Raw genomic sequence first — 261,631 nt, forward strand, 5'->3', positions numbered from 1 at the left:
CAGGGTGGGATCCAGTTTAAAGGCCACAGCGACTAGGACAGCTTCCCCTCTCCACAGTCACAGGGACTTCTCCTCTCCCCCATGGCCCCTGCAGTGAGCTGGGTCCTCTACGCAGGGGCCTGCAGGCCTAGTAGCTGGATGCAGGCCCAGTAGAGCTGTACAGGGACGTCAATGAGCTGTAACCTGGTTGAAGCTCCCAGCTGCGGGGCCCTCACACCTAGAGTTGTGTCCTCCCCACCGCCTCCTTGCCAGAGTTCTAGTATAAATCTTCCTCCAGGGAAGGGGGTGCAAGTGAGAACTGAACAGACATGGGGGCACTAGCTGGGCTTGCTCTATCTCCACTGCCTGCTAGCTGGGGCTCATGGAACCCAGCAGCTGACTCCAGAATTCTTCCCCTCCCCTGGCTCAGGAGCTGCTCCATGGTGCAAGGAGGACTTCTTCCCAAAAAGAGAGCTGGCAGGCTCATCCCCTGCCTCAGGCAACAACTAGGGAGGAGGCAGCCCTGTGCAGTGTGGCAGATGCCACCCCCCACCTTCCCCTGCTGACACTGGGTCCCAAGAGCCCAGTACAGCTACAGGGGTACATGAAGGACACTAGCCCATGGTGCTTGTGCTTTGGGGCAGCCCAGAGCTGCCCTCTGCAGTTGAGGCTTGTTTCTAATTTCACCCCGCTCACACCCATGCTTAACTAGCTGAGTTCTTCTACCCCTCACCTGGCATTGCCCCCCTACCCCGTACCAGCCCCTAGGGGCCTGTACCTCCAGAGCACTGTAGGAAGTAGCTCTGCTGTAGCAGTTTTCTGCTCCCAGGGTCAGGATCATTATCCCCAGTTATAGGTGGGGAAACTGAGGCACAGGGGTGACTTACCCAAAGCTACCCCCCAGGCCAGTGGTAGAGCTGTGAGTGAACCCAGGTCTGAGTCCTAGTCTAGTGCTCTATCCCCCAGGCCACATTGCTTCATGTGCCAGTTCCCATCTCGAGCCCCAAGTAAGTAAACTGGCCATCTGCTCTCCCTGGATCAGGCTGGCTGTGGTTTTTTGAAGGCCTGAAAGTTTGTTTAGTTGCAAAAACAGCTTTTTCTGCAGCTCAGAGAGATGAAAGGCTTTTTGGGGTGGGTGGGTGCTGACTCCACACTCCTCAGAACTGCTGAGCCTGCCATTGCCAGTAGAGGCCACGCCAGGGGCAGGGGGAACATGCCTGCTCTAGGTTCTTCCCCCGCCGCCGTCTTCTCCACCACATTACAGATAAGAGTTGGGCATTTTTTAAAAACAAAAATAATTTTCTAACCTGTTGAAACCAAAAGGGTTGGTTCTGAAGAATTTTGTGACAAAGTTTTGAGATGGTCAAAAATCCCCTTTCTATTTTTATACTTTCAAAATTAAATCTTGGGTTTTTTTTTCCTGACTTGAGAACTTTTTGCTTCAAAATTAAAGCTAATTATGGTAATTCCCCCCTGCCCCTTTTTAAAAGTAATAGTTAAAATCAAAACCATTTAAACTTTTTTTGGATTTCAGCTCATGAAAATGTTCCTTGCAGTTCATCCCAATTTGGGATGGGAAAATGTGTCCCACGCTTGAATTTTTGCAGGCTGGGAAAGCAGTCTCCAGCAGTGCAGGTGATCAGTGATCATCCTGAGAGGAACTCAGGGCAGCCCCCAGTTGCTGGTGTGGGGATCAGTGAGGAGGGTGGTTGCTGGATGCTACATGAGCCAGGGGCCATGAAAGAGGCCCTGTCACTAAGTCCAGTCCACACAAGCAGCAAGTTACTGGCTGGACTCTGGCCCTCTCCTTTAGATATTAGAATGATTTTCAAATGCATTTCACAGGGAACCAATGTCCCAGTCCATCCCCGCAGTAGGACCCAGGCCTGAAGGGGTTTGGACTCCACCTGCTTCTGTCATGCTCAAAGTGAAACATAGCAAGAGGCTGGGCCTTGCTGTTCAGCTGCACCTGTTGTAGGGCTAAGTCAGTCCCAAAGAAGAGAGCTAGGAACCTTGGAAATACGAGAGAGCCGGGCAGCACCTTTCACAGGCACTTGGGCGGGCTCTTGAGAAGCAAGTTGTGGCTCTGTGCACCTGACTGATCGCTAGCCAGTGTGACAATGGTGTGGCCCACAGGGGTGGGGGAAGGCAACTGTATTTATTGATAATCCACCCCCTCTGCCCGGACAGCAAGAAGAGCTGATCCTCACCTCCATCTGTCCAGCGTTAGTGCTGCCTTACGCTGTGACTTCCAGAGCCACACACAAGACACAGGTGGGACTAGAACCCCCAACTGCCGCTGCCCAGGCCAGGGTCCTGTCTGCTGGACCCCCCTAACATTGTCTCCCTTACTGGGAAATATGGCACAGCCTCTCCTGGAAGTAGAAAAACAGGTTAATTTTGTTGCTACCCACAGGAGTTAACTATGTCCCACCCCTCCGGCTTGCCAAACATGCTAGCAAAGTTGCATACAAGTTAGGAAGAGAGATTAATAAGACTAGGACTTTTCAGGTTGGAAGAGAGACAAATAAAGGGGGCCATGATTGAAGTCTGAGGGGAAAGTACGTAAGGAAGTGTTATTTACCCCCTTCACAAAACAAGAACCAGGGGGCACCTGGTGACATTAGTCGGCAGCAGGTTTAACACACACGGAAGGCAGCGATGGGCACTTCTTCACAGAATGTAGAGTCAGCCTATGGGAATGCGGTGCCAGGGGACGTTATGAAGGCCAAAAGTATAACAGGGATCAAAAAAGAACTAGATAAGTTCATGGAGGACAGGAGTATCAATGACTATTAGCCCAGATGGTGAGGGATGCAGCTACATGCTTTGGGCATCCCTGGACTCTGACTGCCAGAAGTTGGGAGTGGACAACAGCGGAGGGATCACCTGATGATTACCTGTTCTGTTCATTCCCTCTGAAGCACCTGGCATTGGCTACTGGCAGAAGACAGGACCCTGGGCTAGATGGACCTTTGGTCTGATCCATTCTTATGCTGCTAGTGAGAAGAGCAGCAATTTAACCGGCCACATCCATGCTCCAGGTTTCTGCATTTAAGTTGCAAGACTTAGGATTCTCCATATTCAGCAGCAGACCCAGCTTCTTCCAGATCATACCCCTCTCCCCCCTCACCTGTGACTTCTCCCTTTAAAAGAAATCACCCCTCTCATGCCTGCCTGTTTGGCAGATGTGTGGTGGCCCCTAGTACTGCTTTTGGGTATAGGACACACATTAGCCTTAAAAGGTTAGTTCTAGCACGTGAACGGTGGTACCTAGAGGGGTTAAGTAGCCATGAGTGCACTGAAGAAAGGTTGGTGCTAGAATAGATCTAACTCAGTCTAGGCTGGAGAAACTTCTTTGACTATTAAAGATCTGGTTGAAGATTTGGGTCAGTTCATAGTGTATCCCCACTGCAGCCCTAGTGTTCAGGGGAAAGGACCAGAAAGGCAGAGCATCCTTACCCTTCCCTGTGCCCAGGCACTTCCTGACCAAGGGCACCCTGGTGACAGCCACCTTGAGCCCTAGGGTCCTGCAGTAAAGCAGTGAACATGACTCCCGGAGCGGGTACCCACTGCAGCAAGGCAAGGCCCCCAACCTGAGGAACTTGCAGTGCAAATGCTGAAGTCCAGAAGTGGGCATTAGGATTGGGCCAGCCAGAGGGTGAGCAAGGCTAGGAGCTCACTGAGCATTTACACTAGCCTTGCTACTAGCTGCCAGAACAGACCTATCCTGGAATCAGTGTATAATATGGACCAGTCACTAGCTCCTTTGCTCAAAGCTTGCACTTGGCTCTGTACTCTTCCCAGAAGCTGCAACTCTAGGTCCTCAGCCTTGCACGATGCAGCTCAGGCTGAGAAATCGCCCATGTTTGAAGCAAGCCTCTTCTCTCCCCTTCCCGGAAAACAGCTGCCATGGTGAAGCTAGTGCCCTTTATCCATACACATGTCCCCGCAGTGATTGGACAGCGCCACAGGAAAGACAGGCTGAGGGATCTGGGGTTATTTAGTCTGCAGAAGAGTGGGGGGTGGGGGTGGGGATTTGATAGCAGCCTTCAATTACTTGAAGGGGGGGGGGATGTTCCAAAGAGGATGGAGCTCAGCTGTTCTCACTGGTGGCAGATGTCAGAACAAGGAGCAATGTTCTCAAGTTGCCATGGGGGAGGTCTAGGTTGGATATTAGGAAACACTTTCACAAAAGCCACTGAAAAGAGTAAATTTCACCGAGATCAGAAGTATGATCCTGGCACTAGAGGGCCTGGAAGGCTCAAGGCTGCTTTGACAATCCAGCCTAAGTGAATTAGGTTGCCAGCTTTCACTGACTATCACATAACTGCTCTAACATCAGAAGGAGCTGGGACTTAGGCTTCTTGGTGCTGGGCTTCTGACATTTCTATTGCTAGTAAAATAACGGAACACATGCATACTTTGGAAAGGCAGAGGAATAAACAACAACCCCTAGCTCTTATCAGCAGAGCTCAAAGCACTTCAAGAATACCTCCTCCTTTATCCCCATTTCACAGATGGGGAAACCAAGGCACAGGTCAGGACAGTGACTTGCCCCAGGTCAGCAGCAGAGCTAGGAACTGAAGCCAAGTCTCCTGAATCTCAGTGCATGGCTCTGTTCACTAGGTCACAATTCACTGGACGTCTGGAGGGCGAGCAGCAGGCAGAATGGGTGGATAACGGCTACATCTCGCTTGCTTGGACACAATTAGAGTTAGTGGACAAGGGAGACACTGGGCAGGTAATACGTAGGTTTACTCAAACTCTGCCACAGGTTCTGACAATCTTAATCCAGTGGCTTGGTAGAAACAGTTAGATGGACCAAAAAACTGGCCGACACTGAAAATTAATGGCTTGTGGCAAGTGGAAGCGAGACAGTGGCTAATGCTGGGTACCACAGCTGGGTGATCAGACCCTTCTTTTAGATCTGCACTACTGATTTAGAAAAGGAACAACGCAGCCCATTAGACCCCAGAGTCAATACTACAGCGAGAAGAGGTGCAGCTGGTAGTGAGGACGGATTCATCAGGATTTCAAAGCAGGGGGCACAAAATAAAAATGGAATCCAGCGTGGAAGAAAATGCACAGCAGGGGAAATCAGCAGAACCCTGCCCAACAGGAGGGATAGAGCTAGACCCAATAGCAGGTGGACTGGAGTTTGCAAACAGCTCCAGGAGGAGCCAGTGCGGCGTGGAGGTAAAATCATTGTAGCACAGAGGTGACAGGGACTTGACCCTCTCTCTGCTGCTTTGCAGCAGCCCCTGGGGGGAATGTTGTATTCAGCTCTGGCCCTACATTAGCAGAAAGGCACTGACAAGCTGGACAGAGAACAGCATCAACGAGGCTCAGGGGACTGAGTTCTGAAGAAAGACGAAGAGCTAAGCCTGTAGAGAGTGGCAATCTGAGGGCAGTTTGCAACTACTTGAGAGGTGTGGACACCAAAAGGGGAAGAGGATTTCACTAATGGAACAAGTATGCATACTGGGATACATAGGAATGAAAATGTAGGCAGATTATCTTGGGGAAACTACAATGCCACCACACACCAGTCTGGGCAATAGTCTATTACAGGCATCAGGAGAAGCTCAATGGCTTGAGTGTTAAGATTAGACCAAGCACTCGAAGAACTAGCTTTCTTTGGCAGAAACTGACTGGATGGGCTCATGTTTCTTTCTCAGACTTCCGTGACTTAAGGGCTTCCGCAGCTCACCAGAGAGAGCAGCAGCAGCAGCCCTGGGGGAAAGGAGGAGAATGTTGCCAGACTCACAGAGGTTTCTGGAACCCACAGGGCAGGACAGGCAGCTATCACCCAGGAGCACCTGGAATCTGTATTTTATTCGTTCCATTCTATACAAGTTCTTATCTATTATATTAGATAAAGGCAGGCGGTAGGGAAGAGGCCACTAGGTCACTGATGCTGTGTGTGGTGATATCTGCATAGCATGAGGAGTTAGGTGCAGAGCGTTTAGCTTTGGGACTAGATTAGTAACAACGAGCTGCTGTTCTCTTCCCCACGAGGACCAGTCATTTGCGCTTGTCTACTGCAGCCATCCAGGTAAAACAGCTCATTCTCTCGGGGTCTTTTCCAAAGCTCACTTCTGTCAATAGGACAGCAGCTTTCTAGGAGCTCTGGATGGGACCAGGGCTGTGACTCTTTGGGCAGAAGTTGGACAAAGGTGCTTTCTACTAAACCCAGGAAGCCAAAGAGAAACAACATTTCGCCGAAGTGTATCATAGTCCAGGACAAACACTGAATTCAGACAGAGGACAGTGCACACTGCATGAAAGACCAGAATAAACATCAGGTGCAGAATTATATTTACCTGTAACAAATACTCCTTACATAAAGCATACATACAAAACCACCAGCATAAAAAGCAAGGCAAAGATCATCACAACGTAAAACAGACACTTCAAACATGCAAAGTCCCCGTTTTTCATTTATGAAACGACTGGATCTTTGGGAGCTTGGTTGGCTTCATAGTCCAGCCAAAAGCTTTGAATGAAAAGGGAGAGAGACATGTCTTTTCCTGGTAGACGGAGGGTCTGATGTGCTTAAGAATCACTCCGGGCCCGTCTGGGACGAAGCACCAAATAGCTCGCTCACTGGCTAAACTGAAAGCTACAATTAACACAGTTAATACCAGAATTAAGTCAAGCCTCCCAATGAATAAAGTATAAAAAAATACTGCAGCTGATCTGTCTTTTATAGATTTCATTATACAATTGTTTCAAAAATACGGTTTTATTTTCACAAATCTTCAATGACGGTTAAACTTCATTTCTTTCCAAACAGTGAATATATAAAAAGGCACTAAGAACTCAAACTACATAAAGACTCTGGATAAATGCTCTCATCCCCCCGTTTCTGAAGAACGGATGGATTTAGCATTGTACCGCTGTTTTGTGCTGTTAAAAAAAAATCTGGACTCCAATGCACAAATCCTGCAGGAATATTTAACAGGCATCCACAAGAGGCCTGCATCCAATGGAACGGTTAAAAGCATGTTGTTAGCATGGGTTTCCTGCCCCACGCCTATCCATTGAGGAAGACCAACTGTGTCCCCTTTAACAGCAGTGCTCTCCAACACAACACTAACTAAGAAGCTACAACCCCTCGCTCCCCCATGGCATAGGAAAGATTGGGTTACACATAGCTGAAACTCGCAATGATGCCAATTTAACCAGAAGAAAGGCAAAAGGTGAATTTGTTAACCTGAAAAGAAACCAGAACATTTAATTTCAACCTCCAAGTTCATGCACCTTCTGGCATCTTACTTCTTTAATTGCGAGGATATGAATTTTTGTTTTGCCCAGTTGATCATCTCAGACATTCGGAGAGTCATGCATAGAACTTGGTGGCTTTACATATGGGCTGCTGTATTGTTCCACCCGGTCATGGGCCTGCCGGCTAGTTACTAGCCAAACGGGGGAAACAAAGCTGCCTGATCAATTTAAGAACTCATTCAGAACATGCATATTTTTTTCAGTTAACACGTCTTTGGCGTCAGCAGGTCTGGAGGCTCTGCCGTTAAGGTGCCAACACAGGAAGCATCAACAGGTGAGCACTGGGGAAATCCCAACTTACGGCATCATGGTATTGAACTAAAATAAATGCACTGTAGGCGGATTAATGGAGAAATGCAGTCAGTCATTCAGCTCAGGCAAACGGTCTCCCACCTGCTCCCTCCCTGGGGCACGTCACACTCGCTGTGCCCCAAAATGAACCCCAGACAGACGTGCCCCATTTAGTGCAACTCTCCTCATGAGACCCCACATCACAGAAAGCCTCTACAGGAAGCCAGTCAATGATGCAAGGCTCCCCCACCCCCCTCCACAGGGTAGCATGTCAGTGCCACAGCAGAGAGGACTAAGCCACTCCAAAGAGACCTTCAGTGAGAACTTACGTGGCATTATAGACACACCGGGGAAGAGTTTAATCCCATGTAACTCCATCTGCTCCACAGGAGAGCTTCCACCAGGCCAGCGACAGCTGAAATTGGATAGAGCAGTGTCTCTCGATCAAGAACCAAAGTCAACAATGCCTGGAGGATGTCCTGCCTAGTCAGAAGATGGTGGCAAGCAAGACAGTATTGACGCAGGAGAATGTGCTAGGCACAGAGCAGCCTGCATGGGATATAAAAATCTCTCCCCCACACTTCATAGAGGTCACATTAGAAGCTTGTCATGGGGCCAGAGGCTCTTCAGGAAGTATCAGGGCCTAACTTAACCATGATGACCCTGTGGGAAACACCTGGGAGCCTGAGGTGATCCAGGTGGGCCCCTTTAGCTAATTAGAAATGGAGCAGCTGTCTTAGGAGGAGACTACTAGAACAGGAAGTCACCCAGGGAGGGGAAATGCTCTCTCTAGAGAAGACCTGCAGCTGATGCAGTCTGGATGAACCCACAAGAGGCAGACTAGGCCTCCCTGGGAATAAGCCCTGAACAAGCACTTAGAGTTGACAGTGAGAGTCCCAAGAGAACTGTCAGAGTCCCAGGAGAAGGGACACCATGGGGAGCTCCTGTCAGGAAGCTCCCAGAAGAGAGCTGGTGTTTGCCTCAAGAGCAGAGAGGCCTGCAGTTTGAGCCTGGCTCCTGGGAAGGGAGTAGTAAGGGGAAGAGCATGTTGACCAGGAGACATACACCCCACAGAGGGAGCAAGCAGAGACTGAAGCCCAGCATGGACAGGGTGAAGCAGCTGAGTCAGGGAAGGCCAGGGGGGCTGCTGGCAGTTTGCTGATGAGCAGAGGCAAAAAGACAATGGCAATTCTGGTAAGGAGGAAATGGAGACCTGGGACTATTTCTTGACATAAGTTATTGGTTATTAATGAATAAAGCTACCCCTGAATAAGGGGTTATTGACGGCAAAGTGAGTCAGGACTGATTGATATAGCCAAAAGGGGAAACTGAGGCCTGGCTCTTGAGCCTGTGACAAAGCTATACACATTTCTTGATATTTCAGTTAGCTTAGAATGTAAAAGCATCACATTTGAATGAAATATCCTAAATCTTGGAAACTAGTACAAAAATTGAGGGGAATTATGAATCCATGGAGTAACTCCACTGGACAATAAAGTTACACCAGGGATAAGATTGACCCAGTTAAAATGTTTCCCCAATAGAACAGTTTGGAAAATCCAACACCAAGACATAGGCTGCGCAGAGCAAGAGAAGCCTGCTTTCCGGTAGTTTGGGAGCATGCTGTGGGACTTGCCAGATGTCCAGGAATTCATCTAACAGGACACAGCAGCCTCCGGCTTCCATTCATTTGTCCTATGCATTTAAATTTGCAGGATGCTACTTTAACTGTCCCAAATTTGGGGCATCCCAACATGCTGTCCTGGCTTCACTTCAATACGCAAAGCTGCTGCGTCATGGCCTGATGATGGTCATGGACTGATGTAACTATGCATCAAGCCACAGATGTCATGCTGCAATTTTATCGTGCCGGATAGATATCACTGCAGTCTTGGTCACCTGACCGTTTTACCGTCTGCAGAGGAAGCATCTCTCTGCTGCAAGATCTCATGTCAATTCCCCTTTAGGGCAGTACCTTTCCGATGATTTTCAACATTTTCAAAAATCAGAAGTTTGACTCCTGAAGAAGTGGCAAGATTTTCAAGAGAGCTGTGCACTCCGCAGTCCAAGAGGAGGTCAATGGGAAATTTTGGTGCCCAGTATTCCTGAAAGTGCAGCCCCCTTGTTAGGTGCCTACCGAATATATGGATTTAACTTTAGGCTCCTGGGTTTGAAAGCCTGACTCTTAAGTTGGTGGCAACCGTAAGAATGATCCATGTAGAAAGTAATCACGTCACGGTCATCTTAGGGCTTCTGTACAGAAAACTAGAATAGAAAGAATAGAAAGGTTCTCTTCTTCTGTACAGAAAACTAGCCTGAGGTAAGCCAGCAATGGCTTCTACTTAGTCCCAATTGCATAAGAAGAGCCTTGGAAACGGAGAGAAGACAGAGGTGAGAGAGTGTTTTAGACTTAATACTGTTCTGTAAGATAAAACAAGCAGGGCTTTAAGGGTGTAGCAACAAGACAATTTCTTCCCCGCACCTAAACTCAAGGGTACAACCATACTAAGCAGCCTAGGTGTAGCATGTTTTCTTGACATCGTCTGCCTCTCAAAATTATACATGGCGTCAATACTGTATTTGAACTCAGTTCTTGGACAGACAATTCAGCCAGAAATTGCAATTTCCTATCCATTTCTTTCCCAGAAAAACACAATCGTAAAAGAGGGGGGCGGAAGCACCAGAATAAAGGCTTTCAGCATAAAAGAGAAGGAGCGCGGCCTGAGGGGAAAGCGCACCAACACCGGGAAGACAGTGTGGTGCTATGCGAACAGCTCTTTCCAACACGCCTTTCTCCTCGGCATCCGTGTGTGTACGTGCGTGTGTGCTGGGGAGAGCGGGGCTGACAGACAAGCGGTGGTCGTATTCCAAGGACAGCCAAGCTTTGAGAGGCTGGCGGGCAGCACTGCTCACGAACCAGGAGCCCAAGAGCTGCAGCTGCCGCACACAAGATTTCCATCATTTTTGTAGCCAAATAAAAATTGCACACAATGGATCTGACATGTTCTTCGGTGACTGTAATGTTCCTGTTGGTTAGACACTCCCCAGCAATACAAACCGGCTGTTGAGGAGTTCAGTCCTCCCCTTGTCGGTCACAGGGCTCCAGGGCACCCATGCTGTAATGTATTCCGAGTGCCAAGGGCAGCAGAAACCAAGTAATTGAAGGCAGCCAGCTTAGGGAGCGGCAATGTGCTTCCTGCTCCAACTCCCCTATTTAAAACAGGCTGTGCTTTGTGAGGGGATGTCTACACTGCGCTTAAAAACCCGCAGCTGGCCCGTGCCAGCTGACTCAGGCTGCAGGGCTCTTAACTGCAGCGTAGACATCTGGGCTTGGGCTGGAGCCTGGGCTCTAGGACCCTGTGAGGGGGAAGTGTCCCAGAACTCTCTGAGCCTGACCATCTGCACTGCAACTAAACAGCCCCGCAGCCCGAGACCCACGAGCCCAAGTCAGGCAACATGGGGCAGCCATGGGTGTCTAATTGCAGCATAGGCATAGTGGGAGTGTTTGCAGGAGACAGGTGATTGAATCTGCTCAAATGCAAAGCTAACATGTGGGGAGTGGGGGAAACCCCACTGGAGATGCACTAGAAAGCAGTAATGCCCAGAGACATGGGGCTGCTAGTGGACAGCAATTTAGATAGGCAATGTGCAGAATGCCCCTGAGCAGGGAGATCTTAGTGCCCCTGCCAGCAGGCTCTGGGAAGGCTGTCCGTAAGAGACTGCAGGGCCACACGGGGGGGGAGGGGGTGGTGGTGTGTAGATGGGGCAATTTGCCCCAGGCCCCAACGAGAGTTTTCGACCACACTTCGGGGGCGGGGGGTTCTTCATTGCTGCTGAACACACCCGGAGTGAAGGACCCGCCGCTGCTTCTTCCGCTCCGGGTCTTCGGTGGCAATTCTGCGGCAGGGGTCCTTGCGCTCCATGTCTTCGGCGAAGTGCCCCGAAGACCCAGAGCGGAAGAACCCCCGCCGCTGAAGACCCCAGGCCCCCTGAATCCTCCGGGCGGCCTTGAGAGACTGAATCCAGTTCTGGGGCACTGCAGAGCCAGAAACATGGTCAACAAGTAGGACATAAGTGAGAGAAGAGCAGAGAAATGATTCCAGTGCTGGAGTGACTGGTATACAGGGGGAAAAATAAGAGTAACTAGCTTGGCTAGATGAATAGCGCTTGGGGAAGGCAGGTGTGATAACTGTCTATGAGTAATGGAGAGACAGAAACATGGAGTTGGAGGAATAGTTTAAGGTGTTTTTGGAAGGAGTAATGGGAACCAAATGGGGGAAAGGGGGGAAATTAGCTGAATCAGGGAACACTTTCTAATGGTGGGGAGAAGTGTCTTGGGAGTGCTGGAACAATAACTGATATCACTGGGGAGATCACTGAAAACTGGACTAGACAAAATCATCAAAATGTACTTTAGGGAACAACACTACATTGGATGGGCATGCTGATTGAGAAAGGTTTCCATCTAGTTTCTAGGGTCATGACCTTTTAGAGCCAAAGGCTTGTTTTGCAGGAAGAGCTGCATGTATTTATCACAGGGGCAGAAAGCAAAATAACCTCGGTGGTGCTTGACTGTCTCTTTCCATGCTGAGGCCAGACATCTGGGGAACTTCAGTAGCAAAAAACTCCCACCAACGCATTCGTGGTTTATGCACTGCCGAAGGGGTTTTTTAAAAAAGAGTAAGCAAGCATAAGGTATGTAAGGAATCCCTACAAGATACCATCCTTGAGGATACTTTGGCGTGGTCTCCTAGGAGAGGAAGCTGCTCATATTCTCCAAGCACAATTCTGTTCTTACCAAAAGTTCCCTTCATTCAGCCACTGCTTTTTGTCGATTCCCTATTAGTCACTCCAGCTTCACTGGACAGTACTATTCTATCTCAGAAAAAATGAAATTTTGAACCATCCATATTTCAATGTGAACCATGGATGGCTTTTCCTTTGGGTTTTTGGTTTTAAAATGGTCATCCTAGGGTCCTATCTTTTGATTTCACCAACATTGAGGTAAAAGGAATGACTAAGAATATTATCTAAGAATAAAAATGAACTATCATCTATGGGCATTTTTCCTTATACCAGGCAGTGGCGGTTACTGAAAATGTAAAGAATTCCAGTGATGTTTCAGGCCTACAGCACTGTAGGTAAGGAGGACTGCACACTGCAACCAGGTGAAATTAACTGATGTCTTGAAGAGGAAAAGATCCCTCAGCCAGGTCAATTTATGACTGTGCCACAGGGTCCTGTATTGAACACAGAAAAATAGACTTTGGATCTCTCTTGTTTCAGGGGCAGAACACGTGGGAACAGAATGCCAGCTCTGATTGATGTCCTATTCTTGACAAACTAACATGCCCAGCCACCAGTACAGAATTTTAATTTACTTTAAATTATATCAAAAGAGTGAAGAAAGAAACCCCTGGAGTCCATGAACAAATAGGGTTTTGCTACTGAAAGGGCTGAAGTATCAACCAATATGTTCCTTTGAAGGTCAGTTATAGCGGCCAGTATAGATATTATGGCATGGAATACAGATACAAAAAATAAGTGTATTTATAATTGCCTGTATAATATATACAACCTGTACATTATATATCTATACATCCATCCCCTGCTAATTTCATAGAAAGTTTACTGTATCAGTTTAACTTGTTACCATCTCACCCTTCAAGGGTGACCAAAATCCACTCCCCACGCAAATAGCTACGGATGTTAAACTCAGCCTGGCTGAGAATTTCCTGGTTATTGTAACCTTAAAGGGGAAATTCTAAGCAATAGAATAAATTTACTGTCACTTCCTGTCTGAATTCACCGCCATCTTTTGGGGTCAATCCTGCTAGATGCTCAGAGCCCTGAACTCCCTAAAGTGTCCGTCCTGCAAGAGGTGCCCACGCACCTTGCAGGGTCAGATGCTACGGGTGCTGGGGAGGTATATATGCACCATGGCGCCCTCTGGGGAGGAGCAGGAAACTTGTCACGTCTACTTGTGCTGGACTGGAATTGAGATCGGGTTTTACTGAGTGAACAGTTGTGCTTGTGAAGATTAAGGAGCTAGCAGCACTGGAAACGTGAATCCACCTAGCCCCAGGCCAGAGAGCTCACAGAGCCACAACAGGAGCTCTCACCACACACACACACACACACACACACACACACGCACGCACAGTAGCCCAACCGATGACTTTGCTAGAGGTAAAAATGTGGTGCCATCTCCTATTTCCCTCAGGCCCTAGGCTTTTCCTGAGCAAAGACTGCCAGCCACGCTGAATGGCAGGGTTGGTTTTAGACCTAGACTGTCCACCAGGACAGCACTAAATGTGCCAACACTCATGCCCCACTCTGCACTATGGGCTGAATTTGAACCAGAGTGCTAGAGGCGAAAGGCCAAGGTTACCCACGCCAACCAACTCCCCTCCTGCAAGGGGACAGCCCAGAGGTCACATTGGCAGAGTTCCCTCTGTGACCAATGAAGAAGAGCCCACACTGGACTTCGCTACAAAACAATCATGTCAGTATCGCAGCAGACAGCCTTCAGGTTCGGATTAGAAATGTTTCGACAACACCAACAATAGGTTTAAATTATTCACATTGTGGTAAACTTCATTTTTTTTTTTTTTTTAAAAAGTCTGAGTTACAATAGGAATATCATGTGCAAAACTGTAAACCCGCCATCGGGTCCCAGTGAGCTGTTACTGCTCAATGCAAATTTCTTGCCCCAGCTTCGTTGCATCGCTCCAGAGCGACGACAGCAAAGAAAACACAAAACCAAAGAGTTCTATGAAGTCAGAGGAAGGGACTCTGGTTCCATCACCCAACCCGGGATCCTCTTTCACAGCACGCTCACCTGCACGAAGACACACACATGCCTTCACAGTAAGAGGGCACCAGCCGACATCACAAAATGGGCACCAGTGAAGCCATTGACATTGGGGGAAAAATAATCAAATCCCGATTCATCCTTGGAGCCTCTTTCAGACTGGAAGGTCAGGGAGACAGCAGCAAATGTTGCTGCACTCGCTACATGGGGGTGAAAGAGAGCAATAAAGCCCCTTTGAAAGGAGCTGTCTTCTCATCCTCCCTCCCGCAGCTGTGTCTCATGACGAATCCTGATCCATGCTGCATCCAAGAGCTTCAATGTCGTTGCTTATGTCAGAGATCATTCGGTCCCACTCATCTCCCTCGGAAGGGGCAGACTGGTCATCCGAACTCCCTGCAGCTCCATTCCCGTTGGTCGTTGAATTGGAGGTAGTGCTCAGAGTCCGTCTGTACCTCCCGAAACTGTCTGTGATAATTCCCCGGCCATCCTTCACCCCGATGGTTTCTAGGAAGTTCTCAAAGTGTTGGCTGTCCTTTTCAGGAATGAATGGTCTAAGGCCTTCCCCAGAAAATAAACAAGGAGGAAAAATTAGTCATTCAATACATTTAGAATGACAACGTTACACTGATCAAGACTATATTTGCGACGTTCTTATCAGTGAGCGCTTTGCCCACGTAAAGGCTTCAGGGTTTGGTTGTAGGACACCATGAAAGTCAAGATGCAGCAACTCAACTCATCCCGTCTCCTCTCCCCCAATAGCTGAGGCTCAAGTAGCAGAGTTTTGTGTTTTAACTAAAACTCAAGTCACCCAAACTGCTAGTGACTGTGTGTGACGGTGTCACATCACCTCCTGCGCTACAGCTTCCCCATCGCTGCCTTACTTCACAAAACAGGCGGCGACACTTAATTAGCTCATGTTCGTAAAGCACAAGGAGATCCTCAGACTCAAGGGACCAGAGGAATGTAGAGAACTACGGAGTGAAAAAAAAGTCAAGAGCAACTGCTCTATCTATGAGACAATGTGCCCCCAAGCTCACGCTCTTCCGTTCTCCAGGCACAGTCTGCAGGAGAAGGCTCCCCTTTCAGTGCTGCTATCTCCAGCAGGTTCAGAGAGAGGTACTCCAGCACCCATTACTTCCACCTTTGCCCCCAGGGAGCTGTTAACCATCTCTCCCAGCCTGACCTCCAGGATTTGGGGTATCCAGTCCAAAAGGGAGCAGCTCTGACCCCTTGCCAGCTGAAGAACGCTTAACAGCATACCCCTGTTTATTGTTGAGACTGTAGAGTGCCCTCCCCAAAGAGCTTACAATCTAGTTTGAAACCGGACACAAGCAAATAAATGCGAGACACAGGAGGGAGGAGGAGAACGCTAAGGAGAGTTGACAGACAAGGTGAGCGGGGTGGTATCTTTTACTGGACCGACTTCTGTTGGTGAAAGAGACAGAAGTTGGTCCGATAAAAAGATATTACCCCACCAACCAGGTCTGTCTAATATCCTGGGACCAACACTGTAAACTAATGAGATCATGAAGTTACATGCTGTAGGCTCATTCAGGGGCATCTTAATTGTTTTAAAGCAAAAATCAATGGTTTGTGACTGCCATGCAGCCTCTCCATCACAGTTGATTTTTTGGTGGGTCTTCCAACATGAGCTCATGGCAATATATTCCTTCTATATAAAAGAAGGTCCCACCCTTTGACAGGGTTCAGGATTGAGTCCAACCATGACTCCATCCTAAGAGCACTTCTACAACCACAGCTAGAGGTCCTGAGACAAACAGGAACCAAAAGGCTGTTTAAAAGAGGATACAGAAAGCCAAGATCCCCCAAATCACGAGTCCAACAGCCCAATTCATCACTGATTCAGAGGCAGTCCCAGTGGCTCCAGCGGAGCTGCAATGGGGTAGAAGTCAGCACTGAACCAGGTCCATGCATTTTAAGACTATTTCCAAAGCAGTTTCCCCAGCCAGGACCAGAGTTTGGGGTTGTTTATTTTATGGACAAGAGTTAACAGCATCACCAACAGCCTGATCAGTGTGGGGAATGCTCTGCTGTAGGCACTGGTGAAAGCAAATCTTGCAAGGAGGAACATATTGATGAACTCCTGGGTCCTGGCAGGAGAAACCCCATTTTGTTCACCTCAGGGTCACGATCCTGCAGCAAACCTCCCAAGGGGCACACTCAGGTCCTTAAGGCATCTCTGTAATTTGCAAGACTACTTGTGGATCCTGTGGAATGATTACAGGTCTCTCTGAGTTTGGTCTCTCACTGTTGGAGGGGAATCTGGCAGGTTACACAGAGAACAGTGGGAGGAGGGAGACAGACCTACTCATCACATGCAGCCTCCCTAACCCCTCCAAAAAACTGCAATTTACAGTTAAAAGCAAACAGCTCTGGCAGCCTCAGTGGCTGTTCGTGCTTCTGAAGACTATTCACAGGGAAGAGATTTCACATTTTAGATGATTATGGTTAGGAGCAGAGATGTTATTCTACCTCTGTATTTGGCACTGGCGCGACTGCGGCTGGAACACAGTGTCCAGATCTGGTGTCCACAATTCAAGAAGGATGTTGATAAATTGGCGAGGGGTCAGAGAAGAGACACGGGAATGATTAAAGGATTGGAAAACTTGCCTTATAGTGTTAGACTCAAAGAGCTCAAGCTATTTAGCTTCACAAGGAGAAGGTTGAGCGGTGACTTGATCACAGTCTGTAAGTATCTACATGGGGAACAAATATTTAATAATAGGCTCTTCAATCTAGCAGAGAAAGTTATAACAGTCCAATGGCTGGAAACTGAAGCTAGTCAAATTCACACCAGAAATAAAGCATAAGTTTTTCACGGCAAGAGTAATTAACCATTGGAACATTTTACCAAAGGTCATGGTAGATTCACCATCACTGATCAGACTGGATGTATTTCTAAAAGCTCTGCTCTAGGAATTATTGTGGGGAAGTTCTCTGGCCTGTGTTCTACAGAACGTCAGACTAGATGATGACAGTGATCCCTTCTGGCCTTGGAATCTATTAATGATCCTGCATTGATCCTTTTGGTAGAATCTGACTGTCAAGGCTAGGATCAAGAATCATACCCAAACTTCTCATGAAGAATTAAGAACATAAGAAGAGCCATACTGGGACACACCAATGGGCCACCTAGCCCGATATCCTGTCTTCTGACAGTGGCCAGTATCAGAAGCTTCAGAGGGGATGAACAGAACAGGCAATTATCGAGTGATCCATCCCCTGTCATCCAGTCCCAACCTCTGGCAGTCAGAGATTTAGGGACATTCAGAGCATGGGGTTACATCCCTGGCCATGCTAATAGCCACCGATGGACCCATCTGCCATGAACTTATCTAATTCTGTTTTCAACCCATTTGTACACAACATTCTCTGACAACGAGTTCCACAGGTTGACTGTGCATTGTGTGACGTACTTCCTTTTGTTTGTTTTCAACCTGCTGCCCATTAATTTCATTGGGTGACCTTTCGTTCTTGTATTACCTGAAGGGATAAATAACACTTCCCTATTCGCTTTTCCACGCTAGTTGTGATGTGATATATCCACCCCACCCCCCCCCGTCTCTTTTCTAAGCTGAACAGTCCCAGTCTTATTAATCTCTCCTCCGATGGAAGCTGTTCCATACCCCTAAAATCATTTTTGTTGCCCTTCTTTGCACTTTGTCCAATTCTAATATATCTCATTTCTCACCATAGCAGCAGGTATATGGCACGACACGGTAGGGCTTCACCTAAAATATCTCCTCCTTAACACTTTGTTAGGCTTAGGGTTTAACTACCTTACTTCCATCTATTAACATAATCAATTATTATTCAACTATCTTTAATAAATATCTAATTTATGGAGCTAATTATATCCAAACCGTAGGAAGCTTTTTGTTCTTCTTCACTTTGGCAGAGCAGCAACACGCAGTAGAGCGGTCTGATTTCCGGATGGTTTTTGCATCAGCCTTGGCATGCACTGCCACGGAATACTTGCCCGTCTCCCAAACTATTAATGTTTTCCTTGTAGTTCTCAGTGAGGCAGCATTGCACACAGGAGACAACATGGGCTCCCTTTGGTGGCCAGGAGAACACATGTGCATTCCCATGGATGTGGAAGGAACACAAAGAGTGGAGATAAAGCCCAAAAGCCCAAAGGATTGCTCAGCACTGAGACACATTGTGCAGCTTTACAGATCTTAATACGTTAACAGCATCAACATGCAGATTAAAGCACATCGAGGAAAAGGTTCAGAGCTGCTTCTAGGAACATATGTCACCATTCACTTCCCTATTCCATGAGTGGGGCTGTGGTCTTGCAGTGGGACTACAATAAAGCGACAGGCTTCCCACCAGGAGCCAAAGCATCTCTGCCTGCAAGACTGAGGCCACAGATGTCATTTTAAAGCAATAGAAATCAAGACTTTCAGAGGTGCTATGCTATATGTTAGGAATGTGGGTTGTTTCTCTTTTAATAGCTCGTTTAATCCAGGTAAAATTAAACTCGTTCTAAAAACAGAACTTTCCTTACAAGTCCCAGTGTTCAGTGGGAGCAGAGTCCAATGGTGCATTGTTCAAATGGCAGGGTGGCAGCTTCCTGTCTGATTGTTAATTATTCTTTAAAGCACTTCTTTGTAAGTATTAGTATATAGGCTTGTTTGCCTGCCTGAGATAGAATTTTGGGTTTGACGTTTTGATACTCTTGTATCTTATACTAATAAGTGTGAAGAACAATGAACAAAGACGGTGTGTTGCATTTCCCACAACCAGATGGGGCTTTGAGTACAATGAGAAAAGATAAGGGATACAGCTAGAGTGTTACTGGGCATGGTGGGAATGTAATATATGAGCACACACTTGAAGACTGCCTCAACTCCTTATCTTTCTGTCTGTGTGAGGAGAACCAGGGGAGAGGGTGAAGGGAAAGCCCTCTAACAGTAATTAGATGTAGGGATTAGAACCTTCTGCCGCTGAAGGGTTCATTTAAACTAAGTCTGTTTAACAGAGCAGATAAAGGTCCTGCCTCCTAGCTCTGAGCAAAAGAGCCCAGCCCTGATCCTTTTGAAGTCAATGGGTACAGCAGCAGGCCTGTTGAGTTCCAGTCCTACTGGTGTTGTACCTTGTTGCAAGGCTCTTCCCCCCCAACCCTGCTGTCATACCATAGGAAGGATGATCCAGTGGGCGGGGCAGTAGCCTAGGGCTTTGGTGATGTAGGTTCTATTCCCTGCTCTGACACAGACTTCTTCAATGACTGTGGGCAAGCCACTTAGGCCCAGATCCTCAAAGGTATTTAGGTGCCAAACTCCCATTGATTTAAACATGAGTCAGAGGCCTAAATACCAGTGAGGATCTGGCCTTTAGCATCTCTGTTCTCAGTTCCCCGCCTGAACAACAGGGGGTAGTAGCACTGCCCTGCCTCACAGAGGGATGTGAGGGTAAGTATGTTAAACATTACAAGGCCCAGACACGATGGTCATGCAGGCCATACAAGTACCTCAGGTAGATCGATCATTACATTTTCAACACAGGGCTCAGTCCTGCAGTCCATTCTCATTTTAGTCCCACTGATATTCATTAACCCATAAGGGGATATTATACCCTCTTCAGCAGCTGGGCTATTTTGAACCAACCCACAGACCACCTCTGGCAATATGCTCCTAGACTGTCTGGAACTCCTCAGGAATCTTTATGCAACATTCAAGGAACTGAGTGGAATATATAGTGGCCTGCCAGTCCCCACCCACTTCCATTTTCATTGGTGCTAGGTATTCATAACAGCTCTAGTCATTTGTAATCATGTGGATAGAGTAATTCTTGCCATTTTTTTGGTGCAAAGAAAAGACAGACTTTGAAAACAAAGACAGATCTCCAGTTGAATATCTGCCACGGGGGACTGGACTGGTAATGAGCTATAGAGCATTTCACCAATTTGACTATGACCTAGATCAGTGGCAGCTTAAGTCATTACCATCCAGGGCTGTTCAGTGGGCTGCGTGAGGGGTGTCAGTCCAGAAAATGGGCATCCATATCATAAACACCACCAGTGGCCTCCCTTCATCCTCTTGCAGGACAGGTTTCAGAGAAGCCAAAGGTTAAAATGGCTTTTGGAGACTGAACTGCCCCATCTCTAGAGATCAGAATGGAGGCACTTTGGTAGGCAGCATGAGGGAAGCTGCCACTTCCTGTGCTGTACCGGTTCTGTGGTTTGGTCTATCAGACACTTTTTATGACCTCTAATTTCACTCCTAAAACATACACAAAAACACAAAACTAAAGAGAGCTTAGCCACATAACGATGGGGTATCTAGTAAAGGCTATGGTGAAGGAACAGTCTTCAGTGATCTAAGTATGCAGCTGGTGGTAGCTGTGTGTCTTGTCAGCATATTTTTATGGCGCCAAACTGTTCTTTCCAACTCCTTGTTTGCACTAGAAAATGTTTTCTAACACTCACAGACCACAGGAGTACTCGGATAGTAACGGCAAGCAGGATCTGGCCTTCAATGATGCTGTCCAAACAATATCAAATCACTCCCAACGTTTTAAAGGACAAGGACTTTCTCCAGCCAATAGGTTTGCTAACATCCAACTTAAATGCAAATGAGTTGCAGACATTGATTAAACAGGCAAGAGGTGCTGGGGATTAGGAGTCAAACCATTAATTTTTCTAATTGACTTCACTTCCGGGCACAGTAAGAACAAAAGGTAACAGAAGCCACTTGAAATTGAGGTTGGAACCCAGCAAAAGAGAACAAATGTCACACCGCTCTTTCTTGAGTATACTAAGCATTGCATTCCTGTAAATTTATCCTCCACATCTGACCCATTTTAAATGTATTTGTTTTTATTTATAATGCCCATAGGCCCAGATCCTCAAAAGGTCCTTGGGCTCTAAAGTTCCCTGGAGCCTAGGATAAAGGTCATTGCATAGGGTTAAAAAACACAGTCACATAATACATTGAACCAACAGCTGCTCCTCATCTCAGACCCAGAACATAGCTACCCAGAGATGGACTAGAGACCCAAACACCAGTCCTTTTATGCCCTTCCAAACCCAAAAGCTGGGCAAAGAGATGGGCCTTGCAGAATCTACAAATTAAGGCTATGTCAGATGTTGGGGGAAGAGAAAGTTACTTACCTTATAGTAACTGGGGGCTCTTCAAAATGTGTGGTTCCAATCTGTATTCCATTGAGTACGCATGTGCCCAGACCTGGAGGATTTTGAAAGCAGCATCCATTGGTTCACATACGTGCCCTGGCTCACCTCAAGACTCTGACCAAGGAGATACAGGGCAGAGTGGACTGACTGCCTCCCCAGTTCCTTCTTTACCATGAATCAGAGAAGATCCAAAACAGAGGGGAAGCAGGGCGGGTAGTGGAATACACACAGGGACCACACATCTCAAGAACTTCCAGTTACCATAAGGTAAGCTAAGGTCAATTGCAGGTTTCAACTAGTTTAAATGGTGAATTCTCTGTCACTTGAAGTCTTTAAACCATGATCTGAGGACTTCAGTAACTCAGCCAGAGGTTAGGGGTCTATTACAGGTGTGGGTGAGGTTCTGTGCCTGCAATGTGCAAGAGGTCAAACTAGATGATCACGATGATCCCTTCTGGCCTTAAAGTCTGTGAGTAAGTAACTTTCTCTTTTTCAAGTGCTGGTCCTTATGTGTATTCCATTGTGAGTGATGAAAAAGCAGCACTCAATTGGCAGAAGGTGCGAAGTAGTAGATGGCAGACCTGAATGAAGGACTACCACTCCAAAAGATGCAGAGGAGTTGTGTGCCAAGGCATAGTGTCTCACCAATGTCTGGACTGAGCACCACACAGCTGCCTTGCAGATATCAAGTAAATGCAACTGTTGAAACGATGCCAAGATGTTGCTTGCGCTCTTGTGGAATGAACTCTTACCCCAAGAGGAGGGGGAAGATTAGACAACTGATAGAGTAAGATGCAGCTGGAGATCCACTTTAAGGTTCTTTGAGAGTCTATAGCCTGACCCCTGAACCTTTCCACCACAGCAACAAATTGTCTAGGAGACTTCCTGATTGGTTTTGTTCTCTACAAGTAAAAGTCTAAGACTCCCTGAACGTCAGGGGAACGGAGCCTCCTCTGTTCAGAAGACGCGTGTGATTTTGGGAAGAACACAGGTAAGTGGATAGACTGGTTCAGGCGAAACTCTTGAGACTATATGTACACCCTAAATTCACCCCCACAGTGATGAAACTTTGTCCTTATGGAATATAGTGTAAGGAGGATCTGCCATCAGTACTCCAAGCTCACCAACCCTCCTGGGTGAGGTGATGGCTACCAGCAATGCAACCTTCATGGATAGGGGAGACATGGATCAAGAAGCTAATGATTCAAATGGAGGCTTAGTGAGTACTGAGAGAACAAGGTTCAAGCCCCACTGAGGAATAGACTTTTTTGTCCAGGCGGAAAGGTTCTGACTAGGCCTTTCCCGAATCTGCAGGTGAGTGGGTTCGCGAAGCTCGAGTAGCCCTGCGAAGGTGGATGGTGTGCACTTACTGCTGCCAAGTGGACCTGTAAGGAGCTGAGAGACAAACCAGCTGTATTTAGGGAAAGAATATTGTCTAGAATGAGAGAAATATCTGCAGCTTCAGGGGGTATATATCTTTGATGTGCCCAGATAGGCCAGAGCCGCAGTAGAGACAGTATGTGTCACTGCTGTTGAAGACAAAGACAGAACCATGGCTAACCGAAGCTCTCGGTGATCGGTCTTCATTGGTGGATCCTGGGGTTTGAGGGAAGTGGTACCAGAAGCTTATGAGAATGCTCCCTGGTCTCCTGACAAGACCCTACCGAGGGATCTGTGGGGCAGACTCCCCAGGCGCGCTCCTTGCTGAGTTAGGCCAATGTATAGGGGGGTCCCCCAGTCTGAGTCAGATTGTGGCCTCATGGCCTTTTCCATTATGTGCTTCCTAAGGTAAACTTCCTGCCCTTCCCGTGTATGGCTGGGGAACGAATGGCAGACACCGCACCTCGCTGCGATGTGGCTTCCCCAAGGCAGTACAAGCAGCGGTGGTGGTCGTCATTGACCAGGCAGGAAGCACCAATTTTGAAGCCTGGGGTCCTGGGCATAGTTCAGTCCACACACAGGGTACCGGCTGGGGGAATTATCTATCTATAAACTCCTAACACTATCACATAAAAAACGTAAAGCTCTAGAATTATAAAAACTATTTACCAATATTAACTATATTCAGGTAAAGGAGAAAGCTGAAGCTTGGGACACTGGAGGTTACAACCTGGGCCAAGTAGCATTGAGAAGGAACTGGAGGAGAGGTGGTCAAGTCCACCTTGCCCTTTACCTCCTCACTCAGAGGCATGAGGTGAGCCAGGGTGTAATGTGCAGACCAAAGGACACTGCTTTCAAAATTCTCCAGCCTCAGGTGCATGGAGCAAATGTGTACTCACCATGGAATGTGTGTAGGGACCAGCACTTGAAAAAGAGAGCATTCAGCTACATAGAGTTTAAAGCCAGAAGGCACTGCTGGATCATCTAGCCTGACTTCCTGTATTGACTGCCCCTCACACAACTCTCTGCCAGCAGCTGTTGCTTGTATACTGAGGGGCTCCCACTCCTGCACCTCCACTGACTGGAACTGGGACAGTATCACACGGGGAGAGGCGATGTCTCAGACAAGCAGGACCCAACTTGCTCAAGGCTTTATGGGTCAAAAACTCTTTCCCCAGCAACCTCCACCTGGAACTTGGCAGGCAGCCAGTGTGGGTCCCAGAGCACTGGTGTCATAGGCTCTCCAAGACACATGGGCTCTCCAAGACACATGGCTGCTGCTGAGCTCTGCACCAGCTTCAGTTTCCAGATTGACTTAAAGGCGTAGACCAACACAGAGGGAGGGCAAAGTCCTTGGATCCTAAATATCTAGCTTTAAAAATATACCGACTTCACATTACCAAGACATTTTTAGATGCTATTTCTGTTGGACCAACGGAAGGGAAGTTATGCTCTTTTACTTCCTCTGTTTATTCATTAGCAGAACCAACGTTATTCCTAGAGCTACACAGACATTAATGAAAACGACGCACACTAAGGTGACAAGGGCATGACATGGCCCAGACGGTCTCCAATGGCTCCGTCAGGTTAAAACACACATTTTTTAAAAAACAAGAAGTCGGATCTCCAGCTGATGTCGCTGGAGCCTTACTCTACCGATTTTAATGATGCTAAGGCAGTCTACAGCAGCTGAGGCAGGACTAAATGTCTGATTAACACCACGCTTGGATTATTAAAATTCAAATAATTTTGACAATGCAGTTTGCTACTCATCATTTATGTCTGCATTTCTTTTAGCTTGAATAATGAAAATTAAGTAGTCCGTTCACTGTCCGGTGAACAATGGTGCAGTGTTTCGGTTGAAGACAATGCAAGGGGACATCTGAATGTAAACCAGCTTTCTGAAGGAATTTTAAAAATGTTTCACAGAAACATTGCTCTGGATCCATTCCCAAGGCATCATTTTAATAGGGACAGGCTGATCTGCATGTGGCCCCACTGCCCTCAACAGAATCACATCAGAACTGTTCAAATGTGTGTCATAGACCCTGTACTGCTACCAGCAAAACATCCCACCCATAGTTCACATGGTAGAAACCTGTACTTTGGAGCAGGAGGAACTAAGCTTGATCACCACTTTTTCACTGAACTGCTGGGGGCCAGCGTGTACAGCATAGGATCATCACCAGCTGGCTACAGACTTCTCCCATTGCACTTCTGATCAATGGGGAAAGCAAGAGAAAGACAAGTTCACATTGAACTTTGAAGACTACTGATGTCAGTGAACATTACTAAACCAAAGTGAGCAAGAACCACAAAGCATTTGCAGCTTTACTGTAGTAGTCTAGCATATCAAACCCAAGTCTTGGGAGGGGAAGGAAGGTTGTATCTTCCAGACTCCTCCGCCGCCCCCAGGATCCTGCATCAGATCATACTTCTGAAAAGGCCTGCGCATGATTCCCTTGGACTTGACAGCAACCCCAGAAGCAACTTGCCTCAAGGGGCTCAGGATGAGAGTCTGATCCCCACAGGCCATCTTTCTTCTCCCTCCCAGGTCTGTAATCTTTATGTTACTCCATCTCAGCTGAAACTTACCTAGTAACAGGAATTTCCTACTGTCCCCATAGAGTTGTCTCAGGTTGATGCAGAATTCGTGTATTGAAGCCCCATTGCGATATTCGTGCAGGAGCATTGCAAACTGCTGGATCTCTTGGGAAGAGAGTTTGGTTCTTAGCTAAGGAGAAGAAGCACAAGGCATGATTCAACCTTATTTCTAATAGTGGAGAAGCCATGGCTTGTGAGGAACAAAACATTCAATGGGCTCTGTTAAATACAGCAAGTAAGGGTCACTTAGTGGTGGACAAAGCAGGGACTGACACTCCCCAAACATAAACTGACTGTTTAATCACATTAATGACATAGCCCATGTCCTCGTTGGCAAAGGGAGACAATATTGTAAGAAATCCACCCCCTAGTGGCACGGGTTAACCTAGAAATGCTGTTTCCTCATATGGAGCTCCCTAAAATGGGAGATTAATGAGACTGGGACTTTTCAGCTTGGAAAAGAGGCGACTAAGGGGGGATATGATAGAAGTCTATAAAATCACGAGTGGTATAGAGAAAGTAAATAAGGAAGTCTTATTTACTCCTTTTGATAATACAAGAACAAGGGGCCACCAAATGAAATTAATAGGAAACAGGTTTAACACAAACACAGGAAAGTATTTTTTCATGCCATGCACTGTCAACCTCTCAAACTCCTTGCCAGAGGGTGTTGTGAAGGCCAATACTATAACGGGGTTCAAAAGGGAGCTAGATAGGTCCAACAATGGCTATTAGCCAGGATGGGCGGGAATGATGTCCCTAGCCTCTGTTTGCCAGAAGCTGGGATTGGGTGACAGGGCATGGATCACTTTATGATAACCTGTCTCTTCATTCCCTTTGGGGCACCTGCCATTGGCCACTCTCAGAGGACAGGTTACTGGGCTTGATAGACCTTTAGTTTGACCCAGTCTGGCCATTCTTATGAGCTCAAGCTAATGAGTGTTTAGGCTGACTATAAGTGGGTGTTTAAGAAACAGGAGCTGAGGCCCAAGTAGCAGGGTGGGGGTCTTGAGACTTTGCCCATCTGTCTTTGCAAAGCCACCAATATCCCTCTGACTTCACCAAAACCCAGCAGAAACAGCTCTCGTGCACCCACCTTCCCAAACAAACATCAGAGTCCTCTGGCTGGCAGCAGTGTTCTCCTACAGGTTCCACTCAGGACTGCTCAGTGTATCCCCCAGAAAGGAGGAGGCAGCGGCAGGCCATGGCGACAGCCAGATGCACTCCAGAGGACTCAGCCAGAGAGCAATACCACAGGCAACCGCAGCCAGGAGCTGCGCTCCGAGTGTCAGTCTCCTGCTGTGTACAGGTCCTAACAGCAACAGCGATTCATATTTTGCAAACTGTACCTAGTTTGTAGGGGAAAAACCCCACTGCTCACACAGGGACTCTCAGAAAGGAGGCAACCAATTAATACGCTTTGTTTAAATCCTTCTTAGGTTATTCCTAACCCTACTAATTCAGGGACCAACTTCAGTGATTGCTCTTACAATAGTGTTCCAAATGTCAATTTAATAGCATGCTCTAAGGTCCTACCCATTCTGGCAGCATCACCACTTAAGCATTGTGCGTCACAGGAATCAGAGAATTTTTATTTAAGACTGTTCCCATTCACGAGAGCCTTTGCTAGAAGGAGGGAGGGAGTAGCCCCGGGGAAACTGTGCTCAAACCATTTACCTCCAGAGCCCGCTTATGTTCAAACCCCATTTAGGCTCCAAGTGGAAATTAGCTTGATGGCATCTGACCCGAATCCCTACAGTTCCTAAGTGACCATGAAGCAGTGTTGTATGAGAGAAAACAAACCAAGGTCATTTATAGGACCGGTGCTGTGTTTCTGACCCGCGGTCAGAGCTTGCCATGGGGTTCTGACTTCACGCTAAGGGCATAGCTGCATTCCCAAGAATGCTGGCCTGGCTGACACTACCGTAAAGAGATCCCGTCACCTTGCACGCATGGCCACTCTTTGCTACGAACAAACAGCGCAGACATTCCTACCGTCATCATGTAGTCCTGCAGCAGCTCCGTTGCCGTGGTGCTCAGCTCGCTTTCACTGACCGTCTTAACATGTGGAGACTGAGGCGTGGAGAAGGAAGAAGGCGAGTTGCCACCTGTATCCAAGGATTCCGGAAAGGAGCTGAAATGCAAGTGGATCTGTGAGCCATCTTGAGAGCTCCATTAATGTCTAGCAAAGAGACACATTGGAAGGGTATCCTGGGGAAACTCATTTTATGCATCCAATGAAGTGAGATGTAGCTCACAAAAGCTTATGCTCAAATAAATTTGTTAATCTCTAAGGTGCCACAAGTACTCCTTTTCATTTTAGCTGAGGCTGTCTTCTTGTATTGGAAGGATCCTGGAAACTTGGATAAGGTGTTAGGACGCCACGAAATTTAGCCAGCTCAGAGGGAAGAGTTGCCTCGTAACTCTTGTACTCAACCGCTACATGGGAGGGAAGCATATTCTATGGACTTCTCTGGAATACTGTACTAATGTAGCTACAAAGCAAGGGAATTTGAGCAGGCAGGGACAGAGAGCTATATAGACAGCGATATCACTGTTCAGTATTCCAGCTGTAATTACCAAAAGACATTCAGTGTATGTATTGTAAAAGTTCCCCCTTTTAGACTGTGAACCCGATGTCATGGCTATCTAAATAAGGTATCATCCATCGAAGCCAAACCACCCCCTTCCACAGTGAGTACTATCAACTTACAAAGTGCTTGCTTCTGTTTCGTAAGATTCTTTAATGTCCACTTTTGCTGAAGAGTCATCTGCAAGGAAGATAATCCAGTCAAGAGATTTACAGTCACGAATGCTGCCTATTTCCTAACCTGTTGGTCGTGGACACGTATAGTTCCAATCTAAGCGTCCAGGGCTAGAGTATGAAAAATAAGACATACAGGACAGGGGTCGTGAGGGAAGTCTTCTGTCACTTAAGACAGTAGCAGGAGGTCAAGAGCTGTACAATGCAGAATTGCAAAGCACCACTTTAATAAACTGCCTCCACTGATTAAAAAGGAAACAAAATACAGAACATCTGTGGAAAGATGCAGGACAGCTACCGTGTTTCAATCTCCTAAAGCCTTCCTTGCCCCTTAGCTATGGGAAAGTGACAACTCCAAATTATGATGATGATCAGGGAGGAGACAGGTTTCAGAGTGGTAGCCGTGTTAGTCTGTATCAGCAAAAACAACAAGGAGTCCTTGTGGCACCTTAGAGACTAACACATTTATTTGGGCTTAAGCTTTTGTGGGCTAGAACCCACTTCATCAGATGCATGGAGTGGAAAATACAGGAGCAGGTATAAATACATGAAAAGATGGGAGTTGCCTTACCAAGTGTGAGGTCAGTCTAACGAGACAATTCAATTAACAGCAGGATACCAAGGGAGGAAAAATAACTTTTGTAATGTAGTTTTTTCTGTTGAAGAATTGCCACTTTTTGTGTTGCGTTGCAATAAAAACTCCAACCCAGGAACCAAACCCTGCAACGCTTGGCAAGGCAACTCCCATCTTTTCATGTATTTATACCTGCTCCTGTATTTTCCACTCCATGCATCTGATGAAGTGGGTTCTAGCCCACAAAAGCTTATGCCCAAATAAATGTTAGTCTCTAAGGTGCCACAAGGACTCCTTGTTTTTTGTTTGTTTGTTTTTTTAGGGAGGAGGGTTCTTTGGGCCATTCAACTCCACACAAAGGTTAGATCAGGGCCGCAGCTATCACAAAGCTGGTGGCATTTGAGATGCATCGCCCACTCGCAGTTCACAATACATTTTGTGGTAAGACAGGGCCTCAGGGAGGCCTATGATTATTAAGACCTGGGCCTCTGTTTGGATCCAGTTTCTCTGTCATAGAACCTGGAGCATGAACAGGGAAGGGAAGCAAAGGGTATTGCTACACCAAGTGCTGCGGTTAGGGTGAGAGCCTGAGGCAGAACAAGCCTGGGTTGTGAGAGAGAGAGAGCGCGTGTGTGGGGGGAGGGGGGGCGGAGATTCTTCCTAAGGGTGAAAGGAAATGGTGCTTGACATACCACTGTGTAGGGACATATGGCGCGTTGGTGTTGAGGCCCCATCAAATATTGCTCTATCTAAGAAGTCTATTGTGGACTCCGTGTAAACGATCTGGAAGACCTGGCTGAGAAGTGAGCAGAGTTCCTCTGCAGTTACCTGGGGAGGGAGAGAAAGAAGGGTCCGACAGGGAGGTTACGGTGCAAGATGCCTTCAAAAGAGACAGCACTTGCTCTTCTTCATCCCCCAAAGGAGCTGCACCACAGGGAGCACAGGTGTATTTATCTGCATCACCTGTATTTATAAGGGCACTACATCACAGAGAGAGAACCCCATGGTTCCAGAACTGGGGGTGCCTCCTACCGCAGCCACTGGACTGACTACTCAAGACACTGCAGACCCAAGGAGGCTGTTCAGGGGATTTCAGTACCTATGCTAGTAAAAAGGCTTGGTAAAGAAGAAACCCCCGAATGTGAGCACAGCCACGTGTGCCCAGTTCTCTTATTTTATACCCCATGGTTGTCTCCAATCCATAAAGACTGACAGATTTCCTGCAACCCAGATACACTCATCATCTTTGTTTCACAGATCTAACCTGAGGCCATTTGATGATAGGAATGTGGGGTATATTGAAAACAAAATCTGAATATTCAGGTACCCCTGACTAAGTACCTTATGGTCTTATTTCTATTACCTTGTCCTACTCTCCCCCTCAGCCCACTGGGTTTGCAGCTACCTTGCCACATCTGTCACATGTCACCTTAGACGGTAAATGTTTGAGGGCAGCAACCTGTGCCCCTCTGCAAGGCACTAGCATCCTTTTGGCAACAGTACAAATAACAGAGTTTAAGACAAAGGAGGCCCTTTAGGTAGTGGATTCATGTTGTGGCTGTTGCTCACCCTCTCTTTTTCCTGGGCAGGAGGAGACTATGAGAGAACAATCTGACTGCTTATCATTACACCCCCTTAGCAGCAAGCTCAGCAGCACTGTAAGGATGCAGGAGCCAAGCAGCTGCTTTCCCAGATTCCTGACTGCAGAAGTGTGAGCTGGGCAGCAGACAGCATACGCAAGAAAGAGCTCTTCTCTAGTGCATTCGAGTTAGATTGTGACGCTTGAGATGGGGACCATATCTCCTTATTTGTACAGTGCCTAACACACTGATGAAGCCTTAATAATTCATTGAATAACTACGTTGTATACTACTTTTCTTGCGTGCCAAACTTACCCATCTCAAGCTATTACAGGAGCACCTTACGGTTCACATCGGGATGGATTCTGATCTTATGTTATACTGCGCAGTCTGCAGCAACCCCTGTGACGTCTGTGGAGTAACTATAGCTTTATGTGTAAGTAACTGAGGGCGGGAGCAAGCTACTTATTTACACAGAATAATCCCATGCAGCCCATCAGCTTCCTGCTACTCAATTTCACAGGTAGCAGCATCAAAGCAAACCAAAGAGCTATTGTTCCATAGGATCTTGACTGAAGTTACAATATCAGGACACAAAATTAAGACTATCTGGATCTACAACAGGGATCTCAAACTCAAATCACCACAAGGGCCACATGAGGACTAGTACATTGGCCCGAGGGCCGCATCACTGAAACCTTTACAGACAACAATACAAAAGTATAGTCAAAAATGAAAATGAAGAGTAACACAGCCAGCTATTAAAAGTTAATGTATTAACTTTTTTAAAACTGTAAGGCGAAGAGGGGTTTTAATAAAATATTAACACTCAATAATGCACCTCACTCAAATGACAAAACACGCATTTACTTTTAGAATTACTTCAGTTAAAGCCCCCCCTCTACCCACAGACCCACCCCCACTCCACCCCTTCCATGAGGCCCCGCCCTGCCTCTTCCCACCCTCATTCCAAGCCCTTCCCCAAATTCCCGCCCCAGCCCTGCCTCTTCTCCACCTCCTCCCCTGAGCATACCACATCCCCACTCCTCCTGGAAAGTCCTAAGTGCTGCCAAACAGCTGTTTGGTGGCAGGAAGCGCTTGGAGGTAGGCAGAGGAGTGGAGACGCAGTGCACTCGGGGGAGGGAGGGTTGGGAGGGACGGGAGCTTGGCTGCCGGTGGAGTCGGCGCCTATGGTGGGCCTCAGGAAATAACTCCACGGGCCGCATGTTTGAAACCCCTGATCTACAAGGTAATTAAGTCTTACTTTGTTCTCTGTAGCCAGGACCACCAAACAACAAGCTTCGACAGGCACCACTCCACTCTCGGACAGCGATCCTGAAGTAAGTGCTTTGGAGCTTTCTGCACAAAGACTCTGGCTTGGGGAAATCCCAGGGTCCTGAGCTGAGAAGTAGAGAAGCGATTAATGAATAGTGAGAGGAAAGGAGAAGAGGGGATATGGAAGTAATTAGCTCACTGATGCAGACCTATGCATTGCATGTGGCCAGCTGCTATCCTAATTGGATTCCCATTGTTTAGGACAGAATGAGTTTACTTTTCAAATGCACTATCCCCTCATGCGTGCAGCCTTTGATTTGCCAGTATTTCCTCCATCTTTAGGAATAGGTCTGAGATGGCGACACAGATCAGTTCCCCATTCTCATTCTAGAGTCTGGCAACCAACTTGTCCGTTTGGCAATTCAGTCCATTCAGAGCAAATCAGATTTTGACTGTTGAAAAGTGTAAACCGTTCAAGTTTTGCCACTGTATTACCCATTCCTGTATTTCATAAGAAATTTCAATTCGGATCAGCCAAGTATGGTAGATGGGCTAAGCTGCTTCGACTATTTTTCATGTCAGCTGTAGCTGAGCTTAACTGGACCATTACACTGTGAGAACGGAGGAATAATTCCACAGCTTCCTAAGCCCCTTTATATCATGCGCTTACAGTAAAGTGTCTTGTAAGAGTGCAAGGAAGGTTGAGTGAATTAAACCTGGAGCCAACTCCGTCAGGCTATGGGGACTGCAAAGCGGCCAGAGAAGGAAGGCAACAGTCAATGGCAAGAAGAAGAAAGCTTCCTCTTGTGGAGCAGCAGTAGCCAGTGTTGAGCATGGATCCCAACCTCACATCCATGCACTATACAAAACAGAAAATGTTTGAATTATGAGGCTCTTATTCCAATGAAGGGTTCCGACAACTTCATGTATGTGAAGTTGTGGTTTAGGCAGCTACAAGAACCACCAGTAGAGTTACAGCCTCATCGTGGAGTTATTCATTTATTCTCTACATTATCTATCACTGTCAAACAACAAATCACTGCCATTAGATTCACCAGGAAGAAAAAGTAACAGCTCCCAGAAATAATTATACCAAAAGACAGGTTTAAATGTCTTAACCAGACCTGACGGAGAGATTCCTGAGCAGTTCCTGACTTTTACAGCAGTCTCGCATGCAGATCCAGAATGGACATGCATTGCGCGCATTTCTCCTTAATGCTAAATGAAACCTGGGATATGGGTAGGTCGATTCTAACTGAAGTGCACTAAATAGAGCACATTTTCCACATCCGCAAAGTGAGCACTTCTAGGGAGTGACACCTGCAGGACACATTGCTATAGTTGATACAAACGGAAACCTTTCAAAACAGCCTTCTAACAGGAGTAGTGGGAGGCAAACAGTTAACTAGTTTATGAATGGGATTATATGACAGGGTTGACTGTGACAGCAGGAAATCCCTTCCAGCCTTATGCTCCTACGTTAAAGAAAAAAACAAACAAAACACCAGTTCTATCCAAACTTACTGGTACTTCTAAACTGATGAAATATCTTGTTCACATGCACAGGGAAAATGAATGGCTGTTCCCACTTCACTAAGCCGATCTGAGACCTAAGAGCCTTAAATTGGGCGTAAGCATGACGTATGTTCACTTTAAGGTCCCTTTACGTTACCAGAGTGGTGTAAAAAGAACTTAGTGTAAATGAGACTCAGGCCCTTGGACTCCAAAATCGGAGAACAAATGAAACCTGCATTACAATCCCTGTTCTGGCCACAACCTACCTGTTTTCAGCACTACCAGGTGTGAGGAGTCATCACGGATGTATGACACCGATGCGATGTCATGGATGGGGACCCTGAGAATGATATCCTCTCCATCCCGCCACACCAGCTTGACGTTGTAGGCAGACAGACTAATCACAGCATCATGTTCCTGGGTCAGCTGCCCTGGGAGCTGATGTGCCCTCTGCAAACAAAAAAGCTTTCATAAAAAAAGGTAGAATAATTTCCTGTTTCATTATCCCCAGGTGATCACAATGGCAATACATCTCCCCGAGGAGGAGGGGAACACCCACAGACCACCCATCTCCAGTTCAGATTTTCTGGGCTCCTGATAATTGGTCACGTACAAATCACCTTCACTATTAAAACACAAGGACTAAGATCCTTTGAGAATAGGCACCAACATGATACATACTATGCATTTCAAACAATCCCACAATAACCCTCTTTGCTTAAGCTTCTCCCTCCACTCTTGTGACTTCAGTCATCTACATCTACCCCTGCATTCCATCGCATCCTAGTTCTTGGGCTGCAAGGCTTCTCAGAACAAGGATCAAGACTTTAACCTCTCTGCCCAGCACCATCCATATCGACGGTCCTACATGCAAATATTGAATAAGAACAGTAGCAACTGTATAGTTCATTCAGCAAGGGTTTGGGATACAGTACTGGAATGGACTGGTACCCACCTTTGCATTGTCTATTAAATGCAATATTTCAGTACGACTGGAGGGATTCAGGTACCCTGGGATGGATGTTAGTTGGCCTAAATACTGGGAAGGAAAAAAAAAAGGTCCATTACCATGTAATATATAAACCTACACATTGAAATCCTTCCATCTGTACTCACAGAAATTGGGGTAAATTGAAAGAAAAATACATAGTTGGAAATAACTTCTTAAGCCCGGTCTGGAGAGAAATACTGGCTGGCTGTTGCCTCAATGCCACCTTTAGTAGTCACCTGAAACCCACTCAAGACAGAAGACAATTGATGAAGCTACACAGGGTGGTTGCTATTTACATGGCTGGCTTCTAGGAGCTGAAATTCTGCCTCTTTCACCTGGTCAAAGGGTGAGCATTTAAGTCTAGTGGAGCATAATCTAGCACAGAGATTTTCAAACTTTTTAGGCTCCATAACCCTTCCCGAATAATGTAGTCTGCCACGTACCCCCACATGAGATAGGTATAGTATGACCCTATGATTAGATTGCCAAGTCTTACTAAATAAAATAGGTTGTCTGCCATTATAGGATTTTTCTAACATACCCCTCAATGAGAACTCATGTACCCCCATTTGAAAACCACTGATCTAGCAAAACATTACCGACAGCTGTCATTCTCCAGCGAAGCATCAACTTCCTTCCAACTAGATTTTTGTATGATCAGATTATACAATATTCTATTTAGCATCTTTCATACAGGCTGTATCCCAAAGGCTTTACATGAGTTAAATATAGTTACAGAATTAACTAGTGACCAAAAATAGATTGTTTTCAGCTGAAATGTCAGAGCAGACAGCTGATGAGGAGGAAATACACAAGAGGGCTGTTCCAGATGGCAGGAGCTGCAGAGAAAAGTCTTGTATTAAGAGTGCTGAGATCACGTAAAGGGACACGCACACGCAATCTATTAAGTCAGCCAGAGGAGTCTCCCTAGGGATTTGAAATATTGAACTTCACCCTAAAATGAAGGGGGAGCCACTGGAACGAGGCTGCTGTGCTCCTTTGCGTTTCCTGTGCCCACTGCACTCATCGCTGAGGAGCTACAATGCGCACTGAGAGAGACATCGAACACCACAATTTACGGACATGTGAGCATCTTTCCCCCTTGAAGAGAGGCGGAGAGAAAGCGCGGAGAGCTGCGCGAGTGAATTCAGGCAGGATGGCAAACGCAGTTTGACGCTGAGGATCCTATTCTGCAATGTGCATTGCAGCAACGTAATTGACCAAATCATTTACTGAACATGGCCACGAATTGGACAGGATGAGGAGACTAAAGGTGAATGAAAGTGACGGTTCCCCCTCCAGCCCCAAAAGAGTTACCTTGACTTCCTTTTCAATGTAGTCATTCAACAATATGTCCGGTTCAACTCGATCAGGCAAGGAGAGCAATACTGTATGAAGAGGTCGTCTTTCCGTAACCTTTTCCTGGGCCTTTTTATCCCGACCCTTTTCACCTTTTAGGAAGACACGTTTGAAAGGGGACACTATTCCAGGCTGCTGGCAAAAACAGAAAGAGTGGCAAGTTAGGGTTATGTTCGGCATGATGTAGCATCAATGCACACATGAAGGAGTCTTGTTAAAAGCAAGGCAGAGAGTTTGAGGTGAATCAACTACTGTGCAATTAAAGGAGTTAGAATTCAGGAGCAGTACAAGAGTGGAACATGTGCGCTCTGTTTCACTGTGTTGAGCAGTGATTATGTGCATTGCAGCTCTTAGTGCCACTGTCTCTCTCCTGAAAGGGCTCATTATTCACCTGATGGGCTGCATGGGATTAGTCTGTGTAAATAAATAGCTTGCTCCAGCCCTCAGTTACTTACGCATAAAGCTATAGTTACTCCACTGACTTCACAGTGTTGCATGAAATCCATGATAATTCCACCATCAAACCGTGAACACTTCTCAAGGGGCCTGGTTCATGTCAAGGCTATGTTCCACTTTTGCAAAAAGCTGCTCCCAAGTGTGCAGAGTATGTTTCCATCCAACAAGAGGCACCTCTTTCTCCCTCAGACAGACACACACCCCCACTCCCACCCCTTACTGACCACTACAGTTCTGTGCAGGGATACCTATCTACTCCACAACAGTCAAAAAAAGGGATCAGGATAAATGTTTACTGAACTGCCCACAGTCCTCTTACAAGATGAGGACGTAACCATTGGCAGAATGAATACAAGACAGACCATGAAGTGGGCTCTAGCCCTCGAAAGCTTATGCCCAAATAAATTTGTTAGTCTCTATTGCCACAAGAGCTCCTCGTTGCAAATTACGGTGTGGCTTTAAAGCTCTGGATCAAATCTAAGACTTTATTGCCAATCACAGAACCACAGGGTTAGAAGGGACTGCAAGGGTCACCTAGTCCAGGGGTTCTCAAACTTCATTGCACCGTGAACCCCCTCTGAATTTTAGCTCTATCCTCCAAAGTACTGGCAAACCCCTCACCACCACCCCAGCTTTGTGTCATCTGCAAACTTGATCAGTATGCTCTCTATACCTACATCCAGGTCATTAATAAAGATGTTAAACCACACCGAACCCAGAACAGATCCCTGTGGAACCCCATTTGAAACTTCCCTCCAATCTGACAACATTCCATTAATAATTACTCTTTGTTTGTGGTTGTTTAACCAATTATGTATTCATTTAATGGTAGTTCTGTCAAGGCTGCATTTCTCCAGATTATTTATCAGAATGTCATGTGGGACTATGTCAAAAGCCTTCCTGAAGTGCAGGTATATATGTCCACTGCATTCCCCTCATCCACCAAATCAGTTACCCTGTCAGAGTCAAATATGGGAGAAATTATCTTCCCAATAACAGGTGGCAACCTCACAGTCAATCATTCATACCAACATTCTGAATGGAGCTACATACAATATGACAAATATAAACCTTATATTTTATAAATGGTAACATATAATGGTATATAACATTTATGGAACAACCAAAGAGGGGTTGTGTTCTCAAACAGAACCAAAACCTCATTAGTGTCTGGCTTTCACAGCCAAACTGTTTCATTAATGCATTTTGAAGCAAGTCATAGACAGACTCAGAACATACTTTCCTCCTAACCCATTTCTTCCAGGAATCCTTCCTACTTTAAACTTCTCAATCTTCACACCTTATATTGTTGTCCCATGTCCTTCCCATCCTAGTTTTTTTTTTTTTTTTTGGTCTTGCCTTTCATTTGTAAAGTACAATATAAATTTACAGTGCTAGATATCAGTCAGCATTTTTTTTTATCATGATTGACCACTTATCTTCAAAGTGATAAATTACTAATGCATTTCCCCTTCAAAGTATCTAAATATATACACTAAAATTATTATAGAAGTAATTATCCAATTGAAAAAAATGTGTCCCTTCAAATTTGTATGAGGAAGTATGGAACTTTATGATTCACATTGACAGTAAGGAATTGGTCCTAATGAGATCAGAGAATTAACATTACGAGGTTCAATATTTATCTGCTCTCAGCGGTTTCCTTATGAAATCGGAGGTTTGAAAATATCAGAAGGTAGTTCTGCAAGTTCAATCTGGGGTCTGGAAAGAAAAAAACAACCTAGCTGAGTTCTTTCTGCTTTTTGAAGTCACTAACGATAACAGAGGCTCTGTGATCAGAGCTTACCTAAATTACACTGAAGATGTGCAAAGCAGAACAGAAACCAGCTTGTTCTTTCAAGGCTGTAACACACTGCAGGGCTAATGAGTTGTTTCTGTCAATAAAGTAAACAGCTCTGCCTCAGAGATGCAGTGAGAAGATATGCAAAGTAAGGAAGTGCTATTTTACAAAATAGCTTTGCAGACTCTGATGGCACTTTAACTTCCTACCATCTGTTAGCAACACGCTTTTATGATCAAATTTAGTTTTCTTCCTTCTTGTGTTCTCTGCCGAGTTGCCACTATTAAAATATGAATGTGCCAGCCAATAATTCAGATCAATAGTTTGAGAAGGAACCCAGTCGAAAAATAAACTGCACAAAAACTGTGAAAGTTACTGCTTTAGGAAAGAAAAAAAATCTAACACATCAGGACATGAATATAGTCAATATACTGCTAGGAACAGACAGTCTCACCCCCATGTTCCGTAATTTCACCCATATTGTAATCTTCTCAGCAGCAAAATACACACACATACATGTCAATTTTAGTAATCTCAGTTACTACCGACAAAGGCTTTAATCTAGCAAAAAAAGGAAGGGAAGCAGAAGCGTCTTCAAAGTAAATACAGCCCCAATTTAAGGAGTCAAATAGAACCTTTAATTCATGTTTGAAAATTGGACTTGGGTTCCTATGTCACTGAGGTGCTTTTGAAAGTCTCCCTGAACACACAGTCCAATGGCTGAGTTTTCAATACCGACACCGCAACAGGCCAGATAGCAAGGCACTGGGTGCACACAGATCCCATGAAGTGAGCTGTGGCTCACGAAAGCTTATGCTCAAATAAATTGGTTAGTCTCTAAGGTGCCACAAGTCCTCCTTTTCTTTATATACAAAACTTGTTAACTAAAATGTTTAGCAAACGGTCCTGGAGTTTATAAATGCAGCACTTAGCGTCTGCACCAGCACAAGTGTCCATTTCTGTAGTTTGTATTAGAAGGGAAGAACTTCTGATCTGCGACCTCTCTCAGGGTACGTCTACACTGGAAACGTTACAGCGGCACAGCTGCAGTTGCTCTGCTATGGCACTTTAGTGTAGACGCTACCTATGCCAATGGGAGAGGTTCTTCCACTGGTGTAGGCAATCCACTTCCTTGAGAGGCAGTAGCTAGGTCGAGGGAAGAATTCTTCTGTAGACCTAGCACTGTCTACACCAGGGGTTAAGTTGGCAAAGCTACGTTCTCAGAATGTGGATTTTCCAAATCCCTGAGGGATGTAGCTATGCTAAGGCAAGTTCCTAGTGTAGACCAAATAAGTTATTTGGTTAGGTCTGCAGTTCAGGGCATATCTACACTACAATCTTAAATCAACCTATGTTAGGTCAACTTACAGCCATCCCAGTAATTAGTGCGCTGGCTGATGTCCACACTACCCTCCTTCTGTCAGTGACGTGCGTGCGTATTCACCAAGAGCACTTCCACTGACTGAAGAGGGGCAACATGGGGGCTGACAGCCAGGGCTCTCAGCTCTGTGCAGCTCCCTGCCAGGAGTGGAGGGACTGCTGGCCAGAGCTTCTTGCCTCCAGCGGGGAGATCTGCACCTGGAGTCTGGCTGCCATGCTCCCAGCACAGAGCCAGAACCCCGGGGGGACTGCAGGGCTCCAAGTGGGGAGCCCAGGCGGCAGCCCAAGGCAGGAGCCTGGGTGGCAGCTTGGCTTGGAGGGGAGACTGGGCAGCTGGAAGCCAAGAGCCACAAGCTGGCTTTCTTATCTTGACAAGAGTGAGAGCCAACAGCCAAAGTAAGGAAGGCAGCGTCTACACCTAACTACACTGACAGAGGCCCTACGCCTCTCGTGGCGGTGGAGTTATGATGTCGGCGTGGTACAGCACTTGCATTACTGGGAGCAAGGCTGTAGTGTAGACACTGACGTAGTTAGCTCAACATAAGCCGTCTTGTGTCTGTAGTGTGGACCAAGCCTCAGAAACAGCACACGCTTTCCACTCTGGCTTCCCTCTGTCCTCTGCCTCAAAGTGCAGGTCAGATGAGTTCCAACTGGCTCAGCAAACTGAGGTTTCAGTTTTGTTGTATGGTAATCAGCAGTGAAGCTTTGTTTCCCAACAGTAGACCTCTGAGTGCTTGGCCTTCCTGGGATACCTAGGGCAAGTCACTTAATTTCTGATTCTCCACCTTTAAAATGGGAAGAACAAACAGGGGGAGGGCTTGGGTTTTCCCCTTATTTTTCTGCCAAGCACTACACACCCCTAGGTGGAAGTAGAAATTATTAGCTCAAATATCAATGCTTAGCTACATCACAGGAGTGCTCCAAAGCACTTCCAGCACCAGAGACAGAGCAAACTATTATACAGCACTTTACATCTTGCTACAGCAACATTAGCTCGTTCATTCCTCCACTTGTCTGACACAAGCAGTGTCCAGCTTCATAGCCTCTTTTCTCAGAAGCCATGGTCGTTAGGATTGTACGCTGCAGATTTTGTCTCTTATTTCTTTGACCCTTGCGCTAATTTGTCATGTTTACCGTATATAGTCAGTCTGTCATGTTTTTCTGACGTGCACAGTCTGTGGTTAAGATTACCAAACCGTGCTGGAAGTTAGCGTCTGTAGACTTCATTATATTCCTTTTTTTCATTTTAGACTGATAGACTAACTTGTTTTAGTACCTCTTTCCTAACACAATCACATAGAGATCCAAAATCATTTAAAAGAACATCCCCCAGATCAATTATAGAAAGTCCATGTTTTATATTATTTACCAGCCTCCAAATTGTGCTATCCAGACATAAGATATGATATAGTCCCTGACCTGAAGGGCTTGTATTCTCCATGGACATGCCATGGAAAGATAAATATAAAGGGAGGGGATAGGAGAAATAGGGACAAAGGTTACAAATACAAGACCGTGTCTGCTTCAATGGATTCACACAAACCTGTTCTTTCTTCCCAACAGTAGCAAACACGGGGGTGAATGTGTGTGACAGTTTGGACCTCTTAAGGTGCCACCTGATGTGTTGAGTATCACTGAGCCCACCTGTTCTGCCAGCCTGGGCACCCTTTTTACCTCTCTGGCTGAGCCAGGCTAATAAGCCTCCTCCAGCACACACAGAGTCAGGCCGCACTCAACTGCAGAACGACAAAGACACCGAGATCAGCTCTGAGGACTTGCTCCAGCACTCAGGTGTCCATCTCCTGTACAGACTTAGAAGGCATATTATGAAATCCACCTGCTCCCTCAATGTGGAGGAAGGTATGCACAGCCTCTTACACCCCCTCCCCCCAATTATGAATTGCACAAACTGGGTTATATTATAAACAAGAAATAAGTTTAACAACTATAAAAGGCAGATTTTAAGTGGTTAAAGGGGTAGCAAACCGAACAAAACAGATTAAATTTGATTCACTAAAGAAACAGGTTACAAAATGTAACTTCTCACCCTAACTATTGTCACAGGTAGATTACAGAAAGTCTTGAAAGGCAGCTGCCCTGGCCTGCAGCTTGAGACTTCAGGTAATTCCACTCACAGACTGGATGCCCTCCCAGTCTGGGTTCAACCCTCTCCCCTCAGTTCAGTTCTTACTTCCAGGTGTTTTTCAGTGTCTCTTTGGGTGGGGAGGCAGAGGAGAACCACGAGAATGTCACTCCCCTGCCTTATATCGCTCTTGTGTATGGTGAGAACCCTTCATCTCCCAGTGGAAGAACACTAGCATTCCAAGGGGTAGGTTCAGCACCAGGTGACTCAGATCCATGTCTCTGCAGGGCTGTGGCAGCCATTACTCCTAGGCTGTCTGGAGCATCCACGGGAAGTCTAAGCTCTTTCACAGTCCATTATCTTTGCTAATGGGCCATTAGCCCTGTCTGGTTTCTCCATTGTTGTATCTGAAGGACTAGTTGGGGGTGACACCCAAAGTAACATATTTGAAATACAGATAAATAGTCAATATTCCTAACTCCAGATACAGAAATGATACAGGCATACAAATTGGATAATCACATTCAGTAAATCATAACCTTTCCAATTATATCTTACATGAGCTATCTTGCATAAAGTACATCTTAGTTAGGTCATATCCATATCATAAGCATATTTCATAAAGAATATGGAGTTTAATGTCACAATGTGATCAAGCTAGTCATGACTTTAAAAAAAAAAAACTATTCCCCCCCCACCCTTTTCTATTGACTATACTCAGAGAGGGGAACAGCAACCCTCGCCAGCAAGAAGTAGAGCAGAGCCCATCAGAAGGAACCAGCTATGCTTTCTGAGTCTGAGAGGTTTAGAGCCCTGAAGTCAGCAGTTTTGCCTGAGTATGGACTGCAGGATTTAGCACTTTGATTCTATTAAATTACATAAGACACCAGAAATAGAGTAGCTGGTCTCCACAGCTGACTTTTGGTGCAATGAGAAAAAAATCCCCAAGATTACTCTATAGAGATCTAGCTACACCTGCATCTTTAGAAATAACAGTAGAAAGTAAACTTAAGGGAAGAGATACAAAAATCCGCAAGTCAGTTTCAATATGGCACCCAAAACGATCTCTCAGACGAACATGGATTTCCCTGCCTCCCCCTTGCCACATGCAGGGCTCTGGTGGCTTTGAAAATATGAGAGCTCCTACGTGACACGTATGGCCATTTGACCCAAACTACGTCAAACACCCCAGAAAAGATTTTTGGTTCTATCTTCACAACTTCATTCAGGCCTCAGAAAGCTATGAGGACATGCAGGAAACATGCTTGTTCCCAACGAACCTGCACATCCCAGTGCAGTGAACTGATCCCCCTCTCTTTTCAGTTCAGAGCTCTACAAAATTCATTACCAGCGGAGAGAGTCTGGAGTTTACTTTCTGAAAGCCTTAGAGAAACAGAAGTAAGACAGCGACCTACAATGCAGAACCGAGAACTACTGAACTCTGAAGGCCATTTATGTTAAGAGTCAATACAAAACCTACACCTACCTCGTTCTCCATTTCTGAACCCAGCCAGGAAGAGCAGAAGGGAAACGTGTTGTGGAGCTACTTTGGAAGCTCCAAAAAAGTCCCGTTTCACCTGCTGTGCAGCTGGTTATTGTACCCTTACAGGCTTTCAACGCGCTGTTGGAGCAAGTGGAGGAGCAAGGCATAACTGTTAAGTTTTCACTCTTCAACAATAATATGAGCAGGAAGTGGAGTAACCACCGTTTCCTGCTGCTAGGCTCACTTGTACTGAAAAACCGTGAAAAAAAATCTAGCTGATGTGAACAAAAAAGCTCCCAGTGGAAAAAAGTCAGATGAACATTTAACAGTAGCATCTTCAGTGCTGCCACTGATCAAAAGGAATTATTTCATTCAAAAGGAATTCTCTTGGGGAAATTCTATGGCCTATGTTCTAGAGGTCAGGCTGGATGATCACGATGGTCCCTTCTGGCCTTGGAATCTATGAATCTAGGAAATCTATGACTCAGCAAAGCAGTGCTTTCCACTTAGCAGGTACTCATAGTTTGAGGGACTCCCAAGTCTAGCATGGAGTAAGGAAATACTAGAAACAGCAAAGAAACCACACTGCACTATCTGTTCAGGATCCATTTCCAGCACTAACTCTCCTTGACCATCAGTCACCTGTGGCTTTCCTCGATCTGTGCCACCAAGACAATGGAAATCAGCTGAGGAACTCTTGCTAGTAGTCCCTACATTTGTAGATAGGTACTTATGCAAGGAGTTGTAAATGGAGATGCTCCCCAAAATGTGAGACGTTTAAACACCAGCTCCCCTCCCCACTTTCAGCTGTGCTACAGCCGCTTAATACTTTTAGATCCTACACCAAGCTTTTTAAAATCAAGACCGGGAAAGTTCTGACAGGGACTAATTCATAATTTGTGGCAAGAGGACTTTAAATAAGGCCTGGGTCTAAGTTACAAAAAATTGCCAGCCCTTGAAAACCAGGTCAGGAAGAGTGTGCCTGACAAGGCATTCCAGAAGACAGGCCGGCAAAGAAGACAATGAAAGGAGTGTTCAAATAAGCTTTGCAAGGCTTGGACATAAATTGCAGAATATGGTATCAGAAGAGTAATTAGAATTAGCTGCAAGCAATTTCACATGCAGCAATAAACAAATTAAAAAGCCCAACACGATTATTCCCTAATGTGATAGACTTGTTAAACAGGGACAACACAATTTATAATTTAAGGGAAAAGTATTTTACAATTTATTTAATCAGCCAAATTTGTTAGGCTTCAGAAAACTATACTCCCTTAAGTGTTTATGTGTAGTCATGTACCATTGACCATTCACACAAAACACCTTGTGCTGGCTTCCTAACTGGGTGTATCTTGGGGTGACGGATAACTGGCTGCCAGCAGCTGTGCTTCAATAGGTGTAGCCAGGTACACAGGGAAACTGATGAGGATTATGATCCCAGTGAGGTTACCTTTACATTTGGACTCAGCAGGTCAAGTTGCCTTTTGCAGCCAGTACAGGACATGAATGAAGCCAATTCTCCACTCCTGCAGGATACAATTTGCAATTTCTAAGTATTAGATGCAATACTTCTCCTCCTGTGTCAGACTAGATATAGCAGAAGCACACACACTTTGGGGGCAGTGGGACATAATTTTTCCTTGAGATTTGTAAAGCAGCCAATGTGGCCAGTCTTTATTACAAAATGAACACTCTTTCCACATCTTCTGCCATTAGAATCTCCTGAGGTGTCATTTCCTAGTCCTCCTCCCTTTGTTCCTTCCTGATCATTGCTGTGGCATAGCCTGAGATGAGTCAGGGTGTAGCAACAGAAAGGAATTCAATTGTCAGTTACAAAAGGCATTGGACTGGGACCAAGAGATCTGCTGAGAACACCCAATCATTGAGATGACAACAGTTTTGAAAGGCTGTGTTTACTCTTGGAAAAATTAAAACTGGCAACGGCACTAATAAGAATCAAAGAAAAACACACACACACACCCCCCAGGAGTCTAAGGTTCAGACAATTAGTAATACAAAATATGGAGCATTTTACTTCTAGGTAATTAGTTTTAATGTGGAACCAGGTTAGATGGCAACTTCCAAAGGCCAGCTGGTGGTTTGTGTGAAAGAGATGGTTGTCTTAGTGCAACTCCTAATAAGTCAGGTATTCCCACTGAAAACATCTCAGACCAGATCCTCAGAAGTATTTAAGCACCTAACTCCCAATATCTTTGAGAATCTGGGCCTTCACTTTACATCATTGTTGCCACTTTCAGTAGAGAAGCTTTGGGAGATTGAACAATATATGCTCTTGTCCTTGGACTGTCCTGCCAGCTCACACCTGGTGACCTGTGGCCCATTCGTGGGCTTGCATGTTTGGGGAAGTAGGCAGGAAGGAAGTTCTCCCTGCCAGCAGCCGATGCTTCATAGACTCTGGATAAAGTGAAAAGAAAAGGAGTACTTGTGGCACCTTAGAGACTAACCAATTTATTTGAGCATGAGCTTTCGTGAGCTTCAGCTCACTCTCCAGAGAGTTCAAGCCATTCCATGGCTCCCGTTTTAAAACACATTCACTTTTTAAACCAAGAGCATGACAGAAAGGGAAGCAGTCAGACAAGTGGCACTGTGCGTTTCAGACTCGGCATGCTGCAGAGATCTGTAGCTACTGGTAATGAAAGGACGGGATGGATTGTATTTAGAGCTGCCCCCTAGCAATCTGATGATTGTTTTCAGATAAATTCTTCACACTCAGCAACACTGACACCGTTAAAGGGGTGATGGAAGAGTTGCTAGTGGAAAAAGTAACTCACCCAACCACAATGAAATCAGTGATCATGGCAAAATTTTAAATAGATATTTGCATTCTACCCATCTAGAATTCCCCCTGCAGCTTGAAGTGGAAAAGCCTCTTTCACTTCCTGAACTGCTGTGTCTACCATTGTTGTGCTGTTAAACAGTGGCTGACGTCACCCCACATGGGGCTGCACTTTAGTGATGGTGAAGGGAGCCAAGGGCGGAAAGCTGGAGGGATTCTGGGATGAAAGGCACCACACAAACTTCTCCCTTTCCAAAGGTCTAGGCCGTTTAGCCAAGCCTCCTGGATTTGGCACACTTGGCCCCTTCTCCCTAGTTTTAGCATGTTCCAATTCAGTTTGTTATATCTGGTTGGTTTGCAACAGTAATTCCATCTACCAGATAGATCATTTAGACTCAAACCGCAATCTGCTTTTAATTGATAGAGAAGAGAACATTTTATTTATGGAGTTAGCACACTAAGCCAGATTCATTCAGAAACAATTCATGGGGCACGCAGCCAATCAGAAGAACGATTCTGCTTTTAAAGTAGTTGTGGGGTTTTTTGTTTTGTTTTTTAAATGTAAACAGTCAGCTCACTGGATAATATACATATGCAAACAAGTTTTGCCAAGGGAAACAGCGGAAGATTGGTGAGCAATCAGAGTATATCACAAATAGCTTGTATTAGTGAACATTGGGAATACATTAAAAACAGTCTACACTGATTTTGAGAGCACTGCTTGACATTACCTAACATCAGAAAGATATCCAGTCTGGCTGATTTAGCACAGACAGAACTCAAATTATCTAAGGAAAATTGCTCTTTTGTCAATGTCCTATACAGCTATAGATAAAACTCCTAACTGATGAACATTTCCATGAGCAGCCTCAAAGGCTGCTGGAGTAAAGCTTTCCTATTGTTTGTACTGCAGCTGTGCCAGGAAGCTCCCAGTAGAATTAAGACCCCCTTAGGCACTATAATATGAACACAAAAGAAGACAGACAGACAGTCTCCTGCGCTATGAGTTTACCATCCATTTTAAAAACACGAAGCACATTCTTCTGCCCTGTATATCCTCTCCCCTCCCTTAAGTGGAAGGCAGTCAGTTCAGAAACTAAGCAGACTACATACTTCTGTAGCATCTCTCATTTAAAGTCTCCAAGCACTTTACGAAAGGTAGTTATGTTTCATTCCCATTTTATGGTGGGGGCGGACTGAAGCACAGATATTAAGTTGCATTATGATGAACGCTCTCATTGAGGAATTCGTGACTTTGTACACAAGAAAAATAACACAGTTTGGGTTAGAGAAGGAAAATTATCCTTCAGCTGCCTACAGTAACATCACCGGTAATATACAGAAATACGTCTTGGATTTGCCCTCTAGAACCATTCAATATGAAATAACCCATAAAATGTACTGAACCCAACATGATTTCAATTCCTTGAGTGCTGGAGATTTGGTACAGACAATGCAACATTCATATACTTGCTTCAAGTACAGCCTCCTAACTGTGCAGGGCTTTACCAAGTGGCAGCAGCATGGACATAATGGCAGTCACTTTCACACAGCTGCCCACAAGGGTCCAATTAGCAGCAGTGAAGTGAACCAAGTCTTGTCAAAATCACTCTGTGGCTGGAGAAAAACAGGAAACACCAGCTGAGGCACTAGAGCCATCTGACTGCAGACTCAGGATGGCAGCAATGAAATGCTTCACATATAGTTGGTTCTCTTCACTCCCAATTAAATACAAGCTGACATTCTGCAAGAACTACGGGTAGGATCCCCTCTCATGAAGGAAAGCTTCCCATGTACCATCGGTCAGAGAATTTTTAAGCTGCGATATCTGTTATGAAAAGCACTCCTCGTACACTAATCAGCAATTTATCTTCAATTAAAGTCCCATGTAGACTACTAAGTAAACTAAGTGCAGCCATCAGTACAAGAGTTTACATTCACTAAATTAGATTCTCCAGTCGAGCACAGAAACTACCTACAAGCAAGTGTAACACTGCCATATTCATCTAAAAAACAGAAGACAGACACCGCACTTGGTGAGAGTTCAGTCTCCAGTCAAGCTGACCCCAAAGTACTTATCAAAAATATTAGCAGCATATAAACTCATCTATGAGCCTCTTATGAAAGGCTCATTAAAAATCATTACTGATTGATCAGAGGCCAAAACCATCAAGACAGACAAAAGTTAGACACTTCTAACAATAAACTCCTTAAGTGACTCAGTATAGAATCTAGATAACAAGGAAAGATGCTCCAGCCAAAATACTGGAATGGGTCTATTGGGGTGGGAGTGGGGGGCCCACAAACCCTAGGAACTCATTAAATGAACTATCCATGGCATATTTGCCCAGGAACTGGCAAACCATGAATGTGGGACTGAATGGAAACACTGGATCCTCATTTAGAAATGGTTGCCTGTGTAAGCAGAGTCAGGATGAGCTCTACCCTGACATCTGGTGGCGAGTTATGGTGGGTTGTGGAAAAGAACTTCAGGGGCTGGTCTCATTTGCATAGACACACCCACCCTGCCTAGATGGTCACTTTGGCTGCTGTAGGACCCAGTTTCTCTGTTATTGGGGAAGGAATAAACTATTATCCTGATTATGTGAATCAAGGACAGTGGAACTGTACTTGGCCTTTTGTTATGATGGAGGGACTCACCATCAACTAAGCAGCACTCGCTAGGCAAGGGTCATGGGTTCCAAAACCCAGTGAATGGAGAGAGGCTGGGGACAGTTATTGATACCTGGTGGTATGGGTCCCCTGATGAGGGCCTTACATGTTAATTGCACTTCCTCCTCTCTCCACTGTGGAATATCAAAGCTAATTTTGATTCCATTAGCATTAGAGGCTCCTGAGCTGAATTCACTTTGGGCCAATGGTGCACCAGCACTGAGGCTCCCCTACTACAAGCTGAAATCACAAAAGAGCTAAACTTACTAAGAGCTGAAATCACTGAGTGTTGTGTTAAGTAGTGGGGGAGCCTGAAGATATAGTGCAGAGCAGTTTGTGGGACGGCTGGCAGAGCAGAGTGGCTGGTGGAGTGGAGCAGTTTGTGGAATGCCTGGAGCAGCTCATGGGGGCGGCTGGCAGAGCGGAGCGATTTGTGGGACGGCTGGTGGAGCAGAGTGGAGCCCCATGGAGAGGTGGGACGATTGACTTTGGACCATGTAAGGTGCCCCTTAACCCCCACCCCATCTCCACCCAGGTTGGGAGGTAAAACTCTGCAGATAAACTGACCGGGGCAGAGACTTTTGGGTTGTTGGACTTCTAGGACTTTGGGTTCCTGGACTCAAGAACCAAAGGGAAAGAACACACCCCAGTTTGCTTGGGGGGTGGGTTTTTTTGCTCATGGGTTGTGTTATGAATCCTGTTGGTGGTGTTTCCCCAACATAATGCCACATTTTTTCTCTGTTATTAAAAGGCTTTTGCTACACTCAGACTCTGTGCTTGCGAGAGGGGAAGTATTGCCTCTTAGAGGCGCTCAGCGGGGGTGGTATATATTTGTCCCAGGTCACTGAGTGGGGGCTTGAGCTGGTTTTACATTGTGTTATTGGAATGGAACCCCTAGATACTGAACCCGGCCCTTGTTGTTGCCAACTCTGATGGGCAGAAGGGTTACACCTCTATAACCTCGACATGCCACAATCTACATAGGACAGAACTACAGTCACTGAAAACCAAAGTTGCATCCAACACTTCCAAAGTATTGCTCTCCCGGATTAGAGGAGGAATGCAACATAAAAACTACAAAAGAACGTTACTCTGTGACACCTCCCCAGAGCTGAAGGACAAGTATGCAACACCCAGCATCAAGACCACCACAGCAGTAATAGGGAGTGGCAGCTCCTCTACTCCATCCAACAAGCTCGACACAGATGTTAATTCTAATGCCTACTATGCACACAGATTTTTGTACCCATAAAACTAATCTGTCATGGGTGTGATTTTTTTGGCTTTTTGTTGTTTTTTTACTGACAGTCATACTGATATAAAGGTGTCTTATGGCAGCATAGTTATACCCTCTCCATACAGAAATAAGCAATACTGGTATAAGACACCTTTAAATATCAGTGTTCAGAGGAACAGCCGTGTTAGTCTGTATTTGCAAAAAGAAAAGGAGGACTTGTGGCACCTTAGAGACTAACCAATTTATTTGAGCATGAGCTTTCGTGAGCTACAGCTCACTTCATCAGATGTTTACCGTGGAAACTGCAGCAGACTTTATATACACACAGAAATCATGAAACAATACCTCCTCCCACCCCACTGTCCTGCTGGTAATAGCTTATCTAAAGTGATCAACAGGTGGGCCATTTCCAGCACAAATCCAGGTTTTCTCACCCTCCACCCCCCCACACAAATTCACTCTCCTGCTGGTGCTAGCCCATCCAAAGTGACAACTCTTTACATAATCAAGTCGGGCTATTTCCTGCATAGATCAAGGTTTTCTCACATCCCCCCCACCCCCATACACACACAAACTCACTCTCCTGCTGGTAATAGCTCATCTAAACTGACCATTCTCCAGGTTTAAATCCAAGTTAAACCAGAACATCTGGGGGGGGGTAGGAAAAAACAAGAGGAAACAGGCTACCTTGCATAATGACTTAGCCACTCCCAGTCTCTATTTAAGCCTAAATTAATAGTATCCAATTTGCAAATGAATTCCAATTCAGCAGTTTCTCGCTGGAGTCTGGATTTGAAGTTTTTTTGTTTTAAGATAGCGACCTTCATGTCTGTGATTGCGTGACCAGAGAGATTGAAGTGTTCTCCGACTGGTTTATGAATGTTATAATTCTTGACATCTGATTTGTGTCCATTTATTCTTTTACGTAGAGACTGTCCAGTTTGACCAATGTACATGGCAGAGGGGCATTGCTGGCACATGATGGCATAGATCACATTGGTGGATGTGCAGGTGAACGAGCCTCTGATAGTGTGGCTGATGTTATTAGGCCCTGTGATGGTGTCCCCTGAATAGATATGTGGGCACAATTGGCAACGGGCTTTGTTGCAAGGATAAGTTCCTGGGTTAGTGGTTCTGTTGTGTGGTATGTGGTTGTTGGTGAGTATTTGCTTCAGGTTGCGGGGCTGTCTGTAGGCAAGGACTGGCCTGTCTCCCAAGACTTGTGAGAGTGTTGGGTCATCCTTTAGGATAGGTTGTAGATCCTTAATAATGCGTTGGAGGGGTTTTAGTTGGGGGCTGAAGGTGACGGCTAGTGGTGTTCTGTTATTTTCTTTGTTAGGCCTGTCCTGTAGTAGGTAACTTCTGGCTCTATCAATCTGTTTCTTTACTTCTGCAGGTGGGTATTGTAGTTGTAAGAAAGCTTGACAGAGATCTTGTAGGTGTTTGTCTCTGTCTGAGGGGTTGGAGCAAATGCGGTTGTATCGCAGAGCTTGGCTGTAGACGATGGATCGTGTGGTGTGGTCAGGGTGAAAGCTGGAGGCATGCAGGTAGGAATAGCGGTCAGTAGGTTTACGGTATAGGGTGGTGTTTATGTGGCCATTGTTTATTAGCACTGTAGTGTCCAGGAAGTGGATCTCTTGTGTGGACTGGACCAGGCTGAGGTTGGTGGTGGGATGGAAATTGTTGAAATCATGGTGGAATTCCTCAAGGGCTTCTTTTCCATGGGTCCAGATGATGATGTCATCAATATAGCGCAAGTAGAGTAGGGGCTTTAGGGGACGAGAGCTGAGGAAGCGTTGTTCTAAATCAGCCATAAAAATGTTGGTGTAACTGCATCCAGACTAGGAGTGTTCTCTCACTTTAACTGTGCCACGTTCACTATACTGGTATAACTTTTGTGTTTAAACAAATCCTTAGTACAGTTTGGTTTTTTATGACAGCGACTGAGTTAAACCCTCCTCCCAGCTGTTTCCTTTTGATGAGAAATTGGGCGGTGACTTGTGTGATGACCTTCTACACTTTGCAGCGGAAATAAAATCTTACCAGAAAAACACTTTTCCCTTTAAGTGATTTAAGCAAACACTGCGCCCTCTGCTGGAAGAATCCGCTATGGACCATTAAAACAGCAAGAGCTGGGTAGAGAATCAGGACCTTGTTCTTGGATGTGTTACCTATAAGCTCCTTTGGCATACCTGATGCGTGAGGGTAAAGATACTAGCGCAGCACTGTAAAGCAGCTAGTGGTTTGCTTATACAGCCTCACTCCATCAGTGTGCATCACTTCTACAGGTCCCACTACAGGAAGATCAGAGATGTGCTAGCCCAACTTTACTACAGACCAGAGGTTCTCAAACTGGGGTGGGGTGGAATGTGTTTGGGGTGGGGGGAAGGGATAGGGGGACCTCTCTGCACACATTTTACCCACAGCAATGAACTAGCAAAGCTCATTCCTCCAGACACATCGAGCCCTCAGATGGTGCTGTGCCTTTGACTCTAGAAGGTGCTGAGCGTTTTGATGGATTTCTGCATAGTATTATACAAAGTCGCCACCATCTGTACGTTAATCCATTTGCTATAACAGGGTGCGCACATTTAATTGTGAGCATCAACCACAATTGCAGTTTTGCTCTTAGAAGCCGAAACAGATTCAAGTGAAGCACCGCTGCCACATACATATCAGGCTAAGCACTTGTGGGGAGGGAAGGAAAGGAGGCTATAGACTCTACAGTGCACATGGCTTACTCAGACTTGTCAGACCTCCAAAAAAGCCACGTTCACCCTAGTGAGGGAAACTGTGCTAGACACTTTTATGATGAACAACTCTTTGTACTGATTTCTTTCTATTAGTAATAGAACTGCATATCTGTCTGGCTCAGAGGAGAAATCTGATGCTCTTTCCATCTGAGAAACAGTGCAATAAAACAAACATCACTGATGTATATGAATATTCAGTTCAGACCTTTACTACACTGGGCTATTTACCCTGGTTGCAGCCATTTTTGTCCAGCCACTCGTGTAGCTGTACTGATGCAAACTCCAGGTGAAAACAAGGAAAACTGTACAAAATTATGGTTTGCATCAGTGCAGATAGGCTGGTTTCAAGCCAGGGTTAAGCTGCAATGGGGCCAAATTGTGGCTTTGTCTGTCTACACTAGGGGGCTTGCACCAGTGGCTGCCATCCTCACCCCACCCCACAGCAGCTGAAAATCCTCAGTATAGATAAGGCCCAAGAGGTGGAGAAGGAGATGGAGGGTGAGTTTAAGCAAATATGTGATCGTGCAGTAAACTGATCAAACTATTTTCCAAGTTAGAACAAAATTACATAGAATTCAACAGATAACCAAGCCAGAAAGTTCTGTGCTTTCTTCCCCTCCATGGGTTGCAGAGATACATGGTAACTGCAGGAGTTAAGCCAACATGGTTTGCAGCGTCATCAGAACTCAGAAGTATTTACAGCTTTTGCTGCTTTCCCAGCATTTCAGATCACAGATTTTTATTTCCAGTCCCATAGGAAGCGTCCCCCACCCTTCACCCTGTTTATTTTAGGGAGATTTGACTTAGAGTTACAGAAGAAAAAGCTTTACAGACCGGATTTGTGGGTTTTATGAAGAGCTTATTGTTTGGTGTTGTGATGAGCAGGCGACTGCCAATTACAGCCTGCACACCACAGACCTTAGGCCCAAGCTGGTAATCAGATCCGTGTGGTGGACTCTTGAAGCTGGGGCCAAAACCCAATGACTTTCGTGGCCTCCTCATGGGTGTAAGGGTCTGTCTGTGTGTTCTGGTTGCAAGATCAAGGCCCTAATAGCATAAGAAAAGTGATCCAGTTTCCTTACACAAAAGAAAAGGAGTACTTGTGGCACCTTAGAGACTAACCAATTTATTAGAGCATAAGCTTTCGTGAGCTACAGCTCACTTCCTCAGATGCTTATGCTCTAATAAATTGGTTAGTCTCTAAGGTGCCACAAGTACTCCTTTTCTTTTTGCGAATACAGACTAACACGGCTGTTACTCTGAAACCTTACACAAAAGAGTTACACTTATTTAGTTGTTAATTCCATACCAGGCAGACTCAGTTACTCTCAAGGTGTAATCAGAAGACATATGCCTTCCTTTTGTCATCAAAGTGACAGCAAACAAGAGACCCCCGACCCTGTTCTATAATCCTGCCTCTGGATCTGTACACTGTCCCACTCTGACCTCCCTTACACCTTCCCCTACTCCCAGCCTCCACCAGTCAAACTTCTGGCTAATGTCACCTATTAGCTTCATTGTTCCACTTCCCACCCCACCCTGTCTGTATGCCCTCTCTTTCACTGCCTTTTATCTGGAAATACTAGACAAAATAGCCATAGTAAGAGAGGGTATTAATCCTCCCTTTTCTAGTGATTTTGTAGTGTTCCAATGTAATAATTAGGCTGAATTTATAGAAGTCAATTTTTTAGGAAGCGATTTTATACAGTAGACCGTGTGTCCCCCCACACTAATACACTAAGCACATTAAGTCGGCGGAGTGCATCCCCAGTACCGAGGCTAGCGTCTATTTTCGGAGCGTTGCGCTGTGGGTAGCTATCCCACAGTTCCTGCAGTCTCCGCCGCCCATTGGAATTCTGGGTTAAGCTCCCAATGCCTGATGGTGGTTTTGGGTACATGTTGTCAGTTGCCCCTCCCTCCACGAAAGCAACAGCAGACAATCGTTTCACGCCTTTTTTCCATGCGGGTGCCATACTGCTTTCAGCAGACGGTGCAGTAGGACTGCTAACCGTCATCTACCGCTTCTGCTGCAACTCTGCTCTCCTGATGCTATGAATCCACCTTGCAGGACCTCTATAATATGATCGTTGTCATCCACTGCTTCTTCTGGCACTCTGCTCTCCTGCTGGTCTTGCAGGGCTGCTTCTGCTGCAATTCTGCTCGGCTGCTCTTGTCTCGCCATACCACGGCAAGCATGCAGCCCGCTCAGCTGTTGTGTCCTGGCAGCAGATGGTGCAGTAGGTCTGCAAAACTGATCATCCAACCACCGCTTCCCCTGCAACCCTGTCCCCCTGCCGATGCTATACCACGGCAAGCATGGAGCCCGCTCAGGTCACCGAGGCAGTTATAAGCATTGGAAACACCTCACGCAATATCATGCGGAATATGCAGAACCTGCAAAAGCAGTGAGGAGGCGATGGCAGCGCAGTGACGAGAGTGATGAGGACTTGGACACAGACTTCTCTCAAAGCACAGGCCCTGGCCATCCTGGTGGCAATGGGGCAGATTCATGCCATGGAACGCCGATTCTGGGCCCGGGAAACAAGCACAGACTGGTGGGACCGCACAGTATTGCGGGTCTGGGATGATTCCCAGTGGCTGCAAAACATTCACATGCGTAAGGGCACTTTCATGGATCTTGGGACTTGCTTTCCCCTGCCCTGATGCGCAAGAATACCAAGATGAGAGCAGCCCTCACGGTTCACAAGCAAGTGGCGATAGCTCTCTTGAAGCTTGCAACACCAGACAGCTACCAGTCAGTCGGGAATCAATTTGGAGTGCGCAAATCTACTGTGGGGGCTGCTGTGATCCAAGTAGCCAACGCAATCACTGAGCTGCTGCTATCAAGCGTAGTGACTCTGGGAAATGTGCAGGTCATAGTGGATGGCTTTGCTGTAATGGGATTCCCTAACTGTGGTGGGGCAATAGACGGAACGCATATCCCTGTCTTGGGACCGGAGCACCAAGGCAGCCAGTACGTAAACCGCAAGGAGTACTTTTCAATGGTGCTGCAAGCACTGGTGGATCACAAAGGACGTTTCACCAACATCAACGTGGGATGGCTGGGAACGGCACACGATGCTCACATCTTCAGGAACTCTGGTCTGTATGAACAGCTGTAGCAAGGGACTTACCTTCCAGACCAGAAAATAACTGTTGGGGATGTTTAAATGCTTATAGTTATCCTTGGGGACCCAGCCTCCCCCTTCATGCCATGGCTCATGAAGCCATACACAGGCAGCCTGGACAGTAGTCAGGAGCTGTTCAACTACAGGCTGAGCAAGTGCAGAATGTGCATTTGGACATTTAAAAGCGCGCTGGTGCAGTTCACTGACTCAGACCTCAGCAAAACCAATATTCCCACTGTTATTACTGCTTGCTGTGCGCTCCACAACATCTGAGAGCGTAAGGGGGAAGACGTTTATGGTGGGGTGGGAAGTTGAGGCAAATTGCCCAGCCACTGATTACACGCAGCAAGACACCAGGGCGGTTAGAAGAGCACAGCAGGACACGCTGCGCATCAGAGAAGCTTTGAAAACCAGTTTCATGGCTGACCAGGCTACGGTGTGACAGTTCTGTTTGTTTCTCCTTGATGAAAACCCGCCCTCTTGGTTCACTCTACTTCCCTGTAAGCCAACTGCCCTCCCCTCCCCACTTTGATCACCGCTTGCAGAGGCAATAAAGTCATTGTTGTTTCAAATTCATGCATTCTTTATTAATTCGTCACACAAATAGGGGGATAACTGCCAAGCGTCTATACACAAATGCAAGAAGCCTCGGAAACAAGCAGGGAGAACTGGAAGTCCTGGCACAGTCAAGGAATTATGATGTGATTGGAATAACAGACTTCGTGGAATAACTCATATGACTGGAGTACTGTCATGGATGGATATAAATTGTTCAGGAAGGACAGGCAGGGCAGAAAAGGTGGGGGAGTAGCACTGTATGTAAGGGAGCAGCATGACTGCTCAGAGCTCAAGTATGAAACTGCAGAAAAACCTGAGAGTCTCTGGATTAAGTTTAGAAGTGTGAGCAACAAGGGTGATGTCGTGGTGGGAGTCTGCTATAGACCACCGGACCAGGGGGATGGAGGTGGATGAGGCTTTCTTCTGGCAACTCATGGAAGTTACTAGATCGCAGGCCCTGGTTCTCATGGGAGACTTCAAAATCACCCTGATATCTGCTGGGAGAGCAATACAGTGGTGCACAGACAATCCAGAAAGTTTTTGGAAAGGGTAGGGGACAATTTCCTGGTGCAAGTGCTGGAGGAACCAACCAGGGACAGAGCTCTTCTTGACCTGCTGCTCACAAACCTGGAAAGAATTAGTAGGGGAAGCAAAAGTGGACGGGAACCTGGGAGGCAGTGACCATGAGATGGTCAAGTTCAGGATCCTGATACAGGGAAGAAAGGAGAACAGCAGAATACAGACCCTGGACTTCAGAAAAGCAGACTGACTCCCTCAGGGAACTGATGGGCAGGATCCCCTCAGAGAATAACATGAGGGGGAACGGAGTCCAGGAGAGTTGGCTGTATTTTAAAGAATCTTTATTGAGGTTACAGGGACAAACCATCCTGATATGTAGAAAGAATAGTAAATATGGCAGGCAACCAGCTTGGCTTCACAGTGAAATCCTTGCTGATCTTAAACACAAAAAAGAAGCTTACAAGAAGTGGAACATTGGACAAATGACCAGGGAAGACTATAAAAATATTGCTCGGGCATGCAGGAGTGAAATCAGGAATGCCAAATCACACCTGGAGTTGTAGCTAGCAAGAGATGTTAAGAGTAACAAGAAGGGTTTCTTCAGGTATGTTAGCAATAAGAAGAAAGTCAAGGAAAGTATGGGGAATAAGGGAGGCAACCTAGTGACAGAGGATGTGGAAAAAGCTAACGTACTCAATGCTTTTTTTGCCTCTGTCTTCACAAACAAGGTCAGCTCCCAGACTGCTGCACGGGGCAGCACAGCATGGGGCGGAGGCGACTAGCCCTCTGTGGAGAAAGAAGTGGTTTGGGACTATTCAGAAAAGCTGGACGAGCACAAGTCCGTGGGGCCAGATGCACTGCATCCGAGTGCTAAAGGAATTGGTGGATGCGATTGCAGCCATTGGCCATTATCTTTGAAAACTCATGGCAATCGGGGGAAGTCCTGGACGACTTGAAAAAGGCTAATGTAGTGCCCATCTTTAAAAAACAGAAGGAGGATCCTGGGAACTACAGGCCAGTCAGCCTCACTTCAGTCCCTGGAAAAATCATGGAGCAGGTCCTCAAGGAATCAATTCTGAAGCGCTAAAGGAGAGGAAAGTGATCAGGAACAGTCAGCATGGATTCACCAAGGGCAAGTCATGCCTCACTAATCTAACTGCCTTCTGTGATGAGATAACTGGCTTTGTGGATGAGGGGAAAGCAGTGGATGTATTGTTCCTTGACTTTAGCAAAGCTTTTGACACTGTCTCCCACAGTATTCTTGCCAGCAAGTTAAAGAAGTATGGGCTGGATGAATGGACTATAAGGTGGATAGAAAGCTGGCGAGATTGTCAGTCTCAACAGGTAGTGTTCAGTGGCTCCATGTCTAGTTGGCAGCCAGTATCAAGTGGAGTGCCCCAACGGTCGGTCCCGGGGCCGGTTTTGTTCAATATCTTCATAAATGATCTGGAGGATGGTGTGGATTGCACTCTCAGCAAGTTTGCAGATGACACTAAACTGGGAGGAGAGGTAGATACTCTGGAAGGTAGGGATAGGATACAGAGGGACCTAGACAAATTGGAGGACTGGGCCAAAAGAAATCTGATGAGGTTCAACAAGGACAAGTGCAGAGTCCTGCACTTAGGACGGAAGAATCCCATGCACCACTACAGACTAGGGACCGAATGGCTAGGCAGCAGTTCTGCAGAAAAGGACCTAGGGGTGACAGTGGACAAGAAGCTGGATAGGAGTCAGTGTGCCCTTGTTGCCAAGAAGGCCAATGGCATTTTGGGATGTATAAGTAGGGGCACTGCCAGCTGATCGAGGGACGTGATTGTTCCCCCTCTATTGGGCACTGGTGAGGCCTCATCTGGAGTACTGTGTCCAGTTTTGGGCCCCACACTACAAGAAGGATGTGGATAAATTGGAGAGAGTCCAGCGAAGGGCAACAAAAATGATTAGGGGACTGGAACACATGACTTATGAGGAGAGGCTGAGGGAACTGGGATTGTTTAGTCTGCAGAAGAACAGAATGAGGCGGGATTTGATAGCTGCTTTCAACTACCTGAAAGGGGGTTCCAAAGAGGATGGATCTAGATTGTTCTCAGTGGTAATAGATGAGAGAACGAGGAGTAATGGTCTCAAGTTGCAGTGGGGGAGGTTTAGGTTGGCTATTAGGAAAAACTTTTTCACTAGGAAGATGGTGAAACACTGGAATGCATTACCTAGGGAGATGGTGGAATCTCCTTCCTTGGAGATTTTTAAGGTCAGGCTTGACAAAGCCCTGGCTGGGATGATTTAGTTGGGGATTGGTCCTGCTTTGAGCAGGGGGTTGGACTAGATGACCTCCTGAGGTCTCTTCCAACCCTTTTGATATTCTATGATTCTATAAGGTAGCCTGGGAGGGGTGGGGGAGGAAGGAAGTACTGGGTGGGGTGGTGGATGAGGGGAGGAGGGAAGGACAAGGCCACACTGCACTTCAAAATGTATTGAATGCTAGCCTTCTGTTGCTTGGGCAGTCCTCTGGGGTGGAGTGGTTGGATGCCTGGAGGCCTCCTCCACCCCCACCAACGTTCTTGGGCATCTGGGTGAGGAGGCTATGGAACTTGGGGAGGAGGGCGGTTGGTTACAGAGGGGCTGCAGTGGCGGTCTGTGCCTTTCCTGCACCTCAACCATACGCCGGAGCATATCAGTTTGATCCTCCAGTAGCCTCAGCATCGCATCCTGCCTCCTTTCATCATGCTGCCACCACCTTTCCTCTTGATCCCACCACCTCTCCTGTTGCTCCAGCCATCTGTCCTCACTTTCATTTTGTGCTTTCCTGGACTCTGCCATTGTCTGCCTCCACGCATTCTGCTGGGTTCTTTCAGTTTGGGTGGACTGCATGAACTCAGAACATTTCATTGCAAGTGCATTTTTGTCGCTTTCTTATCTGCGCTAACCTCTGGGACGAAGATGCTAGTGGCAGCGTTGAAACATTTGCAGCTGCGAGAGGAAAAAAGGGAGATTAAAATTGAAAGACACATTGGCCATTTAAAAGGAGAAGCTGGTGTTTTTGGGTTAATGTGCAGCACAAACCCAACTAACCCCCCCCCACACACACACCACCCAATTATCTGAGATGATTGCTTCACCCCTCCCCGCACCGTGTGGCTAACAGCGGGGATGATTTCTTTTCAGCCACAGGCAAACAGCCCAGCAGGAATGGCCACCTCTGATGTCCCCTTAATAAAATTCCCCTATTTCAACCGGGTGACCATGAATGATATCACTCTCCTGAGGATAACACAGAGAGATAAAGAAGGGATGTTGCTTGAATGCCAGCAAACACCGGGACCACATGCTGCCATGCTTTCTTATGCAATGATTCCAGACTACGTGCTACTGGCCTGCTGTGCAAAGTGTCCTACCATGGAGGATGCAATAAGGCTGCCCTCCCCAGAAACCTTTTGCAAAGGCTTTGGGAGTACCTCCAGGACAGCTTCATTGAGATGTCCCTGGAGGATTTCCGCCCCATCCCCAGACATGTTAACAGACTTCTCCAGTAGCTGTACTGGCCACAAATGCATCCCAAGTCTTCAGGGCAAATCAATCATTCAACACACATGCTTTTAAACCATGTATTATATTTACAAAGGTTCACTCACCAGAGGTGCCTTCTCTCCCTTCAAGGTCTGAGAGCCCGGGTTGGGAAGGTATTGGCTCCAGGGTGATAAACAGTTCCTGGCTGTCGGGAAGAACGGTTTCTCTTCTTGCCTGGTGTGCGCGATCTTCCTCATCCCCAAAATCCTCATCCCTGTTGCGTGAGACTCCCTTGCGGGAGTCCACATACAGGTGTGGGGTAGTTGTAGGGGCACCCCCTAGAATTGCATGCAGCTCATCATAGAAGCGGCATGTCTGGGGCTCTGACCCTGAGTGGGCTTTTGCCTCTTGGGTTTTTTGGTAGGCTTGCCTGAGCTTCTTAAGTTTCACGTGGCACTGCTGCAGGTCCCTGCGATAGCCTCGGTCCTTCATGCCCTTGGAGATTTTTACAAATATTGTGTCTTTTGGAACAGAGTTCTGATAGCATAGATTTGTCTTCCCATACAGTGATCCGATCCAGTACCTCCCGTTCGGTCCATGCTGGGGCTCTTTTGCAATTCTGGGACTCCATGGTCATCTCTCTGATGAGTTGCGTGTGGTCACGCCACGGTGGCAGAACAGGAAATGAAATTCAAAAGTTTGCAGGGCTTTTCCTATGTACCTGGCCAGTGCATCAGAGTTGCGAGTGCTGTCCAGAGCAGTCACAATGGAGCACTGTGGGATTGCTCCCGGAGGCCAACACCATTGAATTGCGTCCACACAAACCCAAATTCGACCTGGCAATGTCAATTTCAGCACTAATCCCCACATCCGGGAGGAATACAGAAATTGATTTTCAGAGCCCATTAAGTCAACAAAAATGGCTCTGTTGTGTGGATGGATGCTGGGTTAAATCAATCTAATGCTGCTAAATTCGACCTAAACTCCTAGTGTAGACCAGGGCTAAGTTATTATTTATTCAAACAAGTGTAATGCCAAGCTTTAAAAAGCATCGGCCAGAGTGACAGTCCCTCGCCTTCAATGTTTGCAGCAGGTTTAACAAAGCAGAAGGGGTAGCTTCGATTTTCGGTCAGAAAGTGATTTGTAAAGCACTGACAGGGTATTCAGAAAGGAGAAGTCTGGACATAGACTTTTCAGTGCTTTGCCCCACCTTTGGTCTAGCACCAGTGCAAATGCGAGGGGCAGGTCCCCACACAGTTTTTGTGCCAGTATCACTATTTTGGTTATAAATGTCACACCTCTCACAAACTAGCCTGAGATTGCACCCCATCACACCCTGGACTGACAAAGTTATGCAGGCAGAAGCGTGTAGTGTAGACCTAGCTGGTGGTAGGGTTGAGGTACAACATGTTTAGATGAACCCTTGACAAGGTGCAGGTGTCATTACCACCATGTTGCTAATGCTGAGTGGGGTCAGGCACTGTGGTGAAGATGCCTGTGCCCTGTCTCCACTAGCACTTCCCCAGGTTACTGGTGCCAGTCCAACACCGGAAAGCATGCTAGCAAAGTGCCAGTGTAAACAAGATTTAAGATGCAGACACAGATAAGACAAGATCCTCCAGGAAAGCCAGAGGAATGAACAAGGTCAGAGGGGTTGTTTGTTTTTCTGATCTTGCGCCTCTATTCCAGGATAAGGTAGTGCGGGGGGACTGTGGCCTCGGTGTATCTGTGGCAGAACCAGGAATTAAACCCAGATCTCCCAAACCCCATACTTAATCATAAGACCCATCCTTTCCTACATTGGAAAGAGCTACACAAAAGTCTTGATCATTTATTATTTGTATTACTGTAGAGTCTAAGAGCCTCAGTCCTGGATCTTGACCAATGTGCTCAGTATGTGTATTTTGGGGAGAGGATGCTTTGCTAGCATCTTGGCCCAACTACCCATTGCACAGCTACACTACACGACACTTACTACATAGCCATGGTGGACGATGCAATTTCTATTATGGTATTTGTGGGCTATGAACATGGTAGTTATGGTTGCTCACTGCCCCGCCTATTGTAAGCCTGTTCTCACACACTCCTTTGTGATTCCTGTCAGTCCAAGAGCGAATGCTGTTTTGGACAGCCTGATTAAAGGCCATTCAGCCCTTTGAGTGAAGTGCGGCAAAAAATGCAGCCCAGTTTAAAAGCAATGCAGGTTGGATTTGTATATGAACAAGAAGTAGATTAACTTTAATGCAGACTAATGGGACTAATTCTCATTTACGGCATGATGAAGCATGGGCCAGGCAGTGTTCTGCATGTGAATTATCTAGGCTATACAATGCCATGGATACCCAGCGTCCTGCTTTTTCCCCCTCTTGTCACAGCATACGTCTCACGTACAAATATCCTGGTTCTTAGGGTAGGATGTGCCCGTACTACCAGTGTATAAGGGCCTGTCTGCACTGGCAATTTACAGCGCTGCAACTTTCTTAGAATCATAGAGTATCTGGGTTGGAAGGGACCTCAGGAGGTCTAGTCCAACCCCCTGCTCAAAAGCAGGACCAATCCCCAATCTGCCCAAAGCAGATCCCTAAATGGCCCCCTCAAGGATTGAACTCACAACCCTGGGTTTAGCAGGCCAATGCTCAAACCACTGAGCTACCCATCTTGCTCGAGGGTGTGAAAAAAATACACACCTGAGCGCAGGTTTCAGCGCCGAGGAGGTGGTTTTTGTAGAGCCACGTTAAAGCATTGCCAGCATAGACTAGCCCTAAAACTAGCATGCTTACATTAGCTATTTGGAGGTTGCCTCCACAGTTCTGGACTATACCGACAGGATTTTTGGGCAGATGCAGAGACTCATTCTTGACTACGTTGAAGTAACTTAATGGGTAATGCGTTAGCCCGGTGGATGCAAATATTTGCAGTAGCAAAGTTTTCGAATTAGTTACCAAGTACATGACAGCAGCAGTGCAACAGGTAAAAACTTGAGCAGCTAAAACAAATGCTAAAGTAGCTCCAAGCATCTTATGGTCAATGTGAGAACTGGGTAAATGAAGGTAAACGCTATCGAGAGAGGGCAGCCAGATTTATGCTGAAAAGTTAAGCCAACCCATCTACATTGCTCAGGGGATGAAAAATCCCTACTCCTGCATGATGTAGTTAATCTGGCCTAACATCCAGTGTACACAGTGCTAGATCGACGGAAGAATTCTTCTGTAGACCCTGCAGTGGTTCTCAAACTTTTGTACTGGTGACCCCTTTCACATAGCAAGCCCCCCATCTAACTTAAACACACTTTTTTATATATTTAACACCATTATAAATGCTGGAGGCAAAGCAGGGTTGGGGTGGAGGCGGACAGCTCATGACCCCCCCCCCATGTAATAACCTCACAACCCCCTGAGGGATCCTGACCCCCAGTTTGAGAACCCCTGTACTACAGTGATAAGAGAACCCTCCCATCGTTGTAGTGAATGGCTACACAGATTAGCACTACAGTTGTGCCACTGTAGCATTTCAAACAAACTAGTCCACTGTTACTCGGGGAGGTGGTGTCCCTCAGGTGATGGAAGAAACCTTCCGTCTATACTATGGGATAATACCAGTATAGACATACCCTATGACAACTAGTGCTAATTTAGAGCCCTTAGAAAAAGTGGCTGTTAAACAGTAAGCTAGTCTCACTCTAGACATGCATGGCCAGTACATATAGGGACAATTTTGTATCTCAAAGGAGCTTAGTGTGAATGTATATCACTGGACAGACGCAGGAATTGACTGTTCTCTTCTGCTTGCTCCACAGACTCAGGAACAAACACTAAACTCTTGGACCACAGAGCAGCAGTTTCATTGCTCAGTTGCAGAGAAACGCACGTAGAAAAGGAGGTCAAAAGGATGTACTTGCTTTACACCAATCCTTGCACTGGATTCTGTCAGATTTATGCACATATCAAATTGTAAATATAGGAGGTAAACAACATCAGAATGTATCGTGGTATCTATTTGATGCCAAATGTAGGTCCGTTTCAGTTACTGCCTATACATACTCTGCTGAAACAGTGAAATCAAAATGGTCTTGTTTTGCTGCCAGCAGTCACAACTTACACACCATCTAGTAAAGTATTTTGCTGTTAGAGAAGATCAGTTTCTCCGGTTGTCTCTTCAGCAGTTTTCACTAGTCTCAAAATATTAAAAAACTGAAAGGAGAACTGATGCTTTAAGACATGTCCTCATTCAGATGGTGGCTGTTTAAAAAACACCTCTGCATCATCAAAGAGCCAGATGTACCCCACAAAAGCCTAGCTCAGCACAGAACATGCCGCAGTGCAATCCCCTTTACAACTTGCAGCTGCTGTATTTTCTAGCTCTCCAGCCTTTAGTGGTTATATTTGTGAAGCAGCAGTAAAAGTTAACAGGCAATGGAATGAGACACTCAATCATTAGCTCCTACCGCATGTTTCACATTACTGTTAGAATGTGCTGTTATCACAAGCAGATGGGTGGAGATGCTGCTCTGAAGGTAGGAATGTTTCCTTCCCCAGAAGTGTTGAACACTGCACTGTGTGACAGAGACAGTCACTCTCCCAGTGGAGGCCCATGTCTAATTCTGTTGAGCTCTATACAGAGGATCTTCAATCAATTTTAATAATATGATTATGCAAATCAGAACTGTAAGGAGGTTATTTTTTGTGACTCAAGTGTACACTGGGTGACTAACAATAATCAAATGAAATCAATACTACCTGGCAGAAGACATGGTAAAAAGTAGCTTTGGCAGTATGAAAGGTAATGCATCTGTAGTGAGCCAAGGCCAGCACTGGAAGCTAAAGGCACTCCCAAATTCTAACACACTGACAGATTTAAAACCCCTTAAGAACTCCTTCACAGGGGGGATTGTCTGTAAAATGAGGCTACTTGTCTAACTCCCAGGGGTGAGAGTGATCAGTCAGTGTTTGAAGTAGCATTGTGAGCAGGATGGACTGATTTAAACAAAGTGGAAAGCCTTGATTTACATCAACTTTTCCATTTGCACTTCAATTATTTTCTAAAAAAGAGGTGTACTCTCACTGGTTGATATAACCTCTAAAATATTTTGATTTACAAACTAAATAAAACCTTTACAGTACGTTTGGTACATCTTTTTGCTACCTAGGAGGGTACACTATAATATACATTTATTTAAGCAATTATCCAGTTTCATATTTTTTGATTTTTATTAATTGTGCATATGTAGTATGTCAGAAAATGGTGACTGATGGGTGGAGTTATAACTATTCCTAAAATGAGAACTGAGCCAATCAGAGCTGAAGTAGGGAGAAGCGCTAAAATGGGAGTATGAGACCCTAACAGGAGACTCAGTGGATGACCCTGATGAGATGTGATGGTGTCTCCTGGAGCCAAAAGCCGGGCTCCAGCAAAATATAGGGCTAAATTAACAGGCATTTTCAGTCTCCGTAGTTTGAACGGTTTCAGAGTAACAGCCGCGTTAGTCTGTATTCGCAAAAAGGAGTACTTGTGGCACCTTAGAGACTAACCAATTTATTTGAGCATAAGCTTTCGTGAGCTACAGCTCACTTCATCGGATGCATGCTGTGAAAAGTGTAGAAGATCTTTTTATACACACAAAGCATGAAAAAAATACCTCCCCCCACCCCACTCTCCTTACAATGTGTATGATAATCAAGGTGGGCCATTTCCAGCACAAATCCAGGGTTTAACAAGAACATCGGGGGGGGGGGGGGGGGCCTGTCTGTAGGCAAGGACTGGCCTGTCTCCCAAGATTTGTGAGAGTGTTGGATCATCCTTCAGGATAGGTTGTAGATCCTTAATAATGCGTTGGAGGGGTTTTAGTTGGGGGCTGAAGGTGACGGCTAGTGGCGTTCTGTTGTTTTCTTTGTTAGGCCTGTCCTGTAGTAGGTGACTTCTGGGAACTCTTCTGGCTCTATCAATCTGTTTCTTCACTTCCGCAGGTGGGTACTGTAGTTGTAAGAATGCTTGATAGAGATCTTGTAGGTGTTTGTCTACAGCCAAGCTCTGCGATACAACCGCATTAGCTCCAACCCCTCAGACAGAGACAAAAACCTACAAGATCTCTAACAAGTATTCTTACAACTACCATACCCACCTGCGGAAGTGAAGAAACAGACTGACAGAGCCAGAAGAGTTCCCAGAAGTCACCTACTACAGGACAGGCCTAACAAAGAAAACAACAGAACGCCACTAGCCGTCACCTTCAGCCCCCAACTAAAACCCCTCCAACGCATTATTAAGGATCTACAACCTATCCTGAAGGATGACCCAACACTCATATAAATCTTGGGAGACAGGCCAGTCCTTGCCTACAGACAGACCTCCCAACCTGAAGCAAATACTCACCAGCAATCACATACCACACAAGAGAACCACTAACCTAGGAACCTATCCTTGCAACAAAGCCCATTGCCAACTGTGCCCACATATCTATTCAGGGGACACCATCACAGGGCCTAATAACATCAGCCACACTATCAGAGGCTCGTTCACCTGCACATCCACCAATGTGATATATGCCATCATGTGCCAGCAATGCCCTTCTGCCAAGTATATTGGTCAAACTGGACAGTCTCTACGTAAAAGAATAAATGGACACAAATCAGATGTCAAGAATTATAACCTTCATAAACCAGCCGGAGAACACTTCAATCTCTCTGGTCACGTGATTACAGACATGAAAGTTGCTATATTACAACAAAAAACTTCAAATCCAGACTCCAGCAAGAGACTGCTGAATTGGAATTCATTTGCAAATTGGATACAATTAACTTAGGCTTGAATAGAGACTGGGAGTGGCTAAGTCAATTATGCAAGGTAACCTATTTCCCCTTGTTTTTTCCTACCCCTCTCCCCCAGACGTTCTTGTTAAACCCTGGATTTATGCTGGAAATGGCCCACCTTGATTATCATACACATTGTAAGGAGAGTGATCACTTTAGAGAAGCTATTGCCAGCAGGAGAGTGGGGTGGGGGGGAGGTATTTTTTCCATGCTTTGTGTGTATAAAAATTTCTACACTTTCCACAGTATGCATCCGATGAAGTGAGCTGTAGCTCACAAAAGCTTATGCTCAAATAAAATTGGTTAGTCTCTAAGGTGCCACAAGTACTCCTTTTCTTTTTGCGTAGTTTGAACATATGTCCTTAAACAGACAAATACTGTAAACAGAGCATGGTACAGGCACCTGGGGTATACTGAGCTAAGGATGGCCAAAGTAGGGTGGCCTTACTATTTGCAGGATCCTAAGCTATCATGCCATTCACAATCCACTTCACCCACAGCTTCCTCCTTCAGGCCTACTGAGCAGCAGATCAAAGGTACAGTAAGGCCAGCCTGCAACCTGCAGAGCACATTCAGAACCTGAGCTCCGGCTTGTTTTGATTGTACCCTGACCACTAAAGCTGACTTCGCTCTGCTTATCACAACCACCGACTTGCACCAGCAAGACCAATCCTCCTCAAATCACAGCACTTTGCAACTTCCACTGATTTCACTTGTCTTTCCCTAGGAGAACGGAGGCCTTTTCCATACTGAACTTGGTGCACAGAAAGGTTGCTCTTTACAGAGATTCCATCAATTTGTTTTGGAAACAAAATTAAAATCAGGTTTTTTGAAAGAGTGGTATTTAAATAGCATTGTACATCCAGAAGTTTTTCAAAATCTTAGTATAAGGAGTTTTTCTTTTGGGCAATCAAGGCCCAACAGGAAACTCAGGTTCCCCCCTCCTACCTCTTTCATTCCTCCACGTATGTACCTCCCTGTTGCCTCTTCAATTTTGCTGCCGCAGTCACTAATAAACCCAGAGTACTCCATGAGTGCAGGAGACACTCGATGCAACTTACGAACAGTAAACTGACCCTACCCAAAATGCTGTTAGATGTACAAGAACAATTCCAACTTTAATGGTTACCTGTAACAGCAGGTTCAAAGTTTTCAGATGGAAGTGGGACTTCAAATTTACGGTTTATTTTGGTGAGCTGCAGATACAGAACCACCTTTGATTCTCCAGGTATTTAAACTCCCCAGGCTGGGTGAGAGGACCACAGATTAACAAAGTTTCAGATCAGAGGATTATGAGTATAATTTGGAGATGTAAGGTAAGGAACAGCCTTGTTTAGGTTAATTATAGGTGTTTCAGGTAGTGGACGCTTCACTGTAAAAGTGCGATTTGCTGCAGTACTGGGCACTGGAAGGCTTGTTAGTAGTGGGAGGAGAAGAGTAAAGCATATTCAGAAAGAACCTTTAAGAACAGAACTTTGCAGTCCTTCCCATACCCTACTTGTACTCGGGAACATCATATCTTTCACACATCACAGCTATCTGGAAACCCTGGTGGAGAACCAGGCAGTTTTATAAGATCTCTAAAAAGATATTTAAACCTTATAACCCACAGCACATACTTTTAACTGAAAACTACATCCACTACAAGAATGCCATGTACCTTCATCCCTATTGGCTGCCTTGATTTTCACACCAAAGTTTGCCGGTGGCAGAGACGTCACAGCAAAACCAGAACACAAAATTTTGCATGAACTGAACTTTAAGACAGTTTATTCGGAAAGCCCCTTCTATTCTGGCTAGCGGGCAGCAATCAGCGAACAACCTGGATTGAAAGGTGTCTATTTCTACCTTCAGTTTGCTTTTTTCACTTATACCAGTGCATACAGCCAGCTCTAGATAAGGGTGTGTCAGCATTTGCTTCAAACTATGTGTTTGAGAAACTTATAACTAAGTTAGCTCCGGCTGAAGGCTGAAATTTGGCACTTAACATCTCAGTCTGGGAGTTGTTTTTTTTGTGGTTAACTTGCTCTCCTTCCCCAAAATTTTCCCTTTAAAAAAAATTGTATGTCAGTAAAAGCATAAATCCTGTATTTCTTTCCCTTTTTAAGCCAGAGGAGTGAAAAATGCTCAACCATGTTTTATCAAGTTGATAAAAATGCTATAAAAGGTTTTAGGAGCATGGTTCCAAAGAATGATGTTGCCACGCAAAAGTTCTGAAGTAATTAAGAACAAAGCTCTAGGCACCGCACCAAAGATGTGCGACATTTAAGTTCAGTGCTTTGAAGCTCTTGATAAACGCCAGGAAGAGAATATCCAGTGTTTGGCCCTTCTGCTAATCCATTAAAAACAAGCAGTAGTTAACCCCTCCTGGGCATTTGGGTGATGTACAGAGGCTCTTTTGGGGGGGTGGGGGGGTGTAATTAACACAGTGATGCAAACACAGGACACAACTGTCAATATTTAAGGCTGTTTTAGTCCTGGATATTTTTAGTAAAAGTCATGGACAGGTCATGGGCAGTAAACAAAAATTCACGGCCGTGACCCGTCCATGACTTTTACTATATATCCCTAACTAAAACTTGGGCCAGAGTGCATGTGTGCACTCTGGGGTGTGCGCGTGTGTGCACGCACGCTCGCTCAGGTGGGGGCAGTCTGGGACCCCTGCTGGTGCTGGGGGGGCAGTCTGGGGCACCACAGGTGCTGGCTCTCTACCCAGCTGGGACTGGCATGTCCCTGCAGCTCCTAGGGGGAGGGGCGGTTAGATGGGCTCTGCATGCTGTTCCCACCACAAGCGCTGGCTCCACAGCTCCCATTTGCCAGGAACCGCAGCCAATGGGAGCTGCGGGCGTGGTGCCTGTGGGCAACCCACAAAGGCCCCTGGCCCCTCCACCTAGGAGCTGCAGGGACATACCGATGAGAACCGGGGAGCACCCCGAGGTAAGCGCCACCCTGCATCCCAACTGCCTGCTCCAGCCCTGAACTCCCTCCCACACACCCAAACTTCTGCTGCTGGCCAGGGGCTGCCCAGCTCAGGCAGCCTGAGCCAGCATCGGCTGCTGCAGAAGTCACAGAGGTCATGAAAAGTCACAGAATCTGCGACAGACACGCAGCCTTATCTATATGTGGTCTGTCTCTGGTGCCAAAGATGGTTCAGCTGAAATAGCTATTCTTTTGTAAGATTCCTTAGCGTAGAGGCTATCAAAGATGGCTCCAAACCAAGTGTGGTGAGTTTTTGTTTTGTTGGAAGGTGGGGGTGGGGAGAATGGGAACTAGAGGCTAAAAATTACCATTCTGAATTTAATCTACAGATGAATTTGAGTAATCTCAGACCTGAAGTGGGATAGTCCCTCCTGAGTTGTTGGTGATGGGGGGAGCATATAGCACTGATAAGAGCCTCCTTCCCAGATAAGCTTTAATACCTCTATCGCTGCCATAGTAGGGAGAAGACTTCATGCCACTGCATATTTGCAGAAGGTTCTCCACAAGAACTTTATGGAACAGTATTCCTGGCAAGTTTTCCAAACTGTGTGTGTCTGAAGCAATCTGACTTCATGTCAGCAGGGAAAAGGAATGGGGAAGGGAAAGTGGTGTCCATGAGAATCCTTGTGTATAATAATAAATGCTGTTTAGAACAGAGCTTCTCAAACGGTGGTCCACAGACCACCAGTGGTCCACGAGCTCCATTCAGGTGGTCCGCAGATAGTTTCCTCTAAGGTGTGTGCCTGGGTGGCCACCCACCTAATTAGTGGAGCCATGCAGGCAAATAAAGTGAGGTGGTGGCCTTGCGGGGAATAGGGGGTAGGTGGGAGGAATTTGGGATGTGCAAGGCTGCAGCAGCCAGAGAAAGAGGTGACTTTTCCCAGCTCCAGGGCTGTGGCTGTCATGGAGAGAATGCCCTCCTTCCCAGCCCAAGCTCTGAGGCGGAGGAGAGACCCCCCACACACACTCCTTCCCAGCTCAGAGGCTGCTGCGGCGGGGGAGAGAGGGCACATCCATCTCATTAGAAAGGTAAGACTACTGATATTAAAATATGAGTTGTGTGCTTTTATTTGTAGAAAAAAAACATTAAGGTTTTTTTGTATAGCACTTCTATCCAAAGCGCTTTACAATAGTTAGCTAACAGTACAAACATTTGGAAAGAACATTAAGTGGTCCGCGGAAAAAAAAAAAAGAGAGCCACTGGTTTAGAAGATGAAACAAAAGAGGTTGCAGTAGAAACAGAGGACAGACTTCTGCCTCTGGATCATTGCCTCCTTCCAAACGAGTGCCTTTGTTTGCATCAGAGGGCTGTTGATGCTGGGCCTGGCATTAGAAGCTGAGGGAGTCCTACTAGAAGAAGGCTGTTAAAGCTCCTGTGATTTTAGGATTATGCTGGAGCCTTTCAGCGTCTGTCCTTTCACCTGAAGGCAGAGCAGAGAGTGGCAGCTGCTGGCTGGGTGCCCAGCTCTGAAGGCAGCACAGAAGTAAAGGTGGCATGGGCTATATAGTGCTGTAGGTAAAATGTGCACACTACGTCTCTTCCCCCCCGCAAAAAGCTTCTCACACATACCCAAAATACATTCCGTGCCCCCCAGTTTGAGAAACTCTGTATATAAGCCACAAAGCCCACTAAAGGATTTGGTTGCAGGTGCTGGAAGAATTCAAATCAATCTAAGGGACCTTGTCATCCTGTCCACCTCTTTGTACGTAGGAACATCTCCTGCAAGTCTGCTGCTGGTTGCATAAGACTTTCCTTGATGGGTACTGCAACCTAAGTACTTGTAATTGAGTCAGCTACTCATTATGCCTAGGTAAAAAGAAAAGGAGGACTTGTGGCACCTTAGAGACTAACAAATTTATTAGAGCATAAGCTTTCGTGAGCTCCAGTTCACTTCATCGGATGCATGCAGTGGAAAATACAGTGGGGAGATTTTATATACACAGAGAACATGAAACAATGGGTGTTACCATACACACTAACAAGATTCAGAGTAACAGCCGTGTTAGTCTGTATTTGCAAAAAGAAAAGGAGTACTTGTGGCACCTTAGAGACTAACCAATTTATTAGAGCATAAGCTTTCGTGAGCTACAGCTCACTTCATCAGATGCATATCGTGGAAACTGCAGCAGACTTTATATATACACAGAGAATATGAACCAATACCTCCTCCCACCCCACTGTCCTGCTGGTAATAGCTTATCTAAAGTGATCATCAGGTGGGCCATTTCCAGCACAAATCCAGGTTTTCTCACCCTCCACCCCCCCACACAAATTCACTCTCCTGCTGGTAAGGTGAGCTATTACCAGCAGGAGAGAAGAAAAGAAAAAAACCCTTTTGTGGTGATAATCAAGGTGGGCCATTTCCAGCAGTTGACAAGAATGTGTGAGGAACAGTAGGGGGGGAAATAAACATGGGGAAATAGTTTATGCCTAGGTAGTGGCCCATTAATTGCATCCTTCTCACTTTAACATGCTTCCAACAGACTGTCTGTAGAATCTACATTCATGTTGTCTATGGTGTTTAATATAGATACCAACAGATTGAAAACCTGAGTTATTCACAGGTGACTGCCAGAAGCAGGCTACATTATATTTTAAAGCTATTTCTGTACACAATAGAGCTTCATTAATACGTAAATGATGCAGAAAGGCTTCATTTGCCAGCTCCGTAAAAGTGATCTTATGGTCAAATCACAGATCTCAAAAGAAACATTCCAAGATTAACAAAGCAAAAAAGCTACATGGAAGAGCCAAGCGCAGTGAAAGAAAGCCCAGCCCTCCTGTATTTCCATGTTGAAGTCTGCTTTGCCAGCTCTAGCTGGGCTCCAGCAAAGCCAACAGGATTTTCCTTTAAGGCAAAAGGAAAAGAAATTTCCCTGACTACTACTTTTAGAACAGTCTCTTCTCCCCCCCCCGCTCCATCCCCCCTGCCTTAAAGATTCATAACACCCTACTTAGCTCTCTCTACCCACAGCATTTTATTTTAGACTGTGGAATACTGAAGTGAGGCTGAACTCGTACATAGAGAAACTACGAAACAAAAGTATTTGTGATGTCAGGTTTGCCCATGAATGAGGTTTGCTGAAATGGCTTTAGACAGGAACTGCAAAACAAGTTAAAATTGTCCGGTGCTGCATAATGGGCGTGGCAGGGAGAGGGGAGGAATAAAGATATTCTAACCAATCTTTAAAAAAATGCCTTCCCTTCTAAAATCCACCCAGTGAATTTGGGTTCCCTCTACTGAACTCTGGAGTACTATCACATACTTGCAATTGCAACACAAGCAGTCCAGGTGTTAACCCATTATTTGGTCTCGCCTGAATAACTGGGACCAAACAACATTCTAACAGGACTACAGAACTGCACTACAGCCTCTGGTTGGGTCTGGAAACAGCTAAATACCATAGGAGTTACACATCCTAGGAGTAAGAACTGGCATGTATCCTGAACTTTGTCCTGGCCCTCTGAACATCCATGCCTAATTATGCATCGTGGTTTTGAAATGAGAATTTCTATGGGGGACTAAATCAGGCCAACAAAGCAATTAACCTAAGGCCATGTCTACACTACAGGGTGCATAGCGGAACAGCTGTGGCATCATAGCTATGCCAGCACAACCCCATAGCAAACAGAGATAGAAGGGGTTTTTTCCCCCGTCACTGTTGGACCACCACCTCCCCGAGCAACCGTTGCTAGAAGAATGCTTCTGTCCATCTGTTCATCTCGTCTACACTGGGGGTTACGTCAGCATAGTGTGTCGCACCAGAGTATGGATTTTTCACACCCCTGAGCAACGTTGACGTAATTTTTAAGTGAACACAGGAATAGCCACACTGGGTCAGACTAATGGTCCATGCCACCCATGATTTTATAAACCTGTAACATCCCCTGCTTTGTCGTCTCTTTTCCAAGCTGAAAAGTTCATCCTTTTAATCTCTCCTCATATGCAAATTGTCCCATACACCTAATCATTTCTCAGAGTAACAGCCGTGTTAGTCTGTATTCGCAAAAAGAAAAGGAGTACTTGTGGCACCTTAGAGACTAACCAATTTATTTGAGCATAAGCTTTCGTGAGCTACAGCTCACTTCCTCAGATGCATATCGTGGAAACTGCAGCAGGCTTTATATATACACAGAGAATATGAAACAATACCTACTCCCACCCCACTGTCCTGCTGGTAATAGCTGGTAATAGCTTAAAGAGTTGTCACTTTGGATGGGCTATCACCAGCAGGAGAGTGAATTTGTGTGGGGGGGTGGAGGGTGAGAAAACCTGGATTTGTGCTGGAAATGGCCCACCTGATGATCACTTTAGATAAGCTATTACCAGCAGGACAGTGGGGTGGGAGGAGGTATTGTTTCATATTCTCTGTGTATATATAAAGCCTGCTGCAGTTTCCACGATATGCATCTGAGGAAGTGAGCTGTAGCTCACGAAAGCTTATGCTCAAATAAATTGGTTAGTCTCTAAGGTGCCACAAGTACTCCTTTTCTTTTTGCTAATCATTTCTGTTACCCTTCTCTATACTTTTTCCAAGTCTAATATATCTGGGTGACCAGAACTGCATGCAGTACTGAAGGTGTAAGCCAGGCCTAAGAAATCAGGTTGGATTTCAACATGAATCAGTCACTGACAGAAGGAAGTCTGTTAGCCAACAAGCTATAAGCCACATTTTAGACTGAGAAACTGCATAGATGTGTTTACCAAATTTACCTCCAAAGTGTCCTGTATTGCACGTCGAATTTAAAAAAGTGCCATCTGACAATGGTTAAGCAACTGGTAAACAGACTTCTCTTATTAGGCAAAAAACATGCTAATTTTCCTCTTACCACTCCTCCCCTGCTGCCTGTTTCATCCATCTGTTATCCATCAACTCTAAATTGTAAGCTCTCTGGGGCCGGAACTGTCCTTCTACATGTATAGACAAGCACCAAGCATAAAGGGGCCTCAATCCCAGAAAGGGTTGTCTAGGTGTTACCGTAATATAACTAACAGCTGAAGGTCCTAATCTTTATCTTTTACAGCTATTCCCAAAAAGTTTCAGCGCTACTAAACTAGAGCCTTACTAACTCCAGAATGTGCTCAAATGCCAATTCCTGAAAGTCTAAGTGTACTGAGGTTTCTGCAGGAATGCCAGTGGGTGTTGCCAGCTATTAGAAATCAAGGGTCCCTGGTTAACAGTACGAGTCCTTGAAACCAAGTCTAGAAAGTGCTAAAATAGACTAGTCACACAAAATATTAAATTGCATCTTCTAGAACTGTGTTTTCCATTTCGGTTTGGGGGGGAAGGCAAGCAACACATTTCTTTCCTTGAACTTCACTCTGACTGCAGATTCCAAACTCTAGAGAACTCTGTAGGATACCATGAGAATGCAGTCCCTATGCCAAGCTGTTTTGAGTCCTTGCAATCTCCATCACAGTCCTTGTCACAAATAACTGACAAGTGCAAGTGGAAAACAGTTTCCTCTTCCACCAGCACCACCACACAGGTTTTATTAGAAACTGTAGTGTGAGATCTAACATCCTATCACTGGAATAGCTAAATTTGAATTTTAAGAAACTCTTCTCAAAATTAGCAATTCAAATGATACATATTAAGTCAGGGGTACTCAAACTGGGGGTCAGGAGCCCTCAGGGGATCACAAGGCTCTTACATGGGGGGGTCACGAGCTGTCAGCCTCCACCCAAAACCCCGCTTTGCCTCCAGGATTTATAATGGTGTTAAATATAAAAAAGTGGTTTTAATGGGGGGGGAGGGGTTTGCACTCAGAGGCTTGCTATGTGAAAGCAGTCACCAGTACAAAAGCTTGAGAACCACTGCATTAAGTCAGTCACCAAGGAGTTGATGCTTGTCATGGGGATTTATAAGGAGCACTTTATTGTCTTATTTATAAAGTGCGTACACAAATACATTCTTTCCAACCTCAAGTGTTCAAAAAAATCATTGTCAGGCCCCCCCCGAAATTCTGATTTTTAAGTTTGAGGGTTTGTCATTGAATTTGGAGGGGACACTTCACTTTTTTAAAGCTTGTCTCCACAAGCTAAGACTATCAGTATTCTTCAAAAATGAAAGCGGAGATGTTTGTGCAATCTCTTGATTTCAGCCGCTGGAGCTTTGAGAAAAAACACCAAATATTGCAAGACGCTCATATATGAGAGTTGGCAAGGAAGACTGCTCCACTTCTCCCTTAAATTTACTAGGTGGAAGAATTTTGCCGTGCCCCGAAGGTCAGACTCAAGCTATTCATCGGTTTTGAAATTCAACAAATTAAAAACCTGAACAGACTTCAATCTAAGGAAAGCAGCTCAAACTTGAGTCCCAAAAAATCTTGTGAGCTTTACACACTACAGCTACATTTAACCGAGTGCCAATTTCTTTGCTTCTGCACAAGAAAATGCAAGAACCGATAAAGCAATGTTACATCAAAAGTTTTCCAGCATAAAGCACGTTAAGCCACTCCACTGGCAGAATGCAGTGAAACAAACTTAAGTACAACTATACATACCATGGTAGAGATGACACACTCCTAAAGCATTCCCATGCCAAAGCAGCCTTCAGCCTTTGCAATGCTCCTAATCATCTGCAAATCAGTGAAACACCCAGGGCTTGGTTTGCTACAACCTATAGCAAGCATTTGAAATATCAGACCCTCCCAGTGCTTAACGGGAAAAGGCATTCCCAGGAACTGTCCATTCTATTCACAGTTTCAAATTCCCCATCTCAGACAGGATTTAGAGAAAGATTTTTTTTTAAAAAAAAGGACTGACTCCACCCTGACAGGGTGTGGTTTTCCTTTCTTACAGGCAGGAAGTCTTAGCAATAAAGCAGAAGGTGACAGAACAGAGTGAGGCCAGATGTCTCTCGCACACCAATATTTGAAGTGGCTGGTGTTAGACTTGCCACTTGCTTTAGGTAAATCCTGCTTCAGCAGTGGTAGGATCTGTACTGCTCATAGTAATAAATACTGATGTAACTAGCTATTTATGGCATCCACTCAAAATCCAGTTCACAAAGCTCTACGTTATGTCAACACTACAGAGCCCACGCCTCCACAGCCTCCTAGCGTAGCTGCAGCACACGATGACGGGATATGCGCACATCTGGAGAGGTCTGCCATAGAAACGCTGCAGCACTGTTCGGACACTTACTGCAGCTGCGGAAGGGTAGTAAATCCTCCTTTCCGAGAGGTGGTAGCTAGGTCGATAGAAGGATTTGTCCATCAACCGAGTGCCATCTACTCTGGGGCTTAGGTCAGCTTAACTTGGTCTCTCAGGCTGTGAGTTTTTCACGCTCCTGAGCATCGTAGTTAGACTGACCTAACTTTCTAGGGTCAGCCAGCCCGATGTTCTGCTGGTATAAGAACTCTGCATCCAGAACGTTAGCTACATCAGCAGAAGCCCTTTTCTGTCAGCATAGCTGTGTCTACACAGGGGGTTTTGTCGGCATAGCCATGTCACTAGAGGGCATGGTTTTTTTCACACCAACTGACAAAACTTAGATGGGCATAGCTATAAATATAGACCAGGTCTTAATGTTCAAATGGGGTTGAGTTTATAGTTAACGTTGATTGCATCCTCTTATCAAGCTATGTGACCGAAGACAGGGTTGTGCCTCCAACGAGGTCAGTCTTAGGGAGCGGAGAGAGGCCATGTTGGGACATCGCAGGAGTTGAGGTTCCTCCAAGGGAGTAGTTTAGGACAAACCCGGCAGCTAGCAGGCATCCTCCCACAGACAGACAAACTTCATTTTCGCCAGAGGTTCCCTGCATGCGGCTAGAAGGTAGGAGTGAAGCAGGTGAGGAAAACATGCTGCTGTGGGTAAGGAGGCAAGGCAATCAACTAGTTGACAACCAACCAATCTCAGCCTTGACACACACGGGGGTTAAAAGGCTCTTCCTGTCTCACCAAGCACATCTCCATAAGCAGTACATCCTAATGACCTGTGTCTTCCCACTGACCTGTGTCTTCCCACTCCCATCACACATGTCCCCAAAGCAACGGTCATCACCTCCCTTTCCCAAGCTCCTTTAAAGGCATCTGTAAAAGGAGAAGTGTCATTTACCTGACACAGTCTCAAACCAGTGTCCCAATGTGACCACTATCTTCAACTTTCTGGGTCTGAACTGCTTGTGATGGCAAAACACTGCCTTTATTTCCTTGCTCTTACAAGACTGGCAATATTTGGGGATTTTTTTTTTTAAATAAACAACCAACTTTCCTTATTCCAGCCTCCTGTTGTCATGAAGTTTTGCTTATGCAAAATGGCCACTATGTCCCATTGCTGTTACTGGTGCAAAAGCCAGCAAGATGGTCGTTTCATAGCCTAAGGCCAGAAGGGACTACCCAATCTAGTCCAGCGGTTCTCAAACTGTGGGTTGCAACCCCATTGTAATGGGCTTGCCAGGGCTGGTGTTAAACTTGCTGGGGCCCAGGCCAAAGCCTGAGCCCCACCACCCGGGGCCAAAGCCTGAGGGTTTCAGTTGTGGGTGATGGGCCCCAGGCTTTGGCCCCGCCCCCTCCCGGGGCAGTGAGGCTCAGGAGGGCTCAGGCTTCAGTCCCCTCTCCTGGGGCTGTGTAGTAATTTGTCGTCAGAAGGGGGTTGCGGTGCAATGAAGTTTGAGAACCCCTGATCTACTCTGTCCTCCTGCATATCACAGACCACTAATCATCATCATCCAGCCATCCCGACACCAAGACCAACTATCAGAATTAAACCAAAGTATCGCAGCCCTCCAGACTAAATTATTGTGTGCACCACAGGCAGAGAACAGGAGGTATCAAAGTGCACAAAGCCTGAGGCCCTTGCAATGACAGGAAATTTAATTAGTGAGATACAAGATGATCATAGCAAGTGACCCACATGGCCATGCCCCATGCTGCAGAGGAAGGTGGAAAATCTCCCTATGCCTACCACAGATCCCTGCCAATCCCACCTGGGGGAAAATTCTTGCAACACAGAATATGGTTAGATCAGGTAGACCCCGACCAAGACAACAGCCAAGCACTTGAGAATTCTCAGTACCACCTCAGAGCATCAACCAACCAACCCCATTCAGTGTCCCATCTCTACTTCCAAGGAAAGAGGGGGGAAAAACCCAGAATCTACAATCCTTAAATTCAGCTGACCCTAGTATTTTGACAGCACTTCTCCACTTGTTTTGTGGAGATCGCTTAGAGAATTAACCTCAATTAGTGACATTATGCAAACCATCTTAATTAGTGAACTTGTGTATTTATTGGATCTATTTTGTTAAGGGAAAATATGCTTGGTGGATTTTTAGTTAAGAACATCTGGAAGATTTTGCTGTTGTGCTAGTGGTTGGCTAAATAATGGTTAAGCTAAAAATACTCGGGCAGATAAAAAACAAAAAGGCTTTGACTGTATGTCTGCACATACTTCAGATTCTTTGCTTAGTCTGATATGTTTTCTTGTGCCAGTCTCTCTTTACTAGACAATCCCAGAGCCAACAAATAGGCTATGGGCAGAGCTACCAAAGGGATCTTTTAAACTAAAGGATCACCCAAGTTTGAGATCTGCACATTTCAGCTTTCCAAAAGACACTTCAAACCCACCTAACCTTTCCGAAGAAAGATAGCATATTGTTATGGCTGTCAAAGTTCTGACCTAGCCTTGGAGATCTCCAAGGAACACCTTGGTGATGCACAAACAATGTTAGTGATTCAGTAGATTGAACCCTTCTGTGTAAGTCAGCACTGGCCCATTCGAGCTGCTTTCAGATGAGTGGGAGGAAAGGGGTCCTGTTTGTGTGCTTATCACAAGAGGCTACATCTCAAGGGTATCATCACAATCATAGAAATTAGGTCTCCGTGTATAGTAGATCATTCAGTCCATTCTACAAATGCAGGGATGGGAGGGGGAGAGTGTTTTAATGTTTAATATTCCAAGGCACCTTCTGCCAAAGATGGGACATTAGGTCTGCTATGCTAGCCAAATTCCAACTCTGCTAGTTTTGTTCTGCATCCTAGAGTTAAACTTACCATTTCAAATGGATACAGCATTCTCCTCCTGTCCTTAACTGTGGTGCTAGTCTATACTAGAACATAAGATCAACCCAGCATGCCTCAGGGTGCGAAATAGCCACATCTCCGAGACACAGCTATGCTCCCTGCATAAACACTAGGTCAACAGAAGACTTCTTCCATCAACTTATCTACCAACTCTCACAGGATTACCTACAGTGATGGGAGAGCCCCTCCTGTTGCTGTAATGTCTATGCTGAAGTGCTACAGCGGCACAGGTGCGCCACTGTAGCAGTTTAAGAGTAGACACGGCCTGTTTAGTTCTACCCTGGAATCCCAGAGTTATCGGTTATTGCAGAGGTGGCTAATGTGATCTTTAAATGAAGTATTATACCTCAGATACTGTGAGGTTCAAGCCCCTTGACACTAATGATAAGAGGTACTATGCAGCACTTCTGGAATAGCTTCTTCTGTCAGGTCGAGGTCCTATGACAGCCACCACTTGGAGGCAACATCAAGGTCAATCTGAGTTATAAACCAACCACTGGAGCTTATTTTTGTACTGAAAGCCTCTCCCTGAGTTAGAGAAACCAGTTATTTTGGTTTGTTTGGAAATCTTTCTATCAGTGTTCCTGTGCCAGTTCATTCAGTTCTGAGGGGATTCAAAAAGACAATCCATCTCCCTTATTACACACTGTCTAAGGATGGGTCGATTACACTTTGACCTTTGTGCTTCACATGTTTTAACTGCTGGAATATACTTGGCACTCTTACTAGTTTTCATGAATCCTTTCACTTCCTTTCACTGTTTTACAGCCAAAGTACATTTATTTCAGAAGTTTTGCGGCTTTCTGCCTACAGTAAATACAGAGTCTGGCTCAGCAGAAATGCTGACTACCTCCAAAGGAGCAAATCCTGAGAGCTCACCAGTAATAGTCATGCAAATCTGTGGAATGCTCCAAGCGACAGCTGATCACCATCCTACCAGCCACGTCCAAACTCAGAGGTACCCAAGTACATAAAGTCCAACAATGTTTTCTGTGACTGTCCCATAGCTGTCAGGGTGATGCTTTTTACTGCATGAACTCTCTTCTTGGGTCCACACTATAAGAAAATTTCAGCCATGTTTGAGGGCTTGGCTACACGGAAACTAACTTACATCTTCCATTAGGATTGTAAATCTCTGCAAGGACACATTTTTGAATGATTGTCCTATTTACCAAAACAGAATGCTTGTATTTAGAAATAAGTGTCTTCACATAGACTGGCCCTGAAATAACTGAAGGTATGAATTACAACTGATGTAGTTATTTTAGTTCCAGCTGCAATGTGGCTAAGACCATACACGTAACATAGGAATTACCATTTCTTGGTCAGACCCAAGGTCTATCCAACTGGGCCAGAACCAGAAGCTTCAGAAAAAGGTGCAAGAACCCTGCAGTAGGCAGATGTGGGATTATCTGTACCCCCACCACACCTCTCATTCTAATTTAACAGGTTGGTTGAAGATTGGTTGGTTTGTGTTAAGCTGTGAAGAATGAGATTTAATATACCTTCCAAAAACATACATGAAAGCTTCAGTATAGAGCTGTGAATGTATCTCTCACATCCACAGGATCAGTGTCGTGTCCCAGCTTTTCAGCAGTCTCTTGGAGGAGCCCCCTCAGTGTGCTAGACCCACAAAAGGTCCCACTCTTCTACAAGGGGAGACCACCCAGCCGCAACGTCTAAGACTTAGCATCTAGGCTCCACGCCATGAACTCTGCCCAGCAAGGCCGACAGAGAAAGACTCCTGTTCAGAGAATTTTTGCCCTCTTCAGAGATCAAAGCACCTCAGCAAATAGATGCAGTGACACCAGGCAGCCTTTTCTAAACAGCATAGGATTTATTAGTCAACTGGAACGTAACACTGGGGATTCCTTAGGCTAGCACAAAGACATGGTCCATGCTGGCTAAAGCCCCCTTGAGCCACGTTTCTCTAGGAATCACTTGGTTTCCTCTCTCTCTGCCCCTCGGTCATCAGTCAGACCCAGGTCAGAGCTACTGTATCTCTCCCAAGCTCTGCTCTTACCCTAGCCTCCCGTAACCTCTCAGCCCATTGTCTTCCTCCTGCAAGCCCATGCTGAGTTCACTTGTTCCACCCGCCCACGTTTCCTGTTGAGAGGTGTCAGCTGTTCAGACCTTGGGGTTCCAATGGTCTTCCCAGAACCTCCATTGATACAGGTTGGTTTAAGCCAGTCCTAGAAAACCCATTTATGCCACCCCAGACAGTTCCATGACACAAACCCTTCATTATCTCCAGTTGTGCTCCAGGACAGCATTTTAACCCTTCTATATTCAATAGGTAGCAATCCCAAGTCAAGTAAGTCTGTGCCATGCTTGAGAAAAGGTGGGTGAGGTAGTATCTTTTATTGGACCAACTTCTGATCACAAGACAGACAAGCTTTCAAGCTTACACAGAGCTCTTCAGCCCTGCATTCTGCCATGCGTATCATTCATAAAAATATGACAGAAAAGTCCCACTTTCATCAGAGCAAATACCCTAGACACTTCTAGGCCCCACAACTAACATACTGTGATCTTTTGTTTGCAGTGTTGCTGTAGTCATGTTAGTCCTAGGATACTAGAGTCATGGTGGGGGAGGTAATATCTTTTATTGGACCAACTTCTGTTGGTGAAAGAGACACGCTTTTGAGCTACACAGAGCTCTTCAGCTTTTTGGGTGCCCAATTTGAGACACGCAAGACCTGATTTTTCAGAGTACTTAGCGTAATACAACACTTTGCAGGTTCAAAGCACAGCTCCCAGTGACTTCAGTTGCACCTGTGAGTGCTCACCACTTCTGCAAATCACACCCCCAGGTATCAACTCAGGCACCCAAAAAGTGAGAAATAATTAATTAGTGACCAGCTGTGAAAAGTTTGATTTCAGTGATATACCCAGCATCACATAGGAACTAAGTGGCAGAAGTAGGAATAGAATCGAGTTCCCCAGGGCAGCATTCAACAGCCTTAACCATGAGATCATCTTCTCTCTTCCTGCAGTCCCATCTCATTTGCTATACACCTTCTGACTGCTGCAACAAATGAGGCAGGAGTCCTACAGACAACACTCTCTCCATTACACAACCCTGATTCATCCCCAAAGCAGGTTCATCCTGTATCTCCCTGCAGTATTTTTCTTATAAGCCTATTAGTCTCACTTCCATCCCTGTTTTTTCATTATTCATTGACCCCATACATACTCTTGTTTTCTGGACTCAGTGGTTCCTCTCCTTGGTTAAGGAGGCAGGCCTTCGGGTTTGGGTGAGCCTAAATCCACATCGTCCCAGGATATAAATAGGCTTGTGCACCGAATGAACCCAGGATCCTGTGGGAAAAAGTCTGATCATGTAATTAAAGAGAGTATAATGCATTCACACAAAGGGGCCAAATTCAGGTTGTACAAGTAACCTTCTTGTAGATTTGTCTATGATTTCCTAGGTTTTTAAAAAAGCAAACTGGAAAAAACCCACATGCTTCACCATCAGCTGGGCTGAACATTTAGATTCACCCTTAAGTCCTCTGCCACTTGAACTAATGGAGTGACTGACGGCAGTAACAGATTGTCTTCCTGTATGTGGACAGGGGTTAGAGAAGGTTTCACAGCTATTTCCTGACAGCAGAGGAATGGTGAAACTCAGGACTCTTGGGTTCCAATCCAAGCTTTGGAGGGGAGTGTGCTTGCTTTAGTGGACACACATTCTTTTGCCCATTTCCCCACAAATCTGTACCACCTCTTCCCTACCCATGGCTCCTCATCTCAATCCCCTCACCTAGCCAGTCCCAGTCTCCACTCCTCAGGCTTCTTGCCCCACTCTGGGAGTCTAGGACTGGATGGACAAAGAGTCTCCCCATTCCTCAGGCAGTCTTCTCACTCCCTGCCCAACTCCATCAAATAGCCTCTGCATTTCCCCTTCCCCCAGCTTCTTGTCCCAATCTCTTTGCCCAGCCAGTCCCAGTTCTCTCCTGCACTCAGGCTCCCCATCGGATTTCGGTCTCTCCACACCCACCATTTCCCTCTCTGGCTCCTAATCCCAGATTCTTTGGGCAACTAATCCTCTTCTCCCTTCCCCTCCCAACTCTGCCTCAAATTACTCCTGCCCCAACTCCCCAGGTCCTGTCCCTTCTGCACATGATTCAGGCAGTTTCCTCCTCCATGCCAACTGGGCCCAGTGGGGGTGGGGAATGAGAGGACAGGAGAGACAGGCTCCCAGATAGTTCTGGTGCACAGACCCAGCACAGTCCAGAACAGCAAGGAATTGCAATTGCAGGGAAAGTCCTGTTCAGCCCTGGTCTGGAGCACAGAATCATAGAAATGTAGGATTGGAAGGGACGCCAACATGTCATCTAGTCCAGTCCCCTGCACTTAGACAAGGGGCTAAGTATTATCTCTAGACCAGCCCTGACAGGTGTGTGTAACCTGTTCTTAAAAGCCTCCAGTGATGGAGACTTCACAACCTCCCCAAGTAATTTTTTCTGGTGCTTAATTGCCCTTAGAGTTAGAAAAACTTCCTAACAAACCTCCCTTACTGCAATTTAAGCCGATTATTTCTTGTCCTGTCCTCAGTGAATACGGAGAACAATTCTCTAACAACCTTTTACATACTTGAAGACCGTTTTGTCCCCCCTCAGTCTTCTCCAGACTATATAAATCAGTTTTTTCCCAATCTTCCTCATAGGTCATGTTTTCTAGACCTTTACTCCAGAAGAGAGCAACAAATGATTTTCTCCAATTTGTCTATGTCTTTCCTAAGATGTGGTGCCCAGAACAGGACACCATACTCTAGTTGAGACCTTATCAGTGCTGAGCAGAGTGGAAGATTTCTTCTTCTTCTTCTGTCTCACAACGCTCCTGCTAATGCATCCCAGAATGATGATCACTTTTCTGCAACAGTATTACATTGCTGACTCATATTTAGTTTGTGATCCACTACAATCCACAGATCTTTTTCTGAAATATTCCTTCCTCGGCAACCATTTCCCATTTTGTATTTGTGCAATTTTACTATTCCTTCTTAAGTCATCAACACCCCCACAATACACCTTTCCAAGATCCTCTTACACATGTCTATCACAACATGTAGTGTACACCTCATCCAGTGCACTAAGTGTCCCAACAACTATGCAGGTGAAACCAGACAACCACTATGCTGTCAAATGAACTTGCATAGAAAAATTATAAAAAAGACAAGCCACCATATCACTAGTGGGTGAACACTTTTCTCAAAGCGATCACTCTATATCCGACCTCTCAGTCCTCATCCTCAAAGGAAACGTTCACAAACACCTTCTAAAGGTGAGCCTGGGAGATTAAACTCATAATTTTGCTAGATACTGAAAGTCATGGACTGAATGGAGACCCTGGATTTATGGTTTATTACAACAATCTATAACCCACTTAAACTCCCTCAGCTTTCCACCCATGACTGGAGAGGTAATAATGGGCTACTTCAACTTCATTGGTCCCTTGAAATGCACGTTAACTACTTACGCTAAACAATCTGTTCTACCTTGTGTGACACAGAGTCCATTTCCCAGACCTGAAAAAGAGCTCTGTGTAAGCTCAAAAGCTTGTCTCTCTCACCAAAAGAAGATATTACCTCACCCACTTTGTCTTCCTAATATCCTAGGACAACATAGCTACAACACTTCATACAGAGATTGCACACAAGTTTCAGCTGCCTTAGATCTGGTCGACGCTACAGACAAAATAATATAACTCCATTGCTCAGGGGTATGAAAAATCCACACCTCTGAGCAACTGAGGCATGGTCTACACTACTGAATTAGGTCAACAAAAGACAGCTTATGTTGACCTAACTCTGTAAGAGTACACTCAAATGTAACTCCCACCAATGTAACTCATCCACTACACTGACTTAACTCCAGCTCTGCAAGATGCATAGCAATTAGGTCAATGCAGTGTTAGTGTAGACACTGCATTGCTTACATCGACTGTTACCGCCTTTCAGAAGCCGTCCCACAAGGACAGTTAAATCAGTGCAAGCACTCCTGGTGAAGACGCACACCACTGGCACAGAGCGTGATGTGGACATGCAAAAGCAATTTAATTATTGCACAGACGTACAGACTGCAGCTTACATCAACTAAATTTTGTAGCGTAGATTTGCCTGCAGTTACATTGACCTAACTCCGTGTAGACAGTGCTATGCTGACAAGAGAGCTTCTCCTGTCAGGATAGCTGCCAACTCTCAGGGAGGTGGATTAATTATGCTGATGGGAGTGCTCTCCCCCATCGGTGTAAGAGCATCTTCACTTAAGCTTTACAGCTGCATCGGTGCAGCTGAGCCAATGCAACATTTTAAGTGTAGACCTGCCCTTAGTGTCCACTTTGTAGTTGAGTATTTTTTGTTCTCTAACCAAAGTGGCTCCTAAAAGCTTAATCTTTGCCAATCACAAAGAAATCTAATGTAGTCAAAATGGCAAATTTTAAAAAAAGTCCTTAAACTCTTAGCTTCAGTGTCTTGTGGTAATGAGTTCCACATGTGGTTATGCATTGCATTTCTTGGTTTTAAAATTAATGCCTCTCAATATCACATATTATGAAAATAAATACAAGTGCACAACATAACTTCCAAATACCATATATTATTCTGTACCACAATCATGTCATTTTCATCCTCTTTTCCTTCCCCGTTCAGAAGGTTGCAACCAAGTTCTCTAGTGAAGAAATTTGTGGCGTTTAGATGTTGCTTGTAATTATTAGAATTGGGAGCACTGGCTGTTGGGAGTTTGAAAGGACAGGAAACAGGAAGGGGGGGGAGGAGTTGAGAGGCTGGCAGAGAGCTACACAGTGTGCAGCAGCAGCTTGGTAAAGGAGGTTTCCACTTTGAAAATAAAGCCCTGTTGAAGCTTGTTAGTACCTTGCCTGGTTGATACAACATTTTGGTGACAAGGATGGATCTTCTGCCTCTGAACCCACCTGCACCCTTTCTGCAAAGCCCAGGTAAGCCTCCAATTGCTTTTACTACCTGGATCCATATGTTTGAGACTTATCTGCTTGCAATCACTGCTACAGAGATTTCTGAAGTAAGAAAGCGTACTCTGCTAATCCACTGCCTTGGAGCAGAAGGGCAGCATATATTTTACACTTTTCCCCTTGCAGATAATATAAGACTGCAATCACTGCATTAAAGAATGTGTGCGCCAAAAGTGAATGTAGTAGGTAATCGCTACAGATTTCGCCAGCGTGAGCAGAAACCAGGGGAAACTATAATGCAGTATATTGCTTCCCTGAGGAGTCTGATTGTAAGTTGTGGCTTTGGGAATATGGCAGATGAGATGATTAGAGACCAGCTCATTGAGAAAACAACCAGGCTTCATGTAAGAGAACACTTACTTCTAGAACCACAATTTACACTAGAAATAGCAATAACCATTGCTACTCAGATTGAGTCAGCTACAGCTGAAGCCAAAATAATGAGCATGGATACAGGAGGCACAGTCCGGACTGTGACTCCTTTGCAGAAAAGTTCACTACCACTGCAGACATACAACTGCAAGAGGAAAACTAATGAAAAACCACCAAATCAGCAAATTCAAAATACAGTAAAAGCATGCTTTTGCTGTGGATCCCCATAACACCTTGCAAGCTACACAGGATGTCCGTCAAAAGTAGCTCAGTGCAATCATTGCAAAAAGATTAGACATTTTGCTAAAGTATGTCACAATAGCCAGTTCAATCAACAGGTGCATGCAGTTACAATACCAGATGTTACTGTGCTGAGCATGGACAAAAAAAATCACTACTGCGCATATTCCAGAACAGATAAAGTGCACTGTAAATGTTTCCGCCATATCCTCAGGCAAACTACACTCTGTTCAGCTAATGTCAGACACTGGCTCAGCAGTAGCTATACTACCTGACTCCATCTATTTGGATTACTTTAAAGATGTGCCTCTTACTGAATCCAAACTTCACTTGGTGTGCTATTTGCAAAACCATATTCCAGTACATGGCCGCCTGCCAGTAATAGTTACTTTTGGTGATTGCTGTGTAATTGCAGAGTTCTACATTGTCCACAAAGGCACTCCTATACTTGGCAGAGATTTATTGGCTGCTTTAAATCTCAGGATAGTTAATGGACGAATTGCTCTTCCTCAGCAAAGCACTCTTGTGGTACACACACCACTTTCAGCTGGGACCCAACACCAGGTTGAGGAGAAACTCAGCTGTGCTTATGGTTTCTGCATAAAGTTAAAATGCGGAATAATGTGATGCCTGTACAGCAGAAGTTATGGTGCTTACCATTTTCAGTCAGGGAAGCTGTTTCAAAGGAACTTAGAAAACTTGTTAAAAAGGACATTATTGAAGAGATCGACTCCTCAGAATGGGTTTCACCTACATTAGTGACGCAGAAGAAGGGTGGAAGCATTCGCCTTTGTATGGACTTAAGGGAGCCAAATAAAGCTATTGTGATTGACAGCCATCCTCTTCCTCACATAGAAGTAGTATTTGCAGAATACCGTGGAGCAAAGATGTTTTCTACTCTTGATTTGCAGAGCGCATACTACCAGGTTATGTTGCATGAAGATAGCAGAGACCTCACAGCATTTACTACACGAGGGACTATTTCGTTTTAAACATGTTCCATACGGTCTCGCATCTGCCCCAAGTGCCTTTCAAAAAAGATGTAATTGATTCTGAAGAATCAATATGGAGTTCAGTGCTATCTGGATGATATTATCGTGTTTGGAAATACTTCTGAGGAGCATGACAATAACCTGCAGTCTGTACTAAACTGCATCAGCACAGCAGGCCTCCAGCTCAATAGGTGCAAATGCAATTTTAGACAAACTGACCTCTCCTTTCTGGGGAATACAATTTCACAGGCTGGACTAAAACCTGATCCAGATCATATTTTGGCAATTTCAAATGCTCCTCCAACAGATTTGCAAACCTTACGTTCTTTCTTGGGTCTTACCTCCTGGTATGCAAAGTTCATTCCCAGTTATGCTTCTGTCATTGAACCATTACGGGAATTACTACGGAGAAGTTCAACCTTAGTGTGGACAACGGATGCACAAGCTAGTTTCAAAACGGTGAAAGACTTGATTGTACATAGTCCAGTACTTACAATTGTGGGCAATGCAGGAGTGAATAGTGTAACTGCTTATGCTTCTGATTATGGACTTGGGGCTGTTCTCACAGAACTATATGAGGACAACACAGAGAGGACTGTTGCATTTGCTTCAAGGACACTAAATAATGCTGAGAGAAAATATTATACAGTCGAAAAAGAAGCACCTGCTTGTGTCTGGGCTACTGAAAAAAAAAAAAAAAAAAACTTACCTGTGGGGCCGCACGTTCAAGTTGTGCACAGACCACAGCCCTTTGACAATGTTGCTCACCCCGAAAGGACTGGGAACAGCAGGATACCATGTTGCTCAATGGTCTGCAAGACTACTCCCTTTCAGTTATGAATTGGAATATAAGCCTAGAAACCAGAACGTGGTCGCTGATTGCCTCTCGCCTGCCTTTGCCTTCACCAGATGGTCCACCAGAGGATGAGCATGTAGTGGTTGCGCTTATTACAAGCGCTCTCACTGCAGTTACAAGAAACCAGATTTCAAGCTGCTTGTTCAGTATGTCCAATTCAACAAAAACTACAGGAATTTATGAAAAAGAGATGGCCCAGTCACCCTAAAAACCTTGACCCAGTTTTGCCGCCTTAATTTAGAGTTTGGCATGAACTTTGTTTGTTGGCTGTGTGCTACAAGGTACACACCGGCTCCTTGTGCCAGAAGAATTACAGTCAAAACTCATACACCTGGCACATGATATTCAAGAAATTGTCCAAACCAAACGACTATGGGATCTGTATTGGTGACCAGGGATGGACTCTCAAACCAAAGCACTCAAAATCCTGCGTCACTTGCCAAATGCATGGTATTACAGCCTGTTCCTCTTCCTGAATCTGCATGGGAAAAAGTGGCGATTGACATTGTAGGACCCTTTGATACTGCTCCAATTGACTGCCATTATGCCATCACTTTAATAGACTATTTCAGTAAATAGCCTGAGGTGGAGTTTACATCGCAAATCTTTTCTGCTACAGTAATTAAGTTCCTCTCTTCAGTTTTTAGCAGGGAAGATAACCCCAAAGAACTGGTTTCAGATAGTGGTAGTCAATTTACTTCCCTGGAGTTTGAAACTTTTCTAGCACAGAGAAACATTTTACACAGAAGGTCATCCCTATAATACCATCAAGCCAATGGGGAAATCGAACGGTTTAATAGAAGTTTGCAAACAGCTAAACTGGAAGGGCGATTGTGGATAGCCTTCTGTACCGATTTCTTGCAAGCATACCGGGCTACACAACGTGCCACAACACAAAGATCACCCACAGAGTTACTTCATGGGAAACAGATGAATACTAAACTGAATATTGCTGATTGTCAAAGGCACGATCTGATGCCCCAAACAAGGATGGTGTGAGGAAAAAAAGTTGAACAGAACGAAGCAAAGTCTAAGGCTTTCACAGACAAGTGGTGGGTGCAAAGGAACCAAAGTTTGAGTGTGGTTCCTTTGTTAGGATACAAAAACCTGGAATTTTACACAAAGGGGACCATAAATTCACAGCTCCTCTTAAAATCATAGAGAAGAAGGGACCTTACACCTATCAACTTTCTGATAGGTGGGTATGGAATGCTTCTTATCTTGCACCTGCCTATGCACCAAGAGAAAATTATGCCAACACCCAGTCTGCACTGGATGACTTCACCATAGTACCAACACAACAAGACATTGCACTGGAACTGGGACTTGTGAGACAGCCTGTCAGACCCAGATGACCACCTGTCTGGAGACTGTTATGTAGTATCTACAGTGTTTTCAGTGTAATATTTCTGCCAACAGTATAGTGTCTTGTTTCATATTTGTTCCTGTGGTTAGAACAATAATGTTTATTTTAATTTTGGGAGAGTTTCTTAAGAGAGGAGGGAATGTGGTGTTTAGATGTTGCTTGTAATTATTAGAATTGGGAGCACAGGCTGTTGGGAGTCTGAAAGGACAGGAAACAGGAAGGAAGGGGGAGGGAGTTAAGAGGCTGGGAGAGAGCTACAGAGGGTGCAGCAGCAGCTTGGTAAAGAGGCTTCCACTTTGAAAATAAAGTCCTGGTGAAGCTTGTTAGTACCTTGCCTGGTTGATACAACAAAATTGCATATCAGCAAGGAGATTTTTCCATGTGACTAAGTTAGATTGCCTGCTAGAATTGTTTTTGCATCTCCTTCCTTGTCAATACATTTCATATTGCAGTCTAACTGATGCTTCTATATGTACTTAAGGGTGATCATGATGGTGGTTTGATTTCTTGAGCAAGGTTGCATTTTCAAGATGTGTTTTTTCTCCTAGCAAAAACAGAGTAACTTTCACCTTCATTGTAACTTTCATGTCACACAGACATTTATATAAAACAGTTCTACATAAAAATGATTAGCTTAGCTTATTTTTCAGTCCTTGGAGTGTAGAATCCATTAGTTTCTCCATCTAAAATGTAATATATGTGAAGGCTGCTGATCAATATCGGGAGTGAGTGATTAGACAGGATGAATGTCTGAATCAACACATCTCATGTTGTAGTCAGGGGAAAGCATTTCATTACTTCAGTTCATTTAAACTGTAAACATGGTCAAGACTTAGGTAGCAAGATAAAAAGGATTCCTGCTTCTCCAGCTCCAGAAAATGTGTGTAAATTCTACAGTGTCACGGTATGCTATTGAATGATACTGTCTATTGAAGTGGGAAATCAGAGCATGAATTTGATCCTGCAAGTGAGAGGTCTTTTCAATCACTGCAAGGGCAGTGTTGTTGCAAAAACAAACTCCTGTCCCAGGCCTTCCTGCAACTATACAGTAGTTTTAATCAAGAGCATTTTTGGGGAGTCAAAAAGATGTGCAAAGATCAATGACTGTGTCATAAGAACAACTGAAAGGCAAATAACTGAACTGAAAGTTTGGAATTTTTTAACCTAACCTCACCTTCAAATGGTGCACAAGATGGGTTATTTAATAAGGAAAGATTGAAGTACTTTCTCCGGAATATAATTTCTTCAGACACAACCTGCAGGTTTATTAAAACCAGATGCTGCAAGTGACTAAAGAGGAAATATTAAAAGTCAGAGCTAGAAGAATCAACACTGGCATTAATGCAAAATGGTTGGTCATAGATGAGAAACAGTTAATGTTACAAGCACATACATGGGGAGAGGAAACATTCCCATTTTGTACTATTGCTTCTCCAGCAGCAAACAAAACTACAAAGTGTCAGTTTCTGAAGATGTGAGCATATCACAAGGTCTTTAAATTTACTCAAACAAAACTTCTCAGGTGAAATCATCCTGAGCATGAGACAGGTTCTCAGCCATTTTTCCAAGAAGGGTTAAATAATACCACCGAACAGTTTTAATGCATGTTTTGGAAGTTCAGGAGCTTACCTGCTGTGGGACTGAAGAGAACTGATGCCTGAACTTCCCAAGGACTATAGAATTCTCAGAGTATCTACATTTCCATCCTCGAAGCTTCCATAAGTATCAATATTTGCACTGAGGACTGATCAAAATACAGCACACATTCAGCATGAGGGGCTCTGCAGAGAAGTTTGTAAAAGCAACTGAAGGGTTCAAACAGACTTAATGGAGTACAGGCTGGTAACACTTGCTGCGGTATTGGTAAAATCTAGATCGACCTAGTAAGAACTGGACCACCACAAGGACAGGAGAGGAGCAACAGAACCTTTCTTCCAGTTGCTCCTATGATCCTAAACACAAAGATAATCTGATGAGCCCAAAATAGAAAGAGGCCATTGAAACATAGCTGCTGGAATCCAAGCCTGAGGTCATCCCTTCTCCTAGCATTTAACTGGAGATCCAGATATCTACCCAAATCTGTTCGCCAAGGAGGTTGTCACATTTTGTTGCCATCCAAATGGTGGAAGATTGTGAAGTCACTCAAGACAAGATAGTTGCATTCAAGTGTCAGCTTTTTACAAGATTTGAACCCTTATGCAACCAACTCAACATCCATCATATTTGGATGGCTGTGGATGATATTCAGAATTAAATTAAGTGTTGAAAAAAGCAAATAAGCAACAAAAGCTGTAGGTCTAGCTAGTCAAACTGGGGAGTGTTAGCTTTTCTACAGCATTTCAAGCTTTCCATTTTGAAAATGTACCATTTGTTCCACGAATATGAGTATGATGTTTCAACTGCATGCTGTGTGCTTACAAGACAGCCTGTTTTCACTCAGATGGGATTCTCCCCAACAAGAAATTTTAATGACCAATCTGAATTTCTGGGTTTAAACCATTTAAAGTCCAACCAGACTTTAAATGGTTTAAACCCAGAAATTCAGATTGCCACATAATGTTTGAGCAAAGGTCATTAAAATTTCTTGTCGGGGAGAATCCCATCTAGATGTGTAGTAGGTCATAAGATGCCTGTCTATGCTGGTCAAGGAAGCCATTCTAGCAACCAAATATGCATCTAGTACCATTTCAACTTTACAGGGGCCCTAGTTTATGGCATTTTAAAGCTGCTTCATATGCTGTAATGAGATTTTATAGTGCATCCTCTCTTGTCCTTAAGATCCTACTCAGTTCCTCGCTACTGTATCTAGGCTTGAGTGGCTACCTTGCAATAGTAAAGCTGATAAAAGGCAATGGAACGCACACAGAATGTAGCTTCAGAAGGGTACAATATGGTCATAGGACAACACCCTACAGACCAGAACACTAGTTTTGTTAACCAACACTATGATCTCTAAAGAAATAACCTTACCTTGGGGGGTTAAAATACTGAATACAGCTCAAGAGCATTTCCAGACACTACAAGTACCCCCATTTAGAAAGACAGCATGTGACTTGTAACATTAAGAGTCTTGCGCTAGCACTGATCATTTCCTGGATTATTTCTGCGAAGGTTTTCCTCACTCTCCCTCTTCACCAGAAGAGTTTTAACAAGTGCAGAAGTGACCAGATTGAGGTGTTTTCTCTGTGCTTTAAACAGCTTTTTTTTTTTTTTTTGGGGGGGGGGGGGGGGAGAAAAGCTCAAAATAATTTATATTCAGCCTTTGAGTATTAATGTTACATATAGAATACTATAAAGGGAAAGCAATCAAGTGGCAGGAGCACAAAAATAGGAGACAGGGCTCAGATTCTGTTCCCAGCTCTGCCACTTACTTTCTGTAGGACCTTTGGCAAGTCACTTAACCTGTTTCTCAGTTTCCCCATCTGAAAGGAAGATCTCTCTATTTTACAGGGATGTCATGAGGTTTGTTTGTAAAATGCTTTTAGATTAGAATGAAATGACCTATTAGTGCAGAATGTAAAGTGAAATATTACTTGATTTGAGTTTGGAATGACTTTAGAATTCCAGATTGGCAGGAAACGTTAGTTTCTAGACACGTTAACACCCTGGTCACTAATGAGGAGCATCTGCATATTTCATTGGGAAACTCTGCTGCCACCTTCTGAAATAATGGTTACTGCAGGTATCTACACTCAATAACTTGTCATAACTGTGGAAAAACATCATAAGCCTGAGGCATAATTGTTTCCCTCTTCCTGGTCACTTAGATGCCATGGTCAACAGGGTCTTCACTATTGCTCTGAACAGCACATATGCTAGTATTAAAGAGACAAGATGGGTAAGGCAATACCTTTTATTGGACCAGTGTTCCAGCTTACACAGAGCTCTTCTTCAGGTCTGGGAAAGGTACTAAGAGTGTCATAGCTAAATACAAGTAAAGTTTGATCTCTTTCACCCTCCCACCCCAAAACACTGGGCTAATTTGACAGCATTAAAAGCCAAGACTTTCCATCCCAAGTCAGTGCTAAGTTAGGTTTGCTTAAGGTTTCACTTAAACAGCCACCCTATCTTTGTGGGAGTTACACCCTTAGTTTTTTTCCCCATTTTTTTTTTTAAAGGTATGGGGAGTTACAGTAACAGGTTACAACACAGATGAAGTACAGTGCTCTTGTAGGATAATACAGTTTTAAGACATCTTGGCATTAATTGACTGTCCTGTTGGCAGTTTCAGCAAAGAGGCACAAAGACTAAGCTATCCTCTGACCCTTAGAAGTGGTCTCTAGGTGTTTGGTGACATTGGTGAAGCAGTGTGGAGAGACTTGTACTGCTGCTGTACTTGGTCTAGAGGATTGCATTCTCCAGGGCTCTCAAGTTGGCACCTTTCACGAGCACTATAGCCACACAGAAAGAAAACATGTCTTTTCTGAAACTGAACTGCAAGTCTGAGTCTAGACTTTATCTAGAGAGACCATGAAAAATGGAAGTCATAGTACAAATCTAATGCTGTATTCTAAAGACCCTTCTAAAACTACTACATAGACAAGGCCCTCTATGAGCAGTCATGGTTTTATGAAAATGCTGAATTGGGTATTTACAATAATTAGGTCAATCTACCTCATTAACTCAAACATACAGACTTGCAAGAATAGTGGCATAGTTTCCAGCTCTTTCATTAAATCCAATTAGGAAAATTATTAATTGCAAGTGTTAGCTAGCACCATACTCTTGGGAAGTACCAGTCTCAAGAGCATAAGGCACTTCACAGGGAAAGAAAAAAACCACCACACACACACCCCCCATTAGAAAGGTGTAACATTCACATGGCATTTCAGCCACATATAAGGTATTGTAATCTAAACAGGTAAGGGTCCCATGCAGTCTCCTGTGCCATCACAGATTACTTCCATTGCAGGCATGTGACAGCTCTTAGCTGTGATTTTGCTATGTATCCACTTGTTGCTTTGTTCTGTCCAAGCATCTGTACAAGTCCCATTCACCTGGGAGACAGACTCCCACAAGCAAGGTTCATTTAAAGGAAGATTTTTAGCTCTTTCCATTTTGCAAGAACAGGTTTGGGGGGCTTTAGGTCACTCATCCCCACCAGTGGGTCATTCATAGGGCCCCAGCTGGGAGTGCAGCCATGGAGCAAGCCTGGCCAGGGCCAGATCGGGCTTGAGAGCAGCCTGGGGCATATGAGGGCAGTGAGAAATAGGCTTCATGCACTGGAGAAAGGGGGGGACAGCCTGGAGAGACTAAGGGGGAGAGAGAGAGAGAAAGGAAGTGCACCCTCCACGAGAGGCACTAATCCCTGCTGCCTCAGGGGCAGTGATGGGGAGGGGAAAGGTACAGGAGCAGGGCTGGGTGGGTAGGGGGGGCAGCCTCAGGCTAGGGAGAGGGAGGATACAGCAGCCTTGGGATAACGTTGGGCAGCGTCAGGGGAGGGTTAGCAGACCCGAGATACGGGAGGGCAGCGCCAGCCTGGGGAGAGGAGGGAATACAGCCGCCATGGGGCAGAGGGCGGCCGAGTCAGAGCCCCCGGGGGGGGGGGGCCGCCGTGGAGGAGATCACAGCTTAGGGGGAGGGGCAGCAGTGTCGGCCCCTCCACTCTGGGTTGCGCGGGGGCCGGCGACAGGGCCAGGGCGGGTCCAGCCACAGCCCAGGAGGAAGCGTCAGCGCAGCCTGGGGGCTCCGGACCTGGGCACAGCCCCCGGGGAGCAGGGGACGCGGCCCGGGACGGGTGGCTAGAGCGGCCTGGGGGAGGGTCCCGGCCCGGCTCTCACCTTCTTGCCCTTCTTGCCCTCATCCTCCATGTCTCAGGCGGGGGGCGGCCCCGGGCTCCTGCTGCCTCCTGCGGCCCCGGCCCCCCGGGGGCATCCCCGCCCCGTCGGCGGCCGGCCGAGCGCCCCCTCACCGGGCGGCCATGGACGGCCCGCGCCCCGCCAGCCGCGCTCCCTCCCGCCAGCCCCGGCCGCCACCGCCGCCGACTCAGCAGCCGCGGCAACAACTTTTCAATCCTGCCGCCATCTTGGGCGTCGACTTCCCGGCGTGCTCAGCGCGGGGCCGGCGCTCCCCTCCCTGCGGCCGGAGGGCTGACGTCAGTCCTCCCAGAAAGGAAGGGGGGGGGACAGCGCATGTGCGGAGCGTCGAGAGGGAGGGAGTCAACAGAGATGCGCATGCGCTATATCCTCAGTCCTCCCCGCCCCCGCAGGGGCGGCTGTTGTGGCTGACACCCCCCAACACACACACACCCACCCCTGCCCTGCCTCCTCCATGCCCAGCGTAGCCCTTCACCCATCCCCCCACCTGGGGGCTGGGCCCTTCTCCCCTGACTCCCATCCAGACCCCCCAAGCTGCTGCTTCAGTGCCCCCCCGCCCCCCCCGGCTGCAGCCCCTTAGCCTGGCCCCACAGAATCCAGGGGGCTGGGTAAAGCCGCAGGGGCGCGAGGAGCAGGCTCAGCTCTGCGGGCTGGTGCGGTGGCCTGGAGCCAGAGAGCAGGGCGTGGGTCCCCGGCCTAGCCCAGCGCAACGCCAACCCAGAGTCTGAGCCAGGCCCTTGGCTCAGCACATCAGCTTTATACCTGCCCCAGAAAACTAGGGCAGCCCATCAGTACCCCCCCTTGCATCCCTGCCCCAAGGATCTCTAAAAAAGAACAGGAAGATTTGTGGCACCTTAGAGACTAACCAATTTATTTGAGCATAGCTTTCGTGAGCTACAGCTCACTTCATCGGATGCATGCAGTGGGAAATACAGTGGGGAGATTTAAATACACAGAGAACATGAAACAATGGGTGTTACCATACACACTGTAACGAGAGGTTTCAGAGTAACAGCCGTGTTAGTCTGTATTCGCAAAAAGAAAAGGAGTACTTGTGGCACCTTAGAGACTAACCAATTTATTAGAGCATAAGCTTTTGTGAGCTACAGCTTATGCTCTAATAAATTGGTTAGTCTCTAAGGTGCCACAAGTACTCCTTTTCTTTTTACTGTAACGAGAGTGATCACTTAAGGTGAGCTATTACCAGCAGGAGGGGACGGACCTTTCCTAGTGATAATCAAGGTGGGCCATTTCCAGCACTTTACCAGAACAGTAGGAGGGGAAAGAAACAAGGAGAAATAGTTTTACTTTGTGTAATGACACATCCATTCCCAGTCTTTATTCAAGCCTAAGTTAATTGTATCCAGTTTGCAAATTAATTCCCTACAGGCAGCTACTTTACTGGCTGCTCACCTGAATCACCCTGCTCCAGCTGTCCACATCCTCCCTGTCCATGGTCTCCTGCAGGGGCCTTCCCCCTCCTTGCATCTCTTTCTCCAACTGAGCCACTTGCTGGCTTTTAGAATCACCTGCTCTCTCACTGATCTCAGTCTCAGCTGAGAGGCAGTTTGTCTCTCAAGGTGAGGCTGGGCCCAGCTCCTGTTACAGAGCCAGCCACCCTGTGACCCCGGGTAGTTAATTTACAGGCCCTTTGCCTTCAGTAAATGTGATGGGTTGCATGGCCCAGCAACTGTCCAAGCCAAAGCCACATAGGAACTGTTGCCAATTTGCACACTTTGATCACAAGTCTTACGATATTCGATGGCATGTGATTATGGGAGAATTTCAGCTTTTGTTTTTAAAAGTCTAGCAGATAAAAGCTTGCCACTATGAACCCTGAAAGCTCAAAAAACCAAAGACACCTCATTGTTAAAAAAATCATGATTTTAAGCCAATCTCACGATTTGCAAACCAGTGTCATGATTTTTGTTCACTTAAGTTTGGCAATATTGTATAAGGGGCAAAAAACAGAGCTTTGTAGCTGTTTGCTATCTTAGGTGGTTTGTAGACCTCTTGTAACCTGTACATTGAAATGCTGGATTAAGTTGATAAAGATAAGAGTGTAATAAAACCTAACAGTTTTCAGGTTTAAGCTTCTAGTTTGGTTACAGAACATTTATTTAATAGAGGACCACCAGGCGACACTATGAATGATACAATCAAAGTTTATAAAAAAGAAAAATAATTAATTAAGCAAGCACGCAATTACTACTTACACAGTACTATGATTATACTCACACTCAAAGATGAAATGGTGTATCAATGAGTGATCCGTCCACTGACAACAGAATGATGTACAGCCATATCCAGGAACTTAACAATACCCTTTGCATGTTCATTGAAGCTCTCCTGAAATTTAGCAAAACTACTCCTTTTATACTTTATTATAATATTAATTAACATTAAACTGCCCTTTACCATCATTATATTTCTGCCACCTTCTTATTGGCTCTTTACATTACACATGATTTAAATTAACCAATTTATTTGAGCATGAGCTTTCGTGAGCTACAGCTCACTTCATCTGATGAAGTGAGCTGTAGCTCACAAAAGCTCATGCTCAAATAAATTGGTTAGTCTCTAAGGTGCCACAAGTCCTCCTTTTCTTTTTGTGAATACAGACGAACACGGCTGTTACTCTGAAACCTGTCATTATTTAAATTAACATCTGCACCAATGTCCTTCCCATACTATCAATATAGATATTTGAATGAAACATTCACAATTCTCAAAAATACTGATTAAATACCTTGTTTAACTCAGTTATAACCAAAACAAAATGGTAACATAACCCTGGATCATGGCTTTGCTAACTCTTACTTTCCCATAACACTCTGTCCCCAATTTATCTTTAACTTTTCTCACACTAGCAACTTCAGTTTCGCATACCCCTGCACGCTTGGGCTAACTTAGACCTCAAAACCTAACTTCTAGTTCTTTCTTAACCCAAGCCACCCTATAGGATTCAGCCACAAACCTGCAAAAAGTTGCACAGGTCAGGTGCCTAACTTCACCACTGTGCGTGGCGGGCGGGGGGTGTCAGTGCTAACGAGGCCAATTCAGTTAGGGTGGATGTGGCCCATTCCCAGCAGTTGACAAGAAGGGGTGAGTATCAACAGAGGGAAAATTATTTTTTGTAGTGACCTAGCCAGTCCCAGTCTACTAGGTGCATCAATTATGTGCCTCGCTGCTCGCCCGAGCCCTACCTCCTCCCCGCCGCTAGGTGACAGCATCGCCCCGCAAAGGAAGTCGGGGGGGCGGAGTTGGGGGAGGGACGCGCTGATGAGCCGACACACGCGCCGGGGAGACTAGTGCGCAGACGCAGAAGACATGGCGGCCGAGGTCGGGCGTCGCGGCTGCGGCGGCGGCGCTGGTGAGTTTCTAATCCGCCTCCATCCGGGGCCTGCGCTGCCCTGGGAGCCCCGGGCGGGCGCAGGCTGTGGCCGCCCGCTGTGCTGCGTTGGTGGTGGGGAAGTCGGGGGCTGTGCCCTGGGTTCAGCCCCACGTGGAGGTGAGAGAAGATTCGGTGCCACCCCCCCCCACCCCCGGGGCTATATGGGGACTACAAGTCCCAGGAGACAGCGTTCCGTACTGAGCCCTGCTGTCGCTGCAGCTGGGGGCGCGGTGCATGTCGGGAGCTGTAGTCTTGGAGAGGCGGCTGCACGTGTGCTGCTGCCGGTGAGGGCACCCCTGGCAGGGCAGCGCGCCCGTCTCCGCGGGGTCTGACCCTTCCTTCCGGGTGGGCACGCCCCGGGCTGTGCAGCATGGGCCTTGCTGCGCCGGGGGCCCCGGGCACGGGGCTGGCGAGGGACCCGCGGGGGGATCTGGGGCAGCGGGTGGCTCGGATCGGTGCCCCAGCCGCCGTGAGCAGCGTGGCCCGTGAGCTGTATGGGCCTCACGCCCTATTTGCTGCTGTATAAGGGATAGTCTCACTCAAAGGCATTGCCCAGCCTGGGGGGGATCGTGGTCTAAGCATCAGGCTTCAGCGATCACGATGCAAATCCCAGCAGAGCGGTTCCGCTCCCTACTCTCCAGGCAGATCAGCTGATCTCTGTGCAGGTTAATGTGTGCCTCCTTCAGACAGTGCCACAGAACTAACCCTCTCCTGGTAACAGGCTGGGGCTGCCCTGATTCCACTGTTGCCTGCTCCATAGTCTCACTCGCTTTAGGGTGGCTGCCTGCCTTAGAAGTGAGTGATGCATGAGTGGTTTGTAAAAGACTTTGAGTCGACACGGGTATAAATATCTCAGAAGCATCCTATGACCAACCTGCCTGGTTAAAAGAAAAGGAGTACTTGTGGCATCTTAGAGACTAACCAATTTATTTCAGCATAAGCTTTTGTGAGCTACAGCTCGCTTCATCGGATTCATTCAGCTGCAGCTGAATTGGATGCTGTAGCTCACAAAAGCTTATGCTGAAATAAATTGGTTAGTCTCTAAGGTGCCACAAGTACTCCTTTTTGCGAATACAGACTAACACAGCTGCTACTCTGAAACCTGCCTGGTTAAGTAGATTCTCCATCATCTTCCGCTAAATAATCTGATTTTTTTTTTTTCTCTTCTCATTTTCCTGCCTGTAGAAATGATCTCCAGTCCATGGTTGGAGTGGCTGGGTCTGAGGAGTGCACAATGCTGCTGAGCTAGAAAGGTAAAAATTTCTGTGGGTTTGAACTGCATCAAAGAAATTAAACCTGCCAGATCAGTCTTCCCCAGTTCCTTTGACTGCCCCATGTGAGCAAGCCTTCCAGCATGGCTGGGTCTGTGGTGACTCTGTTCATTCCTGTAGTGCTTGCGAGAGCAGCCTGAGATGGTTTGAGGCCTCACTCTGCTCCTTTTCAGAGTGAGGTTATAGAAATTTCAGACAGGCCGAATCAGGAGTCCAAATCGCATGAAGGCAGAACCACACAGAGCCTTTAAACATGCATGACCAGCCCTTAACCTGGCCTCCCAGTGTCTGCCTCACCCGGTGATCTGTGAGCATAAGGTAGTGTGAAAAGCCGTGAGGCATGAACAATGTTTATTGCATAAGGATGGTCATACTTAGGTCAGAGAAGGGAGTTACCTTACAAACGGAGAACCAGTGTTGACAAGGCCAGTTCAGTCTACCACATCCACCCTGACTGAATTGACCTTGTCAACTTAACTCCATTCTCTTCGTGTGCCAGTATATTTATGCCTGTATCTGTAATTTTTACTCCATGCATCTGAATAAGTGGGGGGGGGGGGGTTTACCCACAAAAGCTTATGCCCAAGTAAATCTGTTAGTCTTTGAGGTGCCACCGGACTCCTCATTGTTTTTGTGGATACAGACTAACACAAGTACCCCTCTGATACTTTTCTGAACCCTGTTATAGTCTTAGCCTTCACTACGTCCTCTGGCAAAGAGTTCCATGGGTTGACTGTGCGTTGTATGAAGAAATACTTCCTTGTTTGTTTGTTCTAAACCTGCTGCCTATTAATTTCATTCAGTGGCCCCCAGTTCTTGTGGTATGGGAAGGAGTAAATAACACTTCCTTCTTTACTTTCTTCACACCAGTCATGATTTTATAGACCTCTATCATATCCCCCCTTAGTCGTCTCTTTTCCAAGCTGAAAAGTCCCAGTTTTATTAATCTCTCCTCATAAGGCAGCCGTTCCGGACCCCTAATAATTTTTGTTGCCCTTTTCTGGACCTTTTCCGAGTCCACTATAACTTGTTTGAGTTGGGGGAACCGCGTCAGCACGCAGTATTGCAGGTGTGGGCGTGCCATGGATTTATAAAGCAGCAGTATGATATTTTCTGTCTTATTATCTGTCCTTTTCTTAATGATTCCCAACATTCCATAGCAAAACCTGTGCCCTCCTTTAGTCTCCTGCAGCCACTTTCAATCTGGATTATTGTGTGAGGATTTGTAGGACAGATTCTTGCACTCGTAATTTTTTGCTGCACAATAACATATAATAAATTTCCATGTCTAAAGTTGCATTTATGGTGTTACCACATCTTGTCTTCCTGCCTGCAGCTTGTGGCTTCCCTGTCTCTGCGCTGGTCACATGGAACCGCTCATGCTTTGGAAAGTGGAACTGGTACGTAAGCTAAAAACCAAAATAGTTCTGGGCTGAAATGTCTGATCTTCTCTCCTCACCCCCATTCCCAGACCTGTCTTGGAGAAACCAGAGTGTCGCAAACGCAACACCCACTTTAAAAGAACCTAAACAAACCCTTGGAGATTGATGAGCAGAGATGGAGCTGTACTCCCCTGAACAAAACAGAGCCTTGCACGTTGATACCTGCCAGAAAAAAAGGGCAAGGCAGTGCAAGGAGTGGGCCTAAAATCCAGCTGTCGTTTGGTGCTGGTATTTCTGTTCAGCACGTTGTCTTTGGCCAGGCTGTCAAAGTCTGATCTCTGCATCTTACAAGTTAACATGGCTGGGTTGGACTGTGGCTGGATGGGAGATGTCCAAAAGAAACCCCAGAATGGTGTCAGCTCAGTCAGAACTCTTCAGTAGGTTTTAAACAGTGCCGCAGAATGAAGCTTTGCAGCATATAAAATGTGGATCTGAGGCTTTGACCGCTTGGCATGTCCTCAAGGGGTGGGATCATGTTCTAAGCGTCAGACTTCAGCTGTTACTGTGCAAATCCCAGCAGAGCGGGTTCCGCTCCCTACTCTCAAGCAGGTCAGCTGATCTCTGTACAGGTTAATGTGTGCCTCCTTCAGACAGTGCCACAGAACTAACCCTCTCCTGGTAACAGGTCGGGGCTGCTCTGATTCTACTGTTGCCTGTTCCATAGTCTCACTCGCTTTAGGGTGGCTGCCTGCCTTAGGAGTGAGTGAGGCATGTGTGGCTTATAAAACACTTTGAGATGACATGGGTATAAATATCCCAGAAGCATCCTATGACTGACCTGCCTGGTTAAGTAGATTCTCCATCGTCTTCCACTAAATAATCTGATTTTTTTTTTCTCTTCTCATTTTCCTGCCTGTAGAAATGATCTCCAGTCCGTGGTTGGAGTGGCTGGGCCTGAGGAGTGCACAATGCTGCTGAGCTAGAAAGGTAAAAATTTCTGTGGGTTTGAACTGCATCAAAGAAATTAAACCTGCCAGATCAGTCTTCCCCAGTTCCTTTGACTGCCCCACGTGAGCAAGCCTTCCAGCATGGCTGGGTCTGCGGTGACCCTGTTCATTCCTGTAGTGCTTGCGAGAGCAGCCCTGAGATGGTTTGAGGCCTCGCTCTGCTCCTTTTCAGAGTGAGGTTATAGAAATTTCAGACAGGCTGAATCAGGAGTCCAAATCGCATCAAGGCAGAACCACACAGAGCCTAAAACAGGGGTAGCTAATTATTTTTGTCAAAATTCTTGGTCAAGGTCTAGACTCCAGAGGAAAGTAATAAACAACAAAACAATCCCAGCAGCAACTACATACCACCACCAGTAAATAGAAATATTTTTGGGTCTGTTCAAAAGTGTCTGGCTGTCCAGATTTGACCTGTGGTCCACCTATTGACTACCTCTGCCTAAAATATGCAAAACAAGCCCTTAACCTGGCTTCCCGGTTTCTTCCCAACCCATTCAGGATCTGTGAGCATAAGTTGTATGAAAAGCCGTGAGGCATGAGCAATGTTTATTCCATAGTTCTAAGCCCTCCTTTAGTCTCACATAACCCTTTCATTCTGGGTTATTGTGTTAGGATTCACAGGATGGACCTTGCGCTGGTTATTTTTTGCTCCACATTCACACTTAATACATTTCCATTTCTAAAGCTGCATTTCCGGTGTTACCATATCTTGTCTTCCTGCCTGCAGCTTGTGGCTTCCCTGTCTCTGTGCTGGTCACATGGAAGTGCTCATGCTATGGAAAGTGGAATTATTAGGTAAGCTAAAAACCAGAATAGTTCTGGGCTGAAATGTCTGTTCTTCTCCACACCCCAACCCTATTCCCAGACCTGCCTTGGAGAAACCAGAGTGTCCCAAACCCAACACCCACTTTAAAAAAACAAAAAGAAACCCTTGGAGCTCGATGAGCAGAGATGGGGCCATCTGTGGGAGCTGGATTCCCCTGAACAAAACAGAGCCTTGCATGTTGATACCTGCCAGAAAACAGGGCAAGGCCCTGCAAGGAGTAGGCCTAAAATCCAGCCATTGTGTTTGGTGCTGGCATTTCTATTCAGCACATTGTCTTTGGTCAGACTGACAAAGTCTGATCTCTGCATCTTACAAGTTAAGCATAGCTGGGTTGGACTGTAGCTGGACGGGAGATGTCCAAAAGAAACCCCAGAATGGCGTCAGCTCAGTCAGAACTCTTGAATTGGTTTTGAACAGTGCCCCACAGACTGAGTGATACTTTGCTGCATATAAAATGTGGATCTAAGGCTTTGACCGGTTACAATACAGTAACGGGTTCCATTATGGCACTCCCCTCAGGAGTACGTGATAACCCCAGTGTGCTGGCCAAATTCCACCATGGGGAATTCTGGGAAGGCACAAAGTAACTCTGCCTGTAATTTCAATGAAGTTATTCTTCCCCCAAAGTATTGTATTGCTGATGGAAATTAGCTGCTGCATGTCAGTGCTGCTCGTAGTCCCTGTATAAAATTCACACCCATGTTTGAGTCTTTGGGGTTCAGATGATGCAGCATAAACGCTGTTGATCAATAGAAGTAGGAATCACGAGACTGCAGCCTTAGTTATGTATGCACTGATCTGTACCAATGTCCATATGAATAAATATATCCGCTTGTGAGAGTGTCTGGCTGGCTGATGCCACTTGCCACGGCATCTGTTTCTATTGTTAAATGGTGCTGTTTTCCTTGAATAAGAGGATCTATTGTGTGCATGACAGGTTAAGTTCTTTCCCGCAAGCCTTCCAGCATGGCTGGGTCTGCATTGTGACCCTGCTCATTCCTGTAGAGCTTGCAAGAGCAGACCTGAGATGGTTTGAGGCCTTGTTCTGCTCCCCCTTCGGAGTGAGGTTATAGAAATTTCAGACACTCCTAGGCCGGCGCACAGGAGTGTGGAGATCCTAAAGCAAAGGGAGGGTGATATTCTTTAGAGTGCTTGTAAAGCTGCGGATTGAGTCTGTCTGATGGAGTTATAACCCTTAGATGATCGCTCCTTGTGAAAGGATCCTCTAAAACACCATTTCTCAAATGTGGCCACCAGGGATTTTTTTGCAGCCATGACAGCCTCCAAAGAGCCCCAACAATCACTGAGATGTTAAGTATTAAAGTTGCCTTGTGAATGCCATAAAGTACACTCATGCCCTTCTAAATATTACAGTACAGTGCAGGGAGCACTGAACTACATGGGGTGGTTTTCTTTCAAGTAACAAAGCATATTTATTGGCTAATCACTATGTTTACATCTCGCACTACTGTAGCTCCATAAGCAGCTATTGACCAGCGTCCTCGTCGGCAAGATCACTGCGAGGTGTTTGGGTAGGTTGAGGTTGTTTGTGGCAAATGGCGAAAGAGTTAAAAATGCAAATTGAAAACCTTCCTGATATCCAACAATCAGTGCCAGAAAATGCCCCTGAATGTGATGCAGAGATGGTCCCAGAGGCACAACCTGCTGCTAAGAAAAGCAGAACATGGAAGGAAGAAAATTGAAAATTTCAGGTGCAGTGGGAAACATGGTTTCTTGTGTTTCTGAAGCCATCCAATTCCATTTCTGAGCAAGTTGCAGTGTGTGCTGTTTGTAAGAAAGAAATTCATCAAATTAAAATGTACGCGATGCAACGTCACTGTAACGCTCATGCAGGGGAAGTTGAACAGAATTATCATGGTGAGTTTCAGAGGCGCAAGCTGTTAAATGATGCAAAAACTGAGCTCGAAAGACAACAGCGACGGCCCAGAGATTTTCTGAAGAAAGTGGATCAGATAGACGTGACTACTTTTAAAGGGGCACTACTTTTGGGACAAGCAAGGAAATCTTTCGACAACGGAGAACTCGTGAAGAAAATTGTTCTGGCCGTTCAACCAGAAAATACGCTTTTCAGAGAGCTACCACTGAGCAACGACATGTTACAGAGAAGCACAAGAGATCTAGCGAACTTTCTACAAAACGAAATAGCTGCGAAAGTCTCAGTGAGCCCTTTCTACAGCCTGTGCTTGGTTGAGACCCCTGACGTCGTGAAGAATCCCAAGATAATCGTATGCGTTCACTTTTTTGACTGTGCTCACTGTTGTTTTACCGAAGGCGTTTTATGTCAGGTGAGCCTCACTGATAGGCCAACTGGCAAACAGGTTTTTCAGTGTGTTCAGGGGAGATTGCAGGAGTGCTGGGTTAGATTCGACAATCTGTGCGGCTTGGCAGCTGACGTGGCAGCAGTTATGCAAGGTGCTCAAGCAGAGGTGTTGAACTACTTCCAAGAAAGCTGCCCTCAGAAACTTTTTCTGTTTCCCTGGTTTGCCCACCACGAAGTACTTGCCAGCAAGGCTTCAGTGGAAAGTATGGATGAGGTTGAATCCGTAGTGGAAAAGTGTATCAGTGCTGTGAACGTCAGCCGTGTCCATAAAGAGAGATTCGCAACGCTGTGTGAAACAGACTCTGAGACGCACAAGGTGCTGCTGAATTACAACCTGGTCCATTGGCTTAGTTTGAATGGCAGTGTACAGTGGCTGTTTGAGCTCTGGGGAGAGCTCATTGAGGTTTTGAACACAGTTTCGCCGCGACTGTCCCAAAAGCATCCAGGAGTACATGGTTGTTTGCTCTTTTTGAAAGAGTTTTTACCAAAGCTTGCTTCCTTGAACCTGGAGCTTCAGGTACCTCAGCTAACAATATTTGACCGCATTGAAGTAATTCATACATTCCGAATGACCGTCACTGACATCATCCAGCAGCTACAAGAGAAACGGGACTTTTCTGTTTTTCTGAGCTTAGTGGGTTTCTCAGCTGTCAGGATGAGAGCGTGCAGCGAAAGGTCGGCTTAGCTGTAACCAAATACCTGCATATCATCTTGGAAGATCTTGAAAATTGTTTCAGCGAGGGAAACTTTTTCCATCAGTACACTTTTGTGACAGACCCATTCAGCAATTCCCATTTGGGGTTTTTGGCTGCAGACAAACTAACGGCCTTGCAAGACAGATTAGCTTCCTTTGCCTCCTTGGATTTAAGGAATCTCCAGCATCTCGTGGTGCACATGCGTAATAATGCAAGAATGAAAACCTACTTCAGTCAGCCCGGTGTTACAGTGCAGCAGTTCTGGATCAAAGTGTACCTGTCTGAGGATGCCTACAAGCCTCTAGCTAAAGTTGCTTTGCTTTTCTTGTCCCTGTTTTCAAGTACTGTGCTGTGTGAGAGGGCATTTAGTGCACTCCATTGTCTGAAGAGCAAGTACCAAAACGGCCTCACTGATGCTAATCTGGAAGCTTCCCTTCTAGTTTAACAGGAGACCCGAGATCCTGCAGACTTTCCATTCCAAGAGCCCCTGAACTTTTGCAGGTAGTCTGATCCACACAATGGCTGTATTAATGAAATTAAAGTTCTGGGGTTTATCACCCTATATTGGTAAAGCATAATATAACAGGATCGTTTGTTACTATGATTAGTGCTAGATTGGGTTGCTTTTTGGGGGGGGCGGCAGTCCGTGAAAGAGAAATTTTGGACACACTTGCAGATTTTTTTTCATTATTATCTGGACGTTTATTATGTAAAAACATTTTTAAATGTGGTTCCAAATTGTTGTACCAACATCCACCTTTTACCAAAAAAGCACAGTCCCAACAACAAAAAAGAAAAGAACGCACCAAGCACCTTATCAGTGGTCTATTGTGTTCAGCTCCAGTAAAGGATAGAGGCAGCTCTGCATTATTTTTATTATTGAGTCTGAAGAAGGAGGGGAAAAAACCCCTCTTAAATAAATGTACAATGACTGGGACGTATGTATGTTCATGTTTTTCCTAAAGTTAATTAAGTATTTTAGGAAAAATTGTCAGAGTGGCCATCAGCAAGAGCAATCGGAGCTGCACTCGGAGGCCCGCAGAGCATTTGTTGTGAGAACCCCTGCTCCAGAAAGAGATGGGGCAGGTTAGAGATGGCAAAGATCAGTTGGGCCCCAGGTCCTAGGTTAGTTGGGATCTAGTGGGAAATTGTTCCCTCCACTTGAAGTAATTAGGCTTGCCCCTTCCCTTGAGGAAGATATTCGACAGGCCGCTTGCTGAGAAGCTGGTGCTAGGTCTCTGCACTGCAGTCCAGGAGATCTGCCTTTGATCACCTGTCTCTTGCTTCCTGAGGGGGGCGATGTTGTGGGGGCAGCACCTCCCTCACACTGGTATAGATCTGGGGTGAGGAGCCAGGAACCTCTGAATTTTAATCCCACCTACATGGCTGGCTGTGGGCAGGCCTCTTAGTGTGCCTCAGTTTCCCTTTCTGAACCACTGGGGATAACAGTGCCTTTCTGGGGAGTTGTGGGGATTACCTGATGTCATCTACAACCCCTGGAAGATGGAACACCCGCTGAGCACCTGCTGTAGCAGCCCCTCTGACCTGTTGCCAGAGCAGCATTGAGAGGCTGTGGCATCCTGGCTTCAGTTCCATCTCCGCTGCACAGCTGCCAGTTAAGCCCCGCTCAGGGCTGCGGCGGGGAGATGTCTCTTTCCCCCAGCGCAGACGTGCCACGGCGGGGAGAGGTGCCCCTCCCTGCAGGCTCCAGCGTGGACCTGCCCTGGACTTGCCTCCGCCAGGGGAGAGGAACCCTGGCCCAGGCCCACTGGAGCTGCCAGGGAGAGGAGCCACCGCCCCCCCCCCGCCCACCAGCCCCGACAGAGCTGCCAGCGGGGAGAGCAGCCTGTCCCTGAGCTGCTGCAGTGAGGGGAGTGGGGAATCCTCTTTCCCCGCCGCAGCCCTGGGACAGCCTGCACCCAAACCTCTCATCCTTGGCTCCAGCCCTGAGCCCCCTCCTGCACACCAAACCCCTCATTCCCAGCCCTGAGCCCCCTCCTGCACCCCTAGCCAGAGCCCTTGTGCCCCCAACCCTCTGCCCCAGCCCTGAGCGCCCTCCCACACTCCAGACCCCTCAGTCCCGGTCCCCCCACAGGAAGTGGTGCACAAAACAAAATGAATTCTGCACATGGACACAAAAAGTGAGAGGGAGCGCTGGTCCTGGCCTGCCTGGTGGTGGCCGCCTGGAGCAGCGGGGGAGAGTTGGTCTTTCCTGTTCAGTGAGTTAAGATCACCCTGATGCTGGTCAAAGCTGCAGATGTCTGATGACGGTTCCTGTTCTCTCCTTGGCAATCAGGCTGGCCCTGGATCTGTCTAGTGAGTGAGATGCCAGGAGGAGTGACCTCGGCCAGGGGATCCTCTGAGGTGTGGGAGGTCCCTGCTTAAAGCACCTGGCTTAGTCATAACCTCCATAGTGTTGGATGAGAATTGTGGAAGGCCCCTGCTCTTTCTGGAGGGCATGGCCAGCATCTGTGGTTCTTAAAGCCCTTTGCACATGGTGAGTGGCCACCTTTGAGCCTCTTCTCGGTGAGGGTCTACTGTGACGCTGCCCCTCTGGGGTTAGACCACCCCCCCCTCCCATTCAGAGCCTTTCCAGGAGGGCCCTTAGCCTATGCCACCTGCTGCTGTCCTTAAAATAGGCAAGAGGGGCTGGTGGAGGGCAAAAAGAAAAGGAGGACTTGTGACACCTTAGAGACTAACCAATTTATTTGAGCATAAGCTTTAGTAGCTGCAGTGTTCCCCGGCCTGGCCTCCTGCTGAAGTTGATCGGTGATAGTTAAGGGGTTGGGGTGACCGATGGAGCCCACAACAGTCTGGGCGCTTCCTGTAGGGGAGGGCACCTTGTGCTGGGTTGCCAGTGGCCGCGGGGCCTGAGCTGGATTCTCCTCAGTTTGAGAGGGCCGGCAACAGCGTTTTCCGTGAGGGGGCTCTTCGCGCTGCAATAACTGTCCCCATCCAGGGTGGCCTGTGTGTGTGTCAGCCTTCAGGGCCCGCTGCAAGGTGGCTCCATGGGGAGTTTGTTCTGCCTGGGGGAGGGTATTGAAGGGGGCTGAGTCCTGTGGGGAGGGAGGTGGGCTGTAGCTTTGGTCTTGGCAGCGGCACCTACAGCCTTGCCTTACCCCCTTTCCCCCCACCCCCTGTACAAACCTCAATAAACAAAAGTGATCCTGGGTTAGCAGCCGCCCTCTTGATTTCCTGAGTCAATATCCCCGGAACTGCGCCAAGGTGGGGAGGGTTTTCCTGCTGCCATCAGCGAATGCTCCCAGGTAGCTGGTCTGGAGAGAGGGGTCCAATAGCTGACCATCCACGACCCCAAGGGGAGCTGTGGGTGCTCAGCAGCACTGAAAACCAGCGCCCCACAGTCTCTCTAGACGATGCTACTGTGCTGGGGTCCTACTCCCACTGTGCCCTGCTGCGTTGAGGCGGTGCCTGGCCCTGGGATTCAGCACTCAGATGAGGGGGATACACAAAGAGCTTGTTTGTCTTACAAGTATTTCCTCTAGTTCTGCTGTGCTGTGGAGGGCCGAGGGATGCTTCACTGTGGGGGCTCCACCCACTGATCTGATACGCCTTGCCCACCTGCTGGGAAGTTACCTTCCTGCACTGACTCAGCAGGGAGTACTGGGATTCAGGTTGAGTGCTCCTGAGAGCAGAGCTCCAGCCCTGAAGGGCTCAGTCAGTGGATGTTCTCGGTTCCCTTTGTGGGGTGCTCTGCAAGGAATGGGCCGTGGCATCGTCCCCGGCTGCTTTAGTAACACGCCATGGGCTAATGCACTTCTTGTTCTCTACCTGCTCTCCCAAAGTCTTTCCCCATCACCGCTCTGGACAGCTTCCTGCCCTACTATAACTGGCCCAGAAGGGTGGCTTTCTTCCTCCCAGCGTTGGCTGCATTTCAGACTTGTGTGTGGTTACAGTTCTCCCCCTGCTAATGTAGCCTGCAGAGTTTCCTTACATGGGCAAGTACTGATCCTGATGAGATGTGATTTGTTCTTTGGTGCAGCTGGCTAAAGGCCACTCGGTGAACAGGAGTGATCGCTCACCACGCTGGGGTCCGGGCTGCTGGGCCTCAAGCAAGCAGCATGGACTGAGTGCAGTCGCGGAAAGAGGGACTTGGTTCCAGGGGTGAAAGTAAAATTGAACACTTACCGGTACGGGGGCTGGCTCGCCTCCACCCCCGGGAAGGGGTCTGGTATCAGGCGGAAGGGGGCAGGGTGGGGTTAGCATCGCCCATCCGTGCTACCTGGCCCGCACCGCCTGGGGCTCCAGCGGTGATTTAAAAGGGCCCGGGGCTCCATGGTAGCAGCAGCAATGGCCAGAGATCCTGGCCCTTTAAAATCACTGGCCCTGGGGGCAGCTGCTCTTTTTTTTTGGCTCCCCCAGCGCAAAAGGGGCAACGACATTAAAGTGCTGCCACAGGCGGCCACTTTTACCAGTCCGCCGTGCCACCTTGCTTTCACCCCTGCTTGGTTCTGAGCCCCAGTGCTGGGGCCTCCCTCCATGGGCAGTCCCTGGGGGCCTGTCCTTCCCATTGCGGCTGCCTCAGCACGTCTGGCAGGCAGCCCCTTGCTTCCCTGTCTTGGCTTCTCCCTCTGTGGTGGGAATGGACGTGGAGCATGCCGGGAGAATGACACCACTCAGACCCAAGGTGGGAAAGGGCCCCGAGTGCTGTTAGGTCATGTGTCTAATCGCTTCCCTGGCACTTTGAACGCGTTACACCCATGCTGCTCTCTGCAGTGGGATTCGAAGACCTGCCGGCAGAGGGAGCACAGGCAGGGAATACACCAAAAGAGGAAGTTGCTCCAGATGTCTTAACCATAAGCTCTACTGTAAATAAAAATACTGTTTGCGGGGTAGCAGTGGTAGCTGCTGCAGGGTCTGCAGCTATGGGAACCTCTAATGGGGACCCTCAGTCCTGGGGTGCCCCCTCATGGCTCACTGCAGTGCCACCTTTGCATCTCTGCCTCAGTTTCCCCTATGGGCCTCAGTAAGTCCAATGAGGCTTATTTATATTGAACCGTGCCCCTTGGGGGCTCTGCTTTGTTTAACCCCCAGGTGGAGCATTGTACAAATAGGCATCCCCACAGCAGCTCCAGCTGGAAGGGGTGGGGGGCTGAGTTAACCTTAGTCCAGGTCCCTTACCAGCAGGCCCCTCTTGTCATCAGAGGGGGAGGGGTCTCCTCTTGGGTCAGAGTCCCTACGGAGGTTAAAGTGCAACGACCTTCCAGACAGCCCCTGATTCCTGTGCTCTGGGGCTTTTGCTGCTACCTGGTGAAGGCCTTCCAGGGGGGCCAGGCTCCGCTGAGACTCGCTATTCATAGTGTCACCTGTTCGGAGCCCTCGTCTCCCCCAGCAGCATTCTTCCTTGGGGACTTTTCCTGGGGAGCCCCCTTGAGACACCCTCCCCTTGGGAGCTTTCTCTTTTTGTGGCCTGGGGACTGTTCCTTGCCCCAGGAGCGTCTGTCCTCTTAGATCCCTGCCCCCCAAGGCGTAGCTTCCTTTTGATCCTAACCAGGTGCCTCCCTGTTTAATTAGGTGCCCTCCAGTAACTCAGTGAGTTAACGAGTCCCTGGTGAACCTGAGCTGCCTCCTTTCCCCTTGTGGAGCCTGTCTGAGGTAGGCTGGGCCCCTGCCCCTTTCCGAGGGTCAGCTACTGTCTGTCAGAGCCCTGCATGGCCTCAGGTTTGAACAAGCCCTTGTAAGCCAGCGCTCTAGCAATGGGCCCACCTGCTGCATGGCCCCGTTGGGATATTCTGCTGTGCAAGGCGGAAGGGGGCAGCTGCAGCTGTCCTGCGAGGGGAGAGGGGGAAAGGACAAAGCAGCGTGAACCCCAGCCACTGCGCTTCTCTTGGGCCCCTGCCACTTGGCCGCTTGCAGTCACCACTAGTGTATGGTGCCCTCTGCCGCCACCCACTCAGCCAGTCTTTCTGGGGGAGCTAGCAGGCAGGAGGGAGGGGAAGGCGGAGAGGCAGGGCAGGACACTGCACTGCTTTGGGCTGGCTGGCAGTGCCCTTGTGCTGAGGGCCTGGGTAGGTGGCTTAGCCAGCCTGGCCATTGGCATGAAGAACCCAAAGTGATGGGGTTACTCGGTCCCTGAATGCAGTGCCAGGGCTGGGTGCCCACTGCTGCTGCTGGCAGTGAGGTATTGTGCAAACAGGACGTTCCCTTCCCAAATGCTGCTGGCTGAGTTCCAGCACTGACTTGGTCAGGGCTCCGTTTTCCGGGTTGGTGCAGGTCTCGGACGGCTGCATGCAGGGGGATGGCAAAGCAACTCCGGGTCAGCGGAACTGGGCGAACGATGGCTGTCCTGCTACGTGGGAGATTCCCCCAGTTGATGCTCAGAGCTCTGTCGTTCCCATGGACCTGCCAGGGTGGCGTCTCGCCTGGATGGGCTGGTGCCTCTGTCCCTGCACCCACGTGCTGCGCTAGCCCCCAAGGATCACGCTCGCCCCCAAGGATCTCGCTCGCCAAGCCGACCCTTACCACAGAACCCATTGCTCCACCTGGCACTCAGAATGGCGTCTGGAATGAGGGTGCTGCCCACCTGTGTGACTCAGGAGCGCCCCCTGAAGGCCATAGTGTGTGCGGTAAGCGGTAAGCGTGGCACCAAAGGGGTGAGAATGTAAGACGATGGTCGTGCATGTTAAGCCAGAGGTGGGCACAGGGCGATTTCTCATCACTGGTGTGACATCCCCAAGGGAAAAACCCATCTGGCAGTGAGCAAAGCCTCCATGACCACCGAGGAAACCCCCAGGGACCGTGCTCCCCTCCCCTTCCAGGAGGGTTTTGGCAAAGGCTGCAGCAGCTGGGCTAGTTGGCCCCGGGGTGCGCAGGCAGGATGCCTTGTGTCCCATCCCAACGTGTGAGCGGCTTGGGCATTGGGGGGAAGTGATGTCACCTGGCCACAGGCTGGGCCCAGGAGTCGCATGATGACAAAGCAGCGAGAAGTGAGAGATGAGCAGCCAGCCCAGGACAGTTTCCACTGCAGCCATTTCAGTGTAGCCGCGTGAGTGCGAAAACCCGCGGCTCTGACTGCAGTGCGCAGGGCCTAGTCTGGGCATGCTGCCCCCAACACCCCGCAATGGGTGGGGGGCATCTCGTTCCTGACCCACAGCCCCCTGCTATCCCAGCCCTGACCCCCCACCCAGCTGTGCCCATGGCCCTGCCTCCTGACCCACGGCCCCCTGCTATCCCAGCCCTGACCCCCCCACCCAGCTGTGCCCAGGCCTCTGCCTCCTGACCCACAGCCCCCTGCTATCCCAGCCCTGACCCCCCACCCAGCTGTGCCCATGGCCCTGCCTCCTGACCCACGGCCCCCTGCTATCCCAGCCCTGACCCCCCCACCCAGCTGTGCCCAGGCCTCTGCCTCCTGACCCATGGCCCTCTGCTATCCCAGCCCTGGGCCCACCCAGCTGTGCCCAGGCCTCTGCCTCTGCCTCCTGACCCACGGCTCCCTGCTATCCCAGCTCTGACCCCCCCTCCCAGCTGTGCCATGGCCCTGCCTCCTGACCCACGGCCCCCTGCTATCCCAGCCCTGAGCCCCCCACCCAGCTGTGCCCATAGCCCTGCTTCCTGACCCATGGCCCCCTGCCATCCCAGCTCCTGGGGGCTGGGAAAGAACGTGGGAGCCATCCTGCAGGACTCTTGCACGCCCACCCTACAAGGAGAGCTGGCTGGTGGGTCTCCCCAAATTCCCCCACACTGGGGGGCACTGCCCTTGCAGAGCACAGCTCCATGGCACATGGTGCCCCTAGGCAGGGTCCTGGGATCCTGCCCCAACTTCCCGCACACTGGGCAGCCCTGCCCCTTGCAGAGCGCAGCTCCATGGCACACGGCGCCCCTGGGTGGGGTCCTGGGACCTGCCCCCTGTCTGCAGGGGAACTGCCCCCCCCCCGACATCACACTGAAAGGGGCAGGATTCAGCCCAGCGGGAGATGGGCAGAGGGGCTCCCAGCCACCCTTCCCAGGGCCACGGGGTGGGGGGGGGCGACGTGGGGTTCCCGCTCAGCAGGGCCGACCACGTGACCCCACCCCCCTGGCTGCTGTCACGCCCCGTCGCTCAATCAGCCTCCGCACAGGAAGCTGAGCCCCGGCAGCTCGCGGCTGGGTTTTGAAAGTCATCTTTCCTCAGGCTGGTGCTCGCTCCTCTCGCCGTCCCCCAGCGGCATGGCCGAGCAGGAGAGCCTGGAGTTCGGCAAGGCCGACTTTGTCCTCCTGGACCAGGTGACCATGGAGCACTTCATGGAGAACCTGAAGCTGAGGTAAGGGGGCGCTGGGGTCCGAGGCCCCTGGCGGGAAGGGGGCAGGCGGGGCAGCGAGGGGAGCTGGGCTTCGGGTGCTGTTGGCTCGCCCGGGCCTGGACCTGTTTTAGGTCAGGGTACGGGGGGGCAGGTTGCCCAGCTGCAGCAGCCAGCCGCGGGGGTGAGTCAGCGGGAGGCGCTCTGCAGCCCGGCGGCACCGAGCCTGGCGCTAGGGGGCGCTGTGATGCCGGTGGGACCGTCTCCTCGGGGAGCTCGGATGCCTAGAACCTGCTGGCTGGGTGGCAGTAACATTCCCGTGGTGCTTTTCCTGCGGGCGAACCCTGGCGTCCGGGCTGACTTCCAGCGTGGGGTTTGGCGCTGTGCTGCCGGACTGTCCCCCGGCCGTGCCAGCAGGATGCGGGACCCTTTTGATTCGCCCCGTTTCAAGGTGGTTTTTTTAGCCAGGTCACGGTGTGGTGCTAATCCGGGACTGTGCGTCCCCCCCACCCCCCCAGAGAGGAGCAAAGCAGCCCCTCTGCAGGTGGGGCGCTTGAAGGGCTTGTGGGGTCCTGTCGATCTGTACACGTGGGGTGGAGAGGGCGGCCGGATTAGAGCCCTGCAGCTACAGCTTCACACCCATAGATCCCTGCCGTGGGGGCAAAAGGAGAGCTCCCTCAGCTGGTGCTTGGAGTAGTCCCTTATACTCCGGGCTGCCTGCGAGAACTGTACCGCGCCGAGCACCTGTTCAACACAGAAAAACAGCAAGAGGTGGGCCCAGACGTACCCCTGAAGGCTGGGGAAGCTCTGGTCTGGGTCTGGACCTGGACTGGTCTTTCTCTCCTCGTAGGGGATGTTACACACTCCAGGAGGGGGAGGGGTGTCCTAAATGTTACTGCCTCTGATGCGCGAAAGCAGAAATCTTGTCGTCTCTAGGCAGCCGTTCAGAGCAGATGGGGGAAGGACTGGTAGCTGGGTGGGGTTGGGGGGCTTGTCCCAGGGCTGGGGAGGGGGTGACACCTAAGCTGGAGCCTGTGAAGATGAATTTGTCCAGCCGTGGTTGCCAGGACGGCCCAGAGGAGCCAGCTGGGCCTCAGGAGATGCTGAGGGTCCAGAAGGGAGGAAAGTTGCTGGGATAGGCCGGGCGGTGCTGGAGCCGCATGCCGAAGGGTGCCGTGATTGCAAGGACAGAGAGAGCGAGGAGGAGAAACTGCCATGGGCTGGTCTCCAAAGGCACTGAGCACCCAAAGGTGGGGACAGTCCCTTTCCAGATCAGGCCATGTAATCCTGTGTGGTAACAGGGACTGTACCCAGTCCCTGGTGAACAAGGGGTTAACCTCCGCTCAGCTGCCCCATCCCCTTGCACAGGGACAGGGCTACAAAAGCAGCTCTCCAGGACACAGAGGATCCTCTGGGCAGGCAGGAGGTTGCAATCGCCCTGGGCTGAGCTGAGCCCCCAGCAGGACGGGTGGCCTGTTATGTGTAGTGTGGTCGTGTCTGCTGGCCCCACTGAGGACTGGGGTGTCATTGTGCTGGGAGCTGTACATGTGCCGTGAACCGACAGCCCCATCGTCGGCTGAACTGGCCGGGCCGTGGGCCTGTTGGCTGTATGTCTCTCAGCCATTGTTTCTGGTCCCTTTGGGACTTTAACCAACCCCCGGCACTGAGCTCCCTTGTTGGCAGCGTGTTCCTTTATGTCCCCTCCCTTCGGTGTCCCCCTCGGGAGTGTTTCTGAGATGCAGCTCTGAGCTCTCCCAGCCCTGGCAACAAGGCAGCTGGCTGAGAAAGCATCGCAGCTGCAGTTAACAAATCCTCTAACCCCTCCCCTGGGGATGTATCTCAGTATCATGATCCCCCTTTTATGGATGGGGAAACTGAGGCAGGGGGCAGGGCAGGGATTTGCCCACACTCCCACAGTGTGTCAGGAACACAGGTGAGCTCAGAACCCCCCCTCACGTGTCCTAGTTTGGTGCTTCCTGCTGAGCTCTCGGTAAACTCTGTCTTCCCAATCTCTGGTGAAGTGTCCTTTGAGTAGCTTCTGCAGCCCCAGCAATTGGATCGGAGCCAAGGTCCAGCTAGTCCAAAGGATCCTGTCTCTGGCGAGAGCCAGCAGCAGCTGCTTCAGAGGAAGGTGTAAGAACAGTGCAGCAGCTGAGATGGGATAATCTGCTCCCTCTCCCTCCTGCCAGGTCTCAGACCTGACCTCTGTTAGTTACAGGTTGGCTTCGACCCTGGAGCAGGAGGGGTTCAATCCCTTCCAGATCTCTTTTTAAGCATTAACGGCAAGGCTTCGAAACAGCCAGCGTACGCCCGCTGGCCCTGCTCTGAAATGGAAGGCTGGTTCTCCAGAATCAGTGCTTTCCTTTTTTTAAACAAAGGCCTTCTCAAGCTGATCTGGCTGCAAAGAAACCCTGCAGACGGTGACCCGAACACAAGCCGTGCAGAGCTGAGTCTGGCAGACGCTGTCTCGGAGAGGTGTGAACTTTCCCACTCATCTCCGGCAGCGGATAACTCAGATGTCCAGTGACGATAATTGATATGGCAACACTGTTAACTATTTCATCACCTGTGTAAGGATGGAGCCGGAGGGTTACAGGGCAGCATGATTCGCTGAGTGACAGTGTCTCATTTGGGTAGTGTTGGTTAATTACTGCAGCTTGGCTTTTCCCCGCTCAGGGAGCTAGGCCCATGGAGCCCAGTGGTGCTGTGAGTCCATGACCGGATTTTGAAAATGGGGTCTCATTTTGGTGATACTGATGGGCAGAGCTGATTTTGGGAGCTGAGCTTGGAAAAGCTCCAGTCTGATCCTAGGTGCACTGTGATAACATTGGCTGTTCCTGTTCTCCATAAAACCCCCTCCTTGAACTGTGCTAAGCTCTTGGCCTCAACAACTTCCTGTGGCCATGAGTTCCACTAGCGTATTACACTTTGCGTGAACATGTGTTTCCTCGTGTCCGTTTTGGATTGGCCACGTTTCAATCCTTTGCTCTTGTGTTGTGAGGCAGGGAGAACAGCAGCTTCCCCTCTACCTCCCCCATACCAGGGGGCCAGCCAGACATGACACGCTCAAAGGCACCACCACTGACACTGCCTTAAGCATCATGCTTGTGGGTTTCGCTAGGGCGGCTCCTCGCCTGCCGGATGCTCCAGTTGAGTCGCTGGGCAGCTGATCGTCCCAACTACTTAAGATTCCAGTGTCACCATGGGACTGGAATGTTCCAACCATAGAATCCAGGTGTCAGTAACGTGTCATCATCCCATCCAGGCCGGCTTTAGGATTTTGGGGACAGATTATCTCCCTTCCTTCCCTCCAACTCCCCCCTCCCCACACACACATCTGCTCATCCTCTTCCTCTAAACTCAGCCAGATCCTTGTGCTTTCCTCCTTGGACCAGGGGCTTCCCTTGGGATGCCTTCATTTCTTCTCTGGGCTCCCGCACCAAACCGGCACTGCTGTCTGTGCCGATATCTCACCAGCTTCATCGGGGCTGGCTGCCAGCCACGACTCCTGTGTGGCCATCCTGAGTGAGAGGCACTCCAGGGGCTGGGAGCTCTGCAAAGGACAGCCAGCCCTGGAAAAACAGCTCGGTGCTGGGCTGGACTTGGTGGGACGCAACGGCCACATTGTTTTATGTCCTGGCTAGCGTGTACACATGCTGCTGGGTGGGACACAAGAACCACTCAACTGTGTGTCGGATCACAAGCCCCCCATACTGCTGCAGCTGAAGGAGATCCTCCCTGGCCTAGGGGGACTGAGCCCCTTTAAGTGCAGAAGAGGTGCACCCTGGCTAAATCTGGTTAGAGATGGAATTGCAGCTGGGGTCAGGAGATAATGAGGCTTGCAAGCCAGGAAGGGGCTACTCAGACCAACCAGACACACCGGGAGCAGGAGGTGGGCTTCCGGCAAGGAGCTTAAAGGAAGAGCCCTGTGGGCAATCAGGAGGAATTGCCCACAGCAGGGAGGCAAGGGGAGTGCTGGACCAGGCAACCCGGTGAGCTCCCTGGATAAAGGGACAGAAGGTGAAGGACCTGGGACAAGGAGATCTGTTACCCAGACTATGGGGCCCGTGTCTCTGGAGTTGGGCATAGGAGAGCTAGCCCTGCATGGTGGCAGCGTGTGGGTACAGTGACGGCTGTGGAGTGCCGGGGCCCTTCTCCAGATTGCTTGTGGCCTTGGTCGAGACATCCAGATCAGGGCCTGCTTCGCCCGGCTCTCACTTATCTCCCAGTGCATGTCCCCCTGCTGAAGCACAGAGCCAGCAGGTGGGGAGCAGCCAGGTTTGCTCTGAGTCACACCCTTCCGGGCTGGCCGAGTTCTCACGGGGAGGGAGTTCCTGGTTCTCTGCCTGTTTACAGGAAAGAGCTGGTTTCACCACTGCCGAGTAGGCTCCCCCTCCCGACACACACCTCTCCCGTCCCAGGGAGAGCTGGCTTTGCCGCTGCTGGGGCCCCCAAGCCATCCTTCTCCTGTGACCCCGAATCCTCTGCCCCCCTCCGTGTCCCAGAAGCCTTTGCACTCTGTCAGCCCCTACGCATCCCAGAGATGCTGCAGTCCATCAGAATGTGCTGATTGTTGTCCGTGCTAGCCAAGGGCCAGGCCACAGGGACCTAGGCTGGATCAGACCCAAGGCGCATGTAGTCTGGGCTCGTGTCTCTGGCGCCAGCTGCTTCAGAGGAAGGAGTGAGAAGCCACAGTCGCAGGATGTGGGATAAGCCACCCCTGCATAGCTTTCCCCTGTCCCTGATAGATCAGCACTGACTCTCAGTGTCTGCAAGTGGGACGGCCTCATCCTTGGGTGGATTTGGTGTCTCCTGGGACCTCACCCGTGGAGCCCACCCTTAGCGATAGTCCACTCCCTCCTTCCCACACAGACACACCCCAGGCAGATGGGGCCCAGCAGAACTCAGTTAGGTAGGGGCTCAGAGGCCATGGTGGCGGGCCCCCATAAGAACCGAGAGACAGCAGATGGCTCCAGGGGGCCAGGGAGAGCAGGAGCATGCCTGGTGCACCATGGCTAGGTCCGGTTAGAGATGGGGTTGCAGCTGGGGCCAGGAGCATGCTGGTGGTGGCTGGAGGCTGGCTTCGTGTCTGAAGTGCGTCCGCGGCCACGCCATGCGGTTAGAAGTGCGAATGGGACACCCTGCCGATGCCTTGCTAATTTCAAATGCAAGAGGCCACGGCTGCAAAAAGGCCGCGTGCGAGGCAGGCCGAGCGCCGAGGGAGGCAGCCGGGGCACCAGAGAATTGCAGTGTGAAGCACTTCCAGGCCCCTCATCAGCCGGTCCCCTCCTCCCAGGCCCTCGTGGTGGGTGTGAGTTGACTCAGTTGAAGGCCAGCGCACGATCCCTCTGTCCCTCTCTGTTCTCTCACCCCTTTCTTCCTGCCACCCATCTCACTGGCCCTGCAGGGACCCCCAACCAGCAGCTATGAGCACAGAGCTAACAGCATGACACACCCACACCTTGCCTGGCGTGTGGCTGCCAGTCCTCCATGTGTACATGCCAACCTTTCCCCTGCCACTGTGATGGAGCGAGCTCGTCTAGCTGTACCCAGCAATTGTCGATCGTTAACGTCCTGGATTAAAGCCCTCCCCACCTCCAGCATGTACCCCATCTGCCCAGTGACTGCAGCTCAGAGGCCCCCCCTCCCAACTAGCAGGGCTAGAACCATTTTTAAAGACAAGCTCAGGTCCCATGGGAATGGGGTGCCCCTTCTGCATGCCCAGTGGAGCACTGCCCACTGCTGGGTTAGAAGCAGGGACACTGGGTGTTCAGTAACCCAGGAATGAGTGGTACCGAGGTGCCAAACAGGGAGCATGGTACCAATCCCCACAGAACCCCAGCCACGGCAGCTGGGGCAGTCTCGACCCAGTGGCCTGCTTTGACTCAGTGAGGTCGCTGGTGAACAAGCTGTTTCCAGGGCAGGGATGGAGGGGCCAGCCGTGAGTGCAATGGCCCGGTGTGAGCCAGGTGCTGGTTCTGGAGTTCGGCCTAGGAACGCTGCTGATCAGGGGGTGGGGGAGTTGGTCAATGAAGGGGGCGGAGCTCCGGAGAGGGGAACAGGGAATTGCCAGGCTGGATCAGAGCGGGGTCCCGCCAGCCCAGAACCCTGTCTCCAGCAGAGCCGGAGCTGGAGCTGGAGCCAGCTGCTTCACAGGAAGGTACAAGAAGCCCTGTTGGCAGTATACTTCTATCAGAGAGCCTAGCAGTGCCCTGCGGGGGGGCTGTGCCGTAGGGGTGGCTGCTCCGCGGATCAGACGGGCAGCGCCCTGCGGGGGGCTGTGTCGTAGGGGGCCCTGCTCCGTGGATCAGACGGGCAGTGCCCTGCGGGGGGCTGTGTCGTAGGGGGCCCTGCTCCGTGGATCAGACGGGCAGTGCCCTGCGGGGGGCTGTGTCGTAGGGGGCCCTGCTCCGTGGATCAGACGGGCAGTGCCCTGCGGGGGCTGTGCCATAGGGGGCCCTGCTCCGTGGATCAGACGGGCAGTGCCCTGCGGGGGGCAGTGTCGTAGGGGGCCCTGCTCCGTGGATCAGACGGGCAGTGCCCTGCGGGGGGCAGTGTCGTAGGGGGCCCTGCTCCGTGGATCAGACGGGCAGTGCCCTGCGGGGGGCAGTGTCGTAGGGGGCCCTGCTCCGTGGATCAGACGGGCAGTGCCCTGCGGGGGCTGTGTCGTAGGGGGCCCTGCTCCGTGGATCAGACGGGCAGTGCCCTGCGGGGGGCAGTGTCGTAGGGGGCCCTGCTCCGTGGATCAGACGGGCAGTGCCCTGCGGGGTGGCTGTGTCGTAGGGGGCTCTGCTCCGTGGATCAGACGGGCAGTGCCCTGCGGGGTGGCTGTGTCGTAGGGGGCCCTGCTCCGTGGATCAGACGGGCAGTGCCCTGCGGGGGCCTGTGTCATAGGGGTGGCTGCTCCGTGGATCAGACGGGCAGTGCCCTGCGGGGGGGCTGTGTCGTAGGGGGCCCTGCTCCGTGGATCAGACGGGCAGCGCCCTGCGGGGGGCTGTGTCATAGGGGTGGCTGCTCCGTGGATCAGACGGGCAGTGCCCTGCGGGGTGGCTGTGCCGTAGGGGCCCTGCTCCGTGGATCAGACGGGCAGTGCCCTGCGGGGGGGCTGTGTCGTAGGGGGCCCTGCTCCGTGGATCAGACGGGCAGTGCCCTGCGGGGGGGCTGTGTCGTAGGGGCCCTGCTCCGTGGATCAGACGGGCAGTGCCCTGCGGGGTGGCTGTGCCATAGGGGTGGCTGCTCCGCGGATCAGACGGGCAGCGCCCTGCGGGGTGGCTGTGTCGTAGGGGTCCTGCTCCATAGTCTGGCAGGCAGTGCCACTCCGTGGGGGTATGAACTGTTGGAAGGCAAAGCTCCAGGGACAGTCCTTGTTCGGGGGCGATGCGTGAGGCCATGTGGCTGCCGCGTTTCCATTGTAGCCTGAGCGGGTTTGGTCCCTGCAGGTTCGAGATGGGGCGAATTTACACCTACATCGGTGAGGTGGTGGTCTCCATGAACCCCTACAAGCAGACGCAGCTCTACGGGAAGGACGTGATCGAGCAGTACCAGGGCCGGGAGCTGTACGAGCGGCCGCCGCACCTCTATGCCGTGGCCGACGCTGCCTACAAGGCCATGAAACGCCGAGCCAAAGACACCTGCATCGTCATCTCAGGTTGGAGTGGGCAGTGGCAGCCAGAACCCCTCTGTCTGTCTGTCTGTCTGTCCGTCCCACACACGCACTCACGTAGAAGGGGAAGAGGAGCAAGTACCCCGGCTCCTCCTCTGATTTTTGTCAGCGCCACCCCATGGAGCATCACTCCGACATGCTGGGCTCCCACCCAGCTCTGCCGAGGCACCTCCGTCCCGGTCCACAGCCCCCTGCTGCCCCTGTCCTGGTGTGATTTGATGCCCATTCTGCAGCAGCCCCAGCTAGACCAGCCCTTGACCCCACGTGCTCCTGTAATTCTAGTCTTGGGTCCCTCCTGAGCTGGGACCCCCAAGTAGCTGGAGTCATCTGGGGCTTCAGGCTGTGAACAAACGTCCCCTTGGGATCGGGCTGGCAGCGCTGCACCCACTCCTCCTTGCCCACAGGGCACCTTGGAAGCCAGCAGTGCAGAGATGGCATGGGCCCTGCCCGGCCAGGGCTGGCCACAAGGGACGGCTGGTAGAGGCTTGTCCTCCTGCAGGCTGTGCTGGTACCAAAGGCTCTGTGCTACAGCCCTGAGCTCACCAACCACCGGGGTCATAACCCCCCCCCCCACCACCACCAACATGGTGCCTGGGAGCTAACAAGTGGCCTCTGACCTCCTAGACGTGTGCCAGGGGAGGTGGGCAGTAACCTAGGGCAGCAAAGCCTCGCCCGTCCTGCTGTCCTCTTCCCATCCTGTCTGTTTGTCTTGCAGGGGAGAGTGGTGCTGGGAAGACGGAAGCCAGTAAATACATCATGCAGTACATTGCGGCCATCACTAACCCCAGCCAGAGGGAAGAGGTGGAGAGGTGAGAGGTCACAGCAGCATCCTGGCACGGTTGGGAGGCTGTGGCCAGTGCACTGGGCTGGGACTCAGGAGACCTGGGTTCTGTTCCCAGCTCTGCCCATGACCTATTGGGTGATCTTGGTCAAGTCCCTTCCTCCCTGTGAACAGCTGCCACCACCCTCAGGAGATGGCAAGTGCTGCGGATTGTCCCTGGGTGCAAATAGGAGCGGGGGGGCTCATTCATTGCAAGCCTATGGACGTGCCAATCCCGATTCTGGGGGGTAACGCAGCCTGGCCCCCTGTGACGTTCCCTTCATTGCTTCCCGTCTGGCCCAGGGTGAAGAACGTGCTGCTCAAGTCCAACTGCGTCCTGGAGGCCTTCGGCAATGCCAAGACCAACCGCAACGACAACTCCAGCCGCTTCGGCAAATATATGGACATCAACTTCGACTTCAAGGGGGACCCCACCGGTGGCCATATCAACAACTACCTCCTGGAGAAGGTACGGACTTGGGCCTGCCTCTGGGGCTGCGGAGGGGAAGGGAAGCAGGGGGACGGGTAATGTACACTCCCGGGTGAAGAGGATGGTGGTGGGCACCACGGGCCCAGTGCTCAGAGCAGTACCCCTGCGGCACGGCATCTGGCTGGTTCGCGTGCGGGTCAGGTCGCGGGGTCTGGGTGGAAGAGGCTGAGAAGTCGTGGCTATGGAAAGCTCGGGCTTTGCCATAATTCACCCTGCCATGCCTCCAGATGGGGTATGAGCCTCGAGCCCCCTCCTCCCTCGCTAGAGAGGCACCTTCACCCTGGGCTGGAAGAGCCCCTCTCCGGCAGCCCCTTTCCTTTTAACCCAGGCTGTGGTAAGGGGAGGAAGGACTCAGTTCCTCCTTAAATGAAGCACCATTTGCTCAGTGTCCTTCATAGATCCCAGGGCCAGAAGGGACCATCATGATCATCTGGTCTGACTTCCTGCCTAGCCCAGGCCAGAGACTGCCCCACAATCATTCCTAGAGCAGATGGTTTAGAAAGACCTCCATTCTTGGCTGAAAGATTGTTGGTGATGGAGACTCCACCCCGGCCTTTGGTAGATTGTTCCAATAGCTAATTACTCTCACCGTCCAAAACTGATACCTTCTTCCCAATCTGACTGTGTCTAGCTTCAACTTCCAGCCATCCGATGGCGTGAGACCTTTGCCTGCTAGACTGCAGAGCCCATTGCTAAATACCTGTTCCCCATGCTGGGACTTAGAAGCTGGGATCAAATCACCCCTTCCCCCCCTGGTGGGGGACAGAAACGTTGCAGGGTTGAGAGGCCCAGTGGGCTGTGCCCGGGGCAGGTCCATGTCTGGGGAGCAGACGCAGAACGTGGCCTTCCAGAGGTGCCTTCTGGGGAGATAATTGGATGTTTTCCAAGCAGATCGGCCCTCTTCTAGCTGTGCTGGAAAGTACCTAGCAGGCAGGGCCAGGCCTCAGGAACACGGGGACCCTCCCTAGATTCCTCAGCACGTCTTCCTGAGCAAGCAACTCCTCTGTCATTTGTTTGTATTTGAAGGAGAGCAGGGACCTTGGTACTCCACAGCTCCACCCTGGGGGGCGTTAGCTGGGCTTTCCTCTCTGGACTGGCTGAGAGCTCCCGCCTGGCCTGAGTCGGCTCTGATAAACCCTAGAAATCGCGGTGTGCTAGCGTGGTCCCTGTGCCCTCCCGTCACAGGGCGGCCTGCCCCTTTCCGGGCAGGGCAGCCCTGTTCAGTTATCAGACCCGGCTGGAAAGGGCTCTGACATCTGGGCTCTGACATCTCAGATGGAGGAGGGCTCTGACATCTCAGATGGAGGAGGCTGCCGGAAGGGAGGCTAGCTCCTGTGACTGGCCCCGGAGCAAGGGAAGAGATGGCAGGGGAAAGGCATCTGGGGCCTGCGGCCTGCTGTGGTCAGGAGGAGTGGCCTTTGGGCCTTGCATCCAGGCGTGGTACCAGTCCTTGCTGGGCTGGGAGACAGCCCAGTGGCCATCACCTCTAAGCATCCAATGGCCTGGAGGTCGTGCGGCCCTCCTAGGGGATCTCACGCTAGAGATAGTGTCGTCTAGTGGTGTGGGCTGGGGGTCAGGAGGCAGGCCCTGGCGCTGGGGTGCTGTGGTACCCTATCATGTCCGGGCCTCACTTCCCCCTCTGGAGAGAAGGACGCTGACCCGCCTTTGTCACGTGCTTTGAGATCCCCCCAGGAAATGCGCTCCCCGAGTGCGAAGTATCCTAGACCCCGTGCATTCCGAAGGGCAACAAGCCCTTCTGGTGAGCTCTCCTGGAGCTGGCTCGCGAGTCTCCTGTTTGGTTCTTCTGCCCCTCTCAGTGACAGGCTCAGTTCTGGTCCACTGCCTCCCAGGCCTGCCCTTAGTCTCTGACATTCCCAGGATGCCTTTCATCCCGAAGCACTGCACACACAGAAATCGTCTCACCCCTCACTGGGATGCAGCCACCTCTGGGGGCAACGCAGCAGCTGTTTACTAGTGTACCCCCCAGCTTAGGGCAGGAAGGGAAGACGGCCATTGGATCCATGCTGCAGGGAGAGTTGAGGCGGACAGGCTGTAGCAACTTACTGGCGTTTAGCCAGGACACTGGAGTTAACGCCTCTGCTCTCTTGAAAAAGAGGACCAGCTCTTGAACAGTCCCCGGTGGCCAGGACCTCAGCAGGGCCTCCCACCCAGAAGGCCAGGATGGCTGCTACATTGCTGCATGAACCTCGAAGGGCTGGTTTCATCCTGCAGCAAAATAAGGGGGCTAGGTGGGAAGCCCAGGGCAGACAATGGCCGTCCTGCCGGAGAGGCTCCCTGAGGCATAGGGAGTGACCGACCCTGTTCCAGCTGCCAGCGCTCTGGGTGTGGAGTTTCCTTTACCAGGGACTGGTGTGTCCGTTGAGACAAGGGGATTTCTCTGGTCTCACCAGCCCATTGTCTCTGATTGGAGCAAATCTGGCAGCTGGTGGTGACTCTTTAGCAACCGGGGCTGGGCTGTGTGTGCCAGCATGGGACCCACAGTGATGGTGCGTGGCAAGGACCGGCCTGGGGCTGCGAGACACGGCCCCCGCAGGCACTGACTTCCTCTGGGCTTTCCCTTGCAGTCTCGCATCCTCCACCAGCAGCCAGGCGAGAGGAACTTCCACTCCTTCTACCAGGTGAACCGGGGGGGGAATCCTGGGGCAACGGTGCAGTCCGTGGTGCGGGGGGATCCCCGGGAGGCTGCAGGGCTTGGCTCCCTAGGGGAAGGGGAGGGGATAAGGAGGTGACTAAATAAAGATGACTGATGGATGGGAAGTGCGCTCATCAGTAGAACAGGGAAATGCCCCCCAGAACCCACCCAGGTCTCTCTAGTGGGGCCCGATGCCAGTCTGGTTTTAGCCAGGGCCTCTAGGCTTCCCGCCCCCAGCAGTAAGCTTGGGCGCAAGCTGCAGGAATGTCAGGATGCCCTGGCAGAGCTGGCCGGGTGTGCTGCAGGTGCCAAGGCAGAAGGGAGCGGCTGGGGGTGGTGCCCAGGCAGAGCCAGCCTGCGATGAGTTCATTGGCAGCAGCCCAGCCAGCCGCAGTAAAGAGAGGGAGGGAGAACAAGGGGGAAGTGGGGAAGGTTCATGGGCTCCCACCCCACCAGCCACAGAGGCACATCCTGTGGGTTTCCTGCCGACTGTGCCCAGGCAGGAAGCTTTGCTCCCAGGTCAGCCCCAGTCCTATGCGCTCAGGCCCCCGGCTGCCGCCCGGCTGGGGGCAGAGGAGGATCCCGCTCGCCCGGGGAATTGGGTGCTGCAGAGGCCTCAGTGCAGAACGGGGCTGTGCTGGGTGCAGGGACTTGCCGGCGATGCCCCGGCGGCTTCCGTTGCTGCTGCGTGTCCCTTATTTATAGCGCGCCGGGCCCCAGGCGGGTAACCGCAGGCCGTTGACTCAGAGGAGCCAGGGAAGTGAGTGCCGTCACCTTGCTGAGCCACACTCTCTGTGGCACGCTGCAGCCGCCCGCCTCCTTTGGCTCTCGCTCAGCCCTGGCCCAGTAGGAAGCACGTTAGTCGGCCGCCCTGAGGATGGGGCCCAGCCGTTCCTGGCTCCCCCGCACAGGTTGGGCTGGGAGGGCAGAGCTGAGGCTGCTACGTAGGGTGACCAGACAGCAAGTGTGAAAAATCAGGACGGGGTGGGGGGTAACAGGCTCCTGTATAAGAAAAAGCCCCAAATATCGGGACTGTCCCTATGAAATCGGGACATCTGGTCACCCGACTGCTAGGCCAGTTTCCTCCCACTTTCAGCACCACAGTCCTGCTCCTCCTCCTCGCCAGCCAACACCTCACTACCCTGACCCCCCGTCCTTTCGCTGGGTCTCAGCTCCCTGCCTCCTCTCCGGCTGCCCCTTCCCTGGGAACACCCACTTGCCCGGGCTCTGCTGGGCGAGCTCCCTTGCCTTCAGAGGCCAGCCAGAGCCCAGCTGCCGGGCAGCAAGTGCCAGGTCTTCGCTATCCCCCAGAGCTTGGGGGCGCAATGTCACATGCCCCAGGTACAAGGGGGTCTCATCCCTGTCTCTCCCCCTCAGCTGCTTCTCGGGACCTCGGACGCTCAGCTGGCCTCCCTCCATCTCTGCAGAGACCCTGCAGCCTACCGCTTCACCAGCGAGGGCGCCAGCAACAACGTGAGTCCCGGTTCCACGCCTGGGGGGACCACGCCAGGCTCCTCAGGGTTCCCTGGGTGACTGGTGATTGGGGGCACCCACCCAGAGACCCGGGCCCGGTTTGTGGAAAGTGCTGAGCCCCCACCCTGAGAATCAGGCCCTTCTACGGGTCTCAAGTTGGGGCCCCCCAAATCACTGGTCCCTTGGAAACCTGGGCCCAGGGATCTTCCTGTGCCTGAGCATTGGGATGGGGAAGGCAGGGGCTGGGTGGGCGGCTCGCCATGGGGAACGGGAACGGGCGGAGCCGGCTGTCAGTGCAGCAAAGCCCTGGCTTCCCGACAGGCGCCTCACAGCTGGGCAATCGGATCAGTGGGCTTCCCTTGGCCCGGGCAGGGTGCAGCTTCGACACTCTGCAGGGAGGGAGCTGCTGGGGTGCTCCGGGACCAAACGTATCCCTGGTGTAACCAGGCACAAATCCCGTTGACTTCAGTGGGAGCTGCAGCCACCTGCTGTCTAATGCACCCACACAGTTTCCACCAGGGCTCCCATTAGGCTGAAGTCCCATTCCCCATGGGGGGCTAATCATGGTTCCTGTGAAGGGTTTGTGTGCATCCAGCACTATGAAGGGAGAAAGCCCTGTCTTAAGTGCTAAGCACAGTTCTTGCAGCCCCTGCCTTGAATGTGGGCCATGCCCCTCGCTGGGCGCCTCTCTGCGTCCCGTTCCCCCATCGCACAGAGGAGCCACAGGGCAGGCGGACAGGAAGGACTTGGAGAAATCCAGCTGGACATGGCTTCTGCTGCACACAGCTCAGAGGGGGCCCCGGGTGCCAGGCAGAGGGCCACCGAGCCTTTCACCTCCAGGCCAGACACTGCAGTGATGGGCGCTAGGTAGATCATCAGTTCCACTCTCACCTCCTGGCTGCCTGGTGGCCACTGTGAAATGAGTTTGCTGGCTCTCAGCCCAGTTCTCAGTGGATCCAGGGGCTCTGTACCCGTGGGCACTAGCTGCTGGCAAGGACTGAGTGGGCCAAGACACCTGAGCGATCCCCTTGCTGGTAGAGATGGTCTCTCTGGGGCAGGGGCAGGCCCCGGGGAGGGGCTGTGGGTGCAGGATGCTCGCCCTGCAGCTCCCCAGGCCCAGTGTGAACTGTGGCCAGATGGAGGACTCCAGGGCCATGCAGCTGGCACCTTCCCCAGGGCTGGAAACCGTTGGCTCATCTCTCTCTGCTGCTCTTCCCCCCCACCCCCCGGCTTCTTCCAGCTGCTGGCCAGTGATCAGTCCAACTTCAAGGCTGTGGCAGATGCCATGAAGGTGATCGGCTTCAGCCCGGAGGAGATTGACTCGGTCTACAAGATCCTAGCTACTATTTTACACCTGGTAAGTGATGGCCTGGTCAGCGGATACATCCCTTCCCCTGTGCCGTGTCCGGCCCGGCTAGCACAGATAGTGGTGGGGTCAATTTGGGGTAGGGTGCTGGTGGGGCCCATAGCAGAGATGAGGGGTGGGTCCAGCTGCCAACCTGATTGCACGCAGACACGGGCCCGCAGACGTATGGTGCCACATGTCCCCCCGAGGAACTGCCCCTGCCCCGCCTCTTCCCTGAGGCCCCTCCCCATTTCGTCCTCTCCCTGTCACTCGCTGCTCTCCCCCTCCACCCCGCCCCGCACCTGGGTCAGGAAGGACCCGCCTGCAGAGTTGGGATTGGGAGCTGCAGCCCCTGACGCAGGTAGGAGGCAGCCCCAGCTGAGTAGGGGATGGCTGGTGATGACCTGGCACCTCCCCCACCTGCTGTAACCAGATGTTGAGTGTCCGGTCCATAGATCTGACCGGATGCTGTCAGGTCTCCTTTTCGACCGGACTTTCTGGTCAAAAACCCGACACCTGGTCACCCTAGCCTCGGGCAGTGCAGTGACCTGACCCGCCTTAAAAGTGGCCACTCATAGGACCAAGTCCTGGCGATGGGGCCTTCACTCTCAGTCTGCAGAGCCAGGCCCCGTGCACCTCCATGTGGCCCCGTGCACCCTTCTAGCCTGTGACTGCGTCCGGGCAGGCTGGTGCCGGCTGACCCTGGGCAGGGAAATTGAGCTGACTTGCAGCAAGGGGTGAAGTTTGTGCCACTTCTGACATGACACAGGGCGGGCTCGTCACCTGCCTGCCCTACAACATGCTGGGTCCACTCCTGTGGCTGCCCCTCTGTGGGCCCTGAGCCTGGTACCCAGGCACCGGTCACACCTGTACTGGTCGGTGTGAACCACCCTCGTGGTTAACCCTCGGGATGGACAACACGAGGCATAAGGGAGCGGAGAATCGGGCCCTGCGTTTCTAGGCATCAGGTCTGTGCATGTTTGTCTGACGTCTGTCCATTGTGTGTCCTCGTGCGGGGTGTGTGCATTAGCGTCTCTGCACACGGTGTGTTTTCTATGCCCACTCAGGACCGTTCGCAAGGCTTAGAGCAGATATGTACATAAAAGGTTGTTACAAAGAGGAGGGAGAAGAATTGTTCTTCTTAACCTCTGAGGAGAGGACAAGCAACAATAGGCTTAAACTGCAGCAAGGGAAGTTTAGGTTGGACATTAGGAAAAACTTCCTACCTGTCAGGGTGGTTAAACACTGGAATAAATTGCCCAGGGAGGTTGTGGAATCTCCATCATGAGGGATTTTTAAGAGCAGGTTAGACAAACACCTGTCAGGAATGGTCTAGATAATACTTAGTCCTGCTACAAGCGCAAGGCACTGGACTAGATGACCTCTCAAGGTCCCTTCCAGTTCTATGATTCAATGATTCTATGTCCCAGTGTCCATGGGGCACCGGTGGCTTCCCCCAGCTCAGGCCCGTGCAGTGGGAAGCCAGTGCCCTCTCCCTGCTGATTGCGTCTCTCTCGCTGGATTTCCAGGGCAACGTGAGCTTCGTCGCCGAGGGAGACGCCGTGGAGATAGAGAACAGGGAGCTGGTCTCCCAGCTGGCGGAACTGACCTCCACCCGGCCGGAGAGCCTGCTGAGAACCCTGCTGTACCGTGCAGTGGCCACGGGCGGCGGGGAGGTCATCGAGAAGGGTCACAGCGCCAAGGAAGCCAACTATGCCAGGGACGCCTGCGCCAAGGTAAAGGGGTAGAGGACCTGGGAGCTGGGCCCTGCCGAGCCCCCATGCTGAGCCGCTGCAGGAACCATCCTTTAGCAGGGCAGTGCCCCTTTGTGACCTCCAGCTCGCCCCCAGCTACATATTGGATTCTCTCTCTCTCCAGGCCAGGCAGCTGTGGGGCAGGCTTCACCCTGTGCTGTGATGGTCACCCTGCCCACAAGAGACTGGGCATCTCTGGCTGCTCTGCCCTGGGCCTGTGGCACCCCGGCTAGTTTGCCATCCCGTGCTGATGGGGACTATGGATGCGTTAAATTAGGTCACTAAACTGGCAGCAGCCAGCCCCGCAGCCTGGAGTGGGGCTGTTCTGACGTGCCCCACATCCGTCTCCATCCAAGGCACCCACGCTGCCGTGTCAGGGAGCCTGGGAGGAAGAGTATGGATAGAAACAGGCCAGGGTCACAGGCCAGGAGCTGCTCAAAGCCCTTCCTGGGGTCAGCCGCTCCAGACAGCACCATGGCTGCAGCCATGTGGACGTGGCTGGTTATACCACGCTGGGGCACCGGTGGGGATCAAACCCAGAGCCTTCAGCTGCAAAAACCCCGCAGCCCCTGTGCTAAAGGTGCACCCCATCCTGCAGTAGGGTTAAGGCTTAGATCCACAGCAGCCACTAGGTGGCAGTAGAGTTGCACAGCCATGACATTTCATCCAGCAGGGGGCAGTAGTGAAACCTGCACATCAGCCTGCCCCACATGTCCCAGTGCCAAAAACTTGTCCCCGCCCCCGGAGGGCGTGGCTTAAGCATCGCCTGCTTCCGAAAGGTACAATGCCCCACACCTGGTGGAAAGAGTTTCACCCTTACCAGTCCCTGGGACTAGCTGCCAGGGGGAAACTTCCGCTTCATGGCGTCTCCCCCCGCCCCTCCCCCAGGCCATCTACGAGCGGCTTTTCTGCTGGATCGTGGGGCGCATCAACACCGTCATCGAGGTGAAGAACTACGACGCCCGGCTCCACGGCAAGAACACCGTCATCGCTGTGCTGGACATCTACGGCTTCGAGATCTTCAAAAGCAACAGGTAGAGCCCAGCCAGCCACCTCGGGCAATGCAGCCAGCCCAGCCGGAGGCCTGCCCAGCAGGACCCAGACCTACCCACCGCCTCCTCTCCCAGCATGCACCAGGGCTGGGGTCACGCCTGGGGCTGATTTGCTGGGGCTCGACCCTGGAACGGTGGGGAAGGGGGAGGAGGGCAGGTTGCCAGGGCCAGTGGCTCCAGGTAGCACGCAGCTGTTGATGTGCAGAGGGCCTTGGGGACACGCGTGGAGGAGAGGGAGAGCGAGGGCGGGTCGCTGGCCGCAGGGGTTCAGGCCAAGGGACCAATCCGCTGGGCTGGATGGTGGCTCCGTCTGCCTGCTGCTCCCAGGCCCGGTTCAGGGGACAGCCGCGGACTGTGCACTCCACTGACAGCTTGATCACAGGCTTGGCCCCCTCTCCTTCCCCCCAATGCAAGGCCATATCGGGCTGGGTCACTGGATGGCAGGTGCCAGTGGGTCAGGAGCTGTGCTGATCTGAGTGGGTGGGGCTGGGGGCTGCTGTGCCTCCTGGGGGGGGCTAAAGCAGAGGTGCTGCCCACCCAGGGCCCGGGGCACTCCTGGTGAGAGCTGAGGTGTTCACACGGACCCAGTTTCAGCCGGGGTCGCGTTGTAGCCTCCAGACGTTTCCTGCGCGTTTTGATTTGCTGTGGCTGCTTCTTCACTGCTCCCCTAAACTCCTGCGACGCGTTTCTGTGCGCTGGGCAGCAGCTGCTGCATTCCAGCCCAGAGGCAGCTGCATTGCAGTGACTCTTCACATGTCACGGCATGCAAAGTGCTTTGTTCGGAAGGTGCAGCACGGGGGGTTAGCGTGGAGTGGATCCTTCAGCCCAGCCCCCATGAACTGAATCCTTCCTTGGCTCTGGGCATGGGGTAGCCAGCACATCCAGCCAGCCCTGGCCCGGGAGCCCAGTGTGTTCTCCAGAGTGCGAGGTGGGGTGCTGCGTACAGTAGGGTGGAGGGATGGGGAAGGGGGTATGGAGTGAGGGGTGCAGACCGTGAGACTTGTGCACTTTGCTGGTTTGCAGCTTCGAGCAGTTTTGCATCAATTACTGTAACGAGAAGCTGCAGCAGCTGTTCATCGAGCTGATCCTGAGGCAGGAGCAGGAGGAGTATCAGCGGGAAGGCATTGAGTGGCAGCATGTGAGTGCAGAGCCCCATGGGGGGGTGGCGCCTGCTCAGGGGGCAGCGTGGGGGTGCCAGTGTCCCATTGGGGTGGGAGTTCCCCACCCAGAGGGCAGCGTGGGGGCGGAAGCACCCCACGTGATGGGGAAGGGCGAGGGGTCCCCGCCCGGAGGGCAGCGTGGGGGCGGAAGCACCCCACGTGATGGGGAAGGGCGAGGGGTCCCCGCCCGGAGGGCAGCGTGGGGGCGGAAGCACCCCACGTGATGGGGAAGGGCGAGGGGTCCCCGCCCGGAGGGCAGCGTGGGGCCGGAAGCACCCCACGTGATGGGGAAGGGCGAGGGGTCCCCGCCCGGAGGGCAGCGTGGGGGCGGAAGCACCTCACGTGATGGGGAAGGGCGAGGGGTCCCCGCTCGGAGGGCAGCGTGGGGCCGGAAGCACCCCACGTGATGGGGAAGGGCGAGGGGTCCCCGCCCGGAGGGCAGCGTGGGGGCGGAAGCACCTCACGTGATGGGGAAGGGCGAGGGGTCCCCGCCCGGAGGGCAGCGTGGGGCCGGAAGCACCCCACGTGATGGGGAAGGGCGAGGGGTCCCCGCCCGGAGGGCAGCGTGGGGGCGGAAGCACCCCACGTGATGGGGAAGGGCGAGGGGTCCCTGCCCGGAGGGCCATGCGGAAGGGCTCCTCCCAGCGATCTGTGTGACCCTCACCCAGGGCTAGGGGCAGACAGCTCCCCCAGGAGCAGGACAGCGAGAGCCGCTCCTGCCGGGGCACTGGGCCAGGAGCTCTGCCCCAGGGAGCTCTCGCCTGCTGGGGAATCAACTCCCGCCTGCTGCGGCCCCTGCTCTGAGCCAGCGACGTTGTCTCCCGAGGGGCCCGACACAGGCTTCTCCCGCGCCCGGCTCAGGGGTTCCATTGTTCACGGAGGGACCCTAGGCCAGGCTGTGACCACCCCCAGTGTGGGGGTCAACCCCAGAGCTCCCCCAGGGCCGTGCCCGGTAACCTCTGCCCTGCCCCCCTCAGATCGAGTACTTCAACAACCAGATCATCGTGGACCTGGTGGAGCAGCCGCACAAGGGCATCATCTCCATCCTGGATGAGGCCTGCCTGACCGGGGGCCAGGTCACCGACGCCATGTTCCTGGAGTCCATGAACACCAAGCTGGGCAAGCACCCGCACTACGCCAGCCGCAAGGTAACGCCCCACACATGGGCACCTCAGGGCCCGGGCTCAGATGGGGTCAGGGCTGAGCCCCACCGGCTAGGTGGGCGGGGGCTAGGCCGCCCACTGTGGGGAAGACAAAGGGCTCAGGAGTGGGAGGGAGACTGGGTCCTGCTAGGTGGGAAAGGCCCTTTGGGGGAGGGGGGCGCTGTCTCAGGGAGCTCCTTGGCTTCTGCAGGAGCGGGACAAATTTACCCTCCCTGTAACCTTAACACACACACACACCCCCCACAATCCCCAGCGCTTCTGGCTGGAGGGGTGGGAGGTTCCTCTCCTCTGAGTGGGGGCCAGAGGGTCGCTCACTGGTGCATTCTGGGTATGCTGGCACCTCGTGGGGCTGCCCGGTTCGTTGGCCTGGCACTGGGTGGGAGTGAAGTTGGGAGGGGGGGATTGCTGGGGCAGGGGAGAAGGGGGGGTGCAGGGCATGAGGACGGGGGCTGTTTCCCCATGCCAGGACAGGCATACCAGAGTATGGGGTACTGGCCTGCACTGGGGACAGGGCCTGTGTCTGCAGTGGTGCCCAGGCGGGTGGTGGGTTACCCCCCTCCCGCCGATGTGTGGGCACCCGACGCTGGCTGCCTGTGCCCTCCCGGCTCAGCCCACCGTGTGTTCGCAGCTCTGCACCACCGACAAATCCATGGAGTTCGGCCGGGATTTCCGCATCAAACACTACGCCGGGAACGTCACGTGAGTCCTGCCCCTGACCCCCGGGGTCAGGGTGACGCCCAGCGGGGTCCCACCTGGCGGCCTGGCATCTCTGTCCAATAGGGGCCCTGTCTGGAGAGTGGCAGGGGACTCCCTGCTGACCCAGAGGGCTGGTGGCTTAGTACCTGTCTGCAGGGGGTGAGAGACTGAGCCGGGCAGGCCGAGGAGGCACCCCACTCGGGCAGGTGGGTAGGATTGTGCCCTGCACACTGGACAGGATTTCCACCTGCAGACACCCCCAAGGGGTTGGTTTCTCAGCAGGTGACTGCTCAGCCCTCTTGGAAACCAGGCCAGATTTGGCCCCTCTGAGGCCTCTCCAGGCAAAGCTCAGATCCCCGGCCCCTTGGCAAGCTTTTGGCCTGTATCCTCCAGTCAAAGCCAGGGGCTCCCCTGCCCCCTCAGGAGACTTCCCCCCAGCTTGGCTGGGCTCACAGGCAGCAAGCGCTGACATGTTCTGCTCTTTCTCTCCACGGCTCTCGGCAGCTACATGACCCTCTCGGCAGGTTCGTGGCTTTCCCTCGCTAGCAGACCCCGCCGCTAGCCCCTCGCCACGCTCTGCAGCTAGTTCTCAGCCCCTTTCCCCCAGGCCCGCGTTCCCCAGCTCGTGTGCGGCTCTTTTCCAGGCCCCACTGAAATTGGTCTTGTCTCTGGCCCAGTGTGCTGCTCTGGGGGCAGGCTCCCCGGGCCTCTCCCCTCCCTGTGCCAGGATGTGCTGGGCTCTGGGCCCGGAGCTAGGCTGGCCGGGCGAGGGACTGTCCTGTGAAATTCTGGGCAGATCCCAAATGCCTCCCGTCGCTGATCCCAGGGGCCCTCACAGTCCAGCCTCCTCCTAGCCCGGACCAGGCGTCTCTCGGGGAGAGGGGTGCCCGGGTGGACTTCAACTCCGAGCCTAGAAGGGGAGATGAGTGTGCGAGGAGCCGGCTGGGGCACAGGAGCCTCCTGACGCAGGCACATGGGGGAGGCTGCCCCCACAGCCCCTTGCGGAGCTGCATTGCCGTTCACAAGGAGAGCCGCCTCCGCAGGGCTGCTTGCTCAGAGATTTCAAGGCTCATTGTTAGCTGGGCAGGGGGGAGGCCTGCGCCCTGTGTCAGGGGATCTTGAGTCAGGCAGAGGAGTCAAGCCCACAGCTTTGGTACGGGGAGCAAGCACAGGCCCCGGGCCATGTGCGCTTGGCTCCCTGGGGGTGGGAACGCAGGGCTGGGCAGGAGCGGGCATCGCTGGCTGTGCACCTGTGGGGAGTGCGTCTCCCTAGGGGCCGTGCTTGTGCACACGCATATGTGTGATATGTTGGGGGTGTGCGTGTGGGCACGAGTGTCTCCCTGAGGGGGTTATGCATGTGCACATGTGTGTGCACGATTGCACATCGGGGGGGATCTGGAAGGAGTGTGTGTGTGTGTTTGTACGTGGGTGAGTGTGCGTGTGTGTTTGCAGTGGGAGGGTAAAGGAGAGGAGGGTCTCAGGGGAATCCCTCGGCCATTGGGGAGTGTCAGTCCCGTCACGTCACCCTCTCTCCAGCCCCGTCCAGCTCTTCCCCGGAGCTCTGACTCTGCGTGGGCAAAGGCAATCAGCAATCGTTCATGCATGGCCCTGGGTTGCTGGAACCTGCTCGGTCGGGGGGAGGGAACAGCTTCCAGGACGCCGGGGTCCTCTCTGACTCTTTGCAGACCTCCCACGGGGACTTTAGCGTCCGTTTGGGCAGCTCGAGTCAGCCACCTCTCTAGGGTGAGGGCAGCCTCCTCCCCATCCCCAGGGTGTGTGTGTGGGGGGAGGCTGCAGTGTGGACCAAGGGGGTTATGGGTGCATGCTCAGGACACCAAGTGTGGCAGGATGCAAAACCGGACGCTCCCTGCATGACCAGGTGACCCAGGTGCCACCGTTTCAAAATGTGCCTGTGAGGACACTGCTCCTTTTAAGCCTTAAGGGTGCCACAATAATTTTTAGTGGCAAAACCCCCATGGTGCGATAACCACCAGCCCCTTCCTCCCCTCCCTGTGTCTGCCCTAGCAGGATCCCAGCTGCAGCCCATCCTGGGCTGAGGGGTCCGAGTGGAGGGACAGCACCTGCCTCCCCATAGCACAGGGGAGCAGCTGGGGTTGGAGGTGACCGTGCCCCCGTTGCTCTGAATTGCAGGTACTCGGTGGAGGGGTTTATCGACAAGAACAAGGACACCCTCTTCCAAGATTTCAAGCGGCTGATGTACAACAGGTGAGGGCTCCGGAGGCCTGCTGCACGCCCAGGGGGCTGAGCCTCACCGGGCACATGGGGCTGGCCTCCGAGCCTCAGCTCTGGAGAGGGAGCGAGAGCCGCAGCAGGAGAGATTCTGCGGGATCAGGGGGTCTGGTGCTGCAGAAGGGGCTCAGCCTGGCTGCCCTGAGACATGCCTCCCCTGTCGAGCCACAGAGCAGGTACGGTGCAGGCAGCTGCCCCCACCAGGGTGTCTCGGCCATGACCTAGCGGGGACCTCGGTCTCGAGGCCAGTTAGCCCTCAGGCTCCCTGCCGAGGCTCCCAACGAGGGGGCTAACTGTGAGGATGGGCACCGGAGCCAGGAACAGCCCTGACTCATCTCCCACAGGCCGCCCATTGGCAAGCAGTGGGCCGGCTTTGTCCAGCGGGAGGGGCTCTGAGTCCTGTTCCCTTGACTGAATCCAGGAGGCAGAGGGGAGCAATAATGGGCTGGGAGCTCCTGGAGCCGGAACAGCCTGGGGGCAGTTGGGACAGGATCCAAACCCTGGCTGGGTTCCCTCGCCGTTGATAGCCGTACATGGGAGGCCAATTTTGCACAGGGCAACAGCAGCCTTATGGAGCTTCCTAACTCCTGGGCAGCGCTGCACCTTCCTCTGTGCCACCGGGTGGCGCCCTTCCTTTAAACGAACCACCTCAGTGGCTCTACCTGGGGAGCCTTGGATCAGGATCTGGGCCCTGTGGCCCGTTTCCATCTCAGGATCCTGCTCCCCCTGTGTCTCTCCTGGCACCAGGGACCCCTGCTCTGGGTCCAGGCAAAGGCCCAGGAGGCTGGAGGGAATATAGGGGACGGGAGGGGAGCTCCCCACAAAAGTCTTCTGCCTGCAGTAACTCCCTGGACAGCAGAGACGAACGGGGCCCGTGCTCTCCCCTCACCCTGGTGTCCCCGTCCTTGACCGTCGGCTTCCCGGCCCCTCATGCTCCTTGACGATCTCTCCCCAGCACAGACCCTGTCCTAAGGGACATGTGGCCAGAGGGCGAGGTCAGCATCACTGAGGTGACCAAGCGCCCCCTGACGGCTGCCACCCTCTTCAAGAACTCCATGGTGGCACTGGTGGAGAACCTGGCCTCCAAGGTAACCCCCCACCCCACCCCGGCTCCTCCTTGGTCATCTGCTTCACCAGGACTCTCTGGCTGCTGCTGGCAGTGAGCAGGGCTGGCCAGAGGTCCCACAGTGTCCAATGTGACTGAACAATAGGATACCCCACCTGCAAGGGGGTTCCCCCCCCAACGCCCTCCCTGGGCTGCCTCCTCCCACCTCCTGCCGTACACCCACAGGAGATGCTCCTTGGCCTCTAGCCGCCTCCTGTGTCTGGACTGGGAGCCTGGAAGGACCTTCCCAGGGGAGTCGGGGCGCTCGGCTCCTGGGGCCAGTGTCATGCGGCAAGCAGGGCCCTACACAGCCACAGAGCTTGCCTAAGTCCATGGTGGCCACTGGCTGCATGTAGGGATGGGAGATTGGCAAAGGTGGGATACCCCGAGATAGGTCTGGGCCCGGGGCCTCCCCCCGGTTCCAGGCTGGATTCTGTGTCCCTTAGCAGGCAGAGTCAAGCCCAGGCAGGCTGAGGTTCGGGATCCAGCCTCTCCCAGATCTCAGGGAGTTCTGAACAGCCGTTCGGAGGGGAAGGCTCCGGCTCTCAGGCCAGAACCTGGATCCAGGCTTGGCATTTGGGGTTATGCTGTAACAGTGTCCCTGCACCTCCCTTCCCAAATATGTCTGCCACCTGGGCGCTTCCTGGAGTGCCCTGTCCCCGAAGGGCCCAAATCCCAGGAGAGGGGCAGGCCTCCTGGCATTTCCAGCCCCACACGCCTAGGCTGCCCCTAGTGCACCTCCGAGGCCCTGCTCCTCGCCCGTCCTGCACTGACCCCTCCAGTCACAGAGCCGCCACCTCGCGGCCCCCTCCCTGCCCAGCTTCTCTAAGCCACCCCCCACGGGTGGCAGCATGGCTGGCCGGCAGGACACCCAGCCATACATCTCCCACCTGCTCTGCTCCCCTGCAGCCTGTGAGCTTGCTTGGTGGCTGGGTGCTGTGGTGATTGGGCAGGGGCGAGACAGCTGGATGGTTCCCCCCATCCTTCTGCCCTCGTCCCCGTGTGACGGTGGGAGAGCCCCGGATGGATGAGGTCTGGGAGCATGCCATGCTTGCTCCTGCCAGAGGGGGAGCTGTTGAGTGCCACGAGGGCCTCCCTTCCCAGGAACCAGGTCCTCCACCTGTCTCTGCCCTCTGAGGCTGCTCCCTTCCCTCCCCGGATTGGCCCGCTGCTCCTGAGGGTCATTTGATTGGCTAACTGATGAGTAGCTCCACCCGGGCTTCTTAAAGGGCCAGCTCCTAAGAGGGCACTGTTAGCCCCTGGAGTGTAGCCACCTGTGGGTTTGATTCCTGCAGGTCAACCAGGTCTGAGTGCGAATCCTGGCTCACTCAGCAGCTGAGGGCCCCTGAGAGGCCCCGACAGAGGCTGCCTGCTGGTTCTTAGCCAAAGCCAAGTGGCAGATTGGCCAGTGTAGCCAATTCTGAACAGCAGCATCCCCCAGCCCTGACCCGGTCCTGCCCTCCACCGACCCTCTGCCCCGGCCACAGCCTGCACACGCTCCATTCAATTAGCTGTTTCCTTTGGTTGTTTCACCGCAAGGATAAAGAACTGATTTAAAGGGGAGCGCGTGTGTCTGGCTGAGTGGAGACACGCGGAGACCCCAGCTGCCTTGGCAACGGGCAGCAGTGAATAATACCCATGAATCATTTGGCATTTGCTCCCATTTCTGATCGGGAACCTGCTCCCAGAAGCTGCAGCAGCTAAAATTAGCCCTCGGTAGGAAGAGAAGTAGTGAGAGGTGGGGGAGGGAGCCAAGGAGAGAGTTGGGGGCGGGGAGCCCAGATGTGTGTCGCTGGACCAGACAGACGTGCACGTGGATCCAGGCTGGCGCAGAGCCACCCAGACACCCATGGGCAGAGGCATGCAGAGAGAGGCACATGCCTGGATGCATCCCCAGCCAGACATGGCCAGGCAGGCGGAGATGTATGCATAGACGTGACATGTAGACACGTGGCCACCCAGCCATACCTGCATGGATCCACGCAGACTTAGAGCGAGAGACACACAGCCATGGAGGTGTATATGTGCGATGGATGCACACAGGGACGCACACTATCCATGTACGCACACTAAAGCAGACCCACACATGCATGGAGACACCCCTAGCTAGCCGGCACTTGTTTGGCTGCTGGGCTGGCCGTGGGGATGGGACTTGGCTCGGGCTTGTGGCACAGGTGTGGGAGGAGGGCTGGGCTGAGCCTGGCACTGGAGAACACAAGCCCTGGGCGGTGCTGGGTTGAGTGTTCCTCACTCCCCGCTTCTCTAGCTGCTCATTAGCTCTGCCTGGGCACCTGCTGCTGATGCTGTCACTGGCAAGCTGATGTCTCAACCAAATTTAGCTCCTGTGTGAGCTGCAGCGAGGCTCAGAGCCGTGATTATGTCTCCTGGATCGACCCAGCTGGAGCGGAGGAGCCGCCTGTCCCTGTCCCATGGCTGCAGCACTTCTCCCATCCATCGGGCCAGAAGGAAACACTGTCCCGGCTGATACTGTAACAGCATGTTGCACTGGGCTGCACACTGTAAGCCATGAGAGCACCATGGGGACAGCTGTGAAGTGGCCCCCCTGCTCCCATAACACAGCCCCTACCATCTGAGCTACAGGAGAATCCCTTCCAGCAGTGTGGGGCTTATGACACACAGCTGAGCAGTTCTGATCTGTCTAGCAGAGGGCAGTGGTGACACACACTGGCCAGCCGCGTACAGCACAGCCTGCCCCAAGACGATGCCCCCACCGCCCTGCCCAGGGAGCTCCCATGGGACATTCGGAGCAGGTTGGCACTGTGCATCCAGGGCAGGACCGGAGCGGTGGGGTGGGCAGGGCTCACAGGAGCTCACAGTGCCCTCAGCTGGCCCCTCTTCTCCCTGCAGCAGCACCCCGAAAGGCTAGGGGAGACACTCTCCCCCGGCCCTGACTGCCCTAGGGACGGGGGTGTTGTCCCTCACGGGCACCCGTCCTCTCCAGATCTCTCTTGGCACCACCTGGCTGCTTTGAGAGTAGGGGGCTGCACTTCAGTTGGGGAACACAGGTGAGGCACTGCCTGCGGCTTCCCTGGGACTGCCCCTGGTTGCCCACGGCCAGGTTCATGAGTTTCCTCTGGTTACCCCCTCCCCCTCAGTGAGTTCTGAACCATGCTCGTGGGGAGCTGAGTGGGGCTGGGGCTGTGACAGTCCCCGGGGCCTGTATCCACGGGGTTGGGGCTACACCCCTAGCTTTGGAGCGGTGTCTAGGAGGAACCCTTCAGTGTGCCGCACCCCGGGGCTCTCGCTCTTCCGCCAGGGTTGGTCATGCACCCTCAGCCCCTTCGAGCCTGAACCTCTGGGCCTCCAGCACCCCCATGAGCTCTGCTCAGTGAGTCCAGCCAAGCTGAACTGAGGGAGACCTGCCCACTCTGCAGGGGCTAACATGCCTGGCCAAGCGCGGGCAGTGCCGTTTACATGGCGCTGTCAGAACGGGCACTGGTCGCCTGGCATGCAGCCTAGCAACCCTTAGCTCAGCCCAGAGAGCTGCAGGTTAAAGCCTAGACCAGTTTGGTCAGCCCAGTGCTGAGCCCCGGCTCTGTCTCCATCTGCCCGCCATGGTCAGCTCCCAGCTGAGATCACCGAGGCCTTCCAGCTCACACCTTCCCGGGCCTTGTTCTCCAGCTTCCCTGTGGAGAGGTGGGGAAATCCCCCTCCCTCTGGGTCCTTGGTCACCAGGCCTCAGTAGCCCGGTGATTGGCTTTGCCGTCGTCTTCTCAGATTTTCCATCGGTCAGCCTTGGCCAGTCGTTTTTAACGCCCCAGCCCGGCTCAGACAGCTGCGTGACGGTCATACCTCTATCTGCCGGCCTGTCCTGAGAGCACACAGTCCCTTCTGCCCACTAGGTAACTGCGCAAGCTATAGGGGAAACTGAGGCACGCAGTGGCATCATAAAAATATTACAGAAAATTCCCATTTCATCCCTTTTCCCTGCTCACACGTGGCCCAGGCATGCCAAGGGGACAGGGATGGACCATGCTGAGGGGGCGGGGATGGGCCAGGCCTGGCTGGTTCTCTTATTGGAGCCAAACTGCAGCCTCAGCAGTGATAGTTGTTTCTCAGGCCCCAAAGCTCTGAAATTACCCGGCTGCCCAGACCCCAGATAGATGCTGCCTGCGCTGTGCCCCTGTGAAGAGACATGTGGGGGTGTGGGGGGGTGAGCGTCACCGCCCCCTGCTGGATAGTGTGTGTGCTGCGGCACACGATTGGCCCTGGGCTTGGCGGTGTGGCCGGCAGAGCCCAGGCCAGGCGCTCTTTGTGGAGCCACAGAGCCATTGGGCTCACCCTGTCGCTCCCCTTGGAGGGGCACGTTTCCCCTCTGGGGCGGCAAGGCTCACACCCAGGCACCAAGCGCACCCTGCCGCTGTCCCAGCCCTGCGGGGCTTCCGCCTGCACCTCCACTTCCCAGCGCCTGGCAGACCCCAAGTCTAGCCCCCTGCCCCACTCTTTGGCTGGCCCTGGGCAGCCAGCCCCGTCAGCGCCCCTCGGCTCACCCTGCAGCGGGGGGATCCCCTGGGGCCGCCCTGCCTTTCCCAGGCTTCTCGTGGGTGGGTCTCTGGAGACAGAGGCCTCGAGGGGCACCCACTCATTCCCAAAGCAGGTGACCCCTCCTTTCCCCTCCCGCCAGCCCTGGGGTCCTTCCCCACTCGTCCCCACATACGACCTGGCCTGGCACCGCTCCCCCCGCTCCCTGCCCAGCCATCCTGGGGGCTCCTCCCGACACCCCCTGCACTGGCATCCCCTCTCCAGAGCCTCAGTCCCTTGCCCCAGAGCCACGGTCCCAGCAGCCGCTCGAGGGCCCCTCCCACGGTTTCAGTGGCACCCCCCCTCTCCCCCCAGGAGCCGTACTACGTGCGCTGCATCAAGCCCAACGACCAGAAGTCGCCGCTGCTCTTCGACGCCGAGCGCTGCCGCCACCAGGTGGAGTATCTGGGCCTGCTGGAGAACGTGCGGGTCCGGCGGGCCGGCTTCGCCTACCGGCAGCCCTACGGCCGCTTCCTGCTCAGGTACCTGCCCCCGCTGGCCCGCCCGCCCCATCCTGCTTCCCCTGGCCCAGCCACCCTGGCCCCACACCATAGCTCCCTGCTGCCCTCTGCGGAGCCTCCCCTTCCCGCTCCAGCTGGCCCAGCTGCACCTCCCCGTCCTGCCACCATCGGCTCCTGGCTATCCCACCCCATCCTGATTTGGGGCTGCATAAGTAGGGGCATTGCCAGCAGATCGGGGGACGTGATCGTTCCCCTCTATTCGACGTTGGTGAGGCCTCATCTGGAGTACCGTGTCCAGTTTTGGGCCCCCCACTACAAGAAGGATGTGGAAAAATTGGAAAGAGTCCAGTGGAGGGCAACAAAAATGATTAGGGGACTGGAACACATGACTTATGAGGAGAGACTGAGGGAACTGGGATTGTTTAGTCTGCAGAAGAGAAGAATGAGGGGGGATTTGATAGCTGCTTTCAACTACCTGAAAGGGGGTTCCAAAGAGGATGGCTCTAGACTGTTTTCAGTGGTAGCAGATGACAGAACAAGGAGTAATGGTCTCAAGTTGCAGTGGGGGAGGTTTAGGTTGGATATTAGGAAAAACTTTTTCACTAGGAGGGTGGTGAAACACTGGAATGCGTTTCCTAGGGAGGTGGTAGAATCTCCTTCCTTAGAGGTTTTTAAGGTCAGGCTTGACAAAGCCCTGGCTGGGATGATTTAGTTGGGGATTGGTCCTGCTTTGAGCAGGGGGTTGGACTAGATGACCTCCTGAGGTCCCTTCCAACCCCGATCTTCTATGATCCTGCTGCCCTGTGCTGCACCTCCCCTTCCCGCTCCGTCCTGACCCCGGTCCCCACCATGGGTCAGAGCTGCCCCTTCCCCGGAGGCCAGCCCGGCTGCTCTCTGTGCTCAGGACCTTGCTGTCTCAATGCTCAGGTATAAGATGACCTGCGAGTACACGTGGCCCAACCACCTCATGCCCACGGACCAGGAGGCCACACAGGCCCTCATCAACCAGCACGGCTTCCAGGATGACGTGGCCTATGGTCACACCAAGCTCTTCATCCGCATGCCCCAGACCCTCTTCTGCCTGGAGCAGGAGCGGGCCCAGCTCATCCCCATCATCGTGCTCCTGCTGCAGAAGGTGAGGGGGTGCTGGAGGGGTGTTGCTGAGCTGCTCTACCCGCCCCCCCCAGGCAAAGAGAAGTGATCCCCTCCGTGTGTGTGAGGGAGTTAGAGCAGGGGGAGACAGGACATGGGCACAGGGGAGGGCAGGGAAGGGCGGGCACTGCCCGTGATCCGGCAGGTACCTAATGGAGCTGGGTTGCTGGCAGGCAAGGTCCGATGAAGGGGCGCAGTGCTGAGGTTGGGCCCCAGGTGCTCGCTGTGCCCTGTGGGTGCAGTCCCCTGACTGTGCTTGCCCCACTCCACAGACTGTGCCTCTGCCCGGACTACATCTCCCATGATGCACCACAGCCTCTCCCCATGACTGAGCCACCTGTGGTTCTGATAGTAGAAGGTTTGGTTCAAAACTCTTCAGCCAGCCCAGGCTGGGCTCCCAGGCCCTAGAGCCACTGTGCTATGGGCTGCCTTTTTCCTGCTGTCATTCCCTCTGCGTTTTCACGTCAATGCCAACAGCTCCTTCACTTCCTGCTCTAAATGGTTGTGCGACATTGCCACGTGCGAAACAGCTGCTGCATCCCACCCCAGAGGTGGCTGCCCTTTGGTGGTGGGTGGAGGGATCCCCATGTGCCTGGTTTGTAAAGGGCTCTGGAATCCTCCTGCGGCAGAGAGAGGAGACATGGTGTGGGGCTGGAGATGGCCCCATGGTTTGTGTGGCTCTGAACGCAAGAGTCGCTGGCCGTGGGGTTTTCTCCTGATGGCCGCAGGGCACTGGGTGTGGGGTCCTGGGGGCTGGCATGTGAGGCCCTGCCAGCAGAGCTGTGACTGGGTCTGTGTGTCTGTCCCAGGCGTGGCGGGGGGCCCTGGCCCGGCGGCGCTGCCGGTACCTGCGTGCCATCTACACCATCATGGGTTACTACAAGCGGCTCAAGGTGAAGACATACCTGCTGGAGCTGGTGCACCGCTTCCAGGCGGTGCGCAGCATGGCCGACTATGGCAAGAGCGTGGAGTGGCCCGACCCACCGGCGGTGCTGATGCAGTTCCAGGAGAACAGCAAGCTGCTCTTCCGCAGGTAACGCCGGGGGGTGGCACCCTGGACGCACGCCCTGCTCCCCCTGGGCCCCTCGCTGACGAGGCTAGAATCAGCCACAGTGCAGCCTGGCAACCGTCCCCCGCCACCCCAGCTCAGCCCATGCCCCTCGCTCCTCTCCCACAGCCCCCTGGCTACCCCACGCCTCGGCCCGTGCCCAGCTGACTAGTAGGCAGTGATTGCTTCATCCCCACGGGATATGCCCAGTGGCAGCCGGGCACGATGCTTTACGATAAGCCGAGGAGAGCAAATGCAGGCCCCCGGCTCGCAGCCTGCCCGGGGGGGATGCTGTGCGCGAGGCTGCCCCCTAGAGGCTAGGGCGCTGCGCTCAGGGGTGGACCAGGAGCCTAGCAGGGCAGCCAGGATCCCTGAGCCCCCTCCCCTCGCTGCAGGTGGCGAGCCAGACAGATCGTGAAGAACATCCCTCCCTCGGACATGGCGCAGATCCAGGCCAAGGTGGCGGCCATGGAAGTGCTGCAGGGCTTGCGCAAAGACTGGGGTTGCCAGAGGAACTGGGGCCGGGATTACCTGTCGTCGGTGAGTCTTTGGCCCGGGGAGCTGCTGGGCCAGTGACGCTGGCAGAGTGGGCTCGGGATGGGAGGCAGGTGGGGAATTGGCGTGGCCTCGGTGATCCAGCAGGGGGCGCTGCTCTCTTGGAAGGGGGCAGGGCATCCTCCTGCTCCCATGCTGTGAAAGCAGCACTGGGGGAGGTGGGTGCTGTGCTCAGAGGGCTTCCCAGCTGGGCGAGGGGCGGGGGAGGCAGCTGCCCGCCCGAGCATCTGCTCTCGACGCCCACAGGTGCTTTCTGCTGCCAGGCTCCAGTTGCCATAGCGACAGGCTCTCGTTACAGCCCCGTTTCTCTCTTTGTTTCTCCCGGGCTGGTCCCCTGTGCCCCTCCTCCTCTGGGCTCTCCTGGCTCTGCCCCCTCGCCCCTCCCATGTCCAGGCTGAGAAGGAATGGCTGGGGGTCCCTCGGCTTGCGCAAGCCAAGCAGCGTGTGGCTGGGAGGAGACCCCAGGAGCGGTACCAGTGACAGCGTTCCTCTCTGTGAGTCCGTACCCCTGTACAGTGCAGGGGGCGCGGGGCCGCCCGCAGGTGGTGCCCATCTGACACTGAGGAGCCTGGGCGCTCCTGTAACTATCAGGGGTCCCGGCCAGATTCCAGCTTTGAGGTACGTTCTGGCACCCATTGTGGCTTCAGCTAGATGCAACGTTTTCTTTGATTTTTTTTTTTTTGGCCACGTTGCTGCGGGATGTTAAACGGCAGCTGCGTCCCACCCCAGAAGTGGCCGCATTTTTGTGCTACTCCATCTCCATTCCGCCTCAGCCCACTGTGTGGTGCGGCTCCCTTCTGCCTAGTGCCAGGCTGAGTGCCAGTGTGCAAGTCCTTCTCTTTGCCTCCCCGGTTGGTACTGCCAGGGTGACTCTGAGCTCCAGTGTCTCTCAGTCACTGGGTTGTGGGCAGAGTGTGGGGGGGGTTCACCCACCCCCCACTTGTCTGGATCTGGAAACAAAACTCCCCATCCCTCCTTGGTAGGGTCATGTGCCAGGCTAGTTGGCAACTAGGCTGCAGTGGGGTGACAGGTCTCCCCTGGGGATCAGGGTCATCCCTTCAATTATGCCAACCTGGACCAAGAGCTGCCCACCACCACGCTGCCCACGCTGGGCATTGACTGGCCTCTTGTTCTCCTCTGGCTCAGCAGCCTGCCAGGAGCAGGTGCCTCCTTGCTACACTGAGAGGCCTTTTGCTGCCTACTTCCTGCTCTGGCAGCTGTTCCCTGGGCTGTGGCTCAGCTCCCCAGAGGGGCCCCAGTGTTCCTTTCCCCTGGGAGGATCCAAGCCAGCATGTTTCCAGGGAACTCAATGGGGGGAGGGGGGGGGCACGGGTCTGGCTGTGTTTGTGTGTGGCCAGAGACCTACACTAGCTGGCTGTGTGTTCATCTGGGGGGGATGTCTGCCCGGTGTGCTTTGGGCAGGCATTGTGTGTGTCTGTGTGAGTGAGAGCAGGAGTTCTGTGTTTGCCTGTGTGCATATGCTGGGCGTCTGTCTATGCCTGTGTGCGTCTCTGTGCGTGTAGTGTGTGGCTCCGTGGGAGCGTGCGGGGCCTGTTCTGGGTGTGTCTGGGCCCATGTGCGCCACTCGTGTCCGGGGGTGCATGGGGCGGGGAGTTGGGGCTGTGCCTGGCTCTCCAAGTCCCGCACTCTGAGTGCTGCGTCTCCCTGAACAGCGGGCATCCACATCTCCAGATGCACCTGCCTTTCGCCAGGAATGGGAGGTTGTCTCCAGTAGCTCTCGCTCGGGCACTCGGAGAGGCTAGATTGTTCCTCTCCAGCCGACAAAGCCCCACGCTGCTGCCGGCTGAAAGCGTTGGCTGTACGGGACCCTGCCCATGGGGGCTGAATTAACCCCACAGCTGGCCCCGCCATGGCCACATGGCACTTGCTGGTCAAACAGGGCCTGTGTGGTGGAAATCTCCCGGCCCCACCAGTGAATTCACCCCGGCAGGGCTCTGAACACTGGGATGGTCCCCACAAGGAAGCACAAGGCAGCGGAGCAGATACCCTGCAAACCCCTTCCGGTCATTTCATGCCAGGAGAGGAGTGTGTGTGAGTTTGATTTGGGCCTGATTCTGATCTCACGCTGTCTGCTTCGCCGTCCCTCCTGATTTACACTGCTGTGGCTAGCAGCAGGATCAGGCCCTTGTGTCTGAGCCGAGAGTAAACGCCTCTGCGGGTGGCTGCTGCTGTTTATGGTTTCGTGCTAGTTTGCCATAGGACTGGATCATAACAGCTCTTTGATTGGGCCCGTCAATCCAGAGTGCTCCACAAATTCCGTGCACACCGCTGGAATGCAGCCACCGTAATAACACGCAGCTGCGTAATTTAGGTCAGGCCGTGAAGGATCCTGTATCCTCTGGGACCTTTAGGAATGAGTTGGAGGAGAGGAAGCCAAGGAAACTGGCTGTTAAATGTGTCGGTGGGCTCTGAGGCAAAGGCAGTAGCCAGGCCCACAGACTGGATGCATAGCCTGGCTCTACATACAGAGCTGCACCTGCTAAGCTAACACTTTCACTTAAGTTGTAATCAGCCTGTGGAACTCACTGCCACAGGATGATACTGACATCAAGAACTGAGCAAGATTCCAAAAGGCTGTTTATCTGGCTAACAGGACTATCCAGAGTGACCATTGTTAATGCTAACACACTCCTGCTTTGGGGCTCGAACCAACCTCTTGTGTTTAGTGATCAGGGTGAGACCTACTGTGGGGAGCACATCTGCTCCTGTGGGTTCCGACACCTTCCCCTCCAGAGCACCTAGCACTGGCCCCTAGGAGAGCCAGCAGGCCGGACTAGACTGTCCTTGGCCTGACCCAGTTTCTAGGCTCCCAGGGTGGACACCGGCACTTGGATTTAAACCTGTTTGGCTTTAGTGAGCTCAGAAGTGCCAGCTAACCCGACAAAACCGGCTCCAAACCGGTATGGGAGCAAGGCACGGGGGCCTTCTCATCCCAGCTGCCCATTGGGCATGGAGAGTGAACACATGGGGTGGGGGTACCAGTTTAACTCAAAGGGCTTGTAAAGCACGGCACGGAGCCAGGGCCATCCAGGGGCCTATCAGGCTGGGGGAGAGGAGTGAGCTCAGGGCTGGGGAGGCATCAAGGCCGTGGGAATGGGCCCGGAGGGTGCTACCACGGGGCAACAGATCCCAGCTGGGCATGGGTGGGCAAAGGGCTGGAGACTGAGTGGGCCTGCTGTGGGATTTTCTCCTCCCCACGGGTATCACTTCAGTGCTGACCAAGAGGGAAGAGCATCAGCAGCTGACTCCTCGGCTCCCCCTGCGCGGGTCTCCCAGTCGAGTGCCGAGCAGCTCCTGCCCTGCTTAGCTCCAGGGAGCCGCTGAGCGCGCAGCACGCCGTGCTACCGGCAGAGTCGCGCTCAAGCTAGCGAAAGCCCCTTCCTGCTCCGTGCCGAATCAGCCTGCCTCCTGCACAGGTAGCTCTGCCTCCCCCTCGGCATGGGGAGATCCCTCTCTGCCTGACGGAGCCTCTCCCCGGTTCTGTTCTGCTCTCCAGGTGGCTGAAAACCCTGTCATGGCCACCCAGTTCGCCAGGAGGGTGCAGGCCCTGAAGGACAAAGTGCACTTTGGCTCGGTGCTGTTCTCCTGCCATGTCCGCAAGGTGAGGAGCCTGGTGCAGCAGGGCCCCCTGGGGGGCTGGGCCCCCCTCCCTCCTGCCATGGCCTGCACTGTGTGCTGGACACTGCCTGCCTCAGCCCCTCCAGCCTGGGGAGACCCCCTCTCCGCCGGCCCGGAGAATGGCAGGATCCAGCAGGAGTTCTGGGCCCACCTGCATCCATAGTGCTGATGGGCCGTTTCCCCACACACACACACACACACATGGGGACCCCATTCTGCCTGGTCCTCAGCACCCTTGTTTCTCCAAGCAGCCAGGGGTGAGGAAGGTTTGGGATCGGGTGTCCGTGAGAGTGGAGCACTGAGTGGCTGCTCCTGGGAGGGTAGGAGGGAGCCCCCCTCCCCAGCAGGGTTGGGGCACATGGGAGCGGGCAGGGAGCTGGGGACCCCTGGGCAAAGTCCTGCCTGCAGGCTGGCCTGGCTGCCTGCCTCTTACTCAGGGCCCTGGCTGTGTTTCTCCCCCAACTCCAGGTAACTTTGTCTCCCCTGCCATGCAGATCAACCGCTTTAACAAGAGCAGGGACCGGGCCATTCTCGTCACGGACCAGCACCTCTACAAGCTGGAGCCCAAGAAGGAGTACAAGGTGATGCGGACCCTGCCTCTGAGCATGGTGAGTGCCCCATGAGCTGGGCCAGGGGGTGCCGTAACCCTCAGGGACTGGTCCGATGCAAGGGGCTGCTCTGACAGCAAGGCCCCTGTCTGCATAGCGGGGACAGCAGGGCAAGGGTCCCTGATACAGCCCACAGCTGTGCCCTGCCGGGACCCCTGCCAGGCCGAGAGGGGAGCTGAGCCTCCGTGACCCACTCAGTCCTGGGGCTCTCTGCCAAGGCTGCCGGCCAGGGGACAGGGAGTGTCTCACAGGCGTGGACACTTGAATGTGGAAACAAGAACAATGGGATCTTTATGTCAGTCATGCAAGGGAGAAGACAGCAGTAGCAGGGGGTGCCCATGGGATTTCCCCCCAAGGAAGGCATGGATGACGCTGGGAGAGCATGGGGTCTGTTATACCAGCACACAGCTCGTGGGGCGGCTTGAGCCCTCCCATCTCCTCTGGTGGATCATCAGCAGGCTGGGTACCACGGCCAGCAGCCCTGATCGAAGCCAAGTGGGCACAGCAGAGATGGAGAAGACCAGGCTCAGCTGCTCTGTCCCCCTTCCAGTGCTGGCTGGGGGCAGTAGTGGGATTTCTTGAGACTCCTGAACCCCAGTGCAGACAAGCAGGGTGGTTAGGGGCAGCGTTGCTGGAAGTTGATCCCGAAGCAGCTGGAAAATGTCCTTTCATGGGGAAAACCAAGACCTGGGTAATGAGGCAGAATCCCAAATGCCCTTCCCAAGATATTCAGCACAGCATCTCTGAAGGTCCTTTTCTTCAGAGTCCATGTCCCGCCTGACTGCGATCCCATAACACCCCGGTGCTCTTCTAAGGAGCGCTGAACAGAGCAGCAAGCTGAGATGCAGTGACTTGCCCACAGAGCCAGGAACTAAACCCAGGACTCCCAATGCCTCATCCTCTGCTCTAACCATTAGCTGCTGCTCCTTCCCGCAGCCACCTCTGTGGTGTTACAGTGAATAGCACTGAGGGGCAGAGGGCACCATGCTACTACAGCATTAAACCTGGACAGGACGCAGCAGCAACAGCGTCACCACCCCAAACGGTCAAAAATCACGAGACAGGCGTCAAACACCTGCCTTGCTCTGCAGCTTGGGGCATGGGTCGCTTGGCAGGATCATCTAGGCATCGCTCACCAAATCAATTCCCTGCCATCGCAGGGACCTCAGCCCCTCCTCTTCTCTGCATAATCACATGACTCTGGGAGCTGGGGATTTATAGAAACACCAGGTACCGCAAAGTTAATGATAAAGGCACAAGAGCTGGCAATGCTGGGGCAGGGAATAGTCCTGAACTTGCAGGGAGACTGGTTAGATCGCCTGGGCCTTTTCTATCCTTAACTCCTGTGCCCTGGAGGAAATTCCCCTCTCTGTGGCGCTCCGGGAAAGCAGCTGGTGCCGCGCAGGGGGCAGATCTGAGGGGAGATGCCTAGTCTCTGGGCATGATGGACCCCTTGGCCCATGGCAGTGAGGAACATGTGATCTGGCGGGGATGACATCACCTGGACCCGCCACATCTCCTCCCGTCAGCCAATCAGAATACAGAATCATCTCCGTGCTGAACAAACACTAGCCAATTTGCCATCTCATTGGCTGATGTGGCGTCTGGTTGTGGGTGGGCTTAGAAAATGAAAGACCAATAGCAATAGACCGTAGACGCCCAGCTACCGCCCTGCCTTTTGCCCCCTGGTGGCCATGTGGGGAATCGCACCCTGCCTCAGCTAGGGGGCCTGGCGTGTCACTAACCCGGAGTGTGTTTGTGCTGTACAGGTGACGGGGGTGAGCGTGACCAGCTGCCAAGACCAGCTGGTGGTGTTTCACACCCAGACCCACGACGACCTGGTCATCTGCTTCCATAAGATGCAGCCGGAAGAGGACAACCGAGTTGGGGAGCTGGTGGGGGTGCTGGTGGACCACTTCAAAACGTGAGTGATGGCATTGGTGCAAGACACAAGAAGGGACGGGGCAAGGGGTCCGGGCACAGCTAGGTCAGGGTGTGGATGGGAAAACCATGGTGGTGCTGGTGTTCTTCCCTGGGAGTCAGAGATGAACCCAAGGCTTTGGCATGGTGCTGAGGGAGGTGCTGTCCTGCAGATCGGCTGTAAAGTGCGACCTTGACTGTTTGCGACCATTACAGATCTTGTGGTGTTTTAGGGCTCTGTCCCCCACAGTCCAGCCAAATAATTACATTTCCCTTGAGGTATCATCTGAATGCTATAGTCCAGATTTTCTCTCCTAAACTCCAGTGTAGCTGTTACTGTGTGCTGTTGAGCAGCTGCTGTGTTCCACCCCAGAGGTGGCAGCATTTCAGCTCTGAGTGGAGTGGCATGACTCCAGTTTTGGGGCGTAGCCCTTGCAGAGGATAACGGCAGCTAGGGCAGGGGTTAGTACTTGGTTCAGCCCTGAAGAAGCCTGCAGTTGATAGCAGCTTCCCTTGGAAGAAGGAACTGATCAGCCTGAGCCTCTTCCCGAGTACTAAGGGCCTGCACGAGACAGTGGTGGGTCAGGGGGGCTGTTCCTGTGGCATCTTTCTTGATGGGCTGGGTGACAGGAGCTCTGGCCCAACTGGCCCGTTCAGACTCTGGCTCCCCAGACAAAGGCCACCAGACAACTATCAACTGGTCACTGTCACTAGGCGGCTCGAGGTGACCGGCTGTGGCTAGTGGATTGAGCCACGCCTGCGAATTATCCGGCTATGGTGGCTCAGCGGTTAAGGTGTTGGGCTTGAAATCCACCAGGGCTCCCCCCCCACGCATTCAAACCCTGCTCCTAGTGGGTTGAGCCTGTATTATAAAGGCTGTCAGAGGAGAAGATCCCAACAGTCCCTTCTGGCTTTGTAGTCTACGACCCGCTCTCAGACACCGGCGGCGCCTGGGATGGATTCAACCCCACAAACAGGAGTCGAAAGGCTCCACGGCCCATTACCACCCGTACAAGAGGGAGTGTGTCTGCACTGGCAGGGAGAGGAGCCTGTGCCAATCTGGAGAAGCTGCATTGGCAGGGATGCTGGGTATTGATCCTGGGCAGTGGAGAGCTGAGGATGCTGCTGGCGCTGGTTCCTGGCTGGGGGCAGGCGGGGGGCGTGCAGGCCAAGAAAGAACCAGCCGTGCGGCCGGGAAGGCTCGTTCGCAGCCTAATCTCCTAATCAGGCATTGTGCAAAGGCACGCGGGCCCATTGCAGCCTCCAGCTGTCACGGCAGCAAGCCTCAAGGCCAGGGGCGCCTGCCCACGAGCTCCCATCTGGGGTGGGGGGTTGGGCCGGATTAGAGAGTTCTTCCTGACCCTGCTGCTCCCCCTGCCACTGTGATGCAAAGCAGGTGTGGGAGCTGGCTGGGAGGGGGCTGAGCCCAGATCTGGGGGCATGAAGCCAGCTCCAGAGCTCCCAGGCTCGGCAGGTTACAGCCAGGGGTGCTAGCGAGCCTTCGCCAAGGCTGCGGGCTGCTCCCCGCCCTGGCCTCCAGGGAACACAAGGGCCCGAGCGTGGAGAGTGGGTCTCCACAAGCGGGTGCGTTTGTGTGGCCATGCTGCAGAGCGGCTGGGTGAGGGTGTGCACCGGGGCGGGGACAGAACACAGCCATGTGTGGGTGGGGGAGGGCAGGGGTGTGTAGGTGTGTACATGCCTGGGGAGGTCGTGAGAGGAAGCTCGCCCCCTTTGTGCGGCACACCCCAGCTGAGCTGAGTGAGGAGCCCAGGGGCAGGCAGGGGCTTTGGATCTGGTTCGCCCTTTGCCCAGTACTGGCAGGGCAACGTTCTGTGCCCGGTGCCACGGACAGGGGCTTTGTGTCGCTGCAAAAGAGGTCGGTAGCATGCGTGGGGGCCGGGCCGTGGGGCGGAGGCGGGAGAGGGCGCAGCGTGTGCAGGTGAGGGCAGCACGGTGCCCGCTGCAGGGCGAGCCTGGTGGACAGGGCACTGCTGACCCCCACAGGGCTGGCTCTGCGCCGGCAGTCCCTGCGGAGCAGCAGGTGCCAGATGGATGTCTGTCTGCCGGAGCCCCTGAAGGATTGACCGAGGGAGGAGAGAGGGATCTGGGGCGAGCCGGCGCCATCTGCTCTCGGCAGCTGCTGGCACAGGTCTGCCCAGACGCAGGGAAGAAAAGAGCTGGGGATGGGGGGGAGAGAGGCTGTACGCTGGCCCCCCCTCTTCCCGGAGCACTGTCACAAAGTGGATTGTAGGGCATTACCGCCCCACACATGAGCCCCCAGATGGTAACGCCCCTCCCAGGGTGGGGCCCTCTTAAAGGGCCAGCGACCGCCCTTTGCGGGGAGATAGACACAGACGGGTCAGAATGACGGATGCTGTCGAACTCGCACGGACGCAGACAGACTGACGTAGTGTGAGCAGGGCAGATCCCCAGCCCGCCCCTGCCCCACTCCCAGAGCACCCAGCCGCTCCCTCTCCCTCCCCGGCTCGGTTGGTGCAGGTTGGGACAGACGTGTGCCCAGGATTGGGCTGCCCCGCCCCGCCGGAACTCAGCTCTTGCCCATCGCACCCCCCTTACACGCCCTGTAACCCAGAGACCTTCCTGGAGCAGCTGGCCCAGGAGCCAGTGGCTTTTCTGGTCCCTGGGTGTGAGTTCCACCGCAGGCCCAGTTGGCCCCGTCCAGAGCGATGTGGCATGGCACACTGGAGAGCGGGCATGAGTCTGCCCCCACGGCAGGGCTGGGAGAAGGGGAAAGTTCCCCACACGTGCATGTGTACACACACATACATGCACACGCGTACACGCACGCACACAGCTCACTGGCAGCTCCCAGTGAGCCGAGCTGTCATTGGGTGGGTCAAGAGCTCAGCCGGTAACATGCTGGCGGAGACCAGGGGACCCCCAGCCTGGTTTCTGTGCTGGAACTGGTGGGGCCTTCACCCAGGAGCTGGCCTCCGGGCAGGGATCTGTCAGCTCCCTGGGGCGCTGGGGCCTTGGGGAAGGGCAGGCAGGGCTGGGCAGAGCTGGGGGTTCCTCCTGGGAAGCCTTGTGCTCTGGGATCAGCTGGTGGCTGAGGAGCTGGCCGTGGTGCTGAAGGGTGGCAGCAGGGAATTGTAGCTGCCTTGGCACAGACTTGTCCCGGGTGTGCCCCCTTAGAGCCAGCAGGTCGATGTGGTCCAGAGGGACCAGCAGCAGGGCATGGAAATGTCACACTGGCCCCGGCTAGCCCATGTGCGTGGGGTCCACGGCTGGACTATTCCCTACAGCCCCGCTCTGTCGAAGGTGCTTCCACCCCTTTGGAGAGCCCATTCCCCAGGCTGAGGTCTCCCTCCCTGGCTTACCTCCTCTCCAGTCTGAAGTGCCTCTCTCACTCCCCCCTTGCCCCTCCCTGCATGATCCCCCTCCTGCCTGGGGCTTTACAGGATGGATGGACAGACGGTGGGATGGATGACAGGGCACCAGGCTTGGAGCTGGGACCATAGACTTGGCCAAGTCACTTAATTTACAGACCTCCATTCCCTCCCTCTTTGTGAACGGCTTTGAGATCCCCAGAAGAAAGGGACTGTGTACGTTCTTACCATGACTGTGCCTGGCTAGCAGTGGGAGGGTTGCCCCTGAACGAAGCATCCTTCCTCCTAATCCCAGTTTGGGGGGAGAATGGCTAAATATTTGCCTTGTCTCCCAAGAAAACGGGATGCTCTGAAGACTGCAGTGGCTAAACCACCCCCTGCCAGTGTGGGGTGAGTGTAGGACTGGGAGCCGGGGTTGTCTGGCTTCTGTCCCCAGCTCTGACACCTATTCTCCTCTGTAGCTTTGGACCAGCCATTTTAATTGCTTGGTGCCTCAGTTTCTCCATCTGTGAAATGGGAATGTAGCTAGTTGTTGTTTATAGCATCACCATAGGAGGGGCCTGTTAGACCCTCCAGGCCATGCCCAGGAGTCCAGTGCAGGACTGTGCCCTACAGGACAGTCTAGGGTTATGGGTCCCAGGGTTATTCTTCCCTCCAGTCCCTTCCACAGTCTGAGCAATCTCAGGCCATGTGCCCAGTGGGATTTTAGCCACTGGTGCCAGCCTCTAGGGAAGGCGCTATGCACACTGGTGTAGCTAACCCCAGAGCGGCACTAGTGCAAATCAAACGGGGCATGTGTTCATCATGTCAACACGAGGGGTTTTCACCAGAGCAGCCACACCACCGGCTTCGGTCCCAGCCCAGCCAAGGCCTCAAGGTTGGCGGAATGTGAAGCATCCTTGGTGATCTCTGCTCCCGGGCAGGGAACTCTCATTCTACCACAGCCCCTGCCTGGCTGCATGTGTGGTGCTGGGGGGGGTGGGTTAGGAAATAACTGTCCAACTGGACTGACATTGCACTAGGCTCCCCATAGACGGGGGGGTGCAGAGCCAGATCTTTCCCCAGGCCCCAGTATTCCCCTTCCCCCGCCCCGAGAAGGTGGCTGCCCCTTTAAGAATCCCCACAGCTGCTCCGCTCCTGGCTCTCATTTGCATTTCAGTCCTGGCTTTCTTTTGTCCTGTCTTAATAGCTACCTAGCAGCCTTCCCTGCTCAATGCAACGGGCTGATCCTGCCCCACGCTCATGTCTTCTTAACCCAGCGACAGCTGCTGCTCCATTCACTGCCCCTCCCACCCCAGACACAGGCACACACAGAATTGCCGTGTGTCCCATAATAATCCTCGCCGTCGGTATACGAGTGTCCCACTGCCTCCCGTCTCTTTGGATCCCCACTGCAGCTCCCGCTGGAGTTCAATCCCTCCACAAGGGCTCCCTCCCTGATGGGCATAATTAGTAATGCCCTGCTCAGATCTCAAAGCGCTGCTCAAATGAGGGCAGTGTCATTAAACCCATTTTGCAGGTGGGGAAATTGAGGCACAGAGGGGCTGTGATTTGTCCAGGGTCATCCAGCAGGCCAGCGGCCGAACCAGGGTTTGACCATAGGTCTCCTAAATCCCAGCCCCATGCTCCAGCCACTATGCCACACTCCTTTAGGCCTTCAGGTCCGATGACAGAACAAGGCCCCTTCAAGCTGGGCATGACTATTGGGCTGGAAGTTAAAGCTCCCATGGCCCTTTTATTCTGAGTGTTGGAGACAGTGTCAGGACTCCTGGGTTCTCTTCCTGGCCCTGCCTCTGACTTGCTGTCTGAAATGAGCACCGTGCTACTAGCCACCCCACTGACTAGCCACAAGACCTCACATGCCTCTACCATGCAGGCAGAGGAAGGCCCTGGCCCTTTGCAGCTGAGTTGGGGTTTGCCCCAGCGCCCTTGGCTCAAAGTGCCCGCTCCCAGCTGTCGTGCAGCATGCTCTATTGCTTGCTTGTCATCCTCCACCCCAGAGGTGGCTGCATTTCAGCCTCGTATACCCGTCTGTAAAGCACCCTGGGATTAAAGGGGCTATGGAGACACAAGCTACTACTCTTATTATCTTCTCTTTGTAACTGGTTTCCCTCCCCCACTGCCCCTCACCCAACCCACTGGCCCCTAGGTGCTCACAGGAGGACAGCCCCAGCAGCGTCCATCACCCGCTCTCCTCGCTGGATGTCTGGGAGACGGAGCACAGGGAATTCGCACCTCCCAGCTCCACCAGATTTATAGCTGGGGAGTGCTTGAGCCCTGAGCATCCTCAGCCGGTTTTATTCCAACCCCGAGCCAAGACATTTAGCCATAAACAACATGCTGGGCTTCCAGGCCTGCTGGCTCCCAGAGCACTGCAGGGCCCAAGCCAGCCAGTCCCAGAGGGAAGCAAACTCCGGTGTGACGGCAGGGCACTCGGCTGGGGTGGGGGAACTGCGGCCTTCTGTCACTGCGGGGAACCCTGCAAAGCTAGATGGGTCAGAGAAACAGCCCCTTCCAGAGTGCTCTCACCCGTCTCCATGCGTCTCCCCACACACTCTGTGATTAGCACTAGCCCGCTGTAGGTGTCTGCCCCAGGCCGGGCTCCCCTGATCCGCACCCCACAGCAGTGCCAACTCGGGCTGGTTCCAGGCCAGGTCGCCATTACAGACGCCAGCAACCCCACCGTAAGGCCAAGGCAGGGTCCCCCAGGGAGCAGTGCCCAGCATGGCAGGATCCGTAAACTCTGCAGGGCGGGGGAGTGCAGGGGGCAGCAGTGTGGCGCTAGCATCCTTGCTGAGATGATTTTGGCCTGGTGGCTGGGAGTCCGTGTGGCTGCTGCCTGAAATGATGAGCAGCTTGCTCTGAGGAGCTCACTAACCGACCTGCAAACCCCGGCACGCTTTCCCTGGTGCTGCCAGTGTCACAAGCCTCCGTCTGGCCCTCAGGCGGCAGAGCATGCTTGCTGCTGTCCTGGCTGGCTGGAGAACTCACGCGGCGCATTCCTCTAGCTCGGGGGTTCTCAAACTTCGCTGCATCGCAACCCCCTTCTGACAACAAAGTTATCACATGACTCTGGTGGGGGTGGGCAGAGCCCGAGCCCCGCTGCCCCCAGTGAGGGGAGAGGGGGCCGCAGCCCGAGCCCCGCCACCTCGGGTAGGGGTGGAGTTGGGGCTTCACCCTCAGCCCTGGGTGCCTGCAAGTCTAATGCTGGGCCTAGCGACCCCATTCAAATGGGGTCATGACCCACTTCGGAGTCCGGACCCACAGTCTGAGAAACGCAGCTCCTCCCATCCGAAGATTGCAGAGCACTGTATGGCGCCCCAGCTAAGCCTCAGTGCACCTCTGTGAGGGCAGGTCTCAGGCTCCCCTTTGAGCAGATGGGGAAACTGAGGCAGGGAGCAGCCAAGTGGCTTGCCCAAAGCTCCAGATCATGTTGATAGCAGAGTTGGGAACAGAACCCAGGGCCCTGTATCCCAGTCCACTGGCTCCCCGTATCTGGCCTGTACCAGCCATCACCTCCCGGCCACACACTCTCTGCTCTGCGTGGTACAGCCCCCACATGCCGGAGATGTTCCACAGCAAGGAGGGTATTTCCCAGAGGCCAGAGGCCACGGGGATCGCTTGCTCACCCAGCACTGCACCCCAGCCCCATGTTGGCCTTGGGGTCTCCCGGGAGGCCCGAGCCCAGGATTCTCAACCTGGGGTCGTGAACAGGTTTCAGGTTTCCCACCGCGGTGAATGTGGGATCCTGGTACAGAAATGGCTGAGAAGCACTTCGGGTGCTCGGTGCATCGGGGCTCAACGGCTTTGCACCCCGCAGGGCAGGGAAGAGGAACCTGTCAGAGCAGAATGTGGCTGCAGCGAGATCCAGCCGGGTGGGCCAGACTGGCACCCTGCACACTCAGCAGAAGGAGCCTAGCTGGTGTCCCACTTTGCAGATGGCTCTGAGCCCAGCGATGGTTGCTAGGTAACTGCAGGAAAGCTCATTAACAGCTGAGACTAACTAATGAGCTGGGGAAGAAAAAAGCAGGGAGAGCGGGAGGGTGTCAAGGTGAGAGGAGAGGGGAGAACGCCACGGGTGGCACTGCCAGCTTGGCCCAGTTTGCAGCCCAGCACAGGAGCCGCTCTCCCAGCTTGGCGCTGTCACTCGCGGGGTGCAGGGAAACGCCACTGGGGACGCAGGAGTAAAGAGGCTTCAGAGGCCATCGTGATGGGCACAGCCAGACTGCCCAGGCGAGCCAGAGGCTCAGGGCGGAGTCAGGCAGGTCCCAGCCCAGGTTGGCAACCTGGCAGCAAGGCCAAGGGCTCACCCAGGAAGCCTGTGCTCCCCTTCCACCTGGTCATGGTGTGCCCCCCTCCAGGGGTTCACCTGTTGCTGGCTGCAGAGGTGGGGGCTGGTGCCATCAGCACTGGCTGGGAAGAGCCCTGAGAAGCCCCGAGCCTGTCTCCTGCTGGGATGCCACTAGCTGGAAGGCAGGGGCGGGGGAGCAGGCAGACAAGCTGTGAGGCACAGGCTGGCTGTTGCAGGGACCGTGTTTGTGTGGCAACTTGGCAGAGCCGGGCATTGCACCTGCTGCCGCTGCACCCCTCCTCTGCCATGGGCCCCGGCGTTGGTTCTGGGGCCCGCTCCAGGTCCCACCGCCGGGAGCTTTCAAGGGCAGCGGGATCAGACCTGGCTCTGACCTGTGATGATATCAGCGTGGAGCTCTGGGAACAGGGGGCCCCCAGGGCTGGGGGTGGCAGGGAGCCTTCCCTGAGGCTGTGAGTGGCCAAGGTGTGGCGCTGGGGACCTGGCTCCTTGGCCCCCTTGCATCCAGCTCCAGCCAGCGCTGCACCAAGAGGCTGGAAGGGATTCAGAGAAATGCAACGAACCCGCTCAAGGGACCGAGCTAGATGGCCCAAACCCATGGCAGGTGTAATCCAGAGTTCACCAGGGCTGGCGGTGCAGCAGGAGGAGATGATGCTCATTCCTGAGGGGGGAGGGGAAGTGGCTTGATCCAGTGGGGTAGATCGGGGGAACCGGCGGGAGCCACATTCACGCTGAATCAGGCCAGGCCCTGGCGGTCCTGCATTGCCCTCAGGAGACCGTCTGGGTGGACGTACCTGGGGTGTTTCGCTGTCTGGTGCAGACGTGTCCCAGACGGCTCCCGTCTGTGCCCATTGCGAGCCCTGCCACCCGGCCAGGCCTCCGTCCATCGCGGCGGCGGTCTAGGAGTGCCGCCGGCAGCGCCGGGGCTCCTGGCTGAGCGGTTGCAGGGTGACAGCGGCACGGGCATTGATGCCAAGTGCAGCGATGCTGACGCAGTCTGTTCCTGTTCCTGGCCCCGTCCCCAGTCGCTGCCACTTTTGATTTCCACACTTGTCTGAGTGTCGATAGCCCTCTTGGCAGGAGATGCAGCACCTCCAGTGGAGGAGATTTCTATCCCCTCGTCCTGCCTCTGGCGGGGCCAGAACTTCATACCTCTGAGGGAGTTTCTGCCTAACCCCAGCCAGTTAGTGCTTGGCTTGCCCTGAAGCAGGAGGGTCAATATCCCTTGTAATCAGTCTCATTGACTTGTGAATGCTCTTATTACCCATATAAACGGCCAGCCCTTGTATGGGTGCTGCTACATTCTTGGCCTGGAAGGTGTCTTGTGGCAGAGAGTTCCATAGGACAATGGTGGGTACACAGGGCAGCGTCTGGACAGTACAAAGCGCTATGGAAACAGGATCAGTGACCCCCGGAGGGATCCAGTGAGCCAACCTGTTAGTTGGACTGGGACCCTGCTTATAGCCGCCAAGTAACTTCTGTGGACTCATTGTGGAAGGCACAGCTCCCGAACTCAGCCAGGCGCGAGAGAGGTGGGCATGGCCTAGAGGGCTCTGCGGTAGAGAGTGGGGGGTCCTGCCGGGAACGGCCAGGCATGGGGGCAAAGCTCAGGGAGAGATGGTTCTGACCTCTACAAAGGGGCTACGTCTGACTCTGGCTGGCTTCCTCGTGTCAGGGAAAGAAAGGCAAAGGGAGACCATACGATGCATAGGAGTCTGCCGGGGGCATTTTGCAGCTATGCCACCATGCGGCGCTGTTGCATGAGAACCCTAAGGGCAGTATGCTGTGATCCCATGGGGAGGATGCCCCCCACCCTAGTGATTCCTTCCCATAGGCCTTGGAGCTGTAAGGTGACCAGCCCATCATGGGCCCCCCATTGCTGAAGGGTGGTATACCTGCAGGCCAGATGCCTGGCCTGCTGTGGGGCTCGTTCCCCTGAGCCTGCGGATTGGTGCCATGGATGGGGTTCAGGATCTCGGCTCTGATGCCAATCTCTCTGCTAGACATTGATACCTCGGTGGGGATTGGAGCTCAGAGCTTGTGCCCAGGGTGCACTTCCTCAGTGGGAGGTCAGCACCTGGGGCCTGTCCCATCAGTGGAGACCAGTTTCTCTTCTTTGCCTGGAGCCAGGTCCCCATCCCCTTTTCCAGACCATGTCCTCGGCCCCAGGCCCAGCCTGGTCCACTCTCTGTGGCAATTGCCCTGCGTCTCTCGGCTCCGGCGAGTGGGGTTCGGACATGGCAACAGGGGCCAGGCATCTGTGCAGAGCCGGCTGGCTGCTGCTCGGCATCCTCAGAGCTGCTGATGCCCGCACGCTGCACTCTTGGGCACGGATCAAGGACAGGCAGGGGTCAGGGACGGGCATGTCTGTGCGAGGGTGAAGGGCGAATCCCAGCCCCCTGGGCAGAGCGGGCAGGGGCGCGAGGCTCCCTCGTCGCAGATAATCACTTCCACAGGGCTGCTTTGCCCCAGATCTGTCTGGCTTTTATTAATATTTTACCGCAGTGCGAGTGGTGCTGACGCAGACCGAGCCAGAGTGATGATTTATTCCTGGCTGGGCTGTGAGCACGACCCTCCAGCATTTCCAGAGAGCGAGGGGGAAATCACACTGCCCCAGCCCTAGGGCCGGCGCAGGGAGGGGACAGCCAGCCTGCATCTCCCCTATTCAGGGGCTGATGTGACCCCCCAGTGTACGTGCTGCCCTAGCCCCTCTAGGGCTTGCGTCAGGGGGAATTGGCGGGGCAGCCCTGGTCAGGCCCCCCCCCCAGGGTCTGATGCTGGCCCTGTGGGGATTGGAGGCAGAGGGCAACCGTGCCTCGGGTGCCAAGTGTTGGTAAGGAATCCGTGAGCACAGCCCGTACAGAAACAGCCCCCGCACCTGTCCACTCGGCAACGCACACACAGACAGCCCCTGGGAGAGGACATGGGGCCGTCTGCTCCGACAGCACAGGTCTCTGCCGCAGGAGCTAGGGGAGAGAATCTCCCTCAGCTGCTGCGAGTGGTAAGGCTGTTTTCCCCTTTGCGGGATGGCCTCTAGGGGGCAACAAACGCCTTCCCCCGTCTCTCGCACACACAGACACATTGCAGTCACGGATGCCTAGGGGCACGAGAGCGGGCAAACCCCAACTTGGTCATCCCTCAGCCAGCAAGCTAGCAGAGGACACCACTGCTCGCACCCCCCAGACGAGCCTTGGGACTCTGCTGACAGGAACAGCAGCCCCCAGAGCAAGGGGGGGAGGGTTGTGTTGGCAGACAGGTCAGGCTCAGAGAGGTGGGCACTAGGACTAGTGCATGGAAGAGTGGGGAGACCACGGTTCAGTTCCTGGCTTAGCCGCACACGCCATACAATGAAGTCACTTAACCTAGCCTGTGCCTCAGTTTCCCCTCTGTAAGATGGGGATCTGAATGCACTACCTTCTGGAGGGATTGTGGGAGGGGCTTAGTTACCATGGTGATGAGGACCTGGAGAGATAGAACAGGCAGCTGGGGAGAGGGTCATGCTCAGGGAGGGATCCACGGGGGGGGGGGGCTTTCAGGTGGGGGGGGGGGGTCTCAGAACTCAGGAAGGGTTCCTGGTAGGCAGTCTGGGGGAGGACAAAAATCCCAGCCTGCTTCACCTCTCAGCTGCTGGAAACCCCCCTGCCAGTCCCCTTCCCCTGGACAAGCACCCCCAGAGCAGCCAAGCTCCAGGGGTAACCCCTGAGCCAGCGGGGCAGCCCGAGGGAGGAGGAGGTGCCAGCCCTGGGCTGGGGGAGGTGGGAACGGTGAAGGCTGGGAGCCAACAGCCTGCCACGCTGGCGGGCTGCCCTTGCCTCTGTTATTGCTCAGTCCCTTGCAAAGGCGCAGGAGTTGGAGAGGAGAAAAGGTGGCTCCGTAGAAGCTTAGAAGCTATTACCAGCAGGACAGTGGGGTGGGAGGAGGTATTGTTTCATATTCTCTGTGTATATATAAAGCCTGCTGCAGTTTCCACGATATGCATCTGAGGAAGTGAGCTGTAGCTCACGAAAGCTTATGCTCTAATAAATTGGTTAGTCTCTAAGGTGCCACAAGTCCTCCTTTTCTTTTTTCACTGGGGATGGGAGACCTGAGAGCCTGTAACCTGAGCCGGGAAGGGGAGTGGGAGGTAACACCTCTGCCCAGGAATGTGGACAAAGGCTGCAGGAGAGAGCCTGCTGGGGAGGGGGGGGGGTTGGTTTCAGTTTTGTGCTGCGTGGTGGAACGCAGGGAACCCCAGGGCTGGGGCCTAAGCTCCCTGCCCCCCAGAAGGACTTGACTGAGGGGTCCTGGTTGTACCCACAAGCTCTGTTTTAGGCTGTGTTCCTATTGTCCAATAAACCTTCTGTTTTACTGGCTGGCTGAGAGTCTCAGTGAATCCCAGGAAGAGGGGTTCAGGGCCCGGACTCCCCCACACTCCATGACAACTGGTGGCAGAGGTGGGATCTACTGCACCCCATGGACGGCGCTTCCTGCAGTAAGTGACTGGGGAGCAGTAAAACGAAGGGGGATTGACGGGGACCAGGCGTGCTGAAGATTCAGAGAGAGACGGTTTCAGGGGGCGGTTAACCCCTGGGAGTGTGTGACCAGAGAGAAGGACTTTTGCAGTAGCAGGGTGCCCCAGGGGATTGCAGCGAGCTGTCCCAGGGCCAGAGGAGTCTGCAGCTCGACCCTGGCAAAGAGGTGTGACCTCAAGAAGGACTGGCACACTAGGGGTTCTTCCTGGAAACCATGGAAAGCTGCCCAGGCCTGTGAGTGGCCAGCAGGGAGATGCTAAACGCCTTAAGAGTGACCTGGTGGAGCTGTGCAGGCAGAGGGGGCTGCACATTGGGAGGTCCACCAAGGAACAGCTGATTGCCCAGTTGGAGGAGAGGGATCGCTTGGATGACCCGATCCCAGTCCCTGAGGGAAGCCGCCCAATGGATGCAGCGTGGGCCCTGGGGCCTGACCGGGCTGGGAGGGGTCAGACTGCTGCCGAGGACATCCCAAGACCCTTCCTACCTATGCCTAGGGAAGGGGTTAAGGGAAGCCCAGCGAATACTGAGGGCATCCTGACCCCGGCAGCCAGCAGGGGATCCTCCCGGCGGAGCTCCCCATCCCTGAAGTGGAGGCAGCTGGAATGGGAGAGGGAGATGAAAATGAGGGAGCTGGAGGATAATGAAAAGCGAGTCAGCATGAGCAGGAGGAGAAGGAGAAACAGAGACAGCATGAGCGGGCGGAGAAGGAGAGGCAACGTCAGCATGAACTGGAGCTGGCCAGGCTGAGGAGCAGTGGGGCCCCGGCTGTGGTGAGTGACGGGGGACTCAAGACTGCAAGGAGCTTTGATAAGTGCTTCCTGGCCCAGCGTAAGGAGGGGGAGGACATAGATAGCTTCCTGACGGCCTTTGAGAATGCCTGCGAGGTGCACCGGGTTGACCCTGCAGACAGGCTCCAGTTTCTCACCCCCTTACTGGACCCCAAAGCCGTGGAGGTGTACAGCCGAATGACAGGGGCGGAGGCAGGGGACTACGAACTGTTCAAAAAGGCCCTGCTCCGTGAGTTTGGGCTGACCCCCGAGATGTACCGGAGAAGGTTCCGGAGTCAGCGTAAAACGCCTGAGGTCACCTACCTACAACTGGTCAACCGGATGCAGGGGTATGCCCGCAAGTGGACAGCTGGGGCCCAAGCTAGAGAGGACCTGCTTGACCTAATCATACTGGAGCAACTGTATGAACGGTGCCCTTCCGACCTGAGGCTGTGGTTAGTGGACAAAAAGCTCGAGAACCCCCAGCACGCAGGGCAGCTGGCCGACGAGTCTGTGAACAGTCGGTCAGGGGGTAGCAGGGAGGAGTCCCAAAAGAACAGGCCCCCCACAATGCAGAGAGAGAGTCACCATGGGACCTCCCAGCAGGGAAATATGGAGAACCCCCTCCCAAGGGGAACGCCTGGCGTCCGGACCATCCGACCCGCTCGCGGGGACCAACGTGACCTGAGCTGCTATCACTGTGGCCAGAGAGGCCACGTACGGACCCAGAGCCCCAGGCTCAGGGACAGACTGAGCAGACCCAACCTACCCAGGGTTAACTGGGTAGGGACCCAGCCTGACAAGGGGCAGACGGCCCAGGCAAGGGGGGCTGCCAGCTTACCACCTGCTCAGGAGGGAAGAGTACCCCAGGCCAGCTCCTCCAGAGGGCTGGAGGCTCTGGACTCAGGGTTCTCGGTTTACAGGGTGGGCGCAGGGTTGTCCCTCCGGAGGGAGTGCCTTGTTCCCCTGGAGGTGGATGGGAGGAAAGTCAGTGGATACTGGGATACAGGCGCGGAGGTGACGCTGGCCCGGCCCGAGGTGGTGGCCCCAGATCGAGTGGTGCCCAACACCTACGTGACCCTGACGGGGGTGGGCGGGACCCCATTCAAGGTACCCGTGGCAAGGGTACACCTGAAATGAGGGGCCAAGGAGGGGCCCAAGGATGTGGGGGTGCACCACCATTTGCCTACTGAGGTTTTGATGGGGGGGGACCTAGAGGACTGGCCAAGCAACCCCCAGACCACCCTGGTTGTGACCCATAGCCAGAGCTGGTGAGGGGCATTGCGCCCCGACCTTGGGGAGGGTACCACACCAGAGGCGCAGGACTCTACCCTGGTGGGGAGGGAGCGCCGAGGGGCACGGCTCAGAGAGGCTGTGGCATCAGACCCAGCCAGTGAGAGGGAACCGGGCCCCATCCCTTTCGCAGCCGCTGAGTTCCAGGCCGAGTTGCAGAAAGATCCCTCCTTGCAGAAGCTCAGGGACCTGGCTGACCTCAGTGCGGTACAGACCATGAGGAGAGGTTGCCAGTAGAGGTTCCTGTGGGAGAAGGGGTTCCTGTACCGAGAATGGGCTCCCACAAGGGAAGTAGAGTCCTGTGGGATCAGGAGGCAGCAGGTGGTCCCCCAGAAGTATCGCCGCAAGCTACTGTACCTGGCCCATGACATCCCCCTCTCAGGGCACCAGGGAATCCGGCGCACCCGGCAGAGGTTGCTACAGAACTTTTACTGGCCTGGGGTCTTTACCACAGTCCAGCAGTATTGCCGATCCTGTGACCCCTGTCAGAGGGTGGGGAAGGCCTGGGACAAGGGGAAAGCGGCTTTGAGACCTTTGCCTATCATAGAGGAGCCTTTCCAGAAGGTGGCCATGGACATCGTGGGGCCTCTCAGCAAGACGACCCGGTCGGGGAAGAAATACATTCTGGTGGTGGTAGATTTTGCCACCTGCTACCCCGAGGCAGTGCCCTTAGCTTCCATTGAAGCCGACACTGTGGCCGATGCGCTCCTGACTATTTTCAGCCAAATGGGGTTCCCCAAGGAAGCCTTGACAGACCAAGGGTCCAACTTCACGTCGGCCTTGCTCCGGTGCTTGTGGGAGAAATGTGGGGTCCAGCACAACTGGGCCTCAGCTTATCACCCCCAGTCCAATGGGCTGGTGGAGAGGTTCAATGGGACGCTAAAGATGATGCTGAAAACCTTTATGAACCAGCACCCACAGGATTGGGACAAGTACTTACCTCATCTGCTGTTTGCGTACAGGGAGGTGCCCCAGGAGTCTACCGGATTTTCACCTTTCGAACTGTTATATGGAAGGAGGGTGAGGGGCCCCCTGGACCTAATGAGAGACGAATTGGAGGGGAAGGCCACTCCCGATGGAGAGTCAGTGGTGGAGTATGTCCTGATCTTCCAAGAGAGACTGGCTGAACTCATGGGCCTGGCCAGGGAGAATCTGGCCAGAGCCCAGAGGAAGCAGAAGGTCTGGTATGATCACACGGTGCGGGCCCGCACCTACACCACCGGGGATCAGGTGATGGTTCTCATCCCTGTGAGAAAGAACAAACTACAGGCCGCCTGGGAGGGCCCTTTCAAGGTTGTCAAGCAGCTAAACGAGGTAAACTATGTGGTGGAGCTGTCGAACTGGGCGCACCACCGCCGGGTGTACCATGTGAATATGATGAAGCCATATTATGCCAGGGGGAATGTGGTGTTGGCCGTGTGTGGACATTGGAAGGAGCAGGGAGATGACCCTTTAGTAGATCTGTTCCCTGGGACCAGAGCTGGTTCCCCCCTGGAAACAATTCCCCTCTCGGATCAGCTAACCCCTGCCCAGCAAGCTGAGGTCAGGGGGGTGCTGCATCCGTACCGACAGCTGTTTTCCAGATCCCTGCCGAGCGCGCCCCTGGGTGCAACCCGATCCCTGAAGCCGCAGCTCGCCCCGGGGAGACTGCTGCGAGCTGCCTTTCCTCCCTCCGCTGGCTGGGTTATAAATAGGGCTGCCTCGGCAGCCGCCCGACCAGCTGCCCTGTCCCCGCAGCGTCGAAGAAACGGCCCCTTTGTTTCCCAGCCAGCTCCCCCAGTGCCAGTGAGTAGCCATGTGAGCCGCCCGGGGCAATGGCCTCCATGGCACCAGCTCATGGCTTCCTGCCCTGCTCCCTGGAGGGGCTGCCAGGCCAGAGAGAGGGGGCAGGAAGCCATGGCACTCCCAAGACGGGGCGGGGAGGAATGCGGAGCTAAGAACCCAGGGAGATTTGGGGGGGCCTGATATCCAGGCGATGCCTGTGATGAGGGGGCTGGCACTGCCCTAGGGGAACGCCGGGGGACATCCCGCAGGGGCCAGTGTCGATTAGCCCTTTCCTGCCCCCGCTGAGCTGATGCCGTCGTGAGCCATTGCCCCAGGGACAGTGCCCCGGCACTCTGGCTCTCGGGATCAAAGGCGTGGGACAGGAGCCCTTCCCCCACAGTTCCTAGCCCCTCGTCCGATCCCAGCCAGCCAGAAGGGGCCTTGGCATAGCTATTGGTGCCAGGGCTTGGTTCCCCGCTCTGAAAGGACACACTCGACCTGCGGGTCACGCCGGGGTCCAGGGTTGTTCTCCAGGTGGCAGCATGTGGGCTCACAAAAGCGACAGCTGTCAGGCCGGCTTGCACGGCGGGGTGGGGAGAGGCAAGGCCTGGCCCCGGGGAACGTGCTCCGAGATGGATGAGTGACTCAAAGCCCCGAGCCCAACCGCTCCTCTCCCCACCAGCCCCTCACTAGATGGTCAGAACAGTCCCGTCTCGGGCCCACATGGAGAGTGGGGGCCCGTCGTCCGCACGGGGCACGGTGCCGTCGTGCTGCTTGGGACGCTTCCGGGCCCAGGCGGCGTAACTGGGGCCTTTCGGGTTTAGCTCACGGTGCCTTGGCTGCCCCATGTACACAAGGCCTAAGAGATCCTTCCAGGTGGTTTATCTGGCCCTGAGTGCGTCACCTGGTTTGGAAGGGCACGTCTAGACTGCAGTCCCGGGGCGTGATTGCAGCTTGTGTAGACACACCAGAGCTAGCTCGCGCGAGTAACGAGCAGGGAGTCACTGCCCGGTGCTCCAGGCAGGCCACACGCTGCTCCGCTCCCCGCCGGGGCCTGTCACCATGAGCGGCCCTCACGCCCTGCCAGGGCGGCGCCGATGGCCCCTCGAGGCTTGCAGTCCTGCACCGAGTCTGGCCAGAGCTCCCTGCAGCTGCTCCCCGGGCGAGGGGGAGTCAAAGCAGCCGCCTGGATGCGGTTGGGGGTTGCGAAACATGGTGAGGTGAGGGTGCTGGAGGGTTTGTGTCAGGGGCTGTCAGTTGGCCTGTACGTGCGGAGCTCTCTGGCAGCCGGACACGGACGCCCTCGCTCCCACGGGGGGCTTGTGCTCTAGGACCGCGGGGCCTCCATCCACTCGAACTCAGGTGGGGCGCCCTGGCCGTCAGTGGTGCTCCACCAACTCAGCAAAGACACACTCAGGCCCTGTGTCTTTTCGGGGAGAGCTGGGCTCCACGGACGCCCTTCCTACGGACTCGGCTTCCTGTGGGTCACCCCTGGTTCTTGAAGGCGAGCCAGGGGCCTAGCTGGGCTTGGGGCGGAAGGGTTGCAGGAGGGAGCTCAGACTAGAGCCTGGGCTCTGAAACCCCCTGTGGGGGCGGGTCTCAGAGGCCAGGCTCCAGCCGTCTGTACGGCTAGTCTTAGCCCCACGAGCCTGAGTCAGTTGGGCTGTGCTCTGAGACCCGGTGCCGTGGGTTTTTCTTTGCCATGGAGACGTACCCCCCACCCATCTGTGCCTACCCTTCCCCAACCCCCTGTGCCTTCCTTGGTAGCCTGTACTGCACCATGCCCTCCCTTCCCCATTCTTGGCAGTCCACTGCCTCCCCTCCATGCTCCCTTGCCTGCTTCCCTCTGCCAGAGTCCGCTGGGAGCTGTATGCTGCTGGGACAGTAACATGCTCAATTGGCCAGGTCTTCCTTGTGCCAGAGTGGAGAGGCCAGGCTCACACGCCTCCTCTCATACCCCTGCTCTGATGAGGGGTAGGAGACGTATTCGTCATGCTAGCCCCAGCAAACCCACTAAAAGGCCATTGCTTTGCAGCAAGGCCAAAAAAACCAGCCAGCCCTGGAGGCCAGGCTGTTGTGGAGCTATGATCACTCTTTCTTAGACACACACACCCCCCCCACCCCCTTTCAGATGTGTTTTTCTCAAAACATCCCAGAGAAATTCTACCATTACATGAGCAGGAGCACATGAGAGGTCAGGGGGTTCTGATTCTTTCCCAGGAAAGGAAGGGTGGAGTTCCCAGTGCATCTCCTCATGCCAAGCTGGGTTTGTCCTTCATTACGGACTGGCTGCATAGCACTGTGGCGGCTCTACCCATTGTAGAGGCCTGACGATAGAGCTGTGAAAGGCTGTAAACAGCTTTATTTTTGCAGTAATTATTGGGACATAAGTACAGGAACAGATTGTCACGGTGTCCCCGAGCGAAGCTCTGGAATTGCTCCCTACAAAGCCAGTCAGGACCCTGGGGAAGTCTCCTCTCTGTGAGCAGCCTGTCTCCAGGGCAAACAGCTCACACAACTTCCACCTTCCTGGGTCTGACCTAGGAGCATTCAGCATCCTCTGCCCCTCTGTGCGCTTCCCACAGCAAGTCCGCCCAGGCGGGGTCCTGGGGAACCCAGAGGATCCTGCTTCCCAACTTCGCAGTCAGACGTGACTCTCAGCCAGCCAGTAACACAGAAGGTTTATTAGACAACAGGAACATGGTCTAAACCAGAGCTTGTAGGTACAGAGAACAGGACCCCTCAGCCGGGTCCATTTGGGGAGCCATGAGCCAGACAGCCACATCTGCCCTTCACTCCTCGTCCCCAGCCAGCCCAAACTGACTCACCCTCCAGCCCCTCCTCCTCTGGGCTTTGTCCCTTTCCCAGATCAGGAGGTCATCTGATTCCTTTGTTCTCCAATCCTTTAGCTCTCACCTTTGCAGAGGAGGGGCTCAGGCCATCAGTTGCCAGGAGGCAGGGTGTCGGCCATTTTCTCCCTAGACAGCCTCACACTTCCCTGTAAGGCTCTGCAACAATCACACAGCTTATCCCACCACCTAGAGACTTAAGAAATGCAGAGGGGAAACTGAGGCACCCATACAGTATTCAGAGAAAACATTAAGAACAGTCCCACTTTGTCACACAGATAAAGTTATAATCTGTTTCCCGTGGGGATTTTGGAATCATAAGATCTTTGTACATTATAACCAGGCTTGGGAGGGTTAGATTTTTATTGGTATGTGTCCATTTCACCGTAAAACACACAAGCCAACGTCCAAAATCTTTCCATTGGTAATAGTAGGCAAAGTAAGAAAAATCTGCTGGAGAACTGAGCAGGGTTTGATTTAAGGGTTTTTACTTGGTATATTTTGGCGTGTGATGTTGACAGGTTGTGTTTGAATGGTTATAGAACTTGAATGTTTTGAATCTCAGCACCTACAGTCATTAACCAATTATTGTCTAGACCCCCCCTTTGCCTGATCCTCCCTCACAATTTCCCACAGCTGTGAACATTTAAATCAATACAACAAAATGCTTAAAATCAAACACTGATATTATCCATCAAAATGATAAAAAACAACAATCAAATTCTGCCGAGCCTCATTCTAACCCTATCAGCCGGCTCATTGGCAGGATTTCAGCCAGGCTTGGAATAATATTGTCTGTTGAAGGTCTCTGCTCTCCCGAGGGGGTTTCCGTTGGGGGAAAGGTCTGTCCCCTTCCTGTCCCGTGTGTGGTCTCAGACGCAGCATTACCTCTCGGCTCTCCTGCACCTCTGTCTCCCATCGTTTATCCTTTGCTGGATTGTAGCCACGCAGCCACCTCCTTGCTTACTGCAGATTAAAAAGCACAGAGCCTCCTCCTGAGCTGGTATAAATCCACCACTGAAATTGATGGAGCCACACCCGTTTATACCAGCTGTGGACCAGGACCCCAAATTTCTGAGCTGGATTTTGAGCCCTGGGAAGTTTCAGGGAGCTCAGGGGCAGGATTTTGGTTAGAAGGGGCCATTTTCAATAGAACCTGAACTACCCCCATGTGTGCATCTGGCCCTTACACGCCGTTGGCGCAGATTCCAACTGTGTAGCAATGGGAGATAGTTCAAAGCACTGACGTGTGTCCTTGGAGTGACCTGCTGCGGATGGAGGAGGAGGCGTGTGTTCTGGGACCCCATCTAATGCCCTAGGCACAGCCCCAGGGACTGATGTTTGACAGGCGAGAACTCTGCAGACACCAGTTCCTCCCCACCGCGCTTTAAGAGCAGGAGCAAGTGCTGGTACAACAAGGTCCCAACAGAGAGACCTGGGTTAATTTCCCAGCTCTGGGCCCATCAGCCTAGATCCTCCAGTGAAATCAGTGGAAGTTCGGAGCCAGGCCTGTGCTTCTCCGGGTCAGGTGGGAGCTGGTGGCACAAGATTAGGCATCAAGAGTCTTTGATTCTGTGTTCAGCTGGGCCCCGGACTTGCTGTGTGGCCTTGGGCAAGGCCTGAGGGACCTTCCCCAGTTCTCCCTGCTATTGTGAGAGAGGTCCGAGCATTGGACTGGGAGCCAGCAGAGCCCAAGTTCTAATCCTATCACTAGCAGTGGGTCTGGGGCCTTGGGCCCGTCACTGAACCCCTCCATGCCTCAGTTTCCCCAGCTGTACCTTCCCTTGCAAGCACATGCAAGGTGCGTAAAGGCAGGAAGCGCCTAATGGCCTGTCTCCACAGCGCAGCAAAGCTGACCCTGTCCATGTGACCGAGGAACCTTTCCGAGGGGCTACGCAGGGCAGTCAGCACGCCCATCGGAGCACTTCAGAGCCCGCTGAGGTGCTTTGCCAGCACCGTGCGGACAAGCCCTGAGAGTGACTCAGGATTCACTAGAGGTGCCCACCGGCGGGAACACGGTTAACCATGGCAGGCTAGAAATGGGAGCAGGACAATTAACACCCACCGTGTGAAGCTCACACATCCCGGTTGTGTCAGTCTGGCAGGTGCCACAAGCGGCAGGCTGGGCTGTCAAACAGGCTGCCGACTTCATTCCCTGCTAAAAGAACAGCGGCAGAGGCCTGAGCCAGCCCTGCCCTGGCAAACGGAAGCACGGCAGCCATGGCCTTGCCGAAGGGGGATTTTAGGCCCGGCTCCTCCAAGGTATTTAGGCTCCTAGCTCCCACTGGAATCAGCGGAGCTGGGCCGTGGCCACGGCTGTCGCTGCGCTCGTGCACAGGTTTCACACACTGGCATGGGTGTCCTCCACACACACGCGCCCCCGTGCTCCTGGGCACGAGAACCGCCCCTGCCGACCTGTGATGCTCGCTCGGCAAACCCTTGCTGCCGGGCGCTGAGCCCTGCTGACCCGCTCTCTCTCTTCCCCCCAGGACCAAGCGCGAGCTGCAGGTGCGCGTGTCGGACTGCATCCAGCTGAGCCTGCGCGGGAGGAAGAGGCTGGTTGCCGTGCAGACGCGCCATGAACTGGCCTTCCCCGACTTCGGCAAGAGCCGGGACGGCTTTGTGCTTTACTGTCCCAGGAGATGAGTCAAGGCCCCCCGGCGGGTCCTGGCTGGACGACGGGGGGGAGGGTCTGCTTGGCTCCGAACCCAGACCCGCCTTTCCCCACCGGGAGGAGCTGGGACGCAGGGCCCTGCTCAGCATCGGGCCTCCCTTCCTTTGGTTTTTCGCTAGGATTTTGTAACCTTTTATTAAGTGAGTTCATCGCTGTGGATGGAGCCAGCCGGAGCCTGGAGCCCGCCAGCCCCAGAAGGCAGCAGCATCCCTGGGCCCCCCCACCCTGCCTGCTGCCTATGGGCCCCGCTCCAGACACACCACCAGGCTGACGGCCTGCAGGGCCCATGTAGCTCAAAACCCACAGCCCAGATATGCATGAACCTCAGTGAGGCTCGTACCAGACACGCAGCTTGGAATGGGGGACACAGAGGCTCCGGGAGCAGCTTTGCAAGGAGCACCCCAGAGACATGCCCGAGTCCCTGTCCAGGCTGCAGCGGAAGGGCGCACGGGCAGCCCCAAGGTGGGGAGAGACAGTCACCCAGGCCGGCCCCCCCAGGAAAGCCCCTCTCTGCATCACCCAGGCAGCCCTAGTCTCCCAGTTCAAGCCTGTAGCACTGCTGAGGTGGAACTGATCCGTAGCCGCTGCCACCATGTAGGCCAATCAGCACCTACAGCCGTGATGTTTGCAGGGGGTGCTGTCTGGGGGTGATAGGGCCGAGCCCCCCACAACTGCTAGAGGCTCTGCCCTTGCATAGCATGAAGCCAGCGTCCCAGGGCTCCTCTCCTCGGTGTTCCTCTGGGCTGCTGGCTCAGGGAATGATGCCCTCACCCTCTCTCCTCCATGGGTTCCCCTGACTCTGTGGCCCCTGGGTTCCCCACTCACCAACTGCTCCTTTAGCAGCTCTTCTGTCCCCTCTGTTGGCAGCTGCCCCGGCTCTCTCCTCTTCCCCCTCTTTGCTGACTCCCCACCCCCAATCTTTTGCCACCTGCCTGCTCCCGCCCCTCCGAGGTTTCCCCAGCCAGCCCCTGTGCTGAGCTCGTGGTCTTCCCACCCAACCCTCCTCTCGCGGCTGCCCCAACCGGCCCTTCTCAGAACTCCTTGCCCCCTGGCCTGCTCTCCTCCGGCTCTTCCTAAGTCCTGTCCTTCCTCTCCGAATCCCTCCAATCCATCCTCCCACCTCCCTCGCAACCACTGCTCCCCGGTCACCTCCTATCTCCACTGCCACAGGCTGCTCCTCTCCCCACATCCTCCCCACATCACCCCCACCCTGTCCATCCAACATGCAGGAGCCAAGATCTCCCCCTCCCCCACTCCCATTCATTCTGCTTCTTTTTACCCTCTCCTTTCACTGCTCCCATGATCAGCCCCTTCTCCCACCCCTGGCTTCACACCTTCAGCCACTCTCAGAGCAGCCCTCAGTCCTGCATTCACCAAGCACCTCCTCCTTCCACTCCCTCCATGTACAGGGGATAGGAAGGAATGTCCCTTCCCTGAGCAGAGGGAGGACTCTTATATCCCAGTCCCCTTCCCAGCGTGCATTGCTGCCAGGCCTACAATTCCTATCTGTTCGGGGAACTACACCTCCCAGAATTCTCTTGTTCTGGGCTGAGTCCTTAAAGGGCCACCAACACATCTCAACCTCCACTTTTCCCATGAGGCTCCTCTGCTGATCTCCTGACCGTGCGCCCCCTGCCCCCAACACACCCCTTCTCGTGTTTGAAGATTTGCCCCAAGGGTTGTCTTTGGGTAGGATTGTAAACTCTTCTGAGCACTGACCTTTCTTACAGCCCCAGGCATGCTTCGGCTGCTCTAGAAATGATAAGGCCAGTACTGATAACGGACCCCACAGGCTTCAGGAGCTCTTCGCAGCAAGGAAATGCCAACAACGCTGTACAGTTTGTGAATAAAAGAGCTGTGTTTTCCTGGGTGCGGTTGGTGTGAGCTTTCCTGAATCAGGGCCATGCTCCAGAGGGTCCTAGTGGAAGCCAGGCAGGGCTGGTTATTGATTGATTCCCACAGAAATAGGCACCCATCCACAGGCACCCATCTGGTCCAGGTCAGACCCGGTGGCCCATGCCCTAGGATCGTAGGAAGGATGTGGCAGAGCCAGAAAGACCCCTGGGGCTGTTGCAATGAGCAATGTCTAGTAACAGAGCAGCCTCTGGGGCTGGGGGCTGGGTGGTCCGTCATGTGAACTGATACCACACTTCCACCTCCTTCCGCAGAGCCCTGGGCTTCTCCCACCCATGCACCCTGCCGCAGCATCTGCCTGGAGACTCCCCATGCGGCTGCCCTCAAGCCTGATCACCAGTCAGATATCAACACCCACCCACATGCCAGCTTGGTGCTGCAGGCTCTGAGAAGGAAGGGAGCAAGCCGGCCAGATAGGCTAGTGCAGGTTCCGTCACAGCACGTGACCTGCTACCATCGACACGAGCCCAGGGCCCGGACTCTGCTCTCAGTCACATGCGGGAAAATCCAGCATCTCTGCAGACTGTACTGTATCAGAATCCAGCCCGATGGCCCTGATTTGAAATGCCTGAATGGTCTGGGCTCCTGCAAGTGCTGCGGTAACGGAGAATCCTCTGAGTGCAAGGTCACCTGCGGGTCTCAGCGACCTGTGTGGAGCTCCGATGCTCTGAGGTCCCTGTAAGCTGCGTGGCCACGCAGCAGCCTATAAAGCACCGTGCAGGCGCTCAGAGAATCCGCATCGCCGGGGGAGGGGGGCCCCTCCCCCAGCCCCAACTCAGCCCCGGACCTGCCACAGCTGGGGGAGGGGTGGCCCGGACCTGCCGCAGCCAAGGGCTCCCCTCCCCCGGCCTCAACTCAACCCCGGAGCTGCCACGGCACGGAGAGGTGACTCTCCCCCACAGCCAAGGTCCTGCTGCAGGGAGAAAGTTTGGGGTGTGGAGAGGGTTCAGGGTACGGGGTCCCGGCGATGCTCACCGCGGCTCCCGGAAGCAGTCGCCAGGTCTCTGCGGCCCCTAGGCACGTGGGCGATTAGGGAGGCTCCCCACACTGCCCTTGCACCCGCAGGCACCGCCCTCGCAGCTCCCATTGGTCGCAGTTCCCAGCCATTGGGTGCTGCTTACCTGGCACTCGAGGCAGGGGCAGCGCACGGAGCCTCCCGGGTCACCCACACATCTAGGGGCCACAGAGACCTGGCGACTGCTTCCGGGAGCCGAGCAGAGCCAAGGCAGGCAGGGAGCCTGCCTTAGCCCCGGACCCCCGCTGCGCTGCTGACCGGACTTTTAATGGCCTGGTTGGTGGTGCCAACCGGAGCCATCAGGGTCCCTTTTTGACTGGGCATTCCAGTCTCTTTACTGACCTCCTTGAGTCTGTCATGCTAAGGCAGGTTTTCTAACCCTTTAATCATTCTCACAGCTCTTCTCTGAACCTCTCCCATATATCAACATCCTTCTTGAATTGCGGGCATCAGAACTGGACCCAGGATTGCAGCAGCGGTCGCAGCAGTGCCAAATACAGCAGTAAAATTCCCTCTCCGCTCCTCCTGGCCCTCGAGACCACAAGAGTGAGACCTTTTGCTGCTGCTGTTGGACCGGCCGCCCCACTTCAAGGCTGATCCCAAGGGCCGCTGCGAGTTGGGGCGTGGCCCAGGCTGTGCTGCAGAGCCCGATATCTCCAGAATGCTCCGGGAGAGGGACCCCTCATTCCTGCATTACTGAGTCCCAGGGAGGATAGTTCTAACCACAGAGCTCGCCCGTCAGTTTCAGGTGGGCGGTGTCTGAGTTGGCTTGATTATTATTATTTCTTGCTCTGGTTCCAGGCCGGCCTGTAGGGTCCTGGGCTGAGATGGGAGCCAGCTGAGCAGCAGCACCCAGGGGAGCCCTGCAGCCTTCTCCCCTTGCACTGTGACCCTATCAGCTCTCAGCCCACCTGGGGTAGAGCTGGGTCAGTGTTTGGATGGGAGGCCTCCAAGAAATGCTTTGTTGCCTTGAGATGTGGTGTGGGCGGTGCCCTTTCCCCAGTCAGTAGTGAGCCAACAGCCCAGCACAACACTAGAGGGTGCTGTGGTGCTGGGGGGCCTGTATCAGGGAGATGTTGACCGATCGTGGTTATTATTTGTATTATCATAGCACCTCAGAGTCCCTGCCACGGACCAGGCCCCCAGCTACTTACTAAAAAGCCTGCAGTGCTTTTGAAGTGTTGGATTCTCTGGGCCAATTCTGACTTGGGGGATCCCCTCTGCCTCCTGGCAATCCCCCTGCAGAGCTCCTTGGATATGGGATTTGTCTTCACTTCCCATCACGAACTGCTGCGCCATGTTGCCGTGCACCGTCGGACAGCTGTTGTGTTCTGCCCCAGAGGTGGCTGTATTTCAGTGGTGGGTGATAATCCCTGCTCATTCCTTCCTTCACGGGGAAGCTGTGGAGTTATCCTGTGCTGCTGACGTACTCGGAGAGCCCCTCAGATGCGGCACCGGAGCGGGCAAAGTGAGATCAATAACAATGAAGAGCAGGTGAAGGGGCTCCTGTCACCATGCAGTACAAGCCCCAGCCCCTTTCTGCCCGGGGCCACTTCTTTGTCTCCCTGGGGCCCGGCTGGTGGAGCACAGGGCCACAAGGAGTCATTCTAGGGGAGCTTGCTGTGTCTTCTCGCCTAGAATTGGGAACCCGGCAAAGAGTTAAGCAGAAAGAGTTTGAGATCTAGGCACCAGCTGGTACAAGTAACATCTCCCGATCAAACCCAGGCAAGAGGCTTTTAATAGCTCGCTGTTCCCAGCCACCCCCCAGCCTGCAGCGAGTCTGCCATTGCCATTTTGCTGCCCCAAAGCACAGGCCCCTGCCACCTGAGCAAAAGGTGCCATGCGAGGTATTCACACGGGAAGGAGCTCGGTCCTGAGGCACCAGCCAGAGCATCCTGGCTTTTTGCCCAGCTCTCCACTGGGCCAAGGGGAGCAACTCAGCAGGCTCCGGTCGTGCGACTGCCCAACTGCCAGCCCCTAGTCCGGGTGCCTCACAGACCAGCCACCTGCCGCCTCTGCCCCGGGAGGACATGGCCAGCTGCAGCTGAGCTCAGAGGCCTCCTGTCAGACCAGCTCAGATTGCTGGTCCACAAAGGCCACTATCCCCCAGTTGCCACAGCCCATCTCACTGCTGGGCCATACAGCTTGGGATCCGCTTTGGGTCTGTCTACACAGCAGTGAAACGCCCCCGGCTGGCCTGGCTCGGCTGATGGGCTTGCAGGGCTGTAAAACTGCTGTGTAGACATTTAGGCTGGGCCTGGAGCCTGGGCTCTGGGACCCAGTGAGGCAGAAGGATCCCAGAGCCCAGGCTCCAGCATCTATATGGCAGTTTTGAGCCCCACAGCCTGGGCCCCGCGAGTCTGAGGCAGCCTCAGGCATGCAGCAGGGCTTGCAGTCTGGTGGAGATGGACCCTCTGTCAGTCTCACACCAGTAAGACCATTAGTTCAGCTGCCCTGAGCCAGTTACACCGGAGCAGACTGCAGGGCCACCCATGGACAGCCCCTGGTGTCTCACACGAGCTAAGGTTGCTGCTCCTTCCAGATGGGTGTCCCCGATCCTCTCACACCAGAGCAAACACTGGCCCAGCGACGCCGGTATCCTCCCCTCGTGTCGTGCTGGCTCAGAGCTGAGGTCTAGCCAGGCCCCCGGTCGCTCTGACCCCGTGTCGCTGCCAATACCCAGGACTTGATGCGCCACAGGAAAGGGAGGCACCGATGACATTCAGAGCCATCAAAGACACCCCCCCCAGTCCCGAGCCAGTCCCCGACTCCCTGGTGGCTGTGGGCGCGTTGCATGGGGAAGGTGTTTGCTCTAAAGCGCTGGCAATTAGTTCTCCCGGTGCCCCTGGGTCTCACGTTTGCTGAGAGTGTGAAGCCTTCAGCCCCTCCCTGACTCACCTGCTCCAGCCTGGCTCTCAGAGTCCCTCCTTCTCAGAGCGTCTCCAGGACCTTTCCAAGGCTTTCTGCCGTGGGCGCTCATCACTGGGCCCAGCGCTCCGGGGACCTGTCACTGACATCCATGGGCTGCAATGGGCCGTGCCGTTGGCTCCAGCTCTGGTTATTGGCCTTTCTTTATTTCTTCCATGCCTCCCTCTCCCGGCGCCTGTTGCTGCTCCATGCTGGGCAGGCACCTTCCCGCAGAGGCAGCCCCAGGCCCTGTGCCCCAGAGTCTCCGGGGAGTTCAGAGCCTTGGACTGGCCCAGGGGTGCAAAGGGCAGCTGGGGACTTGGGCCGAGATTCTGATTCCAGCTCCCTGGGATCCGAGCAGCTAAAGATGGAGAAACCGAGTGGATCCCAGCGACTGCGTCTCTGAAGGGCCGGTGCAGGGCTGCTCCCTACAGTACGTGTACCAGTGTCTTGTCTCGTCAACGGCTGGACAGTTTCAGTGCCCCAGGCTACAACCCGGCTATGTCTGCGCTGCAGGAAGGAGATGTGTGTGCGTGACAGCCGGCGTTGCCAATGGCCAGGGCCAGCTGAGATCAGCACAGACCCTACCGTCGGGAAGCCCAGTGGTCTGATGGTGACCTGTCATTGCTCCACAGCCTGGAGCACAACACCTGCCGAAGCAAGAGCAGCCCCCTGGGAATGCCGGGGGTCGCGGTGGTTTAAGCCAATGATGGGATGAAGGGAAAGCCGGGGCTCGCGCGGCTGAGTTGTGATAATGCGTTCTCAGAAAGGCGGAACTCGGAGAAGATCTACCACAGCGACAGTCAGATGATGGACTCCAGTCTCTCTTCACCTTCGCCCGTCCCCCTTGGTGTGGGGCAGAGCAGAGCAATTGGCCTCAGGACTCCTGGGTTCCATTCCCAGCTCCTTGTATTTATGTCCTTGGGCAACTCGCTGGTTCCCTCCCTTAGCAAAGGAGGGAATAATAATAGCTCCGTCCCCAGGTCGATGACTATTGGCGATGTGCTTTGAGATCCTTCTGTGGTGGGGTCTGTGTCCCTGCAAAGTGCTGCGGTTCCCCTCTGCTGGAGCATTCCCTGGCCAGGGATTTGGAGCAGCCGCGCGGGTGCAGAGCCGGGTCTTGAAGAATCCATCCCAGGGGCTGAATTTTTCACCCCAGCTACGAGGGCTCCCAAGGTGAGATTCTGGACCCCAATGCTGCAGTCGGGGCTGGACTCCCTGGCACATTCTGCCGCTACAGAATAAGGGAAACGCCGAGCCTTGCTAAGGAGTCGGGGCCATATTTATAGGGTAATTCCCGGCCCAGCTGTGGACACAGAAATCCCCCTCGGCAGGGCCCCATCTCCCTCGGTCAGCCAGCTTCGAGGAAAACCCTTCTCCAGCCACCGAGCACTGGCCGCTGCGTGAGGTCCAGCTCCAGCTCCCCGGCCAGATGCGCCTGATGGGGTTGAAAGGCGGTGGCGAGCCCGACTGGAGACGCCTGGCCGCTGCTGACGAGTGTCGACGTGGCCGCAGCGGAAACGGATTGCTCTGTTTTAGCACCAGTAGCCTCCCGCTCCCCAAAGCGGTGCAAATCCTGCTCCTACCAATGGGCTAAGAAACATCCCCTCCAGGCAGGCAGCTCAAAGCCGAGCCCACCGGGTCCAAACAGGGCTGCCAGGACGGGTCGAAGCCTGCATGAAAGGCGCTTGTCCTAGCCCGCTTCCAGCGGCCACTCCAGAGCCCCAGTTTGGCAGCATAGAATCATAGACTCACAGAAGATTAGGGGGAAGGGACCTCAGGAGGTCGTCTAGTCCAACCCCCTGCTCAAAGCAGGACCAGCACCCACTAAATCATCCCAGCCAGGGCTTTGTCAAGCCGGGCCTTAAAAACCTCTAAGGAAGGAGATTCCACCACCTCCCTAGGCAACCCATTCCAGTGCTTCCCCACCCTCCTAGTGCCCACAAGACTGGAAGCCCAGTTTGAAAGTGGAGGTTCCCAAGCATCGCGCACTCGCCCAAGGCTAGCGATCAGACAGGAGGCTCCCACATGTGGGTGCCGGGCATTAAGCGCTATGGGTCTAGCTCCCCCGCCGTCAGAGCTGTGACCACAGCACGGCTGGACGTACCCGCTGGAGCACGGTGAACGAGAGCCCATGCAGATAGCCCGGCTCCATGCTGCCGCGGCTTCACTGCGATCTTTAGCTGTGCCAGGTGGGCAAAGCAAGCGCCGGTCTGCAAACCCATGTGGCAATCACACCTCGGGTAGCTGTGTAGCCCCCCACCCCCCCTACCCCCCAGCGTGACAGCTCTTATACGGATGCAGAGCTGGCCGCAGTTTAGAGGCCTTAGTCGGAAGCCACGAGAGATTTCATAGACGTATAGTTTAAAAGATCAGCCATTGGCTTTGCCTGAACCCCACTGTACCAAATATCTGGGGGCTGCCAGGGACTGTGCTGTGAAGGGCAGACAGGAGAGGCAGGTGCAGAACTTCAACCTCGAAGGCACAGAATCCTCTTTAAAAGATACCGCGGTATGTAAAACCCAGAACAACTCACCGCAGCTGTGTCCGCGTCACGGAACCAGGCGTGGCCTTGATCCATTTCACTGTACAGTCGTGCGCTGGTCTGTTTCACTGCGCCTTGCTGTCTGGTGCCCCCGCGTGTGGTCTGGCTGACGCAGAAATTGCATCTGGCCACTTTACCTCAAAGCTCTTGGGCCCAAAATAGTGATTTTTTTCTTCCTTGAAGCAAGGTGTTGGTTTCCTTACAAAGAGCTATGGATTTGTGAGTGTTACTGGGTGTGGGGAGGGGAGAAGATTGAAACCCTGCCCTGTAGTGCGGGAGACCCACATATAGACTGGGTGTCCCGGACTAGGGGATGGGCGGTCAGGCCCAGTGGTCAGAGCTGTGGCCAGGAACAGCGCTGAAGCTCAGAGCCAGAGTCGGGAAGCAGGAGTCAGAGCCATGGGGCAAAGCCAGAGTCAGGAACCAAGCAGGGGGTGAGGCTGAGAACGTCGCAGCAGTGGGCCTAAGCGTGGGGCAGCCGCTGGCCTAGTGCCGCGTCCGGGCTCCAGAGCAGGGTTGGGGCCGCCTCTCAGCTGTCACCGAGGGTGTTCGGCTGCAGGCCCTGATGCCGGGCAAGGCAGTGACGTCAGACTCGGGAAGGTCGTGCTCAAGTCACGCCGGAATGCCCTGGGGAGCCAGAACGGGGTTCCGCCACTTCTGTGGGTCCCGGGCTGGGCGTCTCCTTTCCCTCCCCAGCTGCACCGCATCCGCCAAGCAGGCAGGGGCTGGGCCCAGGCAGGGGGCGCTTGGTGGTGGGTCAGCACAGTGGGAGCTGGGGACATTGCAGCTGGGAGCGGGCGGGGGGTCGGCGCACTGGGAGCCGGGGACACTGCAGCTGGGAGCGGGCGGGGGGTCGGCGCACTGGGAGCCGGGGACACTGCAGCTGGGAGCGGGCGGGGGGTTGGCGCACTGGGAGCCGGGGACACTGCAGCTGGGAGTGGGCGGGGGGTTGGCGCACTGGGAGCCGGGGACACTGCAGTTAGAGCCAGACAGTGTCGGGAGTGGGCAGCAGTTCTGCCCAGTCAGCAGAGCCCCCCATGGACAGCAGGAATTGGGCACAGTTAAGGGGGAGGTGGGGACGAGATGGGCTCTGCAGCGAGTCACCCCCTGCTCCCCTGGGCCTTCCCCAGCACCCCTTCTGCCCCACCTTCCTCCCAGGTCCCCCTGCTCCCCTCTAATCTCTTCCGGGGCCTCCCTCTGCCCTGGGCTCCAGCCTGTCTCTTCCGAGGTCCCCCGCGCTGCGGCAGAGAGGCGGACGCCGGGGTTACCGTGGAGCTGTGGGCTGGGGGATGCATTGAGGCCCAATCCTCAAAGGCATTTAGGCACCTGACTCCCTTGGCAGCTCTGGACATCCCAGAGTGTGTCCTGCCCGCCGAGCTCCGCAGAGCGCCCGCCAGCGGGAGTTCTGCTCCGAGAGGGCTGGCAGGCCCTGGGCCGGGAGCCAAGCTCTTTGCAGTTGCTTGCGCAGCACCTTGTTGCTGCATCCGGCAGCACTCACCAGCTGTGTGGTCCCTGCTGACAAGGGCAGGGCTGTTACCCAGCAGGCCTAAGACCCGGATCCTAGCCCCAGGGAAAACACAGTGCAGACCAGAGAACTTGCTGTGGTCACCCCCAGGCAGGGGCAGGGCTTTCTCCTCACCCAGCTACCCCACAGTGAATACACGGCCAGGGAGAGCTGTCGGGCCCGCTGCTGCCCTTGCCCTTCTGTTCCTCATCCACCTCCCTCGGTTTCGCTCCCTCTTTCCTGTCTCTCAGTGTGGCTTCTGCTCTCCCCTCTGCGTTCCCTCCCTGCTGCAGCTCCCGACTCCCATCTCTGCGTGGTCTGGGCCCAATCAGCCATTGACCAGTTAGCCTGGGCCCTGGATTGACCCTGCAGCGAGGTTACTGGAGTGCTGAGGAGCTCACATGCCCGAGTCCCTGTTCAGAGCTGGCTGTGGATTCAGGCAGACATCCCTGCCTCCGGGTACACTGACCCCTGGGTTTCTTTACAGCCAGACGCTGGAAACGTCCTTTTTTAAAATGAACGCTTAGCCTGTGGGCAAGCTGCTGTGCCTCTCAGGCCACATTGAGATATTAAATGAGTCAGCTCTGCCCGTGGGCCACATGTCTGAAACCCCTGAGCTAGGGCATAAGCCAACTGCACACTGATGGCCGATAGGAAGGAAATTTCCCCTATGGGCAGTTGTTCCCTCACTGGCCATGGCAGAGCTCCTTGCGTCTTCTTCTGGACTAGACGGATGGCTGGTCTGATCTGCTGTGGCAACCATAAGAACATAAGACTGGCCCTACTGGGTCAGACCAAGGGTCCATCTAGCCCAGTGTCCTGTCTGCCGACAGTGGCCAGTGCCAGGTGCCCCAGAGAGAATGAACAGAACAGGTAATTGTCAAGTGATCCATCCCCTGTCGCTCATTCCCAACTTCTGGCAAACAGAGGCTAGGGACACCATCCCTGCCCATCATGGCTAGTAGCCATTGATGGACCTATCCTCCATTAACTTATCTAGTTCTTTTTTGAACCCTGTTATGGTCTTGGCCTTCACAACATCCTCTGGCAAGGAGTTCCACAGGTTGACTGTGCATTGTGTGAAGAAATACTTCCTTTTATTTGTTTTAAACCAGACAATGAAACTGACCAGAAACTGAAATTGACCAACTTTGATTCACTAAGCTAAAGCCCAACTAGAGAACAAATGCCTTAAATGGTGAAATGTTCTAATGGATTTGATTTTAACTGCTGCCCTCTTAATAACCCGGGGTGATGCTAGCAACAGGGAGAAGGAGTTATTGGCACCGGTTTTTATCTTGACAATGCCCCAGTGAGGAGAACGACCTTCCTCGGCTTATTCTTCCAGAGAATAAACCGGTGCCTGGCTGTGATGATCGCTATTTTTACAGGGATGATTTCCTAGAATTCTCCCTTTAAAACCCTCACAGTGGCGTCACTCAGCAGTGACAGGTGGCAGTGGGAGGCGAACCTGACAAACACGTCAACAGATGATGGGAAGACGAGCGGGATCAGTTAACAGCCCCGAGTCAAACGAGGACAGTCTCAGAGACAAGCTGCAGCAGGAGAGATGGGTTCAAACCTCGGAAAAGCTTCATAGGATAAAATCTGCCTGGAGGCCAGGGAGCTCCCTGGAGATCAGTGGCGTGACCCCTACTAGCCTCAGGTCTATATGCTTTGAGGAAGGACGTGCAATGTGGCTTAGTGGCTAAGGCAGCACCCTGGCAGTCAGGAGTCCTCAATTCTGGTCTTAGCTCTGCCACCGACATGCTGTGCGTCCTTGGGCTTGTCATTTCATTCTCCTGTGCCTTGGATTCCCTGTGTAGACAGCCAGCTCTCCAAGGCAGGCCCTGTCTCTTCCTTCCGGGTGTGGCCCCATTGGCGCTGGGAAGTTGTTTCCAGTTCGAGGAGACAGACCTGTGCTGGGGAAGGGGCTGGGCACCCCAGGGACGTGCCTCGCATCTGGGATGGGAGGGTAGACGGGGCGACTAGTCCCTCCCCCAGCTGCAGCTACGCTTCTGTGCTTTGAGCGCGAGCTTGATCAGCGCTATCATGGGGACGTCTGCTCATGCGGACATGGCACCTCGGCCCCGCGTGGAGATGGGCCCCATGTGGCAAGCGCAGTGGGGCCCTGCTCTCAGTAGGTGATCACAGAGTGCTAGAGTACAAGGCCAGAAGGGCTCAGCAGATCATTCAGTCTGCCCCCCTGTACATCACAGACCCCCAGCACCCCCACACTAAACCCCGATAATCCTGGGTGGCGATCGGCACCCCTCGCTGCAGAGGAAGGTGAAACCCTCCCAGGTCACCGCTAGACTGACCTATGGGGAAATTCCTTCCCGACCCCCACATATGGCAGTCGGTTTGACCCTGAGAGTGTGTCAGAAGCTGGGAATGGGCGACAGGGGATGGATCACTTGATGATTCCCTGTTCTGTTCATTCCCTCTGGGGCACCTCGCTTGGCCACTGTCGGAAGACAGGATACTGGGCTAGATGGACCTTTAGCCTGACCCAGTCTGGCTGTTCTTATGTTCTTATGTCAGGAGTACAGCCCTGCAGCTGCGCCTTTACAGGGCTTTACAATGGCTTTACAAGCCAGCAGGCTGGTTCTTAAGCCCAGGAACAGCAGTAGCTTGCTGGCTGCTCAAACTGGCTGGGGACCAGGCCATGAGGCCTAGTGATCAGAGTCCGAGTGCCAGAGTCAAGGGGCGAGACAGAGTGGGACCCAGAAATCAGCCAGGAGTCAGGGCTGGTTCTGAGCCAGGAGCAAGGCTGGGGGCAGGGCAGGGGCTAGACTGGAGCTGTGGAGGAGCAAAGCAGGAGCTGGGCTTGGAGAGAAACGAGCCCAGGGAAGCAGAGACCCTGCGGGGGTGTGTGGAGCAGCCAGCGAGCTGGCACTGGGGCTGGGCGTAAGAACCGGACTGGCTTCCTCAGCAGGTCAGGAAGGGCGGTGCCGTCAGGTCACCTCACTGGTTTGTTCGCCTGTTGCGGGGCCTGAGCACGTGCAGCTGCGGGACCTTCTTCCTGCCAACATGTGAGCAAGGACCAGCCAGCCAAGCCCCCGAGCGAGCGAATGAGAGAGGGACGCCATCGTGCAAATCATGAACTGTAATAAGCTGCCCCTGGCATCACGGAGCTGCTTTTGCAGAAGAGATTTAAGGCTTTACCTAGATTCCCACCTGTCGGGATGGTTCCGGGATAATGACCTGGATTGTGCCACATGGGGAAGGATCTGAACCCAGATAGACTAGAGGGTCCCCCCATCCCAAAGGATCTGGCCCTCTGCGTGCGTCCATACATACCATGGGAGGATGCTGAGGTCACTTCCTTGGGCAGTGTTTAGACACTCCGATATCCTGCGCTCTCGCTGGACGCCATGACCCGATTGCTGTGCAACCCCCAAGTGATCCCAGCACTCAGGGGCAAGCAGACGTCAATGAATCCCAGACCATCCAGGGAGGCCGCTTTGTTCCATCACTCCGCCCCCCCCTGCCCCCCAGCTCCCGTCGGTCGGAGAGTGGTGCTCGAACAAGGAAGGAGAGCTGGGAGCACGTTAGGAACGTCTGGGGATCGCTGGGCTTTAATCATCAAGATAGCAGGAACCCCAGGCTGGCGGCGTCTGCTCCTGAGAAGGGGCAGGCAGGACACCCTTAAGGCATAGGGGTAGGAGGCTGAAGAGCTGGGTGTTCGTCCCGGCCATGCCAGAGGCAAAACACTTAGGCCAAAAGTTTCAAGCCTTGGGGTCCATGCATAGGCACCTAAAGGAGTGGCCTGATTTCAGAAATGCGGCCCCCCCCGACCCCCCCATCTCAGCTCTCATTGACTCCACTGTAGTAGCCATCCTGAAATGGGGGAGCTCAGGCCCCCGCTTGAGACACCAAAAATCTGCCGTTTCCTAACTTTAGCGCCCCCTGCGAAACATTTGAACGCTTTGGTCTGATCTCTTGCTGGCTCCGTTTTCCCATGGGTGGGATTACTCTCAGCACATAGAGGCTTCTGGGCATAACCGTGTGTGTGATGGAAGGTTTCACCCTAGGGCAGCTTGTGCCCCCAAACCCTCGTGAGCTGACCCGTGCCATGTTTGTGCCAGCCTTCCCCTCCTCCCACAGGATGCGAGAGGTCTGGGCTCTGGGCTCTTTCCCAGCTGCTGTAGCCTATAGGGAGTTTGACCCATGCACTGGATGAGATCCGCTGACCCCCTACGTGTCTTTGAAGATCTGGGAAGCAACCCAGAGCCTGGGTGTGCTGGGAGGGGCTAGGGGCTGTAGCTTTGGGTTTGGGGCTGGAGAGTGGCCTGGTGGCATGAGGAATGATGGGGCAATCATTCTGTGCCTATCTGATGTGAGGATGACGTCCCTTGCTCCCAGGGGTCAATTCCTTCAGGATGTTCTCCCAGCTCAAATGGGATCACACCAAACATCGTCCGTCCTCTTGGATGCGGGCAGTACTACCCAGCAGCCTGTGCCTTCCGCAGCCTGCTTCAGGGACACAGCGTCACAGCGCTATTCCTGGCCTTGAAAACCACTCGTTGCATGAGTCAGGGTTTAAAATCTACTTTGCTTTTGAGTCAGGGGAGGAATACTGCGGGGAGAGGAGGACATGGCACCAAAGAAGGGTGCATGTTTCAGTCTCAAAGCTCAACGCACTCAGTTTATTCAATGTTTTCTGAACAAATTCCCACCGAGACTTCTAGCTGTGGTACTTGTGTGGTCCCCATTACCGTGGGATCTGAGCCTCACACTGCTCCTGGGAGGCAGGGCAGTGCTGTTATCCCCATTGTACAGATGGGAAACTGAGCCACAGAGCATCTAAGGGACTTGCCCAAGGTCACACAAGAAGTCTGTGGCAGAGCAGAGACTCAAACCCAGGCCTTCCGTGTTCTAGGCTACCGTCCTAATCACAGGATCACCCATCCTCTTTCTAGGGACATCACTTGCCTCTAAACATGTAAAAGGCAGATGAGATTTTTTAAATATATTTTCAAGGGAAAGATGCTGCAAAAATCAGCCTTCCAATGGGATCCTGTTTGTAACCTTAAATATGGAGGGGCTTCTCTGTCCACACCGCAGTGCTGCTTACACTCGCTTGGAAAAACAAGCACGTTTATGTCCCTTTTGCAGGAAGAGCAAAAAGACAAGGGCAAGATGGAATGGAAAGCAAACCGCTCAGTGTCTTCCTGTGTCAAACCCTTACAGGGCGGGATTTTCAAAGGCCAGAGCTGAGTGCTTTGGAAACTGCATCTCTAAGGGGCCTGTCACTGCAGCGGCTGTTCACGGGTTTGCATTGCACTGCACCAGGGCAGCAAACCTGGGCGAGTGAGTTTCCTGTTGTGTTTCTAGCTAGTTTCACTGTTAGTTTCATTGCTGCCTTTGGATTTGCAACCAGGCTGGGGAATGGCTACATATTGGCCACCTCCCCCCCACTTCATTTTTTTGCAGTGATATTTAGTTTCTACATGTCCTTAAAAAAACTCTTTTCCTATTAAGTCAACCCGCCCCCTTGTAGGCAAATCAACATTCTGGCCTCAACCAGCAGACAATTTCTCGTTCATGGAAATTACTCAGCGATGGGAAACAGACATTCAAGCCCCAGTGCCCACCTACCTCCAATCAACTCACCGGTCACTTTGACTTCAAGTTAGGCACATACTTAAGATTCATAGAGTCCATGGCCAGAAGGGACCACTGTGATCAGCTAGGCCGGTCTCCTGTATAGCACAAGCCATACGGCTTCCCTGACATAATTCCTGTTTCAACCAGAGCAGAGCTTCTAGAAAAACATCCGGGCTTGATTTTAAAATTGCCCGTGATGAGAATCTGCCACGTGCCCCTTGGTAAATTGTCCCAATGGGTCATTCCCCTCATTGTTAAATCCACACCTTATTTCCAGTCTGAATTGGTCTAGCTCCAACTTCCGGCTGTTAGAGCTTGTTAGACATTTGTCTGCTAGCCTGAAGAGCCCATTATCAAATATTAGTTCCCCGTGAAGGTACTTATAGACTGAAGTCAAGTCACCCCGTAATCTTCTCTTTGTTAAGCTAAATAGATTAAGTTCCTGTAATTACGAGGCATGGTCTGCAATGCGTTAATCATTCTTGGAGTTCTTCCCTGAACCACCTCCAATTTATCAGCATCCTTCCTGAACTGTGAGCACCAGAACTGGGCACCGTATTCCAGCAGCAGTCGCTACTAGAATACGGCCCTTGCTAAATCAGTGTGTATAGTAGGTCACATAGTCTATCCTAGTGGTTTTCAACCTGTGGTCCGTGGACCTGGAGGTCTGCAGACTACATCTAAGACTTCCACAGGGATCTTCACTGCCATTTGACATTTTTAGGGGCCTGCCAATGAAGAACGGTTGAAAAGCGCGGGTCTGTCCCATTCAGTGGATTCTAGTCACAGTGATTGTATTTACTTCTATAGACTTGAGTGTATGGGGAGAGATTTCAAGCTCCTGAACTCCCCACTGTATGCGGGTAAATCCCAGTTCTGTAATTCCAATGCCTGGCATGAATGCATCCTGACCCCTGCATGCCACTGGCAGGCCTGGGGGGTGGGGGGGGCAGGTATAACGCGGCATGTGGGGCAGGGAAAGGAAGCCGTTCCATACACTGAATACAGATGCTATGGCAGAAATGCAATAACCTCGGCAGCATGGAGTAGCCAAGCCTACATTGCTATAGGTGTATTTTTATAGTGCCTGTCCCTGTCTCATCGATCCCAAGGCCAGCAGGGACCATGGTGATCATCTGGTCTGACCTCCTGACTAGCACAGGCCAGAGACCTGCCCAGCACAGGCCAGAGACCTGCCCCACAATCATTCCTAGAGCAGAGCATTTAGAAAACATCCCATCTTGATTTTAAAATGGTCAGGGATGCAGAATCCACCCCGCCCCTTGGAAAATTGCTCCAATGATTAATTACTCTGTTAAAAATGTACATTTGTCTGGCTTCAACTTCTAGCCGTTGGATTGGGATCACCCTTCTCTGCTAGATTGAAGAGCATGATTAAATGTTTGTTCCCCATGTAGATACTTATAGACTGTGATCAAGTCACGCCGTAACCTTCTCTGTTAAACAAAATAGATTGAGCTCCTTGGGTCGCTCTCTCTCAGGCAGGTTTTCTAATCCTTTAGTCATTCTCATGGCTCTTCTCTGACCCCTCTTCAGTTTCTCAGCACCATTCTGGAGTTGTGGGCACCAGAACTGAATTCCAGCAGTGGTCACACCAGTGCCAAATACACCCATGCAATAATCTCTCTGCTCCTACTCGAGATTCCCCTGGTTAGGCATCTCAAGATCACATTAGCTGTTTTGGCCACAGCATCACATGGGGAGCTCATGTTCAGTTGATTATTCACCCCCACCCCCAAATCTTTTTCAGAGTCGCTGCTTCCTAGGATGGAGTCCCCGATTGTGAAAGTCCGGCCTGCGTTCTTCGTCCCCAGCTAGCCTGAGGCGCTCACTCTTGTTTCATTCAGTAGAAGACTTTGTATTTCAGATTGTTTTTCCCCAATTTTATTTTGCATAAAGTGCCATGGTCATCAGCAGAAAATACTTGACCCCCACTGCTCCCGGCACCCTGTGACAAGGCTCCATCCCTGGAGCACCTGGGGGGGCGGTCAGCTCGCACCCAGCAATGACACATTTTGAAATCAGACATGTAGGCAAGTCTGAGATAGTACATATTACAAACAGATTTCAAACACCTCCGGGGGGTGAGGGGAAGGGAAGCATTTTTGCTTTAAATATCAACTGTCATCTTCATTCCGCACTGGGAGGGGCGTGAAAGCGAAGGCCCCTACGTCTGTTGGGAGCATCGCCAGATTGCAAGGTGAAACCTCACACGGTTCCCACTGCAGTCTCATGGCTCTTTGGCCTCTGTAGCAACACTGGCCACGCCCTGGTACAGGGACCAAGGGACAAGTTTCTGTCCGGAATCACCCCCAAAGCCCCTCACCTCATGGGTGTCTTTGGGGGTGGAGGAGGGAAGGAGGAGGCTGGACAGCTCCACCCAAATAAATAGTGGTTCCAAAGAAGAAATGCAACAAATACTAAAAATAAACAGAGTCTGCTTCCAGTGAAAATGCATCAATCCTGACCCGAGGAATGCACTTTAATGTCCTCCCCTTATGGAAGAAAATCCAGAGCGGTGTGTTTGGTTGGGGGGGAGTCCCCCCCCTCCCAGTTTTAAATAAGAAACTCACTGCTGAAAAACAGCTCCACAAATGGAAAGAGAAAGATAGTGACAACTTAAATAAATCATCTTTACATGCACAATCGTCACGTACCCGCTCGCGACGCTTTATACAGGGCTATTTACACAACAGCATATCCACCGGGGGACAGGGGAGGGCGGGGAGGATGGCGGTGGATGCTGGTTTAGCAGCAACTGGCGTGGATTTCGCCAACAGTCCCGATTTTAGGGTCATGGGGGGTGGGGCTGGGGGACACGACCTAAGCTTCTATAGTCGTGGAGTTGATCTTTTAATTAAAAAAAAGCAACAAGGCATTTGGGCCCATCCCCATGTTAGTTACTGATACTCTCATATAAAAATATACATATAGCTTATGATACAGTAGGGCTGCGTGTGTCTATAAAGGGACTTTATATCCCTGCCTATAAATCATGTATCTGTGCACACAAGCGCCCCGGAGATGTGCAGGGCCTGGGAATGCCATGGGGACGCTCAGGAAGGTCTGAGCCTGCTCACTGCTATGCAGGGGGTCTTTGACCTGACGATGACTGGTCTGGGATTGTGCCCTTGCTCGTCGACGCACAAAGAAACCCCTGAGCTTGGCGGATATTCTGAATCTGAATTTTGTCCCCGTACAAATTGCAGGGAGTCAGGGCTGGAGCCCCCTGGGGTTTGCCGGAGGAGTCCCCGGCTGCCAGCGCTGGCTCCCACCTTGAACAGGTGACTCGAACAAAGATGGCCTTTTCCCCAGACGTGCATTAGGCATTGGCGTGAATAGCTGTCAACACAACCAAAAGCGTTGAAAACAGGCCCCTTCCCCATGCGCTGGAGCTTGTTTCATCAGGGCTGAAGCTGCCTAGAGACACGCCCCGACTAGCTCAGGTAAAAACCGACCCCTTCTTATGGCCCAACGTCTCAGGCCTCAGGTATCCATCAGAAAGGGAACAGCAAAAGGCACAAGCCCCATTTCTTTGCAGGGCCCCTTTAAGGGTGAGCAAGAAAGAGTCCCTGAATGGCTTCCTGTCTCCAGTAAGGGCCAGATCCTGGGAGCAGAACTCCCGGGAGTCGGGGCTTTTAGGAACTCTGCCTTGGGGACGTTGTTAAAGGCCTCAGAGCTAACCAGGCTGTGACCCAGCTGAGCCCTGGTCGGTCCTAGCACAGGGCACCCAGGAAAGGTTTCCGATGAGCCATAGTAGAAGAACTAGGTGCAGTCTCCCCGCGGGCTTATCGCTGCACCGAGAACTCCCCAGCCAGGCTGGTTATAAAACCTGACCGTGGCTGCAGCTACCATGGTGCTGAGCCCGGTGCCTGGGCATCAATTAACCAATTGGCACCGCCCCAGGCACTGATATACCACGGCAAAGCCACCTGTGCGCACCTGCAGGCCCCCGAGCTCCCGCGAGAGGGCACCATGGCCTCCCCACCCAACGCGAGGCTGAGTGGGATGAGCCACCGGACCTCTGGAGGCGCCTGACAGTTTTCACCAGCAGGGCAGCGCCTCCACGGGAAATCCTGATGCGCGGGGTCTGGTAGCACCCCCGCGGTTTCCCTGCCCACTCTCTGCTCTGAGTGCATTTGTCAGCTACCTCGTTCCGTGTCCTGAGCATGGCCTCCAGCCTGGCACCAGCTCTTGTGCCCTCCCAACCACCCGCTCGTGGAGGAGAGACGTGAACGCTCGTCCCTTGGGAATCTCTCGTGGCTTCAGGCGCCAATAGGAGCCAAGCCACGGGCAGGTAAAGCTGCAACCTCAGGTGCTGGAGATGGAGGAGACCTATCAGACCTCCCAGCCTGCGCCCTGCCACGCAGGATTGTCCCCCGCACTCCAGTCCAGCTCCAAGTGACCCAAGCAACGGCTGCCTGGTCGCTGCAGTATCTGAGTGCCTAGCCTCAGGCCAGGCCTGGAGGTCAGTCCTCTGAAAAGCCTCCCAGTTCTGACAGTAATTCCCTCCGTGGCCTCAGGCAAGTGGCTTGCCTGCTCCCTGCCTCAGTTTCCCAATCTATAAAGTGGGGTGGTAATACTGCCCTACTTCCTGGGCGGGGAGGGGCTGGGAATAGTCATGGGTGCTGGTACAGCATGCGAAGTGCGAATTTTGTAATGGTGACCCACAATCCACCGTGCCTTGCAGGAAGAGTGTCCCCAATGGGAGGAGGGATAGCTCAGTGGTTTGAGCATTGGCCTGCTAAACCCAGGGTTGTGAGCTCAATCCTTGAGGGGGCCATTTAGGGATCCAGGGCAAAAATTGGGGATTGGTCCTGCTTTGAGCAGGGGGTTGGACTAGATGACCCCCTGAGGTCCCTTCCAACCCTGATAGTCTATGATTCTATGAATATCCACACCCCTCCACAGCCCATTCCAATTACACCCCCCTGCTTATGGGGACACTCTCCTCTGGAACGGCCCAGAGCCATCAATCCTCCAGCCATTCTACTCCCCCAGCATCATCCCTGCGGCAGATCCTGCGTACCCCCTCCCTAGATCCTAGCTGCAAACCCTCTTCAGAGCGGGCACGCGGCAAGGGCGCTGCGAGGTAGGGCTGAATTAGCCAGGCTGGGGGCAAAGGAAGGGGCTGGACCCAAGGCTGGTGAAGCACCAGACAGCAAGAGAGTGGGTTAGCACATCCCCCAATCCTGCAGCCAGACTAGCAAAGGGACAGGCAAGCAAAGAGAGACACCAGGTGCCGAACCCACCCCTCATGCTTGGTGGGGTACAGGAGACTTTTCAAATGAGATTTAGTCAACGTAACGCTGGGGAGCAACACTCACAGGGACCCAGCGGGGATCAGGGAGTAAAGGAGTCCAGGGCTCACTCTCACCCTGCCAGATGAAGGGGACAGGGAACTCACAAACAAAACCAGTAATGAGCAGGCTTGCAGCACCTCCACTGGTCAGCCCTGCCCCTCTCCCCGCAGCCCGCCAGCCAGCCCTGCCCCTCCCTCCGTCCCCTCCCAGCCAGCCAGCCAGCCCTGCCCCTCCCACCCTCTCTCAGCTCCTCCATCCTCTCCCTTCCCCTGCTTACACCACACAACACCTAGGGGACCTGGCTACTTTAAAAGACACCGGCCTGTTCGAACCCTTCTAGCCATGGCTCCTCGGTTCCCAAGGCCACGCCCAGGCCAATCAAAGCATGCAGAGGCCAGTCATGCTATTGCTACCCTCCATCTACAGCCTGGGCCCAATTCCTCCACCCACCCCCCCACCCCCCCACGCACCTGGAAAGTCCTTAGGAGGGGACATCAGCTACTTGTCCTCATCCTGGGACAGAGGCCCCAGCCAGCGCCAAGTCCAGGCTGCAGAGGTCAGACAGGTACAAAAAGGAAGGATCTGGCGGGACTGGTACCATCAGACAGTGCAACGCACCGGCTGGCCCAGTGTCTGGCAAGGAGGGGGGGGGAGGTTTTCTAAGCAAGACAGAGCTAGTTCGAAGGGAAGAACACACCTGTACAAATACATCACCGACCGAAGCTAAAGCGCGTGTCCGAGCGTCTGTGTATATTTGAGATCCTCCCCATCGCTTTGGAATGCATCCCAAGCAGACCCGAAAGAAGAAGACATTAACAAGCCACAAACATGGCACTGGGGGGGGGAGAAGCGGGGGGCAGGGAGGGGGAGGAGGGAACCTACAGGCACTTATTGGCCTATGAAAAGGGAATCAAACTATTGGCCTTTGGCTGCTCCTCTTCTGTCTCTGACACAGACACCGGAGCTGAAGGCTGCCTCCCCCACGCCATACACAGACACCCCTTGTTGTTGGCTCATGGGGCGGGGGGACAGCCAAGCCAGATTCCTTGTAAGTGGTTGGACGCGTCTGGCCTGGCCTGGGGGAGAGCTGGCCCAGGCGAGTCAGAGGAAAATCCCTGGCTCGCTGCAAGCTGGTTTTCAAAGGTCACAGCAGGGAGAGGGCTGCGCTGCACACGAGGTTGGCGGGGAGGGGGGCAGCTGGTCCTTGGGGCGCCGAGCCAGTCACCGGTCCAGGACGCGAGCAAAGTCCTCGCGGGCGCTGCCTTCGTTTTTGAGGTCGGCGAAGACCTGGGTGAAGTAGTGGGGGTCGGCGTTGATCCGGAGCATCTTGCCGCTCAGGGCGTCGATGATGCGCAGGCACCGGTCCCAGAAGGCGTCCTTCGCCGCCTCCACCAGGAAGGGCTTGAGCGGGTAGGAGATCTCGTTGCCCATGTAGGAGTAGGACAGATAGAGGCAAGTGAGCAGCGCCGCCTGCAGGCCGTGCTCGCTGGAGACCGAGTCCCCGTCGATCACCTCCCGGCACAGCAGGTAGACGAAGACCACGTTGACCGGGGTGATGAAGGCCTGGTCCTGCCAGCCCTGCAGCAGCAGCGAGCGGTCCACGCTGCGCAGCCACAGGATGGGCTCCGTGGGCGACAGGTGCTTGAGGCGGTAACACCGGCGGCAAAGGAATTCGCCCAGGCACTTGAGCAGCTCGCTGGTGGAGGCCTGGACGACCACGCGCCGCGGGGAGGCCGAGCTGCCCCCGCCCGGGCAGGCGCCCGGCTTGAGGGAGGAGACGGAGGTGGTGGAGATGCGCTGGGTGCTGAGCGGCGCCCCGCCCCCCTCGTAGCTGGCGAGGTTGGCGCAGGACAGCGACTTCTTGACGTTCTCGTGGTTGAGCAGGGCCACGTCCTTGGCGTGGGGCGGGGGGTGGTTGTGATTGTGGGCGGGCCCCTTCCCCCCGCCCCGGGAGCCTTTCCTCTTGGTGGAGGCCACCAGCCGCTTCCAGGTCAAGGCCGGGATGAACATGGAGTGGCGCTTGAGGGGCTTGTCCCCCTTCTGCCCCCCGCCCTTGGCGCTCGGCGGGGCCGGGTAGTGCGCCGGCGAGCCGGAGGAGCCCTCTTCGTACAGGCTGGCCTTCCGGGAGCCCGGCGAGACGGACAGCACGGTGCCCATGCTGGGGGAGGCCGGCGGAGGGATGAGCCAACAGGGCGGGAGCCAGGCAGCGAAAGCAAGGGGGCTGCGAGTGCAAATCCCCGCATGCAGCTAATTAGCAAGCCGGCAGGGCTGCAAGCGACGCGCCGTCCGGCAGGGAGGCCATTCCCCAGCAGCCTGGCCGGGCAGCGGGCTGCCTGCGATGGGGCAGCGGCGGACGCAGCGTTAATTAGCAGCGTTGCATGGCGGTCCTGTCCTGTGCCTGCAATTAACAGCCTGGCACGCGTGCACGTAACTAGCCGTCTTGCGGAGCGCTTCCGTGCAGGCAATTAAGGCTCAGTCTTGCGTGGCCAGCCCGGGCAGGCGAGGCAGCAGCAGGCTCGAGCCCAGCCGGCAGGAGGATGCTGCCAGCCGCGCCGAGCTCCATCTAATCCAATCGCCAGCCAGGCCCGCTGGCGGGGGGCGGGCTCCTACGCAGGTTCGCGTCCCGCCGCCGGGAGCCAGGCAGGGAGCCGGGCGAGCCCCTGGGCCGGGGGGCTCAGGGCTGCTCCCGGATCGCCGGCGGCTGCAGCCCCCGGGCCATGGGCTGGGACGAGGACGGATCCGGGCTGGCACCGGCCGCAGGGAGCCGGCGGCTGCTGCTGGCGATGGCGCTTCCTCGCCTGGCTACCTGGGCGGCAGCCGCGCCCCCCACCCCGGGATCTAGAGGCTCCGGGCGGGCCCCCCCCCCTGCACTCAGAGCCCCCCCGCGGCGGAGATGGCTGGAGCGGGGGGGCGGGCGGCGGCCCCCCCTCCCGCCGCGATCTCGGGTCCCCCCTACGGGGAGATGCTCGGAAGCCGGCCCAGGGAAGATGCGCCAGCGGATCTCCTGCCGTGGGGGGGGGGTCACGGGTCCGCCCGGAGCAGCGGCCCCCGGCCGGGCGCCGCAGCAAAGCCCGATCCCGGGGCGGGGTGAATCCGGCCCGCTCGGCTCTCCCGGGGGTCCAGCAGCAAACCTCTTCCTGCCCCCCCAGGCGCGGCTCTCTGCGGGGCCCGGCCCGGTGCGGCGCTGCCTGGGGAGACCTGCCGCATCTGAGCCGCCGGGATCGCAGGAGCAGGAGGAGGAGGGACCGAGGGATGGTCCTTAGCAGCCACGTCCCCCCGCAGGCATCCTCGCCCCGTGGGGCAGGCAGGGAGCCGGGCTGTGTGGGGCTCGTGCTCCCCCTATGGCTGGGCCGCTGGAATAGACTTCACCGGGCGGACAGACAGACAGGCAGGGGCCCCTCTCCCCCCGACACGCCAAGGCCCCCGCCCCAGGAGATGGGCTGGGCTGAATCCAGGCTGGGTAGAATGGCTTCTGGCAATTAGGGTACCCGCCAATATGCCCCCCTTGCCAGCAGCCCTAGGCAATCTCCCCCTTTCCCAGGCTGCACCCCCAAGCGGGCTCTACCAGGCACGGCGGGGGGGGGGGGGTGCGAATACCTGCAGGCGGGGGGCGGGGGGCAAGTGGCAATGGAGTGAGGGGGCCATGGGGGTGGCGTTCCCCACAGGGTTTGACGGGCTGCCGGATCTGTGGGCACCTGCTCGATGGGGGATGCTGCTGGCAGCAAGGGGATATCAGGTCTGCAGGGCATGAGGGGGTGAGGCCGGGACTGGGCCAGGAGTGAGGGGTGCAAACAAGCAGGCAGGGCCCGGTGTTGAGCCACTGCCCCTTGTGTGTCCTCTCAGCCCCCCCTCCCCCCCCCGGGCTTGGAGGGGACCAGCGCTGCCAGCGTCACAGGAGAGGGGGGGTCTTTTGCCTTCCCTGCTTGGCCAGATTGCCCCCCCCCCACAAAGTTTTGGAGGAATGCAGCTTTCCCTGGGCTGGGCTAACCCAGCCCCCTGTGCCCTGGGAAGTGGTTGGGGTGGGGAAGGAGCTTAAAGGCCAGAGGATTTGCCATCGCAGATTGGGCAAGCTAGGCCCGGGATCCTGTCTCTGTCCAAGGGTCGGAGGATTGGCCGCCGCGTGTGCTCCTTGGGGGAGGGACGCACCCCTGCAGCGAACGGACACCCTGAGTCATGAGCCCCAGTTGCTGCTTCCAAGGAGCCAAGAGGAGTTTTAGGGGAGGGGAAGAGGAAGCAGAAAGAGTCCAGAAGCTCACAGCAGCTCTGCTCCCTCTGCCCGTCATGTGAGAGATGGTCTGTCTGCTCCTCCCCACCTTCCTCCATCCCTGCAAGGCCAGGCCTGGGAAGGGAGAGGGGAGTGAAGAACCCTGAGAGATGCTGGAGGAGGGGGAGGGCAGAGGGCAGATTGGGGGGCTGGGAATGCATAATTAGTTGCTGGGCTCTGGGGGCACAGATGTGGGGTAGAACTGGTGTGGGGCTTGCAGGTTGGGACAAAGTAGGAATGTTCTTAATGTTTTCTCTGAACACTGTGTGCACCTCAGTTTAGCTATGTATTACTCAAGTATCTAGGCGGTGTATCTAGGCAGTGGGATAAGGGTGGCTGATTCTTGCAGAGGAGGGGGCCCGGCCATCAGTTGCCAGGCTACAGAGTGTTGGCGGTTCTCTGCAGCCAGTCAGCAATCACACCTGCCCTCTAGGGGTCACTGCAACAATCACACACCTTTATCCCACCACCTAGATACTTGAGTACCACACAGGGGAAACTGAGGCATACACAGTATGCAGAGAAAACATTAACAACATTCCCACTTCGTTACATGGGTGCATAATGAATTGATTGGCTGTGGGGTGGGCAGATGGGGCACAAATAAATTAATTAGAAGGGGGGAGGACTCTGCAACATCAGGCATTCCCTGAGAGAGCGAATGCTGAGTGGGGCCAGAACTGCCCTGCTCTGTATGTGTGGGAGTGTTGGCAGCCCTGGTGGCTTCCTGCCCCCAGCAATGCACCATGGTGTGTGGGTAGTTCCAAAATCAAGAGATCAAAAAACAGCACCATGATCTTTAAACAGCTCTCTTCATCGGGGGGCCAGGCTCCTGAGTTCTGGGTCTGACTCCTGATATTTGAATTGTGAAGTGGGCCTTACTGCACTCTATGGTTAATAGCAACGAAGGGAATCTCAGTTTCTCCCCCGCCCCCACCCCAAGCACTGATCCGTGTGTGAGCTTCCTTCTCAATCAGGCAGGAGGGCTTTGCATCTTCTTCACGGTAGAGGAGGTGAGGGAGATTCCCACACCTGAGCCGTTCTATTTAGGTGACAAATCTGATTATTGTCCCCGACTGAGGTGTCAACAGAGAAGGTTTTGGAACAAATTGAGAAATTAAACAATAATAAGTCCCCAGGACCAGCTGGTATTCACCCGAGTTCTGAAGGAATTCAAATGTGAAATTGCCAAACTACTAACTCTGTACCAGATGATTGGTGGGTAGCTAATGTGACGCCAATCTTTTTAAAAGGTTCTAGAGGCGATCCTGGCAATTACAGGCTGGTAAACCTAACTTCAGTGCCAGGCAAACTGGTTGAAACTACAGTAAAGAACAGAATTATCAGACACATAGGTGAATGTGGTTTGTTGGGGAAGAGTCAACACATCTTTTGTAAAGGGAACTCACGCCTCACCAATCTATTAGAATTCTTTTAGGGTGTCAACAAACATGTAGACAAGGGTGATCCAGATGATACAGTGTACTTGAACTTTCAAAAAGCCTTTGACAAGGCCCTCACCAAAGGCTCTTAGGCAAAGTAAGCAGTCATCGAATAAGAGGGAAGGTCCTCTCCTGGATCAGTAACTGGTTAAAAGTCAGGGAACAAAGGGCAGGAGTAAATGGTCAGTTTTCACAGAAGAGAGCGATAAATAGCAGGTTCCCCCAGGGGTCTGTGCTGGAACCAGGGCTGTTCAACATAGTCATAAATGGTCCGGGAAAAGGGGTAAACAGTGAGGTGGCAAAGTTTGCAGATAACATAAAATTATTCAAGATAGTTAAGTCCAAAGCAGGCTGCAGAGAGTCAGAAAAGGTTCTCAAAAGACTGGGAGACTAGGCAAGAAAATGGCAGATGAAAATCAATGTTGATAAAGGCAAAGTAATGCACCCTGGAAAACATAATCCCAACTCTACATATAAAATGATGGGGCCTAAATTAGCTGTTACCACACAAGAAAGAGAACTTGGAGTCATTGTGCGTAGTTCTCTGAAAACATCTATTCAGTGTGCTGTGGTAGTCAAAACAGAGAACAGAATGTTAGGAACCATTAGGACAGGGATAGATAATAAGACAGTAAATATCATAATGCCTCTATATAAATGCATGGTACACCCACAGCTTGAATACTGCGTGCAGTTCTGGTCACCCCATCTCAGAAAAGATCTATTGGATTTGGAAAAAGTACAGAGAAAGGCAGCAAAAATGCTTAAAGGTATAGAACAGCTTCTGTATGAGGAGAGACTGAAAAGAGTGGGACTGTTCTGCTTAGAAAGGAGCTGACTAAGAGGGGATCTGACAGAGGTCTATGCAGTCATGACTGATGCAGAGACAGTTAATAAAGAAGTTTCAGAGTAGCAGCCGTGTTAGTCTGTATTTGCAAAAAGAAAAGGAGTACTTATGGCACCTTAGAGACTAACAAATTTATTTGAGCATAAGCTTTCGTGAGCTACAGCTCACTTCATTGGATCCAGTGAAGTGAGCAGTAGCTCACGAAAGCTTATGCTCAAATAAATTTGTTAGTCTCTAAGGTGCCACAAGTCCTCCTTTTCTTTTTGTGAATAAGGAAGTGTTATTTACCCGTTCACATAACACAAGAACCAGGAGTCACCCAATGAATTAATAGGGAGCAGGTTTAAAACAACATAAGGAAGTATTTCTTCACACAATGCACAGTCACCCTGTGGATCTCGTCACCAGGGCATGTTGTGAAGGCCAAGACTACAACAGGGTTAAAAAAAGAATTAGGTAAGTTCACACAGAGGACAGGTCCATCAATGGCTATTAGCTAAGATGGTCACGGACTGCTAGAAGCTGGAACTGGATGACAGGGGATAGATCACTCAATAAATTGCCCTGTTCTGTTCATTCCCTCTGAAGCCCCTGACACTGGCCACTGTCAGAGATAGGGCATTGGGGCTAGAGCAACCACTGGTCTGACCCAGTCTGGCTGTTCTTATGTGGCTCACTGAGCAAACTGATCCAGTGTGGGACTGCCAAGCTCACTGCTGGAGCCAGTATCCCCGCAGGGCCGCTTTCCCACTCTGCCCCCACCCCCAAAAGCAGGGAGCCGGGGAAACTGCCTAGCGGGGGCGCTGAGCAGGGGACCCATTGTGGAGTGCTGGGGTCCCTCAACGAAAGCTGCTGCTAGAAGATGATCATCCTTAGGGCAGGAGCAGCCAGGTGGACTGTGGGCGGGGCTAGGGTGGAATGCTGGAAAAGGGGTGTGGCCTGAAATTGCCTGGTCCCTGCCCCCAGGTTTGGGGCCTCTGTTAAGATCCAGTGTGAAGATGAGTACAGGGCATTCTGCTCAGGTTACTCCCTGCAGCTCCCTCTCGGGTAGGGGCCCATCCACCGGTGTACAGCAGGGGTGCCCTGTCAAGGGCCACGTCCACACCGTGCCAGAAGCCTGCGCCCGGTTTGCATGAAATGGGGCAGGTCGTGGCCTCCAGCCCCAGGACACCCCTGTGCACGCCATGCTGCCGTGTGAGCCTCGCATCCGGTGAACTTCAGTGGGAGAGTCCCTTGCGTCAGGGCAGAGTCAGCTCTGAGTCAGATCTGCCGAAGCAGGAGCGCTTCACCAAGGCAGCTCTAGGTGGGCACCGCTGATTCATCCACACAACGCCCTTTAACCTGCTGCTGTCTGTTGGTGCTGGACACACACTTCACTGGTCAGTTCCAGAGGCCGCCAGACTCGGGGCTGGAGGGACAAGCCACTGGGGAGGGGCTAAAGGGGGGGGGTTGATGGGGAAAAAAACAAGCAATTAACATTTTTGTCTCAACCTCAGTAAGAATAGGCTCCTGCCTGCTGCTGGCTTTCTATTCTGGGGCAGCCTTTGTGGAAATGAAGGAGAGGAGGGGAGGCTGCCGGCACAAACACCAGAATAAACTTCTTACAGAGCACAGAAATAGATCCCCGAGCAAACAGGGGGACGGAACCCGGGGCTTAGCGCTCGGAGTGAGCGGTACCTGGTATCTAGTGAGAGCCATGCAAGGAGGAGAAGTGGAGGGGGCTAATTCTTCATTCTCTGACCCCCAGGGTTGCAGCTGGGACTCCCCTGAAGTCAATGGTGGGATGCGGATGTATCAGAATGGAGAATCGGGCCCCGACGCAGCAGCCCATTCTGCACTGATCAGCAGGGCTACCATCCTCTTTTCAGGCCTGCCACCAGGGGAGGACATACTCCCTGACACTTGAGCAGTGGGTCTGATCCTATCCAGCAGGGGGCAGCGGTAGACGCACACACGTATGTTGTACAGGTGGTACGCTACACGCAGCCCCACGCAGCTCCGGCTGGAACAAGAAACCCCAGGCTGGAGGGTGCAGTTCTAACTTGTGCTGACTTCAGGGGGTGACTCGCCGACTTACAGACAGACAGGTTCAGCCTCGTCAGAGCCAGCCAGCCGGTGGCACTGCACAATCAATTCCCAAGGGCTGGGGTGTGCACCAATAACCCTGCCTCGAGCAGTGAACACTCATTACCCAATGGGAGGCAAGCAGTGGTGACATACTAGGGCCCAGCACCCAGGCTCACCATGTGTGCCAGTCACTAATCCATGAAATACCAGAGGGGATTTGGCCTAGTGGATAGAGCACTGACATGGGACTTGGGAGACCTGGGTTCTATGCCCTGCTCTGCCCTGGGCCTGCTGCAAGTGACAGTCCCGCTCTCTGCCTCAGTTTCCCTATCTGTAAAGAGAGGCTAATGATGCTTCTCTTCTCAGTCACCCAACCTGCCTCACGCTCTGTAGTGTCCAGGCCAAGCCCCCACAGTCCTGCCTGGCTGTAGGGTTTCTCTGTACATGTGCTCCATGGAAACAGGGTGGTTTCTTGCCCCCCATTTGCACGGAGGGGCAGGGTTCAGAATGGTCCAAGTTTGGCTGGGTTGGGGAATGGATCGGTCCTGAGCTGCAGAACCCTCCCAGCTCCCATCAGCACAGAGAAGCCTGGATCTGAGCCCTGGAGAACCATGGTCCAAACTGTGCAGCTTGGGGTCTGGTCCCTTCCCCCTCCCCGTGTTAGCTGGTCAGGGGTGGCTGGCCCAGGCTTGGCTTGGCTCACTGGAAGCTGATGGCTGGTAAGAGGAGAGAGCCGGCTTTGCCTCCCTGTGTGGAAACAAGCCCTGAGGACCTCCCTCTCCTCTCAAGGATCGCGGGCCATGTTCTGTTCCCTCCCATGCGGGTGCGTGGAGATCAAAGTGCAGAGGCGCCCACCCGCGGCATGACTGGCCAAGGGCATGTGCTAGGCGGAGATGGCCCCATGCGGATGGGTGCGCGCTCGGGGCACCCTCGTGCAGCAAGGAGGTGGCACAGCTGGAGCCGCAGGCCGGCTGGCTGGAGCGATGAGCTGTGGGGGGAGAAGCCTCCTTGAGGAGGGGAGAAGGGGCAGCCACCGACTGGGGGAAATCTCAGGCCATAGCAGCACCTTCCAGAGGAATAAGGGAAATTCCAGTGCTGGGGGAGCAGCCCAGGAACAAAGAGAGACAGAGCAGGGATCGTGCAGAATCCCGGGAGAAAATCTCTGCTTCGGAGATGGGTTAACAACAACCACGGGACCGGCCCAGCTGGGACAGGCAAGTCTCTGGCCTGCTCTTTGCTTCACCCTCTGGCGCTTCTCACTGAGCACGTTGCCAGCTCCCCTCAGGGACGGGCAAATGCTTTGGCGAAGAGGTTGGGGCGTGAAGGTGACATGGTCACCCGGTGGGTGAGGCAATATCAGTAACAGATGTTGGGCCAATAAAAGCTAGGAGCTCACCCTGCGTATGTGTCTAATATCCTGGGACTGGCTACACCAACGCTGCCTGGTGACATCGGGGGTCGGGGTCCCAGAGTCCCTGCCTTGGGCTCTGCCATTCAGCCCTGGCCCCTGGGCACGGGACAGCCAAGCAGAGCTGAAGGGCTGGGTCCCCGACAGAGTGCCGTTCCCCGAGGTTGCACGACCCTGACAGCAGAGCCAGGGGACGGAGGCGAACAGCTCTGAGATCCAGGGCGTTGGTCCGGCCGTGACTGGGGAGTCAGCGGTGGTTGCAGACTGCGAGCCCTGATATAATGCGCTCTCGGCGGCTCATCCCAACCACGGAGACTCGTCCCTCCTCTGCGCCCTTCCTGGTACCAGAGGCCAGCCAGCACAAGGGCCCAACGTGGCCCCACGGGAGGTGAGTCCTTGCAAGCAGTGTCACTCCCAGCAGCTCTTCCTGCAGCCTCCTCAAGGCTGGGAGGCAGCTGGGAGACATGAGGCTGCAAGAAGGGGGTGGCCCTAGGAGGCCCTGAGGAAGGAGAAGCCTGCCTGGGCAACAATCGGAGCCTGGAGCCAAGGGGAAAAGGGGAATTTGGGGTGGTTGATACTCCTCAGGCTGGGGATGACGCCAGTGTCTCCCAGGGAGAACGTGCCCCTTCCAAGGGCGGGAGATTGATAAACCCACCAGAACTAGGAGAGCAAGAGAATCCTGCCTGCTCCCATCAGGCCTGCCCAGGAGACACACACACCCAGCCCCGCACCGTCACTCCCTCCCGGGACATCTAGCAGGAGTGACCGGCCCCTCTAGTGCAAATTTGTCCGGAGGCTGGCTTGGTGTCCCCTCGATCGCAGCTTTTTGTCCCTCTCTTCCTTCTGCTCTGAGCTCCAGGCTGCTGCTTCCAGGCCTGGGGGGGGGCTGAGCACAAGGAGAGAGTGTCATGGCAGGAGCACCCAAGTCATGGAGCACCCCATAATGCCTGCTGCTGCCAAGAGAGATGCTCCTACCCCCCCCCCCCCCCATGGCCATCCCAGTGATGCTGTTGGCTGGGGCCCCATGGGACGGCATCCTGAACTTGGGGCCTCTGTGCTACACACTCACCCCCAGCCCCCAGGGCAAAGCACAGCTGGCGGGTGTTTGCTCATAGCCTAGGGTAAGGCTGTTTGTGGTGCTGGGTGCCATAAAAAACAGTCCTCCTCCCACCCCCCAAAAAAACACCCCTGCCCTGTGCAATGTGTCTGAGCAGGGCTGGAGCCAAAAATCTTGGCGCCACCTGCTGGTCACTTGAGTTTAGTGCATAGCAGACCGCCGAACTCATAAAAGCCATTTGCAAATGGGGCACGATAGGGGGCGCTGCGGCTACTTCTCGTGTAGGTTGTCGGGAGGGGGTGGGGGAGTCGGCTTGTGTTCACATGTAAAGTATCTGCTTCCCTGTGGTGACTGAGGAACGATCAGGATCTACAGGAAGCTGAAACCCCGAGGAAGGGATTGTGAGTCAAAGCTCTGGCGTCGGGTTGGTTTTTGGTGCCCATTTAACTCAAACACCCAACAACCGCTTGGGAGAGAAGTCCTCTTTGTGAAAGGTGGCCCCTCGCTGAGCCGGACCCAGTTGAGGCTTGCAGTTCTCTAAGGAGTCCTCCAGCAGAAACAGATGCAAAGGCCTCAGAGCTCTACTAGCTGTGGGGTTAAAAGAAAAAAATATGGTTTTTGAGGGGCCCCCAGAGGCACGAATCTTTGTGGTTTGGGTTTCCCTTTGCAGGTCACTTTAGAGATGAGCAGAGTTAGGAACCTTTATGCACCCAGATAAATCCCCATCCCTGCCCCCCATAAATCAGGGCATCGGGTCACACAGGGCTAGTGAGCATAAGCCACCAGACACACACACATGCAAAGCACACACAGGCATGCACACATGTTGCATACAGGCTGCCACACCCCCATGTGTATACAGGGATACGGACAGGAATGCCCCACAAACTGAGATCTGCCTTTCCAGCTGTGCTTGTGGCCACATGCAAGCACATCTGCGAGGGGTGAAGGCACACAACTGCAAGCACGCTTACACACACATACACAACTACAGAGTCACACACATGTACGTGCATGCACACCATGCTCCTAAGCACCAACAGGCCTCCTGCCACAGTGAGGTGAGTGCCGAAACCCACCCATGGGCCTGCACAAACTCACACGAGTGGCTGGAACAGAGAAAGAGGCCTGGTTTCCCACCTGCAAACGCTTCAATGCTTTGGTTCCTCCACTCTCCCTCTCTCCTCTTGGATTCCACTTTCTTATTCTCCATCTCCAACCCTTCCCTCTACTCCCCTGCCCTTTCCCTGTTCTGTTCATCTCTCATCTCCTCTTCCTTCCCTCCTCCTCCACTACACTCCAGTCTCTTTCCTCAGGCCTGGTCCCTTGTCACAGGGAAATCAAGGCTGATCTACAGCACATTGGGCTAATGTAGGCGGTGTTACTCTGCCAAGCTCCTCCCACCATCAAAGCTCCTCCCACTTGACACCAACATGCTCCAATACTATGGCAATGGGCAGATGCCATCATGGGCACAGGGTAACCCCCCATCGCCGAGTGACCCCAGATCTCAGAGAGGGCATCACCCAGGTGCCAACCCCAGCCTAAGCCAGGAGAGAGAGACTATGATTAAAACCATTCTCTGCCCTCTCCATTTCTGCCCCCCAACCATCCTCTGAGACTCTCGTCCTTCTCACACTCCCCTCCCCCCATCTCCCAGCCATCCTCTTGGGACCGGGGTTGGAGCGTACAGCCCCTCTGGCTGCAGGTGATCAGTGCCCACCTGGGCAGATGGAGAAGTGAATCATGTCCAGGTGTTACCCTCCAAACACGGCTGAGCTGACACCCCCATCCCTCCTTGCCCCCCCCCCCACTCCCAGTCTCTATCTTCTATCCGGGGCCACCACTGCCATGCTTGGGTTCATCTCCAATGGGACAGGGCCCTTGGGCGTCCAGAAGAAATGGGATCCATAATGGAATCATGGTTGGGCTTGGAAAACCCAGATCCCAACCAATCCTACCTCTGGATGGTGCTATGTCCCTCACCACACCCCCCCCCACCTTCCTTCAGGCTCATGTCCATCTACTCAAGCACCTATCCCCAGCTCCCTAAGTCAGATGTGCCCGGCACCCTGGCCTCGGTCCCTGTAGAGATGAAAGGGTTAATTTCAGGAGGGACTTCCCAAGCTGCTCCTCTTCCTAGGCAGGGTACCCTCTCCTCCGCCTCCTCTTTTGTTGCCATGGAAACAGAGTGGGGAGCCAGGCGGGGGGGGGGGCACTGAGTTCTGTCCTCCCCCGGCATGTTCATGTTCCGCAGCGAGGAGATCAATAATTCACAAACGCCGCTGCGCCAGGGAAGCCTCAGATACCTCCGGCCTCCACATCTGGCCCCCAGCTCTGGGAGCCCATTGTCTGAGGGTAGAGAGCAAAGGAGAAAGGGAATCATAGAATCATAGAATATCAGGGTTGGAAGGGACCCCAGAAGGTCATCTAGTCCAACCCCCTGCTCAAAGCAGGACCAATTCCCAGTTAAATCATCCCAGCCAGGGAGCGGAGGGGAGGGGGCTGACAGATGCAGGGGGCATGGGATCAAGCCCGCAGGGGGTCGGATGGGCCAGGGGACAGGCATGGGTTGCAGATCTCCCCAGCACTGGCTCAGAACCGTGCTAGGTCCGAGGTGACTGGAAATTAGGACTGGTTGATGGCTTCTGTGAAATGGGTCTTAGCCCATCGCCAGGGGACATGCTCACATGTGCAACGGATGAGCCCTCCTGTCAGCAGTCTTAGCAGAGAGGCCAAGGACTGAATGGGCTACCATGATTGACCTCTCCGACCACCCATCCAGATGGTCCCTGTGGGTCTGCAGTGAGGCAGGCAGATTGTGGGAGAAGCCCTCTCCCCACCTGTATCTCCTCTGAGGTCTCACACCCTTCCTGGGGTGCTGTCACGGCATCCCCGAGCGTTGCTCTGGAACTACTCCATATGAAGCCAGTCAGGACTCTGGGGGAGCCTCCTCTCCAGGGCAAAAAGCTTACACAGCTTCCACCTTCCTGGGTCTGACCTCGGAGCATTCAGCATCCTCTTCTACCATGCGCTTCCCACAGCCAGTCCGCACAGGCGGGGCTCCTGGGGAAGCCAGAGGGTCCTGCATCCCAGTTCCACAGTCAGACATGACTCTCAGCCAGCCAGTAAAACAGAAGGTTTATTAGATGACAGCAACACAGTCTAAAACAGAGCTTGTAGGTACAGAGACCAGGACCCCTCCGTCAGGTCCATCTTCGGGGCGGGCAGGAAGGCCAGAGCCCCATCTGGCCCTCCCTCCATTTCCCCAGCCAGCTCCAAACTGAAACTCTCCAGCCCCTCCTCTCCCCTTTGTCTCTTTCCCAGGCCAGGAGGTTGCCTGATCTCTTTGTTCTCCAACACCTTCAGTCGGCACCTTTGCAGAGGAGGGGCCCAGGCCATCAGTTGCCAGGAGACAGAGTGTCGGCCATTTTCTGTGTAGACACCATCACACTGGCCCTCTTGGGCTCTGCAACAATTACACACCTTTATCCCCTGTGACGAAGTGGGACTGTTCTTAATGTTTCCTCTGAATCGTGTGGGGATGCCTCAGTTTCCCCTATGCAGTTCTTAAGTATCTAGGTGGTGGGGTAAGGGTGTATGATCGTTGCAGAGCCCTAGAGGGCAGGTGTGTGCAGGGGTCTGGACACAGAGAATGGCCGACACCCTGTTTCCTTGCAACTGATGGCCTAGGCCCTTCCCCCCTGCAAGGTGAGAGCTACAGGGTTGGAGAACAAAGGAATCAGGTGCCCTCCTGGCCCGGGGAAAGGAACAAAGCCCAGGGGAGGAGGGGCTGGAGGGAGTTTCAGTTTGGGGCTGGCTGGGACATGGAGTGAAGTGCAGACGTGGTTGTCTGGCTCACTGCCCCCAAAATGGACACAGCTGAGGGGTCTGGTTCTCTGCAACTACAAGCTCCGTTTTAGACCATGTTCCTGTCGTCTAATAAACCTTCTGTGTTACTGGCTGGCTGAGAGTCACGTCTGATTGCGAAGTTGGGGTGCAGGACCCTCTGGCTTCCCCAGGAGCCCTGCCTGAGCAGACTTGCTGTGGGAAGCGCACGGAGGGGCAGAGGATGCTGAATGCTCCGAGGTCAGACCCAGGAAGGTGGAAGCTGTGTGTATTGTGTGTCCTGAAGACAGGCTGCTCCCAGAGAGAAGACTTCCCCAGAGTCCTGACTGGCTTCATGGGGAGCAGTTCCAGAGCATCGCCCAGGGACTCTGTGACATTCCCCCCACCTAGATACTTAAGAAATGCAGAGGGGAAACTGAGGCACCCACACAGTATTCGGAGAAAGCATAAAGAACATTCCCACTTCATTCACAGGTGGACTGACTCCAACTAATAGAGGGGATGCACTAGAGAGGTATCAAACAAGGCAGGATGCGGAGAGAGTAGGCCAGAAGCTGAACCTCAGCTGGTCAGACAGGACAGCTTGATCCTCTCCTGCTAGAAGCTCAAGGGGACACAAAGCAATCAATAGGTGTCACAGCTAAAGCTGGGATTAGCTACTGGAACTCATGGCCACAAGATATCATGGAGGTTAAGAGCATAGAAGCATTCCCAAAAGGCCTTTCTCTATATCATGGGCCCCGTGCTTCAGGGCACAAGTCTGGGGATAGGAAGAGATCTCCCCCAGGGGTATTTTACTGTATGTCTGTCCAAGCTGGGAGTTCCCAGTTCTTGCCTCCAGAGCAGCTGGTATCATTCACGGCCAGAGACTGGCTACTGGACCAGCTGGATCAGCATGGTGATTTCTACATTCCCCCTCTTCCACTGCTGCTCACATGTTTCTCTTCCTTTGCAGGGGCAGCTGCCCCAGGGCCTGCACATTTGGGACCCCCAGGCTAGATGATCCCCCTTAACCCCTCACTATCCAAGGGCATCCTCCCACACGTATAGGGTCTCCCCTGCATTTGGGTTGGACTCACACCTGCTCTGGTGTGGGAGGGAATTGAGGTGCGGAGACGGGATGCAGCCAGGAGTGGGGGGTGTCGGGAGAAGTTGTTTTTTTCACATGAGCCCCCCATGAAATCTAGGGTCAGCTCAGCCCTCTCTGGGTCTGGAGGATGTGGCCGCTACCAGTGTGTGCTGTCTGCAGGCTCCGAGCTGGGCCTGGCCTGGGAATGTTCACTAATGGATAAGACTCTCTGCTTGGAACAGAAGGGCAGAGCACACCGATTTACCGGCCAGCGGCTGAATGGAGCTGTCCCTCCAACCCTCTCCCACCTCCCCCGCTGCTCTCAGCCCCTGGCTTATTGGCAGCAGGCAAAGAAATGCTTTGATTTAGCTAAGATCTTTTAGCTCAGTACAGGGGAGTCTGCGAGAAGCTCTCTGGTCTCATCAGGTCCCAGTCCCAGCCCCAATGTTATCCAGCCATCTTTACCCAGGTGCTTCCTATGCACCCTCTCCATTAGATGCTGGTGTGAGCCATGGGCGTGCCATGTCCTGCACTCAGTGGGTCAAGGGATCAGATGGGCCAGACCTCACCACAGCCACGTTTGCCAGTTGCATTTATTGGAAAGCAACAGATCCAGTATTTGAGCAGCAGTGTGATGGGTTTTTTCCCCACTCTGTCCTTCTTTGTTGGTTGCTTTTTACTGGAGGATTAATGGGGGCCTGGATTCCAATGCAAAATGTGTCTGTGAAATTATCATAAAGGTGATTCTTGTTGAGTGAATTTCGACGCTGGTTAAAAGAGACAGCTGGACAGTCCTGGAGTCTGACATCTGCCATTATCCACTGAGCTGCTACAGCACGGGCAGTAGTCGGGCGATCTTCCCATACCCCCTGAGCCCTGCCAGTGTGTCTCAGCTGGGCCCTGCAGCGCCTGCCTGCCTGGCCAACAGAGCCCCCTGTCTCCAGACGCATTCAGTCCGGGGCCTCCCAGTTGCAGTGGGTTTTGTTACATGGAGACCTGCCCGCTCGGATTGGGTGTGAGACCCGCTGCCCTTGTGTCACATGGGACACCTAATATGGCAGAGCTTCCGCTCACAGCTGATCTTGGCTGGGTCTGAGCCCAGGGTGGGAGGCTGCGGGGGTCTTTTCCGATCCCGGATCATTTCAGACCTCAGCGCTGAGAGGGGCTCCAGCCCATGCGCCACTGTGACGTGCTACAGTTTAACAGGGGAATAGCACTGGCTGAATGCCGGGCCCCAGAGCCTAGCTGGACCCACTGCAGGCGGCTCTTGGCCACAGCACTGAGGAATGCAGCAGTGCAAGGCGGGGAGCAAGGGACAGAGAATGTGGGGGTGGGGGGGTTCTGTAGTGACACCTTTAGGGATGGAAGGAGCCCGTTTGTGTACCACCCACCCCACAGGAGCAGGGGAGGAGCCTGTGTCCTGAACCCCAGCAGGAAGGGAGCATCCCTAGGGGAGGAGGCTGTGCCCTGCCCTGCCCAGCAATGAGGGAGGGTCCCTAGGGGAGGAGCCTGTGCCCTGCCCCGCCCAGCAGTGAGGGAGGGGCCCTAGGGGAGGAGCCTGTGTCCTGCCCCGCCCAGCAATGAGGGAGGGTCCCTAGGAGAGGAACCTGTGTCCTGCCCCGCCCAGCAATGAGGGCGGGGCCCTAGGGGTGGAGCCTGTGCCCTGTCCCGCCCAGCAGTGAGGGCGGGGCCCTAGGGGTGGAGCCTGTGCCCTGTCCCGCCCAGCAGTGAGGGCGGGGCCCTAGGGGAGGAGCCTGTGCCCTGTCCCGCCCAGCAGCGAGTCCGCGTCAGGACTACATTTCCCATCAGGCGCCGCGGCGGCTTCCGGAGGGCGGTTTCCGGTGAGGCCCCGCGGCGGGCCGGGGGCGGGGACTCGGGAGGCTCCGGGCCTGCTGCGTTCCGGGTGCGGAGCGGCGCCGGCGGAGCGGCCGGGATGGAGGCCGTGCCCCGCATGCCCATGATCTGGCTGGACCTCAAGGAGGCCGGGGAGTTCGGGTTCAACCCGGCCGTGAAGAAGGTGAGGGGGGGGAGCCCCCAGGGGCCAGACTGGGGAGGAGGGGCACGTGTGGGGAGGGGAAGCTGTGGGGGGGGCCGTTGGGGAGGGAGGGGAAGGTGGGGGGGGTGTTGGGGCGGGTGTGGGGGGCCGTTGGGTGTGGGGGGGGTGTTGGGGCGGGAGGGTGGGGGGGTGTTGGGGCGGGGGAGGGCGGGTGTGGGGGGCCGTTGGGTGTGTGGGGGGGTGTTGGAGGGGGAGGGTGTGGGGGGGCCGTTGGGGGTGGGGGGGGGTGTTGGGGCGGGTGTGGGGGGGCCGTTGGGGCGGGTGTGGGGGGGATGTGGGGGCGGGGGAGGGCGAGACTTGTTGACGGGGAGGGCAGGGGGTTGTAGCTGGGGGGTCCTTGTTCCAGCGGATAATCCTGGGGGTGGTCACTGTGGGGTAAGTGTGGGGGGGCTGGGCCTGAGGCCCGAGTCTGCCCCTGCCATCCCCACAGTGGCACATCGGTCCCTATTCCCCACTCCTCCCCCCAGCCTGAAGATGCCCCCCATGCCCAGGGCGGCTGGCCTGGCCGTGTTAGCGAGTGCTCCGGGCCCACCGGCTCTCATTACCCCCTAGCCCCCCCGTGACTGGAAGCTGCACCCCTTGCAAGCCCTGATGCAGCTCAGATGCTCCTGAGGAGGTGGCAGGTGGGGCTGCATTTGCTGGTACCCCCACCCCTCCATGCTCCAAGGCTGAGAGCTGGGAGAGTTTTAAAGGAGTGAAGTGTCTCGTGTCTCATTGAGCCACCCTTTGTCATGAGAGGGAGAGATTTAAAAATCTCTTGTTCTGAGTGAGCAAGACTTGGCCATGGCAAGTAATGTCCTTACCGTGACTTTCCTCGGACCCCACCCATCCCATCACCACATCCTCCCTCTTCTCTCTCCCTCTTCTGGCCTCTGCACCTCAGGATCCGTCCGGTGACACAGCGTACCCCATTGCTGCACATGCTGGGAGAGACAACAGTTGTGAGAGGAGGCCTGGGAAGCTGCCAAGTCCAGCTTGGAGTGGGCTCTGTTCTATGGCTTGTTATTTCTGGTGGGAGTAATTCTCACTGGCAGTGAGATAGCACCAGGGCCTTATGGGATGCTGGTAAATCTGGATCTAAAGCCCGGTTTGGTACCCCTGCTAGATTGAGTGTCTGTCTTGGGTATTTGCTTCCCCTGGGTTTTAAAATGAGGAAGAGACAGTTTCCATCATTCCCATGTGTCTGGACCCAGTGACTTTCTAAGAGAGCAGTATTAATTTAACCCATTTGTAAGTTGCTTTTCATTGGGATAGCTCCGCCCTGTTCAATAAAGCCAAAGTACCAGATATCAATGGTCAAGAGTCCCAACCAGATCAAATGTACTGTCAGAGAGAGGCAAATGGGAGACATAATGACCTTCAAGGGGAACTGCTCCACCAGCAAATGGGATAAAGTCCCAGGTGATGCAAAGAGATGATTCAAAAGGAGGTAGGAGGGGCAGAAATCCCCTAGGAGGGAGCTCCAAATGGTTATGGAAAAGCCTGTCAAAACAGGGTCGCTCCTGCTGTGTGCCCTAAAGGGGCTCGAGCAGACCTCCTGTGGGAGGATTTCATAACACGGACCCTCGATTGCTAGAGTTCGATGCCCAGTTCGTTCAAACTATAGGTGTGTCTACATAGCCTGTGTCAGCATAGCCCTTTAGGGTGTAGACAGACTACACCAACGGGAGTTTTTCTGCCAGTGTAGGAACATCACCATTCCAAACGACATTAGCTACCTCGACAAAGCCCTCTTCTGTTGGCATAGTTGCATCTACACTGCAGGTTTTGTTGGCAGAGCTATGTCACGGGGGTGTGTGGTGTGTTTTCATATCCCTGACTGACACAGCTATGACAACATAACTTTGAAGTGTAGACAAGTGGGAGCCATCCTGCCCCATGTCACTGTAATCAATAATGTATTTAATCTAGGCATTTTGAGATTGTCTCAATAATGTTTATTTAATAAGGACACAATCCAGTGTCTGTTAAAGCCAGTGATAACCACAGTGGGAGGCTTGCATTGGCTTTAAGGGAGTTTGAATCAGGTCCTAAGAAAGTAGATAAAAGAGCAAAGGGGCAGCTGTACTCTCAATCTCACATTTTTAGAAACTAGAAGCTTAACTGAGAACTCTTTGCTGCTGTAAAATACTGTGCTATGATAAAGGAGAGGCAGTGTTATAAAGCAGGGACTTGCAGATAGGAGACTTGATCACTGAATTCCTCTGTGTTAGGTCACAGAGAAAGAGACCAGCTTAAATATTGCTCTTCTGTTTGGGGATGTTTTACTTACCATTGTTACCAACAATGCCTAAAATTTCTAGAATTGAAAGATTGGTCTCTGTGACTTTGACAGCAGTTTGTTCAGGGTCAGTTTCATTGTTTCCCTGATAGTGCGGGTCAATTTCTCTGTTGACTTTTCACACAGCAAAAAGGGGGGTGGGGGAAGTGATTGTAAAACAAAAATTGGCCCTGGGGAGTCGGGGCAAGGGTAGTGTCTGAAACTGTCTTAACTTGTTCTTAAATTAACTAGATTTCAAGTGGGCTGTGTCCCTGGGACCCCTCTGTATCTCTATCAATGAGTATGATACTTGCCCATTTTGTATTAACTTTTGTAAAAGAAAATACATGCCCATCTTTGAGATTTGTTTGAGAAATGTTTGGTTAGTATTAATTCATATTATTTTTGTACAATGTGCAAAAATTCTTGTTGCTTTTTGGGGAGGAAGGGCACCTGTCCTTCTATACAGCTTTCAGAGTAGCAGCCACGTTAGTCTGTATTCGCAAAAAGAAAAGGAGTACTTGTGGCACCTTAGAGACTAACCAATTTATTTGAGCATAAGCTTTCGTGAGCTACAGCTCACTTCATCGGATGCAACAATGTAGCTCACGAAAGCTTATGCTCAAATAAATTGGTTAGTCTCTAAGGTGCCACAAGTCCTCCTTTTCTTTTTATGGGATCTTTGATGACCATAAGTAGTTGGGCCTTCCTCAGCTTTTTCTAATGCAGTCCAGAGAGCTGAGTCATGCTTTGCAGGGTGCTGACATGGTAGTGATAGTAAGTTAGAAACAGTCCTTGCCATTCCAGTTTGTCTGCTAGTGCTGGAAAGGAGACTAGCCATCAGTATAACTTCTGCTGCAGTGGATGGAGTGATAGGTGCCTACCTAGAGGAGGGTGGCCTCCAAAACAAGGCATTTTAAAATCACATGGCTGTCTGGCAGGCGTGGCTGCATGTGAGGGGATGCTCTTACCACTTGGTCAGAGCAAGTGCTGTCTCTTTCAGCATGTTTAAACCTCGAGTTTATTCTTTATTTAAAAAAGCAAATCCTGAAAACCTGATATTAATAGAAATACTTTTGTGCAACTCTTCTCTTTATATGTAAAGATTTCCCTGCAGTGTTCACAACCCAGATTTCTCTGCATTTTGCTGGTTGGTACATTAAACAGGAAGTGAAACCACCTAGAAATCAGACAAACTGACTCATCCAATTTTATTACTGAGCGGAGAGATGCAGAAGTGGTGAAAAGTACATTTTTTTAAGTGCCTTCAGTTTTAATAATCTAGGCAATAGTGAGGTATAGCATATTATTTTTAAAACAAATCTGATATTTTTTTAATCTGACAAACTTCAGAGTGTTTACCTTCAGCACTTCTCTTCTTCCCTGTATTTACCTAGAGTGGTGAAGTAGATTGGACTTGCAGTGTATCATCTGGGATCTCAGATTCCTCCCCCTTTTCTGGTTGTGGTTGGGAGGTTGGATAACAGGTCTCAGTTTAAACTCCTGGAGGTTTAGGAGACGCTGCTGGTGAGCGCAGTGGTAGCATCTGTCTGACATCAGTAAGTTCTAAGTCTGGCAAAAGCACTTTTTAAAATCCAACGGTCTCCAAGCCCTTGATGAACACGTGTTCATTTAATCCTGTTCCCCCCACATACACACACATACGTGCACCCTGTGAGGTAGGGGAAACTAAGTAATGGACAGGCTCAGTGGCCTGCTGAGGGCCCCCCTGTGGCTGAGTAGCAGAGTCAGGACTCTTGAGTTCTAGTCCTTGCTCTGCTGCCAAATTGCTGTGCGACCTTGGGGAGTTCTTTGTCTCCCTTTCTGCACCTGGGAAATGGGGATAATACCCACTTACATGGGGCTGAGAGGCTTAGCTGAGTATTGTGACATGCTAGAGCAGAGATGAGCAAACTATGGCCTGTGGGACCATCCTGCCTGGCCCCTGACCTGCTGGAGGCCCCGGCCCCTCTCCCACTTCCTCCCCTCCCTCGCAGCGCAGCTTGGCCCTGCCCACCTCACAGGCTTTCCAATAAGCCTGTCCTGCTGCTCTGAGCGGCCTGGTAAAGGCAGGGGGAGGGGAGGGTTGAATAAGGGGCAGGAGGTCCCTGGGGGCAGTTGGGACAGGGGGTGGTTGGATGGGGCGGAGGCAGTCAGGAGACAGGGAGCGGGGAGGGGGGTTGGATGTGGGGGTCTCGGGGGGGTTGGAGGGGTCCTGAGGGGGATGACAGGGAGCGAGGGGGTTGGATAGGGGGTGGGGTCCCGGAAGGGGGGGCAGTTCAGGAGGGGACGGTCAGGGGACAAGGAGCAGGGGGTTTTGGATGGGTGGGGGGTTCTGAGGGGGGCAGTCAGGGGGTGGGAAGTGGGAGGGGTCGGATGGGGGTGGGGGCCAGGCTGTTTGGGGAGGCACAGTCTTCCCTACCTGGCCCTCCATACCGTTTTGCAACCCCGATGTGGCCCTCCTGCCAAAAAGTTTGCACACCCTTGTGCTCGAGCCTCAGATGGGAAATGCTAGGGAAGTTGATTAATCAGTGAGTACCTGCTTTCCAGCCCCGGGTCCAGTTCTTCTCTACACTGGCTGCTGTGGGTGTTCTTGAGCATGGCTTTATTGGAAGATCATAGGGCAGGTCTTCACTGCAGAATTAACTCCACTTCTAACAAGAGTGTTGTCCCTAATTCTAATCCCATCCCCACACATGAATCCTGGCCTTGGATGTGGCGATGCTTTTAACTCCAGTTGGGTGGCCTCAGGGGGACATACACTAAAACGTGAGTGAGCGCAACTCGTCACTGCTAACACGAGTATGGATACAGGTGTAGCCCCACTTGCGTGCCATTAGTCCTCCAGTGCCTTCCCACAGTTCCACCCCTTGTGCCCAGAAAGGACAGACAAGTTCTCCCATAGTTCACTGGGAAAATGCAAAGCGAGGCTTGGCTTGCTGCAGTGCTAAGAATGCTGGGATGTGCTCCCAGAAGCCTTAGCGCCACACGAAGCGAGCACAGCTCCCATGTGGCATGGCGATCTGAGTGTTGTATTGCCACATGGCCACTCTACTGGCCTCCAGCACTGCCTGGCCACTCCTGCACTAGAACGTCGGTCTCCATGGCCTTCTGCTGCACCTGTTATGAGGGGGCTGCTTGTGGTGGGGACAGCTCTTGAGGTGGATTGATTTATATCAAGGTGGTGATGGCACAGACTGGTGGGACCGCATAGTGTTGCAGGTATGGGATGATTCACAGTGGCTGCAAAACTTTTGCATGCATAAGGCCACTTTCCTTGAACTTTGAGTTGCTTTCCCCCGCCCTGAAGTGCAGGAATACCAAGATGAGAGCTGCCCTGACAGTTGAAAAGTGAGTGGCGGTAGCCCTGTGGAAACTTGCAATGCCTGACTGCTACTGGTCAGTTGGGAATCAGTTTGGAGCGGCAAGTCTACTGTGGGGGCTGCTGTGATCCAAGTAACTGATGCAATCACTAATGTTCTGCTATCAAGGGTAGTGACTCTGGGAAATGTGTAGGTCATATTGGATGGCTTTGTGGAATGGGGTTTCCTAACTGGTGGGGCGATAGACAGAACACACATCCTTATCTTGGCACCGGACCACCTTGCCAACCAGTACGTAAACCGCAAGGAGGACTTCTCAACGGTGCTGCAAGCACTGGTGGATCACAAGGGATGTTTCACTGACATAAACGTGGGATGGCCGAGAAAGGTGCATGACGCTCGCATCTTTAGGGCTGTTTGAGCAGTTGCAAGAAGGGACTTACTTCCCAGACCAGAAAATTACCATTGGGGATGTTGAAATGCCAATAGTTATCCTTGGGGACCCAGCCTACTCCCATGGCTCAGGAAGCCGTACACAGGCAGCCTGGATAGTAATAAGGAGCAGTTCAGCTACAGGCTGAGCAAGTGCAGACTGGTGATAGAATGTGCCTTTGGACGTTTAAAAGCTCGCTGGCACTGTTTGCTGACTAGGTCAGACCTCAGCGCAACCAACATTCCCATTGTTATTGCTGCTTGCTGTGTGCTCCATAATATCTGTGAGAGTAAGGGGGAGACATTTATGGTGGGGTGGGAGGTTGAGGCAAATCACCTGGTGACCGATTTTGAACAGCCAGACACCAAGGCGGTTAGAAGAGCACAGCAAGGTGTGCTGCACATCAGAGAGGCTTTGAAAACCAGTTTCGTGACTGGCCAAGCTACGGTGTGACAGTTGTGTGTGTTTCTACTAGCTGCAAACCTGTCCCGTTTGTTGATTTTAATTCCGTGTAAGCCAACCACCCTCCCCCCTTCGATCACAGCTGGCAAAGGAAATAAAGTCACTATTATTTTGAAACCATGCATTCCTTCTTTATTAATTTAAAACAAAAGAGATAACTGACAAGGTAACCTGGGGGCGGGAGGAGGGAAGGACAAGGCCACATTGCTTATCGTAGCCACACTACAAATCAAACTGTTTGAATGACAGCCTTCTGTTGCTTGGGCCATCCTCTGGAGTGGAGTGGCTGGGTGCCCGGAGCCTCCCCCCGCCCATGTTCTTGGGCGTCTGGGTGAGGAGGCTATGGAACTTGGGGAGGAGGGCAGGCGGTTATACAGTGGATGCAGTAGGGGGTCTGTGCTCTTGTTGGCTTTCCTGCAGCTCCAACAGACGCTTCATCATGTCCGTTTGCTCCCCCATTAGCCTCAGCATTGCCTCCTGCCTCTGCTCTTCGCGCTCACTTAATGCTTTCCTGGCCTCTGCCACTGAATGGCTCCATGCATTAAGTTGTGCCCTATCAGTGCGGGAAGACGGCATGAGCTCGGAAAACATGTCATCGCGAGTGCGTTTTTTTCCGCCTTCTAATCTGCGATAACCTCAGGGACGGATATGATGGGGGAGCATAGAAACATTTGCACCTGGGGGGAGATAAAAAGGGAGAGTAAAATTTAAGCTGCTATGTTTCTGAGAACAAAAGGGAGACTCTTTCACAGTGAATCAAGCAATTCACAGCAGACAGCACGTGTGCTTTAGGTACGAGGTCACATTTTGCCTTTTATATTGAGTGCCTGCCGGTATGGTGGCACATCACAAACTGCTGGGCAACAGAATTTGGTTTTTAGGCAGCCATGGTAAGCCTTTTGGTATGTGGGGTTGGCTTCTTCCGCCTTCATAACATGCAGGAATGGTTTCAAACTGCAGCGCCCTCCTTTCCCAGAGCAAGCAATGCTGGTTGGGCTTCACATTTAAAAGGAGAGGCTGCGGTTTTTGGGTGGATGTGCAGCACACACCTCCCCCCACCCCACCGCATGGCTATTCTCTGGGATGATCCCTTCACCCCTTCCCCTGTGGTGTGGCTATTCTCTGGAATGATCCCTTTTAGCCAAGCGCAAACAACCCAGCATGAACGGGGTCCTTTTACTGTTCCCTTACAAAAATTCCCCTATTTCAACCAGGTGACCATGAATGATATCACTCTCCTGAGGCTAAGATATAAAGATACAGACCAAATGTTGCTTGAATGCGACCAAAACCCAGGACCATTCGCTGCCATGCTTTGTGCTGCAGTGATTCCAGACTACTTGCTACTGGCTTGGCATGGTAAAGTGTCCTACCATGGAGGACGAAATAAGGCAGCCCTCCCCAGAAACCTTCTGCAAAGGCTTTCAGAGTACCTTCAGGAGAGCTTCATGGAGATGTCCCTGGAGGATTCCTGCTCCATCCACGGACACATTAACAGACTTTTCCAGTAGCTGTACTGTCCGTGAATGCATCCCAATTCTACAGGGGAAATCAAACATTAAACACTGTTGTGTTTAAACCCTGTACCGTAGTTACAAATGTGTACTCACCAGAGCTGCCTTCTCCGGCTTCAGGGTTGGGGATCCCGACTTGGGAGGGTATTGGCTCCAGGGTGATGAAAAGGTCCTGGCTGCCGGGGAGAACGGATTCACTGCTTGCCTGCTGCACATTCTGCTCCTCCTCCCTGTTGCATGAGACTCCCCCCTTGCAGGTGTCCACAGACAGTGGTGGGGTAGTGGTAGGGTCCCCCCCTAGAATGCCATGCAGCTGATCATAGAAGTGGGATGTATGGGGCTCTGACCCGGAGCGACCATTTGCCTCCTTTGTCTTTTGGTAGGCTTGCCTGAGCTCCTTGACTTTCACGCGGCACAGCTGTGTGTCCCTGTTGTAGCCTCTCTCCACCATGCCCTGTGCGATTTTGGCATATATATTTACATTTCTTCTTTTCGATCGGAGTTCAGCCTGCTAAGATTCTTCTCCCCATACAGCAATCAGATCCAGCGTCTCCTGTTCACTCCATGCTGGAGCTCGTTTGCGATTCTGGGGGGACTGCATGGTCAGCTGTGCTGCTGAGCTCCCCGTGCTGACCAAACAGGAAATGAAATTCAAAATTTCCTGGGGCTTTTCCTGCGTACCTGGCTAGTGCATCGGAGTTCAAAGTGGTGTCCAGAGCAGTCACATTGGAGCACTCTGGGATAGCTCCCGGAGGCCAATACCGTAGATTTGCGTCTGCGCTACCCCAAATTCGACCCAGCAAGGTTGATTTTAGCGCTACTCCCCTCACCGGGGAGGAGTACAGAAGTCGATTTTAAGAGCCCTTTAGGTCGACGGAACGGGGTTGGTTGGATAGACACATTCATTTTAAAATCGACCTAATGCGGCTAAATTCAACCTAACCCCAGGGCTTAAAACTGACCTAATGCAGCTTAAATTCGACCTAACCCCTGGTGTAGACCAGGGCTAAGTCTCTGGAAAATGAGTCTCCTAAATTACTTAGGCTGACCTGTTCTGCCATATTTATAAAGTCTGACCTCAAAGTTTTTCCCCTAGTTCTTCTTCTTCTAGAAAAGCAGCCTTTAACTCAGTTTTTGACAGAGGCTCATGGATTCAGCATAATTATTTTTTTTTATTTAAATGTATTGAGATTATAATTTTAGGCCTTCACATGTTTTTTATTAGATTCAGATTCATTTTAAGCAGGTGTACTTTTAAAAAGAAAAATGAATGATAATTTAAATAACAAAATCAAAATATCCAATTTAAATCAAAATCCCATATTTAAAAATTGTTTTGTTTTCAAATAAATTTTGTTTTTATCCACCCTTAAGAAAAGAACTGAAGCCACCAACTCATGACATCCCTGTCAGTGAGCAGTTGGGGATAATGATAGCTGTGAGTCATGGCTTGGCTGGGCTGGGCTAGATTTGAACCCAGTGACCTAGAGGACAGGTTTCTCTCACTCTGACTAGATCTACCCATAAACTCTGCTCTGCCCGTGGGTGGGGACGGCCTGCAGTCTGGGGTTAGTTGCTTTCCTCTTCATCCTGCTGACCTTGTGGCACATACTTAGGAGCCTTTGCTGTGACTCATCCCACCAGATGTCACAGGAAGCAGTGTAATATAATGGTTATAGTAGGGCCACTGGGCATTGGACTCCTGCTGTCTATTCCTGCCTCTGTTGTGTGGCTTTGGGGCAAGCTGCTCATCCTTTGGGTCTGTGCAATGTGATTGACTTGCCCACCCTGGGAGGGTGTGCAGCTTAGGTGTTTGTGAAAGCCCTCTGGGATCCTAGGGACTGGGTAAGTGTGCAGGGTATTGCCAGGTACATTGTGTTCCACGCTGGTTTTTCAGGCTGTTCTGTCTCTCTCAGAAATCCTTTCTCCCCTCCAGAGTCTGGGAAGGCTGCCGAATCTTCAGTTCCCCTCCAGAGAGCTATTGACCTCTCTCACTTAGTGCCCCTGTGTGTTATTCATTCGGACCCTAGGTTTGCCAAGACAGTTGGACCCCCACAGATCTCTAGCTGGTGTCAGTCCCTTCCCCCAAACCACAGCAGGCAGCTTGATTTCTTACCAGTGTGGAGCTATGTCCCTTCAGTCAAGGGTAGTACGTGTCTGCAATCACCAGCCTCAGTCTCTCTAACACTGGACAAGGACAGTCTTTCTCCAGCTGGTTTGCTGCCAGCTGGGCATGGCTGGGTCCTCTTCCCTTGAGCATTACTCTCACAATCCTTTGCCCTCCTGTAGCACTGGCTGGGGATCTCTGAGAGCTCAGAGCCTTCATTAAGCCCCACGACCCTGCTACCCCCTCTGCGTGCTGAGCCTCCCCATGTAACAGGGGACTGGCTTGCCCAAAGCCCCATGACACATCAGTGCCAGAGCCCCAAATAGACTCCCTGTGCCCTGGCTTCTAGTCCCCTATGCTGGGCACTAGACTGGACTCCAGTGGAGTCCTCGCTCTGCCCAGGCCAGGCAGCTGTGTGCTCGTAGCTCCGAAGGGTCTAGCTCGCTGCTCTAGTCACAGTCTGCGTGACGCAGTCAGCATCGCTACCTTCTGTGGGGCCCGGACGGCCAGCCCCGTCCTGTGCGTGAGCCACGCTGGTCCTTAAGCAGCTGCTCCAGCTGCGGGAGTGCAATGCACGCCCCTAATGGGAGCATGCCGCGTCCAGCACCTGAGGGCACCCAAGAAATGGACGATCCCTCAGGCGCTCTGCACAGTGAACAGCAGATCAGTTACCCGCTGCAGGCATCTCTCGTGGAGAAGTCACCTGCAGTGCCCAGGACCCACGTGGTGCTGCGCAGACAAGCTAAGTGAGGTTGGAGAGGGTCGGGGGGGAATCTCCAAGGTTCTACGGGCGATGCCTCGATGGCTCTCCTCACTCTCGAGTCAGGACCGCTTCCGCACCTCGGCGTGGTCGTGGGGGCACTGTGCTGCAGGAGGCACCATCTTTCCCATCAGACGCAGAACCATCGCGCTGGCCTCGTGTGGTCGCTCGAGATCCCAGGGGCTGTATTACCTCCAGTGTTTTGGATGGATTTCAGTCCTGAGGACTACCTTTGTCATAAAAATAAAGGGAAGGGTAACCACCTGTCTGTATACAGTGCTATAAAATCCCTCCTAGCCAGAGGCAAAACCCTTTCACCTGTAAAGTGTTAAGAAGCTAAGATAACCTCGCTGACACCTGACCAAAATGACCAATGAGGAGACAAGATACTTTCAAAGCTGGAAAGGGGGGGAAGCAAAGGGTCGGTCTGTCTGTCTGTGTGATGCTTTTGCCGGGAACAGATCAGGAATGCAGTCTCAGAACTTCAGTCAGTTAGTAAGTAATCTAGCTAGAAATGCGTTCGATTTCCATCTGTTTAATGGTTGGTAAAATAAGCTGTGTTGAATGGAATGTATATTCCTACTTTTGTGTCTTTTTGTAACATAAGATTTTGCCTAGAGGGATTCTCTGTTTTGAATCTGTTTACCTTGTAAGATATTTACTATCCTGATTTTACAGAGGTGATTCTTTTACCTTTTCTTTAATTAAAATTCTCCTTATAAGACCCTGATTGATTTTTCATTGTTCTTAAGATCCAAGGGTTTGGGTCTGTGTTCATCTGTACAAATTGGTGAGGATTTTTCTCAAGCCTTCCCCAGGAAAGGAGGTGTAGGGCTTGGGGGGATATTTTGGGGGAAGACATCTCCAAGTGGGCTCTTTCCCTGTTCTTTGTTAACACGCTTGGTGGTGGCAGCAGCATGTGGTTCAAGGACAAGGCAAAGTTTGTACTTTGGGGAAGTTTTTAACCTAAGATGGTAAGAATAAGCTTAGAGGGTCTTTCATGCAAGTCCCCACATCTGTACCCCAGAGTTCAGAGTGGGGAAGGAACCTTGACAACCTTTGTCTCCCGAATCTTCCCTGCAGATTCTCTTTGAATCTGGATTCTCATGTTGCTGTGTGCTGGTAAACAGCTGCTGGGTTTCATCCCAGAGGTAGCTGCATTTCAGAGCTGAGCGGTGTTGGGGCTGAAAGCTGAGGAAAGGCATTCGTTATTTAAGCTTGGGCTGGGTAAAGCACTGGAGGCTGCACAGGAAGGAACAATCCAAGCCTGGCTGCTCGGGGGGAAATCAGAGAATGAGTGCCATCAGACATGGGCGGTGGGGATGCTTTACTGGGCCCCGTGGAGAAGAGAGCCAGGATCGGTTTTGATTTGCACAGTGCATGGTACTTTACAGGCACATCGGAGACAAGGTCCCAGCCCTGAGGATCTTGCCTTCTGACCTAGACTGATGCCTCCAGAAGCTCTACCATGGTGGGGAGGGGAGAAGGGGAATGTGACGGGAAAGCTGAGTCGTAGAAGGGAGCTGGAGGAGCATGCAAAGGTTGATAGTTACATGTGGGCCTGTCTTACATACAGGACACTTAACAGGGTATCTGGGAGCCTGGCTCAAGCGTGCAGCTTCCAGTAGCCATGGCAAATCTGTGCGATGAAAGGTTGGCAGCCCACTGCACAAGAAGCTGTGCCGAAACCTTTCCCCTGTCCAGCCCCTTGCTGGACAAGTGAAGATGCGGCATGTGTTGCTGCTTGAGCAGGCCTGTCACCTGGGCAGTGGTGGCCAATTGCTGCAGATTCACGTTGGCAGCATGCTCTTCTTGGCCGCTCACGCTGAATATGGCTACTTAAGTCAAAGATCAGCCATGGTCCCTGTTAAGCCTTTGCCACAGGAGGGAACAAGTCTGCAGGCTGGGTCCGAAATTCCATTGACTTCTGTGGGCTGAGGTGTGTCTGACCAGGGCTGGGGGTGGCCAGCTGAGCTCAGGCTGTGGAGCTCCTTCTGCAAAAGGCCTGGCTCTGGCTTGTAGACTGCGGGGAAATAGGGGCACCCGCTGTCTGAGGAAATATACGGGCTCCTTCAAAGTGGAGGTGGCTGCCATGTGCTGTTGGCTGACTGGCTGTGTGGGGGCAGCACAGGGAACTGGTGACACGTTCCTGGCCTTGCAGGGGGGCTTTCACTCTCCTGCTCTGAGCTCCTCTCCCTCAGCAAAGACAGAAACAGCCTGGCCTGTGCAACACCCCAAAAGCCCAACCCCGAGTGTCCCCGCCACCCTTCGTGCAGAGCTCTTTCTTGGGGCTTCTGCTGCCCCTCTTGCTGCCTGGCTTCTCCAGCAATGCCCGGGCAGCTCTGCTCCGGGGAGTGGTGTTCGATTTCTCCTCTACGCACCAGTCCTAGACACAAGCTCTGATTAGTTTTTTCTCCCTCCAGTTTGTTCTGAAGAACTATGGCGAGAATCCCGAGAGCTACAATGAAGAGCTGAAGAAACTTGAACTGCTCCGGCAGGTAAGTGTGCCCTGGCGCTGTGTAACGGCGCTGCGAGGCGGGGCAGTCACGTGGGGAGACAGTCCCTGCCCAGAGCGCACCGTCAAGCTGGGGCTGACAAAGGTTGGCAGGGAAAGTGACTTGCCCAAGGGCAGGCCAGTGGCTGAGCCAGGAACTCCTGATCTCCTGGCCACAGTCCACGAGAGAGAGCCAATGGTTCTCTTGTGTGTGTGCTGGGTCTGCTCCCCCACCCGGGACCCTCCAGGGGAAGCTTTCTGTATGTGAAACCTCCACTGCCTTGCTGGGAGGGGACCCAGGCACAGTGTGAACTGAATACAGGTGAGGGAGCCCCAGCCCTGGAGCCTATAGCCCTCCAGCTGCATGGGCAGCGGCAGGGGTGCTCGCCTCCCGCGCCCCCTGCCGGAGTGCCCGCGGTGGGGTCGGGGGATTGGTTCTCTTTGCGCTCCGTGGCCTGCTCGGTGCTGGAGTCAGTGTGAACAAGGGGACCTGTCAGTGCCGTTTGTGGAGAGGGGGGTGTTCAGTGCTGTGGACACCGGTCCGTTGGGACCCTCACAACTCCTCACACACAGCAGCAGCCCCTTGGGATTTTAGACCCCTCCGGTGGGGAAGGCGTTTGAGGCCCCCCTAGAGCTACTTAGAGCGCAGCTCCTTCGACAGCCCCTGCAGTTACTGTGGTTGGGCCCTGGCAGCACAAAGATCAGCGCTAGGGGTCTCACGAGATTGGGGGGAGAGGAGGTTCCTTAGTGGGGGCAGGGAGGCTGGTTCCTTCTGCAAGGGCAAGTGGCCTTATAGAGGAGATCTCGGGCGGAGGGGCAGTGGGGGGGCTACCCCTGCAGTGGGGAATTGCAACAAGGCCCCTCCGTGCCCCCACCCTCATGATGCCCCTGTCAGGCACATCGTAGGCAGGGCTGAAGGAGAGGCAGGTAAATGATGGTGGGAACAGGAGGGCTGGGCAGGGCTCCTGGCTGGCAGAGTAGAGATGCTCCCACCCTCTGTGGCCCTGGGGTTTGCAGGGCCGCCCGGCACAGCCAACAGTGGTCACTGCTGGCCCCCTCTGGAGTTGAACCAGGGACCTAGGGGAAGGAGCTGCCTGCCGTGGTGGCTGTGATGTGAATCCCAGAGCTGAGCTGTTGTGGGTGGCTGACGCGAGTTCCCAGAGACGTTTGTGGGGCGCTGCGATAAGGTCAGCGCCACTCACAACAGCTGAGCTCATCAGCGGGAGAAGGACCCTGGGACGGGGGGAACGTTTCCAGCCAAGCCAGACACTGGAGTTCGTGCACCTGCTTCAGCTGAGCCCGAAACGCAGGCAGCCAAAGCCGGAGAGGGCTGTCTGGCCCAGGGAATTGGTAATAGGGCGTTCACATCTCGAGGGCCAGGTCAGCTCCCAGCCAGTCTTCTCCATCGCGTGGTGAAGTGACATTCCCCCCAGCTGATAAGTGTCTGTGTGATCAGCGGCGCTTCCCGCAGGCAGGCCCAGGACGGAATGGGCCATGGAAACCCAACTGCCCCGTAGGGAGACAGCGCAGGGGAGGCGACCCGCTCGTTGCTGTGGATAAACGGAGACTGTCATTGCAAGGCACCTTTTAGCGTAACCACGCAGGACTGCCGTCGTGCCCGCTTTCCACAGCAGCAGTGTGGTCAACCCAGCCGGAGTGACCGGAGTTACCTGAGCCATAATGACCAGCTTGAAAACCCAGAGGGAGAAACGTCAGGGTTATGCCATTAGCTTTCTCCTGTTCTGTGTGTGCGGAGCCCTGAGGTGGGGCCTGCTTATGGGGGGGTATTAAGGAGCAGCTTGGCCTGGCGCAGAAATAAACTTCTGCATCCAGCCAGGCCAAGCCAAGCGTGTCACTAAGGTGCAGCACCACTGGATCCTAGCACCTGGTTGCCCAGATGATGGAGCACTGCGGTTAGCACTCACTGGGAGAGGTTTGCTCTCTTCCGTTCTTGTGGCCATGCTGCGAAGGAGAGAGCGCCAGCCGTTTCCCACAAGGCTGTGGCTGAGCTCTGACGCTGTTGAGTGATTGCTTCGGCACTCCACCGGGGAGTGATGAGTGAGCACATTCCTCTCTGCTGGAAAAAGTTATGCTTTTCCTGCCCAGCTCCCAGGACAGGGTCTCTGCTTTCCCAAAGTCACTCCCTTACTGGGAGGGGAATCTCTCATTCATTTGTGCTCCAGTGGTGCTTTGAGGCTCAGCTGAGATCGGAGTCCCACTGTTCTGGGCACTGTTCAGAGAGAGATGGTCCCTGCCCTGAAGGGCTGGCAGCCGAAATGGATCAGACTGAGAGAGGGTGGAAGGGGTCACAGAGACACAAAGGGGGAAAGTGACTTGCCTGTGGTCACCCAGCAGGTCAGTGGCAGAGCCAGGAAGAGCCCCCAGCTTTCCTGAGTCCCAGTCCAGTGCTCTGTCCACTACACCGCACTGTCTCTAAAATTCTATAGTAAAAGATCCGTGACAAAACCGCTCCTGAGGGAGTGTGGTCTAGTGGTTGGAGCTGGGACACGTGCAATCCAGAGCTCTGTGTGATCTTAGGAAAGTCCCTTCACATCTGTTTCTTCCTAATCTGTAAAATGCAGTTCATCACCTTGCCTCCCGTGACACAGGAACATAGGAGCGGCCAGGCTGGATCAGATCCACAGTCCGTCTAGTCCGCTAGCCCCTCTCTGGCAGGAGCCAGCACTAGCTGTGTTGGTGGAAGGATCCCACACCTGCTTACTGTGGGTTGTCTGGTCTCCTGATCTCTGACAGAGATTGGCTTAAGCCCTGAAGCCTGGTTTTTAAAACCCCTTCCAGAATTCTGCTGTTAATGCTGAGAGCACTAAGTGATCCAGCTGGCCATATGTAGCGAGTGACCCAGCTCCGTTAGCTCTCTCCGAAGCTCCTTGCAGCCCTCCCTGGTTCCCATTAACCTGACTGTCATTTGTCAGCTTTGTAACTCTCAACTCATGCGCCCCCCAACCCCCCTCTTCCAGATCACGAATTAATCCATTAGACAACACGGGACTTGGAGTGGAACCTGCAGCGCTTGCTGTTAACCGTTCGCTGTGCTGAAATTGACCATTGAATCCTACTTTTCCTGTCTCCGCCCATTTCTGGTCCATGATAACACTTTGCCTCTTCCCCATGATGACTTAGCGTCTTTGACAGCCTTTTGTGTGGGACCTCGTCAGAGGCCTTTTGGCTGTCTAAGCATATCATCGCTGGTTCTCCTGTCTCCCGCCCTTTCCTGACATGCTCAGAAAATTCCAGGAGATCAGCAAGTCCGTTTTCCTTTGCAGAATCGGTGCTGGTTAGTCCTCCTCAGTCATGAGCGGCCAGGTGGTTTGTTTTTAGTGATCATTTCACCCAGTATGCCCAGGACGGATGTCAGGCTGACACCTGGCGTTTAATGGAGCAAAGTACTTTGAAAGCCTTGGGCTGAAGGCATTGTGGGGCGGTGGGTGCCTCCTGAGTTTGTGACATACTTGGCTGCCTTCAGCTCCAGAACAGAGAGGCCCGAGGCCTCTCCCGAGCCTCGCGTAAGAAGCACTTTGTTGCAGTTGTACCACTGGATTGGCAAACTGCCTGCCCCATGTGTGTGAAAGGAGTGGGGAGTCTACAGCAGCCTCCCACTCCAGCCCAACCCAGAGGACTCTCTCTGAGAGTGGCTAATACCCTGGCTTCTGTGACTGGGCCCTGGAAAGTCCCTCTGTGGAGTTATTTCAGGGTGATCTCCTGCCCATGATCAGGTAAGTGGATTTCGCTGCCAGCCAAATACAGCCCAGGCCTCTGTCTGTAAGCGTGGCACTGCCTGTTGCCTTGAAGCGCTGCTCCTTCCTCTCCTCCTCCTCCAGAACGCCGTGAGCGTGCCCAGGGACTTCGAGGGCTGCAGCATCCTGCGGAAGTACTTCGGCCAGCTTCACTACCTGCAGAGCCGCGTCCCCATGGGCCCGGAGCACGAGGCGGCTGTCCCCATCACGTGGTAAGCTCACCGGTTTGGTGGGGTTTGTGTGGTGGCAGGGGAGGGAGCAGGTTTCTCCACATCCAGCTATCTGCCCCTGCCAGGGCACCCTCGGCTGACGCTGGGGGCTTGGCTATGATCCATTGGGAGATTCTTTGAGCAACAGGAGGAGAGGAGCTGAAGCTCGGGCTCGCCTGTGGACTCACTGTACTACCTGGCTTCGTCTCTTGCCTCAATTTCCCCATCCAGGTGGGTAGCTTCCTTGGCCCTGGTAATCTGCTGCCTAGACTCCTGTGATGTCCTATTCTTGTAAGCCACCAGCTGTGCTATTCTGGATGGACTGAAGGCATATCCCCCTTAAAATCATAGAATATCAGGGTTGGAAGGGACCCCAGAAGGTCATCTAGTCCAACCCCCTGCCCGAAGCAGGACCAATTCCCAGTTAAATCATCCCAGCCAGGGCTTTGTCAAGCCTGACCTTAAAAACCTCTAAGGAAGGAGATTCTACCACCTCCCTAGGTAACGCATTCCAGTATTTCACCACCCTCTTAGTGAAAAAGTTTTTCCTAATATCCAATCTAAACCTCCCCCACTGCAACTTGAGACCATTACTCCTTGTTCTGTCACCTGCTACCATTGAGAACAGTCTAGAGCTATCCTCTTTGGAACCCCCTTTCAGGTAGTTGAAAGCAGCTATCAAATCCCCCCTCATTCTCCTCTTCTGCAGGCTAAACAATCCCAGCTCCCTCAGCCTCTCCTCATAAGTCATGTGTTCCAGACCCCTAATCATTGTTGTTGCCCTTCGCTGGACTCTCTCCAATTTATCCACATCCTTCTTGTAGTGTGGGGCCCAAAACTGGACACAGTACTCCAGATGAGGCCTCACCAATGTCGAATAGAGGGGAACGATCACGTCCCTCGATCTGCTCGCTATGCCCCTACTTATACATCCCAAAATGCCATTGGCCTTCTTGGCAACAAGGGCACACTGCTGACTCATATCCAGCTTCTCGTCCACTGTCACCCCTAGGTCCTTTTCCGCAGAACTGCTGCCTAGCCATTTGGTCCCTAGTCTGTAGCGGTGCATTGGATTCTTCCATCCTAAGTGCAGGACCCTGCACTTATCCTAATTGAACCTCATCAGATTTCTTTTGGCCCAATCCTCCAATTTGTCTAGGTCCTTCTGTATCCTATCCCTCCCCTCCAGCGTATCTACCACTCCTCCCAGTTTAGTATCATCCGCAAATTTGCTGAGAGTGCAATCCACACCATCCTCCAGATCATTTATGAAGATATTGAACAAAACCGGCCCCAGGACCGACCCTTGGGGCACTCCACTTGATACCGGCTGCCAACTAGACATGGAGCCATTGATCACTACCCGTTGAGCCCAACAATCTAGCCAGCTTTCTACTCACCTTATAGTGCATTCATCCAGCCCATACTTCCTTAACTTGCTGACAAGAATACTGTGGGAGACCGTGTCAAAAGCTTTGCTAAAGTCAAGATACAATACATCCACTGCTTTCCCTTCATCCACAGAACCAGTAATCTCATCATAAAAGGCAATTAGATTAGTCAGGCATGACCTACCCTTGGTGAATCCATGCTGGCTGTTCCTGATCACTTTCCTCTCATGCAAGTGCTTCAGGATTGATTCTTTGAGGACCTGCTCCATGATTTTTCCAGGGACTGAGGTGAGGCTGACTGGCCTTTAGTTCCCTGGATCCTCCTTCTTCCCTTTTTTAAAGATTGGCACTACATTAGCCTTTTTCCAGTCATCCGGGACTTCCCCCGTTCGCCACGAGTTTTCAAAGATAATGGCCAATGGCTCTGCAATCACAGCCGCCAATTCCTTCAGCACTCTCGGATGCAACTCGTCCGGCCCCATGGACTTGTGCACGTCCAGCTTTTCTAAATAGTCCCTAACCACCTCTATCTCCACAGAGGGCTAGCCATCTCTTCCCCATTTTGTGATGCCCAGCGCAGCAGTCTGGGAGCTGACCTTGTTCGTGACCTTCCTCTGCCCTGACCCAGTTCCCTCCACTGGCTCACATACTGCTGAGCTCTACCCCACCTACATCTCCCCTCCTGTCCCTGTGCTCCGCCAGTGCCCCTCCCTGCAGCCCCCTCTCTAGGAATCTCCTCCTTGATCCTGCATCCAGCCACCAATGACTGACTCCCTCCCTCTGCCAGCCTTCCCAATGATCTGTACAATGGAACAAACCCAGACCAAGCTCCGCCAGCCTCACTGTGTCCTTCTCCTGCACCCAGTGTGATCTCGCCCAGCAGCGTGCCTCTGTTCTGAGCCTGCCTGGAACGCCCTGCGGGCAGAGCCACGTCTCTAGTCTCTCCACCAAAGGCCATGCGCATCTGACTCTGGAGAGAGATCTAATACTGTAAGCTGGGGAGAAGAGTATTTCCCTCCCCGGGGACGTGAGGATTAGTGGAGGTTTGTGGAGTACTGGGAGAGCCTGGGATGGAAGAAGCTATTAGAAGTGCAGTGTAGTAACTGAGAGTTTTTTATAGCACCTTTCAGCCAGCGATTGCACTTCCTGCCGCAGCTGGGATTTCAGTGCGTTAGGGTGCAGCGATGGCCCTAGGGGGCACAGGACTGACCAAGAGGGATGGTTTTACGCCGCCTGGTGGCAGTGGTGGAGGCTGGGCTTTGGGGCTTGTGGCTCGAGAGTGAATTTCAGCCCCTGGGGCTGCTTGCTGGCTGCTCTCCGTTGATGTGTAGAAACACACCTTCCTGGACAGAGCAGCACGTGTTCTCTGTCCCTGCCTGGTGTTCAAAGGCATGGCCAAGCCAGGGGAGGGAGATCGGTCGCTTGTCTCTGCCAAGGGACACCCCAGTTAGTAGAGCCCCTCAGGTTAAAATCCAGTCTGCGGCTTTGGCGTGTGAAACTGAAAACACGTTCAAACAGCACGAACTCGCTTTTGGTGCGTGTAAGATCAGGCTGTCCCCTCCCGGAGTGCCATGGCAAATCTAATGCCCACAGGTGGGCAGGACTGAAACATGACAGAGCCATCGGTCAAGTGCCCCCTCGCAGGGAGGAGTGCTGCTTACTGAACAAGCGACACCTTTCCCGGCTGTGCTCCTTGGAGGTCTCCCACCCATGTGCCTGACCCTGCTTTGGATGAGATCTGATGCCAGCCCCTCCTCCTAACCACTAGATAACACTTCCCTAGTAGGCTAAGAAGACTGGTCCTGGCACCACTCAAACATTATAGGGGCTTGCTGGTTTATGTACCTAGCAGCTTCCCATCTCCCACTCGGTTTGGAGTGGACTCTATGCCAGCTAGATAAGAAAGTGAGTCTAAATCATTTGGATCACCCCTGCCTGCTCTGAGCCGTTAGTTGTGAGCCATCTGCCTTCCCTGGAAATGTGGCTGTGGGCTGTGCATCTGGCCATCTCGCTAGCTCACTAGTGTAGGGGCTAACCCTGGGCTTCTCGTTCACAGGACGGAGATCTTCTCTGGCAAGGCAGTTACCCATGAGGACATCAAGTATGAGCAGGCGTGTATCCTCTATAACCTCGGTAAGGCGCTGGAGCCCACCTGCTGGCTTGGCTTGGCAATGTGTGTTGCCCAGAGTGCCCTGGGGTTTGCTTAGCACCAGAGAATGCCCTCCTCCCTGGCTAGCCCTCATTCCCTTCTCCACAGGGTCCATCGTCCAGCCTGGTCCTGCTGTTCAATTGGGGGAGGGGTGTCAGCTGCAGGGGCATTCAGCCGATCTGCCCGCAGCCAGTGGTGACGGTCGGCATGAAGCTGCCCACAGCTGGAAGTGCTGGCCCTTGGGAGAGAAGACCCATGACATCTTGAAGTGTTACTGTGGTCACTGAGGACAATTGAGCCACTGTTTCCTTGGCTCTGGCGGATTCTGCTGGCCATGAGGACACCAGCCAGATCTGAACCCTGGCTGTGTTGTGTGTGCCAGGCACGAGACCCTCAAGTGAGGCTTCAGTCCGGGCATCTGCGGTGCGGGTGAGGCTGATATTCAGGGTCAGCTCCGAAGGGCTCTTCACTCTGATCGATGAACGACAAGCCAGAGCATTACTATGCATCACCCTCCCCCGCAGGCCAATCAGGCCTTGTCTAGGAGAAAAGTTGCCCCCGTTTAATTAAATCAATTTGAAATTGATCCAATTCAGCTGGTTGTACTTAAACCGGTTTATCCCTCATGTAAATAGGTGTAGTTTAGTTCAGTGAGCTGTCAACAATCAAAATGAGCAAGGATTAAAATGGTGTAGGTCAGCATTTCTCAAACTGGGCTCCGCAGACCCCCGGGGGTCCCCCTCCCTCCCAGTGCCTCCTGCACACTGGGGGAACAGCTGTTTAGCAGCATGTGGGAGGTAGAGGGAGGAGCGGGGACAGGGCATGCTTGGGGAGGGGGTGGAAAGAGGCAGGGAAGAGGAGGGGCAGGAGGTAGGGCCTGGGGGGATGGGGTGAAGTGGGGGCGGGGCCTGGGGCTGAGCAGGGGGCTTGGGTGTCTGCAAAAAAAGTAAATCAAAATGGGGGTTCTCGGGTTGCTAAAGTTTGAGAATGGCTGATGTAGATGCATCGATAAAGGGGTCTGTACTAGTGGATAGATCGGCCCTTTAAAGTTGCTAGACTTGCACTAGCTTAAACCAGGGTTGAGTCTGGCCCCTTAGGCTTTGAGCCAGAGGCTGAGCCAGAGAAGATGGAGAATGGAGTCACGTGCTGGGCACTCTTTCCTCTGAGTCAGTGCGGATCCAATGCTCCAGGGTGGCGCTTGGGGTGCTGCTAATTTTACCATGAGACATGCAATAGAGATCCGGATCACTGGGTTTTAGAGCCCTGGTACAAGAGTAAGAAAGGTAGCCCCAAGTGTTTGTGACAAAGCCCAGCTCCAGGTGGATGTTCCTGCTTCCCCAAATTGCCATAGCCCTTGTAACTGCAGGGGGAAATCTTCATTTCTTGTTCTGAACTGTTTTACGGTGCTGTGCATGGTTGCAGCGCTCCACCCCAGAAGTGGCTGCCTCTCGGTAGCTGAACTGATCGGTATTATTTGTATGTTTTATGTGGCTCGGGAGCCTTTGGAACAAAATGTGCAGTGTAAATGTAGCTGTGTCAGTCGTAGACTGGCAGAGGGGCTTTAATGCTGCAGGAATGCGCCAATGGCCTGATCTGAGCTTCCTCTTCCCAACAGGGGCGTTGCATTCCATGCTGGGCGCCATGGACAAGAGAGTCTCCGAGGAGGTAAAGATGCTAAACACCTCGTGGTTCCTCCCTTTATCATGGGTGGTCTCTTTCAAACCAATGAGAGCACAAAGGTCGGCGATAGCTAATCTCTGGTGGGGACTTGTCACATTTACTGAAGTCTGAAGATTTTTGTGTCCCTCATGCCAGGTGCTGGGATTCCCGGGACTGTGGGGGAGGAATGAATACAGGATTTTTTTTTACATTGTGTATAGTTATAGAAACCCTGTAGCAGTGTCTGTGGCAAGCTCTGGGCACCCTGACATAATTTAACACCCCAATGTAACCCCACATGCAGTCTTCCCTCCAGCCAATAACAGAACCTCCCCCACCCTCCAAGCAGATGCTCGGAAAAGACGGGCCTGACCACGTGCCCTGATGGCAAGGACCCCTCCTGGAGAGTCCTGCCAGCCACTCCCTCCTCTCCCAACCTGGGGAGCTCCCAGCTGACCTGGCTCATGGAAGCATCACCTGGGAAGAGAGTCCCTCTGCTGACCAGCTCCCAAGCCATGTAGGAATTCACAGCTGAAAATCAGCACCAGCCCCGTCTGGGAACCCGACGGCAGCCAGAGCAAGGGGGTAACTTGCTTCTGGCAGTAATAAGCAGTAGGTGCTTTTGGCAACCTCTCGGGTCTGAGTGGTCTCATGGGGGTCACCCCGTGTAGAGCATCATGGTTATCCAGTCTCCAGGTGATGAAAGCCTGGATAACTGGGGCAGGAGAAGGTTTAACTGCCCTTAAGATGGTAACATTTGGGGTTTCGTGAAGGCAAAAGGTAATTAAAAGAAATCCTGCTGCATCTCTCGGCTGTTGGTAAATTTCGGTAATCAATCTATTCGACATTGGTGAGGCCTCATCTGGAGTACTGTGTCCAGTTTTGGGCCCCACACTTCAAGAAGGATGTGGATAAATTGGAGAGAGTCCAGCGAAGGGCAACAAAAATGATTAGGGGACTGGAACACATGAGTTATGAGGAGAGGCTGAGGGAGCTGGGATTGTTTAGCCTGCAGAAGAGAAGAATGAGGGGGGATTTGATAGCTGCTTTCAACTACCTGAGAGGGGGTTCCAAAGAGGATGGCTCTAGACTGTTCTCAATGGTAGCAGATGACAGAACGAGGAGTAATGGTCTCAAGTTGCAGTGGGGGAGGTTTAGATTGGATATTAGGAAAAACTTTTTCACTAAGAGGGTGGTGAAACACTGGAATGCGTTACCTAGGGAGGTGGTAGAATCTCCTTCCTTAGAGGTTTTTAAGGTCAGGCTTGACAAAGCCCTGGCTGCGATGATTTAACTGGGAATTGGTCCTGCTTTGAGCAGGGGGTTGGACTAGATGACCTTCTGGGGTCCCTTCCAACCCTGATATTCTATGATTCTAAGGCAGGATGGCGTCTGTGCAGCGCCCTCTGCTTTGGCTTGGGTGCATTAGAGCCTTACGTGTTTCTTCTCCCTCTGCGGCGGCCCTGGCCAGGGCATGAAGGTTTCCTGCACCCATTTCCAGTGTGCGGCTGGGGCTTTCACCTACCTGCGGGATCACTTCCCTCACTCGTACAGCGTGGACATGAGTCACCAGATCCTTAACCTCAACATCAACCTCATGCTGGTAAGGGTGGGTGCTGGCTTTGCTGCTCACCATTCGTGCTGGGATCCAGTGGCTGGGCTCGTTAGATGCAGTTCATTTAAAGGGATCTCACCAAAGCTGACGAGGCGAGGGGAGAAGGAGACGTGCTCAGTATTGGGCCTGGCATTGTCTCATTTTTCAAAGGCCAGATGGAGTGGGAGCCACCGTTGGACAGAGCTGGATAAAGATGGAGTTGTCCCAGTACTTTGGAACGTACAGATTGTAAGCCTGCTGTCTGCTTAGAGGGAAATTGTCTGCAAAAAGTGGCCAAGAGAGGCTTCCGGTGTCTGTCCTTCTTCAGGAGAGATCTCAGAGTGCTGATGTAGGGGAGGAATTGCGAGTCCGGCTCCAGAACATAAGCTGATTCTCTTCCCCTGCGCCCCCCCCCCCCCCCCCCCCACACACACACAGGGACAAGAGGAATATTTTCCTCTCCATCTGCAGGGTTGCATGGGTGGCTGCATGCATTGTGGGGGCTGCTCGCTTTCCTCAGAAAGTGGCCAGTCCCCAGTCTGTCAGGCTGGGATACTGAGCTCTCGAGCCTAATGGCCTGAACAGCAAAGGGAGTTTTAAATGTCAAATCGGGGAGAATAAAAGTGGTAAGGAAACAAGTTGGTTCCCGTTTCCAAGGGGTCGGGGGTGGGGCTATTGACAGAGCAGGTGGAAATACCTTGACGTTGTCGTCCTCGCTGTAGAGGAGAAAGGTAGAGGTGGGTGCGAAGGAAGCTGACCTGGCTTACTGCGTCAGTGGATCCCATTATAATGGCACCTGCCTCTTGCATGCTCTTTGCTTTATTCATTCTCGTGTGCAGCTCTGGGAGGCGTCAGACTGATAGCCATTGTCTGGTCAGCACTTTGGCCTTGAAAGGGAGGAAGGGTTTGGATTTTGACTCTCCAAATGAGGTGGCTTTATTGGCTCAGCCGCACTGCCGCAGTACTGGAGCTAAGCTGAGCGTAGGTGAAGTCCAGCCTCCGTGGCCAGCTCACTTTAGCTAGGAGAAAGAAGTGGTGGAAGTGTTTGACTTGATTGACAGCCCTAGGGATTGAGCAGACAGAGCCCTGCGCTGGCAGGGGCTGACCTGTGTTTTTCAGCTCTGATCTCCAGAGCCAGTGCAGCCCTGTCCCCTAAATGGGCCCACCAATGTACCTCAGTCCTAGGGTTGCCCCTGGAAGTTAGAGGGGAGATCGGTCTCCAAGGCCATTCAGTCTGTGCTTGGCCTCGCACCTGAGCCCTCCAACGCGGCGGTGGGGTGAATCCGTACGCTCACTTCACAGTGATTTAGGGTTCCCATGGATGGGCTGGCTTTGAAGTGGCAATGGAGGGGAGAGGCTTTCTATGCGTGGCTAGTCCCATGAGCTGTTCTGGCTCCTTCGGCTTTGTTCTGCATTGTAGCTGGTCGGTGTCGGCATCTCTAGCATGGTAGACTGGAGCCACTGCTGAGTGACCCTTTTGGGGCAGGGGAGAGGGGGCTGGCTGAGTTTGGTTGGGGTGACTTTGAGGAGCCCTGGAATGCGGAGCCCTGGGGAGAGCTGAGTGTCTCCATTGCTTTTCCTGGAAGGGTCAAGCTCAGGAGTGTCTCCTGGAGAAGTCGATGCTGGACAACAGGAAGAGTTTCCTCGTGGCCAGGATCAGCGCCCAGGTGAGTTACCTGGGGAGCTCTGCTGCACTACGCTCTGTGGGCACCTGAACCATGATTGAGACGGATCCCCTCCTGCTGCCCTGCCATGTACAAGAACAACTCCACGGGAATCTCTGAAACCCGGGAACCAGCTGAGGTGGTTTGCAAGCAGAGAAGGAAATCCTATACACAGTCACTGCTGTACGGGCGGCAGGGTGGGGGACATTCGCTCTCTGCTAGAGCGTGAGGGCAAGCGAGTAATGGTTTAAAGACCAAGCCTTTTAAAGTCAAATCATTTGAGTTAGTCAGTGTCTGAACTTGACACGATCTAGTCCGAATGAGGACGCTGGCTCAGGCATTCCTGCGGCCGAGGGAGAGCCCTGTAAGCTGCAATACCTGGGCGCTGTGTGGCAGCCAGAACTCCAGCCTGCCGTTACTTCCCTGCAAAGGAATGCACATTGGAAAACATCCCAAATATACATATAAAGTGATGGGGTCTAAATGAGCTGTTACCACTCGAGAGAGAGACCTTGGAGTCATTGTGGATAGTTCTCTGAAAACATCCACTCAATGTGCAGCGGCAGTCAAAAAAGCAAACAGAATGTTGCAAATCATTAAGAAAGGGATAGATAATCAGACGGAAAAATATCCTATTGCCTCTATATAAATCCATGGTATGCCCTGATGGTGAATACTGCTTGCAGATGTGGTCGCCCCATATCAAAAAGGATATATTAGAATTGGAAAAGGTTCAGAAAAGGCAACAAAAATGATTAGAGGTATGGAACAGCTTCTGTATTAGGAGAGAGTAATAAGACTGGGACTTTTCATCTTGAAAAAAAGGGGAGATATGATAGAGATCTATAAAATCATGACTGATATGGAGAAAGTAAATAAGAAAGTGTTATTTACTCCTTCTCATAACAAGAACTAGGGGGTCACGAAATGAAGAGGCAGCAGGTTTAAAACAAACAAACAGGAAGTATTTTTTCACACAACGTACAGTCAACCTGTGGAACTCCTTGCCAGAGGATGTCATGAAGGCCAAGACCATAACAGGGTTCAAAAAAGAACTAGATAAGTTAATGGAGGATAGGTCCATCAGTGGCTATTAGCCAGGCTGGGCAGGGATGGTGTCCCTAGCCTGTGTTTGCCAGAAGCTGGGAATGGGCGTCAGGGGATGGATCACTTGATGATTCCCTGTTCTGTTCACTCCCTCCGCGGCACCTGGCACTGGCCACTGTCGGCAGACAGGACACTGGGCTAGGTGGACCCTTGGCCTGACCCAGTCTGGCCTCTTTTATGTTCTTAACTGGCGCTAGGGCTTTCTTTTGGGATTCTGATGCTGTGAATCCACCCTGAGATGCCTCTTGACCGGCTCTCTCCATGTAGGTGGTGGACTACTACAAGGAGGCCTGCCGGGCTTTGGAGGACTCGGGCACAGCCTCGCTGCTGGGGAAGATTCAGAAGGGTTGGAAGAAGCTGGTGCAGATGAAGATCTACTACTTTGCTGCCGTCGCCCATGTGAGTGGGAAGAATGAGGCTGCGCCCCGGGGGAGACCCACCCTGGCCGCCCCAGAGCAGCAGCAGCAGCCCCCCTTGCATCCCTCCGCTTGCGGGTGGCTGTGGCTGTGTAAACCCGCCGGGGGGAGGTGGTGGTGTGGTCCCCATGGGCGTGGAGTTCCTGAGTGTACCTGGAGACTGGCGAAATGCAGTCTCCTGTAGAGCGTCCCCTGGCTGGCTTTGTAGGGCTTCAGTCAGTTCCTCTTGAGCCCGTCCCTGAATGAGGGCCCCTGCCATCAGCGGCTGTGTTTCCTTGCAGTTGCATATGGGGAAACAGGCTGAGGAGCAGCAGAAGTTTGGAGAACGAGTAAGTAAAACTTTTTCTGCTTTGGGTTGGTTAATCCTCCTGCAGTCCAGCTGTAAACCAAGTCCCATCTCATGTGGGCTTGGCCTTTACCCTTTGAAGAGGTTGGGCTACACGGGGGGAACTCAACTGTCCATGATACGGTGGATACATTGAAAGCTTTGGTGTCTATTAAACTGTAACTTGGAAGCCCCTGCTGCTTCTGCACCAATCCATGAGGCAAATAGCGGATCGGCCTCCCGTACTCCACATGAACTCGGGCACCATCTTTCTTGTTACTGTGTACATTTCCAGCGAGGCTTGTTCTTTTGTTCTAAAACTCCACGCAGGTGTGCTGCCCACGGAGGGAGCTGTCCCCCAGCAGGGGTAGAGTTAAGGCTGAAAGCTTGCGTATGCCGGTGGATGTGACTTTCCGACCCTGTTCTCAGAAGAGAATCCACACTTGCATGATTGCCATTTTCCATGTGATTCCCATTGGGTGCAGTGCAGGCACCTCCAGAGATCTCAAACGCAGGATGTGAGACTCGTCTACTCGTGGGAACACCCGCTCTGGAACCTGGCCTGGAGGGACAGCAGCATGTGATGGCAATAGCTGGATTGCTGACGTGGCTGTGTGGGGCACTGCATTTCTCACGTACCGTCCTTCTCTAGAAAATGGCCCCTGGGTGTCTCACGGGCAGAGTACCTTCATCTGGGTTGCTTGATTGTGCTATTAATTTGTTCCTTCTTCTTAGAAGTCCCCACTGTATTTAATGGCGTTGGATTGTCCTAGGTATCTTTACAGAGGGTTCGCTGGCCTGTTTGGCTGCATGTGGCACAGCAAGTGTATGCGCTCTTGTGATTCCTTCCCAGCTTGCAGAGGAGTTTGGCAGAACTTATCTCTGCTTTCTCTGCAGGTTGTCTACTTCCAGAGCGCTCTGGATAAACTCAATGAAGCTATCAAACTGGCAAAGGTAAGCAGCTTTCTTGTCCATGGTACCGATGGTCTTTAAAAAACCCTCTGGGATCAGTGCTCAAAATACAGGTTTTGAGAGTGCTGGTAGTGAGCAACCAGCTGTGCACTTTCTCCAAAGATTGTAGCAGCCTCGCGCACTTTCAGAAGGAGACATCTGCTCGGTGCCATCGGAGCAGGGCTGGCTAGCTTTCAGATGGTGCAAAACGTAGGTTTCCAGCAGCTCTCAAGGAAACTTTCCAAGCACCAGCTCTGTGGAAGAACTTTCCAAGGGAGGTGGCGGAAGCCCCGTTGCTTGACGATAGGGAGCAGTTGTGCACTGTTAGGGAGAAAGACCTCTTGGTACCAGGTTCCACGTAGCCCATCTCTTGGCACCAAGAAGACTGGTCACTAGAATAGGTGAGAATTTGTGGGGGCGGTGGTAATCAGAATGATGTGACTTTTAAAGCCTGCCTTACAGTCATCCAGGGTTTGAAATGAATCCTCTGCCATTGGAAAGCTCAAGGTCCTGCTTTTCCAGTACAGCAGGGGGTCTGTCTCCTGCCCGGGGGATTTGTGAATGCTGAGACCTAAGATTGGTGCCTCCTGGTTTCTAGGTCTAATGGGAGTTTTGGCTCTTGCACTAAGACTGAGTAAAGCCCATTCTGGATCTTCAACAAGGTGTCCTCTCCTTCCCTGGCCCCTAGGAGCCTACGTGCCTCTCACATGTTGGACCATGGGGGGAGCGTGGGGCTTAACTGACATCCTCCATTGCAAAGAAGGAACTTGCTGGTTTAACACAGCCCTGGTCCATACGGTAAAGCCCTAAGTTTCTACTGGAGGCTGCGTCTGACCCCCACTCACTGTAGTACTGACTCCAGATGTGTTCTACAGCTCGGGGGGGGGGGGGGCGGACTCATTCATGATTTTACTACAGTGTCTTGAACCCGCTGCCCAGCTGGTGAATTTGGCCCATTTACATCACGTGATGCAGACAAGAAGTAGGTGGTGTTTCTGTTGCACGGAGACCTGGAGAAGCTGTTGAAAAGCTCTTGGCATTGGCCTGTCTCTGCCCCCACCGAAGTCGGGGGTAAAACTCCCTTTGGGGCATGGGATGCAAGTTTGGCACAGGATCGACCTGCCTTGTGTTTGTGGTGCTCCGAATCCCAGCTGTCCGTTGTGAATAACAAGTCAGCCTGCAGAATGCGACCAGAATGCACCCAAGGGCTGGTGCCTGCCAGAGTCTGCAGGGAGCCTGCAACTGCAGCTCTGAGCTGTTCACTGCTCCTTTCGTCTCCGCCGGCTGCTCATTCTGGAAGTAGGATGGGGGAAATGGGGGAGCAGTGAGGGGCTGCCAGGCTGCTTCTGCCTTCAGATCACGGCTTGGTGTGTGGAGGGCAGCAGGATGCAGCATTCAGAAGGGCGGCTCAGCGTGTTACATAGACTGCAGTGATGTGGCAGGACTGCCTGTGTTAACTCATGTTTTTTGCCTCTTCTAGGGTCAGCCTGAAACGGTGCAGGAAGCCCTGCGATTCACCCTGGATGTGATTGGGGGAAAGTGAGTCTGCAGCCAGAATTGCTTCTGGGACTGGAGTCTGTCTCTAGGCTCTCTGGGGTCAAACCTCTTTGCTGAATCTCCCTCCCCGCCCCCGCCGCCGCCACTCACTGTGGGGAGCTTTGGCACATGCTTTTCTCTGTGTAGGGTCTCCGTATCTAGGGCCAAATTCACATGTGCTGCTGGTGAGTGTAGATCTGTACAGGGTCTTCTCACGCTGTCCGCACCGTAGCATCTCAGTGCTGTGAGCAGCTTGTTAAGTGACTAGCTAATGTCTGTCACATGTGGTCCATCCTCTCCCCAGAGGGAACTGGGTGGGGTTGTACCCACTGAATGGCAGGTGAGGATCAGCCTGTAGAATAGAGATGGCAGATAGTGTCTTCTGGGGGCGTCAGGTGGGCAGCAAAACACCCCTCGTGAGGCTCCTGCCCACCTAACCCAGCAAGCTCACTCCTTGAGTCCCAGCCGGTCCACCTTTCCCCTCCCTGGACTTACACTTCAACTGTTTGTAGGTACAATTCGGCCAAGAAGGACAATGACTTCATCTATCATGAAGCTGTCCCTGCGCTGGACACCCTGCAGTCAGTGAAAGGTAAGGCAGGCCAGACCCGGGCACGTCCATCCCTCTGCTGCTGCCCGCAGCTCTGCAAAACCACGCTGTGGTTGGTGCATAAAGCTTCAGCCCCGCGCAATCCGTGCTGCGGGCTGGAGTGTGTGTGTGGGGGGGGGGTGGTCCGAGTGGGGAAGAAGCCTCTCTGAAAGGGAAGCACTTTGCGCTTTGCTCAGGTATCTTGGTAATGGGCAGCGATGAGAACACGCTGCCCCAGCAGCACAGGGGGGGTTGGTACCGGTCTCCAACCCCTTGGCACCACTGATGGCGCTCACGCCAGGGACTTCCTGCTCCCAGGGTCTCCACAGCACCTGCTGGAGGCGAACAGCTGTTGGCCGCTTTGATCTGTGTTTGGTGGCAGGCGCAGCCCGAAAAACAGCTTTGGGCACGAAGGGAAATCCTGTGTCCTTGAATAATTCGCAGGCATCGGTGTCAGGCTGTTCTCTTCTATACTCAGGTGCCACCCTGGTGAAGGCCCTTCCCGTCAACCCCACCGACCCAGCTGTCACGGGCCCGGATATCTTTGCCAAGCTGGTGCCAATGGCTGCCCATGAGGCATCTTCGCTGTACAGGTGAGTGGAGGGGATCTCCATAGCAAGTACTTCTCGAGGCAGCCCCGGGGCATCTGTGCGCTCAGTAACGGGAGGGTGTGGATCCTGCCTCAGGGGCCAGGAAGCTGGGTCCAGTGATTCCCTGCCAGAAACGTGGCGATCTCTCTCGAGCAGGGGCTTGTGGCTCTGGTGAGGACGTGTCCGGCACTCAGCACGCCGAGGTGAATGGGAACTGCAGGAGGCTGAACTCACCTGAGACCTCCCCAAACAAATCAGAACCCCCCATCCCCTCCCCACCAGGGGCTGGGTCCCCAGCACCTTGTAGGGGAGCAGCCGAAACTGGACACTCGGCTGTGCCTGCCTGAAAGGGCCCTTCCAGTGTCTCCAGTCCTGAGTGTTTCTCCCTCGGCTCTCACCTGCTCGCTTCTTCCAGCCTGGCTCTCCGGGAGCTGCTGGAACAGGGCAGTGCTAGCCCCTGGCTAGCCATAGGGCCGGCTCAGCCTGCTCCTGGAGTGCCTGAGGAAGGTTCGAGTCCTGAACAGGGTACCCAGCATAGGGCCCAGTGATTGTAAGTACCTTGGTTGGTCTGGGTGCTGAGGGGTTTTCTCTCGTCTGTCCTAGTGAGGAGAAGGCCAAGCTGCTGAGAGAAGTGATGGCGAAGATCGAGGCCAAGAATGAAGTCCTGGAGTATGTGTGCTCTGAGACTGCGCTAGCGTGTGGGGTTTTCCTCGCTGGTGTGGATGGAGTTGGTCCCTGGCCAGTGCACACCCGACAGTGCGGGGGTCCCCCATTGCCTCGCTATTCTGCGTTTCCCCATCCCAGCTGATGGGAAGTGAGCTCTGCTCCCTTCAGCCATGGCCCAGTGCAAGGTCACCTCTCAGCAATAGTGCCTCCCCTGACCTGGCGTGGTGGGACGGCAGGTCTCCAAGGGTGACCCAAGGCACTGAAGGAAATGGGGCAGGCAATTCGGTACATGCTGCCCTTTCCCGAGTCAGTACTGAGCCAGTGCCCTAGAGGGCGCTGTGCTGCTGGAGCTCTCCTTTGGGAAGATCTGGAAACCAAGGCACTGGTGGACCCACAGTTCCCATGGCCCATTCCCAATAGCTAGGGTATTAACCCTGGGTTCAGGCCCGGTTCCAATTTGGGTTATTACATTTTGTCTCCCTGGATTCACCCTGAAGTTTTGTTTGTCTGTGTGGTGCTCACCTTCACTTCCTGTCCTGCACTGTGTCATGCAGTGTGTGCTGTCGTGCTCCTCCCCAGAGGTGGCTGTGTTTCCGTGCTGGCGGAGGTGACCATGGGTGTGCGTTCTGTAAAGCCCTTTGGGATCCTTCCAGTTTCTCATTTCTGAGAACCATGATCCCACTGCCAAGAAACTGGCTCCAGCATCTGCAAATGCTCCCATCCCCAGGGCTGTGTCTGGGAAGGGTTCTCCTGCTGCTCAGAGGGCTCTGCTTTCTGTCTACAGCCAGTTCATGGACTCCATGCAGCTGGACCCTGAGACGGTGGATAACCTGGAAATGTACAACCACATTCCCCCCATCCTGATGGAGAAATGCGCCGCACTCAGTGTGCGGCCAGACACAGTGAAGAACCTGGTTCAGTCCATGCAGGGTAAGATCCGATGGCGTGTGTCTGGGGGAATCCGCAACGGAGGAAAGGCCAGTGAGTCATGGCAAAGGGGTCTTCCTGGAGGCTGGGGATCTGACTCCTGGGCTCTATTCCCTGCCCTGATTGACAAGCCACCTCCTGTCTCTGCCTCTGCCTCCCCCGGTATGCTGGTGAAGCTCGCTAATTTCACTGGGACAAACGAGGCCATTCGCTGCACCTGTCCTAGCACTGGGCCCTAGGTGGAGCCGGCTCAGTCTCCAGTCGTTCTCCGGGGCCTTGCCCAGCCTCGCTGGAAACACCTCCAGTGTCCTAATGCCTCTGGGTCTCTGCCCCTCCAGTGCTTTCGGGAGTCTTCACCGACGTGGAGGCCTCTCTGAAGGAGATCAGGGACCTCCTGGATGATGACGAGCTGCAGGACCAGAAGCTGCAGGAGTTGCTTGGCAAGCCGGGTTCTCCTCCTAGCCCTTCCCCGGGGCTGGCTGAGGTCAGCAAAGAGTGGGCCAAGTACATGGAGGTGCACGAGAAGGCCAGTTTCACCAACACGGAGCTGCACAAAGCCATGAACCTGCACATCAGCAACCTGCGACTGCTGAGCGGGCCCTTGGAGCAGGTGCGGACTGCCTTGCCTGCGCCGGCCTTGACGGAAGGTGAGCACCCAGCGCCATGGCACCCCGAGCCTCGCCCCTCCCTCGGAGAGCTCTGGCTGGGGCTGAGCTGTGCCGGCTCGCTGGCCTGGAGGCATTAATGCTGAGATCCAGGCTATTCTCCTTCCTTGGTCTTCCCTGTCTCTCGCTGCCCCAGAAGAATGAATCTGCTCCTGCTGTGGGCCCCAAGCCAGTGCCTTCCCTCTTGGCCTTGTCCCTCCCATGCTTTGGGCTCCAGCTGGGTCCCTCTGCAGTGCTCTGCTGGTTCCCAGCCTGTGGGGTCAGATAAAGAGCTAGTGATGGGGGACACAGGCTGGATCAGGAGGCAGGTTGGGTCTAGACTCCAGGTGAAATTTCTGACCTACCGAGGCTCCGAGCTCTGGAACACAGACAGACAGATGCACCCCAGCTCCCAGGTGGCTAGAGAGACAGCTGAGACTTGCAGTGCTGCGAGAACCTCCAGGCAACTCGGTTAAATGGTTGCAGGGGCCTAGTATTAACTGGCCAATTAGCACTGCTGAGCATGGCATGCTGCCTGCTGCATGGCTTAGATTAATAGTGACAGGGCAGAGGATCAGATCTGTGGGTGATGGGTGGAGTGTAAAGGGCAGAATGCCTCCAGCTAATGTCACACCCTTGCTCTGGCTGAGACCCCGGAGCTGCTCCCCGGGGCGGAGTCTGATCTGACGCCAGCAGCTTGCTCATCCTGTCTTGCTTCAGGGCTGGGTGAGCAGGCTGGGTTCGGTGGTGCCTCTCCATCGCCAGTCCTCTGAATGTCAGCTGGAGACTTCCTGGGGGGGCTGTAGGAGGCAGGAGGCCCGCTTGGCTTCTGGACCCACAGCGTGTCTTGAGCAAGGGCCAAATTTAGCCCTGGAGCAGGGGGTCAGGTTCCACTGGCACCAACAGGAGCGGTACCTGCCTGTCCGAGGGATCGTTTTCCCGGGGGGTGGCTGTAGCTAGGTGAGCTGGGTGACCACAGTATGGAGCCTGTACAGAGCAGGCTCCTCAGTGGCTTGGGGAGCGCCCCCAGGTGGTGATGGCTTTCTCCTTCCTCCCTCAGACGACAAGCAGGTGCTGCAGAACTTGAAGCGGATCCTGTCCAAAGTGCAGGAGATGAAGGACCAGCGGATGTCCTTGGAGCAGCAGCTCCGTGAGATGATCCAGAAGGACGACATCACCACCTCCTTAGTGACGACCGACCACTCGGAGATGAGGGTGAGGCCCGGGGCAGAGTGCCGAGCTGCTGCCTCGCCTGGGACTGAGCTGAGCCTGTTACGTTCCAAACAGACTCCCCCTCCCCCCCCTCGCTGTTCCTCCCTGTCCCTGCCTGCCGGCCGTGGTCACATCCCCTTTGGAGAGGAGTGATCTCCTGGGCCATTTCCGCTGCTCTCCGCACTCCTAGTGCGCTAGTATCTCTGGTCAGAGCTGATGGTGGCGACTGCGGTCCCCCCCAGTCATACAAAGGGCCTTGCTCCGCCCTGCTAGGTATCCTGCTCCTATCGCGGCCGCTTCCTGCCGCTCTCAGTTGGCCCCAGCCCTCCCCGCACTCAGCTTGTGGGGTTCCCCGCTGAGCTCCCCAGCCCGGCTCTCCCGCTGACCCTAGCGTGCTCCTCTCGCCCCTGACAGAAGCTCTTCGACGAGCAGCTGAAGAAGTACGACCAGATCAAGGTGTATCTGGAGCAGAACCTGGCGGCCCAGGAGAACGTCCTGAAGGCCTTGACGGACGCCAATGTCAAGTATGCGGCAGTGCGGAAGGTCCTGGCTGAGGTGGAGCACAAGTGAGTGGGCGGGAAGCATGGCGTCGCCCGCAGGGGGCAGTGGCGGTCGCTGCAGCAGAGTCCGCTCCTCGCGTGCAGCGCTGGCCCTGTGCTGTGTAAAACGAGCCCAGCCCTCGGCCAGGGTCTGCCATCTCCCGTTCTCCGGTGGGGAATACCCCCCCGCTAGCCCGAAGCCAGCCGCTCACTCTGTGTGCCCCAGCACCTCTTGGCTGGCGCGGCCAGAGGGGTGGGGTCTGCGGGCCTCGCCAGCCCCTCCGCTCTTCTTGTGCAGAGATCCACATCCCAGCTGGGCCCGTGGTGGTTGCTGCTGACTTTGCCTGCCGTGCCCCATGGCGCTAACCCCAAGGCGCCCATAGGCTGCCCCCCTGCAGGCCCTAGTGTTTGACTGACTGCTTTGAGGCTGGTTCAGCTATAAACCAGAGGAGTGGTCCCCCGGGGCTGTCAGTGGAGGAGAGGAAACCTGGGCCCCCCACGGGCCGGGTCCCTGATTTGGAATGTGCTGGTGCCATGGCTGGGGTGTAAACAAACCAACTTCAGGGGTGGGGCGCATAGAGGCCAGTGAGCCTTGCTCTCAACCCCCACCCCCACAATCACCCAGGTTTCCAGGACTGCTCTGTTAATATCGCCCCCCACTGCATACCCTGCATTGACTCTCCCAGGTGGAACACCACGCTGCAGACACTGGTGGCCTCCTATGAAGCTTATGAAGACCTGATGAAGAAGTCTCAGGAAGGGAAAGATTTCTATGCGGATCTGGAGAGCAAAGCAGCCAAGCTCCTGGAGAAGGCCCGAGTGGCCTGCCAAACATCTGAAGCAAGCCGGCAGCAGGTCCTGGAAAGGTAGGTCACTGCCCCACATCCGGCCCACCTTGCGGGGTGGGTTCTGCTACTCCTTGTGTCTGCAGTGGTCAGCTCGTTCGCCATGTTCATGTTTCTCTGTGGGGGGGCTGGGCATGCCGTAGCGCTGAGAACCCGAACGTTGGGGTGTTTCAGGCTCCCCCAAGTCCCCTAGCGTGGGAGGGTGACTAGGAGCGGTGCAGAGACCGAGTGGCACAAGAGAGCCCCTAACAGCGACACGACGGCGCCTGGGGATGAAATCGGACGTGCAGGATGGAAGCCTCAGCCCATTCCTTAGGGCCTCAGCTGGGTGTCAAGGGTGCAGAATCCACCACTGCTGTTGGCTGACTCAGCAATAGAGCCCAAACCCCTCTCCCCTCCCCGCTCCCACGGGGGGTCCCTGCAGGAGAGGCTGGAGGTACCTTCTGCCAGCGCCCATGACGCCGGCCCTTAGAGCTGGGCTGGTGGGTCAGGGAGCGCAAAGCCTCTCCGTTCAAGGCACCGGCGCCAGGGAGCTGGGTTTTCCTCACGTGCCTGCTCTTGCTTTGGCAGAGAAATGAAAAAGAAGCCACCTCCAAGGCCCACTGCTCCCAAACCGGCCCTGCAGAAGAAGGCCTCTGAGCGGGACCTGGACCTCGCAGCCAGTCTGGACGGGGCAGACCTGCAGCAGCTGGGCTCCCTCTCGCTGGCCGACCTGCCGGAAGAGCTCCGGAGCTTGCCCCCCGACGTGCTGGCAGCGCATCTCACCAGGCTGCCTGCGGACGCCATGGCTGCCTTCTCCATCAACCCGGCCTTCAGCAGCGGTGGCGTGAGGCCCCCAGGCCCGGAGACTTTTCCGGCCGGCGCCCGGACAGCCAACGCTCCGCTACAGCGGCCAATGGCAGCCCAGCCTGGCATTCCCTTTAACCCTGCTCAGTTCAGTGCTTTGGCGCCTCTGCCGGGACACTACTTCCCCGGCAGGCTGGCGACCCCCCCGCAAGGTGCCCCTGGGAGCCCTCTGCAAGGCCCCTTCCCCCCGCAGACCTACAGCGGGCCCCCTGTGCTGCCATCCCAGGCGATGCAGCCCCACAGACCTCCAAGTTCTGCCCCGTCGCCCAGCCCTCAGCTCTACCCGGCTGGCACCCTGAGGAGAGGCCCTGGGCACCCCAGCCCCGCCCCTGCCCCCATTCAGCCCGGCTACGCAGGCACCCAGGTGCCTCCCCAGAGATCCTCCCCCCAGCATGTGCCCATGCCTGGCTCTGCTCCAGCTCCTATTGCCCCCAATGCCACCTACAGGATGGGGCAGCCTGTCTCCTCCTGTGGGGCTCTGCCAGGCGGCCTCCCCACAGCCATGGGCCCACCCCAGCCCCCCCGGTTCAGTGGCCAGGCCCCAGGAGGCAGCGACGGCCCTCCTCACCCCCTTGGGGTCCGCCCGGCCACTACAACTGTCGACAGCATCCAGGCGCCCATTTCCAGCTACACTGCGCCCAGGGCCGTGGGCGGGCCCATGCCCCCGCGGCTCACCAACCAGCCGCCAGGGCTCCCTCCTCAGGGCGGCTTCCTCGGCCTGCCTGCCCAGTTCCCCTACACCCAAGGCGGCGTCCAGCCATTCGGCCAGCAGCCCCAGCCCCCATTCCCAGCGGGGCCGCCCCCTCCGAGCTTCCAACAGCAGCAATACCTGCCTCAGGCCCAGGTCCAGCCCCTGCCCATGTACCAGCCGCAGGCCCAGTTCCCGGCCCAGTTCCCTGGCCAGCATTCGGGGCTGGCGCACGTTTCTCCCCAGCCTCCCAGCCCTGCCCAGATCCATGGCCAGCTGAGAACACAGCTCTATCCGCTTCCTTCTCAGGACAACCCCCCTCACTCCTTCCCTGCAGCTATGCCCCGCGGGCCTCCCCCACGGGCTCAAAGCCTCCCAGCCGCTATGCTGGCCCCGGCTCAGCAGCTCCACCCTCACCCCTCGCTGGCAGGCATGCAGCCCATGCCAGCCGGCTCCTCAGCTCAAGTGGTCTCTGCAATGCCCTACTGTCCTGCCCCTTCTGCCTGCCATCCAGGGCCCCCTACAAACCAGATGCCGCCTGGCTCCGCCATGCCACTGGCTGGTCCCCAGCCCCCGTCTTCGAGTCAGTCCGGCCCTCACCATGTCCCATCTTCCCCCAGTCCTGTTCTGAGCCAGATGCAAGGCGGCGTTATTGTCCCGGGTCCTGCCATCCCTTCACCGGCGCCATCCCCCCAGCCATCCCTAGCTATCCAGCCTCCAGCCATCTTGCCTTCCTCTGTGCCTGGCGCCCCTTCCCTGCCACAGCGACCCCCCCCATCACTCACCCCCGGTGCGGCCCCGCTGGCACAGGGCCCTGCTGAGGTCCAGTTCCACCGGCAGAGCTCTTCCACAGATGATCTCCTGTCTTCAAGCCCCGAGAGCCAGCATGGGGGCTCCAAGACGGCGGTGAACCAGCCGCTGCTGCAGCCCACCAAGGCAGATGCCAAGGAGGGGCAGAAACCCAAGGCCGTTCAGCTAATCGAGAACGACCCGTACGAGAAGCCTGAGCATATCATGAGGCTGCTTTCCGAGCTGGATCGGTTCCGAGGCGTGGTGGCCAGTCTGGAGAGGCCTGTCCCTGGGAGCGTCCCCGAGCTGGATGGCATCTGGAAGGAGCTCCAGGATGCCCAGGAGAGGGATGCCCGGCAGCTGTCCATCGCCATCGCCCGCTGCTACTCCATGAAAAACCGCCACCAGGACATCATGCCCTACGACAAGAACCGCATCGTTCTGCAGTCGGGCAAGGACGACTACATCAATGCCAGCAAGGTGGAGGACCTGTCCTCCTACTGCCCCACCATCATCGCCACCCAGGCCCCGTTGGTGGGGACGGCCTCTGACTTTTGGCTGATGATCTACGAACAGAAGGTCTCCCTCCTAGTCATGCTGGTCTCGGAGCAGGAACTAGAGAAGGTAGGATCTCCAGGAGCTCCTCAGGGCAGGACATTCTCACCTGGCAGCTTCCATGAAGGGGGGCAGGGGGGTAAAGTGGACGGTGATCAATAGTTCTCTGTGCCCACTTGCTTGAGACAAGGGAGCTGTAGGCTGGGTCTTAAAGAAAGCTTTTGAGCGAACAGGGTCGTTACACTCTGGATCAGGCTTCCCAGGGAGGTGGTGGGTCCCCGGCAGGGATGGTCCAGGTTTACTTGGTCCTGCCTCAGCATGGTGGGGTGGGCTTGATGACTTCTGGAGGTCCTTCCGGCCAGCCAGGGTGCCAGCCAAGGTAGGGACGGTCTCACTTGAAAGCTGAGCTCCTGGCCAGTTCTGGCTGGGTGTTGGCATGGAGCCTGCTGGTGGGCCCTCTGCGTTGCCAGTTCCTCTGAGCAGTTCGTTGGTCTGTGCCCCGGAGCCTGGGGCAGGAGTTGTGTTCTGGGCTGGGGCCGGGGGGTGTGGGGCCAGTGGCTCAGGCCCTGGCGTTGTTCTGGGCTGGGGCCAGGAGGTGGGGGGGGTGGCTCTGGGCTGGGGGACAGGGCTCCACTCCTTGTGTTGTGCTCCTGGGCTCTGTTCGCCGCGTGCTGAGCCCGGTCTCTCGCCCCGCAGCAGAAGGTGGTGCGGTACTTCCCGCTGGAGCGGGGCCAGCCCATGGTGCAGGGCCCCATCACCTTGGTCCTCACCAGCCTGAAGGTCGCCCCGACGCACGTGGAGAGGATGATCACCCTCCAGTTCCGCGACCAGAGCCTGAAGCGCACTGTCATCCACCTGCAGTTCACGGCCTGGCCAGAGCTGTATGTGCCGCGGGGCGGGGGCCTGTCTGGGGGGCTGGAGAAGGGGGTCAGGGCCCTGGGGGAAGAACCCAGCCGACGGGATCAGAACTTCCCACCCCGGGGGGCTGGGCTGGGCTGCAGGCGCTCTCTTAGGGCAGAGCTTCTGTTCCCTCCCAGCCTGGCTGTGGAGCCCTGGGAGCCCAGCTGGTGCCCCCCAGGGCCCTGTGTGGTGGCACTGAGGGGAGATCTCCCCACCAGCGGCACCGTATGCCCTACCAGGCCCCTAGGAGGGAGGGGAAATCAGGCCCTGTGCCACTGGGAGGAGCGTGGCACCTCCCAGGCTGGGGGTGGAAGCCCTCCCCCGCATGGCTTGGCACTGGGCACGGCAGGTCCTCGCCCACTCGCCAGCAGCTCCCCCCTTCCTCCTGCAGGGGCCTGCCCGACAGCAAGGGGACCCTGCTGCGGTTCATCCAGGACGTACACGGGCACTATCTACACCAGCGCCCCCTGCACACCCCCATCGTGGTCCACTGCAGGTAAGGCAGCCCTCCCGGGGCCGGGTTCGCCGCCCAGCCCCAGCTAGCGAGCCAGTCGCTGCAGCTGCCTGGCCCAGCGTAAGGCCCAAAGCAGCGACCCGCGCGGGCACCAGGTCTCCCCTCCTGCCGGGGCATGGGAGCAGGGCGGGCGCCCTGCCCATTTGGAGCAAGCCTCCCTCCTGGGCCAGAGGAGGAGCCCAGCGTAGAAAGCTAGCGCGTTGCTGGGAGACCGCAGGGCTGGCCCTTTCCCCAGGAGTTCCCAAGCCAGACTGCAGCCCTGCTGTGCGGGGCAGAGGACTCCCAGAGCCCCTGGCCCCTGGGGAGAGGGACCCTCTACCCACGATGCAGTGCTGGGTAAGGGGCCAGGGACTTCCGGCTTGCCCAGGCTTCGGCAGGGTCCCCGGTCATGGCCCCTGGGCGCTCTCTTCCCACCAGCTCTGGGGTGGGGCGCACCGGCGCCTTCTGCCTGATGTACGCGGCCGTGCAGGAGGTGGAGGCCGGGAACAGCATCCCTGACCTGGCCCGGCTGGTGAAGAGGATGCGCCAGCAGAGGAAGCATATGCTGCAGGAGAAGGTAACGAGCTGGGAGGGCGGGGGGGCCAGGCAGCGGGCACGGCAGTGCCCTGACGCACTTCGAAGGGCAGAGTCGGCTCTGGCAGTTCCTGGCGCCTGGGCCTTCGTCAGCTTTTGGCTCAAGGGCCCTCGCCGGCTGCTTCTCTTCCAGCTGCATCTCAAGTTCTGCTATGAAGCTGTCCTCAAGCACGCTGAGCAGGTGCTGCAGAGACACGGGGTCACCACGCCGGCCCCCAGCAAAGCCCCCAGCAGTGCCACCCAGAAGGTGGGTACCCGCGCTCCCAGGCGGTGGCAGAGCGGGGCTCTGGAGACACCCCCCCTGCAGGCTCCGCTTGTCTGGCGCCAGGCTCAGCAGCCTCTGCTATGGCTCCGGGGCTGGCTCTGGCGGCTGATCCATGCTGAGAGGAGTGGGGCAGGGGCGGCGGGTGGTGGGCTGGGCCTGTCTGAAGGAAGTGCCTGGGCCCACCTTCTCACTTCTCTTCCAGCTGTACCTGCATCAGGACCCTCAGGACCTGGTGCTGGGCGGGGACATGCCCATCAGCTCCATCCAGGCCACTATCGCCAAGCTGAGCATCAAGCCCCCTGGTGGCAGCCCGGAGCCTCCCCCAAACTGGCAGCTGCCCGAGCCAGCAGCAGCGCCCGAAGCTGTGAGCCCAGGGGCGGTTCCTGCAGCACCCGACAGTGTCGCCCAGCCCAGCCTGACGGAGCCCGTACCCCCAACCAGTGCTGAGCTGCCCCCTGCCCACTCCGCCCCCACCATGCCTGTGCCACTCCCTGAAGCCGAAAGCAGCAACCATGTAGAGGAGAGACCCAGCAGGGAGCCTTCAGCCACAAGCCTGGCTCCTTCCTCTTCCTCGCTGGAGCTCCTGGCGTCGCTGACCCCTGAGGCCTTCTCCTTGGACAGCTCCCTGAAGGGCAAGCCACGGATGAGCAAGCAGAGCTTCCTGCAGCCCCAGAATGGGGAGGGGCTGCGGGGGCCCCGGCCTAGCGACGACCCCCTCAGCATGCTGGACCCACTGTGGACACTCAATAAAACCTGAGCCAGGGGCCTGGGCCTGGCCTGGCTCTGGGGACATGGCACGCACAGCCCCTCCCTGGCCATGCCAGCATGCCCCTTCTGTTGCCCCTAAGAGGACTGGGGGGAGCCCCCCCAGTGTGGTGGCTGGAATCTGGGGTGTTGGACCACAGCCCTTGTCCCCACTCAGTCCTGGGCTTCTGGGAGGGCTGCGAAATGCGCACACAGCACTACAAGCCTGTGCCACACTCACTGCCTGGGCCCCCCGGCAGCTAGCCCAGGGTGACCCCCGCAGCATGGAGAGCCAGCCTTCCCTTCCCAGCCCCTCCAGCCCAGCTGTTCTGCGGCCTAAGCCAGGGCTGCTGCTTGTCCCCAAGCACCTCCTGGCGGAGACCTGGCCTTGGTCCAGCAGAGAGAGAAGGCCCCCTTGCTGCTGCTCCTGCCTGGGGGTTTGGGGGGGGGCCTGCAATACCCCCGGCTTTTCCGTTCACAGCCCCCAGGGGAAGGAGCCTCCGCCCCTGCGGCGTGGAGAACGCTGGCCGCTCTCCAGGCAGGACCCCTCAGCTCGCAGCCCTTGGAAGCTCCTGCAGGAGCCCCCATGGAGGGCTGCTGGCTGAGAGCCCCCCGGGAAGCCCCCACCCCCACGGGTCCTGGGGCAGCCTTTGGCAGGGAGGGCAAGTGCTGAGGGGTGGCCGTGGTGAAGCCCTAAAGCTGTCCCAGGCGCCTGCCTGGAGACACACCCGGCTCGCTGGCTGCAGCGTGGCTCCCTGCCCCTCACGGGGCCCAATTGCCCCCCTCCCTTCTTGCTCCGGCGCTGGGGAAGAGTGAGCAATTCCAGCCCCCCTTGGCCTCAGTCGTTCTCTCCCTTCCCCCCCTCCCTCCCATGTGGCAGCAGTTTACATGAGGGTTTTAGTGTCTGGGGGGCCTTGAAACCCCCTGGACCAGCCTAAAGCCTTAATGCCCCTGCCCAGCACCGCACGGCTGGGGGCAGCTGCTGGCGGCTGTGCTTACGGCACTGCGTGTGCCCAGCTGGCCCCGGGCACCGCTGCCAGCCCTGCCCGAACCATGCGGTGACCCCTCCCTCAGTGCTTCTCCTGGGACTGGGTGCCTGGGGTGCCCCCTCGGCCTGAGCTGAGCTGGGGCCTGTCGCCTGGCCTGGTCGGACAGCTGTGAGGGGCAGGGGGTTGGTACAGCGAGAGCAGGGGCTGGGCCTTGCGCTCTCAGCCTGGGGTGACCTGCAGGCCGAGGGCACCTAGAGCCGGGTAACCCCAGCCGGGGCGGCACAAGCCCTGGGCTTGGGGTGGGCGGCTGAGGCAGGCTTACTCAGCAGGGCCCCGTGTTCCAGGGGGCTTGATTTGCTGGCAGCAGGGCCGGGGAGGGTGAAAAGCCCCAAGGCCCCTGTCCCAGGGGGAGGAGAGAGTACAGTAGAGCGGTGATGGGTCGTTCCTTGTGTCTGCAGTCGCTTTGATTCTCTGCACCTCTCCCCGAGCTCTGAGCTCTCCAGCCGCTGGGCGTGGAGGGGCGCAGGCCGTGCATGGAAGTGGAGTCAGTGTCCACCCCCTGGGGCTGTCCTACAGAGCCAGTGACTGTCTCGGGGGGGCAGGCAACATCCCAGCCGCTGGGTTGGCCTCTCCTGGGCCTAGGAGCGGGTGGCCCGCTGCTGCCTGGGGAGAAGGGCTTGTTCTGTGTTAAGCTGTGGGGCTGACAGAAGCAGGAGACCTGGTCAGCCATGTCCTTAGCAAGCCCTGGGAGCACCCATTGCTGCAGGGGTTGGGGTGGGACCTCGATTGCTTCGGTAAGTAGTTTCCCCCTGGGTCTGGCCTGCATCTCATACTGTACAGCCCCCCCAGGCTTCAGCGCTGGGCCCTGCCTCCGGCGGCCTGGGCAGAAATGGCCACGGCGCACGGCCCCCGCTGGCGCGCTCGGTTCCTCTGCTTTTGTACAAATGTAACATTGTCCGTCTCCATGTTCTGATCTGACTCTGTAATTAGAACTGACTTTTTCAGCTCTTTGCTACTCCAATAAATGGATGATTTGCTCTGGGCCGCAGGGGCGTTGTGGACCTGACTTAAACCCTGCTGGAGATGGGGGAATCCTGTGCCATGGCCAAGCTGGGAAATGGCTGTGGCATGGAACCCCTCCCCCCTTTCCTGTTGGACTGCCTGTGTGAGCTTTTCTAGCCCAATGGGGCTGGAGTCTGAGCTCACCTTTCCCGGGCCTTCCCCCAGGGACCTGGCAGGGAAGCTGCCACAGCGTGTGCTGGGCTTGTTCTGGGAGCAGCCTGCTGGGGGGCTGGCAGGCTTTCGGAAGTGCTAAATCACCCACTCCCCAGAGCTCAGCTGCAGACGGACTGAAGCAATGGGTCTAGTCCATGTGCAGTGCAGTCCTGCAGCTGGGTCTTGGGTCTCCCAGAGCTGCCGTGCTGAGGGGAGAGCCTCTGGGGATTGGAATCCCAGCGCCCTTATTTCCTGCTCATGGTTCACGCGAGGTACTTAGCCCCCATCCAGCCCCACTTGCCCAGATAGACGTGGTGGGAACTAGGTAAAGCATCTGGTTGGGGTGCACCAGAGCCGTCCGGCTCACACCGGCGTGACTGTGTTTTCTGCAGGGCTAGCAGGTGTGTGGTAAATAGCAGGGGCTCGTCAGCGTATTCAACAAGAACTGGAAAAGGGGGGCGCCCAGTGAGGTGGCAAAATTTGCAGTGGATACAAGATTATTCAAGCTAAAGTCCAAAGCTGGCAGGAGCGTTACAAAGAGCTGGCATGGGCCTGGGTGACAAAATGGCAGCTGAAATTCCACGCTGATAGAGGCAAAGTAGTGCACATCGGCAAACAGTCCCAACGATGGCTGGAACAGATGGGCTCTAAATCAGCCGTTACCGCTCCAGAAAAGGCCGGTGGTGTCAGCAGGGATCGTTCTTGGAGAACAATGTGGAAAGAGCTAATAAAGCCAGACAATATACTACCCCACTATAACTCCGTGGTACGCCCACCCCTTGAATCCTGGGTGCCGCGCTGGTTGCCACAGCTCAGATCCAGTAGCATTCAAAAGGGGCCAGCACACCAAAGCTGACTAGGGGCATGGACCAGCTCCCTTAGCAGGTGTGATTACAAAACCTGGGCTCGGTCAGCTTATAGACGTGCCCCCTAAGGAGAGACATGACAGAGGTCTATAAAGTCATGATGGGTGTGGAGAAAGTGGTTAGGGACGTGTTATTTACCCCTTCAGGTAACTCAAGCATCAGGGGGTCCCCCAATTAAATTAATAGGCAGCAGGTTTAAAACAAACAAAAGGAAGCACTTCATGCAACAGGCAGGGAACCTGTGGAACTCCTTGCCAGGGGATGGTGTGAAGGCCAAAACAACACTAATGCTTAAGAAAGAATGAGCAGGCCATGGAGGCTAGGTCCATGGACGGCTATCAGCCACAATGATCAGGGACACAAGCCCAGGGTCTGGGTGTTCTAAGGCTCTGCCTGCCAGAAGTAGCTGGCCCCTTGGGCTGCCCCAGGATGACTGTTCTTATGAGTAAAAGCCTAGGTCAAAAGGGACTCTGTTAATCTGTAGTGATGGGGCCGTTGTCTGGTCACCGGGGAGGTGCCATCACAGCAGTGGGGGGGGGGCCATGCAGCAGCACAGGGCGCAAGGCCAGGCACTCATCCAGCACCCCCGGTCCTACCCCAGTCCCTCTGCCGTGTTGGCAGGGTGGTGGCACTGAGCTAGTGCAATGCAGGAACTCATGGGACCCATTGCAGTGGCGATTCCCTGCGTGTTGGGCTGCCCACGGCGCAGGCTGGTGCCTCAGAGCCAGCCTCTGGCCATGCTTTGCGCACGGGCAAAGCTGTAGCTACGTTTCACCAGCAGAGAGCGGCTCCCTACCAGGCCCCAGGCAGCACGGTGCTGCGTGTGCCCCGGCACAGTGCAGAAGCCGGCGCTGCCAGCTGGCCGCAGGGAGCAGGCAGAGCCAGAGGGGTTTGGTTAGTTCGGTTTAATGTGTCTTTGTACAGGTTATAAAACACAATCTGGTACAAAAAAGCTTCCACTGTACAGTACAAAGCGTACAGCAGGGCTAAGGCCACCCGAGGCAGGACAGACACAGCCAGGGCATCAGCAAGTGAGCACACGCCCCAGGGGCAGGACACCCCCCCCCCCCCCCCGCCCCACAAGCTGCTTGCAGCAGTGGCTGGACTTTCAGGGGCCAGCCCACTCCCATACTGCAGGTCCCACCAGAGCCACAGCCTTGTCTGGGCCCTCAGCTCACCTGCCCCACTGCTGAGGCAGGCGAGAGATTAGTTCTCAGCAGGACTCAGCCTTGGGGCTCATAAGGTCTGGGCCATCCAGTGGGTTGCCACAGGCACAGACTTACAGCACATGTGAACAGGCACTCGAGCAGCACGTCCTGCTGTCAGTGAAACATATAGATTGAAATAAACCCTTTGGGCTCCTCACCTCTAGGGCTTCCCCCAGCTACTGGCCAAGGGCCTCACAAGGACTGGCCACGTGGCTTGCCAAGCCTGGTTTCCCCCCACACAGCCTCCCATTCCCTTCCTCCAGCGCAAGGTGTTCACACACTGTGGTCACCACAGGCCAGGCTTTCACCAGAGCAGACGCTAGGCTGGCGAGCAAGTCAGGAGACGGCCCTGGGGAACCCCTCTGCCACCCCAACACTGGCATTGAGGATGGAAGTGGTGCCTGTTCCCCTGCACTTGGCTCCGTGGCCTGGGCAGGTGCCTTCTCCCATGCCCAGGGAAACCAGCTCTGGTGCTGGAGACTCCTATATGCATGCCTGAGGTAGGTTCAGGCTCCCTGGGGCTGGTGCTTTTTCCAGGGCTCGAGGTGCGCGCGGGGGGGTGGTGGTGTGTGGAATGGGAACACGGACGACGACAACACAGACCTCAGCTTGTGCCATAGGCTCATTTCCTCAATGACCTGATCAGGCCAGAGCTGGGCTCCCAGCACCACGGGTCCCATGCGGGAAACTGCCCCAACAGCAGCGATGGAAAAGCCCTGCTTGGTCCCACTGCACATGCTGGCTGTTGGACCTGCAGCCATGCTCCCGGTGTCATCTCCCCTGGAGAGGGCTTCACAGCCCGTCTGGTGTCTGCATGGAGGGGCCCTGCCTGTGGGGTCAGGAAATCTCAATGGCTGGCCCCCAAGCAGGTGGCAATGGTGCCGCCTCCCTCCTCCAACAAAGCCAACCACTTACTTGGGGGGTGAGTGGGGGCAGAGGGTTCCAAGAGCCAGTTCCCAGCCTCTGTGTGCATATCCTGCCCTACGTACACTCCTTTATTGTGCCAGCAGCCAGAGGGTTCAGCTGCCCCCCTGCTCATGCCGGGGCTCTGCTCTGGGCTGCCCTGGAACCAGGCTCCTGGTGCCCCAGAGCAGCAGGGAGCTGCCGGCATTTGCTGCAGTTGAGGCAGCACTGGCCACGGGCTACAGGCTGCCCGCAGCTCATCCACCATAATAAATAAGTATATACAGCATAGCAATAAATAGGGCACGTGATGTGGGCGTACAGGGCTCTCCGGGGCAGGGCTGAGGGCAGATCCGAATACACCCTTCTCGTTCTGAGGCAGGGAGACGGAGCCCAGTGCTAACGCAGGGGGGCTGGTGGTCAGCTTCTGCTTTCGCCCGCTGCCCAATCAGCCACCAGCGCTGCCCCAGCCCCCCTTCTGTGACCAAGTGAGTGCAGGAGCTGATTAATGGTGCCTGATTGAGCTACAGCAGCCAGTAAATTAACACACACACCCTTCCTGCCCACAGCCCGTTCTGCACACTGTCACAGCCCAAGCCAGCTGAGCAGGGGATCCCCCCAGGGCCAGCGAGCCCCTGCCCACAGATGGTGGCTCTGGCCCCAGCCCCCCTCCCTGGGCAGGACCTGCACCTGCAAGCAGAGCTGGAGAAGCACAAGGGTGGTGGGTATTGAATGCCAGCCAGGACACAAGGGGTGGGCTGAGGCCCATCCCCTCTAGGATCTAGGCTGCCCTTATTCACTGCAGGGAAATGCCTGTTGGCCATGGGCAGGATTTCATTTGAACGAGGGCCTGCCTTACGGGGACAGACGCGGCCCCTGCCCTGCCCTTCATGGCACAGGCCTTGCCGGTAGAGGGGAACCAGGGCCTGGCACCTGTGTCTGTACAGCACCTCGCACAGTGGG

The 261,631-nt window shown here is 53.3% G+C and overlaps 4 protein-coding genes, 1 long non-coding RNA gene and 3 other non-coding genes across 16 annotated transcripts; 6 read left to right on the forward strand and 2 right to left on the reverse strand.

Annotated features, from left to right (window-relative positions):
- Nucleotides 1-6,267: 6,267 nt before the first annotated feature.
- CCM2 (CCM2 scaffold protein) lies at nt 6,268-96,615 on the reverse strand. 4 transcript variants are annotated; one of them, XR_012157670.1, is made up of 11 exons: nt 96,360-96,615; nt 35,534-35,710; nt 34,181-34,264; nt 33,492-33,675; nt 31,700-31,836; nt 29,548-29,683; nt 28,231-28,288; nt 27,513-27,651; nt 25,509-25,647; nt 17,006-17,091; nt 14,852-14,932 (listed from the first exon to the last, which is right to left on the reverse strand). XR_012157670.1 is itself a non-coding variant. In XM_073334891.2 (10 exons), exons 1-10 carry the CDS (start codon nt 96,387-96,389, stop codon nt 14,652-14,654), a joined length of 1,362 nt encoding a protein of 453 aa, XP_073190992.1. In that variant the 5' UTR covers nt 96,390-96,615; the 3' UTR covers nt 6,268-14,651. The 4 variants fall into 4 exon arrangements, 3 of the variants coding, with proteins under 3 accessions (XP_073190992.1, XP_073190991.1, XP_073190994.1); XM_073334891.2 differs by lacking the exon at nt 17,006-17,091 and having other exon boundaries at nt 6,268-14,932; nt 35,534-35,707; XM_073334890.2 differs by lacking the exon at nt 17,006-17,091 and having other exon boundaries at nt 6,268-14,932.
- Nucleotides 96,616-99,695: 3,080 nt separating this feature from the next.
- Nucleotides 99,696-107,894, forward strand: LOC140907896 (uncharacterized). Of its 2 annotated transcripts, none has more exons than XR_012157672.2 (6): nt 99,696-99,768; nt 100,975-101,042; nt 102,397-102,460; nt 103,362-103,429; nt 104,135-104,244; nt 105,750-107,894. It is a non-coding gene; the product is annotated as an uncharacterized LOC140907896 (long non-coding RNA). The 2 variants fall into 2 exon arrangements; XR_012157671.2 differs by having other exon boundaries at nt 104,177-104,244.
- On the forward strand, nt 101,128-101,261 carry LOC140908000 (small nucleolar RNA SNORA9). Its single transcript, XR_012157711.1, has one exon. It is a non-coding gene; the product is annotated as a small nucleolar RNA SNORA9 (small nucleolar RNA).
- On the forward strand, nt 103,515-103,649 carry LOC140907999 (small nucleolar RNA SNORA9). Its single transcript, XR_012157710.1, has one exon. It is a non-coding gene; the product is annotated as a small nucleolar RNA SNORA9 (small nucleolar RNA).
- LOC140908001 (small nucleolar RNA SNORA9) lies at nt 105,226-105,363 on the forward strand. The gene has a single exon (XR_012157712.1). It is a non-coding gene; the product is annotated as a small nucleolar RNA SNORA9 (small nucleolar RNA).
- Nucleotides 107,895-113,554: 5,660 nt separating the features above from the next.
- On the forward strand, nt 113,555-176,475 carry MYO1G (myosin IG). The gene is made up of 23 exons (XM_073334895.2): nt 113,555-113,895; nt 115,440-115,569; nt 122,985-123,193; nt 123,924-124,017; nt 124,332-124,497; nt 127,104-127,157; nt 128,549-128,644; nt 129,885-130,001; nt 131,519-131,725; nt 132,632-132,777; nt 133,819-133,933; nt 134,933-135,103; nt 135,747-135,817; nt 137,966-138,040; nt 139,020-139,152; nt 144,027-144,193; nt 145,100-145,307; nt 146,134-146,357; nt 146,768-146,912; nt 150,445-150,549; nt 151,061-151,174; nt 152,944-153,098; nt 174,427-176,475. Exons 1-23 carry the CDS (start codon nt 113,568-113,570, stop codon nt 174,581-174,583), a joined length of 3,387 nt encoding a protein of 1,128 aa, XP_073190996.1. The 5' UTR covers nt 113,555-113,567; the 3' UTR covers nt 174,584-176,475.
- Nucleotides 172,319-198,275, reverse strand: LOC140907898 (cyclin-dependent kinase 5 activator 1). Its single transcript, XM_073334896.2, has 2 exons — nt 195,904-198,275; nt 172,319-172,903 (listed from the first exon to the last, which is right to left on the reverse strand). Exon 1 carries the CDS (start codon nt 197,588-197,590, stop codon nt 196,655-196,657), a length of 936 nt encoding a protein of 311 aa, XP_073190997.2. The 5' UTR covers nt 197,591-198,275; the 3' UTR covers nt 172,319-172,903; nt 195,904-196,654.
- A 14,993-nt stretch (nt 198,276-213,268) lies between these two features.
- Nucleotides 213,269-257,524, forward strand: PTPN23 (protein tyrosine phosphatase non-receptor type 23). Of its 5 annotated transcripts, none has more exons than XM_073334897.2 (25): nt 213,269-213,453; nt 226,775-226,849; nt 230,685-230,812; nt 234,257-234,333; nt 235,965-236,014; nt 237,480-237,611; nt 239,189-239,269; nt 240,641-240,772; nt 241,071-241,118; nt 242,012-242,068; nt 243,546-243,604; nt 244,114-244,193; nt 244,669-244,783; nt 245,384-245,449; nt 246,231-246,376; nt 246,712-247,020; nt 248,078-248,232; nt 248,644-248,795; nt 249,455-249,634; nt 250,184-252,560; nt 253,188-253,372; nt 253,783-253,887; nt 254,323-254,461; nt 254,612-254,725; nt 254,946-257,524. In XM_073334897.2, the coding sequence occupies exons 1-25, from the start codon at nt 213,370-213,372 to the stop codon at nt 255,498-255,500; spliced, it is 5,601 nt and encodes a 1,866-aa protein (XP_073190998.1). In that variant the 5' UTR covers nt 213,269-213,369; the 3' UTR covers nt 255,501-257,524. The 5 variants fall into 5 exon arrangements, with proteins under 5 accessions (XP_073190998.1, XP_073190999.1, XP_073191001.1 ...); XM_073334898.2 differs by having other exon boundaries at nt 253,191-253,372; XM_073334900.2 differs by lacking the exons at nt 213,269-213,453; nt 226,775-226,849; nt 230,685-230,812; nt 234,257-234,333 and adding an exon at nt 234,649-234,778.
- Nucleotides 257,525-261,631: the final 4,107 nt, after the last annotated feature.

The sequence above is a fragment of the Lepidochelys kempii genome, chromosome 2 (assembly GCF_965140285.1).
Source record: "Lepidochelys kempii isolate rLepKem1 chromosome 2, rLepKem1.hap1, whole genome shotgun sequence".
Lineage (NCBI taxonomy): Eukaryota > Metazoa > Chordata > Testudines > Cheloniidae > Lepidochelys > Lepidochelys kempii.

Bases quoted from the DNA above. Each gene is read 5' to 3' on its own strand.
- CCM2 (XM_073334890.2), bottom strand. From the start codon at position 96,389: ATGGAGGATGAGGGCAAGAAGGGCAAGAAG. The intron at 34,265-35,533 runs GTAACTCTTTTG...TTTCCTTCCCAG, and splicing joins ACATTGAAAAGGAAGTCAAG to TATTTAGGCCAACTAACATC. The intron at 29,684-31,699 runs GTAAGACTTAAT...CTCCCTCCCCAG, and splicing joins TCCTGGCTACAGAGAACAAA to GTAACTGCAGAGGAACTCTG.
- MYO1G (XM_073334895.2), top strand. From the start codon at position 113,568: ATGGCAAAGCAACTCCGGGTCAGCGGAACTGGGCGAACGATGGCTGTC. The intron at 132,778-133,818 runs GTAGAGCCCAGC...GCTGGTTTGCAG, and splicing joins GAGATCTTCAAAAGCAACAG to CTTCGAGCAGTTTTGCATCA. The intron at 138,041-139,019 runs GTGAGGGCTCCG...ATCTCTCCCCAG, and splicing joins AAGCGGCTGATGTACAACAG to CACAGACCCTGTCCTAAGGG.
- LOC140907898 (XM_073334896.2), bottom strand. From the start codon at position 197,590: ATGGGCACCGTGCTGTCCGTCTCGCCGGGCTCCCGGAAGGCCAGCCTG.
- PTPN23 (XM_073334897.2), top strand. From the start codon at position 213,370: ATGGAGGCCGTGCCCCGCATGCCCATGATCTGGCTGGACCTCAAGGAG. The intron at 213,454-226,774 runs GTGAGGGGGGGG...TTCTCCCTCCAG, and splicing joins TCAACCCGGCCGTGAAGAAG to TTTGTTCTGAAGAACTATGG. The intron at 248,796-249,454 runs GTGAGTGGGCGG...TGACTCTCCCAG, and splicing joins CTGGCTGAGGTGGAGCACAA to GTGGAACACCACGCTGCAGA.